The sequence below is a fragment of the Sebastes fasciatus genome, chromosome 9 (assembly GCF_043250625.1).
Source record: "Sebastes fasciatus isolate fSebFas1 chromosome 9, fSebFas1.pri, whole genome shotgun sequence".
Classification (NCBI taxonomy): domain Eukaryota; kingdom Metazoa; phylum Chordata; class Actinopteri; order Perciformes; family Sebastidae; genus Sebastes; species Sebastes fasciatus.
This window is the reverse complement of record NC_133803.1, coordinates 25,384,979-25,608,111: the sequence shown is the minus strand read 5'-3', so window position 1 is coordinate 25,608,111 and position 223,133 is coordinate 25,384,979. Positions and strand designations below refer to the sequence as shown.

The following is a 223,133-nucleotide window of genomic DNA, read 5'->3' as shown; positions in this document are numbered from 1 at the left end:
CAGCTGTATGAATCCACACACACATATTCTTACACACACACTCAGAGGACAGTAGTCCATTGTGCCGTCCTGCTAATTACATAACCAGGAAAAGTAGAGGGAAGCATAAAAACGCAGTCCAATGGGAAGAATCCTGCAGTAAATTAAATATCACTGGAAAATAACACCTCGTATAAACATACAGTAGAAGTCGAAGCGTACACTGAAATACAACTGTGGTGACGTGTCAGAGCAAACACTTGCTTTCAGGATCCCATGCCTCGGCCATAAAGCTCGTCCCGCTGCACAATCACACCACTGAAGTTGGCGCGTGAAGCTTTCGGCGCCGAGTTGTTTTGTTCCAACCCTAAATCCCTGGTAGACGTGGAAGAAGCTGAATGACCTGAGTACTCAATACTGACACATTCCTACTGATAGGAAGAACAGCGCATCAAGTTATTGTGATGGCTTCTGCACACATATTTACACAATGTTCATATAATTAGTCCCTATGCTTTCTCTCTCCTGCCTCTTTACATAATGACATGCAACGTCTTTAATTTTAGGAAAAATTGGAATAAAAAATGGAGTAATTTCAGACAGTATTTAATAAAAAAAGACATTAAGGAACAGTAATCATACAAATTAAAACACATCTGGTGAACAATGAGGACAACATTTGTAAGACAATAAAAAATCCTTTTGTTTCCTTCATTCCCTTGATGTGATAATAAAAAGACTTGACCACAAAGCCAGTCTGTGGTTCATTGACGCATTTATCTGATAACGTTTCCTATATTTCAATATTACGGATCCTGACTTTAATAAATCTAAAATAAAAAAAATGGGTGCTAACTCGTCTACCTCAGCCTCTCCAGTAGATCCAGAGCCAGCGTGGCCCTCTGGTGCCGTAGCACCAGCCGGGCGTGCTCCATGGTGAAGGAGAACTGGGGCAGCGTAGGGAGGGAGTCCAGGGCCTGCTGGGAGCTGAGCGCCTCGGCTCGGGCCTGAGTCGACATTTGGTGGACCTGGTCCGGCCCTGCGACTCCTGAGGTCTGGGTCTGCTTGAAGGTCGGGATGAGGGAGCCGACGTGTCTGTGGAGCAGCTTCACCCACTGGACCGGCTCGGCCCACAGGTTCAGATCCCCCTTCTCGAACAGGAAGTCCTCTTCATCCTGGTCACAAGCATAATGAGAGTCTGGTTACTGGGATGTTCTAATCTATCTGCTGATGGTGAAATCTCATAAAATGTAGTGTCATCTTTACAGGCCCCATGTGAAACCAACCAGAATCACAGGCCAAGAGCCTCAAGTGTTGATTTTACAGTTCGTGCATTAATGTCTTGCTTGTTCCATCCTGGCAGTTAACGGACAATCCCTGTTGGAGCCATAGAAAATGAAACCGTGACGGTCATCATGGTCATCCGTCATCAGTTTCACATCATAGCAAGAACATAACGTCTATAGTTGAATACCTGGAACTGTTTCTATTTGTGATGTTCATGTACCACGGTGCAACAATGTTAGTTGAGGTCATGGAGACAAAGTGACGGCTTCTCACCAGACTGGACGCTTCGTCTGCAGCTCCCGCTTCCTCGTTGGCTTCTTCGTCTCCCAGCAGCCACTCTGTCAGAGCGAGGACGCCCGTTGGTACCTGCCGCCACAGCTCAAACAACCGACACAGGAGCCCCACGCCAGAGTCCAGGGCTACCGGAGGACACACGGACACAGCGGTCACATCTGAGGACAGAAGAGGACACATGTTTATACAAAGTCTGTAAACCAAAAATAGTTTACAGTCACACAGCAAGAGCAGTAATGTGACTGTGTCAAGTTTTCCCACCGTTTACCCAATTCACACGACATCTTCTGCAGATGTCATTAGGTGACTGTGTCAGCTGAGCAGAGGTTGAACTTATGGTTGCTTCACCTTTAGTCTTAAGTTCAGCTCAGAGGACCTCTGCCCTGAGATCTGAGGTTATGCTCAAGCTCATAATGAGGTAAGAGGTCCGGGAGACAACCGAGGAAGAAAAAAAAACAGCAAAATTGTGGTCGATAAAAAGGTTTTCTGAGCGGAAGATGCAGAGTGCAGGACTGGGTTGCATCAGCTGTTTGTAACACTATCACTTGGCCTGTTCACACCTGGCATTGAGATCTGATCACTCAAACCACATTCTTCTAGCAGTGTGTTCGTGAAAGTGTCCTGGGCCACATTGAAGAACCGCCTATTCAACTGACGTCTTCTGCGGAAGAACACACTCATTCGTGCGCCAGCTGGCTTTGTCCACAACGTCTGAACATTTTGAAAAATATGGAAAATGTGTGTTTCCGTAATAATGCAGTTTAGAATGAGTGGGGAATATCCATTGTACGCTAACTTAACCATCATTATTTGATCATGTATTCAAAGTTACTGGTGTAATGTTTTGTAATTTAAATAATAATATAAGTAATATTATCTCTTTTCAATCTAAACATGTCACATATTAGCAAGCTGACATTCATTTTGTCATAAAGCTAAGTTAGCTGACAGTTATACCTAACAGTTAATAAGTGATAATGTTTAGTAAAAACTCATCCCTACGAAATATTTTAGTGTTTTAATTTAGTGATCTAGTGTAAATCTGCACTTAGTAAACACGCACACCGATCAGCCATAACATTAACAACATTATGACCACTGACAGGTGAAGTGAATAACATGGATTATCTCGTTACAATGGCACCTGGCAGTGGGGGGGGGATATATCAGGCAGCAAGTGAACATTTTGTCCTTGAAGTTGATGTGTTGGAAGCAGAAAAAATGGGCAAGCGTAAGGATGTGAGCGACTTTGACAAGGGCCAGATTGTGATGGCTAGACGACTGGGTCAGAGCATCTCCAAAACTGCAGCTCTTGTGGGATGTTCCCGGTCACGGTGCCCATGCAGTCCTAATGTTATGGCTGATCGGTGTATGTTACGGTATAGCTAGGCTAGGTTTGAATTTCAGAGGAGCTAGTGCTTTTTTCCTAGTATTAATCACCTCTAAAATGATTATGATAGTTACTGGATTGTTATGTGATCTGTACATCAATAGAATAACGGATTTTTTTAGTGCCAAAACTGAAACTCTGGTTAGTGCACAATGCCTTTGCTTGGCTTAAACATATAACAGATGAGTGAAGAACCCTGCATTCAGTCTGTGGCTGTGAGGCTGGATCTCTCAGTGTGTTTACATGCATGTAAGTCACACCAAATTCATGCTGGCAGTCTGCAGTCACCTGACGTTTTAAAAACCATGTTAAAGAGCGCCTGGTTTCTTAAGATAGAGTGGATGTGCATGACGTAGACCCAGCCTGTGGAGTACCGTGTGATGCGGTGGCATGAAAGGAAAAACCATTACCCGTAGTGGTGTGTCCCTGTATCCAAAATAATTAAATCTAAAGTCTGACTAAAACTCTAACTGAAATAAATAATTCTAAATAAGTCCGTTTCCACAGCTGAACAGTGGAGTTTTTGTAAAATTCAGATGCAGGAAAAAATGTGTGTGTCTGTCGCAGCGCTGTAAGCCCAAAGACGAGGGTTAAAAAACCCTCTTCAGGCTGAAGGATTATCAAATATGAAATAAATATTCGACAGAAATCTGATTACTGAACACCTACATGTACATTTTTCCACCTTCACCTGATTTCCCACCATAACCTTGTGTTCATGTGGAGCTTAAATGATGCCTGGCTGACTGTATGAATGTGCATGTCTCTGGGCTTGGGCGGCCTTCTGGGAAACAAAACTATAACTCATATAACCGACCACGATCAGGGTGTGTATGAGTGGATTCAAAACGACTCTGCACGTTGCACCAGTATGCGCATGCACACGCAGTAAGTGCCCTTACACTTCCTGTTTATGTGTTAATGAATGGATGAAAGGATTGCCCGCATATGTGAATAGGATGTTCCATGTGGACTTGTGACTAAATAAATTATGTTTTTTAGTAGTCTTCTACAAATAGTCCTCTGTCGCCACACACATATCCAGAGGCAGGCCCGTCATACTCGCAGGGTTGTACACAAGAGTGGAGGAAGTGCGAGCGCAAGGACACACGTACACTTCAAACGGAGGGAAAACATAACGTATGACTTCATTTAACGACTCCAGTTGTCCACGCAGCAACTATCTGACACAGAGGTTGTGTGTTGTTCTCCCACCTTGACCATCCTCACCACAGCTGACACCCAGATAACACCCGAGACTTCAAAAGGCTTTGAGAGACACTAGCCAAAACACTACCACTATGGGAAGACAGACCCCCATCAGCACACATACAGTATAAAACACACACACACAGGCAGGGTCGGGATTGTTTTTCCTCTTCAGAGAGGAGGCGTAAAATCGGAGCAGAGCCTGAAGTCTGAGCGGAGAGGGGAACCCGCTCTGTGAACATTAGAGGCTGCTGATTGTACCGTATTAGAGGAGATTTAAGAGTTTAGGAGCTTGAGTGACAAATTCCTTTCTTTACCAAGAAGCCGCCTCTCTCTGGGACGGCCCGGCCTCTGATGTCAAGCCTTTACAGCCCCCCCCCCCCCCCCACGAACATTAAGGGACATAATAGGAAATTTTAGCTGCATTCAATTTATCTGCTTTTCTACGGAGGTTTCACACATCGCTTAACGCGATTTTCCTCCTGGAGCTTTTGGCGCAAAATGCTCAGTTTCTCAAGGGGATTGTCTTTCACCCTGTTACTGGTATGTGTGTTGGGTGTGCGAGTATGTGTGTGTGCTGGCATGAGTTTAGTCCTAAGCTGGTATTGTTTGCGTTTGTGTGAGTACATGTTAGACAATCTTGTCTCTGCAAATGACAACATCAGTGCCAGTGGGTGAATGAATGGGTGAGTAGGATGGGGTTGTGTGTGTGTGTGTGTGTGTGTAGTGCAATTGGCATCCACTGGCACACACTCCATGCACTGGCACACTCATAGTACATTTGAGCTGGGCAGGGCTCTGTGTGAGGGGAAAACTTAACCTTGTGCCACTTGTGGAAACAGTATAACAGTTGTACCATTCTGAGATCTTTGGTTGCCTTGTTAGAGACTCTGGCAACCTCGTTTTTAGAAAAAGCTTTATATGTGATCCTTTATCCTTTATCGTTCACACACTATCATCTGCCAACAATCAACTTATGAAGCTATAAGCTGCGTCTCAGTCCTGTATGCTAACTGGTTTCGATCATAAGTTGTAATCACACAAGTGATAACACAACACGACAAAGAGACCACAGCCGAGCCAGTGGTTCTGTGAGGCTGTATCATAGATTGTATGTATAGATTGACGACATGTCTCCACTTCCTCCCTCTGTGCAAAAGTGAAGCCAAAATATTTGACGCTGGAGCCACAGTAGCCATAGATTCCACCTGAGCCAATCACGAGCCGAACACGGCCGCAGCTTGTTAGCATTAGCCACCTAGCTGCTAATTCATGACAATTTCAATTGACTTGGCCTGGAACTACTGTCAAAACTTTACATTTTTTAATACAGAAGAAGAGGTGGAGTTCTTGTGGTCTCGGGGGTTTAAGGCACAGATCATGAATCGCAACATCGCACAATGTTCCTGCGACCCAACATCCATGGTTGGAGTCTGGCAGAAGACCATCGTTGCATTATCTCGCTCTCTCCCATTATTTTTATCGTTATCTCTCTACTCTCAGATCTCTAATAAAAAGGTATAAAATAGCCAAACATTTAAAAAAAAAAAGTAAAAAGAAAAGTGTGTGCTGTCTCATACAAAACTAAAGTAATCTAATCTTGTATTGTTCACTTCCTTCACTGTTTCAGCCAGATTATCTGATTGTGTCGTATACATCTAGTGTTCTGTGTAGTTGACTTTTCCTTCACATTAGTTTTTATTTTCACAGACTGAACACAGAATGATGGGGTGCGTCCATGTTTACTACAACGCAAAACTCACATAAACTACATTTAAATAATCCCCAAATCCTTGATGAACAAAAAAATAGGAGAGATGAAGTAAATGTATAATTTGTTAAGGATGTATGTGAATAAATGTGCTGAATCGTGGAAGTGATTATAAACTAGTACAATATATGATGGTAACAATATCTTCGGTTGTTAGCTGGCTTTTGAACATCGAGGTTTTGCACCCTGCAGCAGCCTCATTGTGTCTGATCAACAGTCCTGTCATTAAAGTCACTGAATTAAATTAAGAGAGTGAAGAGACCTTTGCTGTTCAGTAAATCCTCACTGAGCCGCTGCAGCTGGGGGGTGTCAGATGTCCCATTGAGCAGAGGAGGAGGAGGAGGAGGTCGAGGATAAGGGGTGGTGGGTTTCGGCGGGCTGTCAGGACAGTGAAATGAGAGAAAACACTTCCCGCCCCGCTCTCTTCCACTCGCTGGTGTCATCATGTTCACTGTATTGGGAGCTCATTCCTCTGCTCAGCCACCCACATCTGAGGGATTTGGGTTAGAAGAAATCCCCGCCTCAACTACGCCCAACCCACCTGGGGGCTGTTACCTGCCCGACGGACCACCGTACGGGTCCCTCACAGCCTGGACAAAGACGGCCTGTCCAACAGAGGCTGCCAAGATCTATATATGCAGGATTTAATCTGTGATCAGATGGGCGTTAAGGCTTCTGAAAATCCATTTCATTAAGCTTAAAAGTGCATCATGGTAGCAAGAAAACAAAGACTTTCAGTTGCAAAAAAACAGACAAGATTTCCCCCCTAACAACACCAAAACACCCACATCATTAACCTTCATTAAAGCTCAAAGAAACACTCTTTCTTTCTCACACAGTGCATGTGCTACAGACGCTGCAGTGGAGCCGAGACACCAGGAAGCAGAGGTGTGAGATAGAGGTGTGAAATAAAAACACACACTTTACAGCCCCGACTTCCTCTGGTGGTTGATGAGAAACAGGAGACCAAGAACAACAACAACAACAACAACATCAGCAACAGGTAACATTACCATAAAAATAATACAGTAGAAACGTAGTGAATGGTGAGCATTACCATAGAAATAATGGTCTGAGGTTATGCTAGCAGTCGGAGCTCACTGTAGCAGCATCTGTCATGAAGCACAGTCGGTGGTTAGTTCAGTCAAAGGATCAAATACAAGTGAATGGCTGCCTCGACAGGGAGCCACCAGAGGCCGTCTCTATCATGGAAACACCATCATCACCTGAGGTGGTTTCGTTTCCTATCAGACACAAATCAAAGAGCACCTACAGGTCATGGTAGTGTTGTGACTATATTGGTAAAAGTAAGTTTTTTGTGGATTTTTTCCACATGATATTAAACAAGGAATCCCAGAAAATTTCACAATAAAGCATTTTCACGACTGTATTTGTTTGATTTGGACTCTTGGGTGAGTGGAGTTCACAGCGCTTTTCAGACATGAAATATGCAACAGGGTCAAACAAGAATAGTCAAAATTGAAGCACCAGAGGCCGAGATATCCTGACTTTCATTCCTTAGTATGAGACAAGCTACAAAAATGCTAGGACCTACAATTCCCACAATGCAACACAATAGCATTTTTCATTAGTAAACCCCTGATTATGTCATAATCAGGGTTACATTTTGTAACATTTGGAAAGCTCCTCCAGATCCACAAAAAAAATGATTTGACTGCTTTCACAGGCTGAGTAGTCCGGCAAAAGTGCTTCACATACAGTCACCTATCTCGAGCCCATCAAAGACAAAAGAAAAAAGAAACTATAGACTTATCGGCTCGTTCACACTGTTTTGTGGTTTACTGAACCAATCGTAATCTCTTTGTATGAAGGAGGTGATAATTGAGTGATACATTTAGAGAGTAAAAAGACAAACAAGACGTGTCTTTAAAGGTGCTAAATTCGATATTCAGAGGGATTGCCTCCCCAGGGTTCTCAACATAGCGCCGGCTGAACCAGTGGCTTGCAGCTAAAGGTGCTAACAGCGCTAACAGTGCAAACTGCAACAGTACTGACAGAGATAACAGTGTTAACCTGGGGGGGACGAGAGGGTAGGTGCGGCGCTGTCGGTTGGGACGACGTTATCTGCTATAACCGGCGTATAAGAACAGGATGGATGGACATGGTAGATTCGCACAGGACTAAGAGGTCATACTAGTCTCGTGCAAATAGGGTTTAAGTGAACTTTGCTGATGAAGTCAACTCCACAAAGTGAAAAGTGAAAGTTAAAGTGAAAGTCAAACGGCCTCCAACTATCAGATGTAGGTCTGTTTCTAACTGTTGCACAATCACAGAGGATGTAGAATGAGGCCGACTCAGTATCACACAGATAGATTGTGAAATAGCCCAAGAAAATACTCTGCACTCCTATTTTATCTTCAAAACACATCACAATCAAGTGTTACAACCCACAGCTGTACTGCACTGAATACAATACACACACACACACACACACACACACACACTTGAACACAGCCTGCAGACACCAGTCATTACTGCAGACATGTGATTTTATTTCACACCACACCAAATCATTAAAATCTCATTCCACACGCTGCCTTTCCACTGAAAGATGGCAAAAGCAGCAAAAAACACCATTTCTGTTTGTGTGTTTTCACTGGAGGGTGAAATAACAGCTTATTTATTCCAAAAGTAAAGGTTAAAGCTGCAAATCAAAAGTGATTCTCTGGTAGTAGCATGTGCCTCCAGTTCCCTGTGTATTTCATAGATTCTTCTTAAATTAGTGACACGTGACACTTTCTTCAGTTCTTGTTGAACGATTCCTCCGACATAAACCAACACAAAACCAGGTTTGATGGTTGAGTGAGTGTTGTGCTAAAATGGGACGAGGTCTGTTTAATGAGTGTCCTGCAGCCCCGTCAGGTCGCTCACTTCCATTCATCTGCGTCATCCACTGTAAATGAGTGAACAGGGGTGGGAGGAGACATGAATGGTATATTCTGCACAGGCGTGGAAAACAGTGAGTGAGGCCGCTACTGCATTTTTAAAAACACTACTTCATTATGGAGGATAAAACAGATCTAGAGCACAATCACTAACCTTTCCTACATCCTTTGTTTTGCATCCATCCGATTCCAAGCTGTTTTACAATCACCTGCCACAATCTATCTTTGAATTCTGCATCTCTGTATTCTTTGATTTCTTTATCGTAAAGCCCTTAGTGCTGGGAGATGACGTGAATGTTTATCATGACACTTTGGATGATGACGTTTGCATGGATGGCGGCTCTGAGTGGTCAAACAACCCTCTTTTGCTTTTGGACGGATGCGACAACAAGGTCAGCAACGCTTGTAACTTGCTATCCATGTTGAATTTACCACTGGTAGTCAAGGCTGTTGGAAAAGGGTCACTTGACAGGGGCGTGACAAATCAGGAAAGGACACGTCGCGACTGATAAGACCCGATCAGGAAACGAATGTGGGTGTCTGCGTCATCGTTTTCAAAAGTCTCTGTTTCTGCTCGTCCCGACTAAAACACAACTCTGGAGATTTCAAACTAAAACGAGCTCAGCAAAAACATATAAAAACATATTAGTGTGGATGTATGTAGCCTCTCTTCTGGGCGGAGATAAAGGGTCCTCCAGGGTAAAAAGGTTTAAGTATTCGTCTTAATATGAACTGAACCGTGACTTGACGGCTCTGCTCAGCAGCACTTTATCACGGCTGCCATCACACTGGTTTGACATCTTTTAACGGACAGATACATGTTTTTTTTAATTGGTTATTTGCTGGAACTGCTGTGATTAATGTCCCATGTCCTCTTGTATGTTGTGTTTGTCCTCTACGGTAAACCAAATTTACCCTCGAGGGACGATAAAGATGAAGTGAACCAACTGAATAACTTATTTGTAGCTCCGTTTTGTCTTCCCAATCTGAATAGTAATCAGTGCCCTCTTACACACTGCCGTCCCATCCAAATCCCTCTGTGCTCTATATATAAAGTGATCCCTGAGTTCCTGCCTGAGTCTGTCACAGTGCTGGAGGTCCAACGAGGGCGAGTGGAGTTTGATTTCAGACCCAATTAGCCTGGAGGTATTTGGGTGGTGGTGGTGATGCTGGTGGAGGGTGGGATGGGGTTAAATTAGATTTGCTCTTCCTGTCCAGGACAATGACTCCACTGTAGTTGACAGAAGAAGAGCTTCAATGAACCTGATGTGATCTGAGCTTAATTTCTCTCCCACACACTAAACAGCTTTATTTGGATTTTACCTGGTTTAAAATCAAATGACCAGTTTGTCAGAGTAAAAGAGAAGAATGCTAATATTTTACGTGAAACGAAAACGTTGCAAAGTATTCACACACATTATTAAAAGGCAAGCTGAGTCCTATTCTAACTTAGTGATGAAAGAACTAAGGCTGCAGCTAACGATTACTGTCATTGTCGATTAATCGATAAGTTGTTTGGTCTATAAAATGTCAGAAAATGGTGAAAAATGTCAATCAGTGTTTCCCAAAGCCCAAGATGACGTCCTCAAATGTCTTGTTACGTCCACAACTCAAAGATATTCAGTTTACTGTCATAGAGGATTAAAGAAACCAGACAATATTCACAATTAAGAAGCTGGAATCAGAGAATTTTGACTTTTTTTTCTTAAAAAAATGACTCAAACCGATTAATCGATTATCAAAATAGTTGCCGATTAATTTAATAGTTGACAACTAATCGATTAATCGTTGGAGCTCTAGAAAGAATATACAGTATATCCCTCTACTTAAAACCCGATACACTGAAGGCTTCAAACTACTTTTAGAGCTTTCACCAACAGTTGAAGGAATAGTTCAACATTTGTGTGCGTGTGTTTCAGAAACCCGTCTCTGTTCCCACATCTCTGCCTGCCCTCCATATCAAAGGGCCAGGAGTCGTCGCCTCCATCTGAAGCAGCTAACACCTCAGATACTTGACTCTGCAACCAGCAGGTCATAAAACACACACATCACTCACACACACACACACACACACACACTATGGGCAGACTAGCGGACTGGCTGGCCTGCAGGGGATGGGAAAGATACACACAAATACACTCACTCACACACACACACACACACACACACACACACACACTATGGGCAGACTAGCGGACTGGCTGGCCTGCAGGGGATGGGAAAGATACACACAAATACACTCACTCACACACACACACACACACACACACACACACACACACACACACACACACACACACACACACACACACACACACACACACACACACACACACACACACACACACACACACACACACACACACACACACACACACACACACACACACACACACACACACACACACACACACACACACACACACACACACTCACAGTGACCTGCATACACACAAACCAAACACACAGTGTTGTTTTTCCATCGGCACAGCATTGCACTATATAGCGATGGTGTCGAATAGCATGCCAGGCTATTCCGTTTCTATTTCCCTGGCGCTCTGACAGCAGAGAGTTAATGTGCTGACCTGAGATATTATGCAGGTCACTAAGCCAAAGGTATCACTACCAGAATACAACTCAAGGTCTCGGCCATGGTGGGCGACCTCCAGGTCTGGAAAGTGAAGCCAATGCTGAAGTGCCTTAACCTTGCATTCTTTCTAATAGCCAGCGACTCCTCTGGTTGCAAAAAGAAGTCTGATTGTATAGAAGTCTATGAGTAAACATTGTAAACATGAGTTTATGGTCTCAATCGCTAGTTTCAAGTCTTCTTCAATACAGCATGATGTTCATTTAGTAAATTATGGTCCCATTTAGAGTCAAATAGACCATAAAGCAGGGGATGCTTTAGGGTCGCTACCACGGCGTTGTCCAGTCTGGGAGTTGTCTGTGTTTTCGTCGTACAACTTTAACCCTTTCAAAGTGTGTTTTCAGTTCATGAAAGTTAATTGGAACATTTTGGTCGCCTAAAAATGTCTTATTCAACGTTCGGTTGTACTTAGCTCCACCCTCTCGTGTCACTTCTGGTTGCAAAAAACCAAGATGGTGCCAGCCAAAAACCAAGATACGTCCTCTTCTTATATACAATCTATGCTCTGCCATGGTGGACAACAACTTTGATTACCACTTTAATCGCGTGTCACTCGAGCTCTTAAAAACGCTTTCCAAAATATGACATGTACCAGAATTCCATTTTGGTGCAAACAGCATTAAAAAATCTCTTTAACATTAACTCGTTATCACACAGTCGTACACTTCGACTTGTTCTCCTGGAGACAGCAGTAAGTGCGTTCATGCAATCCCGATGACTTCATTAAATGCCATACTGTAGCTCTCAGAGTACCAAAACGTCCTCCCAGCTCACTGTCGTGTATTTAAATTTAGAAACATCACTTAAGTTTGAGCTCTCAAAGTAGAAAGATGACATTTTTCCAATTGAAGGGTTTTGTTGTTGTTTTTTTACAGTCAGTGGGATGTCATTTCTTTTTGGGTTTTTCTGTTGTTTTTCATTTACATGAGGAATTCAACTTTTCTGGCCCAGTCACTCATTCATTTCATACAAGCGTATCAATTTACCGCCTCATTTCTTCTGTCTGTGTTGTGTGCTGCATTCCTGCTGTGCGTACGACGCGTGTTAAAATAAAAAAACTAAAAAGGAATTCAGAGCAATTTTCATGAAAGTATGTAATTTTTTTGGAGTGTCCTGGCTGGAGAGTGAAGTCACACAAAAGAACGGAGGCGAACACTCGTTTCCCGCAGCGGAGACGTGTGTCTACAGGAGGAAATGTGCCAGTTTACGGTAAGTAATACACTCTCTCACACACACACAAACTGTAGTCTCCAAATGAGCAATGAATATGGATGGACAAAGGAGGATGCCCCCCACTCAAACACACATAAAGGACACCCACTCTGCAATTATGCCCATTGTGTTCTCTTCCTGTTGTAGAGAAAACCTCTCCATCTTAGTCATGTTGTTGAGCCCCTATCTGATTTTCAGCTGACAGCTTATCTGACCCTGTCTGGCCTTATGTACATAAACACATATAGAACACAAACACACACATTGAACCTGGGATCTACACACTTTCAGGAGTTTTAAATGCGTTTCCTGGACCTTCAGATCATGAAACACTCTGCCTTTAATGGAAAAGTTTGGATTTTACCCGTAAATAAAAAAAAAGAAAACGTCCATTTCAGCCTCTAGCTGAAACAACCCCCATGATGACTCTGCCTTCCCGTCCATGAACAGCGTAGCCACGAGGAGCTGCAGAGACTTTTGAGGAGATGTTTTGCCGTCTCGTGTTATGTTATGAGATACTATCAGTGGCGACAGACACAATAAGGGTGGCTCCCGGAGGAAAGCTGGGAAAATACAGGAAATGAAGTGTTGTGAGGACGGGAAGTCGCACTATGGCTGTTTGTGAGGGGCACTTGAGAGCTGGCAGCTGTCAGTCCTCTGATAGTGTGTGTGGTGCTTCCGTGGGGGATGAGACGGCCATCAGTGTGTGTGTGTGTGTGTGTGTGTGTATACTAGAAAGAAACAGACCTCAGACATGCACCAAACAATGACACATAACCCCACACACACACACACACACACACACACACACACACACACACACTTTTCACTCCTGCGTCCTAACTAGAAGTAGCGCCCTTCATTCCAGGAATGCTCCCCAACCCTTCGCACGAAATGATGTCATCAACCCTCTTTAACATCAACATGTGTTGGTGGTGTTTTTCATGTTTGTGCGTGAGTCTGTTTATACATACTGAGGTCTTACACTGCTTTGGTATGTGTGTGTATCTGAGTGGGTGAGCATGTAAATCCCAAGTAAGTAAATGTGTATATTATGTGTATAACTATGGTTGTGTATCGTGTTGCGCAGGAATATTAGTTAAAGGGCTTTTCCATTGGCAGTTTTAGCGTAATGGCGTAATTTTAGAGTTGTGCCTATGGAGGACAGAATCTGCCAAAATCAAAAATCAATCAATAAATAAATAAACTCGATAAATAAATGTCATTAAATGTAGCAAAAACAATATTAAAAATAAATGTAGCTGTTAATTAATTGATCAAATGTGATATAAATTGATATTCATGTTTTAATTGGCTTTTTTTTTTATCTTTGTATTAATTCCCTGATTTATTTACTATTCTGTTTATTTTTCCCTTTTATTTATTTATTTATTTATGTATTTATTTTCATTCATTTTTAAATATATTTATTTATTTTTGCATTAATTTTTTTATTTATTTATCTATTTTATATTTATTTTTAAATGTATGTATTTATGCATTTATTTATGCACAATTTGATTTTGGCACGTTCCGTCCTCTACAAGTCTAATAATACTGTGGAGAGGAAGAGAACAAGCAGCAAAAATAATGCGTGACTGAATGAGTGCTTATTCATCGTTTTACAGATGCTCCTTTGTCCACTACACACACAGATGCAGATCCTGCTGTGCTGGGCTGACGTGCCGAATCAAACCGAGTCGAGCCAAGCCAGCACAAACCCACAAATCCCTATTAGTGTGTAATAACTGTGTGTGTGTGTGTTTGTACCTGTGCTGAGCAGAGGTGCTGGTACATTAGCGATGAAGTCAGAGGCTGAATCTCTGACATCCTGGTCTTCATCCTGCAGCAGCGTGAACAGACTCCTCCACAGAGACACAGTAGTGGACAGACCTGACAAACAAAACACACAGATTATAACTTGAGGCCAGAAAAATAAAAGATTTTTGAAAGATTTTTATTCTTTGCAACACATTTCTGTCCAAATCAAAGTATTTATCTCGACTCTTGACGAGAGGAAAACATTTTATCAAGTGGTTCCATGACTGAGACTCACCCAGTGGCAGATGGCGGCTGGTCAGCACAGTGGCCGTACAGTTGACCAACACCTTGGCGGCCATTAGCTTCACCTCCCCCGGCTGCTCCACGCTGGAGCACGAGCACACCAGCGCCCCCCATTGATCTAAACAAGCCACTGCACTCGCATCCTAGATGATGGGTTAATCGGAAAAATACACTCAGGTAAAAGATTTACAGAGACATTTTTAGTTTATCAGTTCCTTCAGTGATGTTACATCAGCCCCACAGAACGATCTGGACGAGCATCCAGTATCTTCCAGAGGTGATTGGTCTACATCTGGTGCCTGAAATCTGCATTTGTTTTGTTTGTTCACTTTTTAAAATTATTTCTCACCCTTCTGTAAGCTTATAAGTATAATAAAAAACTCAGATGGTTCTCTCAGTATTCTTATTATGGTCACATGTGATGATTTCTTGTTAAGAAACCATCTTATAAGGTTTCTGATCCTGAATTGATGCTTTTTTTTTTTTTTAAATCTCCACTCACAAGAAGGAAAATTGGCTTACATGACCACTGGCTACAATGGTTGTTTGGTTTTAATGTTTAATAGTCAATGATTTTTAAAAACATTTACAGTCAAGTAGGGATGCACAATATGGATTTTCTCCAGCTGATACCAATAACCGATTATTACCTGCATCTCATGGCTGATAAGATAACCAATAATGTTATTTTTGCTTGTTCATAACCGCTAGTTTATGCACACCTGAAGGTAAGAAAGGCTAAGATGTTCAAATGTTCCATTATTTTTTCTGGTAAAGTGAATCAAAAAAACTTGTATCGCAAATTGCAATCATGTTGTCTTCCTCTGAAACTGTGAAGAGGCTCTCTAGTCACCGTGCTGTGCTTGTTCTTCTTCTCTGTATTTACTGGCGGTTCGCAAACCAACTTTAAAAGGTGCAACGCCGCGTCAGGGCTCTTTCACCAGACAGAAAAAACAAGGAAATGGAGAAGGAGGAGAGTGTGGCTGCATCTTGCCATGTTGTACAATCATGTCTCTTTCATCCGTCACAGCTAAAAGGGATTACTTAGGGACTGTTTTGACAGTAAGTTTTCAGGAGGGAGCAGGCGTTTTGGAGTCACACAGTTGCCTTCCTTTTCAAGGATTTATATTGGTATTGGCTTGTTGCATGCCATGGTGCACAGAGATCAGGGCACAATATATAATTTAAGACTCAGAAAACACAATCCTGATATTCATCATGCATCCCTACAGTCAATTGAATTATCAAAATTGAAAATTGAAGTGTGATAACAGAACTACACGAGTGAAAAAGTGGCAACTTTCCTCGTAGCGAGGTCAGTAAGCTGTTTATGCTAACTAAGCTACCAGAAACAGTTAAAACAAAACATCATTTGACTGATGGGTAGTAACAACCAATATCTTCTTCCTGTGCATTTGTGAATTGTTATTTTAACCAAAGGTTGCCAACACTTTTCCTACGGCTTTTCTATGAGATTATTAGCACATAGTGGGTCTTTACCTGAGGGTTAGAGTTCACCAGTTGAACCACCAGTTGAGAGACCAGCGTCAGGGCAGCACAGTGGAGCTCCACACTGAAACACAACATCATAACACACCTGATACCAGATTCCACATGTCCAAGAATAACTTGGTTAGTTTATTTTTAATGTTTGTCATTGGGGTTATACATTGGTAAACAAAAATGACTTTCACTTTCACATTGGTGGATCCACTTCACTCTTTGTCCAATACAATGGAAGTGAGAATCCATTTGGGTTGCTTAGAAGAACAATCAATGAGTGTTTTTTTTTTTATTTAATCCTTTAATTTTAGATGTTAGTGCAGTGTGAAGGTCTGAAAATGATAATGTGCTCCTCAGGTCGTTCTGTGGAAACCGTTACGCACACACTCCCAACACCGTCAACTACACACACATCACTCAACTGTATTGACTTACAATCCACAAAAGAAGTGTGCTGGTACTCACCACTACATTATGGATCACAATAGACCGAGTGCCATTCAATCACAAGGTGGACAAGGGCAGCAAGCAACCCAATCTCACCCCTCCCCGGCTCTAATCATAACCCTGGGGCCGCTCCAGAGGGAAAGTGGATCTGCGGGTCCAGAGATTGTGGCCAGGGAAAGGCTTTGCAGGGCTAAAAGCCTTTGTAATCCAATCCTTATTCAAGCCTGTATTCTCTTGTCGGGGTGAGAACAGTACAGCGGTGGTTTGTCAAGGAAGGTGTGTGTCAATGCGTGTCAAAGGGTTTACAGTGTACGCACACACACACACACACACACACACACACACTGCTGGAATCAGTTTGTGGTGAGAGGAGGGCCAGCGTCGCTCATAAACTCTCACAAAAATAATGGTTTCAGCCTGACAGGTGTGAATAATCTAATGACGCTCTAATGACGGCCTTTCAGAGAACAAATATCAGCTTTCATATACGTTTTTTTTATTTTTAAAAACTACCAGTCTCTGATGATGGTGGACAATTCGATTGCCTAAATACTGCAATGACACACGAGCAACCACGCAAACACCCGCGCAGAAAGGGGCCATTAGTAAACTCCAGGTGTGCCCTGGTGCAGGTCTGAGGTGCAGCCAGTGAACCGGTGTGTCCCTCCTCCATGGACTCTGGCTCTGAATGGAGGTTTGACAGCCAGCCTGCCAACGCCGCGTCAGGGCTCTTTCACCAGCCAGAAAAAACAGGGAAATGGAGAAGGAGGAGAGTGTGGCTGCATCTTGCCATGTTGTACAATCATGTCTCTTTCATCCATCACAGCTAAAAGATGGACTGGGATTACTTAGGGACTGTTTTGACAGCAAGTTTTCAGGAGGGAGCAGGCGTTTTGGAGTCACACAGTTGCCTTCCTTTTTCCAGCATTTATATTGGTATTGGCCTGTTGCATGCCGTGGTGCACAGAGATCAGGGCACAATATATAATTTAAGACCCAGAATACACAATCCAAATGTTTACTGGACACAAATACATGCAGGAACATAATTAAAATGATTTAAAAAATGAAAAACATTGTATTTCCAAAGCAGTCTCACTTCTTATGGATTTTTTTAGCCATTTTACTGGCGTGGCTGTCGAGATAGTAATGCCTCAACGATGTTTGGATGGATTGCCATGAAGTTTGGTAAAGATATCCATGGTCCTTAACTTGTCATCTAGCGCCATCATCACCACCAACATTTTAAAAATTTGTCCAAAACTTTGGTTTATGACTTAATACCTGCACAACTAATGACATTCTCATCAACATCAGCTGAACTTTGTGTTTAGAGCTAATTAGCACGTTTGCATGCTAACATTTCTTGCCATCTCTCCACTGTCAGTATTCTAATGAAGGCATAAAATATGCCCCAGAAAAGGGTTAAAAATGTGGCAACAATTAAAAAAAAATTAAAGGAACAGTGTGTAGTATCTGGTGGTATATAGCAGTGAGGCTGCGGATTACAACTTCTTTCCTGTGCCAAGCGTTTTGGAGAGCTACGGTGGCCGACGCGACAATGCGAATGGCCCTCTTTAGAGCCTGTTGTTCTAAGAGTTGAGTGCTTAAAGTGTGTGTTTTTCACATGGGAAGTGAGTGGTGAAGCAAGAGAGGCGGGCGAGTAACATAAGCGACTCCGGCCCAAGCAGGAAAAGTTAACAGAGTTTCATTTGTCCGTTCTGGGCTACTGTAGAAACTTGGCGGTGCAACATGACGTGAAGAGGACACGCTCCCTATGTAGATATAAACGACTCATTTTAAGGTAAACATGATTCCAGGTGATTATAAACTAATGAAAACACACATATTAATATTATATTCCATTTCTGCCAATAGATCCCCCTAAATGTTACACACTGGTTTTTTAAATAGAAATGCTGAAGTGGCTTCAATTTTCATGACACATTTGAAAAACAGTTTTGTAGGAGCTGTGAATTGTTATATGTCACTGAATCACTGTATGCTTTAAGCACTTATTCCTGACTGTGACTTCAGGTATCATACTTTTTTTATCCTATTCTTTGAAATAGATATTGGTTAGCACTGTGAGTCAAGGTTCCTTAAAGGGGCAAAGTGTAAGATATGGCCAGAACGTTATGTCAAAGACGTCTATGTATTGTGTTGCAGAGATATCTACTGAAATGAGCATGCTAACCAGCTATCCCCGGCCCGTCCTGTCTTGTAATACCACTTGTACCTCGAGGGGAGGTACTAGTGTCCAGTCTGCCCTCAGTCCAACATGAGAGGACCAAGAAGTAGAGTTGCCCCGAGGGCTTGTCAATCATGTTGCATTTGATAGTTTGTTTCTTGTTTGTTTTTCGTTTCGTCCTCTCCTTCACTGCACTAATATGTAAAATGAAAGGGTTGGTTCACCCAAAAAGCACCCCAAATGAAGTTCTATTTACCTCGAATTACAAATTAGAAAAGATTATTTGTACATGTCTGTGTGTCTTCTCTGACCTGTGAGCAGAGTTCTGAGCCAGAGCAAGAAGGTGCAGCAGGACCTCCTCCTGGGATGAAACCTTATCTCCATCCCTCCATCCGAGCTCACCGCTGGAGCTCAACGCACACAACACGGAGAGGACCTGAGAGGAGGAAGGACAAAGAGATGGTCAAAGGAAATCAGATATTAATGTAGTCACACACTGAGAGCTGCTGGTGAGGGAAGTTGCTCAGGGCCATCCATCAACACAGCTTTGGTGTCCTCTCTGCAGTGCGGCTGGCAAGTTGCCCCAAGGGTATTTTTACCACACCGGTCAGATCCTCCCTACGCACACCCTAACCACGGGTACACAGCTGCCTCGCTCTCCCTTTCACACACACTGCACACAAATACACACATGAATATGGATGAGATGCACAAAGATGTGCAGGATCGCTGGCAAGCTTTCATCCATATCTCCCTCTTTCATTCAGACAGTAACAAGTTCCTCGTCCTTTAGAATCCATTCAGCTTAACCTCGCTGCTTCCCCCCTCCTCTCCATCCTTCCCATGCTGTTTTCTTTGCACGGTCACTCCTCCAGAGAGGGAGGCAGCTGACCGAGTCAGAGGAGGGAAAAAAGACTGGTTTTCCTCGGCGTGAGACCCGTTAAAAACACACATCCAGCCGAGAACACATGTTGACATTCCTGCTGCATATCTCACTGATTATTATTTCTTTCTAGGCCCCAACCTGTTATTAGAGCGTTAAAATAAAGCTAGCTTTATAGGATCTGTGTGGGTGGAGAGCAGGGCGAGCGGGCGCATGCAATGTCTGTGTGTAAACATCTGTGTGTATTTGTGCATGTGAGCAGTAAAAAGAGAAGGTAGCGAGGTAGACCTCCTACCTGCCAGGCTGTTCTGACTGACTCTGAATGGTCTGATAGTTCAGTCAATCACAAATTAGTCATTATTGGATTTAAGAAAAAAGTGCCATATTATAGAACATTGGATTTAAAATAACAAGTTTCAAAGACATTTAAACGTGTACGTATATATGTAAATAATTCAACAGCAAAAAAAAGCTAATTGTTGTCATTTAACCATTGAAGGACCAGTGTGTAGGATTTAGCAGTTAGTTTGCAGCCAACTGAATACCTCTCCGCTCATCCCTCCCTTTCCAAGTTTGTCAGAGAACTACGGTGGCCTTCAGGTAACGTAAAAACAAGAAAGGCTCTCTCTAAAACCAGTGTTTGGTTTGTTCGTTCTGGGCTACTGTAGAAACATGGCGGACTCCGTGAAGGACGCACCTAGAAGGTAACCCGCAAGTTGCAAAATCTGATCTGAGATCTGCAAAAACTATCGCAAGACTCGCTGCCTGACGACCTATCCTAACCTTAACTATTCAATATCAATGCCTAAACTTAACCGTCTCACGAGTGTTTCCCCAACTTGCGGGTTCCCTTCTAGACTAAGCTAACTAAATTTTTGTCTGATTCTTACTTTCAGGCGATTATACACTAATGAAAACATAGTTAGGAATATTATATTCCATTTCTGATACTAGATCCCTGAAATCCTACAACTGGTCCTTTAAGTGAATTTTAAAGCTGCACTAACCAATTCTTTAAACAAACAATGGATGATGGTAAATAGTAACAAACCCACAATATCAACCAACTCTGTAGTTTCCCTCGGCTGTATGAAGCCTCTTTAAGCTCTTTGTTTTGGTATTTGGGCCTTTTTTAGCTAAAAAACCTCTGACAAACTGACTGTATGCTACCTGCCCATCACCAAACAGCCCACAGACAAAGCTAACGCTAGAGACTAGCTGATGAACATATTGGAGCATTTAGCATTTAAAGAGAGATATTTTTTCTCAAGAGTTAAACTATTGTGTATAAATAGGCAATTGTTTTCTAAAAGTTTCGCTGTAACAACTTTATAATGTGACATTATGTCAATGTTATGCTTTCAGTTTCCATTAATGCAGCATGCAAATACATCAGCTCAAGAGAGTTAGCCTATAATTAGAACAGCAGTTCATACAACACACAGCTAATGTTGTCCCCATTTGATACTGTTGGAGACAAGTCATTTGGAAATGTTCTAATGCACTGACGAGTAGTGTCCAATGGCCACAGCAGTCCATTACACTTGTGCTGGACAGACATGGTGTAGTCTATTGGCTTTTCTCAACTCCAGTGAGAGTGAATCAATCACTGGACCAGTAATGCCACTCTAAGCCAGTGTAATTATTCATTAAGCCACTGCATTTCTCTCTCTTTATTCTCTCTTAACACAGTTTAAATCCCTGTATGTTTTTCACTGTTCCTCCAGCCGTCTGTCTGCCAGGTATTTCAGCTCCAACGCAGCTGGTCTGACCATCTCTGCTGCTTCTGACTTTAACAACCTGCTTTAATGAGCTCCCGTCTTGCAACACACTTGACTGCCCGCACACTCAAATATACACAGTCACAGGAAAACATGCCAACTCAGGCGTAGACGCGTACAGACTTTCATAGCTGTGACATGCAAATAAACAGTGACGCCCACCCGGCATGAACAGACACACACACAAAAAAAAAACGTTAACAAATATAAAAGCTACCCAGCATGCACAGGGTGCTGTCGAGCCCTTATTCTTTCTGTCTTTTTAACCTTGACGGCCTCAAGGTGTTGCTGCTTTTCACTGGTATTAACTTGGGCCAGAGCAGATCTCACGCCAAACCATGAAAGAGATTTTAAAGAGAAAGGCTGCCAGATGAAGTTTCACTACATGACTTTTATTTAAATGTCAAAACATCATAATGAATCCAAACCCCAAATTGCCTCATACACTATGTGTAAAGAAATAAAAGTATTTTTCTCAGCAGAGTGACCTGATGGTGTCACCTGCTCCTCAAGGCTCCACAGACTAATGCTGCTTTCCACTGCATGCTACGGCACGACTCCAGTCAACTCAACTCAACTCGCTCTTTTTTGGTTTTCGATACCAAAAGTTGTCAATAATGACTATAATTGTTTTATTCACTCAACCCAGATTTTAAAAAATGGCAGCCCGCAAAACTATGTGGTACACTCACGTACAGGACATCGTACACTACGCCGTACACTACCCCGTACACTACGCCGTACACCACACCTTACACCTGGCTGTACACTACGCCGTACACTGCATCTAACACTTGGTCGTACATTAGGTCGTACACTACGGCGTACACTAGGTTGTACACTACATCGTACACTATGCCGTACACTAGGTCATATACTACATTGTACACTACGCCGTACACCACACCTTACACTTGGGCGTACAGTAGGTTGTACAGTAGGTCGTACACTAAGTCTTACACTAGGTCATAAACTACATTGTACACTACGCCGCACACTACGCCGCACACTTTCGTTTCACAGTCATCTGATTCTAAAGCTATATGGTTGATCCTACTTATCTGTTCTTTACTGTTTGGGGAATCAAAATAAAACCAACAAAGCATCTGCAGGTATTTGTATTAGGATGTCCTCACTAATCAAGAGTGTCCCAGTGTGCTCAGATAAACTTCCACGCGCTTACGGTTTTAACAGGCACCTGGGGACTGTTAGCAGTTACCTGAAACACGTCACAAAAGTAGCCACTTGACTACAAATACCTCAAGTGTGAGTATTGGGTCAGACCCTATGTGTCATTTCCTAATTTGATTTTTACTTGAATTAGGATTTTATTTTGTTAGAAGCCTTATATGGTGTTGAATGAGAGTTTTTACATTTGCTTCTTTGAAATATTTTCTACATTTTGAGAATGTGACGAGGCATTCAGGCAACCATCTCTCCTATATGCGTCCTCTAATGCAGCAGATTCCTTTAACACACATGTCTTGAATAACGCCTGAAGATAACGGACTTGTTCAGACTTTGGAAGCATCATCACTGGGCAGACTAGCAGACCAACACTATGTCCTTGGCCTACTACTGCTGCTCCTGTTCCTCTCCCAGAATGCTTCACTGGAGTCCAGGGCGAGCTATGGCAACTGGCCCGTTGGGCTGGCGTGTCCTTGGCGCAGGGGAGGCTCCACTTAACGGGGCCCGACACTTTAAACATTAACGGCTGGCCTGTAAAGCAGCGCCTGGCAAAGAATGCACAACCAAACACATGCATACAAAGAAACAAAAACACAACACGTATAAAAAAACACAAGTCTGCAGCGGCGTGGCAACACACACATACAGTACATACAGCCAGCCAGCCAGTCCCAGCAGCGCTGAGTCATGTCAGCTCTGGAGGAGTGTTAACGACAGGAGTAACAGAGCAGATCTGCTGGCTGCCTGTCCTCGCTTTATGAACACACTGAAATACCACCTCCTGTCCCCAAACAGGAAATAGGCTGCATTTTCCCCTCCAAAACTTGTTAAGAGTGGAAGCCTACCAAACCCCTCATGAGTGTGTGTAAGTGAGTGGGAGAGCGAGCGAGTCAGCTCACTGCCAGCGTGCTTGGCGTGTCCCCCTGCGGCCGATTAGCGTCTCACGCAAGCCTCTGCAAGATGGATTTGGACATTTAATCAATTTGAAGCCAATGTCCCTGCGGTTCAGTGAATCTGTGATGAATAGGAAAAACATATTTTTTGGAAAGGGTTCCTCATTGTGTGATGACAGGACTCCGAAATGATGCTGCTTATGGCCCGTCACACACTCACACACAAGCACGAACAACGGATTATACACACAGACATAAAACAACCACACACATATACAGGCCCTCAAACAAACACACAACAAACACATGCACCTCCTGTAATGTTTTGTGTGTGTGTGTGTGTGTGTGTGTGTGTGTGTGTGTGTGTGTGTGTGGTCTCACCTTGGCCAAACACTGGGGGTGTGTCTCGTGAAGAGCCAGGCTGGTCAGGTTAGACAGGGTGGTCTCGTCCAGCCACTGAGGTCTGCTCTTCTTCTCCTCCTCTTCGTCCTCCTGCAGTCTCCTCAGGACCCCCTCCAGAGCCAGCTCCCTCACCTCGTACTGAGGGCACCGCAGCAGACACTGCAGGAGCTTGCTCGTGAGTCCGGGGCCGCCCCAGAGCTCGGGGATCTCAACGCTGGCGCTGAGGGTCACTCGGGCGAGGCTGAGCAGGTACTGGATGCTGCCGGGTCCCACGGTGGTAGAGGAAGTGTCGGAGGTGACGAGGTCTGAGGTCATCAGGACGGACAGAGCTTCCTGACGGAGGTCACTGACCTCTGAATCTGACAAACACACAAATCTTCATGTTAGCTGACAACGTAGCATGAGAACACACTTTTAGCGTGCTTATTTATACGATATTTCAAGTCAAGTCAAGTAAAGTCAATTTTTGTATAGCCCAAAATCAGAAATTTGCCTCAGGGGGCTTTACAATCTGTACAGGATACGACACCCTCTGTCCTTTACAGTGCGACCCTCTCATTGGATAAGGAAAAACTCCCCCCCCAAAAAAACCTTTTGACAGGGAAAAAAGAAAAAGATAGAAGAAACCTTAGGAAGAGCAACAGAGGAGGGATCCCCCTTCCAGGATAGTTAGACGTGCAATAGATGGATGAAACAGACAGTTTAACTGGAACTACTTAGTAGGTGTACATTATCAGGAATTAATGGACACCCTGCAGCCAATCAGAATCGAGTATTCATCCAGACCATGTTATCCTTGCATTCTTCTGTTGATATCATACTGTGTGTCTTTTAAGTCTTTGGTTTATGTTGATATCATAGAGTATATATTTTACAGTCCACACTCTTTAACGGCGTATGAAATGACCATTAGTATATCAATTACTCACCCCGTGTTACATTGAATTCTCATAGAAAACTGATTTTCTCGCATGCCTCCACGGTGAACAAAGAATCCAAAAACTGAGAAAAGTGTTAATGATTTGAAGTAAATGGGGTCCCTATGATTTATCACATGATTGTCCATAGTTAATCGCGATTAATCGCATATTAATCACACATTATTATCGGTTCAAAATGTACCTTAAAGGGAGATTTGTCTATTAATAATAATTTAATACTCTTATCAACATGGAAGGGAACAAATATGCTTGCTTTATGCAAATGTATGTATATATTTATTATTGTAAATCAATTAACACAAAACACTGACAAATATTGTCCAGAAACCCTCACAGGTACTGCATTTAGCATAAAAACATATGCTCAAATCATGCTGTCAGTGTGCTGACTTGACTATGACTTTCCCCAAACTGCATGTGATTATCATAAAGTGGGCATTTCTGTAAAGGGGAGACTCGTGGGTACCCAGAGAACCCATTTTCTTTCATGTATCTGGAGGTCAGAGGTCAAGGGACCCCTTTGAAAATAGCAATGCAAGTTTTTCCTCGCCCTTCTACGCGACAAGCTAGTATGACATGGTTGGTACCGATGGATTCTTTAAGTTTTGTAGTCTCATATGATGTCAGTGTCTTCACTTTAGCTTTAAAACTGAGTCTTCTACATCCTAAATATCGCAAGTTGCGTTAATGCATTAAAGAAATTAGTGCCGTTAAAACAAATTGGCATCAACACGTTAATAACGCTTTAACTTTGACAGCCCTACTGCCATACATCACACACTGTTCCTTTAACATGTCGGCCTCATGTCTGAATTAGCCCCCGAGTCACCACTGAAATCTCACTAGGTCGGTCGGACGGACGTGTAACATTTCACTAACACTTCCAGCGTGGTTCATGTCTGAGTTGAATGGCGTCTCATTAACGTAATTCTACAGCAGAGCGAGGTCATACGGAGATAATGTTTATTTTGGCCTACTTTCTAGGAAAACTGTAATAAATCCTCCCTGTTTCCACTTAGGATTAATAAAGATTTAGCTCATTTTGACTCTATTATGCCTGGCCATGTACATCTAAAACATTGTAGGAAGTTTATTGAAATATTCCCAGTCTGCGTATCCAGTCCAACCTCTCTACAAGCTAAACAAACACACACACACACACACACAGTCCTTTGTGAAGCAAACAGATGCAGACAACAGGCCAGACTGAAGAAGCCAGCCTCCTCTGTTCCTTTCTATTTTCACTTTTATAGGAAAGGCTGCGTCAGTGTCTGTTTGGAAATGCCCATGGCTGTGCCAACCCAGCCACCTGTGAACATACACCCTTGGGGAGAGTGATGGGCACACAAATAAACACACACACATGCACACACAGGCACGCACTTCCTGTGAAATACAAGTATAATCCAGAGGCAGGGCAACTATAGAGTAACCTAATGCCGTTCTAAAGCTGTGCTCCTCCCTACAGTATTACTCCAAGACTCCACACAGACCACGCTTTGACAGCCAACTCAATTAGTTTAACGCACACACACACACATGCACACACACGCACACGAACACACACACACACACACAAGGAAAGCTTATGAAACCCGGTGCAACTCAATCTGGCCCTGCAGCGGCACTCAAAACGTGGCCTGACAAAAGAGCGGGAAATGCCGCATTCCTCCAGAGATGGGCCGGGTTACCGTGGAGACGGGCCAGGTTACTATGGAACCTGATCCTCAAAGGGGGGTCCGGGGCCAAATAAGCATAGCCTAATGGTTATAATGGGGGGAGGGGGGGGCACAGTAATGACACCGATGATGAAGGGAGAAGAGAGAGAGAGGAGGATGACTGAAGGAGAATGGGAGCGTGTCAAAGAGAAAACGGCTGTCTGTCACGGTGGAGTAGACAGAAACGTGGAGTGAGTGTGAGTGAGAGTGTGTGTGAGTGTGTGTGTGTGTGTGTGTGTGTGTGTGTGTGTGTGTGTGTGTGTGTTTGTCAAAGGGTTGAAGAAACAGCATGCTACCATTAGCTTGTCACACACTGATGCATTCAAATGTAATGTCCTGATTCATACCTCATGATTATGTGTATGTTGCAAAGACACACAAAATCATTACACAGCCCGCTAGAAAAACACTAAAGGAAAGCAAATCACGCAAAGGAGGCCCAAAAAAATACTCTTTCAACTGACTCCAAACGCACTCATTAGGAGAGGGAAGGAAAAAGAAAAGGTAGAACGAAAGAAAACGCAGAGCCAAAAACTGGGAAAAAAAGAGCAAATGAGGGAGGAAGTCAGAGAGTAAGAAAGAGAAAGAGGAAAAACATCATTAGTCAGGATGCAAAGCTGCTTTTTATGATGTCCTTTATTAAAATAGTGTGTGTGGAGGCGGAGGAGGGGAGAAGTCAGGCATTCCCTCAGCGAATGAAAGGCGTTCCTCTGAGGGCCATTTCAATGTGATTTTTCATGCCCGATCATAAACAGCCATTGTTCTCCCACAGCTGTGTTTATTTAAATCTGTGTCTACAACACTTGTGTCTCTTAACGCTGCTTGTGTGCGAACCTGCACCTGGGCCGCGTCCAGACTCCATTAAGTTGTGATTACTGTTCGATATTTCGGGATACTCCGGGATGAGGACTGGCTCAGTGGATTTACAGCGCCAGCAGCAAGACATCGAGATCATTAATAAATGTTCTCAGAGGAGAGTTTACGTGTGCCGGTCTAAATGCTGAGATTTATAAAGTGCTGAAAGTTAAAATGCCATTAAAATGTGGCCCAGACAGTCATGCTCCCCTCAGGATCAACTGTTACATTCTTCACTTTTTGTTATCTAGCGCTGTCATTAGGTCAAGATTTTAGTTTGTCCAATATTTTAGTTTAGCGCTGCAACATTTTTTTTCCCATTATCTCAATTAATCCACAAATCATCATTCAGTAAATAATGCCAGTCCCACTGGTGACATTTTAAAATTACTTGTTTTGTCTTACAAAGGGTTCAAAACATTCAAGAAAACAATAAATCTTCACCAATAATCAAAATAACTGCCAAATTAATTTTCTGTGAATCGACTAATTGACAAATCATTTCAGCTCTGCTTTGGTTCATGACCAAAAACATAACGAACTAATGATATGCCGTTTAATCTCAGCTGTACTTTGTGTTCATTAAGCCCCGTTTCCACCACAGGAACTTTCCCCTGCAACTAGGAACCTTTTGAGGAACTCAAACAGGGAACAGGGACTAGGGTCTAATTGTTTTCCGGGGCCGTTTTACCACACCAAAAGGCCCTGTACAGAAACTCAAACACACACAGCGCCACTGCTTCAACTGTACAGCTTCATTCATCAAACCAGGAAGTACTCCTGTATCGATTTAGGACCATTTTAGGACGAGCATTTGTGTGACGAGCATTTCTCTTTGTTTGATAAAATTAAAACTAAAGTTATATCCGTCGGCTTCCCGACTTTTTTAAAAAAGAAGAAAACTTTTAGTTCCTTGAAAAGTAGTCCCGGCGGGACTAAAATTACCATAAATTTCTCGGTGGAAACTCGGCTTTAGCAAATGTTGGCATGCTATCACACTAAACGTAGATGGTGAACATGGTAAACATTATACCCTCTTAAAGGATAACTTGGGTATTTTCCCACCTTGACCTCTTGATCTGGTCTTTTTGTTATTGTGTCTAACCAAGTCTCGCTCAAGGAGAAGTCTCGTTCTGAAATCTCACGAGAGGGTTAGGTTGCATCCACATTGTCGAAATCTCCTAAATATTCAGTCATGACATTGAAAATCTTTTAGAGAACACAAAGCTACGCTTTCTGTGCTCCAACACAACAAACTCTGACAACACCGGCACTCCTCTCTCCAACTCTCATTCACATTTCCATCGTTGTCTAATGGGGACATCAGCATGATAGCATTTTCACTGTTAGCATGTCGATGTTAGCATTTAGCACAAACTACCAATGCTCCTCAGTACAACCTCACAGAGCTGCTTCAACATGAAAGTGGCTGGAAGTAATTATTATGATTGTTGGTCAAACTTCAATAACAATCATTTAAATCTGATTACTATAACTGAACCCATTTATGATCAAACAGCAAATAATTTGATCAAAGCATTGATATGGTTTTCAGGAACCTGATTTCCCGAATAATCAAAGTTTACATTTTTGTTTGACGGTCACATTCACGTCTAGAGGGATGTGTGGAAACAGGAAACATTGTATTTGGTTCCACAAAGTGAGAGAGAACAGGGAAATCTGGTGTTATTGCTAGCCATACCGCTGAGTACACACACGCACGCACGCACGCACGCACGCACGCACGCACGCACACACACACACACACACACACGCGCACACACACACACACACACACATCAGATCCACTGTATAACCTCCAATCAAAACATGGAAAGAAGTCAGACTTTGGTGGACACATGCCTCATTAAACTAAAACATTCGTCAAGGTCTGTGGTTGTGCTGATTTTCACGGTGCAGTTGTCATGTTTTAGTCAAGAAACTTGAGACTAACCTGGTGTTATTAGCCCGCGTAGACGCCCAGAATGAAAATACTGTAGAGCTGCAGTCTGTACTGATGCAGGCCAAACTTTGAAGTCTATGAAAACAACCCAACAAATGGGATGTAGAAAAAAAATAAAATGAAAATACTCCCCATGAAGTGATGCTTGAGAGAACTAGATCCATATCATCTGTGGGTCATATGTTTAGGGGAGCTAACCTGTGTGAGGGCTTCATGTGTGATGGCCTGTTTTACAGCATAGCTCAAATAACTAAATGTAACATCTGGTTTAAATAAACCTGGTCCAACATTACAGTTGGTGTTTTAGATGGGCACTGAACCATGTTGGGGTGGAGGACGCCGGTCCAGAGAACACTTCGTAAGCCAAACTAAACTGTAAGTTAACAGCCAAGTCCACTCCAAAAACACCAGCACTTTAACACCACGCTTTGAAAGAAGTGTCACTGGGAAACACAGAGGGAAACTCCACGTGTGATGTTTGAACATGTTATATGGTTTAAGGTATTAGAGTTTTAGATTGTACTGATGTACCACAAAAACTAAAGTGTGCTTGGGTGTGTGTGTGTGTGTGTGTGTGTCTGTGTCAGTAAGCTCACTGGTTCTCCATTAGTAGCGTCCGTGGCCCACTAAAAGCTGGCAGTAAAGACGCTTTGCTGTGTCAAGCTTCAACGTTGGCGAGACACTTGCACGTGCTCTCACACGCAAGCACACAGCTGGATTTCACATCAGCTTCCACCTTCATTACCCAAACTGTGAAAAACAAACCCCAGACGCTACGTGTGTGTGTGTGTGTGTCTGACAGTGTTAGAGAGCTGACCTCCTTCTCATGCTGATGGAGCTTTACAATTTGCTGAGGTCCCTCCCTCTAATTACCCTAAAAGCTCTGTCCCTACATATATATTCATGTCTGTTTGCGGGTTGCTCGTTGTCCTGACAGTGATATAAATAACAGCAAGCAAAAAAAAATTTAAAAAAATGACGCCGTCGTCTAGCAGCCACAGTAGCTGCTAGATTCCTAAATTCATGGGGACGTTTTACTACTTTACTGGCCACATTACTGTTGATCGTCTGCCAAAACGTTATGACAAAGGCAGTGCATCTACTGTACAGGAGTGCAAATGGAAAATGTTTTAGCAGATGCCTCCAGCTCTGTTCTCTATTGTGTTAGAACAGTGATTCCCAAATTGTGGTACACGTACCATTGGTGGTACGCGAGCTCCGGTCTGGTGGTTGCAAAAAGACTTAACAACTGCACTCGTTCTGGGCTACTGTAGAAACATGGTGGACTCTGTGAAGAAGAACCGCTCCCTATGTAGATATGAAGGGCTCATTCTAAGCTAACGAAAACACAACGATTCTTAGTTTCAGGTGATTATACACTAATGAAAACATAGTTATGAAGATTATATTCCATTTCTGCCAATAGATGCCCCTAAATCCTACACACTGGACCTTTAAAACCAAAAAAAAAGTTATTTTATTTTATTACAAACAGTTATTGATTACATATACACATCACATTACAACGATGTAAACATTTGTTATTAATCATATAAATATTTTAGAAATCAAATTTGGTTGGATGTGATTTGACGTCTGACATAGCATGAACTAGTAACATTAGCGTTGGCTAAACGCAGTTGGCTTAGGCCTCCTCAGTCACTGATTAAAGCAGAATGAGGGAAATTTTGAAATGACTTTGGCTGATGCTTACATTTTATTTTTAATTTTATTCATTTTTTTGTGTGTGTGTCTGGGTGTGTTTTTGTTTTGTGGGTTTCCGTATGTCTTGTCTCAATTGTCAGTCTTTGGGTAACACTTCATTTTACAGGTCTGCAAATTTCATGGTAATTAGGTGATAATAAGCAAATTTGAATTTCTTTGGGATTACTGCCAAATTACCCCAAAATTTACCTCAAAATCTATCAAAAATGACTTTATTATAAACATTATTTAATAATTATATGCTAAAATATCATATAATGGTTAAAATAGGGCCCTTAGGCTTGAGAACCAAAACTAATAGAAAACACTTCTGATCAGGCACAAATCTCTCCATTGTGTGACTTATTGTCTACACAAATGTAACCTGGTAGCTAAAGTCATGATTCAGGGAGTTTTTTTAAGAAATTTCAAAGAAGTTATTTGCTAATTATTATTTATTTATCAGCAGACATAGAAATAAAGCATATCAATTAACTTTGTATTCTTTTCCTGGAAATGTATTAAATAAATTACCAGCTCTTGGGAAATAGCAGAATATAATTATAAAATAATATTTATAATAAAGTAATTTTTGATACAATTTGAGGTAAATATTGGGGTAATTTGGCAGTAATTCCAAAGAAATTTCAAGTAGGTAATTTGCTAATTATCACCTAATTACCATGAAATTTGCAGACCTATAAAAGTAAGTGTTACCGGTCTTTGTATTGAGTCATTTTATTATGCTGAAAATAAAAATATTTAAAGTGAAATGGCTAAAAGATCCAAAAGACAGCCGAGAGGCAAGTGACAGCGCTGGCCCTGACAGTTCAGACAAACCTTTCAATGCTGAAAGGAGTCGGAGCGCCGCCACTGCTAGCTAGAAAATGAAAATGACGTTATCGGTCTGGGATTTACCGTCAGAGGAACAGAGGAACAGAGAAGGCTGGATAAAGGTGACGTGGTTCTTTCATTGTTAAGTTGTAGGAATCTGAAGTGGGAAGAGGTACCTGGGAAATTTGTGCTAGACTTTCACCTGATGAAAAAAACGTTTTTTTCAGTTTCAGTTTTGCACTGAATTTCTAAGTGGTGGATGTAAGAAACACAATTTCGTTTTTATGTGGAGCATAAAAATGACAAATAAAGGAACCTTGAAATCTTGAATCTTGATGTGTTTTAAAGGCTTGATTTTCATTCACCGACTCCTCTCGTTAACTAGTTTGGAATTTTTTTTTGTGAGGTCGACTAAAGAGTGATGTGTTACCATTCTTAGCTCCATTTGAATAGTATCAGAGTTATGATCATGTAAAGCGGTTCAGCACCCCCATGTTGGGAACCACGGGGCGTAATGTGTGGACTGGAGTATCCTGTAGTATTTCATAGAAGAAGGAGGAGGAATTGCAGCGGTTGGTGCATAATTCCCCAAAAAGAAATCACAAAGTTAAATGTGGGCTGCCCAGGATCAACATCAATCTCATGAGCTCAAGTTGCTAGAAGCCTAATTATGGGAACACACTTTTTTGTGTACAAAGACAGATTGAACTTAAAGGATAGGTTTGGATATTTTCAAGTCTATCTTAATACAACACCCACATGCCGTACATATATATACGCTGAGAGCGTTACAGCACCATTACCACGATGGAGATACCAACTTTTGATTTTTTTTTAGACTGTTGTTATCCTCATGTTAACTGCCCTGTGGGGTTTTATTGTAAACACATCTATATTTACATTCACCAAAACAAATTAGTATCCTGGAGGCCTAACAACTATAGTAAATACATTTTTTCACATAAAGCATACCATTGTTAAGAAATATTTTAAGTACTACTTTGTTTACATCCATGTTTCTTTATCGCCGTGAAATGTCAATTAGTGGAAAAGCGTGAAACCCTCAGAGGAAATGTGTACCAAGTCGCCTTGGGTACACTTATTGGCATCCTTGTGCATTCATGAAAAACAAACAAAACAGGGACCCATTCGTACAAACACTGCTCCATAGTGCTTTAAAGGTCCCATATTATGCTAATTTTCAGGTTCATACTTATATCTTATGTTTCTACTAGAACATGTTTACATGCATTAATGTTAACAACTTTATTTTAAACCTGCTTTATAATAAAAAACATGACACGTTTTACTGTATGGCTCTTTTAAGCTAAACTTCAGAATGCTTCTTTAAACAGAACAAGGACTGTGGCCCCATTTCTTACAGTGTAGTCACGCTACGAAGGGATCTCTTCATGACAATTATGAAGAGGTGGAATGATTACAGCAACCAATAACTCTCTCGACTTACATATGGCTTCTGTGTAACCATATCTCTCCTTTAAAGCAGTGGTTCCCAACCTATTTTCTTTAAAACCCCCCTACTTGTGTCTATGAAAAACTGAGCCCCGAAATAGAATTATAATTTTTTTTTTAATTGTGGTTAAATAAATGTCATTTATGGTGTTGTTAAATTGCTGCTAGACCGCCCAGTTAATACAGGTGCGTAAAGTGAAATAGGTTTTTCATCGCAGCGAAAATGTTGTTTTTGAAAGGCTAAAAGCCAACAAATATGGACTGAAACTGAATATTTTGTTAGATTTTGCTACTAAGTAACAAAAAAAAGTTTTATATCCAAACTTTTGAATAAATTATCCAGTAAGTATGTTATTATGACTTTAGTTATATATGTGCAAATCAAATTTTGACAACCTCAGAGCAGATAGATCCTGGCGCAACCCCATGTGATCTTTGGGGCCCAGACCCCAGGTAGGGAACCACTGCTTTGAAGAGTAAACTGACCCTGTCAGACGGTTTGTTACACAGAACCATCTGAGAAGCCGTCATTGGAAACTGTTTGGAAAAGGGCAGGCACTTTAAAAAAATACTAGGCAGGTGATTGGATGAACCATCTGTCAGTCAAACTAACAACATCGAAACTAACTGAAGGCCAAAAACATCGCGTTCAGTGCCGTCCTTTACTCTTCTTTCAATGAAGAAACACTCTCTGGATCCGATATAACTGATGCAGCATCTACACTAACCTCTTCGGGAGCCCCCATTGATGCTTAAAACTAATAGTCGCCACTCTGTGTCGTCACACACGCACGCCTAAGCCACGCCCGTAGCTTCCAGTAGTGTGACATTTGATTCAGCAATTCTCGCATGATCTTGTGACATTATGAGAATTCAGCTACCGTGCAAGGTTTGTACAAGAGTGTTCACACTGATTTAGCATTGCACTGACCGCCAACAGATCAGTCAGAGATTCGGGTGTGTTATGCTAGAAGCGGCTAATATAATCGACCCACTAGCCTCAATTTTTAAACTTGTGGTATTCAGCCCCAACCAAAGCTGACTCAAGTGACATCACTTGAGTAAAGTATTCAACTAATATAGCAAAAATTACAACATGACACTTCTGATTTAAAGTGTATACACAGACATACTTGATTTACCAGGAAATAAATTAATGCTTATTCCAGATTCTTGGGCAGAGGACTAGTGACTCATTTAACATCATATTTTACCATCACTACCACATTAATGGAGACACATGAGATCCCAGCAAATTCCCTAATACTTTAAACATTTATGTGTGCGTCTCCTTTTTCCTACTTCTCGTCTACCTCCCTCGCACCAAACGTCTCAGCTCTTTTTACTGGCACGGCTGAAAAGCAGAGAAACAGAAGACTGGCGGAGGTAGAGATGAAGCAATGGCCGGTGGACGGTGGGGGCTTTTTTATGAGTCTGCGTGGATCAAAGGGCCGGCCAGAGAAATGTGTGTGCACACACACACAAAGACCTGTGTTCAGAGCCGGGAGGAATTGGCTGGTAAATGCAAAGTTCCTACTTAACGCAGGGTGCCAGTTAAAAAGAGAAAAAAGAGGAGTAATATTGAAAAAGCCGATTGTTCACCTCCTTTAGCCGGGGTGCCAGGCACTCTTAAGAGCCTGCTGCTTCCATATGAACTTAACCAACCTGTGGCTTTTTAACTCAACACCTGATTTGTTAGAAAAGTGCAATTGCACGAGAAGTAAAGGGCGAGGGATTGGAAATGAGGAGAAGAAGGAAGGGAAAATGGAAAGACAGAGCAACAGCACTAGAGAGAGGGAGAGGAAATGAAGCCAAAGGCAGACTTATGATAATAATAGAGCGGCATTAGAGGTGTGTGAGCTACAGGGTGCTTATTTAGTTATGTAAGGAGCAAGTCGGGCCAGGCCGGGTCCTCAATCAACAGGCTTGTTTTGAGAAATCTTCGGTATTTCCACTGTCAAGACCAACATGTGTTCAGCACATGGCCGGCCGAAAACATAAGTGCCTCCCCTCCTCCTCTCTCTCCTTTTCCCCTCCGAGTACAGCACTCCCGACACAAACTGGGTCATAGGCACAATCCCACCATCTGTCAGAGATCGCCCGCCTTCGGTTTCACATTCCTCCACCGCGGAGACCCCCGCCGGTCTGCGCACATGTGCACACAACCACACCACGTACACACATCCACACACACACAGACAGACGGAGGAGGGGGGTGGGGGTGAAGCTGACTGCTGTCAACAATCAGTCTAAATGGAGAGCGCAGCGGACAGCCTCGCCAGCAAACGTTGCGGCGGGTTGTCTGTTCAGACTTGGAAGTATTCAAAGACCAATTCACAGCAAATGGAGGGAACACAGTTGCTGATAAACTCCCCAGCAACCGGCTGACATCAGCAAAAGAGCATCGAAATCACAATCAAGACTAAAACAAGAGTTCAAGACCAACATTCAAATAGCTTCCACTCAATATGAGGCTTTAATATACAGTAACATTTCCAAATTCAAAGTCATTATTAAATATGTATTTTATTTAGTATTTATATTAGTATTATTTTTGGAGGATTTACCATCCCAATGGTCAATTATTACCCTAAAAGGTATCAATTCCTATCTAATGTCCTAGTAACTTTTAAATTAATATGATTCTGATGCGTTTCGTCAAAAACTCCACACATTTTACTCCATCCTCAACCACCCGATTCGACTGTTATCAGACCATTAAATAGGTGTTATCGGACGCTATAAGCGCCATAGATGTGGGTCATTAGGGGCCTACTACGTTGTAAATGTGAAAGCAATCTGATCTTTCTGCCGAGACACTGGAATTGTTGGATCTGTGTTTCCCTGTTACACAGATGTTACTAATAATAATAATAATAATAATAATAATAATGATGTATGACCTTGAATGACTCCTAAAGAAATACTTTTCATTTCGGCTGATATTTAACTTTAACAGCTCTTCAGTGAACTAAAAAGTGAAAGAAAAGAACTGTGAAAGAAAAAACAGACCAATCACAGGACTTTATGATGGTAGATGTGTGATTTTACCATGAATTCAAAAGCCAACTATTATTTAATCCAACTGCTGATCTTGAATCACGAAGGCGATCTTAAGCCATCCGTATCGGCCATACCCAGTATAGTTATGCATCTGGTAACCATGTGACACAAGCACACGTCACCACATGGGTGCAGGGATTCTCCCTGATATGTCAGACAGGCTTAGTATTCGTATCCTGCTCCGTGTATTAAAATGTGAGTGAAGCATAGAGACCTCACAGTAACTCACCATCCAGAAGACTGATCTTTGGTCCACACAGGCACACCAACACATCCAGAAAGGCCCCTCTGGTCACCACACAGAGATTCTGTCTGAAAACAGAGAAAACAAACTTTCTTTTAGTGATTTCATTCAACAAATGTTTCTTGGATGATTAGTTTTGCCTTTGATGCACAGCACGTTGAAGAAAGAGCCTTTTGTAATGAAAGCTCCCTTTTATAAAGGAAGCTCTTATCTGTTTTCCTCTGAGGTCACAGACGGAGATTTTCTTCTCAAACAAGCTCATGTCTGACCACAAACTGCTGAATTAGGTCATTGGACATTTGTAACTCAATGAGTCTATTGGTTGTGACGATCTTCGTGATTTAGTGCAATCTCAAGGGCTCAGGTCATACTGTACTCCCATCCTGATCAGACCTCTCGTTGTTGTTTCCTGTCTGTATGAAAGAAGTTACAGAAAATCATTTTAGCTCAAACTACATTATTAGCTTTCTTTCCTAGAGCTTTCTCCCACAAGGTTTATGTATTGGGTCTTGTGTTTGTATAGATTTTCAGTGTCAATATTTAGATGATTTCCACAATGTGGATGAGGTCTTTGAATTCGATGGCGGCCCGTATTTATTAGAGCCGGAGTATACGGATATTCAGATTTCACAACGAGACTTCTTCTTGAGCGGGACTTAGACACAATAACAAACAGACCGGATCAAGCAAAAGGTAATAGGTGTATTTCTCTGTAGGGTTCTTTCCATAATGTTGTCAGACACTTAAAATAACAATCTGAGCCTGTCAGTGGCAAAAACAAGCACTTCTAGTGGACGTAAACTGATGGTGAGAAATTGCACCAAAGGCAGCTGCAGCTCTCTCGCTCAATACTGGACTGGACCTCAATACTGACTAATGGGGACCAATTTAAAAAAATTGTTGTCCCCATTAGTCACTTAAAGAATAGTATTACCCGGAGACCTCTAGTAATTTGTAATAATTGTGGAGGTCGTCTGTGATCTTAATTAATTGTAATTGTCTAATTGTAATTTGTCAAGTAAAAATTAAACCGCAAATTTCCTACCATATTTCGCCAAACACAGAGGTCATGTGATAATATATGTGAGAGTGTTTTTTTTTTGCAAGGATTTCTGTTTTTTCTGCCTCTTTCCTAATTTACAATTCTGAAGGCTGCATTTGCAATTATAAATGAAAGTTTTGACAGCAAATTCAGGAGTCTCATCTTGCTACACAGCATGGAGACCCATTCACACGGGCACTGGAGCAAGAGGTCTTTGTGAATATTACATAAACATAAATAGGCCTATACTGTATAATATAATATGTAAGGGATAATATACAGCGAGCCGATCATTGTTTGAAATAAACCCTGACAGGGCGATGCGGCGCTTGCGTCGCCCTGAAGGGCTTTATTTCGCACGAAACACATACATGGAGGGGTCATTTCTAAATCACATGAAGTCCCCTTTAGACACAAAAACATAGGTTAAAGTGTCCCATTAACACCATATCCGTGCCAGTTAACAACTTATTTTATGATTTCATGATTTCTGTGTCATTCTGATTTTGTAGCATATTTTCTCTTATCGGTCTTACTTGAATTGTCTGTAATTCATTGTTAGGTCGGCCTATCTTGGACAGGCCACTCTTGAAAAAGAGATTTCTAATCTCCCTGAGGCATTCCTGGTTAATTAAAGATTATAGACATACAAAAGTGAAATAATAGTTGTTGATCAACTAGTAAAAATAATGATTTCAGCATGATTCCGGTTAGCATGGTAAGACAACAGCTGAGACTCATTTACATGAGGACTTCCCAAACAAAAAGTTACTGTTATTTCTGGGTCAACAGCTCGCAGGAAAACGACGCTGAATAGGACAGTGATGTGTGTTTTCATGTGTGGTGAATCCTTGAAGTCCAGAATGCGGTACCATCACATGAGACGCCTCCAGCTGTGGTGCTATCACAGATTTGATTAATTCACTTACAGTTCACACGCATATGTACAAGCAACGACTTGAGAAGAGGCATCGGTTGTGATTGTTATCTACGTGATTAATATGACCTACGTATATCATAAATATACGATGACTGATTTAATATATAGCCCAAAACTCTTTGGTTTCACTATGTAGAATTATTACTATTATATTGTTTGTGAATGTTGACATTAATGTGTTATATCTGCCTGTGGCTTAAGTGGAGCAGCATGTGTGAAGTGTGTGTGTGTTCAGTTCAGTGTGCGTTCAATCAAGGGTATGACCACAGCGCTGTGAAAGACCACAAGTGTGTGTGTGTGTGTGTGTGTGTGTGTGTGTGTGTGTGTGTGTGTGAAAACAAGGGAGACAGTGTGTGAGCTTGACGTCACATTTTCATCACTCGGATATTAATAAGACACACGCTCCCACACAGATCCTCTGCACACTTCACGCATACACACAATACACGTGATGGGGCATGGGAAGAGGGCTGGGGGAGAGAGTGTTTATGTGTGTGGCGCTTAAGTGAGAACATATTTGGGCAGTGATGAGTCCTGTAACATTGTAAGAAGCTGAATCATTGGATCACGATCCAAACAATACACTGGAGATGTTCTGAGAGGTTGGTACTGGGCATCAAGTGCCACCACAAAGCCAAAGTCAACTGCACGAGTGTGTGCAGTCATCGCTGCGGCGCTGACACCCTCTCGGAGCCAGAGAAAGTCCAAAATGACACAACACAGAGACGGTGCGAAAGCCAAAACCCAACACTGACTCAGACCAGACGAACAATGCATACCGTCCTTTTTGGCCGTTTCACATTAGCGGTGTTTCTGGAAGAGAGAGAGAGGAGGTTTTCTTTTTTGTCTGAGCTGTGTTGTCTTTAGATCTGGGCGCCGGGCTCCGTGGTGCTGCATGATCAAACGGACAGACGGTGGGCGCGCTCTGGTGAGCAAGAATCCACCTCGTCATCTTAATAAAGGCTCATCAGTGTAACCAAGCGCAGCTAGCAGGGCTAGTGTTGCTAACCCAGCGACCCTGCATTATCTGCTGTGGGACGCCAGCACAGAGGAGACTGGAGACCCGGGCCTGACCTCGGCTGGGCAGGAGGGGGCCGACGGGGTAATCTGTGCCCCATCTTGAGGCCTCGATCTTGGGTGAGAGGGCCAGAGGTAGAAGGGGGAGAGGGGAGGAAGGGTGGAGGGGGGGTCTGCGGATGGGACAGCAGGCGGTCGCTTTGAAATGGAAGCCTGGGCAGGACATGAAGCGGACACGACCAGGGAGGGGATGAACGGCGAGACAAGGAGCTATTCTTCTGGTGAGCGAGTGGGAAGGGCGGGAGGGATGCTTATCTGTGCGTGCATGCGTGTGTGTGCGTGTGTGTCTAGGATTACCGTGAAGCGAGCCACATGCGCTGACGGAGGCCTTCGGTGATGCCATTTCCTGCTGGCAGGGGTCTGTGCGAGTCGGTCTGGTAGGAGCGCAGCAGAAACAGCACCTGCATACACACAAAGACAACACTCTTGAGTTGATGTAGATGTGAGAACTATCATCTGTTACATTCATACATAAGCCGGTGTCACCCCCACTCACTGAGATGTTGCTTTGTGTGGTCATCCATGAAATAGAGAAACTGAAACCAAAAGGCTTAAACCCCTCGGTATGTTGACACTTCTACAGTGTGTGTATTGGGTGGCATGGTGGGTCACCCTCACAGCAAAAAGGTCCTTGGTTGTTCTCCCTGTCTGTGTGGGTTCCCTCTGGATGTGCCAGTTTTCTACCACAGTCCAAAGACATGCAGGTCAGGTGAATTAGAACCTCTAAATTGCCAGTAGTATCGATGACGAGACCGGTCTCAAGACCACTTTTTGAAGGTCTCGCTCTCGTCTTAAAATCGACCGCATTTTTACTCGGTCTCGTCTTGGTCTCAGACAAAGAGGACTGTCAAGATCACTACTGCAAGGATATCAATAAACTGCCTGTGCATTGTCTGATTTATTTGTTAACATCATTAACTGTGTTTGCTCATAGAAAACAAAGGAAAATTCCCACCACATAAAATTCACCTAAAAACCTTTTGGATTATTTTATCAAGACATTTCTCATGGTATACTTATACACACCCACACATATTAAACAGTATGTATGGAAATAAAAGAGGTGAATGAAGGGGAATCTTCCATTGTTTTCTGTTGGTGTTTTTATGGGAATGTGGATCTTTCAGATCGGTTTGAGGATATGGTTTGCATGTTCCACATTTTATCATAAGTGTGTCATGCCGTGTGGGACTCGCACTGGTCTAGTCTTGGTCTTGGTTTTGTCTCAGTCTCGATGCACTCTGGTCTTGGTCATGACTTGGTCTCGGTTTAGGTAGTCTTCACTACAACACTGCCAATAGGTGGGAATATGTTTGCCTGTCTACATATTTTACCCTGGAATCTTATTGTATAGTGACTAATCAAGAGGGAGAGTGAGAGAGTCACTGGCGGTTTGCAGACTCAATCTCAGATTTCAGTCTTGACCACTTTATCTAGATGAGTCTCTCCAAAATCAACACAACAAACGGTTTGAACTGCTGGGCACTTGGAAGTATTATTTAACCAGACAATAAACACGCTACCCCCCCTTTCTAGAAAACCATCCTTCCTGTCACTTGACTTCTAGCCCCTGTGGTGGAACGAAGCGATATGTAAACACCGTTAAAGAATTCTCAAAATCTTCCCCGTTGAGGATGAAATCATTCTTTTCATTGTGGCTGATGTGACAGTGTGTGACTGAGCCAGTTTGTAGCAGGTGGACTGGTGGTTGGGAGTGTTCAGAGGCCAGGACACAGGCTGGCTGGCTGGCTGGCTGGCTGGCTGGCTGGCTGGCTGGGGTGTGTATTCTGGGCCTTGGTAAGTATACTCTTTAAGCCGAGGCCACGGCCACAGACCAGTAGGAAGCCATTCATTACGCAGTGCAGGGAAGGAAACGTGGGGAAAAACCAGGCCGACCACGTAGCACCAAGCCTGGCCACTGAGTCCTGGCCTGCCCCTTCTCTTCTCCTGCCGTCTCCACGCCCAGGCAACACCCACTGGCTCATACAAACAACTTCCACACCCCTGGGTCCATCTTCCTCTCGCTGTCACTCTCTGAGGGCTTTTCCACCTACAAGGAGCCAGAGCTTGGAGCTGATTCCCAAACCAAATATTGGACCTCTCTAAGTGATTCCACTGTCAAAAAAACCCCAACTGGTTTTAAAGGATCAGTCACACTTGAACTAGTCTCTGCAAATATGTGCTGAGCTTCTTATTGACTTCCTTAAATCTCAAGAGACTGACAAATCCAAGATGTCTCCAATTTCTATGTGAGCTCCAACTGGTTTTGGCAGATTCCCAAGTCACGGCTCACGTTTGACCAGTCGACACAAGATGCGTTTCGTGTTTGACGAGGGAGTAGTAAATATATTATAGCAGTGTCCCATCACCCTGTTTGTTTAATACAGGGCTACCAGACTACAATAATCTTGATTAAATACGTTTTGAGACTCTTAACAACTCTGGGAAAACGTTCTGGCATCTCTTGTCATTGCACATAGTAGAAGTACAACAAAATGCAGTTTTGCATCCAACCAGAGTGCAAACTAGTAAAGTGATTAAGACAATATAAACAAATGAGGATATATGTGGTGTATGTATAAAGTCATATACTGTACATATATAGAGATTGTAGTTACGGTGCAAAGGATAGACATGTGTTATATTCTGATGAATAAGAGCTTACCTATAAGTAGCATACTGATGACAAATTGTATTATAAAGAATAAATGGTATATACAGGTGGAGTTATATTTATATCTATACACAGAGAGGTTATTATATAGAGCTATATGCATAAGTATATATATATATATGATGAATATTAGAGAATACACAACCAAACATGACATTATGTCATATGTTTATCAAATGCGGCCTTGGAGGGTGTACTAATATGAAGGCTGTACATTTTTACGTTGGTGGTCAACAAATCATCTGACGTGGCGTTAAACTCAACAAAAATCACGTCTGAGGTGACGTGGAAGTTTCTGGCCTCTAACTTTTTTGCTAACAGGCTTTTGAAACCAACCGAAAAAGGCTCTCAGTGCTTTGTGTTCAGTGCTATTGCATCCAGTTATGAAATTAGTTGACTCATTCAGAAGCGGATTAGGTTGCAAGCACCGGTGCCAGCGCTTGTCCCAGTGGCAGTGGCAGAGCACTCCGTCTTCACTCCTTCTCCCTCCACTCCACGGCTACACCTCATCCACCGGGCGGGGAAGTCCCTTCATGGGAGGCTCAACCGGCTCAATCCAGCCCGGCATGGAGAAAACCGGAATATTTATAGAAAAGGCTGCCTCCCTGTTCCTCCTCCCGAAGACGAAGCAGAACTACACCCCATGTGGGAGGAGATGCTGGGATTGGATCAAGCTCAAATGAATGGGAGACAGCAGCTCAGAGACCTGGTGGAGGCTCATTTATGTTCATCAAATTTCAGGATTTTTTTACTTGACTGCATCTAAACATGGATTTCTTCTCTTCAACTAGTGCTGCTACAACTACTTCACCTGTAGGAAATGTATCATGTGAATTATTACTCCTTCAAACCCAGCTACTATACACTCAGAATATCTACAAGTAAATTTAATTTAAGAAGGTTTCAGACATTTAAAAGGTGCCCTGTGGAGTGTGCATGTGCACAGCGTGCATGTGTGTCCTCATGCAGAACAAATACAATGGGAATTTTGCCCTATAGAAATAGTGGTCAAAAACTTCGTAGGGTTTAATATCAGTTTCAATGTCATAACTTTTAAATTTCAAATAAACATTAAATTGAAGACCTTTGAGGGCGGAGGTCGTCTCAACACTTTCCATTCATTTCCTATGGAAAGCAGGAGAAGTAGTCGCCCAGTGCATGGTGGGAGAGTTGCGGCGAGTTGGAGAGGGTCTTTATCTTCATAAAGTTGAAAAATCTCAACTTTAGGCAAATGAAACCCGTCCAGCACGACGCGCTCGGCTCACGAAACTTGGACCAAACTGTCAAACTAGGCAATCTAGTTCTAAAATGAAACGATATTCAGCATAGACTATTTCTCGCTTAAAATGCTTCCGAAGTAGATTTTGGTGGATTGTTTTAAACTTTAGACTGAATAATAGAAAGTTTACGAGCAGGCCGCCCTTGTTGTTTTCTGTTTGAACTGGTGAGCAGAAAACCAGAGACCAATCAGGTGCATTCAACGACAGGGTACGCCACCGGTTGAACGGCCAGTTGAGCGGAGCAGCGCGTCTCCTAGTGTCCTCTCCGGACCTGGTGGACATGTACCGTTACGGTTTAGAATAAATTAGGTAGATTTCTTTGTATTTCTTTAAGACTTTTTTCACGGCCTGTGTAATAAAAAAATACAGATTCCTCGTTATATACACAACTTTATAGAAACTCATTCTCTCCAATCTATTTGTCATTAATTTTCACTTTAAAGCAGCATTAGTATCTAATATCTGGCTCTAAATGCTCCACTGTGTTCACAGGCTTATCGCTAAAGCCGGGCTCAGACCTCAGGAGTTTCGGGCCAATTTATCCCCGATTCACCCCTCCCAACAATCAGAGGAGAAATCTGGTCTGTGACCTTGGTCGGTACCGATGTTCGGCCCAGATTATCTGGTAACGCGAGTTATTTTAAAGGGTTTTTGGTTAAATGCCTGAAATAAGGTCTGTGGTTAACACAAGAGATTTTAAAGTTTTGTTCTACGACATGAAATACGTAAGTAAATATCCCACTTGTGAATTTTGAAGCCTTAAAAAATCCGTTATTAATATAATGATGTTGATAAGTGCAGCTTCCTTTCTACTTTATGGCTATAGTAGCACAATAACCCCCCTCTAGAGCTTTGGGTTGCAACTTTAAGGAGCAAAAAAAAAACCTTGGTGTGGCAGTGCTAAATATGAAAAATATCCTATTTGTACGCCTTGTTTTCTAGTGAAGCGTTTAACTGCTTGTGTGTGTGTGTGTTTGTGTGTGTGTGTGTGTCTCTCTCTCTCTCTCTCTGTGTGAGTTGCAAGAAGCCTTGCTCCTCTTTTGGGCCCGGTAAAAATAGTGGTGGTGGATGTGAGGTCCCTTCAGACTCTGTTATCAGCCTGCCCTGCCGTCCCTCCCACTGCCGCAACCACAGACTGACCACAAGCTGCACCGACCATGCACACACACACACACACACACACACACAGGCACACACACTCACACACAGCAAGTGCAAGTGCAAATAATTGCACGCCAATTCATGGCTTAGTCCAGTAAAACACACGCACAAAGAAACATATAAATTGGAATTCACATAAAACCAGATAGAGGTTAGTGTGGACGCGCCCAATTAGGCAAAAAAGAGATCCCAATAAAGACGGGCTAAATATAAACAGAAATAAACACACTCTCTTGCTCTACATAGACGTATTCTTGCACAAACAACTAGACACCAAGTCGTACTCCCTACATATGCATACACACATGGGCGTGACAACCAAGTTATTTAGTGCCGTGTGTATGTCTGCGTGTGCATGCATAACTGTGTTATTACGTCTTTGTCAAAAGTTACAGCAGTGTGTCTCAAATAGCCCCGAGGGAGCTGTTTGTTATTTCCATTATGTCCAGAGACGCGTATATATTTGTGTACTGGCAGCAGGAGCTCCTACCATCCTACCATCAGTTCTGCTACTGTCTCCTAAAGCAGTAAAACATGAGCCACTTCAACACCACCACTAAAACCCAGGAGTCACTTTCAGTTCCTTCATAATGACAGAGCCCTTTGTACTCTCGTTGTTGTTTCTTACATTAAACAAAAGAAAAATAACAGCTCAGTCTATATAGTTCTCTTTACATTGTTGAACATATAGACTCAACTATATGGTCTGCATTAAAGGAACAGTGTCTAGCATGGGGCAGAAATGGAATATATAATAAGTATGTTTTCATTTGTGTATAATCACCTGAAAATAGGAATCATGTTTTCGTTAGAATGAGTCGTTCCAATCTACATATGGAGTGGGTCCTCTTCACAGAGCCGGCCACCATGTTTCTACAGTAGCCCAGAACGGACAAACCAAACTCTGGCTCCAGAGAGAGCCATTCAAATTTTTGCGTCAGCCACCGTAGTTCTCCTACACGCTTGGTACACGAGAAGTGTCAGTTGGTTGCAATCTGCAACCTCACCGCTGGATGCTGCCAAATCCTACACACTGCACCTTTAAGCCATCTACTCTGAGATAAAAAAGCTTACCTTATTACTACAATGAGTGACAAAATATCTTAGAGCAGTGGTTCCCAAACTGGGGGGCAGGAACCATAAGGGAGGCCCAGTGTTATAAAGGGGGCGCAGTGAGGCAAAAATATTAATGATGCATGACTCTGCACTGGCCTTTGTACTCCACAGTCACTCTTAATTTCTTTTTTTAGAAATCTAGTTCAATAATCATCCTTTTAAGATTCAAACCAAGTGCAAGATTTGGACAATATATACTTTTTCTAATGCATAATAAAAAAAAAGAAAATTGATATTAAGACTTAAGGTAAAAGTGCCAAATGTGGGTCACTACAACAGACTCCAGGCCAGCTGATGCTGCATATTGTGTTTCTGATAATAAGTGTGAAAAAAAGTGTCTTCATCAGAGGATAGCGTTAGCTCATTTGTCATTTTGTGACCTACGTATGAAACTTTGGAAGCAATTAAAGATTGTGAATCTACTACATTTTTTAAGATCAGTGTCTTAAACTGGGTGTCCTAGACTCTCTCAGGACTTTGTAGAGAAATTGCAGGCGGCCACTGATATTTGGTAGCACTAGAGATTAGAAATAGTATGCTCAAATTCATATTATGATCAGATTTATACTACCACCAGGATAAAAGTATTACTTAATGTTAATATGCCATGTGGAACTCAGTTTAGGCAGTGAAGAAGAATCATATACATAGTGTGTCCAACCCTAAAGTCGTGTTACTGTTGATCCATGTCAGTAAACACAGTGCATGGCCAGACTTCCTCATGTGGCGCCACTAGCTTACAATGTTATAACTTCAGGGCTAATGTCCAACACCAGAATCAAACACCTGGGATTCCCTCTGGATTAAACACATCTCACTAAAAGCAAGCAGACTGGGTTTTCAGGCCCACACATTCTTTCACTGGTTCAACCCTGAGGGTTTTCTCAGAAAGTCCAGGCAGACCACTGGCCAAAGGCAGCCGTCGTAACAGCAGACCAAAAGAAAGTTATTGGAAGAGAGCCGGGAAGAAAGCATTTGGGAAAACAACACCAACATCGCTGCTGCCAGAGGAAAGCAGACGGCGATACTCCTAATTCTCAAGCCTCCTTCTCCTCGGTCTTATTGAGCCTCTGTTGTGGAAATACACAAAGGATTACATCCGTGGAGTGGGCCCTCCTCAAACCGCCACCGGCCGCAGCTTACTTAATACGTCTGGCCTGTACCAGGCGTTGTGGGCCAGGGCTGTTGCTGGCACGTGTCTAGAGCGGAGTCCAGTGTCGGGTTGGGTTAGTGCAGGCCTGTCCGATGGGCTTGTTAAGTTCGGTTCTAGTTGTGACAACAGAGGTTTGGGGCATGCTGGAGCCGAAGTGATTGAAGTGATTCCGTTTTAAGATGCGTTATAAATGACAAAGGGCCTCACTCAGAGGACGGGACTGCCTCAAGTTAAACCAATAAATAAGGCTTTTATTCAAAATCTGATATCAGTCTGTTTTGTCTTATCTCAGTATTACTTTAATATATTATTATTAACCTAAATTTTATGGAGCGAAGTGTTACTGTTCTGCTGCCAAATTTTGTCATGAGACTTTTTCACTCTAGCAAAACCCCGCAGGGTCTGTATCTGTGAGGGTCTGATCACATCAGTGCTTAAAACTGACATTTCATGGGGAAATCATTTAATTTCAAATCTTTGATCAGCACATTTTGTCCGTGCCGTGGGGACCAAGTAAACCCATGTGATTCTTTTACATCAAGCCTGTTAGCTGTGTTGTACCATCACTTTTATATAATTGTGCTCTGGCGGAATACAAACTGCCACAGACTACATCATCTCTATAAACAGCATATCAATGCGGATTGGAAAGCTGCGGGAAAAAATTTTGGTATTGGAAGTGTTCTGGTTTCCGCTTGTAGTCCGAGTAGTATTGACCAATCACGTTTTGAGTGGGTTTTGGTTACAGTCTGTGAGGAGAACAAAAGAAGCGGAACGCATTGGCCAAAATGCAATCTAAGAACCCATCAGCTATTGTCTGATGACGATTTAGCTTTTTATTAGCTAAAAGAAAAAACTGTTAATTGATTGTAAACTGGCTACTCGTGAAACAATCCGGTCGTAGACGTCGTCTCTCAACTCAAACTCCATTCTTGCATCTCAAGTTGCTAATTGGACTGTAAACAATGCCTGGCACATGGAAGAGGAAGTCCTGGCCAAGATATCTGTTATCCGCTAATGGAAGTTTTAAAGCTAGAGTGAAGGTAGTGGCATCATATGAAACTAGGAGACCTAATGAATCCATTGGTATCAAGCACTAACTTATCGAGAAGGAGGTTAAATAACGCTCCAGAGTTACGCTAAATATTGGCGAGGAAAAACTGGCATGGCAATTTTCACAGGGGCCCCTTGACGATCGTATCGCCAATCCACAGCCCTAGAGTTAAGAGGGTGGAGCGGTAACCTCCACAGCTGAGTGTGACAGACTCATACACCACAGCTTAATACACCAATAAGATTCAAATTGGCTAGCATCACATACATTAAACTAGAATGGCACTCGGAGAGCACAGAACTCGGCCGAGGCCAATATCTCGCAATGCTAACGAAAGTGAAATATAATTTGTGTATCCGCTCCGTGATTCAGATCCGCTCCAAAATGTAATGGGTTCTTCCTTGGCCCATGCTACATCCTTCCACCAAGGCCAGTCAGTTTTCCATAATCCTAATGACAAACAGACAACCAAACCAAAACCAAAAACATAACCTCCCTGGCGGAGGTAAGTGAAAACAGGTATTGCAACTGGCAATCGGGGAAATAAATGCATTTATATTAATATATACAAGAATGTGTAGTTCTGCAAAGAGGTTTGGGGTTATCTTAAAAAAACAAACATCTTGCAGCCATTAGAAGTCCTGAATTTGACAAGAGTTTAAAACGCAAGTCAGTCAAGTCTGGAGGTCTAACTGTATCTGATTTATACGGTTTCAATCCAGCATCTCAAATTCCTCTCCTCAATGACGTAGAAGAAGTGCAACATTAGGAAGAATGGACTGGGGCTGGAAGTGGGGCTGGATGGAAACATTTTCTTGTGTGGTTATTATCAGACCTCTTCGCTGTGTGTGAGAAAGTCAGCAGGGTGGTACAGCCGGCCTCAGTAGCTGTGATGGTTCCCAGCTCCACACTTGGCCCACTAACAGTTGTTCTTTGACAATAACAGAGGAAGTCATTTCTCCCTCGAGCGAAAACATCTGCTACCTGTTATACACTCTCACACACACAATGAAGCATATTAACATACATTAGGTATCTCCCAGGGCTAAACACAATGTCCTCATCATCTCAGCATAAACACCCCGCCGGTGTGTGCTGTACATGTACAGACACACACAGCGGTACACTCACTCCTTTTCTCTCTCACGTTCCTTAATTCTTCTGAAGTCTAAACATCTTCGCTCCCCGTCTTACACGTGAGTGCAGAATATTTTACACACACACACACACACTCCGCAGACTGCACTATCTCCTATCAGTGATGCTCCTCTCCACACGTACGCTGCAGGCCTCTATCTCTATCTTTACTATGTTTAGACCACTTCACCTGCATACCGCTCTACAGCTCCTGCTATGACAGTCCTACCCCCCCCTTCCACAGCTAGACACTCCTTACATATCTGCCTCCATCATCTCCATTATGACCCCACATTACCTACACACCTGCTATCTATAGCCTGGTTACAGATGATCCCTACAGACATACACAACACTATCAGGACTACTGTCATTCACTCTGAAAACTCCTTGAATCAAATGTTTTGGTCCATGTACAATATTACACTATGATGGTGAAATTTATTGCTTTTAATAGGTACAGTGTAACATTTGGCAACATCTAGCGGCAAGGTTACAGATTGTAACCTCTCCCATGTGCCAAGCGCGTAGGAGAACTACAGTAGCCGACGTGAAAACGCGAATGACCCGCTGGCCCCTACAGACAGTTGTATTTTTTTAGTCGTATTTTGTCCGACACGCAAAAACGCAAGAGGGGCGATGTCGGATATGGATTAAACAGTGTGGAAGACCTCACTCACTGCTAAATCAATCAAAGATCAACACGTTAGATCAACAAAAAACTCCTTCGTGTTTGGATCAAGCCGACGATGTGCGAGTAATATATCCTGGCGTGCTTTAAACAAATTGAAAAGCGGGATAATTTAGATTTATATTGAATAATGAAAGCTATAGGGAGTCATAACTAAAAAAAAACAATATATTGACTTGCTCTACTGTGCAAGAACATTGTTGTTACTGTATATGTTTGTCCGACGTTGGGGGTCTGACGCTTGCATTTTCCCTGGATTGTAATGGCCTCTTCATTCAGAATACTCCGCTCACAATAGATATGTTAAAAATGTAGCTCACCAATGCATATTGTAGCCCTTTCTGTCTATTGTTCGCTATTATTTCTTTGGAATATCTCTCACTGATATCGCTGAAAACGACATATTGACATGCCGGGTGCGAAAGCTTGACAGGCCTAGCAACAGTAACCAAGGAGAGACGGGGCCAAGCGAAGGGTGAATTGGAGAGAAGAGCTAGAAACAGGGCTAGACAATTGGGATGAATGAGCCGATCTGAAGCAACACACCTTCCTCCTCAATTCACCAATCACAGCTAAACTCAAACAGTCTCTCTGTCATCTTTCTGCTCCGTCGCCGCAGCTACCACATGTCTATGCTTACATGTATATGAATTACAAACTACAGAGATACTTTAAAAGATGTGCCTGAATATATACAGTAGCAGCACCACTCTGTCCTCAGAGTGTGGACGTGCACTGCTTTTATTCCATTTTTCAAAGAATAAAAGAAACAAATCGGTACGTGGCAGAAAGGTGTGGTGATACAGTACACACACGACACATGACAAGACACAGAAATGGTGGAGATGAGACACAAAGAGCACATGACAGGACAAAGAAGCTACCTCATGTTACAACAATCATTACATGAGACTAGATTATATGATCTCACTCTTTTGTATGAGACAGACAGAGCGAATGGAGAGAAAGTGGTAGCAGAAGGACGGAGAGGACAGGAGGAGAAGGTAGTAAAATATACCAAGATTTCAGGAAGCAGAGGAACTCAGAGACAGACGGGAGATGGAGCTTGAGAGACAAACGCAGAAACAGATCAGGAGACATCTGGGGAAGCTCCACACATGGCGGCCATGACAGGAAAGCAAACTAAAATCCACTCTCCTCCCGAAATCTCCTCTAAGCCTTTAAGAGGCCCACCTCCCCTCCTCTTCCTCGCCATCCTTCGCCTTCATCCCACAGCGGACCTCCCTGCAGTCCAGACCGCTATCAAACCATAAGTGATGAAAACGCTGCAGCTTTCATTCTCTGCATTGACCCCTCGGCCCGGTTGTTACCGCTCCACATTCCCCCACCTCCTGCTCCCACAGCGACCCCATCAGTGGTGTTCAATAAAAGAGTCGGGGAAACTCCCGCTCCCCTCTTCCTCTGCGTGTGTTGATATTACCGGCAGAGTGTTTGGTTGTGTTTGTCAGAGTGTGATGACAGAACTAAACAGTGGTATTTACCCTGCGATAACCGCCTTGTCTGGACAGGCTCTGTGTGCGACTGACAGAGACTGTGTGTGTGTGTGTGTGTGTTCTGATGTTCTTGATGCTCCGTATCTATAATCTCTGTGTGGGTGTGCACATACACATGTTATGATAACCTCTTTGGTAATTGCATTTTTATATTTTGTCTTTGTTGAGTGAAAACCTCTCAAGAAGATTAACTTGAATTAAATGATTATAAACTCAGATAGAGTACAAAGGCTGCTTTTATTAGTTCTGAAAAGTTTAGATTTTCAAGATATGGGTTTATCATCTTATAAAAGCGACTGATAGAACATATGTGACGTGCATCTTTCCCTATTTTAACAGCTATAAAGATTAGCACAATTTCATCGCTTTACAAAGACGTCGGTTTTCTTAAACTAGAAGTGGGCGATATTGACAATAACATGTTCAATACATTTATTCAACTAATTATATTTAGGGCTGTCCTGAACAGTTGGAAGCTTCATTCATAACGTTGACATTTGAATTCTAACTATCGACATTCAAATGCTGCGCAGCTTGCATGTCTATTCATTCTGTTTAAATTTCTGCACAGTTGCAGATAAAGATCAGGCTACACTAATATTATTAGTGTTATACTATTTGCAGAATTAGATTCCAGTGGTGGATTTGTAGAATTGTTTACAACTCGTGTGATCCAAACATTTCCAATAACTCCAGAGCGTTGTAATGTCCACAAGACAAAATGTATTGAAAAAAGATAGATGTAATTATCTCCAAATTCATAACATGTGTTTAACTAACGAAATATTCAGCTTCAATGCATATTTTTTGGCGTTTAGCCTTTCAGCACCATAAATTACATATATACGCATATACACTCTGTATTTTTAAAAGGAAATTAAATAAAAAAAATGTAATCTGGCTTTTTAATTTAGAGTAATGTTATATAATAATATGTATATCTATAATGTTATATATATATAAATATATATTTACATTATTTTGTATCCCTGGTGTTTGTTTTATTGACTTTTATTTATTGCTTAAAATTTCTTTTATTTATTGTTGTTTTTGTTTTTTTCTATGTGAAGCCCTTTGGGCTGCATGTTTGTATGAAAGGTGCTATACAAATAAATAAAGTTGAGTTAAAACTGTAACTAAGAATTATCTTTTTTTTTTTTTTTATTATTTAAATCTGTTGCTTAATTTAATGATTAATCATTTAATCATGAAGTCTAAATGTCAGAAAATTGTGAAAAATGCCCGAGTTTCCGGCTGAAGGTGGCGTCTTCACAACCCAAAAATATTTAATTTACAATTTAACAACATTTAAAAGCAAAAAGCTGCAAATCTTCACATTTGAGAAGCCGTGCATGTGTATGTGTGTGGGTGTGTGTGTGTGTGTGTGTGTGTGTGTGTGTGTGTGTGCGTGTGTGTGTGTGATCAACATACTTTAGAGTCTTGCACCAACAATCAGGGTTTGCTTCCAGCTGAGGCTCCCATCACTAAATAAACACTTGTGGTCGTTTAAGGGACTTGTGATTACCGCCCCCACCGAATGTTATGGCATATGTTCTGTATATATACACGAGTGTATTGGTTTCTGTTGCTGTGTGTGTGTGTGTGTGTGTGTGTGTGTGTGTGTGTGTGTGTGTGTGTGTGTGTGTGTGTGTGTGTGGTGGGTGCAGACCTGCAGCAGAGTCCCGTGGATGTGGTTGTGTTGGATTTCTGGTCCGGGCTGTGCAGGAAGCTCCTGCAGTAACGTGTGGACGGTTGACGGGACCTGGGTGACCAGCACGAAGGGGACGAGGGCTCGAGCTGCCATTTCTCTGGTCCGGTACACTGCTGAGCGGCCGCATCTGCAGAACACACACACACACACACACACACACACACACAGACACACACACAGACACACACACACACACACACACAGACACACAGACACACACACACACAGCTGCAGCGTTAGTATCATGGAAAGTTATTAACATCATGGAACATGGACAGCTGCGTTGTTATCATAATCTTTTAGTCTTGTTTTTATTTCACAGCTGTAACTTTGTTATGAAAAATAATTGAATTACTGTGTGTTTTATCATTATTATTTTGTACTTCAGCCACATTATGTCATAGATAAATGACATGATGTGGACTTACTTTATTTGGACAGTTGGTTGCTATTTTTATGCATACATTATGGAACATCTCGATCTTCCTCCCTATCTTTGTCTCTCTCTCCGATGATAAAGGCAAGGATCAGAACCTAAACAGTTCCCAGGCCAGTAGATGACTGATACACTCAAAATCAAACATTTTCAAAACATAACTATCGAGGAAATAATCTATTCCTTGTTCTTTTTTCTCACATGCAAACACACACAAGGTCATTTACAGTATCCACCGGTGATGGTGAATGTGGCCGGTTACCCTGAGTGCAGGCTAAAATTAACCTTGTTTACGAGCTGATAGTCTTTCCTTATCCAATGTCATAACACTGCCCATAGCTGACACGAGGGAAGGTCATGACCTAAGCCTGAATGAGATGAGAGGAGGAGGACGCAGATCTAAAGGGTCAGAACATGAGTTACAGTTGGCAGAATTTTCTTTATATATTTGAAAGCACACAGCTAGCTGTAGTTCAAGGTCATTTCGTCAAATAACCTGATCTCCATAGAGTGGTGCACGAATGAGTCCTAAAACCAGGAAATGAGTTAGCATTTTAGCACTTCCCGTTCCCTCGCCTAGAAGTCAGTAGGCTTTTAGTTAGATGTCTGAAATAAGGTCTGTGGTTAACACAAGCTGAAGAGATTTTAACGTTTTGTTCTACGATATAAAATACGTCAATAAATACCCCACTGGTGAATTTTGAAGCTTTTACGTGTTTTAAAAAAGCCGGTTTCAAACAAGTGGCTAAATGAGACTACTAAACGTCAACAAAACATGTTTCATAAATGTTTGTTTGCTGATTTTTTTGCAATAATCCAAAACCTAATGGAAAAATCCAGTTTTTGTCGAGGGAAACACCGTCAAACTATTCTCCAGTCTAGGGCTGCAACTAACGATTATTTTTGATGTTGATTATTTTCTCGATTAATCGATTAGTTGTTTGGTCTATAAAATGTCAGAAAATGGTGAAAAATGTCGATCAGTGTTTCCCAAAGAGCAAGATGACTCAAAGATATTCAGTTTACTGTCATAGAGGAATAAAGAAACCAGAAAATATTCACGTTTAGGAAGCTGGAATCAGAATTTAGACTGTTTTTTCTTAAAAAAAATGACTCAAACTGATTAATCGATTATCAAAATAATTGGCAATTAATTTAATAGTTGACACCTAATCAAGTCATCTATTAATCTTTACAGCTCTACTCCAGTTCAGTGGGGCTACAAGAAAAGCATCCAGGAAGAAAACTGGCATTTTCAAAATGTCTTTATTCATTTTACTCTACTACGTTATAAATTTGAACTGGCTGCCTTTCGAATCAAACAGGCCTGCAGCGAACAGAGGCGGTCACATATAGATGCCCAACATAATGCTTGTGCTGACTGGCCTTTAGGCTGCGAACAGCACAAAAGAACATTCAGTACAGATACGGGATAGTCTCAATTTAGTGCAACAAATGTATTCAATGAGCGTACATTGAAAACAGTCACATGAGGGCACAGCCCAGAACACACTCACAAGCTGCTCAGCTCCACTGCGGACCCATCACTACAACGGTACGCAGAGATGAAAAGGACGCTGGTATTTTCAGTTTTGGTATGAGAGACGGTGAGATATGTTAGTAGAAACATACATACGGTTGTGTACAATCTGGGTGAGGAAGAGAAATAAGCCAAGAAACTGCATATAATTGTTGACATTAGGGCTGCAACTAACGATTATTTTTTGATTGTTTGACTTTTTTTTTTCTTAAAACAATACTTAAACCGATTAATCAACTATCAAAATAGTTGGCGATTAATTTAATAATTGCCAACTAATCAATTCAATCATTGTAGCTCTAAAAATGAGTAGAACAATTAGTCATCCTGACACATTGGTGTAGTATATGCGTTGCTTTCAGTTTGTGTTGACACAAAAAGTAGATTACTCGCTCTTAGAAATCAAACAATTTTGATAGATTTGTCATTTTACTAACAAAAAATGCCAAACAATCCCCATTTTTCAGCTTCTCCAGTGTGAGTATTTGCTCCTTTTTTCTGTTTTTATATAATTTCAACCTGAATATCGTTGGGTTTTGGACAACACAAGCATTTTGAAGACGTTACGTTGGCTAATGGGAAATTCTGATTACTGTCACGATTAAAAATAAATAATGAACATAATCATTTCTATACTCAATATACTCCAAACTAACACGGATGTACTGTAACAGCAGGGCGGCTGTGGTTCTGTTTATATTATAATGAGTGTCTGCTTAAGTGGACGTGTCTGCAGGTGTCCATACAGACCCTTGTGGATTTGGGCAGATGAAGAATGGGGTGTTTGCCACAGTGTTTTTTGTTTTTTTATACTACCACTGGGGGCACCAAAGACACTTTCAAACCCTTCACATAATGGTTTGACAGTAAACAAAACAATTAAAAACCAAACAAAGTAAAAGAGTTATTGTGTTCAGCTACATCATGTCCATATGAATGAATGAATGAGGCAAAATAATTTTAATTGTGTCACCACTTCCCTTCCTGACATTCTTCGGTGACAGACTTTGTTGCGTGGGCTTGTTTAGCCAACATGCTATGGTACAGTCTCTGTGGTGGAAATTATTCTCCCGGCTCTCCTAAATGAGGCCCAGATGAGTCTCGTCCATGCCAGTCAAACAGTCTGCCTCTGACCCCACAGGGGACGGCCCTGTTTCTAAAATTACACCCTTCCAAACTGTCATTTCCTTTTGCAAAAGTGTTTCAGTGGGACAAATTAGCACAGATAGTTAACATATGGGCCCCAAATGGGGGCTGGGAGGGGTGGAAAGTGAAGAATGGACGTAGATTTTGGTCAATTAGACGTGTGTGTGTGTGTGTGTGTGTGTGTGTCTGTGTGTGTGTGTGTGTGTGTGTTTGTGTGTTTGTGTGTTGGAGAGAGCGAGAACGCTCGTGCACATAAATTCACATGTACAGGCGCGTAGAGCTCAGGAATGCAAGCTGTTGTCCGTGTTTGATACGGGGTCTCGGGGTTGTCTGTCTGGCCATAGGTGTGTGTGTGTGTGTGTGTGTGTGTGTGTGTGTGTGTGTGTGTGTGTGTGTGGGTGTGTGTGTGTCAGAGAAAGAGGCATGCTCACAGCAGGTGGGAAAGCATTTGTTGACCGTTGACTTGTTGCTCCAAACAGTCCTCTCTTTGTTGAAGTCCATATTGATTTCAAACCTCTTGTCTTGTCCCTCGTCTCTCACTCAGACCAGCAGTGGACTTTTTGACAAACAATTTTCAGTGCTCACAGGAAATTAAAAACCTTTCAACTTGAGCCGCAACGATTAATCGAAAGATGTTTGAGTATGTTTTTTTAAGAAAAACAAGTCTAAATTCTCTGATTGCAGCTTTTTAAATGTGAATATTTTCTGGTTTCTTTACTCCTCTATGACAGTAAAATGAATATCTTTGAGTTGTGGACAAAACAAGACATTTGAGGACATCATCTTCGACATTTTTCACCATTTTCTTACATTTAATAGACCAATCAACTAATTAATCGAGAAAATAATCAACAATGAAAATAAATGTTTGTTGAAGCCCTACTAATTTTGACTAATTTATAGATCCTCGGTTAGCTAAATGTACAATATTGAATAAAAACAACATGATTAAAAATATTAAAAAACGCTCGAAAGTTGCTGCTTTGCGGTATTAACCTGTTCTGCAGTTTGAATAAAACATAAATACAACTTTGACTGGAGGAGAAATATAAATCTTCCAATAACACTGCACCAAAGCTGAACTACTGTTAGTAATTCTAAATGCTGCTGGGCCCAGATTGCCACAAAACAATTGGTGGAAATCAGAAATTTTTCACTGTCTACTGTCAGTGTCAATGCAAGCAAAACGAACAAACTAATAATAACGGGAGCGCTGACGGAAAAATATATGGCATCTCTGTTCTTTTTGAAGGCTCACTTTGGTTTATGGGCATTACCGTGCCCTTTCAAAAGAAATGAGATATGAGTCAGTGAGGACGAGAATGGAAAGGAAGGGAGTGAGGCAGTGGGGGCGAGGAGAGATGCCTGGACTGGATATCACGGGACATAAATCACTATCTCAGCACTCTGAGGCTTCAGCATGAAGACAGAGAGAGAACGAGGGAGAGGGAAAGAGACACATCGGAGGAGATGAGACAAACCGGAATGAAGCAGCCATCAATTAATAGAATAAATGTGTCTGCTCATCATCATCCTCCCCCTCTTTGTCGTCATCGTCATCACTCTCTTCGTCAATATCCGTGCAGGTGTGACGCATGTAGAGGCCAGGCAGCGAAGAATGTCAAAAATCTTGCGTTTTTTTTTTGGAGGATATGAAGATAAAATGCGGTGTGGGGTGATGGAGGGATATATGAGGGAAGAATTATTACTATGCTCCGTCCTGTCAACAGAAGAGGAGCCAAGCTACATTTGATCCTCAGAGGTGGCGGGTCAGATCACACGAGGAGAGGGAAGGAGAGGACGGGGTCGACCTCCACATCAGACACGTCTGCATACGCCTGGGGAAGATGAGTCGGGGGGGGGGGAATGGGGGCTCGGTGAAGAGAAACACGACTGGAGCCAAAGAAGTTAGGGCTGTGCTATATTTAACATTTCCAACATGTGGGCTTCATTTAGCTGGATGTGAGCGCAGCATACCTTCTCTGACAGTCAAGAGTCAGCCAGCAAGTCAGCACTCAAGCTATCGACCAGTTAACTGCACTCACAATAGATGGGCTCTTAAAGGAGTTACTTTAAGATTTCATTAAATTACTGATTTGTTCATTAAAAAGGCGGGTAAATTAGGTCATCGGAAAGTAGGAGTAACTGATTTTGGAAGTATTTAAATGTTATTTAAGGCAACTCTGCACATTTGCAGCTCCAAATGGTTCATGTTTACAGCCCTCTGTGACCTCACTTCACTTTCCATTTGTCACCTTCTGACCAGGACGCCGTTTAGGCAAACAGGATGAACGTATGGTGTCTCACTGAGAGTGGAGCTGTCTAGACAAACTTTGTGGGAAATCAAATAAGAGAAAACTCCCCCAGTTTTAATTAACAGAATCATAAAAGCTTCTACAAGGATATATTGTATTAGAGCGCGGTTCTACTGGGAACACTCTGCTGTTTATATAGATTTTGTTGTTCATATCTATATATTTGAGGTGAAAACAGCTGTGGTTACAGTAACAGATTGCTTTACTGTGCAGCATAAGGTCATGTCTGTTACCTAAAACAGTAAATATTAAGGGAGAGGATGGTGTTACAGGATAGGTTCACAATTTCTCAAGTCTTTCTTAAAACCTGTATGATCATTGAAACAGGTTTTTCCAATGAATGCAAACTGGGATCGCTATCTACTGTAGGTAATACACTGACTCTGGATAAGTACCTCATACAACCCCACTTCACACACTTCACCACAAAATCCACAGTCAAAAGCCAATATGAGGATTCAGCAGATTGAGTTTGTTCATTCAAGTGGACATCTATAACTATTAACCGTTACACAGCTCATCCTCCGTCGCTTGCTACAATATTGACTGTTACACCGCCGAAAGGCATGCTGGGTACAGTTCGCTGTGCGTCGCTCGCTACAGTACATTCAAGAACAGATGAATAAAGAGAAAAAGGAGAGACCGGAGATGTTGCATAGCAAAGTCAAACATTTCAAGCATCAGTGATGTAACTTTCGCAATGAACCCTTTGTTCCCATAAATAGCTAGCTGCTAGCAACTGACGCGTATACTCTAGCATTGCAACTATGTAACGACAGGTGTATCGCTCAGGACCCAAGGAAGCGTAGTGTCGAGCGTGAAGTTGTTTGTATGAACGGTTCTCGAGAAAGCTGTAAGCAGCAACACCACAGGCGAAGCATTCGGCCTGTTACAAACAGAAACGTTGTAGAAAGTTTTACTCAAAACCACAAATGTCAACCTCATGGTGGCGCTAGAGGAAAAGTCAGAGGATCGCAAAAGTTATATGATTCCTCTTAGTATCCTCTGGCTACCTGTGTAAAAAAAATAATGGCAATATATCTAGTAGTGGTTGAGATGTTTCAGTCCGGAGCAAAGTGGATGACCAAGCAACCGATCAACTGTCACAGTCATCCCTCGTGCTACAGCCTCAAGGTCTTTATGCCAACTCCTCCAAAACACACACAACTTACAGCACACTCCACCCTCTCCAGCTGTAAAACATGCAGCATTTAGCACAATAAACTTGCTTGAATCTACAAAACAATCATGAAAGCTTTTACGAGTTACCATGTAAAAGCTTGTCTGAACACATGGTGAGATATATCTGAATATTTTGGCCGAGGGTGTCTTCTCTGATACACACATTGAGAGGACGTCCAGTTCTGTTCACCTGAGAGCGCCGGGTTGCGTAACATGTGAGGAAGATCACATTATCTCCCACTCTGCCAGCTTTCCATCCACAAGACTTCACCAGCTGTGTCTGTTGGCATGTCAGGTGATGCTAGAGGCAACATCTCCAAAATGTTTGGGTATTTTGAGATGGGGTTGTATGAGGTACTTATCTTTAGTCAGTGTGTTACCTACAGTGGATGACGGTCAGGACGCCCTCAACTTGGAGAAGCAGACAGGAGTTACCGCACGGAGCCAAAGCAATGTGCTGCTGTGGACGGGGCCACAGAATATTTTCACTGCTTTACCTTGCAGTCTAACAGCTATACAGTCTATGTTTCCGACGGGGAACTGAAGCCGTTATCTATGCTCTCGCCAAAGCAACCAGACTCCATTGAAAAAAACAGTAATTTTACCTCTTAGAACACGAGAGTTGCTTGTCTACTGCTGCTTCGTTACGGTAGTTTGTTTGTATTACTGTATTGTGTGACTTTGGTTAGTTTGGATTCACCAAAGTCACACAATAACACGAACAAACTAACCGACTGAGGCAGCAGTAGACAAGCAACCCCCGTGTTCTGCGAGGTCAAATTACAGTTTTTTTCAATGGGGCCTGGTGGCTTTGGCGAGAGCATAGAACGGCTTCAGTTCCCCGTTGGAAAGGGCTGTTTCCCAGCAAGTAAACCGGCAAAAATATTCTAAATATAGCGTACACATAAACTGATGTTGATTCTTTTAGGTGGCTAAAATATGTTTTGCTGCCGGCCCCGTCCGCAGTAGTACATCGCTTTGCTCCCATGCGGTAACTCCTGTCTGTTTCTCCAAACTCGGGGCGTGCTGACCGTCATCTACTGTAGGTAATACACTGACTATGGATAAATTCCTCATACAACCCCACTTCAAAACACTCAAACTATTCCTTTAAATTAGGCATGTGGTTGTGATAGTAAAGGTTTGAGTTTGCAGGTAGACAATGTATTCGGTCAATGGGGATCCTCCTCACAATAGAGGTACAACAAGCTTCAGTTCTATTTGCAGGTGCAGCAGACGAACATGTACCAATAATATTTGTCGACTTCTCCATCTCAGGAATGTATAAAATGTAGCCTGTGATCACAGTTTCCCATTCGCCTGTACGGTTTACTCCCCAGTAAACGGTGAGTTCAGATAAAACCAGTCACAATCTAATCAACCACTGCACAGGACACAGGACGGTACAAACAACAATACAGAAAACTCACTGGAGGGACCAACTCAGACTAGAGAGATGTTTTGTCTCAGTGTGCAGAAACATAAAGTCAAAGTCACACGCTTTCTTATTTATGGACATTTTCCTATATGGTGATACATAAACTGGATTCTGGGGAGTGTATCGTCAAAAACAAAGCAAAGAAATTATCATATAAGTTATAAGTTCATATAAAAGATGCAGAAGCACCTGTGCAAAACAAAACAAAAATAACCCCTGCACACCCATGAATGTTTAGACTGCAGGTGTTTTGTCTTGGAGATCGTTCTATACTTAGAAATAGTTGTGGTTCAGAGAAACATTGTTTGAGAGGTTCATCACGGCTGAGAGAGCAGGTGTGTGACCCTCTCGGATTTGATAGAACGTTCCCCGTGCTAATGTTTCTTATTAACCTTTATATAAGCGTCTGAGCTGACTGGAAACACATTCTCATTGATGGCGATGACACAAGGGAGGAGCTGCTGATCGGGAGAGCATTACACCCGTTCTCGTACGGCTGCTCATTGAGCAGCTCTGCCGGGACTCGTGGAGCATTTAGGAGCTGAAATTCTTGTTCAAGGACAGTTCAACTCTTTTATGACTGAGGGGTGATGATGTAAATGAATATGTGTGTGGTTGTGTGTAGCACTAAAAACCCACCTGATGATGAAGGGCATGAAAGGAGCGAGTCCCAAGGGTGAAGATGATCCATCCATGGGAGAAGGGTAGAGTCGACTGAGCACGAGCAGCAGCAGGAACAGACTGGGGTGAAGTTTCACCTGACCGCTGTCACTGAAAACACACACACAAACACAGCAAGTCAGATTTTAACATTGATGTCACCTGAAATGTGCAGGAAACAGTACATAATGAACAGAGCAGCCTTTACAGCAATGACTACTGTGCTTTCTCCTAGATTTCTAAGTGTTCAGGATGCTTCAAATGACGTCGAAGTGTCGCAGTGTCGCAGTGTCATCTGAATGTCAGAAGGCAAAAGTGTTTATAGCTCTTCGGAGTGGCTTTTCAGGTGGCGTGAAAAGCCTGCCGTCATAGAGAGGTGAAAATATACATCTTGGCATTATGCCATACAATTTGGGACAGTCTCTCCTCCGATTAAAGAGCATGAGTTTGGTTGGGAACCATTGGTGATACAGGCCTGTAGTCTATTAAGACCAGTGGTGGAAGAAGTATTCAGATCCTTTACTTACGTAAAAAATTAGGGCTGTCAATCATTTAAAATATTCAATCGTGATTAATCGCATGTTTGTCCATAGTTAATCGTGATTAATTGCAAATTAATCACACATTTTTTGATCTGTTTAAAATGTACCTTAAAGGGAGATTTGTCTAGTATTTAAAACTCTTATCCACTGAGCCCGCTACAACCTCTTCTAAGAGGTTAATTAAAAGTTGTGTTAATGCGTTAAAGAAATTAGTAGAGTTAAAATGAATTTTCATTCACGCATTATCATCGAGTTAACTTTGACAGCCCTAGTAATAATACTAAAACTACACTGTGAAATTACTACAAGTAATAGTCCTGCACCACGTATCTCTAAAAGAGCTCAGAAAACAGCCCTGTTTTCAGCTTAGTGACGATGCATTTTCCAGCTGATCTAAGAGGCACTGCAGTAGTTTTACTCAAAACCTAAAAAAAGACCTCATAGTGGCGCTAGAGTAAATGTCAGAGGTTCACCAAAGTTATTAGGATTCCTCTTAGTATCCTCTGGCTACCATGAATACCTGTGTAAAAAAAAATAATGGCAATATATCTTGTAGTGGTTGAGATGTTTCAGTCTGGACCAAAGTGGATGACCAAGCAACCGATCAACTGTCACAGTCATCCCTCGTGCTACTGTATGCTGCTGGAGAGGCTGAAAACATCTTGAGCAACAATCCTTCTGTGAATAAACAGTTAAGGAGCTGTTCAACAATCTAATAAGTTCAGTCAGCTGTGATGGAGCAGCAGACAAACATATCAAGTATATCATCCTAACAACAACCTAATCCCCAAACAATATCTACTCACAAAGCACACTGCAATACCATAATAATATACTGTACCAACATTTACAGACACACGTACAGTAATAGACACACGGATGAACAAACAAGTGCTGTTATCTAAACCGTCAGTGGAGCGTTCCAACCTCAGGCTTATCACAAACATTCAACATCAACACATCTGGAGATACGTGGTTTTCTCTGGACAGGAAGGGGATGAAAAACTGTAATCTGAGAAGTAACTAAAGCTCCCAAACAAATGCACTCGAGTAAAAAGCACAATATTTCCCTTTGAGATGTTGCGGAGTAGAAGTATAAAGTAGCATAAAAAGGAAATAGTCAAGTAAAGTACAAGTACCTTGATTGTGCTTAAGTACAGTACTTGAGTAAATGTTACATTCCACCGCTGATTAAGACGTTGTAAAGTATGTGAGGCTAGTGAGAACTGTTGTAAACAACTGGGAGGAGACAAGTATGCGAATGAAGTCTCAGCTATTATGCTGGTTTTAGTCATCTTCCTGTAAAACAGTATGAGATAAAGGTTTGTTTTTAAATGTCAAAACAACTTGGCTTTTACTAAGAATGTGACCTACTTGAGGAGTTCTGACTAGCACGATGACCATTATCCATTTAACAGCATATTTATTTATATATTTGCGCTACGGGAATAGTTTGACATTTTGGGAATTGGGCTCCTTAGCTTTCTGGCTCAGAGTTAGATGAGAAGGTCGATACCAGTCTCATGTCTGTATGCTAAATGTGAAGATAGAGCCAGCAGGTGAGTAGCTTACTGTAGCTTAGCATAAAGACTGGAAGGATAAAGGAATATCTTATCTTATGTTTAAAAAGTCTACCTACCAGCTAAATAACATGCTGTATACTGTATTGTTTGTTTAATTCATTCACAAATGTACAAATAAGTAAATAAAATAAATAAATGTAGTTGTGTGATGTCACTAGTCTCAGTTCCAGTCTTTACATTAAGCTAAGCTACTGCTATCTCTAGCTATCTACAAACAGAGAGATCTTCTCATCTAACTTGCAGCAAGAAAGGGAGTGTAATTCCCATAAAGATCACATATAATCAAAATGCCAAACCAAAATATAACAGAGCTAAATTCCAACACGCTGCATATCTGAAACCACCCACACTCCAATACAGTCATCTCCTCATCATCCGTCCTTGAGCTCCCCCTCTTATCCTCAATCCAAATCTCATCACTGCCAACTGAGTCGGAATGGAAACCGTCCGTCTCTGCCAGCGGTTTCACAGTTTCACTCTGACACACTCGCAGAGGAGGAAGGAGGGAGGAAAATGAAGAGGGGAAAAAAAAGACACAAACTACAGTACAAAGTGAGGGAAAATGACTGTTTGAATATCAGGTATCTGCCTTGAGAACTGCTTTACTTCTTGTCCTGCTGTCAGAGAGTCCAGCTCTTTGAGGGATGAATAAAGCAGAAATGAACTCCCCAAAAGGTTCAGTGAGTTTTATATCTGCTGGAGTACGATTTATACTTTATCTGGGTGTTAATAAAACCACTTGAACTGTAGCACCGTAACTTTAGCAGCGTGCAAGGTGAAAATATAATCTTTTAATATGGGAATCATGGGAAAACAGCATTTACAATGTAGCGTGCAGTTAAGCTTTGTGTAGGTCAGTAAGTATGGACGGTCTGCTTTTATGAGTGTGTGTGTGTGTGTGTCAGGAGAGCAATATGTCCTTGAGGCGCTGTCATTAGTCATCATCATAGAACGGAGACAGAACAACAGACCTTCTGCGAAAACAACTTGTGCTTTTCATTACTTCATTCAACAACACACACACAGAACCGTCCGCTGGGACTGCCACAGATTGACAAGATGGGAAATGTAATAGCAGCCCAATTAGTAACTAGTCTAATGTGTTTAGTGTCACAGTTTAGTCAAGCACAGCGGGACAGGATGTGATGTCAGAGGGACGGGAGGGGGCAAATAGAGGGGAATTGCAAACATATTAGGACCTTGTTGGGATACAGCTGGAGGCAGAAACACTTGACAGGATGAAAGAGAGACTCCGTGTCTGTGAATGACATTCTCAAATGTGAATGTCTGCCCTCTCTCCCTAAAACTCCTCAATCACCTCCAGTACCCGGGCGTTTGATGAAAGGTTATTTTTGTTTTACATCTTTTAAACAGAGTAGAAACAGAACACTGACCTTTAAGTATTTTTACTCTTCATTTAGGAAGCAGTGAAGGGGACACGGTAGCAGAGACTCTGAAGAAGCTCTAAAGTAAACTAAAGCTTTAGTTTGCCATTTAGTTAGCCGGCAGACAAATAAATCATCAGTTTTGTTTGGAAAATTAGAGAAAAGTACGTGGAATATGATATGAAAAGTGTTTTCTTTGGAAGTGAAAGCAGTGGCAGATAAGAAGTACTGCAACAAATCACTGCGCAGCAGTTTATCACGTGGGCACTGACCTGAAATAGTTTCAGAGATAAACTGTTTGCTACGCTGAGATAATAACTTAAGGAATTTGAAATATACGAAAATGTCAGAGTCTCCTTAGCAGTATGCTAAGAGCGCCAGCATATTCATATCCAAACCAAATTTGGTGCATTTAAAAAGAGGCCAAATACAGCAGCACCAGGTGCGTATACAAGTGTACACGGTGTGATGGGAGGATTAGAGTCAAAGTAAAGGAGGTGACTCCAAAAATAAATCCAAAAGAAAGACACAATGAGGTCTGCTTGTGTCCGGCATTACAGATAATAATACAGGAGGAAAGAGATGATTCAGAACTGGTAATGGTAGAAAATATAGGAAAAGAGATGCTGTGTTTTTTTTCACTAAAGTTAACAACGAGAGAGAGATAGGAGATTCATCATTGCTAGCAACAAACAGGTATGGACGAGGAGGGGGATGTGTGTAGTGTTCATTTCATTGATTTTGGTCATTAAACCTCTGAACCCCACAACCCGCCGGCCGGTTTGAAAGGCGTGTTTCCTTAAAAAAACACCAAAAATACACCGTTTATCACAGCCAGAGAAGATATCATCGGATTTTCCAACGGTACTTGAACGCATCATGTGTGATGTAACTAAATCTAAGCTTAAAATAGTGATATTTCATCATTCCACACGTCTCATTTAAAATTTCGCCAAAAATAAACTGTTTGCAGAAACCAGATTCTGTGTAAAACATCAAATTATGCGCTCCTCGGCGCAACTGGGAAGCCATGAATGACTCGGTGGAGACCAGCGGTCATGTGACAAACATTCAGTGAAACTTCGACTGTAAGTAGAGATTGTAAAAAGGTAAATAGTTCAATATGTATAGCATGGGGAGCCCCCATTTTTTCAGATATTGGTAACACTTATGGGCACAAACTTTTGTATATATAGATTTAATTGTTTTCCAATTTTTGTGAAATAAATTATCAAAGAAATTCAACTTTTTTTTTTTTTTTTTTAATGATTTGTGGCATTATAACTGTATTATAATGCACAAAAGTCATTCGCAAGTTCTCCTTACTTCTAGCCACGATAAGCCTTTCTCACAGCAGACATTTTGACTTGTCATAGCGGGGAAGTACAGGTGTAACTAATAACACTAGCGAAGGCTCTGCTCTATTCAAGTGTCCCAGTGAGAGTGTCAGTTAATCAGCATGAACAACAGCAGGAGCCTGAAATCAAAGCAGCTAAATGGAATTCAGCCATCATTAATTTCATTATTTACACCTGTGCTTTTCCTACTGTGACATGTCAAAAGGCCTCCCATGAAGAAGACAGGACGTATACAGTATATTGCAGTGACAAACAAGGTTACAGTGAGTAAAATGTGACAGGAGAAAAAAAACAACTGAAACTGCTTGGGGTTCAGAGGGTAAATATGTAAACAAAAACCGGGACTGTTTTAGTCTGGTTTTAGGTCAATACCAAGAATGAGCATTTTAGTGTTACTTCAGCAAAACTGCTTCCAGGATACAATCCATCCACACATGGGCATCATTTATTGCTCGTGTAAAGCATCTGATACACCAAAGAACTTGATCCAAGGTGTGGTCGTATAACAGAGTGATCCAGGATGTTCTTAGTTATGCACAGATGCACAACACGTTGCCTATCTGCATGTACATGTACGCCTTTTTGCTTTTGCTTCTAAACTGTCTGTATGTTTTTTTTATTCTTAATCATAAGTATTTGTTTGGGGAGAGCATTTGTGGAGGAGAGATGGATTACATAGTGCATAATGTTTATGCATGAAGTCAAAAGTACAACCTTCCAAATCTCATTTCTATAATCTTTCGTATATTGTGACCTATTCTGGGAATACACTTGTACTCTAACTTCCACAAGGCTCTCTGAAACCACTAACAGCAGCTCTCATGCCTCCTGTCCTGCTGTGTATTGCTACAGTATGGTGCGGTCGGTCTGTTTGGGTGGCGCGATACGCTGAGATGATGTGGGAAGTCAGACAGCCGAGATCTGGTTCCGTGGGAAATTTGCGAATGTTTTAACAAGGGTCGAAGGGAGTGAGGGGGAATTGTGAAAGAGCCGGTCTGAGAGAGCATTCAATTAATTGGATCCATATTAAGATAAGATCGCCTGGGGAGCTGTTGGACGAGTCAGATGCTTTTAAAGAGGGAGTTTGGGCTGAGCTGACAAAGATAAGGCCAATGAACCGCCACACTGCAAAAAAACTAAACTAAATCTGGACAGGAGATTTACTTTACGTCGTAAAATCGTATTCTTTGAGCAAATAGTTGAGCAAGTGATACTTTGGGAAAAAAAAGACCCACAGGAGAACTCAATCTGGGGCAATAATACTTGATTACAGAAAATAGCTGAGTTCATAGTTCATGTTCCCACAATCTAGTTTTAGGAGTGACGAAAAGTTGCACTAACTTCACCTCTTCCTCCCAGCACAAAAGCACTACCGCTTAATCAGCTTAAGAAAACAGAAAAAGCTGTCTCGTATGGCTTAAATGTCAGTAAAATTAAACCTATAATGGGATCAAGGGAGTGTGAAAAGCCATGGCAAAGGGGCTGAATGTGTGTGGATTAAAGGAGGACCACCTCACCTTTCCACCGTGGCTGCAGCCTCCTCCAGCTGGTTCAGGAGGAACGGATAGAGAGCCGGGAAACGAGTGAAAAACTCTCGGCCCGTCATCCTGAGGGGTGAGACAGAAAGAGCATACATTTATTAACAGTACTATGGGCATACCCACAGAAAGAAGGATTTTCAGCCTGTTTCTACAGTAGAGAAGTATTATACTTTTTAAATCGAATGCACACAAGATCAAAAATATTGTGTTTTGAGACTTTCAGGGCTTTGTAGTTTATGGTAGCAGATCCATATTAAAGTTTTATGGCTTATAACTTTATAAAATTATTATGGCTGTCAATCGATTAAAATATTTAATCACAAGATTGTCCATAGTTAATCACGATTAATTGCAAATTAATCACACATTTTTTATCTGTTCAAAATGTACCTTAAAGGGAGATTTGTCAAGTATTTAACACTCTTATCAACGTGGGAGTGGGGAAATATGCTTGCTTTATGCAAATGTATGTATATATTTATTACTGGAAATCAATTAACAACACAAAACAATGACAAATATTGTCCAGAAACCCTCACAGGTACTGCATTTAGCATAAAAAATATGCTCAAATCATAACATGGCAAACTCAAGCCACCAGTTGTCAGTGTGTCAGTGAGCTGACTTGACTATGACTTGCCTCAAACTGCATGTGATTATCATAAAGTGGGCATGTCTGTAAAGAGGAGACTCGTGGGTACCCATAGAACCCATTTTCATTCACATATCTTGAGGTCAGAGGTCAAGGGACCCCTTTGAAAATGGCCATGACATTTTTTCCTCGCCAAAATTTAGCATACGTTTGGAGCATTATTTAACCTCCTTCCTGGCAAGCTAGTATGACATGTTTGGTACCAATGGATTCCTTAGGGTTTTGTAGTTTCATATGCGCTCCAATGCGTTAAAGAAATGAGTGGCGTTAAAACGAATTTGCGTTAATGTGTTATTACCATGTTAACTTTCACAGTCCTAGAATTAATATGTTAAAGGAGAATTACTGGCCATCGGTCCTCTTAATGTTCAGAACAAACACATGTAGAGAGACACCACATAAACTGGTCAAGGATGAGAGGCAGTGAAATGTGGTTTATAATGTAATAATAAAAAAAACAAGCATAAACAATGACATTAGTATTAGAAAGAAGCCAAAATTGTACTGAAGCTAAAAATGCAACACGTGTAAAACTAATTGCCTTCATGAATCACCGCCAACGGAGAGCAGAATTAATGAGGAGTACTAGTGGATTTACTTTGAGCCAACTTGAATTTCATTTAATTAAATTACATGATAGTTAGTCGTGATTAAATTCACATGTTCCAAATAAAAGTGACAAGCAACAGCAATGGGGAAATGATGTGTTTATACTGATAAGGTTGTGTGCCAAAATACTCTACCTAAACAAATCCCGCCTTTATGTTTGCTCACCCTGCAACAGCTACAAATAAACAGATGTACATATAGTGCGCCATGTGTTACGGTCATGTGCGTTAGTGCTCGTGTAGCCACTCACACACAACTGTCAATAAAATGACAAACTTTATATTTAACACTGGCGGTCTTGCTGCTGCAACCGCCATTCAGCCTCAGGGCCAATAAAGTTTTTATTTAACTCTGCACGTCTAAATCAAGTCGCTCCTAAAGGGAAGAGGTCTGGTTTGCCAAGCACATGATCACAAGCCTGGAGAGATTGCACACTGCTGCAGTCACGACTGCCACTGATGCTGGACTAACACAGAAAAACACACACGCTCTCACACACTCTGGACCTGGTTCAAGTTAGCAGCAGGCACTGTCATGGTAGGAAAGTGAGTCATGTGTGTGTGTGGATATGACACACTCACCTCTTGTGACCTGACACATACACACAGATATAAAGTGTGCACATTCTCACTGCATTGGGAAATGAGTGCAAAAACAAAAATCTTAAAGTGTCCCTGAATGCTTATGTTCACTGTATGCATGTACACGTACAGGACTGTGAATACTGTGTGTGTGCTCCCTCCCCGTCGTCCTCTGCTCGCTCTAATGAGAGTCTCTCAGTCTGACAAGACTCGGCTGCATGGAGGACAAAGGTCAAAGGTCGCGTCGGAGCAGATTAGACGGGGTAAAAGGGTCGCAAAGGAGGAGAGAGGAGGAGGCGTAAGTGAAAAGGCCTGGTCATGTTTGTGGGCTCACAGCTGTGTGCACACTCTGCATTACTTCTGAGGCAAATGACACAAAATGTGTTTTGATTAGTTATTTTTCAGAATGCCTACTCAAAATTTACATAATAGGCAGTAGAGGAAAGTAATTAAGTGCATATACTGTATTTTAAATACAATTTTGAGGTACTTTGAGTGTTTCTAGTTTATGTAAATTGTTCTTATCCACTACATTTCAGAGTAAACCGTCATATTTTTCAAACCAAAACATTTATTTGACAACTGTAGTTACTATTCATATTAACCCATTTGTGCCCAAAGACTATATTTAGTAAGATAAAGAAAAAATTGTTCTGATTGGTCAAAAGTGTTGAAATTTGGTACGGACACACTTTGTGCAAGTATCTACATTTTTAGAAAAATCAAACTTTTATTAACAGGATTTTTGAAAAATTAGGAAAAATGCTAACATTGTGTTTATTAAATGTTTTTCCATATGAAATATTTTGTACACTGCATGTGTGTGCATATGTTTGATATTCATCTTGTTATGAGTTCATAGACAACAAATACTTGATTGTGCTTCTTGTAGTTTCTCAGATACAGACATTTTCTTATCATACTATATCTAGTCTTTGGGCGCATGGGACTACTGTTTATTGCTAAAATATAATGGAGTCTATTGCAAAGCAAGTCGTCCCATGTGCCCAAAGACTAGATATAGTATGATAAGAAAAACTCACTTTTCAGCCAAACAGTTTGACCATTTTTCACATTTGTGTTTTAGGCGAGCCCAGAGAACACGTCCGCCAAAGGAAATAAAAAATCTCAGTATAAAAAAGAACTAAACACATAATTTTTTTTCCGGATCTGATGATGGAAGCAGCTAAAGAGTGAACCATCTCGCTTCCTTCTCATCTTTGTTGAGAGCTGCACATGTGCAAGAATGTGCATCGCAAGAAAGTCGCAGCAGGTAAAGACAAAAGTTAATGAGCTGAAGGGAAATCGAGCATTTCAATTAACGTGGGAACAGGAGTTTAGTTGGGCGACGTTATAGGATGTGGGCGAAACTCCAGATTCCTTTACTTAAAGATTAAACATGACAATTAACTTGTCTTTGTTGTTATTTGATAACCACTAATAATAAAAATATCTGTATAAGGGCAAGTAAAAATGTTATTTGGGCAAGTGGATTTCTGACCTGTTAAACCCCGCTATAATGGGTTCTACAAGTAATCCTGCTGAGGTGTCTTTGAGCAAGGGCCCCCTCTCTCTGAAGAAATGCATTTAGTACCATGTTCCAGATCACCATTTATTTTAACGCGTAAAGATTGACGATTCGATATCTCTAAGTTGAAATAAATGTATTGGAGTTATGAGAGTGCAGCTTTTACTTTATAGTTTTTTCAAAAGCACCTGAGTAACATTGATATGGACATTATTGCATGTACAAGAGCATATGTAGTGCAAAGTGATGAGTTGACGCAGGCTCGAGATAAAGCTGGAGGCTTTGGCTGGAACGCAGAGAGCAATCTTCGCTCTGTCAGCTTTGTTTACAGTTGCTTTTATCTCAGCAACGATATCGGATCAACATCAATGAGCGGTCACGGAGCGTAGAAAGCCTGTAGCTTAGTGGAGCGATGATCCACAAGCAAACAATATGTCTGGATTCAAGAAACTACGTAAAATACACAGCTGAAATTCTCACAGACAGCAAGAAGCTCAGTCTTCACAAATACACACAATGCTGTAAATAAGCTGGTTTGTGTGAGAGGAAACTATATGTTTATGCTCCGGCTTCAGTGGACCAAGAGGCCATTACCGACACGCAGCCAGATATTAGAGTAGACAAGCTGTCACAATGCATTTTCTGCTGCCAGAGATCACAACCGTAAAATCGTGGTAATAACAGCGACCAGACGTACAACCAGAGACAAACTCCCAAAGACACAATTAGAAATGAGCTGCAGCTTTCTTGCTCATACACGCACAGTTCTGTATTTCAGGTCAACACAATGAGATTTACTGGCATCACAAATGACCTACTACAAGAGTACCACTAAAAATATATTTTTAAAAATAAACGTGTATAAGCATTGTAAAGACAACTTAAATGTTAATTTCTTGTTGTCATTAATCACAACACACAAACCCTGCCACATGCCTATAGAAATAACCCCACACAGTAATAATAAGAAAGACAAGAGGAGGGGGAGATAACTGACAGCTATACAAAGGGAGAGACAGCGGACTAAAAACACAAGTGAAAACAGACAAGATAAACAGGAGCAGCCTTGGCTTGATTACGAGTATTCAGAGGCCTTCAATAGAAGCGGCCAATAGAAATACAGTAAAGGGAACCAGACAGAGCTTCGTGGAACAGAGCCCGAGCCCTGTGAAACTTTACCCTGTGGGTTAACAAATCACTTCTGAGCTCAATATAGACCTCAATACAACCATCACGCAGTGCACGCACATTATTGTCCATGTTTGTTTTAATATGCTGCGAATACTCGATGGGTATCTGTACCAGATCCAACAGGGGCCAGAAACATATCAATCATATAAACGCTTTACATACTACGGTTTCATTCATGGTGTATAGGACTACTTTACATTCTCATATAGCAGTGAGGTAACAGCTTTAACAAGACTAAGAGTCTACAGCTATGCTAACGGCTCTGTGAGGCTAAATGCCAATGTCGTAATATACTTGTTGTAAATATCATTCAGGTCAACTTCAAAGTTGTAATTACGGCTGGGAAGCTTGGATTTTTCTGAAAGCTCTGGTATATCCTACGTGGCACTTACTAATACAGAAGAACCTGAAAAAATATGTGATCAACTCTTTAATTGTACAACCATCTTGATGACTGCTCGCAAGTCATTAACTTTCCCATCTCTACCATCCAGCCCATACACAGTAAGGTGAACACGGCATAAACGAGTCTACTGCGAGGCTGTACCGCACAGCAGTTCTATGAGCTGGATGCTAACCTCAGCATGCTAACATGCTTTGCATCACAATGCTAACATGCTGATGTTAAAGGGGATAGAATGTTTACCATGCTCACTATCTTAGTTTAGCGTATTAGCATGCCACGTTTGCTAACTAGCACTAAACGAGTGAGGCTGTTTCATGTCAGCTGCTTTAGAAACACACAGCATGCTTGTGCTCTGTAATGCTTCATGCCAAAAAAATAAAAGGTCAGCGTGCTCTCACAGTTCTTGCTGAGTAATATTTGGTTATAAGTGTTTGTTGTTTCTTCCAATTTGTTGTGTTGCAACTTGTGGAAAAGACATTTCTTGTGTGTGCCAAAAAAGAATAGAAAAACAAAGAAAAGAGAGCGATTCCACGATGTGATACCGGCTAATAAGACGACATCAAATATTTTCCTGTGATTAAATAATTCTGTGGAACATGTTGTAATATCACAAGTGCTCAACTCCACCCATCCTGCATCCAAGTTAGCTTCAACAAATCATAAAACACATCAAGAACACTTGACCCAGGCCTGCTATCATTTTCATTATCAAGGTTTCAAAATACTTGGATGGTTGTTTGGTCGGCGTTGGGAGCCTGTTAGTATTTAAGACTCTTTTCCTGAAACCTCAAAAACAATCCACAATTTTTCAAAACAATCTTTGACAGCAAAGCAGGACTAATAACTGAGACAGTTTAACCTCTAAACAGATTCATCATTTGCACGACTCAACCTCATTTTGACTGGCTCTGTGACGGTTGCCTCTTAACCACTGAAGTGAGAACTGACAGCTCCTCAAACATAAATGATTATTGGCATGACAGACGGAGCATTTTGGGGCTTTTGGCGATATACGTTTCTGGAAATCTCAACAGTTTTGCCCTGAAAATGTGTGAGGATATCACCACATGTGTTTGTTGTTGTGGAATTTCAGGTGAAATTATTTCTCAAAATAAAAAAGTGTGGGGCCAATGGAGAATCAATGAGTCCTGTTTATTACTTGTCCTTGTTCTGGCAGGTTAGTCTTAAAGGAGTCTGGAGTCGATAACGTTACTTGCTCCCGTCGCCGCCGCTCTCACTCTCTTGCTTCAACACTCACTTCCCACGTACACACACACATTCTAAGCACTCTACTCTAACAACTGGCTTTAGAGAGGGCCATTCGTGATTTTGCGTCGGCCGCCGTAGCAATGCTACACGCTTGGCACGCGGGAGAAGTTGTAATCTGCAACCTCACCGTTAGATAACGCCAGATCCTACACACTGTTCCTTTAATGTCAGTCTACATCAGTGGTACTCTACCTTTTTCATATTGATGACCCCTAAATTGATACACATTAGGTCATAAATCCCCATTTGATAAGATTTCACTTCAGGGAACTCCATCTGAAAAGATTTGTTGTTAGATATGATTAAGACCAGAATTATAAAGTTGTCAACTACAGTTGAGGAGATGAATGTAGAGGAAGTGAAAACTATGATCAGAATAGTCACTTGTATGACTCTTACTCACATTGGGCTCACTTCTATAGTGAATTAGTTAAAATAAACTATTCCCCATTTTTCTGGACCCCCGTTGGAACCCCCTCAAGGACCCCTGGTTGACACCCACTGGTCTACATCAACAACAGACTGACTGTGATTTTCTGTATTGACAAAATCTATCAGCCTATTATTCAAAGTTGAATCAGTCTGAAATGAACATTTGATTAATATCATCATAACCAGCATCACATTGGGTTTCAATAGACACTTTAAGTGTCCCGTGGTCTACATGCTGTTTCAGCTCATTTTTCCAGCCTGACAACAACATTCACAAATTGCGCAACAAAATAAATTTTTGTCCTCCAAACTGTACCACTGTCAGTCATAAAACCAGACATGTAACCTTTTGCATGAGTGTAATTGTACTTTTGATGGCACACATTTACAACACATGTTGCTGTATTATATTTGGGACCTTGAAAAATTGCAACCCACAGGTATGAAACCAGGTACAATACAGCACCTATGGGACAGTGCCAGGTGGTATAGAGCAATAATAATAATAATAAATTGATATTGTGTGTTTCCATTTTATTTTTCAATGAGAAAATGCCCTTTTTTTTTTGCCTCCAGTGTTTTTTTTTTCCTATTGCTGGTACAGTACAGTAATAATCAGCAGTGGAGACCTGCATCTCCACAAGTAATAATCAGCAGTGAGTTTGAGTAGAGTGGAACCTGCATTTCAGCCAGAGTGGTGTTACAACAGTGTCCCCCGGTGGTGTAAAGCAACCACTGTTTATTCACATGCTTCTTTTACCTTGGCTTTCAGTACTCTACATTGTTTGCTTTCTTGTACATTTGCTGAGTTTAGATGTACTAGAAAAATATATAGATTTATTACATTCTATGCTAGACTGAGTCTGAAATAATTAAATTCTTTAAACACAAAGTAGTGACAGTCAGTTAGGATAATTACACTCAAGTGCAAGATGACTTGCATTATTTATGATTAAACTTTTGACACAAGTGAAACTGCACTGGATATATGTAGAATAACCTCAATGTATTTAATATATGCTATTAAATGAGGGCCACATTTGCTTGTTGCTAAGAACTTTCTCTGCACTAATAATTGTGACTTTTGGACCTTCTTTGCTCATACATGACTGATAACCACTGACTTGTGCGTCCCATTCAAAAGCAAGCATCTCATTCTGCACTGATGCACATGACAGTAAACTTGAACTGGTGGAGCAGAGAGGAGAGAGGGAGAAACAGCTGACCTGTTCTTTTTCGAGTGCTCGTCCTTCCCCTTCTTCACTCCAAAGATCCTTGTGATCAGAGTGCTGAAGAGAAGAGTGGAGGAGTTCCTCACCTGGGAAACAAAAACAAAAACAGAAGGAAGGAGGATAGAGGAAAAAGAGAGAGTATTTGTATTTGGGTATGTGCATCTAATCTATCCTCATTGATGTTAATGGGGTGGTCAAATCTTAGAAAAACCTCATTGGTGTATATTAGTCTGTCTAAATTCAAACTACAGAGACAAATAGAAGTAGATAACATGGAAACTCACTGCCCAAACAGGAGAAGTGAAGCCCAGAACAGCAGCCTGCATCCCATCTGAGACGAAGGGAATGATGTTTTCCCCCAGACGAGTGTCCCTGTACAGAGCCCTGAGGATGTTCAGAGCATGGACCTGTGGCGAGGTAAACACATAACATTTAACCATCAAGCAGAATCACATTATGAATTCACACAATGATAAAGACGACAATCTATTCGTCAAAAACATAATCAAGATCACTCAAAAAAGAAAGAGAATATTTGAGAACACAAAGCCTTGTCCGCACGTAAACGGGTTTTGTTGTTCAACAGCTTTTTCTATGCGTTTTGGGCATCCGTCCACACCCAAAAGCCATTTTAGATCACTGAAAACAGAGCTTTTGTAAAACTCCTGCCAGGGTGAAGACTTTCAGAAACTCAGTGTTGACGTGTAGACAGGGAAAACTGAGTTTGGGGCTTTTAACGTCAGAGTGTGCACTGTTATCTCCTTTGAGAGGCGTCACTAATGAGTGCAACATGTCCTGCAACAGCAGCATAAATACATCCATGAACGTCAGACGTGGCCAAATAACCTGATGACAACACATTTCACATGTTTAACACATAAATGTACAGTTACTCTTCCACTATACTGAGGAACGGAGGTGTCAGAATGCACTACGGAGGTCACTGCTATTTATCCACGACACAGATCCCATCACCAGTGTGTGTGTGTGTGTGTGTCCCAACCTGCCCACTGGCCTTGAAAGCGCTTCAAAAGACAGAGTTTTTTAAAAACCGTGCTTGTGTGGACAGGATTTTTATTTTTTGTGAACGAATGAGGAAAAACGACATTTACAAAAATACCTATCTGGACTAGTCCTACATTTGTCTTCAGGTCTCCACAGCAGATGTGCTGCAAAACCGACAACCGTCACTATTTAATAAGCCAGAAAGATTTTTCAAATATCGCATGACCTTCAAAAGATGATGTCCTGCTGAGGCAGGTAGACAAATTTACCAGAAACAGCCAAAATAGAGCACCATTTGGCTGCTTTTAATGTAATTTCTAAAGCTGGACTGTCACCTATGTGCCATCCACCACCATTATGATGGGTAGGATGTAGTTCGTTTCATTTTCGGAATAGATCAATACTACACTGACTGCCTAAAGCCTTGAAAACACACTAATTTGAAATTTCTAACCTGTTTTTTACACTTTTTGGTTACAGAACACATTAAACAAACTTTAAGGAAGTTCAAAGGTAAATAAAAGTCACAGCAGCACTCCTTCCGATGCCATTTCAGAGCGTTCATCAAACAGATGTGACTAGATAACAGGACTCATGCATGAAGCTACTGGGTGGTCAGACCTGAGGGACGGTGGAGCTGTCGGTGTTCCTGTTCGCAGAGGGCATGGCCAAAGCAATCAGCTCTCTCATGGTCATTTTCAACAGACTGCAGCTGGACGACTTGGGCTCAGAGGAGAGCAGAGCCTGCGGAAGGAAAAGAAAACTACATCAAAACACAACAGACATGCAGCAGGTAAAATAGAAAGAGTCACAAAACCGGCCAATGTCAACATGTCAAAGATACTACTATCAGTACTGTGTCAGTATTGTTAAAAGAGTACTCCATCAATTTACAACTGCACTCCTGTAACTGTTGGAAACAGAAGGATCAAAATCGATACAGCAGAACCAGATATATCGTCTTTTTTATGCCAGGCACGCTTCTTCCTTGTCAAAATCTAGGGCCTTCATTACCCACAATGCAACTCGACTGCCGACAGTTCGGCCGGAGATTTTTTCCATTTTCAAACTTGTAGTCTTCAGCGCCGACCGACGCTGCCTCAAAAATGATGTAATTTTAGGCCGCGGTTGAGGCCAAGATGGTTTTGTGTTTTCTTGTTCTTGTTGTTGTTTTTCCACCTTTTCAATAACAGGATGAGAAGGCGGCTTTGCACTCGTTGCACTACGAACCAGAGCTGCAATAATACGTTTTTTAAGTTTAATTAAGTTTTTTACTTTCCTGGATTCAATGCAATATGGATATTCATATTGTAACAATATGTACATTTGCTCAGTTTCTCATTGTGGAGGCCAGAAATATATGTCCTGAACTTTTGTTTTAGCAGGCATATGCCACTCAATTTTATTAGGCTCTAAAAACTACACTGTTCCTTTAAACTCAATATAATATTTCAATTTGATTTACTTGTCAATATATTCTAAAAAAGAGTCAGTAAGGAGTTTGAACAAAGTAACAAATGAGAAGCTACTTATGTCATCTACCTTTACAATAAACTGTGTGGTGGACAATCTGGCAAATATAAGCAACTGATGCATTTGTTCCTGCATTTCATAACAGGCCACATGAACTACAGTCGTTTAGTTTAGTATTCAGTCAATCTATTTAATTAACCCTAAGAGACCCACAATAGAACCGTTTTGTCATTTTCAGGGGGGTACAGGGGGAGATAGCAGGTCAACAGTAGATGTCACATAGAAGTGGTGTACATCATCTGAAAGCTGGAAACCTGAAGATTAATTTGAGATGCAGCTCAGAACTGTGTGTCAAGTTGTTCTAGTCATAAATCAGAAATAAACATGAATGAATGAATTAAAATAAGTTGTGATTATGATGGAAGTATATGACGGCCATTCCCTTGCTCTATTAAGTCTTATGAGTTGTTGCAGCAATTTTTGGGTTGATATAAAATACCACATTAACACACCAAGACCTTGAAGAACACCTTAGTAAAAGCCATGCTGTGATTTGGTATCAAAAACTTTTGAGATTTGGAGATATCTGCAAGAATTGCATTTTTCGGTGAGCGGATGGCAAGCCCTTCTTTTTCTTACATATCTTGAGGTCAGAGGTCAAAGGACCTCTTTGAAAATGGCCAAGCCAGTTTTTCCTCGTCAAAATTTAGCCTAAATTTTCGAGCGTTATTTAGCCTCCTCCCTGACAAGCTAACATGACTTGGTTGGTACCAATTGATTCCTTACGTTTTCTAGTTTCATATGATATCAGTAGGATATCGTCAGCGATCCCACAGGTCTCAGAGGATTAAGTTACTTCTTGCTTGTTTGTTGTAAAATTGCAGCAGTAGACCTCTAATTATGCCCATCACTGTATACAGTGGTATTCCATCACATAAAGACACAGCCATACGATTACATAAGTTTGCCTATACTGATAGCTTCACTGAATGACATCATCTGTAAGTGCCATCAGTGGGAGTTGGGAATGTGGGAGTGAAGAGGTGACAGCAATTGGCTGCTGTGTGAGAAAGGAGTTATCTTACTGTGGGAGCTGATGGGAGCCAGCTGTGTGTCTGGCCTGGGTTATGGTTAAGAGTTAGGCCTGGGAGGGATGGAGGGATGGAGGTAGGGAGGAGAGGAGGAGGAGGAGGCACAGTCTGGCTCTTATGAACTCTTGGGGGGGTTGGGGTGGAGGAAGGTTAAGAGGAAGAGGAGGGCTAGCCCGGTTCCTGTGAAGTCTGTCCTAGGTTGATCCAGACCAGCATGAGGCGAGCGCGGGAGCCAACCTTCCCGGATCTGACTCTGTCTTTCTGTGTGAAGGAATGCAGCCCAGAGCTCTGCCAAGGTGTCGAATACTGCTGCTTCTCACCAGACTTCCTCCTCTCTGCCGGGCTCTCCCTCTTTCTCCTTCATCTCATCCTCTCTGTCTCCCTTCATCCCCAATTAAGTCATCCATATGTCTTTTCTATCATGCTCAGTTCTGCTTTACTACTCTTCTTCTTTTCTCTCACTTTATCTTCAACTTTAGCTGTCATATCTTTTAAAACTAGAGCCGGTAATGTTGAGAAACTAGAAAGGGTACGCTAGAATTTAAAAATTATCCAACCAAAAAACCCTGCCCTGTGTTGCCAACTAATTTCCAATGAAAGTAGCTAGCAGCACTAATGTTGGCTCCAAAAGTTCCTAAATCTAGTGAGAAAGTCAGCAACACTGACAGCCCGTCCCATAGGCCTTCCTCCAAAGACACTCCCCCAAAATTATCATTATGAACATAAACAGCGGACATGGCTATTGTTAGTACTCACAGCTGCCAGGGCACTGTCACACATGTGCGAATGCAGGCGATAATCATGTGCGAATGCAGGCGATATCCGCCTGAAAGTTCACCAAAGTTTAACTCTACTTCGAAAGCGAATATGCAAATTTGCTTTGCAACTTGAAGCAAATGTTTTTTTGCTCCTTTACTCGCATATAACGGAAGTAAAGGGGAGGTGAATGTCAATTTTGCGTGTGTGTGACAATGCCATCGATCTAGAAGCTTGACGCCTCAGTCATTCATAATGGATGCAGGCCGTCGGTGAGCGTCTGTCCGCCTAGTTTTTGCGGTGTGTCCTGCATCGTTGGCTCTAGTCTGTCGGTATCGGAGGCTTTTTGGCCGATTCAGCATGTTGAATCGGCGGCGGAGCCCGTCGGTGAGAGAAATCACTATGATTGGCTGTTCAGCTTTAACGAATCAGTGCACGAGAAGAGAAATGGAAGTGAGGAAAGCAAGCCAACGAGTAAAGTCAAGAGGAAAAACACAGAAGGCTCTTCTCATTTTTCATCTCCATCTCGTCTGATCATTCCAATACACGGATATTTTCACAACGACATGGCCATCTGGAATGAAGCTAAGTGGTGAGTGCGAGTGGTGTGAAAATGGTCAGCAAATGCCGCTTTGTTTCATATACGTATCATAATAACGGCTTCTATATATCTGCCGTTCTCGGTCTTCCGGTTTCCCTTTTTGAATGATTAATACAGACTACCGACACAGGAACAGAACGTACGTGGTAGTTCGGCGTTGGCTGTAGTCTTTTCGTCGTGTTGGAGTGCAACATTTTGGCCAAGACACAGGTGACGTGAGGCGACGCAACAGGTAGTGTCTGGGCCTTTAATTCAAAAGGTCATTTCAGTTAGACAACAGGGATGCTCACGGCATTTAAAATACAGAAAAGTCCCATAAATAATCAGGGATAAGCACGTTGCATCCATAGATGCCAGTTTCAGAAAGTCAAAGTTAGGACTTTTGAAACCTGGAACTGTTTTCAAAACCAAAATTAAGTATCAAATCTGGCTAAACTCAGCCTGGCACACGAATGCATTAAAAACAGAGGGGAGAGGGCGCCTGGGTTAGCTCAGTTGGTAGAGCGGGCGTCCATGTATTAAGGCTTGGTCCTGACCGCGGCGGCCCGGGTTCGAATCCGGCCTGTGGCCCTTTCCGCATCCACTCCCTCTCTCTCCCCCCTTTCAAGACTCTATCCACTGTCCTCAATAAAAATGGAAAATGCCCCCAAAAAAATAACTTTAAAAAAAACAAAAAAACAAAAAAAACAGAAGGGAGTCAGTGATGTCAGCGGTGCAGCCATGCGGCTCATACCCGTAACCACAAGAAAGAACAACCCCACTCTGAAATTACTGCTGTGATAAAACATGAGCTCTGTCATGTCTAGTTTTAATATCAGTAATCAGAGGAAGTGGGGAGGCGAGCTGCGGCCGAATAAGAGACTGAGTCAGTCAAGTGTTAACGGTAGGTTAGTCACAGATTACAGCACATTGTTAGAGGTGTGTGGGACTGGTGACTACTACGAGGGGTCAACCAAAGGACAGTGTGTGTGTGTGTGTTATGAGTGTTTATGCGAGTGTGTCACTGAGAAAAAAAAGATGGATTAAGAAACTCAATGTTCTTCCAGCATGAGTGCTCCAGCGGCATGCCAAGGACTGCTGATTGCACCACTTTGAGGAGTAAACAGGAACACAAAAACACACACACAGGCAGAGTTTCTCTTACTAAACCTCTGAGAACTGTCCAACATTCATTCACTAACCATAACCCTCACTGTGGCCATACACATTGACTATCACATGACCTCATGTTACATTTCAGAGTGGCTTAGAAATAGTATTTTGCCAAATGGTCCTTATTTCTGATCTTCAGAACTCACACTGCTTATTACAGTCACATGTTTTAATTTACCTTAATCAAGCAAATGAAGCAGCAACAATAAAAAAAAAAAAAAAAAAATGTTTTGCCTCACTGACAGTCTAGTGTCAGATAGTTTAAGATAATTTAATGCAAAATTGCAATGCAATGCAAATTTTATGCACAAAGAGCTCTGATATCGGAATTATATCATGTCGGCAGAAATCCAATTTCAGGAATTGGAATCGGATCAGAACTGAAAAAAGTGTATCGGTGCATCTCTACAACAAAGGTCCCAAGGGCGGAATCAAACCCGGGACGTTGCAGTTATATCGCATGCGCTGAATCCACTTGGCCATGAAGGTGCTCCAAAAGCAGCCTTCTGATACTTCTTAGCCCAGTTGTTATGTCTAAATTTTTAAAACCATGATTACACACCTGGATGTAGAAGGGTATTCCAGCGCTGCGTCGTGTGGCACACAGCTTGGACGACGGGTCGCTGGATTTGATCTCCTCCAGAACCTCAGATAGCCAGCGTGCCGGAAGCTGCTGCAAGGCCTGACTTCCACTCCTTATACACAGACACATAAACACACACACGTATGAGTAATAGGGGTCTAAATCATTTGAGTTTGTCTTTTTGAGTGAGTAATTGTACACACATACTTGCATTAAAGAAACATTTTTAAAAATGATTACATCAGGTGATTCACTATGAAATTGCACATGTTGATTCAAGTTACATATTTACTTATTTAATACCATTTTCAAACATATTTTTGTATACGAGTTCAATTACTTTGAGACGTTTTTTCTGTTAATCCCGTCCGCAGCTGCTTTACCTCGCTGTCAGAAAGCCCTTTCCAACAGTAACTGAAGCCGTTATATCGTTCTCTTCAAAGCCACCAGACTCCATTCACAAAACAGTAATATAACCTCAAGAATGCGGGAGTATACATACCACCCCACTTACTTTGGTTACCTATATCAGTGCATTTTACAACGGCTGAGTGAGCGTTTCCATTTGAAAAAAACAGACCAGAACACAGATGGACCCGCCCTTTAATACTTGAGCTCTATACACAACAGAGTTGTCAGCTGCAATGTTTAATATCCCCACTAGCTGTTTTATACACATGTTTTCAGGATGGAGAGTCATGCTGCACACTGCATGACTTTAATTTTATACAATAAATTCAATCTGTTTCTCCCAAAACAAAACAGTCCACTGACACACCAAACCTTGATCATGTGGCTGCAAATCATTTTTAAATAGTCGTTTAAATCTACTTTGCCAAACAGATGGATCTCAATGTAGGTTTCCATAAAAAGTGTGCCATAAAATGTTAGTTCAGAAAGTGTCAGATGCATTATGCATCGCATCGTAACGTATTCAAATACTCCAAAATCCAAACATGAATCACCTCATCCACTGTACAGACATGATTCCTATCAAGTCACATCCATCAAACTTATGTGTACCTATTTGAAAGTGGTTGACATTACAAAGGAAATTCTTACTTTAAACTTTGTGACACATTTACACCGTTACTCTGTGGCATCTGGTACTCTGAGTGTTTTAAGACAAATGCTAAGAATATGATCCGAAGCAGGTCTGGCAAACACACACCCACACCCACAAGAAACAGCTCTGCCCTGTTCTGAACGAAGCAGCTGTTTAACAAGAGCCAGTGGAGCGGAGAGGACACATTAAAACAATCCAATGTGGTTGACAGAACGAGGGCGCAGCGCTGCCACACACACTCTAGAGTACTTTATCACACACTTGACACGGCAGGGACACACACACATCTATACTGACAAACACATGCAGCGAGGTACTGTATATACTGTAAACCAGTTATTCCCAACCAGGGTAATTCTGCAGTTGTCAGGGGGTACGTACAAAGACCGTGCAATAGCTCAACTAATTAAAAAAGGCAAAAAACAAAATTATGACGATTAGTTTTTTTTTTAAATCCACTAATGAGTATGGGATCTGATCACTGCTGCGATTAAGCAAGATGAAAACTAGCTAGTAAGCAAGCAGAGAAGTTGAAACAAGAAAAAGTTATGGATAAATGGTCGAAATAATTAAACGTGATGGATTAATGTTTAAATATTTAGCTAAAAAATGGATACATTATTAAAATAGATAGCTAAAAGTATTGGATAAATGGTTGAAATAGTTAGCTAAAATAATAGATAAATGTTTAAAATATTTAAAAGTAATGGATAAATGGTTTAACTATAATGGGTAAATTATTAAAATAGATAGCTAAAAACAACTGATAAATGATTATAATATCTAGCTAAAAATAATGGATAAATTATTAAAATAGATAGCTAAAAATAATGGATAAATGGTTGAAACAGCTAAAAGTAATGGAAAAATGGTTAAAATAGTTATCTAAAATAATAAATAAATGGTTGAAATAGTAAAAAGTAATAAATAAATGGTTGAAATAGTTATATATAATGGAAAAATGGATAAAATAGTTAAAAAATAATGGATAAATAGTTAGCTAAAATAATAGATAAATTATTGAAATAGACAGCTAAAATAATAAATGGTTGAAACAGCAAAAAGTAATAAATAAATAAATGGTTTAAATAGTTAGCTAAAATAATGGATAAATGGCTGAAACGTCCAGCTTCTTCCACTCTAAGTGGTAGTAGTATGAAAGCAATCCTAACGAAACTGACATGGACAGTTGAATTGTATGAAAAAATATTGTAACAATATCAACCTCAATATCATTAATAGACAGATTTAAGTGAGTACATTTGAAACATGATGGTGGTGTCGATAAAGGGGGTTCATCTGACAGCGCTGTGGGGGCGCGTCTGACAAAAAAGGCTGGGAAACTCAGTCAAAGAGAGACCAAGACAGAGAAAGTGGAGAGAAATGGAAAACAAAAGTCAAATTATGAAAAAAAAAATGGGGAAAAATGAAGAGAGAGCCATATAGTCACAGTGAGAGAGTGCAAACACAGTGGAACACACCAGAGCCAGAACCCAAGGCAGAGCATCAAAAGGCCGCGGTTAAGCACCCCGCAATCAACACCCCGTAACCCAGCACACGGCCTGCATACCATCCACACACTGCTCTTCCCCTCCTGAAAACACACACTCGCATCCACACACGCCCGGAGCAGAACACACACACACACACACACACACACACACACACACACACACACACACACACACACACACACACACACACACACACACACACACACACACACACACACACACACACACACACACACACACACACACACACACACACACACACACACACACACACACACACACACACACACACACACACACACACACACACACACTCCCCAGTTCTCCTCCACACAACCACGAGAATGTCGCCCTCATTACACAACACACTGCGAGACTGGTTTCTGTACAAGAACAAAACAAGTGAGTTTTGTTTTAACTGCTCGGCGCTGGGTGGTTCAAAGTCAACACTGCTGTGACGGTTTTGTGGTTCGTCACCTGCCGCAGGGCTAAAGACGTCTTTCACAACACGCCATTGAGGAAAACAAGGAGGCGCAGGAAAGTGAGAAATTCTTTCATGTCGTACAGAATTTAAAAAGATGTTTTTTAATAATATAGGATAATATAGGATAATATAGGATTGTTTCCATGACTAGCAGAGGTGATGTGGAGTTGAGACTTGAGTCACGTTTACTGTTGCCCCGGGCTACACGTCGCCCACAGAGGCCCCATTAGTCTAGTGCTGTTCAATGTGTCATGGAAGTAGCTTTGAAATATAAAACTAAACCTCAATGTTTTGTTTTTTTTTAGCAATAATTGCCCAGCTCACACACACATAACACAATAAATCTCACTGCAATCATTTTACATAACAGCATAATTAGGCTGATGTCTTAAAAATGATAGATGTTATCCCTATTATAAAATAATAACTGGCAGTTAAAGGAATCGTTTGCAACAATTTGCTGTCTTACCAAGATTCTGATGAGATTATTAATATCAACATAGTGTCTGCACAATAAATATAAAGCTACAGCCAGCAGCCAGCTAGCTTAGCTTAGCACAAAGACTGAAAACAAGGAGAAACAAGGCGCCTGGCTCTTTCCAAAGGGGAACAGAACACACCTTCCAGCACCTCTAAAGCTCACTAATTAACATGTTATGTCCCATTTGTATAAAGCAAATGAGCGTATTTATTTATTTATTTATTAATAGTCATGCTTATTTAAAAAATATACCTATTCGGGGCGGCCCGGTAGCTCACCTGGTACAACGAGTGCCCCATGTACCAAAGTTCTTTGCTGCATGTCATCCCCTCTCTCTCCCGCTTTCATGACTACCACAATCACTGTCAAATAAAGGCAATAAAGCCAAAAAATTATCATTTAAAGAAAATAAAAAAATGCCTACTTACACCTTGAAAAGCTCCGTACACAAACAGAAACAGAAACATTACAATTTGTTGTTTAAATGGAAGTTATGTGGTGGAACTTTTTATTTCCGAACAACAGCCATGTGCAGTAATATCTCGGCATCACAGAGGTTGCCAGGCTTGGTGCCATCATCCCTACCAAAACTTGAGCCCAGTAATGTATCTGGCAACCTGCACTAAAGCTGAAGATACTGCACAGAGGTGCTTAACAGACAGATAACCTGTTGTTTGTCAAGAAATAGTCCCAACATGTAACTCCCCCTAAAATCACAAATTATGATTTCTACAGTTCTGATTATGTACAGATTGAACAAACAGGATACTAAGTGTTAACTAGTGAGCTTTGGAGTTGTTGGGAGACGTATTTATTCACATTGGACACAAGCTGTTGTCCCCTTTCTCCAGTCTTTATACTAAACTAGGACAACCATGTCCTGAGTCATCTCTGTACCAAGCAGAGACATGAGATTCAAATCAATCTTCTCATCTTCCCCTCAGAAAGAAAGTAAACAAGGACATTTCCCAAAATGATGAACAGCTTAATTAAATAATGTATTAGAGTTTCTTGAAAGAATAAAACGATATCATTTTTTCCAATTCATTCAATAACAACATTGTAATTGATTTAGTGCATTGTGAGTTGACACATTGTCTTACTCTTTTATCAGCTTTTTTCCCATGCCCCTACCTCTTTGTTGGCCGTCCAGAGGGCTCCAGATGATGAATAACACTAATTACGAAGTCTTGATGTAATTAAGGATATTATACCTGCATAGTGATACTGACAGGACTTGCCTACTTGCTAATTACAAGGCACACTGACACCCTGTGTCAGGATGGGAGTTAATGCCCTCAGCCATTCAGCAGTATTACCTTTCAGCCCTTTGCCCCTGAATGTGAGCACACACACCTGCACAGCATGTCGGTGAGGCGTACAAAGCCCACATAAGCCAGTTCAAAGGCGCCACGATGACGGGACTGCAGGAGCTGCTGACGGAAGTACAGGCCAACCCCCTCCACCTGTAACAGAGAAAGAGAGACAGAGAGGGAATCAGCCACTGAACTGTAACTAGAGCAATACTGCTGTCGAGGTGCATCAATATGTGTGTAAGTGAGTGTTATGTATGCATGACTTTAAAGCCTCCTGCTTTAGCCTCCAGCAGAAATGACCAATTACAGTTAAATGACATAACTGCAGTCAAAATGATTATGTGACATGCAAGGTTGCACACCACCTGAAAAGTTCAACAGTGCATCAGTTTAGCCTGGCTCTACAAAGTTATTTTTATAAAACGGTCATTATGTCCTGACAGTAGAACATGAGACTGGTAATCTGAAAAAAAATCATGTGCCTCTGTGTCCTCCAGGTGCTCCAAATGGCATCTGCAGGATTTCACAGACCGGAGGAAAACAACCAACCAGAGCCGAGCTGGAGCCTTGCTGTCTCTGAGCAGCTGTCAATCACCCGCTAACTCCAATCAAATGGTCAAACTAGGCAGCGCTGATCAAATATGAATCAATATTCTGTTACTGTAATGCCTATTTCTCTACTCAAATGTTGTCATAGACATCTTGTAGTGTACTGTTTATCTGTAAAGTGAGAAAGTTTGTGACCTGGCAGCCATGTTGAGATCAGTTCAGGAAATACCAAGCACCGCCCACCAGCCAGAGCACAGCAATAGGAACGTTCGATAGGAACACTCTCTTTGAAATGACCTGTGATTGGCCAAAGTCTCCCGTCACGGGAGCTTTTAAAGTGTGAAAACAGAGCTATGAGGAGGTGAAGAAGTCTAGTTTTCTGTCAGAAGACCTGAATTTGAATGGATTTTTTGCCTAATGATGCCAAAAACATTCTGCCTACTGCAGGTTTAAGTCCAAGTGGATGTTTGTGCCAAATTTGAAGAACTTCGCTAAAGACGTTCCCAAGATATTACAAGAATGAGACGGACGTAAGGTCACAGAAACCTTGACCTTTGACCACCAAAATCCAAACAGTTCATCCTCGAGTCCAACTGGACATTTGTGCCAAATTTGGAGAATTTTGCTCAAGGTGTTCCTGAGGTATCGTGTTCACGAGAATGGGACAGATGGACGGATTTGTTTCAGAACAACTGTATAACTTTTGACATTAGTGGTAGCATTTCAATGACTCACTTTGAGTTGAGCATCATCACATGTCCAATCGTTACATGCAAGTTGCTGAAAGTTTGGAAAATGATTGGGTGATGTGTCAAAGCACAGAGACTACCGCGGATACTTGACGAGTTAACGGTGCAAATCCTCAAAAAAAAAGAACGCCCCTCGTCATCTCTGTGGATGCAAAATCCGTTACCTCAAAACCACTCTTGTAGCCTTTGTACTTTGTGTTAGTGTGTGAATCATTTTGTGAAGTCAAGCAATTACCTCTAAATACATGCAATAAACTTAATACAAAGCCAAAACAATGACATAATTTCATTCACGGTCAATCAAATGCTGGCACACAGTAATAAAATGAACAATTTCCCTGAGCAGCTTTGTCATTTAGGCAGATAATTGTCTCTTTAAAAAAACTCAAAGTAACCTTTTCTCCATTTGGCAGGAAAAGTGAAGCTGCAAAACACTGGCTCTTGTTTTAGAGACACCACTTAGTTTTCAGCCAGTGAGCGTTGAGCATGTCAAGCGTGAGAGCGGCATGTCAGTAGCGTGACAAGTGTGTTCAAATAAGGATGCTGAGCCATCCACATAATGGCCACCGTCAGTAAAACCATCCAGTTAGTAATAGTGTTAGCAACATTATTCTAACTATACACATACACACACACACACACACACACACACACACATAACGGAGTGCTGTGGCAGTGTGTTGCAGGTGAGGCGGCAGGGCGAGGCGGACGCAGAGCTTTCGGGTGCCCTGTCATTTAGGCTGTGGTATCACCGCCACCACAGAGGCGGCCAGGCCTCGACTTAGTCAGGGGTGGCATGGAGGGCACAGGGAGGGGTGGCACAAAAAAACTGTGTGAAAAGGGAGAAAAAAAATCCCAACAGCCCCTTGGGGGATGTGGGGTTAGACACAACATCTAAACTAACACAGACGCAGACCCGCAGATGAACCAGGAGCGCGCCAGACACTGTAACCTTCACCAGCGAACCCTGATGTCACTGAACGAGAGAACAATGATGCATGTAGACGGGGTTATACGAGGAGAATGTGCTGAAACAGAAAAAAAAATAAATTAATGAAAAATATGTGTAAAATGAAAATATAAACTGAGAATAAAATGTAGGGCTTAGGCAGCCTGTTTCTGGCCACATGACTGGTCAATAAACTCGACTGACCCTGCAGACCTAAAGTGGACTAACTTAAACACCAAAGTATGGACTGAGTAAACCGCAGCGGTACCAAGCCCAATGACTTATCACATTGGTGGCCAGAGTGGACTCCCAGGACAGGCCTGACCTCACCGGGGTAAAAAAGGCAGCGACAGTCACTGTTAGATGGCCCGTGGCCGCCTGGGCCCAGACCGCTGCGGTGCTGAGCTGGGCCGAGCCGGGCCGTGGCTTCGCCTATTTAAAGCTTCCCTCTCGAAGGTTCCCGTCTGTGTAACTGTTTAAAAGGGCCGAGCAAGCTTCCTGCGCGAGGTGGGGGAGGGGGACTTTATTTAGACGTCAACTTCCTGTTTGCAAACGTGCCCGATTCCCAGAAAAAACTTCCTTGTGCGGAGAAAGAAGTTTCCCAAGTCTAATTACACGTATGGCTCGGGGCCGTGACAGTGGCCCAAATAGCAAACTTCTCCCCTGACGGCCGTTAGACAGCACTTGTTGTTGTTGCTGCTGAAGTCTGCAGGAGGTATTGTGAAGTTCTGGTTTATAAATGGTACAGACCATAGAGGGCCATAAAGTGATGATTCAGATTCTTTTACTATTACACAATAAACAAATGTTATTCTCAACTGCTCTGGTCGAGCTGTAGTTGTTGGACTTAGTTTGGTATCAGGTAAATATGTTGACGTGTAATATTAGATGTAATTACAATTAGTTAAAGGACAATTAGGGGACCTATTGGTAGAAATTGAATATAATATATTATTCATAACTGAAGCTAAGAATCATTTTCGTTACCTTAAAATAAGCCCTTCATAGGGAGCAGGTCCTCTTCATGGAGTCCGCCATGTTGCACCGCCATGTCTACACAAGCCCAGAACGGCGTCGATAACGTTACTCACTCCCGTCGCCGCCGCTCTCTCTTTCTCCTGCTTCACCACTCACTTCCCACGTACACACACACTAAGCACCGTCTCTGCTCCAAATGACCTACGCTACTCTTACAACAACTGGATCTAAAGAGGGTCATTCGCGTTTTCGCGTCAGCCGCCGTAGCTTTCCTACAAGCTTGGCACACGAGAGAGGCTTCAATTGGTTGCATTCTCAATCTCACGACTGGATAACGCCAGATCCTACTGATCTTACTATAGAGCTGTCCTGCTGCACGATGATCACCCTACAGCTGCAGTCTGTTCAGAGTAAAAGAGTAATATACTGTATAACTTAGGCAAAAAGAAAATGCACTCAATTCAGGTGAAGAAGAATCTTTTTATAAGTCTTATTTTGATGCAAATATTTGTACATTAGCAGGAATGTAACACAACATGGAAGTGAAAGCAGTGCTGTCTATTTAAATGTGAAAGTGCAATAAAAATATATTTGTCCCTAAAATCAAAGAATAATCGTGATGTCAATATTGATCAAAAATAATCGTGAATATCATTTTGGCCATAATTGCGTAGCCCTATTCTGTAGTGAACATTCAAATGAGATTTAGGATACTCTACTTGTATGAATCATCATCACTTTGCTCCATCTTTGACAGCAACAGGATTTTTCTTATAAAAAAAAAAGAGTGTACATGATATGAACAGTACATTTTTCCACTGTGGGAATATTTGAAGGTAACAAGGGGCACGGAATTCACTTTTAGAATTTGGACACTAAAATAGAAAGGTGTAAAGTAAATATTGTGCACTAGAGAGCAAAAATAGAGTGATGTCGGACAAAGCATTCCTATTGTGTTCATAGCAGTGTGTGTGTGCGCGTGTGTGTTTGTGTGAATGTGGGTGTGTTTCTCCCTTAGCTTCAGAGCGGCCAAACAAACGGTCTGTCTCCTCTGTGTAACCAAGGCTCCAACCCATCCAGGCTGAGCTATGCCAAATAAACACCCGAGCTGTCAAACTCCAGCTGACCAGCGACTCTGGTGGTCTGTCCCACTCATACAGTGCAAGTGCGCTCACACACATATACACAAATGTGTATTGTCCTGTCAGGATGTCAACCTGCGCCTTCCTTTTTCTCTCTGTTACAATCAGTCTTAATAGATCTGTCTCCCTTCCTTCACTAATCATCAACAGAGAAAGTTTAAATCATAATGCGTCATCTTTGCTGAAATATTGCTGAAGATATTGCGGTAACTGAAAACAGAAAAATATAGTAATGAAATAAAGAAAGAAATTAAGCATTACCATTAACGCCCATCCACAACTACTGCTGTTGCCATGGTGCCACCCAGTGACAGAAACATCTGCAGTGTTGCCAGGCCAACAAGGATGTAACACAGGATGCTGGCTGAGGACCGCAGGAGGTGCAGAGCTCACACACATTTTGGAAAGAGATGAGTTTTGGTCACACACACACACACACACACGCAAGCACACGTGCACGCACGCACGCACACACACTATATACATATGTTTGCCCATGCATGTCATCGCTGTGGTAGGGCAGAATGACTAGTCCGCAAAGACTTAGCCAGACCCAACTTTCCAAACATTATTGGAATCACCCCACTGAACGTTAATGCTAACACACACACACACACACACTGACAGACCGACACACACTATTTGCACATGCATACACACGAAGCGTGGAACTGATGACAGGCGAATGTAACAGAAAAAGGGATGCGGTAAAGACAGAGAGGACAGGAGTTCAGAGTTTCCTCTTCGTCCACGTGGTCCTCTGCATGAGTTTGTTAAATCATCGGTTATGTAACGAGGCCCATCGCCATAGTTACCACAGCGGGACAACATGGTATCCATGATATCACCATCAATTACCTCTTCGGGACACTGCAGAAAAGGACTCGATAATGATGTCACAACCACAGTGACAGTTAAAACGACCCTGGCTGGCTTATACGGCGTGATATTGTGTCCATCTGGTTTAAATCTGAATAAATGTTGGGATAATCTAATGAAACATGGAGATGAAAAACTCTGTGATAAACTGTAATGTGCCAAAATGAGTCTATATATGGATTTTACGTGTGTTGTGGTCAAAACCATTTTCAAATATTTTACATAGATTGTTAAGTGATCAACAGCAAAGTCACTGGAGAAGTGAGCGGTGTTAATTGTAACATTTTGGTCGCCTAAAAATGTCTTATTCAGCGTTCAGTTGTACTTAACTCCACCCTCTCGTGTCACTTCTGGTTAAAAAAACCAAGATGGCCAAAAGGCCGAACTTGAGGCTTCAAAACGGCAGTCCACAAACCAATGAGTGACGTCACGGTGACTGCGTCCACTTCTTATATACAGCCTATGGTTTTTGCCAAATAGGAACAAGAAACAGGAAATAAAATGTAAAAGCCAATTGAAATAAATAAACAATACAATGCTGCTAATCCTGTCGTAAACGCTGTGGCCCTCCTTCACACAAACACAAAAAACACACATTCAGCACATAGTCCAGTACGACACTTCCTACTTTGTCTCTCGGTAAATACATGCTCGACAGGCAAACACAAACACACACGCACACACACCCTCTACCCCCTACACAGACCAACACAGCCCATGTCTGGTACCCTTGTTATTATGGACGTTCACATGCTGAACCACTCAGACAACTATTCCTGCGTGAGTCTGTCTGTGTGTCAGTCTATGTGTGTGTGTGTGTGTGTGTGTGTTGTTTGAAGCGCTCAGTGTTTTGCTGCTGGTGGTGGAAGTGATTTGGAAAGAATGCAGTGGAAAGGGAGGGGCGTCGCGGCCGTTAAACCAGCAGGGTCGGGCCTCAAATGAAAGTGCGGCGCTAACGAGGGCGGATGCTAATTGAAGAGCCTCCCAGCGTGGTGTCTCAACACACACAGACACACACACACACACAGATTCACATCATTCCCCGCTACAATACGTATACACACGTACAGTGAGATAAATGACACCTTTTTACATGGAATACTTGGTTTGTGTGTGGATGTAAACAGCTTTCTAGCTCTCAGCTGTCGGGCAGTTGTATTTTTAGATCGTCCGATTGTCATTGTATTAGAGATAGATTGGTGATTCATGGTGGGGGGGCTGGCATGGGTTCTCAGCAGCACACCACCACAGCTCAGCTGTTATAGTTTGGTTAGCCTTGTTAGCCATCCCATTCCCAAAACGTGACTTCAAAGCAGTAAGAAGAAAAGTGATGAGACAGAGCTGAGAAGTGGCAGCAGATGTTTGAAGGGCACTCTGTCACATGTGCAAAGCTACCAACATATAAAACATACACTGGAGGCAGCAGAGCTTAGGCTATTTTATATTTTTGCTCCTAAAGGTGCTTAATACGGGATTTGGAGCACCTCTATTGCCTCTTAACCGCTCTAAACATGGCGACGACGAGCTGGTGGCTCGCAGCTAACCGTGCTAACTGTGCAAACAACGGGGAAAGTCCTGACAGAGATAATAGTGTTAACCTGACGGGGAATCGGAGGGTGGGTGCTACGCTTCCGCGATGATGCCGTCGGTCGGGATGACGTTATCAGCTGTAACCGCCGTATGAGAGCGGTGGAGATCAGCGGCCTTGAGCTAGCCATTTGGGCAAGGTCACATGCTGTGACTGAATTTTAGAACAACAGATGCTGAAGAAACTGTATTTAATGTAGATCAATCACATCTGCCCAAAACATGATCCTCTTAATAAAGGTCAGTATCGATTCAGTGGATCGAAACATCCTTATTAATAGAGGTAAGTCATATTTTTGGCCTAAATACCTAATACAAGTATATCTAGTATTTGTGCTATTTAAATTAGTCCATTAACAACAAGCATTAGATGTACTATAAATAAGGCAATATTCCATTTTTTTCCATCCACCTGTTTTTATGCACGTTTTCAATTTGCGTATAAAACCAGCTGCATGGAAACACTTTTAAAAAAAAAAACTCGAAATATCGCAAAAAGTTTTTTCTGGTGGAACGTTGCTGTATCAATAAAAGTGCAATGGAAACAGAGTTAGTGACTAAATCATAACGTACATGAAGCATGTGTCTTTAACAACCACTCAAGGTTCTGCTTCACTGAAGAGACGAAAAATAACGGATAAATGAAAAACATCCGATCTGTGTGGAGCGATGACAAGACTATGATGTTCCTCAAATTAATACATGAGGAACAAAGGTCATATTTTCCACATGGTTTTCCACCATTTGAGGTTTAACTGGAGCTCTTTTAAATACGTTATTCTGGTTGCACCATCTTCTTCTGAAACGGCATACGACTTAGGGTAACCAGCTCTATCTTGATGTGCTCAACCTTCTAACTGTAGTGGATAAACAGGCATTAATTAGCATTTTCTTTTGCTAAATTTCTGTAAATTTGGTTAAAATTTGCTTTACATTTGAATGGAAACCAGACTATTGTTAATCAATCCCATGAAAAGACCAAACCACAGTGTTCATAGTAATGAAAGAACACATCACCCAGGGCAACGGTGTGGCTCACTGATGCGTTTTTTAATACTTTTTGGTACCATGGTGCTCTATGGCACAGAGGAGTAAGATACACCCGGCTGGATACACACACATAACACTTGGCTGGATGCTTCTGTGTATGAGGGAACAGCAGTAAGAGAAAGAGAGTGCAGCTTTGTGTGAGTGTGTTTAGTATGTCAGGATCTCACCTGTTCTTCTGTGATGAGTCCATGGTGTGAGCTCGTGTCATTGGTGTAGTGCAGTGGCAGACTCTGGCACAGCTGTCCGAGCAGCATGGCCACTTCCTTCATGCTACGCCAGCAACATACCAGCACCATCTGGGCTGTCACCCTGTAGCTCTCGCCGCCTGGAGCCAAAACATATACACACAGTGACACACACACATGCAAAAAGTGACATGGAAAAAGTTTGGTCACTTTTTGGTTTATGACCTAATAACTTAAACTGTATTTGTTTTATTATGTAATGTACCATGTTTAAGCTTTGTATTCAATGGAAACCAGCAGACCTCCAAAGTCTCATCATGTGCCTGCTTTTGTTGTTTATGTTGGGTCGCACATACCCGACACACGTTGCACAGAGCCATTTCATTTTCCTTATCACTGTAACGTTACAGTAGTTTAGGTCATCATTCAATAAGATTCCTAGAAGTATTGGACTCTGCACTGTATAAATATACCACACAAAAATAAGGTCAAACACCTCCCCCATCAGGACATCACTAGTACTGCACTCACAACCAGCGATGACTTAATGAGTTGATCAATGCACTCTGACCCCATGATGACATACATTGTGTGACAGCCCCCTCATTAGCATAATGAGGCAGAATACAGAAATAAATAAGTTTGGGGAAATTCAATGGGAAAATTGTGCATAAATAAATAAATGCAGAAATGCAGAAATAAGTACACACATTTAAAAATAAATAAAAAATAAATAAATACATTTTAAAAAAGCAAATATAAATAACTAAATTTAAAAATTTATAAAAAATAAATACATAAATAAAAGGTAAAGTTAAACAGAGGAATAAATAAATAAGGGAATTAATACAAAGATGAATAAATAAAGAAGCAAAACAGAAATATCAATTTATGTCACATTTTATCAATATTAATCGCTACATTGATTTGATTGATTATTTTTGCTGCATTTAATAACACTTATTTATCGAGTCATTTATTTATTTTTGATTTTGGCAGGTTCCGTCCTCCATATGTGAAAAGTGCTATACAAATAATTGATTGATTGATTGACTGCCTGTCAAAAAAATTGTGATAATGCAACACCAAAAAAGGACATATTAATAGATTTTGTCACTCCTAATCATTATTCTTTGTCTTGCTTGTATTTGGGAAATAATCTTTCCCCAAATTTTGGAACTACGCTTTCCATAATGCTTTGGGTGATGTAAACACGAAGTATAATGTTGCCATGGAGTATTGCTGATAGCTGTGTTTGCAGTGTACCCATGGATGTACAGACAACTATCACTGGATTACTTTGATATTGAAGAAAACTCAAAAATCTGATGATTCTCAGGCAAGTTCTGCCGTTATTAGGAGCATCGTTTTATATGATTTCTAAGCAGGTTGATGGACATTTATTCATGATGCACATCATGTCCCCTTCCCCTGGGGAGTCGCTCTTCACAGTGTGAATACATCTGAACTTATGTAACATTGGACTGTTTAGAATGATGAGGCATGGAAAGATATTTTTCTGTTAAATGGTAAAAGTACAATGATCTGTAACTCACCTGCGTTCAGCGATGACGTGTGTGTGGTCTGGGTCTGTGTGTGATCATCTCCGTGGTGTGAGTCCAGCTCTCTGGCACTGGTGAAGAAGTCATTGGTGTCTCTGGGCTGAATCTCCTGCAGGATCCTCTGCAGACCTGCGGACGTTTCTATCCAAACACAAACAAAAAAACAACACGTCATATTAATAAAATCTCCTCATGGGAGGTCCACCACCTTCCCTGTATGCTTCTATCAACTAAAAGTATAGTTTTGTCCTACAAATTCTCTCTTAATATTTTATTTTTGTTGGCATTTAATGGAATATAACCTGCACTAAAACTTCACAATAAAAGTGTGAAACAAATGGTATAGTTTATTTTAGTTTAGTTTTTTGGTTCCCATATTATTCCTCCTCTTTCTTTTACTGTCTACAATAAACAGTGATCCATCATATTCCAGGATTTCCATGCTCAGTGAGCAACATTACTAGTGATATTTTACAGTTTTTAAATATGTTTTGGTGGATTTTGGGAGACAAAACATAATTTTGTCTGCTGAGTCGCTGTCCATGGTATTGAAAGGTGCGTTTGGTAGGTAGGTGTGCTAAGTGCGGAAATAATTGTCCCACATCCTGATGAAAACGCCTATGGTGCGTGCATAAGCACATACATGTGCACGTGCATGAACATGCGGTACATTTAAGGGTCCCAGTTTGGGGGGTTGAAAATATGGTCACCCTAAACTGACAGCTATAGTAATAGTTTCAGATTTTTTGGGGGGTCCTTTAGACTACTGACATTGCTAAAAAGTAGTTGTGTTTTTGGACTTGAACCTTCGCTCTTTGGTAACATCTTAGTGTATAAAACTTACAAATGGAGCGGAACAGGTACCCTTTGTAGCAGTTTGAGGGCATTGATTATGCTCATGATCAAATCTAATGAACTCATGAACATTCAGCAGTTAAGACAAGCAATTTACAAAACCTTTGCACAGTTAAAAAGAGTCTGGTGAATCTGACTTGGAACACATGTACAAATGACCAACCTCGCAGAATTAAGTATGATGTTTAGGATAAGAATAGGAAGGTGTTCTTGCTCTGATTACCTGAGTCAGTATCCATGGGGATGAGTCCTTCTGGGGAGGAGCTCTGGACTACAGGGGAGACCACATCAGACATCCTGTAGGACACAGCAATCAGCTCTGACACCAGACTTCTCCACTGCTCCGTCTGGCTTAAAGTCCTAAACACACAAACATACATTAAACACTTAAGTATATGGCGAAGATCATGCTTTTCAAATACATGGTGTTGTACTCAGGGAATGTGTAGAGGGCTTTTTTTTTCTGCTACCAACAGCAAAACAGTCGATCCAAATGGAAATAGTTTAAGATGTGTTGTGATTCATGTGCTCACTCAATGTTTAGATGCTGCAGGACAGCGGTGATGCAGTGGGCTCTGCCATAGAGAGGATAGGAAGCAGCTGCCTGCAAGAGAGATGACTCGGACTTCGACACCTCTAACTGCAGACAGCGCAGCAAGAACTGAACCACTGAGGACAGAAGAACAATCCTTTCATTTATTTCTATTCAGTGTCAACACACACATACACACATTAATTAGGGCTATGCATCTGGATCTTACCAGCCAGTGTGTTCAGTTCCAAGGTGACTGTCTCAGAAGCCTGTGGCGGTGAGGAGGGAGGCTGGAAATCGAAGCCCTGTTCCTGGGCACAGTGCAGCAGAGCCTGGCAGAAGTCCGGCCGCTGGAGCAGCAGGTTGAGGAGGTGGGCTGCTGTGACGCTGTCAAAAGGCTTTGTGCTGGTACTGAGGTCCAGAGCAGCTTGAAGGACACAGCGCATCCTCTCTGGCACCTCACATCATGAAGACAAAGGTGAGATCAGTAAAACAACTTGAAAGTACTACTATATACTACAAGTTGATGATTGTGCTTCACCTAGAGTACCACTGGAATGTGATTACGACCAGTTATTATAGTTACTTAAACAGAGGTTAATTTTTATCACAGAAATGTTAACACTACACTTGAAAACAATACAATTTTCATTTTGAAATAAACATTAAAAAAGAGTGACAGTGCTGTAAAAACCAATGCCAGCACGAGGGGTGTCGCCAAATACCGCTATTGACGATAATCGTGATATTTAAAAAATGAAATATTGATATCATGCTAATAATACACATACGATAATATTGTGTAAATAATCCAGCACCTCTTAAATAATTTTATTCATACAGTTATGGTTACAGGCTCTCGCTCCACCTCCCTTCTCTCATATTTTGAGTGTAATTAATTTGCCAAAAAAGAGACAAAACACACAATAAGTAAAGTTAAAGATGAATTTGACTGACAGTATTTTTTTTTAATTTTCTATAGATATCGCAATAATATCGTTATCGTGAATTCCTTTCGATATTCGTGTAGTGAAAATCTCATGACAGCACAAAACAAAAACTATTTCGACAAAATAAAAAAAGATGCCACAAGTAAAACATCACATTTTAAGATTTAATAGCCGTCACCGTATGGTCCTCATGTTTACCTGTAGTCCCACAGCAGGTGGTGGGAGTTGCCGTAGTAACGTCGAGGCCAGCTGTTGGACTTCCAGGAAGTTGCTGGCGACGCAATAGAGGACGTTCTGAGCATGGGCAGAGGTCACAGATTCACCGAGGGCAAACGCATCAGGCCCTGAGGAACAGAGACAGGTAGAGGTGAAGAAACACGGGAGGGGACAGTGAGTGACGAGAGGTTGAGCGCCATACGCTGAGCCAGCTGGAGCTTCAGGTTGGCATCAAAGTAAAGAGGACGGCCTGTAATGGATAGACTGCTGGTTCAACTGAAAGATATATTCCAGAGATGTGAGCTGGCTACTGGTATTACATGAAATGTGCCAAGCATCATCACTACGGTGTCCTTGTAAACTGAATAAACTGGACTACACAGGAGTCCAAACTGCTCTGAGCGTGTTGGATGAACTACAACTAGGGCATTCAAAGCTTATATTGTGGTTTTCGAATGAAGCTTCGAACTATTACCTTCAGGGAGACATTACAGAGACAGCAATTGTAAAAGCAACCGCTGCAAGCTTTCTTTCCTCCTGACACCTATAACACTACTCAACAAGAAAAAAGGCGAATCCTTGGTTCTGTAGTTAACAGGAAGAAGGCACTGTGAAATGTTGAACTATGTCTAATGGCTTTTACGATTCTCTCTTGTTCTTTAATGCCTATTTATTTATATATCGTTTATTCAGGAAATGTACAATATTTGACATGTTTTTCTACTGTGTCGTGGTGTACTACTGTATTGTCTTGTTGGCTATGTCTTGTTTTAGGCTGATTGCAGCACTATCGCCCAAGCAAAATTTCCCTTTGGGACAATAAAGTATATCTTATTTTATCTTGTATCTGTCGTCATATTATATGGGGTCATCTCGCCAAAAATACCGGAATTCTCAATTTGAATAAAATGATTCATCTGATTAAATGAATTAGGTTTTTCTTATTAAATCAACTTTCTTTAATGAATAGAACTCGGCAGTGCGTGTCTCCCTTTGTGTGCGGCAAGCGGGAGAGCAAATCGTTTTTTGACCGCAGTGAAAATGTTGTTTTCGAAAGGCTAAATGCCAACAAATACGGATTGAAGCAGAATATTTTGTTTGATAAAAACATGTTGTGAATTTTGGAAATGATTACATTTACCTTTTTTTACAATAAATTTTGACTTTTGGACTTTAAATTTGCCATAAACCCATAATGTTAGTAACAGTATTTTCTACACAGCTGTGATGGTTTTTTTTAAGTTAAAGGACTGCTGCTGATGGGCAGAAGGCGTACCAGAGCTGAAGGTGAAGAACTCGCCCAGCAGACACAGCAGGTGGAGGGACATAATGCATTTATTGAAGGAAGCTCCAGGAATCAAAACCTCCAGCAGCGTCACACACAGCCAGCACAGGAACTCCTACAGCACATACAAAAACACATCACGTCCTTTAGTTCATTTTTATAAAACAGAAAGACTCAGGTAGACCTCTGCATTGTTGTGTCCTGTGTGTGTGACTGTATACCTTGTACAGATGTAGTGTGTGTTGGTCTCTGTGTCTCTGCTCCTGATCTCTCTCCTGGGTCAGTCTCTTCTGCAGCAACCCAGCGCTGTCCTTCATTCTACAAAGCAGCTGTATGGATTTCAAGCTACGTTAACTGACAGTTTTGATTTGATCATTGAGGGGAGACTTCACTGTCTCACCTTAAATCATGTCATCAATGTCTCTTTACAATGTGGAAGGGTTGTGAGCAGCTCCATTCCCTTGTAAAAACTGCTCCCAGCCCACAAGCTGACTGTTCGTTACCAGCTTAACATTTCAAATTCAGTGGGAAATCCATTAAAAAACAAAACATTTTCTAACACCAAAAGGCAATGTGAGGTTAATGGCTGACCTTCTTCAGCAGGCTGACTGTCTGCTGTCTGACGCCTGGTGACTGACTGTTGAGATTAGGTGGCAGGAAGTGGCGGATCAGGTCCATTTCCTGTGAGGTCACAGCTTCAGTGCTGCGGTGGCTCTCACACACTAACCCCAAAGCGTCCATCCTCACCTGGGCGGTAGGATTTGATGACACATAAATACAGTTGAAATCCAAGATTTATATGCCAGACAAAATTTATGAAAACATTAAAACACTTACAGTACTGAAAACAAAGGATATACACATGATAGAGATGCACCGATTGCAATTTGCAAAACATAATATTGCGCTAAACATTTTTTTCAATATTTTCCTACACCCCTAATGAGGATGCAGACACTCACTTGATCATGTTTGTGTACCAGTGCTTGTTGGAGGAGGGAGAGGGGCACCAGTCCTCCCCACAGCCCCTCCTTTGAGGATGGAACGACACCCTGGGCCCTGGCTGCCCGCAGGCACGTCATGAGAGCTCCCAGCGCACCCCTGCTGCCTGAAGGACCTAACCAGGACAGAAAAACGCCATTCATAGAGTAGCTGTACATTTTGTCATGACTGTGTTAAAGAATGCTTCCACTGTAATTGTGGAGAAGATGTTTTTACAATCTTTCTTGCCACAACAGAATGCTTTGTGGTGTTGAGAGACATTAAAGGGATAGTTGTGGTGTTTTGAAGTGGGGTTGTATGAGGTATTTATCCATAGTAGGTGTATTACCTACAGTAGATGACGGGCATCTCGCCCCCAGTGTCGAGAAACAGACAGGAGCACCAACACTGAAGCAAAGCAATACAGTGCTGAAGGCAGAAAAAGATATTTTAAAAAAAACACTTAAAAAACATTATATCCGTTTAAGCGTACGCTATATTTAGAATATTTTCCCACGGCGAACTGAACTGAAAGTGAAACGTATCTGTACTGTTTTTATCATCTGATCCTGCTGGCTTTGGAGAGAGCATAGATAAGTTTCCCTGTCCATTCAGTTTCCTGTTGGAAAGGAGAAGGAAAAGGTTGTCTGTTGGCAAGATAAAGCAGTGAAAATATTCGAAATATAGTGTACACTTAAACTGATATTGATTTTTTTAGGTGGCTAAAATACATTTTTCTGCCGTCCCCATCCACTGCGCTGTATTGCTTTGCTCCGGTGTCGGTACTCCTGTCTGTTTCTCAAAACTGGGGGCGTGCCGACCATCATCTACTGTAGTAATACACTGACTGTGGATAAGTACCTCGAACAACCCCACTTCAAAACACCCGAACAATCCCTTTAATATGCAGCTGACATATCATAAGAATAACCAGAAGGAAAGACAGAAAATATTTGCAGAAGTCAGTGTGTTTTTATGTGCAGACATCTGTGTATTTGTGCCTTTACCTGTGCTGCACGGCGGTGTGTCCTGCAACGCCTGCACCATATGCGCCAGACTGGAGGGGCTGCAGCGTAGCAGCTTGGGCAAGAAATAGTCCAGGATGTACGTGGTCTGGTCCAGCCTGGCACGGCACAGCACCTGTAGCAGAGGGGTTACCCATGTCTGGTGCCAGTGCTCCATCCAGACCTGTTTGGCCTTCTTGTCGGCTGCACCAGCCTCACTGGCCAGCTGTGCCTTGTGGCTGACAAACAGCCTCTCCAGGAGGTCGCTGGCATAAGGAGCCAGGGTCTGGTCCCCCATCAGGCCCAGGACACATGAAGGCAACTGGGGCTGGATGTCAAGCAGGTACCTTGCCCCATAGAGCTCCACGAGGCAGCCCAGGGAGCCGTACTTCCCCCTCATGTGCCACTCGAGTCCTAGCAGGCTTTGGCTGAGCTCTGTGATGTAAGAGTCCTTGGTTGGGTCAGAGATGGACGGGTTGGTGAGCTGATGGAGGATGAGGAGGTTGCGGAACAGGGAGCGGGTTTGGTGGCGGACTCCGTCCAGCGGGTGCTCCCAGTGGGAGTAGATGTGCTCCAGCAGGTGTTGATGTAGCTCCGAGCCTCCGCTGAGGGACAGTTGGAGGCGAGGAGGGCAGGGCGGCCTCTCCCCCTGCAGGCAGTCCAGGGCAGCACTGCTCCACAGGGTCAGCACCCGAGCCACCACCATGGCCGTGCTGGACTCCTTTATACTACAGCAAAGAAAAAAACTGATTATACTTCAGTAAAACATTTGGAGTTTTTTCAGGGATGGTTCACACATCTAAATCCTTTGTTTAAAAGGACTTTTCAACTAATTTTAATAGTGAACCCTCTTCTATGTTGAAAGGTAGTCAGTACTGAATGGGGATAAGTTTAGCAGACCTACCTGACATCCAGATCCAGCAGTGTGTTTGGAACCAACAGCAGCAACTGTTCCCACTGTGGCCCTGGTAGAGCGCCCTTCCAGCTCAACATGGCCAGAGCCCCATGACACAGATACAGAGAGACACCCGGCGGGCGACCGCTGGTACACAAACCCTCACACCTCTGCTGTAGCCACTGAGGGGCCGAGTCCAAACCCTGCGCTGAGCTACGCAGCAAACTGCACACCTGATATACAAACGCATACAAAGACAAGAATGACCAAGAGCATTTCAAGAGAATGAACACAGGTTTCTGCAAGAAATATTTCAGCAGCTTTATGCATGCATTGTTATATTTGTTATACAAGTCATTCAGAACACAAGTAAATATTCTCAAAATGTATACGTGAGGTGCACAATCCAGAATCCTCAACTCACCACAGAGGCAACTTCATCTCCACGACCCATGACGGACCTGATCAATAACACTACAGCCATGCCAGCTGTACTCTGGACTGACTGGACGAACTCCTCTAGAAACAGGAAAAGGGAACAGGGGAGGAAAGAAGTGAGAGGGAAGTATGGACATGAAGGTATTTGTGGTTTCTTATTTACGAACATTAATGGCACTCATTTAAAATGGAACAATCAGTTTGAGCAGTTCATGAGTCCATCTGCTTCCTAAATTGTCTGGTTACACGGGATAATTATTAAAATCTTATCTACCAGGTGTTTCTGCATTTTTTTCCTTACCATCAGTGAGGATGTGTGTGTAGCAGCCCAGGAGGCTGCTCAGTGTGTCCTCCAGCTTGCAGGGATTCTGTTCAGCCTGCAGGGCGGTGCTGATGGTATCCTGGGATCTCTGGATCACCAGCATGGAGGTCTTTACAGCAGCCAGACAGGAGTGCATCAGCTGGGCCTGGGCAATGTGACGTCCTGCTAGACCACTGGGACAACAGCAGGGGGCGACAGAGACACATGGATCAACAACAAGCTATTATATTGTCACCAGCTTCCCTCGTGTATCAACATGTAACCTGGCTGGACGGACTGTAATGCGACAGAAAGCTTCAGATCAAGGTGTCAATGCACCCAAGAAACCTCACCCTACTGAAAACAAGTTCTTGAAATTAGCACTTTATGGCAACGAGGAGATAAAGCTCCAACAGCTGTTACTTGGATTTAATAATAGGTACTGTGAAGCAAGTGATATATGCACTAACTTATGTCATGACAACGTGAAGAGAAATTCACTTCCAATGTGTAATACTGAGACACAATTAAATGCTAAGTATAAATCTAAGTACAAAACAGATATGAAAGGGGAGATATGGAGAAATATGGAATATAGCAGCCTCTATACCTGTTCTGGTGAAGGTATTCACTCAATCCCTTGCGAAGGAACTGCAACACTACATACAGGAGAAGACAGTCAGCGAGAGGCTTATCTAAAAATTCCTTACTAAGAGTTTTTTTTTTTTTTTAAAACAAGTAAGTTGGATACTAACCTTCAGGCAACAGTTTGTTGATGCATCTCTCACCTGGAGAAAAGGAATTTTGGAAAGGTAGTTATTCTACAATAGTAAGCAAGATCTATCTGATATCTTTAGTGATCAGAAGTAGAACAAGTCTGCAGTACGAGTAAAGGCTACTCACCGAGAGTGAAGCCATCAAGACAGGCAGTGATGGTGTCTACGATGTGTGGATACTGGTCAGAAGTTGGGTTGGACAGACAGTCGGACAAGCAGGCAGACAAACTGTTTACAGTATGCTCTTGTAGCCAGGCGGGTACTGAACCTAAGGCACTGAGGAAAGCAACACAGAGACATGTTATTGATGAGAGTAATTCACAGGAGATGACAGTTTTCACAATGCCATGCTGCTTGGACACTGATATGGAATTTACATTGCTGTTAGGACCAGGGTTTACGTTAGCCGGTGTCACGTGTAGTTGTCCGGTAGATTGAATTATCAACGGCCAACATGTCCGTTGGGAAATATGCCAAATAATTAAATTCGTCAATAGCATATTACATAGCCCAATATTGTAAGATATGTTGCCAAGACAAGTTAAATATGAATTTATATGATAACAAAAAAAATTCTATTGAAGTTTTCGAATGAACCTTTGAACGTCTGACGTCATATTTTATGATGTTTTTTGACCGCAGTGAAAATGTTGTTTTTGAACATCAACAAATATCATTGAAGCAGAATATTCTGTTGGCGAAGTATTTGTGTGTGATTGAGAGAGAAAAGGGAAGAGAAGGTGGACTGAACGCAATGTTTCAGTAAGGAATTAATAATAATTTGAATTGTCAACGTTATGAATGAAGCTTCAGACTATTCAGTAGGCTACAGACTTACGAGACACACAACACTATTTTGAATTTGATAAAAGTTGAATTCGGCCAGCCTATTATTTTATTTTTTTAGACCGCTTCTTCATTTAACTTATTTTCAAGCGATGTCAAATGTAGGCTATTATATGGCTTTAAAACATAAGTCCGGTCGTTGATCTATATGGCCGGAAATCTAGAATACTAACGGCCATATTGGAGGTAAAAGAAAAAATTGAACTGTAGCGTAAATCCTGTTTAGGACGAGGATTTAGATTATAAAATGTTGTTGTTTGAAGGCAGAATAAAATCTGTGATAAAAAGACTGGTTTCCTCACCAACACTAAGAAACAACTAAAAAAAAACGAACTCACTTTATGGTCTCCATCTCATTTACTAGAACAGATAGCTGTGTACCTGGCGATGGCTCGTCGTAGGGGGTTCTTGGCCTGCAGGGAGGTGTAGACCAGAGACAGGGTGTGTAGACAGGCCTCTAGCAGAGCTCCATCAGGCTCCTCTTCACTCAGTGCCTCCAGCTGGGACCCCGCCTGGTGCAGTATGGACACACAATGGTCATATAGGGCTGCACGATTTTGAAAAAATATCTATTTGCATTTATTTTGACTGATATTTTGATTAATTGTGCAGCCCTATGGTCATATACTGTACGGTAGCACTCCATCCACATAGTTTGTTAAATTATGAATGCATATCATACAGTAGTAGACATGCACTAATCATGTTGTTACACAAGGTCTTTGATCAAACTGTTTATCAACATAATCCCTGCATGTTGAAGACAACAGTGAGGTACTTTTTATTATATCTCACATTGCTCGCAAAACCAACCTTTTTAACCAGCTGGATCTGCTGCACCGGCTCCGTCAGCTCCAAGCAGGACTGCAGGGTCTGGGCAACCTGCCTGGCTCCATCCTCTCCTCCATCCACAGAGAGGGACGCTGGGAAAGATCACACATTGCTAAACATTAAAGAGGACCTATTATGAAAATGTTCAGGTGCATACCTGTATTCTGAGTTTCTACTAGAACATGTTTACATGATTTAATGTTCAAAAAGCGCTTTACTTTTTCTCATACTAGCTGTGTTGCAGCACCTCTTTTCACCCTCTGTCAGCTCAGAGTAGCAGGAGTAGGAAGCAGAGGATTTATTGTTGAAGCGAAAGGCAAACGCACCTACTTGGCAATATTTCACGTTTAATCCCAATGCTATAAGGGAACCATAACATTAATGAGGTAATCGCTGCGACGTGGATGGAGCCATCACAGCCGGTGTGCACAGAGCACCGGCGCCAGGTAGACCCCCGCAGCGGAGCCCCGCAGCAAAAGCGCTACCAGAGAAGCCAGACACACCGCCACCCGACGGTAAAGATCAGAGTCAGCGCTCTGCACATATTGACCGTCATCTTTTCTTGGAACACCGGTGTAACCGGTGGGAAAATTGTCCTTACTGTCACATCACTACCAATGACCATTCCAGGCATCGTACAGTATTGTAGAAAAAGAGTACCGTCACTTTTTTTTAATTTTGGCATCGACTTGGTACGGAAGTATCGGTTCCCATGACATCCCTACTTGGTGACATCACCACGTTACAGAAAAAAAAGGCAGGACTTCAATCAAGTCAGGCAGTTCAGGAGCAGTCTTTCTGTGGGGGAGAGTAACTCCCTTTGTCGTGGACCTTGGGCTTTGTAACTTTGCAGACCTTTTACATGCATAAAAAAAATATAAAACACACTAAAGGAAAGGGAAAAAGCACAAAAGCATAATAGGTCTCCTTTAAACACTATGACATATATTATAATGTAGAAGTGAGAGTGTGTAGGATACACACACCTGGACTGACAGCGCTCTGTGCTCCACGTTTTAATATGTTTCTGGGAGCACTAACAGGATTAATTACTTTGTTTTTTATTAACCACAGTTAGCTTGCTTATCAGTATTTAGGTCACATTACCTATCAGCTTGTGTAGGTTTTCCTCATCCAGAACCACAGCCTCTACTTTGGCTGTATTCCTCTTCTTCACCACCATGATGACTCTGTGAGGGGGCAGCAACAGTTAATTCATTTCCTTGACTGTTTGAGCTTTAATCTAAAACAATAATTCCAATTTAAAACAAATCTTTAACAAGGCTTGGTTGCTCCAAGTAGACCACTTACACACCAAAAAACTGATAATAACCTGATATATTCAGGTGGAATTTCATTCGTTCTCAATGTGCAATATCATTTTCCACTTGTGCAATTTTGTTAATTGTCTGTTTATTGTCAATCCTGTATATACTGCTCCTATTTTTATACTTCCTTCTATTTAAATGGTTCATATTTTGTATGAATATTTTTCAGATCTTTTTTTACTGTGTTAGCTGATGCATCTTGTTTTTAGCACTATCCCCTTTGCTGCTGTACACTGCAAATTTCCCCACTGCGGGACTAATAAAGGAATATCTTATCTTATCTTATAGAGAATACAAACAGCAGGGTCAACTTAATTAATAGACTGTCACATCTGTCAGAAGTGAGCAAAACAACATCATCTTTACCTCTTTGATAGTCCCTTTGGATAAATTAATCATCTTGTATTTACATATTAACATAATAATAAATAAGATAAGATAAGATAAGATAAGATAGAACTTTATTAATCCCCTAGGAAATTCTTGTGCCAAAAATACAACAAAATTACAACAAGTTCAAGTTCAAGTGTATAAAATAAAAAAAGTACTATTTCTATCACCAGTGCCTAATAGAATAACAATTAAGTAAGATACATTTAGTAAAATGAGTAAATAAGATAAGATAAGTAAAATAAAACAGGTAAAGCAAGCTAACAAACAGAAAAATAAGTAATATTGCACATGTTGGACATTAATATTGCACACAATGAACAGTGATATCATCTTGTGTTTACATATTTACAGTTTTTCTTGATATATGTCAAACCTGAACTCCTTAAACACACATTCACACATGTAAACTCCACATTAATGCATATGTATTGCTTTACTTTGGCTAACAGTAACTGCTGCCATGACTACTGTTAGCTCACTATTAGCTATCTGTCTCTAACACAGACACTAACAGAAGACACACAAATAACAAACACTGTCTGACACAATAAAACAACGACACGCTCACAGAGACACAAAGAACAGCTCAATAACAGTGTAAAGTCAAATATAAGTAGCTTAATATTCACCTCAGTTCAGCATGAGGTTTAGTTACTGGAGCTCCTCTGTTTCAGTTGGTAACTGAAATATCCTGTCAAGCAAGAGGAGACAACTTCCGGTATTTGTTTTTCAGAATAAAACAGATTTTAAACCTCATGCTCTAGATTAGAAGAAATAAAATGCTACTTTTATCTACTTTTTGTTGAATATTTCTATTCTTAATTTGATTACACAATTAAAAAATACATTAATACATAACTTCACATTATTTTTTGAAGTTATGACTTTATTCTTGTAATATTACGACTTTTTTTCTCGTTAATGTATGTCTTTATTCTCGTAATATTACGACTTTTTTCTCGTTAATTTATGACTTTATTCTCGTAATATTACGACTTTTTTTCTCGTTAATTTACGACTTTGTTCTCTTAATATTACGACTTTTTTTCTTGTTAATTTATGACTTTATTCTCTTAATATTACGCTTTTTTTTCTCGTTAATTTATGACTTTATTCTCTTAATATTACGATTTAATTTATGACTTTATTCTCGTAATATTACGACTTTTTTTCTCGTTAAGTCATTACTTTATTCTGGAAATCTCCGATTTTTTTCCCCTCAATGTTGCCCTAATACTCCGTCGTACATTTGCACTTTGGCCCTCACTGTATTAGACTTATATACTATATACTTAGACTATAAACTGTGTTACCTTCATCACAATGATCAAATGTTTTGCGGCTCCAGACAGATTTTTTTTCTTTTGTTTTTGCCTAAAATGGCTCTTTTGGTAGTAAAGGTTGCTGACTTGTTCTAGAACAAAATAAACCGCTACTTTTATCTATTTTGTGAATATTTCTATTCTTTATTTGATTACACAATTAAAAATACATTATTTTGAGCAAAATGTGTGGTTGAAACCTATCTGAACAAATTTCTAAAATTTTATTTTTGTTAGAAAACTTTGAATTTGACTGGCTGTTAAAGCAACAGTAGGTAGGATCGGAGCAAATATGATTTAAAAAAGTATTTTTTAAAAAATGGTCACTATATCCTGACAGTAGTGCATGAGACAGGTAATCTGAGAAAAATCTTGTGCCTCTGTGTCTTCCAGTGAAAACCGTGAATACAACAGAAAAGACAAAAACAATTTAACAATTCAATAATTTCAGACCAATGCACTTGAGACAATAAAATGATAAAAATGTAATAAAATAGAATTGAAAGCTATAATAACAGTAATAGTAGTAAAACAGAGTTTGAAGTAATTAAGTACATTAATAAAATAACAATAAAATAGAATTAAAAGCTATAATGACCGTAATAGTAGTAAAACAGAGTTTGAAGTAATTAAGTACGTTAATAAAATCACAATAAAACGGAATAAAATGATGCAACTTATAGACAATAAAATGAGTGATTAATACAATAACAATGAAATAGAATACAATTATGCAACTTAAATAGAATATAATAAGTGTCTTTGAGCTTCAGAATATGACTAAAATTTCAGTTTTATCCTGGTTGAAACTTTTATGACATCCAGACATATATCGCTTCAAACTTCAAATCTGCTTTTTAATCAGTATGCCGTCTGCAGACTACATGTGATATTTGTTTTGCAGTTGTTTGTTTGTGCCTTTTTTTTGTTCTGTTTTAATTTTTTTTATTTTTGTGTGTGTGTAATTAGTTTATTTTTAATTTTTTTTCCCCAATACTCACTGGACTGTAGTATTGTAATGTCTAATGTACTTTAATGAGTTAGTAATAAATTATGAAAAAAAAACATTGAATTTGAAGCAACACTTATTCTGCTTCCTGTACTGTTCTCGCAGCTTGACACACCTGAGTCCATGCTCCACATGTGAAACGTCACTTCCGTCAAATTGTTACACCGCCCCCTCAGAACGCTGCTCTGTCTGGAAAAATAGCGCTCCGGCTTCTGATTGGCGGAGAACACACGTCAATCAAACTCAGACTCCGCAGAGAAACGCCCACCAAATGATCTTATTGGCTGCGCCAAGCCAAGCCACGCCCCCAAACCCCACCAGTCTCCAACTTTTATTCTGAGAGAGCTGAGATGAAATCCTCTGAGCAAGAGAGAAATTCACCGTTTTATACTCATGAATTAGGAGTTTTTACACAGGAATAAGAAGAAATGTATGGATGCTGAAGTCGACATGGCGTGAAGTCCCTCATATAGTATCTACCCATCAACTATTATCAAGGGTAAGTGGAGAAACTTTGAAGAAATTTTTTTTTTTTTTAATTAAATAAGAAACTAATCAAAGACACATTATAGCTCTGAACCTATGCTGAACAGAACACCAGTTTCACAGATATTTGGTATGACAGTGATGTGAAATTGATGATTTAGTTGAGGACACTCATGAATGTGAATACAGTAGTCTCTACTGTTTGCCATAAACACTCACAAAGAGTGATGCTATTTGTGTCTTTTGCTAAAACTGGTGTTATATTCACACTTCAGAGCTATATCCCCTGCAATTTTGACACTAAAATACACTTTCATTTGTAAATTAAATGTCAAAATATTCTTGTGACATCACAGGAAACAAAAATACATGAGCTATTATGTGTTATAGTGTCTGTATATTCAATTTAAAGTACCACAAACTTAAAGTTCAAACTTTTTTTACCTCAGAGTGGTGAAATAAAGTCTCTGTATGAATCCTGAAGAAATATAATATATATTATCTCAATGTTTAGGGTACTTTGCTTCCAGTCTATTGCTTTTTTCATCCCAGTTATGGCTTTTAATAGCTCACTGCATCACTGGTCCTGACCACAATCACAGAGAAGCACTCAGACAGCAATTTCTGGTCCACTCTCTCTTTACACTGTGACTTTACTCAACAGGAAGTGAGACAAAGAGACAAAAAGAAACTCATAGTCAGGGGTCAGGGGTTAACTGGCCACCAACCACATCATCACTGTGGAATGATGCTCGGACAAAAACTTATCTGTCCTTCATAATAGAAAATTGACTAATATTCTCATAGGAGCTTATTAAAATCACAAAACATGTACTTACAAGGAAATGTGACTGTATCAAATTCTCAAAAGACTAGCTGAATCAGCAGCAAAACCATAATAAATCAAAATACTCCCCATAAGGTATAATGGGTGTATGATAAGAATTATGCGAGCGAGGGTGGTTTTACAGATAATTCACAATAAAACTTAATTAGGCTTGTCAGTGCAAATTACAGCATGTTTGAAATGATACTAGGTATTTTAAATATCTTAATATCTTTGTAAGAAACGGTTAAAAAGAAATTGTATTCCTTTTTTTAAATGGATATGTATAATGTAAGAAGAACAGAGATATGGTATCACATATTAAAGGTACAGTGTGTAGGATTTGGCGGCATCTAGTGGTGTGGTTGCAGATTGCAACCAACTGAGTACCCCTCCGCTCACTCCTCCCTTTCTAAGACTGCGGTAACATGAGCCGCCGAGTGCAAAACTGTGGTAACGTCGTTCTCCTCGCTCAGAGGCCATCCTTATTGTAATAATATTACTTTAGGAGTAACTGAAGTCAGAAGGCGGCTGGCGGTCCCACGGTTTTGCACTCTGCGGCTCACGTTACCGCAGTTTCACAAGCGTGTCGGAGAACTACGGTGGCCTTCAGGTAACGTAAAAACAATAAAGGAGCAACATGGCGGACTCAGTGAAGAGGACCTGCTCCCTATGTAGATATGAAGGGCTCATTCTAAGATAACGAAAACACAACGGTTCTTATTTTCAGGTGATTATACACACTAAAGAAAACATATTTATCAATATTATATTTAATTTCTGCCAATAGATCCACCAAAATGTTACACACTGTTCCTTTAACTCGTACGGTATGGTTTATCCATATTCAATATGTCATAGTATAGTCATTTATGTTGTTTTGTTTTGTGGGATGAGAGCTCTTTTTTCTCCTTGCCTCTGTCAGTGTTTACCACAGCAAACAGGCAACAGAAATAAGCCTGTGGAAACCAGTTTATGGTCTCCCTCCACACATGTTTGCAGTCTCTTTGTGAGCAAGCCAGGCTGGTAATGAGAGGTTATTACTTGGAAGAGAAACCCAGGCTTTCTATCTTCCTCCTCCTGCTGCTCTCCTCCATCAGAGATCCTCATCTGTCTCTCTCTCTCTCTCTCTATATATATATATATATATATGTACCGCCTGTTTTCCTACGATAGCGCTGGAAAACATGATGCAAGTCCATCCCAGGGAGGGCGTCGAGGTGTTTTGGAGCAACGGTGGTGTTTTTTCTTTCTGTTTGGCTAAAAGTGATACGCCCACTGCCCGCACTGGTCCAGCTGGGCTCGGCCCTGGAACATTTCAGGTGCTGGCTGGTGGCAAAACATCTGCACAACAACAAACCCTCTGTCTGCCTGTTTTGTGTCTGTGTCTAGATATGTTTGTGTTTATTTGGGTTAGAGAGATGCGGTATATTGGTTTGCAAGTAAGAGTCATTGGATTAAAAAAATCATATATGGTGCAGTGACTGTTTCCCATTTCGTGATGATATATGATAAAGTTTGATTGATTTCATGTTATTTAATGAACTGACGAATGCAGCACTTCTTGCCCTAATGCAATATTGACACAAGTAAGACACATCAATTTCAGTTTCAGTGCTATTTTGGAGACACAAATAGAGTTCTGAGGAAAACTGAAATATTACCTGGAACTTTTGGTTTGAAAATTGTTAAAGCTGAAGACCTGCAGATGTTGAACAGCTGCACAAAAATGACATTTTGATCATCCTTCAGAAACCAAACTACAGTCTCCACGTCAGCAATCCTTCACTGCTGCAGTGCCCTTCAGCAAGACACTGAAATCCCAACCAGCTTCCAGGACGGTTGTCTCTAGCTGATCTCTCCACTTAATTAAAGGAATATATTTCCCACAGGAAACATATAGAGGATCACTGTATTATTACGTGCATATTCTCAGTCTCTCCCTGCTGTGCGTGTCTTCCAGAGGGCTGGTCGGGCGGTATGGCGGAGGGGGAGGACGCCATGAGCCAGGAGGACTGGAAGGAGAAGTGTATGGTCCTGGAGGCGCTGCTCATGAAGTTCAGAGTGCAGATCATCAAGATTCGAGAACTCACCGCTGACAAGGTTGGTTCAAGTAAACTTCATTCTGTGAATCTGTCGCTGAAAGCAGTTAATGATTTTTGTGGTGCCAGTTTGAGTCTTGTCTTAGTGAGGGAAAGTGTCTAGTGAAGCTGCTTTACAGGTGAGAGGTCTGTACAACAGTTTTACAGTGTATTTACGGAAAGGATGCTTTCCATTTAGCTAAAATGATTCCTCGTTTCCCTGACTTGTGTCTCATCCTGCATGAGAGAGATATGAAGAGGAGATGTGAGGGTGGAGGAAGTGTATTTACCAAATAGGACATCCTCGCTCACTCCAGCATCATTTTGAAGAGATGGAAATCACTCATGATGCATCTCACCTGTCCTACAATGTGTGGAAGTAATTAACTGCTGCCACCTGATGACTGCTGCTCCGATATTGATTATAGATCTATTATTGCTAGTCAAGGTGTCAGGTAATGTGACTGATAGAAATATATCACCAACAGAGAATTCAAATGTTTTAACTGACAGAAAAACAATGAAAAATGTAAAACAAAAAAAAAAAAAGGTCCACACACTGTAGCTCCCTTAAGTGCAATTTATTAGCACATCTTCAGGTAGAGATGTTTCTAACAGATGCTCTTCTTCCGACTTAATGTAACTGGCAGAACTGAAGGGATGTGAGGAGGAGAAAACAGATAGAATGCTCTAAATCAAATCTTGGTTGGAGGGTGGATGAGCTAATTTTTCCTGAATGGGCCAAGACACACTTGAATTAGAATATAGAAGAAGAAGAAAATACTTATAATACTGATTAAAAAGAACACAAAACACTTACCTTTCATTTTTATTATTTGACTAAACATGGAATAACATTGGAGTTGCTGGTGCTGCTGTTATTCCTCTCTCCATGTGTAGTTTGCTTAACCCACAGTGTTACAGTCATGTAATCATATTAATTTTATAATAATACTGTTTCCATGACAGCCAGCTGTTTCTTTTACTGTCCCATCAGCTTCACTGATGGCGGACCTCAGGGGATTTCTGTGGATCAGGCTGGAGGACGGAGTGAGGACAGGAAGAACCATTATTAGCTGAATGAAACTTTTACTTCACTAGCCACCACACATAGCAGACATTATTAATGCTGAACTACTGTACTGCTCGTTTGGCATCAGGCTGGCTCCTGAATGAGATGGACCAAATGAAAACCGGAAGGGCTTTGGGCGTCAAGGGTTAGAATCATTGTTACTGTATATGGAAACAAAACAAGTCATGTTCTCGGTCTAAGTTTGTCAGGAATAAACTGAATTACGACATGGCTTTGAATGTGAGAGTGCCACAGACAGAAACTCCCACTTCGGCCACATTGTTTTATGGGTGATCTCTGAAAAGATTCACAAAAAAAAGGTCAACATGTCGTCCTTATAAGTCCAGGAGGACATCCACTCTGAAACAGAGCGTTGTGGTGAGTCTGGTTGGTAGAGAGCAGCCCCGTCCCTCCCAGCCGACCCTCACTGGGCCGGCCCAAACTGCTCAGTGGCCTAGATCTGAAGCTGCTCTCCAGGGAGGCTGATTAGAGCTCTAATGTAAACAGCAGTCTGACCACAGGGCTCCGCCACGCACTGCATGATGGGATTGACCCAGCTCCAGTCAATTACAGAGTCGAAGTAAGCTCAGCTGGACGGCAAAACAAACTCCTGTAGAGACTTGGATGGAAGACTGGCTTTGGTGGGGAACATGTGAAAGTCTCTGCTGCATATTTCTGGTCTGATCCGCCATAGTAGACAAGTTTGAATTTAACTATGTTTAAAGAATTTTCCACTCAACATCATAAAACACACCATTAAACTCTTCAGAATAACACACAATGGGTTTTAGAGAAGCCTCTGCACAACTTTTACTTGTAGTTTTTCTCTTCGAGTGGTGTTGACTGTTTAATAGTTTAATAGTTTACAGCTTATTGCCTTGTCTGTACCTCATAGCCCTTAGCCTGTATTAAACTGTACACTCACTCACACACAATCAGCTTTATTCATATAGCACCTTTCATACAGGTTAGTGCAGTTCAAAGTGCTTCACAGATGACTGACGATCCAAAAAGTGTGAAAACCGTGAATACAACAGAAAAGACAAAAACAATTTAACAATTCAATAATTTGAGACCAATGCACGCGAGACAATAAAAATGATAAAAATTTAATAAAATAGAATTAAAAGCTATAATAACTGTAATAGTAGTAAAACAGTGTTTGAAGTAATTAAGTATATTAATAAAATAACAATAAAATAGAATAAAATTATGCAACTTAAATACAATAAAAATTGATTAATAAAATAACAATAAAATAGAATTAAAAGCTATAATAACTGTAATAGTAGTAAAACAGTGTGTGAAGTTATTAAGTACATTAATAAAATAACTTAAATTTCAGTTTTATCCTGGTTGAGCTGTAAAAAGTTTTATGACATTCAGACATATATCGCCAACTCACGCAGAACAAAACTAATTTCCAATCTGCTTTTTAATCAGTATGCCGCCTGCAGACTACATGTGATATTTTTCTGCAGTTGTCAGAATGAACATGTAGTTATTTACCTCCTGTAGGTTTGTCATAGAGTGACCCATCACTGACCTGCTGCTGACGCTATGAGCTCATCATGTTAACATTCAGACCCCTGCTGATGTTTTTTTTTCTCTACTGTGGCTCCCACCGCCTGAGCCAGAGCTTGTTGTTTTAAAGCTGTGCGGGGGTGCAAGTACGTCACTACAAAATCCCCCTAATATCTCACTGTGGAGGTGGGCTAATAAAGTCATGTTGAGTGGTGATTCACTCTGTTGTTGAACAAACTGGAGGTTTGTGTCCATTCATTGATGCGACTGCAGCATTCTGGTTGGTGAAATGAGACTAAATGACTTGTTGAGATGGATATTGTTTGTAGTGACAGCACACTTCAATTTTTTATTATACCAAAATACAAATGTTGAATCGTCTAATTGAGACAATTGAATATTAACTAACTTGAATCTGGGTTGACTTGATGGAGGGGGGGATGAGGGGAAGGAAAAGAAAGAGAGAGAGAGAAAATGAGGCACTGTGTAAAGATTGAGCTTCCCAGGGGAGGAAATACCCAGTTTAGTAAATAGTATGCATGTGTGTGTGTGTGTTGCACAAGAAGTGAGCTTGCAAGTTGAAGCAGTCAGCGTTATTCTGTGTGTGTGCACATGAATGTATGAAGGTCAAATCAAATTCATTTATAAACAGTTTTAAACAGAGATTTTTGCACAAAAGTGAAACCTGGCGTTGAGTGTGTGGGTGCAGCTATTTTGGAGGGACGTTGGTTTTGGCCTGCGGGGCCTCCAGCTGTAACAGTAGGCTACACATCTCATGATGGAGACAAAGAGGCCATGTGTGTTAAGCCCCCCCCCCTTCAACCCAACTTGCTGATCATTTTTATTCCATCCGTCCGCCTGTGTGTGAATCTATCCCTATAAAGAATATATCAGCATTTTGAATGAGGGGAAATGCAAATGATAAATCAATAAACTCCTTGGTGAAGACTTAAAGGGACTGTATGTATGTTTTTACACATATAAACATTTTTTAATCATTTTCATCGCCAATGTGTGAACAGGTTGTAACCTGACCTAAAAAGTGAGACATTCCGCGACTTTCTGGGTTTCCTCTGTCAGCCTGTAGACTGCTTTTAATGTGAAGAATGAAGGCCTGTTTTTCTGGGAAAATCTAACAGATGTGACGTCAGAAATCGCAAAATCGTGAGTGCCTTTACTCTCTTCAGCTACGCTTCAGGGCTAACAGTAGAGAAACGAAGGTGAGGAAATTTTCCCACCGGTTAATAAACTTGTGACAACACCGGTGTTACCGATTACACCAGACATTTTATGATAAAAGATGGCGGTCAATATGCGCAGCGTGCCTTTTTTGATCTTTACCATTGGATGACTGTGTGTCTGGCATCTCCAGTCCAGGTTTCGCTGTGGGGCCACGCTCCTCACGGCGATTACTTCATTACCGTTATGGTTCCCTTATGGCATTGGGTTTAAATCTGAAATATTGCCAGATGGGTGCTTTTTCTTTTCGCTTTGACACCAAATCCTCCGCCATCGTCTTGTCTGTCAACTCTCTCTCGTCATGTGTGTGAAATCTGACTCCTGCTACTCTGTATTGAGACTCCATAAAGAGCAGACACTTTCACCTTCAGTTTGTAGCATCTGTTGTCCGACTATGTATTGATAACACGGTGCTGATGCACAAAAATGAACTAAATGTGTTTTATATCTTTAAAAAAAAAAAAAAAAGCAAAACGATGGTGGGTATGTAATGTAATCGGTGTGTGCCCGACCACCGTGTAACACCGTCTACCGCGGCAAGCCTAGCTAACAGTGTGCAACCATAGCTAACGTTCGGTTAGAAATGGAGTGCGCTACCACCAACAAACGATAAGCCCCCACCACAACTCCAACGCAAACTCCACGGAAGCACAAAAACACACAAGTTATATCTAGTGAAATCCGTCTTGCAAAACAGGAATATGACTGACGTCAGGGGGAAAACTAGGGTCAACATCAGCCGGGCTTTCGACTCATGGAGAGACCTTCGTCTGGTCAGCTAACATTACTGCCAAGCATGTGAAATATATAGTGATATTGTGGTTTTAGCTGTCAATCACGTTCAGTCTTGTGTGTGATGCTTCACTGTTTTGACCGCTGATCGCTCGCGTCAATGTAGTGCGACCACGAGAACGAGCAACAGTACTCTGACTGTCGTTGACTTAACGGACACAGGTGTCACTTTTAACAAGCCATTTTATCCCCTTTAATCTTTCAAAACAGCTCACAAATATATAGTTTCAGTTCTTAAAGGCTGAATAATTACTTAAAACAGCTGGGCACTGTAGTTTTTTAGCCAACGTTACTGAAACAGGAGGAAATAGTGCATTGGTTGGGAACTATTTTCAGCTGCGGATTAATACACATTTGGTGCTCCAGGGAGTATTTACAGCGGCAGGATGGTGAATGAAACTACAACACAGTTTATCATAATGACGGAACATGTCACATAGTTCAACAGTGTGGCTCACTGATGTGTTTTTAATTGTTTTTGGAGAACAATGGAGCTCTACGACACAGAGGGATAATATATACTGTAAATCAAGCTTTGAACACACACCATACTTAATATTAGTGCATCAATTAAGTTGGTTTTTATCTCGTCATGGGATGTGGTGACAATAAGTGAACTATAGAATATCTCCAGACGTATCCTCTGAGAGGGAAACTACACCCAGACTGTATGTATACCATACAGTACATACAGTAGACACAGAGCAAAACCACAAAGGGTGGAGTGGCGTCCTCTGGTTTGGTCTCTATTCTGATTGATTCCACATTTGGAAAGAAGAAAAACATCCTCCTATGTGGGTGATACTGGCCATGTGGACCAATCAGATCAGACATGTCAGTCACAGTCAATATACTTGCCATAAAACATATAATATATACAGTATATGCACACACAAACATCTGCTTGAGATTTTAGCCTCCAGCCGCCTTGTCACCACCACATTTCCTCTTTTTCTTGCTCTCCTAAATACAGATGTTACTTTTCTTCATTCGTCTACATTTGCTTGTGTTTATTTTTCTATGCGTAGTACAGCTATGTGCTTGTATGGCTGTCCTGTGTGTCAAAGGAGACTTGTTTTTGAGGTGAGTTTATTCCTTTATAGAGAGGCGAAGTCCCGTCCCTTCCGGTGGACACCATGGAACCTTATTTAGGAAGAAATCTGTATGGTAGTCAAATATTTTTGTTTGAATTGCGTCATGAATGCAAGTCAAGAAAGTCGTAGTTTGTCATAGTCTCATTTAGTTTTGTGTGAAACCGCTCAGTGAACTACATCTCTCGTCTCGCACAATATACGTCACCAACATGTGCGTTACCTTGGCTTGCCAGCTAGGTAACTTCGCTATGTTCTACGTACAAATATAAACGTTATCTGATGTGTTTTATCCAGCAATCCAGCAATATTTTCACAGTCTTATACTTCAACAGTTTTACAACAAACTGTGACTTTTTCATACTTGCATACATTTTTCTTTTTACTTTTATTACATTCTGCATCTGCCCCTGCACAGTACATACTGTTGCATACAGCATGCATATAAATGGGGACATGTACTACTACTGTCATAACATTGTGCCTTGAACTTTGACCCTCTTGCTCATAGATCCGCTGCGCAGAAAAGCATGCTGGCTTGCATATTGCAAAATGCGACTGGATGCAGGAATTCATATTTTTTCCAAATTAAGGTCCCACAGTGGTCCACCAAAAGGGGACGGCCTTCACCTCTCTATTTGTCCCCAGTTTTAATTTTATTGGACCTATTTGACAATTAACACATTTAGTTTTAGAGCGTTGTTGAGCATATTAGCCTGAGAATAACTGTAACTATGTAATTGGTGAACCTATTTGGTATTAAACCTGTAGGTCAGCAGCACTGTGAGTCGTAGCATCTACAGAAAGAGGCTTTGTGAGCTGGCGGCCTGGCTGTGGATGGAGCGATGGGGGGGAGGATGGAGTTCAGGACGAGGTTGGCCACAGAGCGCCAGTTGTGGAATTCCAGGAATGGGAGTTGAGCTGGAGTTTGTATCTGAGGAGGAGGAATTGACTGCAGAGGTGATAAAGCGTTGTTGTATGGCAAGCCGTTTTAACATTTAATAGCTAAACTGGATATGAACTGCAGATCTGCAGACTCTAGATAACAAAAATGCAATTGTGGATATTTTGAATTGAAAGCCCAATACACAAGAATGGCAAAAGTGACGTCATTTGTCCTAGAAAGAATGATGTCGTGGATATCTGAAATGTTCTTTTTGACTAGGAAGAATTGAATTACGGTCGGAAAAACATCCACTTATACTTTTTAAGGATTTAAAGATATCTTAAATTTAGTTTTGAATAGGAGAAATAAAGTTTTACATATCTTGAAATACAATTTCTTCTAGTAAGAATGTCATCGCGGATATCTTTAATTACCATTCTGACTAGTAAGAACACAATTTTGACAAGGAGAAATGCTATTATGGATATATAAAATGTAATTACAGATAGGATTGTGGTTCGATTAAATGTTTACAGGGCTTGTTATAGTTGCTGGGAGGTTATGAAGGCGTGTGTGTTTGTCAGGCCTAGACACAGCGAAGCAGCAGCTGGAGGACTCATATTGTGTGTGAGTACATTTGGGGCTCGTGAAATCGCCATAATGTAAACCTTAACCTCTCCTTGGTCGTCCCAACAGGATATGAGACACACACCCAGACCTCATTCATCCTATATATAACATCCAGAATGAGGAAAACATACAGACACACACACACGGTCTGATACTCAGGAGAATATCATCATCATGTGTTTATGGGTTTTTATATGTTGTTATGTCTGGTGTGTGTGTGTGTGTGTGTGTGTGTGTCGTCTCCAGCTCCAGCCTACACTATACGTGCCCTGTAATTAACATGCAGCTCTCTGCCAGATGCTATATCTGTTATTGAGAGAGGCACATGTGGTTTGTCGTTTGTGGTACAGCGGAGGAGCTATATAGAGTGTATGTGCGTAAGATATATTAACCTTTTTCATGTCTGCTTTTGATCATAAAGAAGTTGCTTTCGTGAAAAGTGATCTGTGAGTGTTTCTGTAGTTTGTGAGATCAAAATAACTACATAAATAGATCAAGAGAATTCGCAGAGTACTTCATTTGATACCTTTTTATTCTCGATACCCGTCATGTAAATGGAAGCACTCAGTTGCGTAAAATGCCGCCACCACCACCGCATTTATTTTTATCAGACGCCACAGCCATACTGTCCAACGTTCTGGTGGCGTCTCGGCACGCTGAATTACCAACTCCGTCAAATACACCACAGACTGTATGGGTTGTAGCTGCTGCTGCGGCGGCGGGCCAATCACACGTCACGTCACACTTGCGGTGATTGGCTCTATAATAAAAAAAATTCTAGAACCGGGTACAAAAAGGATCGAATGCAGGTATCCTTTGACTGTAGAAGTGATACTAACTTGGTACTGGGTTATTTCGATATCGAGTACTGACACTACAGTGCAGTTTTTTTCAGGTCACAATATCTCCAAAACCGGATGTGAAGGTACCACAGGCTCCACTGACACGAATTAAGGCTGACCAATAATTCAATATGATAATTTATTGTATATCGTGATGAAATCATATATCATGATACAAAATTGATAATAACAAGCACATACTGACTAAAATTTCTCAGAATATCTAATGTGAAATATTTCGAGGGAATATCATTTGAAGATTGCGGTTATGTTTTGACATCACACTTTACATTACCACTCAGTTCAATGTTTTCTTAATAATTTCACTTGAAACTGTTATGTTCATTTTGCACTAAAGTTCTTAACTAAATGAGAAAATGCTCAGTACTTTTCATTTTGTCAAGTATTTAATTCACATAGAAAGTATACAAACATAGGCTTTACCATGTGGTTATTTCATATAGACTATTTATTTATTGAATTACCACAAAACATTGTGATATATATAGTTACCGAGATATGAAATTACCTATAGCAGGATAGAAGATTTTGGCCAAATCGACCCAGCCCTAACAAAAATACACCCACGGGAGACATAAAATCTTCTGTCTCAAGAATCAGATTCTCCATAATCAAACTGAAATGACGTAAAGGCCTCGCTTCCACTCTGGTCCAGAGAAAGTTGTGCAGTGGAAACACTGAGTGTCTCTGGCAGGGTGTGTCTGCTGTTGGACCGAGCCGGGTCCACTTCTTCTTCTGGTCCTCTGGAGAGTTAACAGCAGCAGGGGAAAGCTGGAGCATGGCCACGTCAGTCTCCATCGGCTGCATCCACGCTGCTGCTAAATACAGCTTCAGCTCTTCATGCTAGTTTACACACACAGTTTGGTCATGGAACAGAGCAGCAGCTGCTCGAGTGCTAATGTGTTGATTTCTACAGTACGTTCAACAGAACCACCGTAAACACCAAGTAGTTGGCAATATCATAGTACATATGGTATTTATGGGTTGGCTGTCGTTTTCCACTTCTAAAACATCACATTACTAGGAAAAGGGAGTTACTTTTAGAAATTTCAGTGGAGGAATACAAAAAAACGGAATGGGAAAATTGTGTTTTTTATTAATACAGGGTGGAAGGTATTAAAAACCTTCTTAAACATGATTTACAAAAGTCTTATTGTTTTTTTATTTAGTAATGTATCTGATTGCATGCTGTCGGGAGACGTTTTACATTTTGGATTTTTTAGTGATTTTTAATTGATTAATCCACTTATTATTTCTTATTCAGGTCCACGTCGGGTTAATATAATTATTATAAAATCAGGAATTATTGTTATGTACTGCAGGGAAGTACTGAAAAAAATGTGACACATTAATAAAGAATATCGACCCTACTGGTTTTCCATCACACTTTCAATCAACTTTATTTGTAGTAAGTGAATAAAATAATAAAAATAATATGATGGCTAGTATGATCGTGAAACAAGTAATGAATTCCATTATATGTTGTATTAAAATGGTCTTTTAAAAGTCTTAAATGGTGTTTTGAAATAGGGTTGTATGAGGTACTGACTTATATTTAGAATATTTCTACCACTTTATCTCGCCATCAGACAGCCTTCCAGCAGAATCCGTTGACAAAAACAGTATAGATAGATATAGATTGAGTATAGTTTCACTTTCAGTTCAGTTCCCTGTCAGAAAATATTCTAAATATAGCGTACAAATAAATGGATATCTATTTTTTTAGGTGAGCCTTTCTCTTAGGTGGCTAAAATATTGCTGCCGGCCCGTCCACAGCAATATGTTGCTTTGCTTCCATGTCACTACTCCCGTCTGTTTCTCCAAGCTGGGGGTGTGCTGACCGTCATCTACTGTAGGTAATACACTGACTATGGATAAGTACCTCATATAAGTCCACTTCAAAACACCTGAACTAATACTTAAAGAGCTGTGCACAGATAGATGAAAGAAATCCCAAACATAAACTGACATAAACTGAACAAAATTCAGACAGACTTGAAGGAGGAAGCCCCTGTTGGGTCTCTGCTGTGGGAAAGGTGAACTATAATTTCTTTATCCTGTGAATCACTGAAGAATGTGAAGCTTTGTTTGCCGTGTATACAGTATATTTACTCTACAGTGAATGACTTCCTTCATTATCTTCTGTCCTATTCTTAGCTACATCCGATTGTCTTGTGTGTCCGCCCGATTTCCCCTCAGGGATTGTTTAAAATTCCCTCTAATCTAGTCCTAATTTGTAGGTGCATATCTGCACATGTAGCAAAATATTCTAACCGTGGTGGTTGCAGAGTTGCTACGCAGAGAATTTCCATCGACATTCCCGCATATTTTCCTTCATAAAGCCACTGAGGTTTGAGAGAGTTTCCTCATTACGCCACTTTGAGCCGAAGAATTTCAGAGGAATGTTGCTCATAAAGTCATCTCTCTCCTCGATTCCCTCGAGGGTTTTTCATCCTTGTGCATGTGCGCGTCTAAACTGTGTAAACTGGCATTATATGTACACACTGTCTGTGTGTCCATCCACGTGTGTGTGTGTGTGTATCCAGGCTGTGTGACCTTTGGTGTTGCTGCAGTTTTAACACACTCCTACCAGGTTCCACATGCTCTGCTCTGATCTTAGTACACAAAGAGCCGGTTGTACCTTTATAGATGTGACACTTCATCATTATTATGTAGCTGGTTAAAGGTGCTCTGTGCAGCACTTCTGCAGGAATAAAACTACCTCATCAAGACATCTGAGACACAAGTATAGGTGCTGTAAGCAAATGGACTCATTGGCAAAAAGAATTGGCAGCTTCTTCTTGGCAAAGGAGTCTGCACTGCATTTTATAGTTAGTGCTATAGTTATTGCATTTTATAGTTGGTGCTATAGTTATTGCATTTTATAGTTGGTGCTATAGTTATTGCATTTTATAGTTAGTAGTATAGTTATTGCATTTTATAGTTGGTGCTATAGTTATTGCATTTTATAGTTAGTGGTATAGTTGTTGCATTTTATAGTTTTTATAGGGATTTTAGAGCACTAACCTTCTAGCACAGAGCCAAAGGCTTCTGCAATTTTCACAAAGATAGCCAGGGAAATGACTGTTAAAATATATCTTCCAACATGTTACCACATAGAGTAGCACAATGGAGGAGAAGGAGGCCTTCAATGTGAGAAATACCACTTCAAGCAAGCATGCTGATCAACCACGAGAGTTTTCTTGTTGAAGGGAAAATTCGCCACCTTTTTATGTGGATGTCCAATCAGTGTTCATTGTAAATGTAGTGAATTGAAGCAATAAATTCCTCAGTGCGTGCGATATTGTCCGAGAAAGTTGAGTTTGCAGCTGCAAAATCTGTTGTTCTTCTTATATCCAGTGGCGTCATTTAACGTGACAGTGATGTAGTTGGACGCAAAGAAGAATTACAGGCTATTTCAGCTTGGATTTCTAGTTCTGGGTAGCCAGGGAGCACCATGCTCTAGATGCCGTTCAAAAACAGAACTTCCTAAACCTGTTGTTAGTTCCATTTTGTAAATAAAGGTAAAAAATATCACTTGTATTGCAAACTAGCTACGTTTCCGACAGCGAAAACGACATCCTAAGATATGAGTGCAGACAGAGGACGTTATGGACGAGATACATTTTACAGTGTTTTGGCTGACTGGGATATTCAGCCGTATTTATTCGAGCTAGAATATACGGCCGAAGAAATGCAGTGGAGGGAGGCCGAGGCTGCGGCTGCATTAGCCATGGTCGTGTCTAGATGGTAACCCACAAATTGCAAAAACTCTTGCAAGACTCGCTGCCAGACAACCTATCCTAACCTTAACCATCTCGCGAGAGTTTTCGCAATTTGCGGGTTACATTCTAATAGCCATGTAAGAAGATATGGCTGACAGGGACCCTCCGGGCATCAGAAGCTCACGCGCAATGCATCCTGGTACATGTAGGCACAGCCGGCAAAACCCTGCGAGCAGGAGATCTCAGCTTTCTCGGTCAATACATCACACACTGAGGAATTTATTGCTTCAATCGACTACATTTACCATCAACACTGATTGGATATCGACATAAAAGTAGTTCCCTTTAAAGGATAACTGACAACATTAAATTATTGTCATGTAGCCAACAATTATAAAATACCACAAATCTACATACAATACAATAGCTGAGATTTAAATTTGGACAACACAAGTTTGAGCATAAGTGGAAATGCAAGCTACGGAAAATAAATTACCATTACGAGTAGACTGAGCTACAAATTAAAGCAATTATAGAGATATTGAGATTATATAGAGATATGAGGACGAAATTGTTTATAAATGCCTAATATGTACATGTGAGATACAACTTTGAACTTTGAGTATTGTGATTCTAAACATTCTTTTGGGTCATAAATGCCCAAAGAGCAGCTGCAAAGCATCTGCTCTCAGTCAGCTCTGACATGCAGCACTTTCTTTGTCTTTATTTGGTGCTGTTGTGTTCACTGAAGTGGAGTTGATATTTCACCTCTGAGGTGAAGCTGAGGGGATGTAAGGACTAATTTCTGACCTGATGGTGCAGGTGAAGGGACTGTTACTACGTAGTTTGTGTATGTGCTTGTATAAGATGCAATATTTACTATCAAGTAGCAGGAGAAGTAAGATATTAGATGGAATTAAATCAAACATTGTGCTCTTCCTTTCCCAGATTCAACAGTTGGAGACGCAGGTGATCGATGCAGAAAAACGGGCCTTCACCGCTCACCAGCAGGTAAAGTGTTTTACCTGTACTCTCAGTGTGTGTTATGTGTAATATGTGTATACATATATAAAGTGTGTATGTGTGATTTCAGGTGCAGTGGATGGAGGAGAAGCTGAAAGCTCCAGACAGTCCGTCGGGAGACTCGGAGGTGCGTTTGTTCCAGCGGTGCCAGGAGCTGCAGGCCGTGGTGCAGGAGAAGGAGGACGTCATCGGCCAGCTGGAGCAGCAGCTGGAGGAGCAGGTAAAACACTTACACATGGAGAATTTCACCAAAGAAACAGATGAAGAGACAGTGGATGTTTTTTTTTTCTTCGTTTTTTTCAAGGTGCAAAAGATAGTAGAGGACGATATGGCATGCAGTCTTTACAGACACGTCCATGTTCTATCCTCAAAATCTCTCCATCTGCTGTTTGTGTCCCAAAATATTCTACGGATGCCCGTGTTCAACCAGAGAAAACTGATGTTTGTGCGTCCTTGAAATCTTGTCTTCTTTCACCAGAAACAGATCCGACTTCAGGACTCCAAAACGGTGGAGGAGAAAGCAGCTAAGATCAAGGAATGGGTGATGCTGAAGTTGTCAGAGGTAAATAAATGATGTCATTAGATATGAAGTTGGATTGGAAATGTTAACTTGGGGTGGTGAGTTAGGGTCACTAGTATCTCATATCGTTTGATAAATCTCTGGTCTAAGAGGGAGCTTTATGTTAAAAATGCATTTCTTCTTCAGTTTGAGGTGGAGAACGCAGCATTAAGAGAAACCAACAAGCAGCAGGAGGCTCAGATTGTGGAGTTACAGAAACAAGTGCAGGGTGAGAGCTTCTTAGGTCCTGTTCAAATATGTATTTATAGCTTGATAATACCTCCATGAGGACATTGCAGCAAGAGCATGCATGTGTAAACACACACACATAATAATACAAACGTGTGTGTGTGTGTGTGTGTGTATGTGTGTGTGTGTGTGTGTGTGTGCAGCCTTTGAGCAGAAGTGTGGTGGTGGACGAGGCGTCCTGTGCAGACCCGGTGAGGCCCAGCGGCTCAGCAGCCTGACGTTTGGCTGTTTCCAGGTGAGGGGGAAGAGTCCCCAGGTCCTGACGGGACCAGCACCCTGCAAGAGGACGCTCAGCACCCAGGGGGAGATTACTGAGGGCCGAGATGAATCTGGTAAGTCCCCACAGATTCACAGCTCTCGGTATGGAAACAGGGTGAAACAGGACGCTGGGACGCAGGAAGGGACGGCTTCATAGTGGAAAATGGAAAGTGACTCAGAAGACCTTTTTAGCCATTAGCTCATATCCGTGGTGTCGTAGGCAAAGGTTTTCATGACCATACTATTTTTTCATTTTCAATGGAGCAGCTCCAGACTTTATACCCTATGACATCACAAGCTTGAGACTTACTTCTCTGGTTTCTGGCTTTGAGAGAGAGGAGCTCATGTTCACACATATTGATTGAACTTTCCTCGGCCATGAAAATTACATATTGGAATTCTTTATTTGGGTGGTGTTCCCCTTTAATCTGAAGTGAAATTAAAAAACTGTATTTGTATGGAGTGCTGCAGGAATGAGTCTTAAAACCTGGAAATGAGTTAGCATTTTAGAAGTCAATGGGTTTTTAGTTAGATGCCTGAAATAAGGTCTGTGGTTAACACAAGCTGAAGAGATTTAAATTAAATAAAAATAAAAAAGGTGGTTGCTAATTTAGTGGCTAAATGAGACTACTAAACGTCGAACACTAGTCCACCTTTAGCTTAGTGGTGGTGACGTGAAGTCATGCGACTGTGGTGAAGTTCCTTTATACTATAAATGCTATAAACTTCATAACGTTTTCTGGTTACTTCTCGTGATCGTATTCCTGCTTCAGAAATCATAGAGTGGTGTTAATTTGTGGAGATTATCTTGCTGAACAAAATTTGTAAGAATCATAAACTTGTATTTGCCACAACGTTTATAATCTAAAACCCAATGGAAAAATCCCATTGGGTTTTTGTCGAGGTAACCAGGGTGATTCTATCGTGTATAAGCACTGAACTTGTTTTACATTATGAAATTATGGGAATCATGATCCCCACTGAAAATTACCCAAATGAGACAGATTATTATTAACACCTGTTGGGTGTATTTTCATGTTTGCTTTGACAGAGAAGAGCAGTAAGCAGACCGCCTCCTCAGGGACAAACGGTGAAGTCCAGAGACCGGACCAGACTGAGACGGAGGATGACAGTGCGTCTGAAAGCCTGGGTGAGAATGAGCGAGGTCCTGAGTCTCGTGGCGTCTCCTCCGTGCTCTCCAGCGCTGCGTCAGAGGGAGAGATAGGAGGAGGAGGAGGAGGAGGAAGGTGTGAGGGCAGAGCGTGTGGTCTGGAGTTCAGCCGCCCCGGCAGCGAGACTTACCTGACCGCTTCGGACGACAGCAGCTCTCTGTTCGACGACGACATGCAGCGTGCTGAGCGGCCCGGCTTCAGCCTGCTGGGGTCGTCGGATGGGACACTGGGAGGGTGCAAGGAGGAAGAGGACGAGGCACACAGGGCCAAGCTGGAGGACTGCACCTCTGAGGAGCTCAACAAACGTTTCCAGTCTCAGAGACTTGACTCGTCATCCTCTTCCAGCGAGCCTAACACCCCCAGCCCCATCCTCACTTCAGCCCTCACCCCTAAACGACCCAACCCACCCCAGGACCCGAGGGACAACCCCGCCTCGCCCAAACAACCCCGTCTGCGGACCCCAGCGGGCTTCGGGTTGATGAACGTGGCTCTGGCAAAGAAACACCTGAGCCAGCCACCAATCAGCACTGAGGCAACACACGGGCGAACGCGTAACGCTCTCAGCATGCTGCGCCCACTGCGCCCACAGGAAACTGACCTCGACCAGGAGCAGGATGTTGGCATGGAGACGGGCGGGCACACGCCTCCTCAGATCCTCCCCAGCTCACAAGCTGCGTCTGAACCTGGTGCAGAGATCAGCCAAGAGAGGCAAGACTGTGACAGCTCAGCACCGCCTACACCTCCTCTACACAGGCTGCCCTCCTGGGTGAGATTATCTGATGATTAATCCACACTGAGATTGATAATATGTTATGGGTCTCCACTGAAGAGCATACAAATTCTTAGTTTTCCTCTATAAATGAATGACTGTACAGTATAATTTCATTTCATGTCTCTGCTATTTTTCTACTTTCAAAAGAAATTTTCTTACTTTTAGATTTTTCAGTGTTTTTTTTATATTGACTGATAATTCAACACATTTTTTTCCACAGGAGAGTCGTATCTATGCCGTGGCTAAATCAGGAATCCGACTGTCTGAGACATCCTGCACAGACCCTGCTAGCAAAGGTAAGACGGGAAGGGGAAACGGAGGTAATTCATCAACACTCTCCAGCTGAACGAGCGACTAACTGACCTGTGATCTGTGCTGCAGACCCCTCCCTCCAGTCGTCCTATCCTGCCTTTGTAATGTACACGTCCCTCATCTATAGAAACATGACTACTCCTGTTTACACCACTCTGAAGGGGGTAAGTGCAACTTTACAACTTATATGTTTGTGTTGTTTTTATAAGTTGAATTTGATATACAGTATTTTTGTCTCTATCTATGACTGTGTGTACCAATGCTGTGCTGTTGACCACCGCCCCACTTGCATCTTGCAGAAAGCCGCCCTGCTGAGCAGCAGTCCGTTCTCAGACGAGTCGTCCAGCTCCGAGGAGTCGTCCAGCTCGGGAGAGGAGGACGGCTCCCACTGCAGCTCCCACACCTCCTCCAGCTCCCGCAAGGACAGCAGCCCAGGCAGCCCGCGCTCCCTCAAGAGAGGTACAGCACCGCAGATATAAAACAGTGTACAACACACACATACTGGAAGGTTATTTAGAAAGTTAAAGCTGTCCTTGATCACAGCAGCTGCTGTAATGGTCAACCCTAAAACAATCACGATAAATATTTAATCTAAAAAGTAGATATTTACAGTCAAACGAATGTAATGAGCCTGAACAAGGGCAGTAGATCAGGGTTATTATAGTAAACTAAAACTGAAACTAAAACAAAAATAAGCAGTGAAAACCATTTTTAGTAAACTGAAACTAAATAAAAACTATATTCTTTATGAAAAACTTAACTGAAACGATATTGGTTAAAATAAGAATACAAATTAACGTAAATTAATTTTAGTTTTATGGAAAAAAGGGAGACGGCGTGAATATCCGTCAACTCTTCTTATATTGAACCACAGAAATTGAACGGACTTGACCTTCCACGAGTTTACTTCACAGTTAATCCTTTTTGTTTTTCACATGCAGTCTGGTTTTGTAGAATTAAATAACAAGAACATGATTTCAATAATGTAGTAGATCAAATGCCATTTAACCACCAAGCTATTCAGCTCAGGTCTAATGTTAACCAACTGAAGGACATTGTGGCCATTTCTACACAGTTCTCCAACCATGTATTTTGCATGAATATGTAGCTACATACTTCTGAGATATTATACCTGGATCTAACAAAAACAAACAAACTAGATATATAAAAACTAAAACTAAACCTTTCTGAAAAACTGAAACTAAACTAAAAGGAAATAAAAACGAATTCAAAACTATTATAACCTTGTTGTGGATGTGTATAATTATATATTACGTTGTCAACTACATTACTCTTCCTTCTCCTCCAGCTGTGTCCATGTCTTCAATGACATCGGAGAGCGACTACGCCATCCCTCCTGACGCCTACTCCACCGACACAGAGTGCTCTGAACCGGAGCAGAAACTCCCCAAGACCTGCTCCTCAGCCAGCGACAACGGCAAGAGCGTGAGTCAGTGTGAACGTCCCTGAATGTGTTCTTAGGGGGAGATCGGCCTGTTGATTATCGGCCTCCCCCGGGACACAAGCTCTTGTGTTACATGCTGACGTGTCGTCTTTTGGGGCGAACTTGAGTCAGGACTCAAGTCTTCATAAGCAAGTCACTGCACAATGCAGTAACACGGCAGTAGTTCTACCAGATTTACCTTTCAAGGCTGTATTTTATTAAATAGGTCAGACAATGTCCTTTCGATGCATTTTTGGGAATGAATTGATTTTGTATTTGACATACATTTTAATCTTTGGGCTTTGGGGGAAGGTATAAAGTACTTCCAAGTCAAAAGGCTCAAGTCCAAGTAAATTCAGCACGAGTCACTGGTGTTAAAGTCCAAGTCACGTCTAAAGTCATCAAATTTGTGACTCGAGTACACACCTCTGGTAAGAGGGAACATTAACTCTTCCCTCCTCTGCACTGTAACTGAACGTTGTACGACCTAAAACTGAGCAGTGTTGTATCTTTCTAGGAACCGATGGAGAAGTCAGGCTACCTGCTGAAGATGGTGAAGACCTGGAAGAAAACTTGGAAGAGACGCTGGTTCGTCCTCAAAGACGGAGAGCTGCTCTACTACAACTCACCTGTGAGTACTTTTATACAACATTTGTTTCATTGTGTTGCTTTATTATGAGAGTCACATCATTTGAATGTTTTTGAACGTTTGTATGTCTTTTATATTGTATATCTTTAGTTTCTTTTTGTTAAATGTGGTATGAATGGTGTTAATCTGTCGTTCTGTTGACAGACCATTCGTATTTATTCAGCTCAGTGGATGGAGGTCTGTATCTAACTGTATAATTCTCCCATAGAGTGATGTGATCAGGAAACCTCAGGGTCAGATCGAGGTCAACGCCACCAGCAGCATCGCCCGTGGAGACGGAAAACAAGTCCTCCAGGTATTTTTCGTCTACGATTGAATATGTTTAGCTACTCTACTCTGACACCTTTAATCCCAAATGCAGTATAATTCCCTTACCTCTTGTTTTTGTTGTTTTATTGTACCGTAGGTGGTGACAGGGAAGCGTGTGTACTACCTGAAGGCGGACTCTCCTAACTTGCTGGAGGAGTGGCTCAGGGTGCTGCAGAGCGTCCTCAGGGTGAAAGCTGCCAGTCCTCTCTTCACCCAGCCGGATATTCGCCCCGGCATGAAGGGACTGCTCATCAAGGTCCAACAACCTACCTTCAAATTTGAATTTGAAAAATAACATTTTAAAATATCAAAATGAAAATGTATGTGCTATATTTAGAATATGTTATTAACACCATCGTGTTTCATGTTAGATTGTCACTGTAGTCACTGAAATTAGTGACACTTGTGCTTGTTCCCTGACAGGTGAAGCACGGCTACTCTAAGCGGGTTTGGTGCGCTCTGATTGGCAAAACCTTGTACTATTTCCGCAGCCAAGAGGACAAGGTAAGATTCCACATAAAATCTCACGGTGTTAAGATTAACAGGATGAAGAGACAGAACTGTAATGCTCTCGTCTGGTTCATATTTTTGATGTTTTACCTGGAGTGGCGTACTCTTCTGATGCACTGAAAATCTGTATTACATTGTAATTGGTTCAACAGAAAAGAGCTTTATTTCAGAGGTGCATCACAAAAGCTGTGTTTGTGTGTGTTCATGTGTGTGTTCCCAGTTCCCCCTGGGTCAGATTAAGCTGTGGGAGGCGCGGGTGGAGGAGGTGGACAGGTCGAGAGATTCAGATGACGACCTGAAGGCGTGTGGGCGGGGCTTACAGGCGTCACCTTTCACCATCGCCATCCACCCACAAGAGCAGGGACCGACCTACCTGCTCATCGAGTCCCGCCACGAAAAGGTCAGTCACTCTGAAAGTTCATCTATTTTTGTCATTGTTGCAATTTTTTCTGTTCTGCTGTTCCGAGTCAATTAAATTGTATTTATGTATCACAAATCACAAATGTTCCTCAAGGGGCCAGAGATTAGTCATCAAGACAGTAATGCCTTATTACTTATATTTTCTATTACTGAAGTTTGAGTTTCTGTTTTAGGATTTAAGATCCTACGAAAAATTGACTGTTGCTGAAGTTTAAACTGAAAGGTGAAAGCCTAATTCTGTTCTCAGTAAGAGTGTTAAAATGTGTGTATTTCTTGTGCCTCTGGTATCAGTGCTGTTACTGTTTGTGTCTGTAGAATTCGTGGCTGTACCATCTGTCTGTGGCAGCGGGCACCACGGTGGGAAAAGTCGGCACTGAGTTCGAACAACTGGTGGGAAAACTCTTCCAACTGGACGGAGATCCAAGTAAGAATTTCCTACAAATTACTTTCTTTTTTGTTGTGTTATTGATTGTGCCCATTTCTGCCAGTAAAAGGAAGAAATAAGATGAAAACTTAACCTTTTGATAGTTAGTATCTCAAAATGACTTACAATTTGTATATAGGTTATTTCCTATACGTAAATTTCCCCTGCTTTATTTGAGCTTATTTCTCTTATACATATCTTACTTACCTATATGAACTATTTGACGCTCAGTGCTGCTTGATATACAGTATGTGCTCTCATTTTTGTATGTCATACAGTGGTTGGGAGGGGGGGCTTACATGATATTTTATTTTGACTCTGTAAATCTTGTAATCTGGAAAGCACTTTGTGTTTATGCTTGAAAATTGCTATATAAATAAAAAATATTATTATTATTATCATATAAATGTATTTTGAAAAACCTCCATAGGGGCGTTATTACTCACTGTAATCTGTGTTAACAATTTAAGCATGCTCCGTCATGCTTATTTTCCTTGCTTTGCTTGTGAGGAACGTGTCTGTTTTTAAATACATCCTTAAATTATATGATCTGATTGTGAGAACCAAAGTTCTACGATAAAAATCAGTGAATTAATTTGTTCTTTTTTTTTATTTAACATGCAAAACAACATGTGGAGAAAAGGTACTGGTGTTAATACTTTAGAGCAGCCTCCTTATTGAGTTTAAGTTATTTAAAGTTTGTCTTTTCCAACTTTTATTTGATCTTTTACTTAATTTGTTTGTCATTCAATTTGTTTTTGTTAGTAGTCATTTTTTTAAATGTACTTCTGAGTCTTTGTACTATATGTACGTCTTTTTCTGTCTTTCTTTTTTCCTTTTGTATGGAGCACATTGTATTTTATTAATTTCTGTGACATGTGCTTATTATTGTCTTTATCTAACAGTGTGTCTCTTTGTGTTTCAGACTCTCAGATCTGGAGACATCCCATGTTGTGTTTCAGTAAGGAAGCTCTGTTGTCTCCTCTCACCACGCTGCCTTCGCAAGCTCTGCAGACGGAGGCCGTTAAACTCTTTAAGGTTATTTAAGATAAGCAGTTTCATCCACAATCAAAGAGAGTGATCTCTCCCTTCCTATCTTCCTGCGTCTGTCTTTTAAACTCTTAACTATCATCCATCCTCAGACTTGTCAGCTTTTCATCAACGTGGCCATCGATGCTCCGGCCATCGACTATCACGTCTCTCTGGCCCAGAGTGCTCTGCAGGTGTGTCTGACCCACCCCGAGCTTCAGAACGAGTTCTTCTGCCAGCTCATCAAACAGACCCGCAGGAGGCAGCCACACGGCCATCCAGGACCGCTGCAGGTTGGCACGCTCACCACACGGCGGCAGCAGCAGCACGTGTTATTTACTGCAAACACTGACGTCTGAAAGTACAGGGTGTCTGAAAATGTTTGAAATCAACACTTTAAATTAAATTAATGGTTAATTAAAATTTAGTTAATAGTTATTTATTGTTAACAAACCATGAAATTATAATTAATAATGTTTACTAATTATTAGTAATGCTATAATTTATATTATTTTAACAGATTATTGTTGCACACATTATAACATGTTATATACTATATTATAGGTGTTTTTTAATGATTAAGAAATTGTTTGTAAAACATCTATAAACGTTACATAGACAGATATTTGTAACACTTTGTTAATGGTTAATAATTGGTGTGTAAGCAATCTATAACATTATTTGGATGGCTGTTATAAAGCTGCAACTGATGATTATAATACTTTGTTAAATTATTAATAAATACATTGTAAAGCATCTATAAGCATTATTAAGATAGATCGTTAATACTTTGTCAATGGTTAATAATTGGTTTCTGTTCCATCTATCTGTAATGTTTATAGATGTTTTACAAATGATATCTTAAAAGATTACAAGTAATTTGGTAATAACCAACAAATACTTAATATAGTATATAAAATGTTATAATGTGTGCAACAATAAACTGTTAATAGTTTACTAATGTAATCAGAATGAAATCGTTATCGTCTCTTATCAGCTACGATACAATATATAATTTATAAACAATTAAAATAAAATAAAACATTTCATATTACATATATATATATATATATATATTTGTGTGTATAAATAATTAAAATATTATTTTTTTATTTCATATTATTTATTTAATTATTTCATATTACACAAACTACTGATAAAATAACAAAAATTATAGCATTTCTAATAATAAGTAAACATTATTAATCATTATTTAAATTTTTTTTAACATAAAAGTAACTATTAACTAAGTTTAATTAACTATCAATTTACCATTTATAAATGATGGTTATTATAAAGAGTTACCAGATTTTTTAAAAAGTGCTTAGAAAAAACATGGATCCAATCAGTTTAAAATCATTTCAGTCTGTGTGGTGTCACAAACCAGGCCGCATCGCTTTGACAAGAGAGGGAGATCCACATAACCAAGCCAATTAACAAATTATTTATTAACTTAAAGACAATATAAGAGGAAACTTTACTAAGAGTGGCATGTGGAATCTGTAAGTTTAGCAGTTTAAGTGAGAGCATGAGTGGAAAATTGTAGTTTTGTATTCTGGAGCGACACAAATAACACCAACCAAATGGGAGGAGATTAACCAGCAACTGATTTTTAAAAGCGCTGTGGCACACAGGGCCCAGGTGTTGTCTATTCACTGATGATCCTCTGCCACGCCTCTCTCCAGTACCTGCAGGGAAAGCAGCCACAAAAAAAAACAAGGCAGGCAGGGCGGAGAGGGTTGTCACCGTGGCTTAATCACAGCTCTATGTTTAAAACTGTACTTTAGAAGAGCCATATGTCTCCCTTATGTTGGCATGATTACCAAAAGAGCTCTCAAAGAGCAAGTCCTCAAGAGGCATTGAAATGTACACCTGCTTTTGAAATCTCTGCTGTAGTCATGTGATCTTCCACATCCAATAACCAGATATACCAGTAACGCCAGCAGAGGGCAGAAGTTAAAGTTTGAATGTTCAGGGTTTGAAACCTGTTGGTTTCAAAAGAGAAATTCCAAAGTGTGATTATGTCTCAGACAGTTACAGGATTTAAAGACAAACAGGATGAGTCACAGTAACAGTCCGGTGGTTTCTTTATGACCGTGTACATGAGTGAACTCAGTGTCTGGTGCTTTCTGTTCAGATTCTCTGTCTCATAGTGGTGACAGTTTGTACTGAATGTGTGCTTGTATGTCATTCTTTAGGGTTGGCAGTTTCTAGCCTTGTGTGTGGGACTGTTTCTGCCTCAGCATCCGTTCCTCTGGCTGCTGCAGGTTCACCTCAAGAGACACGGGGACTCCAGGTGAGAAAACATCCATCAGGGGCCCCGAACACTAGCATAGAGAGCCAAGGCACAAAATGAAACAAAGTACAACATAACGCCGAATTCACACCAGAGCAACGGCGAAGTGCAGCCTGCGGCGAGCTGCCGTACAATGTCTATGAAAAGCTGCGGCGGCCGCTCCCGAGCTCAACAAGCTTTGGCCATTTGATTTTGTGGCAAAGTGTAGCCAAACTAATAGTTTGGAAAAGTGTAAAGTGTTGGGAAACTATACTTATTGCGGCGAGCCACATCGTCGCTGCCTGGTGTGAATTTGCTGTTGAAAACATAATCATTTAGAAACATCACAAAAACAATAAAAAACATTATCAAGTCTGGAAATAAATCAATACAAATATTGAAACATTTTTGTGCTTCTATTAACAAGGGCTGCAACTGAAGATTATTTTCAGTTGTAATTAAACTGCTCATTATTTTCTCATTAATCAATTTTATCTATAAAATGTTTGGTAGTTTCCCACAACCCAGTTCTTCAGATGTCTTGATTTGTACAAATTTGCACTGAGCAGAAAATCCTCACATGTGAGAGGCTGGAATCAGAGAACGTCTCCAGTTTTTGCTTGAAAAATGATTAAAACCAAATTAATCGATCATATTAGTTGCTAATTAATATTCTGTAGACCTACAAATGATTAATCGAGTAATCGTTTCAGCTCTAAAATGAACTTGTCCTGAATGTCTTACATACTATACTTAGATAATACTGACATGGTGTTATTATGGAGCCGGCCTGTTACATAAATCCTGCTGCCCTAACGTCTGTGGGAGCCTCTGCTGTACTAAAGCACATTATTCTTCTCTATGGGAGTGATTCACAGAAGCATAAAGCAGACTACAGCGTCTGTCACAGTTTACTGCTCTAGTCTGCATGTATTTGAATACAATTTGGATGCTCTTCCCATTACTTCCCTCCAGGGATAAACTGAAGGGTAAATCAACTTTAACTCAGTTTATATACCTCAGCTCAGGGAAATATAGTTCTTTATGTACTGAAAGGAACAGTGTGTAACACTTCAGGGGATCTATTAGCAGAAATGGAATATAATATTCACAACTATGTTTTCATTAGTGTATAATCACCTGAAACTAAGACTCATTGTGTTTTCGTTAGCTTAGAATGAGTTGTTTATATCTACATGGGGAGCGGGTCCTCTTCACGGAGTCCACCATGTTGCTCCACCATGTTTCTACAGTAGCCCAGAACGGACAAACCAAACACTGACTCTAGAGAGAAATTTTCACGTTTTTATGTTACCTGAAGGCCACCGTAGTTCTCCGACACGCTTGTAAAGCTGCAGTAATGTGACGCCGTCCGACTTCCGTTGCTCCTAAAATAGTGTTATTATGGTAAGGACGGCCTCTGAGCGAGGAGAACGGCGTTCGGCGAGAACGGTTTTACACTCGGCGGCTCAGGGATGAGTGAGCGGAGGGGTTCTCTGTTGATTGCAATCTGCAGCCATACCACTAGATGCCACCAAATCCTACGCACTGTACCTTTAAATTAGACTCAAATAAAGACGCACATTACCGATTATACATATATAAACATACTCAGTTTTGCTCATCACGAGGAGGACTACTCAGCCTGTGAAAACAGTAGTTATAGTATAAGTATAATGTCTTCTGTGGCTCTGGAGGAGATTTGTCAAGTCTGAGAAAATAAAAACCTTGATGATGTCATCGGGGTTATCTTGGATAACAGTAGTTATTTTTAAGAGAAAAACTAAACTGGTGTGGAGCTTGATGTGGGCGTTTACCAGTCAGGGAAGGCCTAACGTAAGCTTTGTTTATATTTGCGCCAGGCACCGTGGTGCAGGCTATGAGCATGCACAAAGGCGTTTATGCTCAACGCGTTGTTCGTTGCAGTATTTTCTGAAACGCCAGAGGGCGTACAAACAAAATATTCTGTGAAGAAGCAACAAGTCAACAAGTTTTACCGGCTAAACACCATAAACCAAACTCCTCAATGCCGAGGAGGACTTGTAATTAACTGTAAACTCATATCTCATATTCATGGACATACTTTATCGCCTTTATACAATCCCTGTAAAGAAAGGAGTCAAGTATTAACGGTATTATAATGAAACAAAGGTTGAAAAGTTTAATATCCTATAAACAATTTGATTTGACTGGCAAAATATTACTCAAATGTAGATTTATAAGATCTAAGAGCATTTAAAAACAAACTGGCCGTCTTTCTAATTCACTATTTAACTTCTTAATTGAAGTTATTTGCTTTTATCTTATTGTGGTAGTCATGTCTGAAAGGCAATGCATGTGCTTGGTTACAAAAATTCAGAGGTGCACAACCAAGCGCTGCGACAACTTGTGGAGCTAATACATGATAATGTAATTTTTTGGCTCACGCACCCTCTCGCCGGAGATACAGCGAGCATAAACCTGACTCAAAGATGCTCTTGAGTGGCATTATGTGAAAAGTACGAACATTGTTCTCCAAACGTATATCAGCATATGGTGATCACTAACTGGATTGATTGGATCATTTAGTGAACACAGCAATATTGTTCACATTTATTTTTATAATTTGTCCAAATTGTAGCTGCTCTGAGTGAATCCCAATGACAGTATTATATACCTCTGTATCCTCAGGACCGAGGTGGGTAAGTATGCCATCTACTGCCAGCGCTCTATGGAGCGGACCCAGCAGAAGGGCGAGAGGCAGGCCAGACCGTCCCGTATGGAGATCCTGTCCATCCTGCTGAGGAATCCCTATCATCACTCCCTGCCATTCAGCGTCCCCGTTCACTTCCTCAATAACACCTACCAGGTAGTAATAATACACACACACAGGAAGATAGATAATAATAATAACAACAGTGAAGGCTTCAAAGCTAGTACATGCTAATTTGGTTTGAATCTTGCTGCTACATTCACACATCGTGGCCTTGAGGCACTCACAGTTTACACACGGCCCACTGTAAATAGTTGGCGTGTTTCATTTGCATGTCATGCACATGCTCTCTTGCTTCACTGCCACACCCGAACATCTACCTGTACGTTCTGAGTCAGGGTTTCTCTTAAGGAAGTATTTGTTTTTGTCATTCCCTGCCTCTCTCTCTCTGTGTGTATGCCTGCAGGAAATGATGACATCATAGCCTAGTATCAGCTCTGGGGACAGTTGCATAAAAATAGACCTAGTCTTTGTCTTAATATAACTTTGAGACAGACACTTAAATGTACCTGTTGCATAAAGTTTCCTTATGAGTGACCAATGTAAGACTGACTGAGATAGCCTGATGCATTATGGGTGAAATAAGACACTTCACAGAAGAGAAAAATGTCAGATGCAACAGCGACACCACACCAAGTGTGGGAAAAAATGATAAAAAAAGGTGAACAGCATAAATCCAATGGTCGTTAGAACCGTTTAAGATGTTCAGAAACAAGAATACGGTACAAGAATCACAAAACATTCTGGATAAACAGTTGAAATAGTTATCTAAAAGTTAACGTTAGCTAAAAGTAATGGATAAACAGTTGAAATATTAAGCTTCTAATAGATTGTTGACTGTTGCCATAGTAACAAAGCTCTCAACTCAGGCTTAGCCAACTTTGCTATCGAGTTTAGATTTGATCATGTCAATATGTCTGAAAATGTTTTTGTTTTTTTAACTCTTAAGTGGTTACAAAATAAGAACAAAACAAGGAGCTTAACAGTCGTGATCATTGTCATCACTTTCATATTTCTATAGGTGGTGAGCTTCGATGCTTCGACCACAGTGGACGAGTTCCAGTGTCGCCTCAACCAGGACACCGGCATCAGGAAAACGGGGCTCTCTGGTTTCAGCTTGTACACTGATGACCCCACTGGACGAGAGCTGGAACACTGTCTGCAAGGAGGCATCAAGGTGCATCTTCTATTCATGTGATGACGATTACCTTTTGAAGACAGGAACACTTAATGCAAATGTGTCTTCTTCGTATCGCCTGCAGGTTTGTGACATTATCTCCAAATGGGAGCAAGCCTCTAAGGAGATGCACACCGGCAAGTCTGAGAACACCAGGACGGTCCGCCTCACCTATAAGAACAGGTAGAGAAGGACCCAAATAGATTAACATTCATATATGCTAATGTCAGGTTCAATCAGGTGGCAACCTCCTGGTCTGAGAAGTGAAGCCAATGCTGAAGTGCCTCAAACTTGCATTCTTTCTAACAGCCAGCAGGGGGCGACTCCTCTGGTTACAAGAAGAAGTCTGATTGTATAGAAGTCTATGAGAAAATGACCCTACTTCTCACTTGATTTATTACCTCAGTAAACATTGTAAACATCAGTTTATCGTCTCAATCGCTAAATTCAAGTCTTCTTCAATACAGCATGATGTTCATTTAGTAAATTATGGTCCCATTTAGAGTCAAATAGACCATAAAGCAGGGTATGCTTTAGGACGTGGCTACCTTGTGATTGACAAGTCGCTACCTGTCATTGATTAATTTTGATAATGGTTCACTTTACAGGAATACAACAGCAGAATGTACTTTTACTTCATTTACTCTAATGCGTCTCAAAGCAATGCTCATTTTTTAAAGCTCAACTTTAGGGGAGACCAAACTCTTTAGAAATACAACACAAACAAATCAACAATGTACCATTCATCTATCATTTATGTCTGTATTTTCCAAATTATCTCCTTCGCTTTGCTTCTCTTTCACTTTTACTTTTCCACCTGCAGGCTGTACTTCTCTCTCCAGGTCAGGGGGGAGTCAGAGAGGGAGAGATTGCTGCTGGCTTATCAGACGAATGAGGCCATCGTAGCGGGACATTTCCCTGTTAACAAGGAGCTGGCTCTGGAAATGGCTGCCCTGCTGGCCCAGGTCTGAAAGTTACAACACTTACGTTTTTATTCATCTTTTAAATGTGTACAGTATGTCCCAAAGTCATTTAAAACAGTGATAAATATTTCATGTGTTATTGTTTGGTAGACCAGACCCCACCCTAAAAACCAACACAGTATAACACTTACTGTATATGTCTGTGTTTAGGTGGAGTTTGGGGACTTTGAGCGTCCCTTCTCTGCTCCAGGATCAGCCCAGACCAAGTCTAACCAGACCCTGAAACAGGTTCTGGACCGACTTTACCCTAAACATTACCGCAGGACCACGTCTGAGGAGCAGCTCAGGTACCAGAACACACATTTCCTACTTCCTTGTGTGTGTGTATCTATTTATTTACATGGCTATATATATTAGATATTGTCTGTTAACTCAGTTATAATGTCATAAATTGAAGGTTTCCATCAGAGGAAGTTGCTCCCTGGCAGTTAATGCCTTAATTTCCTGTCATAATCCTGAACACACAATAACTAATCAGTTTTTGCATCATTCATCCAGTCCGATCAGATCTCTGTGGAAAGTTTTTTTATTTTACATTTAATCAACGGAAAGGAGGTCTAAAAGCTGTTGAATTAAACCATAGGAATCTTTTAAGTTATGCATCATGAGCAATTTCAAAATGAACACAGTTGTCATGATAGATTTAAGCAATCAAATGAATATAATGGATGTATTTCCCCCCTCACCCCTCTCAGACAGCTGCTGCAGCGTCTCTCGGCCCGCTGGGCCTCCCTCAGGGGTCGAAGTTCTTCCGAGTGTGTCAGGATCTACCTGACCGTTGCCAGGAAGTGGCCTTTCTTTGGTGCCAAATTATTTGAAGCAGAGGTAAGTGTGTGTGTGAACTGTAATCTCTTTGACATTAAAAGCTTTTTATCATCAGCCTGGAGATACAGTGGTTATAAAAAGTCTGCACAGCCTCATGAAATGTAAATGTAAAGACAGAAATTACAACAACGTAAATGTCAGACTTGTTCCATCTTTAATGTGATTTTCCATCAAACAAAAATCCAGGGGAAAAAAAATTATAGTTATTATCCATCGTATAGTCAATGTTACAAAGTATTGTTATTCGCTTTCAAATTAAAAACATGATACAATGTTGAACAATTATTAAAGGCCAACATATAAACTGTCTGCATACAGAAAAGAAAGAACTGAGAAAGGAAAGAAATAACCAGCTCTGTACAATGTGGCTGTTTCTAATATTGTATACTAGGCAATGCAATTCAGTACAACACCACAAATGACCATCAAGTTGAGCTAGAGACCATCTGCTGTGACGCCAAATCGGGCCAGGAGCATAAAGTGGGGAAGGGGCCTAACTTCTGGCGCCCTTGCTCGGACCACACCCATCTCCAAACTCAACCTTCATGTTGATGTCAACTACACACCTGTAAAGTTTCGTGACTGCATCTTGCACGGTTGTGATGCTATGGTGGTGACAAAATCTGTCCACAGACAGAGAGACAGAAATATAAACACCTGGAAAAGTACTCAAAACCTCCTCTGTGGTAGTTCCTGCTTCAGTGGGCGTCTCCAGGACCAGATTTCGACATGATGACACACGCACACAGACTCACAAGGTGAAAACAATACCAACGTCAGCTGGTAATTAGCATCTCGCTGACACATCGTCAAGAAAAACTGATTGTACTGTACTTGTAGAGGGGTTTTCCATTTTTTTGGTCACGGGTACAGCGATGTCACAGCTGTGACTGTGTTCACAGCGGTGTACAGTACAGACTGCAGGATGATTCAGATACAGTCATTATATTTTACTAATAGGAGTTATAGTCCACCCAAAACATACAGTATGTCCACATCATGTGTCTTGGTGAGGATCAAAACAGTGACATTGTAATAGGATTGTATACTGTAGCACACTGGTTTCCAACCAGGGGGTCCCGTCCCCCACTAGTGGTCGCCGAATTCTTCACGAGGGGTCACGAGAACTTCTTGACTTTAAGGGGTGTAAGACAACTTTTAAGAAAAAAATACAGTTGGCCTATATCTCAGCATTTCATTCATTTCTGTGAAGAAAACTAAATTAAATTGTTATTTTTAAAGTTTGGATTATTATTTAAGATATAAACAGGAAAAGGTCACGGTGAAGACCTGAACACAAGTTCTATTCACAGAGCCTTCCCTCTCTGCTAAACAGCCTCATCTTGCATTAGAAAAGTGTGTCTAATAGAGCAATGGCCAAACGTCAGGGTGAAGAAAACACTGATTATGTCAAAAAAGAAGCCTATTAAGTATGTATGATTGTTAAAATTAAAAAAAATAATAATACAGACTGAGAATTGTATTAAAAGTTCCTAAAAATAACAGGAAAACTCATCTCTGATGCAATATTCACAGCAATATTCATCCAAATCTCTCATTTTACACAAACTTCCTGCAGTTATAATGTTCACTATTTGGGTTAACTCTACAGTTTATCAGTTGTTCTGTACTGATATTGTTATGCATTGAATATAATATGAAATATCCATAAAATATGTCACTTAGTCAGGGGTCGTCAGTTTTCTAAATTATAGTAGAAGGGATCCCTTAAGGAAAAAGGTTGGGAACCACTGCTGTAGTACAGTATACTGTTTGTATTTACTCACAGTATATCATTGTAGTATAATATGAAAGTTAATTCTCTCTTCCGTTTCTCTCTGTGTGTTTAGTCCATCACTCCGTCTCCAGAGCAGGGAGCACGTGTTTGGCTGGCGGTGCATGAAGACGGTGTCAGCGTTCTGGAGCTCAACTCTGTCGTAAGCATCTCTGCTGTTGTACTGTTGTATTTCTTCTCCTTGATTCCCTGTTAATATTACTAGGGCTGCATAATTAATCAAACTTTTATCGAAATCGCAATGCGGCCTACTGCAATTCTCTAATCGCAGGATGAGGATGAAATCGCAATATTTATTTAAGGCAAAATGTGTGTCAAAATACCATTTTAAATTAAATATTGTGGTGCTGCAGAGATGTCCTGGCCTACACATCATATTCTACAGACTTAAGAAAACATCTTTGTTTGGTACAGATCACCGCAAAAAAATCCCTCCATAATTAAATCAATATGTTTTTCAATGAAGAGAATTATGATCATGTAAAACCATCATTCCCTGTAATATCGCAAATCATATCGCAAATGCAATATCAGTCAAAATAATCGCAATTAGACATTTTTTCAAAATTGTGCAGCCTTATAAATGAATAAGAATAGAGGTGGTATTTACTAGTCATGCAAACAGTGGAGCATGAAATGGTTTTGAATATTAAATAAACTCATTTGATGCATGGTGGTTTTGATACTGAACAGTAAACACATATCAAAGCAGTGTTTTATTTAAGAAGCTAGTATGCGTCCAGTTTTTATGTGGTTTAAAATCACTTGTAATTTAGCTAATTTTGAAATGCACGTCACATTAGTTGGACTAAAAGAAGGGGAAGAAGATGTGGAAACTTGCTGTCACTTGCTCACACACAGTAACATTTAGGTCATATATGAAGCTGTAAATATTGGGTGTAGTAATATATGATTTTTGAGATGTTTTCTGTGCATCTGTGTGTTCAGAAGCCGCTGGTGTCCCACCCATACAAGAACCTGATGACGTTTGGAGGCTGCAAACAGGACTTCATGCTGGTTGTGGGTCAGAGCATCGGTGCCAACGCCAGCAAAGACAAACCTACAGAGAAACATCTGTTTGCTATGGACGCCTCCAAGGTTAGTGAGAGATGAACCTTGATGAGTGGAGTTTATCACATCCTGACCATTCAGACTCTCAAGAGGGATTTTTGATCTTGGGTCGAACAGTCCCGTATGTTGCCCTTGAAAAAAAATGTACTCTTCAGAAAGTTCTATCACTTTCCTGCTATCATTATATTGCAGCTCTTCATGTGCCTTCATCAGCTGAAACAGACCAATTTACAGTGAATTTACAGTCACTCATCCACGAATACACACGCTGACTTCCCTTTTTGTTTGTGTTTCCTCATCAGATAAGGGAGCTCACCCTCCTCATCTCCAGCTACGTCAACAGCGCTCATCAGCAGAAGGCCGCTGCCCACCACCTCTCCGCCCCGGCTCTGATGGTGGCCCAGCCCATCAGCCTGAAGAGCAAAGAGCTGAGGAGCAAATCCCCACCAGCGCTGGGACGCCCCAGCAAGACGCCCACGCTGCTCTGATCTCTGACAGAGAAATATTCACTTTACTGAGCTGCCTTTTACCTTATTTAAATATAAAAATGAAGGATTTATCTACAGATGCATTGCCACACAGCTCTTCTTTCTTATAAGTCTGATGCTGTCCGGGCACTTCTCTGCCAAAACCATGGGTGCGCCATCCAGATGAGTTTGGACTCGCCTCTCTCATGTGTTTGGTATAATTTGATGTGCTGAGATTGCAGCCGTTTACTGACATCATCATACAGGATTTCTGGAAGTTTTTGACCTTTTAATTTTAAGCAGTTAATTCCTGAGAGGTGATTTTGAAACCGGAGCTGTGTATGTGGGTACAAAGGTGTCTCGAAACAACTTTGCTTAACAATCTCCAAGGACATTTTCGGTCTCCCTGATGAATGCGTCACTTTTATGTGCCGACTCCAAAGAGAAAAAGTCAACACTATTTATTGACAGACTGAGCTGGCGTCTCATTAACGCCTCATTAATCTATCTGTGCTGTGCGGTACATTTCTTTTTGTACAGATGCTCTTTGAAGTAGTCTTTTGTATTACCGACTTAAAAAACAATGCAGTCATACACAATGTAGAAGAGGCTTTGTTAAGGGATAATTAACAGGGTGTTTTGGTATCTTTTTTCTGTCCTCCTGTAGGGCTCAATGACTCTAGCAGGAACTAAAACCCTCACAGTGTTCAGATATCGTTGTATAATGAACAATATGATGAAAGCAGGAGGCAACACTGCAGCTGAAGAACGCTGTTGAAAAAGTGAGTTCACGTTTGCGATGCAGTGGATGTGATTGAAGAGCGGGTGAGTCGGTTGTGTCGGGGAAAAGACCGGTCTATAAGAGGACACCAGTTTGGACCCTGTGTGCTCTGAGTTACTGAGTAGCCAGGAGAGTGGTGGAACTTTAATCATGTACAAATACTTCAAGCCTTCCTGGTGGAGGGAATATCTGAAATCAGCGAGTGTGTTTCACGTAACGTCATTTAGAGAAGTAACGCAGGGTTGACGTTAATATAGAGGAAGATGGTAAGAGGATGTGATAGATGTTGAGGGAACAGGTTGGTGGAAATGTTAATGGGTTAAAGAGGAATATATTATTCTGTTCTGTTTATTACCTGGCATGGCACAGAATATGAAGGTATTTTTAAGGAAGCCAGATCAGAAGTAGGTCAATGCAATGATTAATCTATTAGTTGTCAACTATTAAATTGATCGCTAACTATTCTGATAATCGATTAATCGGTTTGAATGACTTTTAAGAAAAGAAAAAAAATATTTTGAAAAACGCACTTTCCCAAATTTCTCATTCAACGACCCAAAGATGTTTAATTTACACTGATATAAAAGAGAGAAAAGCAGAACATACTCACATTTACCAGCAAATGTTTGGCATTTTTACTTGAAAAAATACAACACTTTTATTAGAATAGTTGCAGATTAATTTTCTGTCAATCGACTCATAGATTAATTGTTTCAGCTAGAGCTGCAACAGTTATCAGTTTGAGGACGTCATCTTGGACTTTTGGAAACAGATTTTCCCAATTTATTCTGACTTTTTACAGAGCAAACAACTATTTGATTAATCAAGAAGAAAATCAACAGATTAATCGACATTGAAAATAATCATTAGTTGCAGCCATAATCAGATGTAGAGTAGAGACACATGTAATTAGTTTAGTTTATATCTGAAGGGCAAATTAATAAATACACATTGTATAAGAAATGCCAGAATTAAGAGTATTTTTCATCTTGCCAAGGTGTTACAGAAGGCATCCTAAAATACATCAGAACAAAAACAGGGCATGCAGTTTAAAAGTCGTCCTAATCTACAGATAAACTGGAAAAACAGGAAAAAAAATTATGTAAGGTACTTTTTAAAAAGCTCCCAGTATTACCTCAAGATAAGTTTATTCATTGAGCACATTAAAAACAACAAATGTTGACCTTTACAAAGAGATTAGATAAAACACATGAATGATCAAGTAAAAACGCAGACGCTGATAAAAGAGAATACAGGTAAACTAAGAAAAGCATAGAGTATCTTGATAAAATCATGTATTGCACAAACAACAAAACACAATAAAAACAAAGTGTGTTCGGCATGTTTTCGTGATGACAATTAATAAGCTGATAATGAAAAGATGAGGGTCTTTAGACGGGTTTTATAAGTAACAAAGGAGAAGCGGGATCTAATTGATGGTGGCAAACTATTCCACAGTTTAGGGCCGACAGCTGAAAATGCTTGATCACCTTTTGTTTTTAACTGGGTAGGTGGAGCGGAGAGCAGTATTTGGTTACCAGATCTGAGGGATTGGGAGGTGGAATGGGGGAAGAGATGGTAGATGTAACCTGGTGCCAGTCCATGCGGTGCTTTAACCCTGTTTATTACATGGCTTTGTTGAATACTCGATTCTGATTGGTCAATCACGACGTTCTACAGTCTGTTATTTCTTTATAGCAGACCGTTGCTATGTATAACAGACCGTCGCTATATATAACAGACTGTTGCTATGGGTGCAGTTCTGACGTTGGACTCTGGAGGACCATTTTTGTGTCAATTTATTGATTTTTTAAGTAAGTAGCCGTGTAATAAGCGGGATGATATACAGCTAGCGGGTCATTGTTGTGAAATAAACCCCTTCAGGACGATGCAAGAGCCCTGAAGGGGTTTATTTCACAACAATGACCGGCTCGCTGCACATTATCCCTTACATACTGTGTGTATTGTCAGGTATTATATTTATTTGTCATATAAAATAATCATCCTTGAATTTACTGTACATGTCTAATGTTTGAATAAACTAAACTACAGCTAAACAGGCTACTGGTTTCAGTGTATAAACTCATCCGTCATATAAACAGTCCATCGGGCAGCGATCCAAATCCATAGAAACCATCACAGCCACTCATATTTTCCTACTTCCTACAGTTTGCCTCTGCGGCCTCGTCATTGGTGCGATCGTAGCTGACGTGTTGATACCTGCAGCAGGTCACTGACAGCAGGTGACACACCTCATTCCTGTAGTCTTTCACAGGAAAGAGAGAGAGGAGGAGGAGGAAGAAGAGGGGGGTGGGGGAGGATATATGACACCCGACCTGTCTGAACTAGTTAGAGACATGCTTTTGTCCCTGTGTTGCTATGGAGACGGAGGGAGGTCCCACGGGGGAGAAAAACTGGGTGAGGCAGGCAAGGGAACTAAGACATAGTAGACGAACGATTAATGATCTAGTGGTTAATAGTGTGCATTATCGAAACTGTAGAAATGGAGTGAAACGCATATTCATGTTTGCAAATCAAATGTATGCTGATATGTACTTTCAAAGTAAAGTTAAACATGTAGAATACACAGTTCAAAGCTATTTTTGCGTTGCCTTCGTGTCACATGGGAAATAAAGACCTTCACTGGGACTTCATTGCGACATAAAGGTTAAACAGGGACTGCGTCCCTAAAGCGCTGCCTTCAGCTGGAGCACACCCACACAAAACAAAAAACACTGATCGTGTTGTGACAGGAAACCCCGCGTCGTTTTTACCTCCACGGTTTCACCTACATGTCTGTTCATTGCAACACACCTGTTAATGGTTTGCTGTGAAACAAATTCCCACCTCACAATCTTTGCTCAAGTGAATAAAGGCTGCTGTCGTGTTGCTTTAAGTCGCTCTATACCAAGTATTTGTTGTGTACATACATGCTGCATGTGTTCGGTTATGAATGAGCCAGAACCTGACCGACAGGTTTGAACAGTTTCAGAGCTAGAAAAGACTAACCGCCTCCCTCTACGCCAGTGGTCTCAAACTCAATTTACCTGGGGGCCGCTGGAGGCAGAGTCTGGGTGAGGCTGGGCCACATCAGGTATTCCACAAAAAAAGCTTTGTTAAAAAAAAAACAATCTTCTCAAACGTCATTATTAACAGTTCTTTAACTTGAATGGGTTCTTCTGAACATGGCCTCTATTGCGTCTCCCACTTTTCCTGAAATTGTCTGTGCTCGTCACCAACCTTTCTCTTCACTGCAGGCTTTGAAAAAGACATGATTGGGGCTGTGTGACAAGATATATATTCATTCCACTTGGTGTCACTCCGCAATAAAGTTGTGCCTGCTGTGTTTGTGTTGCTCTGCAATTACACCACCAAACCGCTAGTTGGCGGCGGCGTCTCTATGAGTTTCCTCTTCTTCTTGTACTACAAACAGAAACTGAGCGGAGTTGGAGCTAATAACTGTTGAACCACAGAACTTTTACTGACATTACTGCAACGCCGAAAAGAGACAATATATCTGAGTGGATTTGTGTGAACAATCATTGAAAAGATGGAGGCAGAGAGAAGTAGAACTTGGTCCTGGCCGCTCAGCATCGCTGAGAGACTGGACCAATCACAGCTGTTGCGGTCTGCGTCGCCGCGACGTGTAGTTACATTTCTGGAGAGGTGCACGTCAGGCTACGGCGTCGATTCAACGCAGAAGTATAAATCAAGCTTTAATCAAGCTTATGCGATGTTACACGGGCGCTGCCATAGTTGTTGTGAAATGTTTCTCTGCTTGCATCAAGCCCGGCCGATTGCCCGTCCCCGGGAGCCATATACCCCGCTGTGATTGGTAGGTTCGTTCAGCTCGGGCTCGCGCAACAAAGGGACTTTCCACGGCAAACTGCCATTCACATAAAACTCGCGGGTTGAGGGCGCCTGGTTAGCTCAGTTGGTAGAGCGGGCGCCCATGTAACAAGACTTAGTCGTGACCGCGGCGGCACGGGTTCGAATCCGGCCTGTGGCCCTTTCCGCATGCACTCTCTCTCTCTCCCCCCTTTCCAAGACTCTATCCACTGTCCTGTCAATAAAAATGAAAATATGCCCCCAAAAAAAAAAAACTTTATAAAAATTTTTTTTTTTTAAAAATTTGCGGGCCGCACTAACATTAAACTTTCATATCAAGGTGGGGGCCACAAAATATCGTCTTGCGGGCCGCAATTGGCCCGCGGGCCGCGAGTTTGAGACCCCTGCTCTACGCCAACAGGTGTTGTCATATAGCAAGGTAGTCTCAGCCGACCAGTATCACCAATAAACACTCACATTCCTCAAGCCTGAGCTCAAACACGACCTATCTTTCAGTACATTCATGCTGGTTGAGAAGCAATCTACAGGTATTTTCTGTCAGAATGATATAGAATAAGTGTGAAAGAAGATTAATTATATAGGTGAGAGGGTATGAGAACAGCGTCAGTAAAGAAAAAGGTAACACCTGCACACTACTCCATGCCACAATATCTTTTATTGATCATGTTTCGATCCTGCCGGGTCAAAGTGCGGATCAAAACGTAGTCAATAAAAATACTGTGGCATAGAATAGTGTGCAGGCGTTGCCTTTTTCTTTCTAGTACAAGAGTGAACCATGAAAAGCAGAGATTCAAGTTTCCTTTAACGAAACAAATAACACCAGGATGTTCAAAACAGCTGCCACACCCTTTCAAAAACTCACCTGGGGTGGAAACCTGCCTTGAACTATCTCATGTAAACAACAAGCTCATTACAAACCACCATTATCTAGCAGCCATCTTATGCGAGACAAATAAGTGAGGAATTATGTCCTTGTACTGAAACCACCGAATGTTTGTGTTGACTTCATCAGGTTTGAGTATCAGCAGAACAATTTAGATTATGTATTAATGAAACATGCAAAATGGTGGCTTCCTCTAGTTTGTTCCCTTCCCCCACGTGACCGGCAGTACTTTTCCATTTCGTGACCAAATCCCTCATTACATTACAAAAGAAACATGCAAAACAACAATAGTCTTTGAAAACTTTTTTTTTATTAAAAACAATCCAAACAAAACACACATTGGTAAGTAAGAAACTGTACAATCTATGACGCAGAATTTAAACCAACAAGTTCTAACATTACAATGCGGCGTGTGCCAGGCACATTTTAAAAAGCACAGTTCTTTATAGCATATAGATTGGACGATGCGTTAAGACTTTACACGATTTATAAATAAACGGCGGTACCAGTAGTGCCAACATCATCACAAACAAAAAAAACAAAAAAATAGCAAGTTGATTGTTCCTGTATTCCTCATGTAAAACGGTAAAAATGGCACACTCCCAATGCAAAAATCCAAAAAGGTGATGTACAAGCTGACTCTTCATAGACTCCCGCTGCAATGAAGATTTTACATGGCCTCCATCTCTCTTGTCTGAATTTTTTTTTTAAAAAGGAGATAAAACAGGTTATTGAACACATTTTATGTTGCTAAAAAGTAACTTAATTTAAGTCACAGGAAGTTCAGCTCACCTGGGTTTTGTTGTACCTCTGGTTCTGTCGCCTTCTCATGAAGAACTACACACACACAAAAGAAGAAAATTAGGACTCAAACTGAAAGAACATCTGCACTTAAGCTGAATAACTAAGGTAGATAAATGCACTCACCAGGACCAGCAGGCCGGCAACCACAACCAGCACCACCACCACGATGACGGCGATGATCCCACCAGACAGGTGCTTCATGGTGAACGTCGGGGCCTCCTCGTCCACGTAGTACACCAGGATGTTCTCCATCTCCAGCTTCTGGTTGCCCACAGTGGGCTCAAACTTCATCTGGTCCTCGAACAGGGGCAGCACCTTCACCTGCAGGAGAGGAGATGATGAAAGTGACGGGGTCAGACAATAACCTTTAAGCCATTTATAAATATAAAATATATGATAAAAAAAAATAGCTTCAACGTACATCTTTCTCCATGTAGTAGGCCATCTGGGACAGGTCAGTCGTGCGTTCACCCTTTTGCTTCTTCACGTCCACCACAATCATGCGGGCTTTAGCGTCATACTGCAGGACGACAGGGTATTTTTGTAATGCTGTTCCGACAATTAAAATACATGTACAAATGCACACTTTTTCCAAAACTAGACACTCACCTTGATTTCCTCCACCAGGTCCTTGTTAAAGTTCTTGTAACGTTTGTTAATGGCATCTGCGATGGCGCTGTATTAGGGAAAGAAATTACATTTGTCAAATATTGAACCTCTGATGCGTTTGTTAATTATTTTAAATGTGGGCTTTTAAAATGTACACTTACGCCTTTAATTTGGTTTCATCCACTGTACCATTCACAGCTTTGTGTGTCAGCTGAAGACGTACCCAGCTGCAGAAAAATAAAAAATAGTAAACTTTTAGCATTGATGCTGAAACTATTCATCCACAGTGCTGAGGAGGACAATACTCACAAGGTCTCCACCAGCTTTTCACACTTGAGATTCTCGTCTCCCTTGTCAGTTCGGCGAACGCCAGCGCTGTTGACGCACCAGCACTCCTCGGTGTTGTTGCACTGCTTGGCCTTGAATTTGCCGTCGTTCTCGCACTCCGGGTCGTAGATGCCGTCGTTGTCCACAAAGGCCGTCTCCACTGGCTTTCCTCCTATTGTACGGGTGCTCAGGCCCTTCTTAGCTCTGTACATCTCCGCCTTCATCAAGTAGCACTTAGGGATCACTGAAGGTGGAACAAAAAAAAGGTGTTATTATGAGCAGGCGAGAACAGAACAACCAGCAAAGGGAAGGGAATCCCAACATGCATCTTTTGCTTACATTTGGTGCAGTCCAGCTTTACTTTCTCGCCGTTGCCGACCAGAATGGTACACTCGCATGCAGCGCCATCACAGGTGGCCCACTTCATAGTCTCACATTTACCTAAGCAGAGAAAAACAAAGGTTTTATCATTCAGGCAATTAAAACAACCATCATGCCAGCGATCCCGAACAAGAACTTTAAGTAACTGGAGTGCGTGTAAAGTTAAATAACACTTCTTAAATGTTTCAAATATCGTTTTTAACATCACTATACTGTGGTTGACAATATGCAACATAATTGGACAGGTATGGTTTCCTTAAGACTACAGAAACTAGGGCTAATTATCTTCATTGTCAATTATTTCCTAAATTAATCGAATAGTTGTTTGGTCTATAAAATGGTGTAAAAAAAATGAATCAGTGTTTCCCCAAAGCCCAAGATGACGTCCTCAAGTGTCTTGTTTTATCCACAACTCAAAAGATATTCAGTTTACTAGTCATAGAGGAGGAAAGAAACCAGAAAATATTCACATTTAAGAAGCTGGAATCAAAGAATTTCATTTTAATAGTTGACAATTAATCCATTAATTGTTGCAGCTTTAACAGAAACACCCAAAAATGTATGCAAAATGTTATACTAGGCTTTAGTGTACGCCTGATTTATTGCAGCAGGTAGACGAGCAGGTTTATCAGACACCTGGGCGTTGGTTTCTCCAAACAGAGAGAGACATGTCCCCAGAGACAGAGGACAAATCCTCCCAACCCCCACTCCCACAACTACCTGCCTTTCAATATCTAAAAAACAGCTTTTTTAACATCTCTTTTCGCTAATAAAGCCACTTCATACTAACAAACATTACATTTAAGATTAAAAAAAAAAAGTTTAGAGATAAATACAGCCTGTTAAAAGACTAAATAAAATGGTAACAGCTCAACTTCCTTTTTTTGTAAATAAGGCTACTTTCTTTCTATCACATTGTTTGTTAACACATGTTTTAGACTAATAAAGTTGAATGATTTAAAACTACTTACCACAGCTTTGAGCTGAGGCTGCTGCTGCGAAGGCGACGAGGAGGAGAGCAATCCACATTTTCATGATGAAATTAATAAGAAAAACCTTAAAAAATTAATGAAGAAACAAGTTTTCCTTTTCCTCGGCTGTCTGTCTCTACCGTCCGTTGTCCACAGAGGTCAAAGATGGAGTAAAGAATGGCGTCCAGGTACACAAAAGGCTTCCTTCTTCTCTCTCTCTCTCTCTGCAGGTGTGTCCTGCTGCTGGTTTAACCTGTTCCTGAGAGAAACTACACGAGCACGCGCACACAGGTATAAAGACTCACGAGCACCACCAAAAGTTAAGTTATAAGCTGGTTGTGTTGATTTATATCCCTTTAGTGGCTGTTGTCCAACTGACTACAGAGCTGCTATGAAGGTACATTTATAAGACTAGTAGTCTCATGACGTCACTCTAATTTGCATAGGGAGGGGGCGTGGTTAGTGGAACGCACCTTATTTCCGGTATGACCATATATGGCTTCTCAATCTCTGTTGACATACTTTAGTCTTTCAGCTTGTCAATACAGCAGTATTTACTTCATTAACTGATACTTAAAATAGACCATAATGAAAGAAATTCTATACATTTCTGCACTTTTGTGTGTCGTTATCTACAGGCAATATTTTGTCTCAGTTATTATAAATACAGACAATATTCTGCTTCAATTAACATTGTAAATACAGACAAAAATCTGCCTCAGTTATTGTAAATACAGACAATAATCTGCCTCAGTTATTGTAAATACAGACAATATTCTGCCTCAGTTATTGTAAATACAGACAATATTCTGCCTCAGTTATTGTAAATACAGACAATATTCTGCCTCAATTAACATTGTAAATACAGATAATATTCTGCCTCAGTTATCATTGTAAATACAGACAATATTCTGCCTCAGTTATTGTAAATACAGACAATATTTTGCGTCAATTATCATTCTAAATACAGACAATATTCTGCCTCAGTTATCATTGTAAATACAGACAATATTCTGTCTCAATTATTGTAAATACAGACAATATTCTGTATTATTTTTTTTAATGCAGGACTTTTATTTGTATTCTGTGGTATTGTTACTTTTACTTAAGTAAAAGATCTGCGTACTTCTTCCACCTTTGGCTATGATATTTTAGCAGGATGTTAATTTGGATATGTAAATGTCTTTACATATTGTATCTATTGTACCATTATAATATGCCTGTAGGATTATGTATATCACTTTAGACTGTTTATACTAGACTTATGTAATGAATGAAAATGTTATATTGTACCATTATAATACTACTGTATGATTTATTGTATTTTTATCCCATTGTAGCAGGCGTTCCCTCAGCTATTTAGACAATATGTCAAATTTTTCGCTACATTCAAACCATTTAGTTGTGTTTTCTTGTTCATATTTTACATCATACACCTAAAATATCCCAATATGTGCACAAAATACAAGCAAATAATTCTGATATAAACTAAGAAACAGTGTGTGACACAATGACGTCATCAACTGTTCGAGCAGGTATCTTACCTGACAGAAACCAGAGGGCTGAGGAAAACATTTCTCAGGTATTGTGAGTCACGCTCTGTAGGATGACACAGCTGAGTCACAGCAGCCTCGGGTCTCATAGAGATTATCTATCTGAGAAATATTCTCACAAGCAATATTTTTAGCCTCAATCATTAGTTTGACGTCAATCAAGAATCAAGTGGGCAGTACAGAAAGAGGAAAGCGTGCAAATAAAAAAAAAGTTGAGTCGATTAGTCGACTAATAGGTTGTTTTGGTCTTAATCGACCAGTGCTGGAAAGTAACTAAGTATATTTACTCAAGTACTGTGTAGTACGGACAGTATAGTACTATTATTCCATTCTCTGCTACTTTATACTTCTACTCCACTACATCTCAGAGGCAAATATTATACTTTATACCTACAATTTACATTTATTTGATAACTTTAGTCCGCTTGCAGATTCAGATTATTAATACAAAATATAATCAACTAATAAATTATGATGTATCATTATGGATAAATATATATTTATTGATCCCTTGGTGAAATTCACAATCTGAAAATGATCCCCACCTTTAAAGTGATGAATACATTAATGCATCAATAATCATAATACAATAATATAATCAATATTATTCTACATAATGAGTACTTTTACTTTTACGTATATTCTGATAGTAATGCTTTTCTACTTTTACTAAAGTAACTTTTGAATGCAGGACTTTTACTTGTAACAGAGTTTTTTCTACACTGTGGAATTACTACTTTTACTTAAGTAAAAGCTCTGAGTACTTCTTCTACTACTGCAGTTCACTACGATTCCTTCAGACGATTAGTTGTTTTTTATGCTTTTTTAATGCTGAATAACTCATGAAATGAAACTTCTGAGCACATTTCTGGTAAATACCAGATTTAAAGTGGTGCTTTTGTGTGATTCTTTGTGGAGAAACTCAGTTTCACAGATCCGTCGATTAAATCAACAAACCGATTAGTCGACAAAATTGTATGATTGTTAGTCGACTAAGAATTTCTTTGGTCGAAGACAGCCCTGCAGCTACTGTAGAAATGTTTACCTGGAATTTTGCAAAGACATGTGAGACGCCCAACAACCAGATTATTGGACGGATTATTCTCACTCGTAATTGACATTGATACCTCTGTAGTTTATATCTTTTCTGTAAAAGTAAGCTAGTGGATGTTTTAGATTGTAGTAATAGTCTTTGATTATCTAGTTTTAGGCATGAATTGTGCAACCCTATCTAGTTGGCACAGTTTTGAAACAAGCAGTGTCATGTCAATAGTTTTTTTGCGGCCTTTTGTTTACCAGGAAAGAGTATATTAAACCTGCAGTAGGCAGAATGTTTTTGGTATCATTTGGCAAAAATTCCATAATAACCTTTCAGCATATTGTAATTCAAGTGTTCTGAGAGAAAACGCGACTGCTGCACCTCCTCATGGCTCTGTTTTCAGGCTTTAAAACATCTAGCCCGAGACGGGAGACTTTGGCCAATCACAATTCATATCAGAGAGAGAGAGCGTTCCTATTGGCTGTTCATTCAACGGAGGCAGCTGTCAATCACTCGTGAACTCTGATCCAGCTAGGCAGCGCTGATCAAATATGAATCAATATTCTGTTACTGTAATGCCTATTTCTCTCCTCAAATGTATTCGGAAACATCTTGTAGTGTTCTGTTTAGCTGTAAAATGAGAACGTTTGCTCCGGCTGGTGGGCGGTGCTTGGTATTTACTCAATTGATCTCAACATGGCTGCTGGGTCACAAACTTTCTCATACTCATACCCAAAGCCCAGGTATCGGTATCGGGTCTGAACAAGTTGGATCTGTGCATCCCTAACTGGTGCCAGTTCATAATGTAGGTATGCTTTCGCTTGAATTTCTCTAGAAGTGTTATGTTCAGGTTTTTTATGGTCTTGCCTCACCTGTTATGTCTCTTTGCACTTAATACAAAAAAGAAAAAGAAGCGTTTTTGATGTTGGCGTGGGAGGGGCGTTGAGATGAAATATGAAGATTTACTGAAACATGTTCATTCATGTTTCAGATTCTTTAATTCATGTTTCAATGCCTCACATTTCAAGGCCAGAGATAATCCAGATACGACATTTTGTTTTCAAGAAAATACTGTTTTGTGGGGCTCAAAATGATGCACCATGCGCTGAAGGCTAAACCTGTTCAACTCTTACTCCGGTAGCTGAAGAGAATTGAAAGCAGCAGCTCACACAAAAGACTGTGTAACCATCTTGGAAGAATGCACAAACACCCCCAAGTCAGAATAACAGCTTTTCCTTTTCTTCCCATTCTGTAGACATCGTGTAAGGCATTACTGCAGCAAAAAAGAACAGCTATACTAAAGTAGACCTTTTTTGTGGCAAAGATTACTGGTCAAACACAGGTGTAACTAATAGCGTTAATGATTGCTGTGTTGCAGAGCCCTGGTAGTGTGTGTGTGTGTGGGTGTGTGTGTGCTCCCTCACTCCTTTGCTAATGTGAACAGCGACACCTGTGGTTCAAAAGTTGTGTCTGCTGTGTCCTAAATCCACACTGTATGCTATTATTATAAAGTATACACAATTCCTCATAGTATAGTGTTTTGGCAGTTAGAATACAAAAAAAAAACCATTTATATTTGTGTGAATTTAGTGTACAAACTGATATCTTTGAGGACAGTAAACCTGATTTTGTCGCTTTTCCAATCTGCAAATCTGCAATGACAAAGGTCTGTTGTGGTTACATCTGAAATGACAAAGGTCTGTTGTGGTTACATCTGCAATGACAAAGGCCTGTTAGGGTTGGTGAGCCATTATTGAACACTTGTTTGAGTAATTCTCTACAAGTACTGCTGCTCCTCTGCTTTGAATCAAATGTAACCTCTATAAAACAGAGCCATCGTTAATGATACAGGTTGCACCTGTTATAACACGTCATAATGTTTGCTGTGAGAGAAGTCTGTCATAGCAAAGTCATAGTGAGTAGACAGATTATTAGACAGATTATTCTCACTCGCAACTGACATTGATACCTCTGTATTTATCCTATCTGTAAAAGTAATGAAGTGGATGTAGTTTTCTAAATTGTAATAGCCTAATGACTTTGACCTCTCTCACATACATTTGAACTTGTAACAGGTGTAATCACTGACTGCATATAAAGATGAACAACATGACAGCTCATCAAAAGTGAAGCCAAAACATCTCGATCGCCCCCTGGTGGCTGGCTGCAGTATAGGTCATAAAGCCCGCCCCCTCCATGGTAGCGGATGGGATATGGGCCGAACTAAAAAGTCAAAAGTAGGTAGTTCTTATCACGCTGATGTATGTTCAAGTGTTCAGTTTTCTGATAAGTTTGTTTTTAATTCGTTATTTTATGCTATAAATGTCATGATTGACAGCTGTGATTGACAGCTGCTCTGAGTGAAGCAGTTGCAGCCGAAGGCTCGGGAATTGTACGAGAGAGGAGATGTAATTTTAATTTTCCATAACCGTCAGCAGTCTGTGTAATAGAATGTGTTGTCAAATTGATCATAAATGTATTTATAGAGATATTATGGTTAGTTGTTGTGTCTTAGTTTAGGGTTCATAGTCAGCACTTCCTTGAGCAGTGCAGAATTGAAACTGTGTTTGTTACAGTCACAGACTGATAAGCAATATACAACCCAGACCATCGCTATTATGACTTAAATGTCAAGCGGAACAAGGGTAAACAATCGTACCGGCCCAAGTGATCAGATACTTAAATCTTTACAACCGGCTATAAAAACGGTCCCACTTTTCCCACCTGTGGACAGAGCTCATAAACCAGCTCGGTATCTACCGCTCCAGTAGCTGCTGCCAAGGATTTATGACATATGTCATATACTGTATACAGGGCTGAATGACAGATCACTGCTTGAAAAGATCTAATGAAATCTACAATTAGATAGAATTTGCCTTGGAATAATAGCAGAACTCGATTAGATATTTAAGATTAGATTAGATTAGATTAGATTTCCTAAATGGTACAACGAAATTGAGTTTGCAACTCCCCGTCACATACCCGATGCATTAAAAGACGGTTTATAAATATAAATATAGGGTAACAAGCAACAGCTATAAGGTTAGTGACCAGTGTCGTGTCGTATGTGCAAACTGTCTTAAAAGGGCAGTAAAGTAAATAGACAATCTAAAACAATATAAAAGACAATGATTATAATAGAAACAATGCTTATAAAATAATTAAATGCATAAAAAATAGATATAGTCAGTCCGCATGTGCAATATCATAAGACTAATAATGCAGTTCAAAGTGCAATGCAGTCAAAATGAGACATGAGACATTTTATCTGATATTCATGCCATACAGTATGAATGGGATTTTCCAAACTGAACAATCATTGCAAACAATGTACGAGTCAATTGGTAAAACTTTATAAAAAACATCATTTATAAATAGTAAATTGATTTAATTAAACTTAGTTAATAGTTATTTTACTGTTAAACAACAAAATGATAATTAATAATGTTGCTATAATTTGTTGTTATTCCAACAGTTTATTGTTGCACACATTATAACATTTTATATACTATATATGTAAGTATTTGTTAATAATTAATAATATAAACATTACATAGACAGATATTTGTAACACTTTGTTAATGGTTATTAATCGTCTATAAACATGGATGGCTATTAAAAAGTTGCAACAGCTGTTTATAATACCTTGTTAAATGGTTAATAAATACTTTGTAATGCAGCTATAAACATTATTTAGATTAAAAAGTTAATACTTTGTCAATGCTGGTTTCTGGTTCATCTGTCTATTTAATGTCTAAAGATGTTTTACAAACAATTTTTTAAAGGTTTACAAATCATTTCATAATTATTAACAAATACTTAATATAGTATATACAATGTTATAATATGTGCAACAATAAACTGATAATAAATACTTTACTAATGTAATCAGAATGTGATTGTTATCGTCTCTTATCGGCTATGATACAATAAATAATTTATAAAATAATTATTTCATTTAACACAAACATTTTACACAAACTGTCAAGATAAAATAACATAAATTATAGCATTAATAATAATTAGTAAACATTATTAATTATCATTTCATTGTTTTTAAACAGTAAAATAACTATTATCTAAGTTTAATTAACTATCGATTCACCATTTATAAATGATGGTTATTATAACGTGTTTCCAGTCAGTTCACATTCATAGGCTGATGTAATGATACCCAGTTAGGTTTTACCAAGAAGTTACACAAGAAGCAAAGATATGCAGCTTGAAAAAGTGACTTATTATAATGTTATCAGCAGTGATTATGATCCACGTTTTTTAATACGCATTTTTGACACAAACTGATAACTCACAACAAATACAGCAGAATCAAACAGTACAACATCACTGATAAAGCTGACTGAGAGTCATATTGTCCTTTCTTCTTGCAGAGAGGAGGACAAACGAAGGCCCCAGGTGACTGCTCCTCTTATTGTGTGAGGGCTGACACATAATCAGGGGAATTTGGGTGTTCCCCTTCCCAGAGGTTTAAGATGTCAGGGCCGTGCATGGTACGGTGTGGTGGGCCTTTGTCCCGAGTCCCAGGGGTGGAGGAATCACGACAGAGGTGGAGGAGAAGGAAGCGGAAGAGGCTGCTTGAGGACAGAGGTACGACTCTGCGGAGAGAGACGTGTAAGAGGAGAGAGATCCAGAAGAGGGAAGACTCAAAGAGCACCAGGAGACGGGAAATATGAGGTGAGTGCAAATCTCTGCATCTGTATTCTGTCCTTTTCTTTCTTGTTTATGTTATTGGGTCTTCTTTTAGTGACTCTTTATACTTTTATGGCTCTTTTATAGTAACCAAGATTACTTTGTGAAGTTCTCATTAATCCATTTCATGTGACCCTGACCCAAATTATATATTTCTTAGTATTTTACTGATTTGACTTCATTTCATGGTCAATTTGTATGTGAGTAAAGCATAACGGCTTCATTTGGATGCAACGAATTATGGTTCATTCATTGCTTTATTGATCAGTTCACCACTTCTGGCAGTACTTTTAGTTTTAGTTTAACCTAAAACCTATTATTGTTTTTTTTTATTAGCTATTATTATTATTGTTGTATTATTGTCTTACTGACATACATTTGTTATTCATTGTTAACAATGTTATAGTTATTACTTAAAAAAATGCTTTTTCATCAGTAAGGTTTTACATTTACATGAACAATTGTTTAGTTATGCAAAATTGCTTTTATTTGATTTTTTGATTTGTTAATTTGTAAATATATTTTATTTTCCCCTCTAGTTACTATCAGTAATGAACTGTTTTATAATTCCCTCTAATTACTTTTATACTACATTTAATAGTGTGAGTCAAACTGAATTCACTCATGTGCATTGATGGTCTGGCCAAAAATGGCAGCAGGATATTTATTTATAGATTGAGTTAATAATAAAACTAAAAAACTGAATATTAGGGCTGTTGACAAACACTTATACGATTTTATTGACTAATTAATTGAGACCTGTAAAACTTAGTTTCTCCATAAAGAATCACACAAAAGCACCACTTTAAATTTACCAGAGATGTACTCATAAGTTTCTTGGATATAAGTCATTCAGCATGAAAAAAGCATAAAAAACGACTAATCGACAACAGAAATCTTAGTCAACTAAGACCAAAATGTTCTTAATCGGACTAATCGGCAGCCCTACAGAATAGATATATATATAAATATAGAGTACTTTATTAATCCAAAAAGGGAAATCACAGTAAGAGCAGCCAAGTCACATAAAAACAAAGACAAATGAGGTGGATAACAAATATAATACAATAAAAGAGCCAAATAATAGATAAATAAAAGCTGAGCTATATCCTAAAGCAGGACAATAAACTCCTTTTTACACAGTGCAATATTAGTAGTGCAAGTCACTCATTTGATATGTTATATAATAAGGAGCAGGATTGTTCTTGGATAATGAAGTTTAACATTTTGTGAAATATACATATTTGTGTTCTTGCAGAGAGTTTGATGAGAATACGACTCTCACAGTCTACAGCCAGGAGATGGTTAGCTTAGCTTAGCATAAAGACTGGAAACAGGGGGAAACAGCTAGCCTGGCTCTGACCAAGGGTAACAAAATCCACCTACCAGCTCTTTTAAAGCTCACTAGTCAACATGTTATATCTTGCTTATTTAATCTGAACATTAAACCAAACTGGGGTTATGTGACGGACTATTTCTTCACCTGGGTGTAGTGATTTCAGCAAAAACTCCAGAAAGTCACTACACGCCCTGTGAAACCACATGTTGACGGTTTCACACTTTGTTTTTTGTGTGTATTAAACAAGATATAACATGCTGATTAGAAAGCCTTATTATTACGGGTGGGCACATTCTTTTTACGTCGCCTTTGGACAGAGCTGACTGTAACTTCGTGTTTAGTATCAATCGTCTCATCTAACTCTCAGCAGAAAAGCGAATAGGCGTATTTCCCTATTTTGTTAAGATAGAAATAAATGTATAGAATATAATGACACTCACAGGTAATAAATAATATAGCTCAGATTAAGGAACAGCTGAGTGTTACGGAGTAAAATAGAAAACAATAGAGTTGTAAAATGCTTAAAGCATCAGTGCTTTCAAAAAAAGTTTGACCTTTCCTGGAGCACTATAACGTCACAGAGAGTAACCATTTCCTCATGTTTCAAACGTTTTCTGAAGGCTATAAGAGTTGCAGATGCTGTCAGACTCGACTCTGTTTTATAGTTGCAGTCCCTCAGGGAGGCTCGATGTGATTTACAGTAAATAGTTCTTCTGCATTTTTGTAATGAGAGTGTTCACAGATACAATAGCCCTGCGTGGCCTGGAGGGAATATTGACATTTAGATGGTAACCTAATCAGAACAATCCGGGATTGTTGTCATTATTCTCATAATCCTGCTCAACTTCTTCCTGTTTTTAAAGCCGTTGCCCTTAAAAAACAGATCGGGATGACTAACAGACCTGCATAGCACATTGTGGGAAAACTATGGTGTCTCTGGTTGGACACCAGTTAACGTATTGAATACAACTTTATTTCAGTCTCCTCTGAGGAAACTGTAGTGGCAGCCAGGGAGTTTTTAGACTTCTGAACAAGGGGTGAAAAAATACTCCAATCAGCATTCAATCCTAAAAGTATTACAAATCTAATCTAACATCTATTTTTATTGGCTAAATTAACACTTAAAATATTGACATTTACCATTATTATTGGACTTGTTTGTGTACAATAATGTGAAGTTGAGAGGATGATAGAAAGGGATATATTAAATAGAGGAGACCCCCCAGGTGAATAAGGTAAACATTTTTAACTAATATATATCACCATGAAACTTCCCCAGTTCATTACTGACATTAAGACAATTATTTTTTGCATTACAAGTTTTCTGTCATTTTATGTTTAAATATGTAAATAAGGTATCATCTTATCAAATATGTGCTAATTTGCATACATCTCCAGAATAGAAATATGAACATTGGATAAAGCCACGTTCAAAAATGTTGGTTTTATTTTGTTGACATATTAGAATCAAAACTTTTTTACAGAGGGAATTTTTTGACATCTCTTTTTATCACTCCATAAATCAGAAAATACTGTCAACAACCATAAAAAAAAAATCTATTTTCGCCATGTTTTCAGGAATAAAGTATTATATAAATCAGGCTGTGAATGATATATGAACACACCCCTCTGTAAAAACCTTCAGAGTATAGATAGGAATGAAAGTTTGGTGTATGTAAGTGCTACTGAAGTGGAGATTTGTCGCTTAGAGTCTGAGAAAAAACTTAATTTAGAGAAAACAGCTTAAAGATATGTAAAGTATTGTAAAATTCACTACATTTTGAAGACACTACAGGTGAATAGCGGTAAAAAAAACTAATAGATATCGTAATGAAACTTCCCCAGTCGATTATTTACATTAAGACAAGTATTTATTGTATTACAAGTTTTCTGAAATTGTATTTTTAAATATGCAAATGAGGCATTTAGGAGAACATTTTGGAGAAATCAACACAAATAGACAAAGTAGTGAAATAAACACCTGATGTTTTCTTTCCACTAGTCTGATAGAAGACATGTTATGGAGGCAAAATAGCCCAAAAATCTAAAAATTTATCCGAGCCTGAAAAACAATGTTTTTGCCTGTAATGTCTCGCCTTAAAAAAGAAATATAACATTTTAGGGAATTGAAGGAAATATACAAAGGAAATAACATTTTATTGCAGGTTTTACAGACTGTCTTCATGGAGCCTCTCTGAATAACCGGTATTTCATTAATGACTGAAAATATTGGAAAACCGTATCCTTGAAAGTTATATGAATATGGTTTTGAATTGAGTAAAATAAAATATTTTCTACATCAGCAAACTTTATCTGGTAGGAATAATTAACGATGTTGCATAAGTCAGAGCAGTAAATGACCTATTTATCTGTGTTACATCAGCTGTAACAATAGCTACCTGACTGTTGTTCAGTGGGATGAAAGTAAGAAAGGTAACACCTACTTTGTAATTAGGTTGAATCGATAGTTTTCTTCCTATTTCATGAACAGAGCTGGATGACATTTCAGACTTCATGTGTTTAGAGTTACATGCTCTGTTTTTGAGTGCCAAAGCAACTGCTAAATGAGTGAAACTCACGTCTCTTTACCTTCGCAAGGATTTAATCCGTCTTCTCTCTTCTTCACTCATATCCAGTGGTGGAATGTAACTAAGTGCATTTACTCAAGTACTGTACTTGAATACCATTTTGACATGCTTGTACTTTGCTTGAGTATATCAACTTACTGCTACTTTATACTTCTACTCCATTACATACTACTTGTTGCTTTTTACATATAAAAACTGGGGCTGTCAATCGATTTAAATAGTTAATCGCGATTAATCACAAATTAATCACACATTTTTTATCTGTTCAAAATGTACCTTAAAGGGAGATTTGTCAAGTATTTAATACTCTTATCAACGTGGGAGTGGGCAAATATGCTTGCTTTATGCAAATGTATGTATATATTTATTATTGGAATTCAATTAACAACACAAAACAATGACATATATTGTCCAGAAACCCTCACAGGTACTGCATATAGCATAAAAAATATGTTCAAATCATAACATGGCAAACTGCAGCTCAACAGGCAACAACAGCTGTCAGTGTGTCAGTGTGCTGACTTGAATATGACTTGCACCAAACTGCATGTGATTATCATAAAGTGGGCATGTCTGTAAAGGGGAGACTAGTGGGTACCCATAGAACCCATTCACATTCACATATCTTGAGGTCAGAGGTCAAGGGACCCCTATGAAAATGGCCATGCCAGTTTTTCCTCGCCAAAATTTAGCTTAAGTTTGGAGCGTTATTTAACCTCCTTCGCGACAAGCTAGTTTCATATAATACCAGTATCGTCACTCTAGCTTTAAAATTGAGCCCGCTACAACCTAAAAATCGCAAGTTCCGTAATGTGTTAAAGAAATTAGTGGCGTTAAAACAAATTTGCATTAACGTGTTAATATCGTGTTAACTTTGGCAGCACTAATAGAAACATAAGATGCCGTACTATACTAACAAGGTATCTAAAAGTGGCTCCACATTGACGGACAACATTGAAATGCTCTTAGAGTATATCAATCAGAGTACCGGTAATCTGGAAGAAGCAAAAGGCATACTTTATTAATCCCTCTATGGGAAACTAATTTATTAAAATATTCTATAAAGTATATTCTAAAAATATAATGAGTACTTTTACTTTTGATACTTTTAGTACATATTGCTGATAATATCGGTATCATATATTTTAACACAGGACTTAAGTAAAAGATCTGAGTACTTCCTCCACTACTGCCCATATCTCTCTTGTACTCTGTAAGATAAGATAACAAATACCAAGTATGTAGAATGCCTACTACGTTTCTGAAAAACAGACAACAGAACAAACAATCTTGTGATTTTCTTTTCTTTGCCCACTCAGGTTTCCACTCCTGTGGCTGATGAGTCTACTTGCAGGGCTGGAGTACTGCTGTGCAGGTATTATACCTTCAATGTTTTTACCCAACACACAGACGGTAGAATCACTTATGCTCCCTAACAGTATTTTAAACATTGAATTGACACATAATCAGATTCATTATCTCCTCTCTCTCCTGTTGTTCTCTTAAGTTGCCGACCTGAAGGACTGCGAGGCGGCGGGCAGCAAGTGCCACCCTCAGGCCGAGTGTCTGAAGGTCAGAGACTCCTTCACCTGCTCGTGCCTCATGGGCTGGCAGGGCGGCGGCCTGGTGTGCACTGACATCGACGAATGTCTCACGGGCCTGCATGGCTGTCACTCGCAGGCCCGCTGCAACAACAACCTGGGCAGCTACAGCTGCGACTGCCTCAGCGGATACGTCGGAGATGGCTCCAACTGCGAGGACATCGACGAGTGCCAGAAAGAGAATGGGGGTTGCCATGCCAAAGCGCTCTGTATTAACTACCAGGGTGGGCGACAGTGCCAGTGTAAAGTCGGCTACAAAGGCAACGGCTTCCAGTGTGTTGATATTAACGAATGTGCCAACCAGAAGATCTGCCACTGGAACGCCACCTGCACCAACAATGATGGGTCCTATGTGTGTACTTGTAACGCCGGCTACAAGGGCAACGGAAACTACCTGTGTCTGGACATAGATGAATGCTCAGAGACTCCTCGAGTGTGCTCTTCTTCACTCGGCTACAGAGGCTGTAAAAACCTACCTGGCTCCTACCGCTGCCTGTGCAGCAGCGGCTTTGAAAGTAACGGACAGAGCTGCGTGGACATCGATGAATGTGAAACTAACACCTGCAGTCTGTACGCAGACTGCCTTAACATCATGGGGTCGTACCGGTGCACCTGCAACAGCGGTTTTGCCGGAAATGGACTGACGTGTGCAGATGTGAATGAATGCAATGGAGACAACCAATGTGACCCGAGCGCTGCTTGCATCAACAGGCTCGGGAGCTACGAGTGCTCCTGTTTGGGAGGTTTTATAGGAGACGGTCGACTGTGTGAAGACATTAATGAGTGTGCAACACCCAACATCTGCCCTTCTACGACCACCTGCGTCAACACCGGGGGGTCACATTACTGCGACTGCGGCAGTGGCTTCGTCTTCAATAACTCCAAGTGCCACGACCAGGATGAGTGCGTGGAAGGGCGCTGCAGCCCGTACGCCATCTGCACAAACTCACCTGGCTCCTTCTCTTGTGAGTGCTCAGCAGGGTACAGGGGAGACGGCTTCACGTGTGTGGATGAGGATGAGTGCTTGCTGGCTCAGCAGTGCCACTCCAATGCCATTTGCTTTAACCTCCCTGGCTCCTACAACTGCACCTGTCAGGCGGGTTACTCTGGAGACGGGGTGAACCTTTGCGGTGATGTGAACGAGTGTCTGGTGGATAACGGAGGTTGCAGAAATAAAGCGATATGCGTCAACGACCAGGGTTCCTTCTCTTGCCTGTGCCAGGCAGGCTTCATCTTGGTGAACCGGACTCTTTGTCAGGATATAAATGAGTGTCAGGAACAGAACAATCCATGCCAGGTGAACGAAGAGTGCAAGAACATCGACGGGTCGTACGAGTGCCCCTGCCGGGTCGGTTACTACCGCCCTGCCAGCAACATGGCCTGCGTTGATATGGATGAGTGCAAAGACAACCCGTGCCACGTCAACGCCACATGCCTCAACACCATTGGGTCCCACACCTGCACCTGTAAGCGAGGTTTTTCAGTAAATGGCACCCAGTGCGAAGATATAGATGAGTGTTCTGCGGAGGGTACGTGCCACCCACGGGCGCTGTGCACCAACGTCATCGGAGACTTCTTTTGCGCCTGTCAGCAGGGGTTCAAAGGTGATGGCTTCTCCTGTCAGGATGTGGACGAGTGCGCCCTCTCTGATTGCCCAGCCTTCTCAAAGTGCATCAACTCCCCCGGTGCTCACGTCTGCTCATGTCTGAATGGGACATTGGCCCTCAATGGCACCTGTGTGTCACCCAGTCTGCTGTGTGAACCCGCCTGCCACAGTCAAGGCCTGTGCCACCGATCGCCGGCTGGATACCAGTGTGTGTGTGACCTGGGTTACGAGGGCGACGGCCTGGCGTGCTCTGACATAGATGAGTGCCAGAGGGAAGACATTTGTCCTCAGAATGAAACGGAGTGTCAGAACATCCCAGGATCGTTTTCCTGTGTCTGCAAAAAAGGCTACGTTCTCAATGGAACACAATGTCTCGGTAAGACAGTTATTTTATTGTTATTTTCAAATAAATCTATAAAGCGTGATTAAAATGGCAGTAGGCAGTATATTTTTGGCATCATCGGGCAAAAAATCCATAATAATCTTTCAGCATATTGTAATTCAAGTGTTCTGAGAGAAAACTAGACTTCTGCACCTCCTCATGGCTCTGTTTTCAGGCTTTAAAAAATCTAGCCCGTGATGGGAGACTTTGGCCAATCACAGGTCATTTTAGAGAGAGAGCGTTCCTATTGGCTGTGCTCCGGCTGGTGGGCGGTGCTTGGTATTTCTTCAACAGATCTCAACATGGCTTCCGGGTCACAAACTTTCTCATTTTACAGCTAAACAGTAAACTACAAGATGTTTCTGAAAACATTTGAGGAGAGAAATAGGCATTACAGTAACAGAATATTGATTAATATTTGATCAGCGCTGCCTAGTGTGACCGTTTGATCGGACTTCACGAGTGATAGACAGCTGCTCAGAGACGGCAGACTCCAGCTTGGCTCTGTTTCAAATTTTCCTTTGTGTCCGTAGCCACCAAACTCAGCCATTTATTTTACCTCACTTAATAAAAGTTCCTATGTAAATCATTCACTCTGACGGGATGCTGTTAAGCTTAATTATCTCCCTCTCTTTCTCTCTAGATGTGGACGAGTGTGAAACGGGACAGCACGAGTGCAGTGAGTTTGCTCAGTGTGTCAACACAATCGGCAACCATCTCTGCTTCTGTCTCAGTGGCTTCACCGGTGACGGGAAGAACTGCTCTGGTACGTATCAACTCTTCATTATTAAACATCTTTAGCCCCCATAAGTGGACTCCCCTTTAGCACCATGTGGGGCTGTTTCCCTGACACTGTCCCATTTTGGATAAATTATAGACTTTGATGAGTGCCAAGTCCAAAACGGAGGATGCCATCCAGTTGCCAGCTGCGCTAACACGCCTGGATCTTTCCAGTGTGCCTGCCCGCCCGGCATGGAGGGCGATGGCTTTGACTGCCAGGACGTGAATGAGTGCGAGCAGAACTCCACCCTGCCGCACAACTGCAGCGCCCAGGCTTTGTGCCGCAACACAAACGGCTCCTATATCTGCCAGTGCCAGGGTGGATACCAGGGCGACGGCTTTGTCTGCGAGGATACGGATGAATGTCAACTGGCCACGACCTGCAGCAGGAACATGACGTGCACCAACACCCCTGGTTCCTACACGTGCTCGTGTATCTTGGACCAGGTGTATGACGAGGGTACGTGCGTGAGTGAGGTCGCCTGCATGAATGCTAGCAGCGTGTGCCACCCGCTAGCCGAGTGCCACCTACACCGGGGTTCCTTCTACTGCCGGTGCGAAGATGGTTATGAAGGAAGCGGCACCGAATGCTGGGATGTGGATGAATGTGTCGAATCGCAAGTCTGCCCGTCTTTCTCCTACTGCTTCAACACTAATGGCTCCTACATCTGTGACTGCTGGGACGGGTTTCAGGACAACGGGACGCATTGTCAGGACATAAACGAATGTGTGACGGGGAACTTCACCTGCCCTGACAACAGCACCTGTGCTAACATAGAGGGCAGCTACGAATGCACCTGTGACCGAGGCTTCTCCGGCAACGGCTCCCTGTGTTTGGACGTAGATGAGTGCTCCCTTGGCTTCATCCAGTGTCCTCAATTCTCCAACTGCCTGAACACAGTTGGATCTTTTGTCTGTGAGTGCTGGGAAGGTTACCAAGGCAACAACACCGACTGCGAAGATATCGATGAGTGCCGAGACAACTCCTCCTGCCCTGAGTATAGCACGTGCATCAACACCAACGGGAGCCACCTGTGTCTTTGCGACGCCGGGTTTTCCAGCGTGAATGACTCGTGCGTGGACGTCGATGAATGCGGCGACGTGGAGCTGGGGGAGCTTTGCACCAACGGCACGTGTATGAACGCCGTCGGTTCGTATTACTGTGAATGCAACACCGGATTCTGGAGTAATGGGACAGAGTGCGTGGATGTGGATGAGTGCTCCCTCAACGCTTCAGTGTGTCAGCATCATTCAACTTGCGTCAACAACCCGGGGTCTTACCGCTGCCCCTGTAACGAGGGGTTTATTGTGAACGGTACGGAGTGTCAGGATGTGGACGAATGTAACGACCCAAATGGCGCACCTTGTCCTGAGCACGCATTATGCAACAACACAGCAGGGTCCTTCTCCTGCCAGTGTTCTCCTGGGTATAAACCCATTAGCGCTGGCTGCGAGGATATCGACGAATGCAAGGACAACACCACCTGCAGCTTTGACCAGGTGTGCACCAACCTACCTGGAGCGTACAACTGCTCTTGTCCGTCGGGGTACCACGAAGAGAAACAGGCATGTGTCGACACCGATGAGTGTGTGGATTCGCCGTGCCACACCTCGGCACGGTGCTGGAACACCCGTGGCTCCTTTTCGTGCCACTGCCCTCTAGGCTTCGCTGGAAACGGCTCCTGGTGCAAAGACGTGGACGAGTGCGTCGCCCTGACCGAACCGTGCCACCCTCTCGCTCGCTGCCACAACACCCCGGGGTCGTTTGTATGCCTGTGCACGCCCGGCTTTGTGAGCATCGGGTCACTGTGTGTAGACTTTGACGAGTGCCAACAGGCTAACGGGCTCTGTCACTCTGCTGCCACCTGCTCCAACCACGCAGGAGGCTTCACATGCTCCTGCAGTCGAGGCTGGAAGGCAACTAAAGACAACGGTCATGGAGAAGGAGGATGTGTGGACTTGGATGAGTGTTTGTCAACCACGGCATGTCCTGGACAAACGTCCTGCACCAACCTGCCGGGGTCTTACAGCTGCTCCTGTCCTAAAAACAGCACAGTGTGCAGAATGATGACTCAGACGGGTTGGTTATGCCTTTGTTAATCGTAGTACTTATTACTTTTCTTTGACTGTCAACATTTTAAGGCATTCTTGAAATGTTACATCATTGTTGTCAGGTGAAAACCTTGTATCTCAATAATGTCAGTGTTTGATGACCTAAAAAATGACCTTGGTTTCAAGTAGAAATCTATGATGGCGTATTAGGGCCAAAAAATAATGGAACCCGGAAAGGGGGGTAATATTCTGAGAATTTCTGAGATTAAAGTATTACATTTATGAAAGAAAAACTTGGATAATCGTGGTAAATTTATGATAAAAACTCAACGTTACGAGAAAAAAACTCTGAATTTACGAGAAAAAACCCAGATATTCTCCAAGATTATTAAGTCAGAATTTTACAAGAAAAAACTCAGAATTTCTGAGATTAAACTAATAAATTGTAAAAATAAATTAAAAAATTAAAAAATTAAAAATTGTATCAAATTAAATTCCCTAAGATTATTAAGTCAAATATTTTTTACTTCGAATTTCAGCTTAAACATTTAAGTTATATGTAATGTTGGAGTAATCGGGCCAGGCATAAGGAAAAAAAACAAAAGGAGGATTTTCAAAAATTATTATTTTGCATTTCGATAATAAAATCTAAATGTCTGTGGAGGCAATTTCTGTAAAGAAGGACTCGAAAATCAAGAGAAAGTCTTTTAAAGGTTTAATAAACACTTGCAAGTGGGCAAACAAACATCAACATAAATGTTCAAGGCTGAGAGCCCAGAGGCTTAAGGGCAATGAGTGTCACCTGTCATGACCTTAGGAATGTGCACATGTTTGTATTTTTCCAACACAATGTCCAAAATAAAATTTAAATTTAAGTATACGTGCTAACGCTGGTATGATTTATTCTCAGAAGTTTGACGTCTATTCTCGACATATCAACTTCATTCTCAAAATGCAAAATGAAAGAAATCTTCCTCCTATTATTTTTTTCCTTATGCCTGGCCCTAATACAGCTGTTAACAAGTGAGCTTGTTTGTTTGGTTGATGATATTATAATATGTTTAGTTTTGCCACTGATTAGCTGTCTGTGCTCCCCCGTAGAGAGCAGCCTGTACCCCTTCGGAGCAGAGGTTGGTGATAAAGGAGTGAAGATGGACACTGAAGATGGAAATTCCCCGTACATCAAACCACCGATGTATTTCCCCGTTATGGGAAAACCGTACGACAGGATTTATGTGAGTTTATTATTTCTTTATCTGCCACCAGTGGTGGTTCTAGACCATTTCAAAGAGGGAGGCCAGGCTGTGATTTTAGGTATCAAATATATTAAGCACAACTGTTACATATCACCACCCCCGTAGGTTTACACATATACCAATACAACACAGGAATACTCATTCAGTGGGTGATAAACGTACATTTAATTCATCACTGCCCATGAATAATTACAACTTCCCCTTTGGGGATAAATGTGGGGTGAAAAATGTACGAAAGTATTCGCCACAGTAAGGGGGTCCAGAGGGGGGTCCAGGCTTAATATTACGGGGGGGATATTTGATAGCCAGTCAACTTCTTTTGACATACAGTATGTCTGATATCACATCTCTATCTCCCTTTCTCTGGGCGCTTACAGCAGCCCACTGCTCCTAAAATACTTAGGATGGGTTAAATGCAGAGGTCAAATATCATGTATGTACCTGTATGTATATGACAAATAAAGGTTTCTTTCTTCTTCTACTTCTTCTTCTTCTTTCCTTTCTCAGTTTTCTGACAACGGCCTTGTCCATTTTCAATCTGCCACTGAGAATGAGCAGTACCTGATCCCGGCTCCTTTAGCCAGCGGTTTCCCTGACAACATGAACGAGGCTCTGGTGGCGGCGTTTTGGGATGATGCTGACCTCACCCAGGGGGACGGACGGCTGCTCTATCAGGTTAGATGTCATCATGGGTCATGGTCTGAAAAAGATTTGATAGAGATGCAATTCACAAAACAAGCGGCCTTGTCATATCTAATGATATTCCTCCTCCTTTTCTTTTTCTAATCTTTCAGGAGTACCATGAGCTGGATATGAAAGACGTCTACTCCCAGATAGTGTTTAACCGCACGGCAGACGAAGTGACAAAGTTTGAGGAGCGGAGAGGAAAGCCTGCCTTCACCCCGACCTGGATCCTCAAGATCACCTGGGACCACGTGATGCCCGTCTCCTACCAGAAGATCAACTTCTCAGAGGTAAAGACACTCAAATGTTGTGCTTTGGTGACTAATACTGTGTGCGGTTTCCTGGACCAATTATGCAAATACATCTTTATATGATACAGAGTTGTTGTTATTTTCTTTTTTGATAATCAAAATCAATAAAAAAGATTATAATAAGATCACTATTATTATCATGATTTGAAACTCTATCTGACTAAAACTCCACCTATCCCTTAAACCTCTATGTACGAGCCTCAGTGAAAGGTGTGATGGAGCAGGGAGTGTTACTGTTTGCTTGCGTGCTTGTCCTACTTTATATGCTATTGTTATATTTGAAATATGAACCCTTAGACCGTCAGCTCAAAGAAAGCAGAGTTCCTGAAACACTTGTGCTGCTTTGTTTAGCTTTGGTGCCACCTTGGGGCTGTTTCACCTACGGGGCTTGAATGCAGAGTGTAGTAAGATCTGCTGCCACCTTTTCTATCGTATGTCTTCTTGCAATGTCATTTTTGCATTGCTGTTCTTGTCAGTGATACAGTGGTTGATTAAAATCAGGATGAATTATGACACTTAATAGATCCTTTAACCCTTTACCAGTCAACCCTCTGTTTTTAGAGGGGTAGAGGAGGGGGCCGGGGATGTTCAAAGGGAGATAGATAGTCACCAGTAGATGTCACATAGAAGTGGTGTACATCATCTGAAAGCTGGAAACCTGAAGATTAATTTGAGGTCAGCACTGTGTGTCAAGTTGTTCTAGTCATAAATCAGAAATACAAATTAATTATTAAAGTAATCAATCAAAATAAATTGTGAAAATGTATAAGGGGTTTAACATATTATGATGGAAGAATATGATGACCATCCCAGTGCTCACTTATGTCTCAGAAATTGTTGCAGCAATTTTTGGGTTGATACCATTTGTTACAAAGATTTAGTGCTAATTTTAACCTTTTTTTACCACTTGAGAATTAATAAAAATGATCAATAATCCCTCCAAAATACCCCATTAGGACACCAATATCTTGAGGAACACCGTAGAAAAAGCCATGCTGTCATTTGGTATCAAAAACTTTTGACATTTGGAGATTTCTGCAAGAGCTGCATTTTTCGGTAATTGGATGGCGAGCACTTCTGTTCTGGAAACTGCTCAGAAACACCCTTATTGTCAATCTACCTAGGAAAGCCATCCATCCTCTGAATGCTCAAGGTCTGTAGTTTGTGGTTGTAAAGTTTCATGAGGCTGTGATTATCCTAGAGGTCACCACAGGTCATTTTATACAGTGAGGTCAAGTTCCAAAAAATGGTCTCACTACAATGAAATGGCTACTATGGAGACTAACATCATCACACATGAATACAGTTGGGCTCATTGGATCCACATAAGTCTCAGCTTTACAGTGATACCCAATATATGCAATCCCAAGACTGTTTAGGGATCCCAGTATGCAGAAATATTCACACATCATTTTTAGAATAGGTGAAAATATCACATTTATACTGCATGAAAAAACTGCATGTTTTTGCCCCAAACTGCATGTGATTATCATAAAGTGGGCATGTCTGTAAAGGGGAGACTCGTGGGTACCCATAGAACCCATTTTCAGTCACATATCTTGAGGTCAGAGGTCGGTACCAATCGATTCCTTAGGTTTTCTAGTTTCATATCTTCACTCTAGCTTGAAAACTCAGCCTGCAACATCCTCTGAAAGATAGAGTAGAGGCCGGGCCCGCCGGCGGGTTGTCAGAGTTTCAAGTATAATTGTTTTAAATCATGCAGATCATGAAGGTCTGATTTGTCATTTCCAGACAAACACCTTCCAGTGTAGTGTGACCACGGATGGGGAGCGCTCCTTCGCCCTTCTGCGGTACGGGGAGATGCTCTGGGGTCCCGGCCAGAGGCAACACCACGACGCTCTCATCGGCTACTCGGATGGAGAATCCTCCCACCAGGAGCCCACTGTTCCCCCAGAAAACCTTTTCGGGCCCGGAGGCAGATACAGACCTCAGCAGGTGGAAGGGGTCATGGGGAAGTTAGGTCAGCAGGTGTATGATTTGACAGGACCAGCGGGGTCGGACATGGATTCCCGTCTCAGGTGCCAGGCGTGGGCGATGAAGGAGCCCGACCCTGCCAAGTGGACAATGGAGCTGTCCTCGTGTCCCTGCACCCGCACACAGGCTCAGGAGGACCTGTCGTTCCTGCAGGATACGGATGATCCGGGTGCGAGGGTGAAGACGCTGAGGGGTCAGCGGTGGGGGGGCGCAGGGGGGCACGTCTTCCGGTCCGTCCTGTCCAACACACACGGTTCAGGGAGGAGGTGTGTTTATGAACCGGATGGCGCCCTGCTGGCTGGGTACAATGAGCGCTACTTCTCCGGACACAGCATCCAAAAACACATCGGTAATACATGTGATTTTCTATTTTTGGTCAAATCCAGAAATGTCAATGTATCTAACGGAGCTTTGGATTGTACCCTTCAACATATTAGTGATTAATGCATAGGAATACAGTAATACCTACACTCAAATATGAGAAGAAGTTCCTATTATTGACTTGGTTTTAAATATTTTCACGTACCAATAGGCAGAAAAAAGTTAGTTAGTTAGTGGATATGATTATTACGAGTTACTGTAAGATGTTAGTGCCTTGCTCAAGGACAAAGTACGACACAGAGGTGTCTCAGAAGTACTCACACTCTTTACTTAAGTAAAAGTAGAAATACCACAGTCTAACAATACTCAACTACAAGTAAAAGTTCTGAATTCAAAATGTTACTGAAGTAAAAGTACAGATTAAGTATTGTCAGCAAAATGCACTAAAAGTATCAAAAGTAAAAATACATAATAGTATTATGCACGGTGTTACATTATTATAGAATATGCTATTAGTCTGTTTTATCAGTAACAAGCACATGTAAGAGTATTTTAATGTTGTAGTTCGTCAAAATGGAGCTAATTTTAGAAACTTTGTGTACTACTGTGTAGATAAGTAGTATAATACTGCTTCATATGAGCACATCATATGTTTTTATGTAAAAAATAAGTGTCAACTTAAATGTAGTGGCGTAAGAAGTACAGTATTTCCCTCTGAGATGGAGTGGAGAAGAAGTATAAAGTAGCAGAAAATGGAAATACTCAAGTAAAGTACAAGTATGTACTTGAGTACATGTACTTAGTTACATTAAACCACAGTATTCAATCAAACTTCTCTCTCCAGATGAAGATCTCCTGCCGTTCCAGTGGTGTTGTGTCGAGTCTCCTCTGTGTGACCTTTACCTCAACAAGAGACCACTGGACCGTTGCCAAGGTTACAGCTGGGCCAGCGTGTACGGCGGCACTCTGACCGAGAAGGCGACGCAGGGTTTGGGTGAGGGATCACATACTGTACAGTAATCAGTAGATAAGTGATACTGGTGTATACATCCAGTCCTGATGATCAGCAGTCTTTCTATTCCCAGAGAGAACCTGCTGTATGTACCTTTTTAATCAAACGAGACCATAATATGATGAGATTAAATGATTTCCCTTGCAGCGATGGTGTACGGCAGCCTCCATTTCATCACCTTCGATGGGACGGAGTACTCCTTCAAGGCCCTGGGAGAGTTTGTGATACTGCGTCTCTCCTCCAGCACCGGCTCTAATATCTTCACCCTGCAAGGACAGACTGACAAGCTGCACACAGACGCACAGGGGATCATTGGGGTCCCAGTGGTGGTTCGCATGGCTGCCTTCCACCAGGGCATTGGCAAGGTCAGGGTGGTTGTGCGTGCGCGTGTATGTGTGTATGTGTGTGTGTGTGTGTGTAGAGGGAAGACAATGTGACTGTGTGTGAGAGAGAGTTTGTGTGTCTTAAAGGAGTTGTTACATTTTGGGAAATAAGCCTATTGACTTTCTTTCTGAGGGTTAGATGAGGAGATTATGGAAGCCCTGAGAGGACAAAAAAATGTCTCCATCCATTTTGTAAGTCTGATGTGAATTGTTTCTGTAAGAACAGTTAAAAAAAAAAAAGGTTTTGCCTGTATACTTTTCTAAGTTACTTTTTATTTTTTATATCATATGTGAAAACGTGAAAAAAAGTTTTGGAAGGATCCTTTTTCTAAGGATTCATTTTTCTTCCAGGTGACTTTTAATTTACATTAGATTAGATTAGAATCAACTTTATTGTCATTGCACATATTACAAGTACAAGTACAACGAAATGCAGTTTTGCATCTAACCAGAGTGCAAAGTAGTAAAGTGCTGATAAGACAATATATACAAAAATTAGTATATACAGTATGTGGTGTATGTACATAGGCATATACTGTACATTTATACAGATTGTAGATAGACATGTGTTATATTCTGATGAATAAGAGCTTAACTATAAGTTGCATACTGATAAATTATTGTATAAAAAAAATTGTATAAGAGTTTTATAAAGAATAAATGTTATATACAGATGGAGTTTTTTATATATATATATATATATATATATATATATATATATATATATACACAGAGAGATTATGTACATAGAGCTATATGTATATGGGACTAAGTGAATATATACTGTATAAGATGATAAGATAACGTGTACCTTGTGTTTATTTTTATACTACTACTACTACTACTACTAATATATTTAATTTATATACCACATTTTAAAATACAGTGAAATCTCAAGTTGCTTCACATAAAGGGTAAAACAATCATACTATAACGTTAAAACAATTCATGCAAAAGAACCATGTGATTAAAAGCGTTAAAATAGGATTAATAAAATTATAGACAGAATATTTAGAGACACAAGTTTAAAAGTAGTGCATGGAGAATATTAAAACTCACCTGGAAGAAAACATGAATGCTTTTAGTCCTATGTAGAAGACGGGGGTAGTGGTGCACTTCAGCCTCTTGTGGCCAAAATGATTATTACAGCAACAAACATTAACAAAAAAATATTCCTGACTTTTTTTCACTTGGCAAACTTAAATACATTCCCCCCCACCTGTTACACAGATGACATTTTTTTAAGGAACTTAGAAACATGATCCTGGTAAAACCTTTTTCCCACCTGTTCTTAAGTCATAAACACAGGAGAAAAAAACCCATTTTGATCAGACTTGAAATGGAAAACCACATTTATTTTTCTCTCACTGGCCTCTCAGGGCTTCCGTAGCAGATTGATGGCGCTTTCATGTTTAAGAGGGTTATCAATTTTCTCATTTAACTCTGGGAAAGAGAGCGAATGAGTGCATATCTGCTCTTTTTCTTCTACTCTTTAAACATCAGTAATCTTCTCTCTGGATTGATGAGGAATAAGAGAGTTTCAGTATCAAGATCTTTGGGAGGAAAATGTACCATTAACTTATCTGACCTCAAATAGTTGTTCCACATATTTAATACTATTTCTATCAAGCTTTTTGGAGTGCGAGATGGATGGGTAATGACCCAAGTACAGAACCTTAGAGTCAAGACAATCACAGGTTTCTGAATGGTAGACAAAGTACTCGAGTATCTCATCTGCGCTGCAAAAAAACGACCCATCCAGTTGTTAAAGCAGGCTAAAATAAATGGTAGATCATATTCTGCTTCAACCTCTCTCTAATATATCCATGTATTATTTTCAGATTGAATGGAGATGTGTGGAGAAAGGAGACGGACTGCAGGTTTTTGTGGACAACATTGAGGTCCCAGTCACAGTTGGTAATGATCACCACACACATCTGACACACAATTACAAAGCTGTTTTGCTTTTGTATGAGACATCATAGTGCAGAAGCAGATAAAAAAAAAAATGCCTTTGTATGCAATCCAACATTGGATAAAACCAAGTTCAAAATTCTGGTTTCATTTTGTTGACATATTAGAGTCAAAGGTTTTTACAGAGGGAGTCTCTTTTCATCACTCCATATAAATCCGAAAATACTGTCAACAGCCATAAAAAAAAAATCCATTTTCGCCATGTTTTTAGGAATAAAATGTTCAATAAATCAGGCTATGAATGATATATGAACTCAAACTCCTCTGTAAAAACCTTCAGAATAAAGATAGGAATGAAACTGGAAAGTTTAGTGTATCTAAATGCTACTGAAGAGGAGATTTCTGGCTCAGAGTGAGAAAAAACTCACTTTGAGAAAACGGCCTTTACACTACGGGTGAATAGGGTAAAAAAATTTAACTAATAGATATCACCATGAAACTTCCCCAGTTGATTAGTTACATTAAGACAATTATTTTTTGTATTACAAGTTTTCAGAATTTTTTTTTTTTAATATGCAAATTGGGCAGTACCTAATACTAACTTTTGGTGAATTTAGGAGAAATCTACAGATGCAAACAGACAAAGTAGTAAAATAAACGCCTAAATATGTATTTTGGAAGTTTCCTTTCCCAGCCCAAAATCTCAAAATTGACCAGTGCATGAAAAACAATGTTTTTACCTGTTGTGCCTTAATTTGAAAATGTGAGCTTATTATCAAACACAACCTGCACAAGTATGTATTTTTAAGTCTTAAAAGTTGGGTATCTGATGTCTTCATTGTCATAACTGTCCTTCCAGGTGTCGTGCACATGGGTGAGAAGGACTTTGCTGTGCGCTGTGTGTCAGTGAATCGCTGTGCGGCTGTGTACGCCGGTGGTCTCCACGTGGTGGTGTGGCGGGTTGTGGGCCACAATCAGATGGCGGCCATGGTGGAGGTTCCTCAGACCTTCTACAACCGCACTGTGGGTCTCATGGGTCTCTGGAGCTCCATTCGCTCTGATGATTTCCTCATGTCCGACGGCAGGCTCCTCACCTCAACGGACCTCAACCCGCCCTCAGAGGAGAGACTGCACAAGTTTGGCATGTCCTGTGAGTCCACCATAGAGTCATACAGCTATACTATTTAATCGTGCTTGAAGAGAAAAGTTATAAGCTGCTCTTTCTTTTCTACCTTTAGCTGCCCGTCTGATGCAGTAGCTGGATAGATTCTGGAGGCTTTTGGTCAGCATTTTAAGATGCTATAATCAATATTTTTATATTAACAACGGATCAAATGACTGTATGTACTGTGAAAGGGGTCGTTTTTAGGCGACCAAAATGTTACAATTAACTTTCATGAACTGAAAGATGATAACACGGACAACACCGTGGTAGCGACATGTCAATCACAAGGTAGCCACGCCCTAAAGCATCCCCTGCTTTATGGTCTATTTGACTCTAAACGGGACCATAATTTACTAAATGAACATCATGCTGTATTGAAGAAGACTTGAAACTAGCGATTGAGACCATAAACTCATGTTTACTGAGGTAATAAATCAAGTGAGAAGTAGGCTCATTTTCTCATAGACTTCTATACAGTCAGACTTCTTTTAGCAACCAGAGGAGCTGGTTCCCCCTGATTTTCCGCCCCCTGCTGGCTATTAGAAAGAATACAATTTTAAGGCACTTCAGCTTTGGCTTCACTTTACAGACCCAGAGGTTAACCGCTGGTCATGAATGACATTGTACAATGCTTGGACTCCCTGTACTGAACATTTTGTTGTCAGCCTAATACGTAACAATTAGTGGGTCAGGCATTCCCGAACCCAGACCCGTACGATGGCCATCATCGAGACAATTTATGGCGTGTTTCTACACCCGCCCCTAACATCCTCATCTCTGAACCTGTGTGTGTTTTTAGGGGCAGTTCCCCTCCCAGAGAGCCTGTTGCTCTCTCCACCTCCACTGGTTCCCCTGGAGTCCGCCTCCTCTGAGCAGCTGCTGGAAAACATCAGTCCTGCTGAGGTGGAGGAGAAGAGGAGAATCTGTAAAGGCAACATGCAGTGCGTCCACGACGCCATAGCAACCGGCAGCTCTGACCTGGGCCTGCTGACTCTGGACGCAAAGCAGCAATATCAAAATCTGGCTTTGATCTATGGTAAGATGGCTCCACTATTTTGTTGAAAGGTTTTTCACCATTGACCTGTACTAATTTGTTGTGGTCTGTTAGGTAACATGCCTCCCATAGTAACAAAGCCCACAGTGATCCAAGTTAAGGTCAACTCTACCGTCAACATTCAGATTGTGGCTCAGGACCTAAATGGAGACGCCATCACCTACTCACTGCTCCACCCCAGGCCTGCACGGACCACCATAGGCAGCGGTGAGACACTTTTCACTCAAATCTTCATACCAAAGAGAGCCTGCACCCCCCTCCTCCTCCTCCTCCATCGATGCTACAGATGACGTTACTGTTGACATTTGTTAGTGGGATGGTGAGCCTACTGCTGTAGCCAGCAGTGAAGTCTTTCGGCAGATGGGACATTTCAGAGCTGAGTCAGTGGATGGGTCACTCAGAGAGAGACACGCACAGGCATACAGAATGCACAAACAATGAATACTATTACAACGAATTACTAATGCTGCTACAAAAAATACTGTTGTAAATGTAGAATTGTCATGTTTTTTTTTATTATTAAACCAGAGGAAGACAATGGTATTGCATCTTAAAGGTATAGTTTGGGAGTTTTCAAGTGGGGTTGTATGTAGGGCTGACAGTGCCGCTGCCGCACTACTGTAACCACACGCACCTCTACACATAACAAACAGCGATATCCGTCTGAGAATAACTAATAATAATTAATCAATATGAATAATGTGGGATTATTCCTTATTTCATGGGGTATTTTGGGATTCATACATTATTACTAGATACTTAAATATAAAAAAAACTAAAAAAACGAAGCATTCAAATACTGATTTGGAGGTCGAATACCATGGCAACGGTCAAAGTCACTTATCCAATAGTCAGTGTATTACCTACAGTAGATGATGTACTGCTGTGGAGGGGATCAGCAGCAAAACGTATTTTAGCCACCTAAAAGAAAGACTCACCTAAAAATATCAAAATCAGTTTAAGTGTACACTATATATTTTTGATTTTTTCACAGCTTTACCTTGCCGTCAGACAGCCCTTTTCCGATGGGGAACTGAAGCCGTTGTATCCATCTATGCTCTCGCTAAAGCAACCAGACTCCTTTAACAAAAACAGTAATTTTACCTGGCAGAACACAGGAGTTGCGGGGCTACCGCCGCCTCGATCGGTTAGTTTGTTTGTGTTATTGTGTGACTTTGGTGTTTTAAAGGGTTAGTCTGGATTTACCAAAGTCACACAATAATTGAGGCGGCGGTAGACCAGCAACCTCTGTGTACTGCAAGGTAAACTTACAGTTTTTTTCAATGCAGTCTGGTGGCTTTGTAGAGAGCATAGATAACGGCTTCAGTTCCCTGTCAGAAAGGGCTGTCGGACGGCAAGGAAACCCGGGGAAAATATATGAAATATAGTGTACACTTAAAGAGATATTGATTTTTTTAGATGGGGGCGTGCCGACCGCCATCTACTGTAGATAATACACTGACTATCGATAAGTGCCTCATACAACCCCACTTCAAAACACCCAAACTATCCCTTTAAGTATCCCGTCATGTTCCCCTGCTATTATTATTGTCTATGAATGTGTATGAATGAGTTTCTGTTGTGCAGGCTTCACCATACTGTTATATGACCCATGTGCTTTCCGCTCCAGGTGACGGCTTCCTGACATGGAGGCCCCTGACCACACAGCCCGTCCAGCTGACCATCAAAGTGAGTGACGAGCTCACCAGCTCCCTGTTCACCCCGATCCTGCGCGTCTGCAACTGCCTCAACGGAGGCTCCTGCCAGTATGACAGCATCACTGAAAACCATCAGAAGGGAACTTTCCAGGTACATTTTTTGAGTTGTCATTATCACTCTATTCATCACCTCACATACAGAGCTCCATTTGTTTGTGCTGATGTTGACCCTGAACAGGAATACGCAGGTATAGTGCAGATACAATTATTTTTTTGTAAGGAGGGATTTCTAATTAACCCTTATGCATCACTGGAGACATTTTTGGCCTTTTAATTTAAAATGTTTCGGTCATTTTGGCTGGTGTTAATGCGTGTGAGTTTGTTTTTTTTCGAAGTTCTACCTCAGCTCTTATAAGTAAGGGATAATGCACAGCGAACCGCTGTGAAATAAACCGCATTTCCCTGAAGGGGTTTATTTCACAACAATAATCGCTAGCTGTACATTATCCCACTTATTACACAGCTACTTACTAAATAAATCAATAGTTTCACACAAAAACGATCCGCCCGAGTCCGACATCAGAACTGCTTCCATAGCAACGGTCTGGTACACATAGCAACAGTCTATTATACAGTATATAGCAACGGCCTGTTATACATAGCAACGGCCTGTTATACATAGCAACGGTCTGCTATAAAGATATAACAGACCATAGAACGCTGTGATTGACCAATCAGTATTCGACAAAGCCGTGTAATATTAAGTCCATCATAAACTGTGTAGCCAAAATAAGACACTCAGGGGCGAATTCACAAAAGGATTGTGAAGCTTTTGCGGCTGCTAGACTTGCACAAATAAGACAAAAAGTAACCGTGTAATTCTCAAATCACCAGCAAATGGTGAAATGCACTCCTCAATGTGCTTTTTGCATGTATTTAAATGAGGTAATATGCATGTTTTTGGTGCAAAATTGGGCCCTTTTTATGCAAATGAGCCTTAGTGCAAAGATCAGTCTATTCACAAAGATCAGCGCTAATTACAGTGCAGTTACAGTGAGGAAAAAATAGCCTAAATAAGGTTATTAAATAAACAAATAAATGATTTCTTCACTCTCTCTCCTTACCCAAAATCCTGGGCTTTTTGGCCTCAAGCGCATTTATACTTTGCCACATGGATATTTGCAATCGGACCCAAAAAAGAGCAAATTGCACTCTGCAAAAGCTGCAAAACATTACGGGCATGTTTGCGCTGCAGTATTATTACGGCAATATCTTTTGTGAATCGAACCTTGAGACGGGGCAGATAGCGGTTGCATTGATGCACTATTCATGGTGCTATCAGCGGCCGCGATCCATTCTTTGTGACTTCACCCCAGACTGTAGTATCTTTTTTGAATGTATTCATGTGTTCATTATTCTTCCCTCCCAGGTGGTGGGGTGCCTGTGTCCAGAGGGATTCAGTGGAAAGTTCTGTGGGAAGGCTGCAGACGTATGCCGAGGCAAACCCTGTTTCCGAGGGGTGCAGTGCCTTTCAGAGTCCGAGCCCGGCGAGTTCACCTGTGGAGAGTGTCCTGATAATACAGTCTCTGGGGGGAAAGAAGGATACAAGTGCTTTGAGCACGGTCTGTAGCTCTTTGTGCAGTCGCATTATCAGGTTTTGAGAAAAAAATGGACCCCATAAACACTATACTTGATCTCATTCTTGCTTCTCTGTGTACGTTCTCAGACATGTGCGTCCCTCCGTTCCCCTTCCCCTGTCACAAAGACGCCGTCTGCCTCAGCACCAAACAAAACTTCAACTGCACCTGTAAGCCTGGCTTCACAGGAAACGGAGTCAATTGCACAGGTACTGAACACCCAACACTTCAGTATGAACAACAGCACATTTAATTTATAATGTTTTAACCCTCTTTTTCTGTATTACAGATATAGATGAGTGTGCAGAGCTCGCTACGTGCCCCAATGCTAAGTTTGAGTGTAAGAACACGCCCGGCTCTGTGGATTGCTACTGTAGATACCAGAAGACCAAAGACACTGATGGATGTGGTACGTGCACAATCATACGTGTTTGCTATCATTTAGCCAACAGCTGACGATTTTATGACTAATTCAGGAAATAACTTAATTTTTTTAAATTATGTAAACAAAGCAACTTTTTTAAAGTGAAGCACAAGGGTTAAAGGAAGGATGATGCCTGTGTGAGGCATCCCTGTTTGTTTGGTTTTCAGGTACTTTTATTGTTGTGCAACAACATTAACTTTCACATGACATGATTGTGATTGGTGAGCATGTACAGACTTGATTGGCATTTGCCCACCTGTCCTAACAGCTTTTTTTAGGGTGCGACAGCTCACACTGTTAGTGCTTGGATTTTGGTGACCTCATGTACCTCCTGTAGGATCCAAAAAATCCAAGTGTAAATCCTGGAGTTCACATGTGTGCAGACAGCTCACATTGACTCCTGTTGTAGATCCACTGCCTCTCATACATAAATAAACATAACTACAGAGATTGCTGCCTCTTATATTCTAAAGGTCCAAAACAAAACCCACAACAGGTTCCTCAACAGGGCTATAAAACTGTGCGGCTCTCCTCTTTACAGCAGCTAAACTAACTGAAAGTGCTTGTTGAAGTGTCATAAAATCACTAGTTGGTCTCAAAGGAACATGCATCTATTTATGAGTGCATTACCAGTAACACACAAATAAAATATGATTGTAATCACTGAGTGTTAATTAAATATAATACACTCACACATCTGTGTATTTAATGCCGTTCTGAATGATGTGTTTCTCTGCAGGTGACTCTGCCAATCCTCCAGGTAAGACCTCCCATACGGTTCATTAGCTTTATCATTCTCTGGTGTTACCATGGTAAAACATGCCCATATATGGTAATAAGAGGTCATAACACAGCTGTTGTGTATTTGTAGGGCATAATGTGTTCAACGTCACGATGGGCTGGACGGAGAACAAATCTGATGGACTCAAACAGGTAACATTAATAATATAATTAAATAAATCTATATAAATGTCTATACTGCATAGTGATAATCTGTTTCTCCGTCTCTCTCAGCTGGTGGACATCCTGTCGCTGGGTTTCAAGAACAAATTCTACAACGCCAGCAAGATGGCTCCAGTTCAGAGCTCCAGTCCAGGTGTGTCCGAGTATCGCATCAACGTGTCCAGCGACACACCCCACTGGTACATCAGAGACTACCTTGCCAGAGTCAGCAGCCACTACTCCATCAGAACCGTAGAAGTTGATGGTAAACTAACAAAACTTTTTGATTTTCACTTTTTGTTCAACTGTTGTTCAACTGTTAAGCCATCAATTACATGTTGCTGAGACTACTTCTCTCTCCCACCTGCTGTTGGACTGTCCACTCCTACAGATCTGGATGAGTGTAAGGCCAAGGAGGCGGCGTGCGTCCATCCTGCCCTCTGCACCAACACGTACGGAGGCTACAGGTGTGTTTGCAACGGCACGACTGATGTGGATGAAACCCAGTCCTGTGTATTCGGTGAGCATCTGAGCGTACTTTACATCCACCTTGCAGGTGGTGTAGCCATTTTGTAGGTCATGATTTAAAGGGCCGGTGTGTAGCATTTAGGGGGATCTATTGGCTGAAATGGAATATAATATTAATAAATATGTTTTCTTTAGTGTGATTTTGTTCAGGCTGTTCTCATACACTGTTCGTAGCTATACCTATGAAAAGTAAGTGCCCTGTAATTTGTGTATATCCCACAAAATCAATTTGTATGTAATCCACGTAATCGTGAACCAGGAAGTATAAAGAGCGACAAACGCCGTGTAAAGAGGAGGTTCAGGTGGATGGGTGGGTCTCGCCCAGGAGACCGGTGTTCGTACCCCGTGTGAAACCAGAAATCAACGTTGACTTATTTGTCACGTAACTTCTGTACTTAAGTTACGCCACTTCCAGTGTTATTTTATTCCAAACTACGATCTTTTCCTAAACCTAACTATATTGTTTTGTTGCCTAAACCCATCCAAATTGTTTCCTGTGAAGTTTATTTTGAAAAGACTGGAGCGGAAATTCACGCGTGCATCACGTGTTGCTGGAGATTTGTAGGAAAACGCATGAAAAATGAGGAATAACTTTTCGTAAGATATCAAATCGTTGTATGAGGATTTCTTTTTTTCTTTAGCTTAGAAAGAGACGTTTATATCCATTTCTACAGTAGCCCAGAACGGACAAACAAAACACTGGCTCTAAATAGAGCCAGTGTTTTACGTCTGCCACCGTAGTTCTCCAACACGCTTGGCACGCGGGAGTTTCAGTTGGTTGCAATCTGCATCCTCACCGCTAGATGGTGCCAAATCCTACACACTGCACCTTTAATATAAAATCATTGCATAGTTTGACACGCTTACATTTATCCTGTCTTTTCTCACTCTAAAACATTCTGTGACTGAAAACATTTGTCATGACTTGGTTTGACTTGACCCTTTGCAGACAGAGGCGAGAAGAATGACATGGAGTTAGACCTGCTTCTGGGTCTGGTTCTGGGCATCGGCATCCCTCTGCTTTTGCTGCTGCTGCTGGCTGCACTGGCCTGTTTCTGCTGCTGCAAAAAGACAGTTACCGGAGAGTAAGTTACACCTGTTTTTACTTTATACACAACATGAATGGCTGGCTGAATTATAAAGATAAGAGTTCGATCAAAGCTCCTGATGATGATATTCTTACGGTACACTTTTTTTGTGCTGATAAGGATTATATTCAAAGGAATGCTCCACCAAAAAACTATATTTTGATTACCAAACAATCCATATGGGCTTGAAAGGTGTTTTCTGAAACTCTGTAGCTTTGGTCAGCTTAGATTCACAAAGGATATTTATGATGGTGACCCAGTTTTGCAGCAACAAAAAATCAATAATAATAATAAATCATGGAAAATTCTCCAACCACTCCAGGAGAATAATATATTTCTCCTCTTTGAAACCATAACCTCTGTTCCAATAAGTAAATTTTTTTGCCAAAAAATAGCTAAATATAACTTTCATTGCATTCCTTGCTTTCTTATTATTGTGCGGGCCAGTCACCCCCACCGGGGATCTCTAAGCATAGATGTCCCCCAGTAAAACTATGGCTATAGAGTCCTCAGAGACGACCAAAAGGCCAAAGACTCTTTGCTTCAGTGCTTTTGATTCATGTATCAACATGGCTTTTTCTTTTGGCACCACCAAGCCATCCTCTCCTTCTGCAGCTCCATCTTAGCATGTCAGTATTAGTGCAACTGGAAACCAACAAGAACAAACAGGCAATAAAGACGCCGACGCTCCTACAGGAAGACGCCCATGTGCAGTTCAAACAAAAACTGTGTTTGCACTGGCCTGTTGCATTCAAACTCAGACATTTAAATGTGTTATTTTTTATCTTAATTTTGCCATTGTAAAGGGATTTATTGTGAGAAAAACATCATACAGTGAGATTTAGGCCGCACCCCGGTGAGCTGGCATTTTGTTCACCCTCATATTATCATCCCGACGAGCCTTCCCTAAAGGGATAGTTCAGGTGTTTTGAAGTGGGGTTGTATGAGGTGCTTATCCATAGTCAGTGTATTACCTACAGTAGATGACGGTCGGCATGCCCTCAGCGTCGGGAAACACACAGGAGTACAGACACCGAAGCAAAGCAGTACAGTGCTGTTGATGGGGTTGGCAGTAAAATGTATTTTAGCCACCTAAAAGAAAGGCTCACCTAAAAAAATAAAGATCAGCTTAAGTGTACACTACATTTAGAATATTTTCCAACAGTGAACTGAACTGAAAGTGAAACGTATCTATACTGTTTTTGTCTTTTGAGCCTGCTGGCTTTGGAGAGAGCATAGATAAATTTCACTATCAGTTCAGTTTGCCGTCGGAAATGAGAAGGAAAGGGCTGTCTGACGGCAAGATAAAGAGGTGAAAATATTCTAAATATAGCGTACACTTAAACTGATATTGTTTCTTTTAGGTGAGCCTTTCTTTTTGGTAGCTAAAATGCATTTTGCTGCCGGCCCCGTCCACAGCACTGTATTGCTTTGTTCCGGTGTCGGTGCTCCTGTCTGTTTCTCCAAACTGGGGGCTGCTGACCGTCATCTACTGTAGGTTATACACCGACTATGGATAAGAACCTCATACAACCCCACTTCAAAACACCCAAACTATCCCTTTAATGTTTTTTGCCTCACTAATGTTAAGGATCTAAGACCAACAATCATGTTCCGGTGTGCAGAGAGCATCACTCATCATACATGTTTTCTATTATGTAATGAGCATCACAGCCTCGCTAAGACTTTACGTTAATAGTCACACAGGCCTTGAAAACAATGGCTAAACCACTGTGGTGCATTAAAGCTCTGATGAATAAAAAGCTGTGTTTAGGTGGGTCAGCAGCTCCTCTGGGCGGGGCGAGGCAGGGTTCATCGCAGGTCACCACAAAATTTACTGCTGCAGAGGATGAGCAGACCACACTCACACACACACGCACGCACACACACACACACACACACACACACACACACACACACACTGTATTTCAAGGTACAGTAGTCAAGTAGGTCTGCCCAGAGACAATCCTTTACAGCAACTTGAAGGCTTTAAATCTCGTCCTCCGTACTGCTGCTGCAGCACTGCCTTCTTCTTGTATTTAACTTCTCAGTTGGAGGACGGACTGCCCACTCTCTTACTATATTAAACAAAAACACTTCCTACTAACAGCTTTGGTCCGAGTTATGAAACTGCACTTGGGTAACACTGAGGAATGTTTGCAGTTAGAATATGCAGTTAGATGATGAGGGTAACACATCCACAGATAGATAAGAGGTGCTGTTTGCTCACAGAAAAAAAGGCTAAATACAACCATCCAATGTAATTACTTTAAGGAATAGTTTGACTTTGGGTAAATACAGTATGCTTATTTGCTTTCTTGTTGAGAGTCAGATGAGCAGATTGATACCAATCATACTTCGATATGCTAAAGGCCTTTACACACCAGGGGCGTGTCGAATAAATGTCATGAAAATGCGAAATACTCACCTGCGAATATTATATGTCTAAGGCTTTTCTGCTCTGCCTTTTTCAAGGTTGAAAGAAGTAATAAAGTTTGCCGTCCTGGTTTTGACTACAGAGCCTCCGTGTTGTTGTTTCATAAATATAGGCGCAACTCAACGCGTTCCACACATGATTGGTTAATGTCTTTATCTGCATTGTGAAAGCTCAGAAAATTGGCCTTGTTCTGAAAAAGATAACATTGCATTTTCACGAAAACAGCGCAACACAAAAACAACAGTTCGAAAAAATATATTGACGTGCGAATTTATCGCACACAAAAAAAAAAAAAATATTAAGTAAGCTTAACCTTCTATAATAAAACTTTTTATATATAGTCAATGCTTTGGACAGAGCCAGCCTTTATGCTAAACTAAGCTAAGGTACGCCGCTTCATATTTACCATATAGTTATGAGAATGGTATCAATCTAATCATCTAACTCTCGGCACGAAATGTTCCCAAAATGTCAAACTATTCTTTTAAATTAAAATAAAAATGTGTGGTGTTTGCTATTGAGGATTGCATTTTCTTTTTAGGATTTAGCGAGACCACACAGACTTAAATGTCATTCACAATAAAAAATATTAGATCACAGTAGGATTTTAATACAAAGCTGAATGTACCAGGTTGAATGAAGTACATCTCGTATCCAAGTGCATGTGTGCCTGCGTGTGAATGTGCATAGCAGTGCATCATAATGTGTCCTTGTGTGTACAGATGCATGGCATCTGGGCCAGGTGTTAGTGGGCCACAGAGACACATAATCCCCCTGATGACTGGCCTGCTTTCTCTCCCATCAGTAAACTAGACCCTATGGATATAACGGCTGGGGTCGGCGCCAGCATTGTGGGATTATGTTGTTCGATAGAGATACTTGGATTATGTGGTATGATATAATAATTCGGTGCTTAAGGTCCCAGATGTGTGGGATGTGATGGAGCAGGAATTGTTTAATTTAATGTTTCCAATGTTCCTTTTGTAGGTTTTCACAATGTTTTGCAGCATTATATCTGTAGAATACTATAAAATTCATGATATACAAAAATCTCTGGACCTTGACTACAATTTGCATTAATCTTCAGTGGATTTGAATACACCATTAACTGTAATCAATAGACCAAACGAAGGGTCTGACGGATCTCATTGGCAAGAATTGTGTTGTTTTTTTCCTTTGTTCTTGTATTCACAGAAGGATTCACCAGGTTGCACCGTCTGTACCTCATTATCAGAGAGGATATACATATTTGCACAAAGGACAACCATAATGATATACAATCCAAAACATCTGAACTGCAAATCAGCGAGTCTGGAGAAGCATTCGGGATGTGTGTTTCAGCTTTTTAATCAGCTTTAGCCTCCAGATTTCAGCATCTTTCAGCACTCAGAATATCTAGGCTAGAGCCCGCATGAATATTCATGAGTCACTGAGTACTCCACAACAACTGCTGCCCATCCAAACATTTCCATAAATTGCCTGAAATGATTGTCTACTGGATGGAGAGGCACTAATCAGAGCCAGGAATTCACTGCAAAAAGTACAAAATGTGCAGAAATGCAACTCCTGGCACTGATAAGTGAGATAAATCGCCACTAGTAGCAGTTTGACAGTACATAATGATCCACGCAGAAGAGGCTAAAGACGTTAACTCCTGTGCAAGACATAATACGGACACCACTCAACATATTTGCCACTTTACAGCATCTTGATTTCTTGTTTCCTCCTGCGTTCTGATTGGCTCATGTGTTTTCTTCCAGCCTCCCCAACACGATGCCAGGCTACATCCAGGAGCAGTACAACCCTCCGCCCTTCAACTACTCCGACCCGGCCTTACAATACGTAACCCACTGCAGCCCACGGATCCTAGACCACTACATACCCAGGCCACGCTACAGATAGCACTCACTAAAACCACATACATGCACAGGTGCAAATCACTTAAAGGGTAACTTTGGTATTTTTCAAGCTGGACTCTATTTTCCCATGTTTTGTGTCTAAGTGACTAAAAGGGACAACAATTTTTTTAAATCGAGGGAGAACGCTGCAGACGGCAGCTGCTAAACAGGCTGCAATGTAATCGCTCGTGGCAACTTTTCACCGTCAATGTACGTCCACTAAAAGTGCTTGTTTTTGCTGCGTTATCCCTCAATACTGGACCAATGTCAAAAATTGTTGTCCCCATTAGTCACTTAGACACAAAAATATGGGAAAATAGGGTCCAGGTTTAAAAATACCAAGGTCACCTTTTAAACACTAAAAAGCGCACACACTTGCACTTTTGGAGCCACTGTATATGTTTTATAAAGACAAGATGAATGTCTCTTATTTATATCATAACAAATGAGTAATTAAACCTGAGTGACTTTTAAAGTCAATTATTTCCGATCCACTGAGCGATGGACCTGCCAAGTTTGAGCTGGAAGTTTTTTTTTCTGCCAGGACAACAGTTTACAGTCGAGAGTCTGACCCAGCAGAACTCAACAATCTGTTGGCTGGAGATGCTGATGAAAAGTAAACCACTGCAGTGGTCTTTAGTTTCCAGCTGATACCAGGCCAACAGCCTCCTTCATAGGAACATTAGCATCTGCCAGAATACCTGGCGTCAGGCTCCTGCCTTCGGGTCTGTTATAGTAATGCATCCATATTTGCATCACTCATACTCACAAAAAAACATAGTGGATTCAATTCATGTGTTATTATTCTGCAAACACGCAATCCATTAGACCGGAGGTGACACTGTTTTCTAAAAGCATTTATCTCACTTTGGGATTACACTCTAAATTATTGTTCATTGCTGCATTGTGTCCCAGTTAATTTAACACAGCAGATTAACTCAGTGTTTCAACCGGCAGCTGTCTTTTGTAAATCTGGACTGTCACAACGACGTGTAAATATATTGTAAATCATTAAAAGTGCCACTTTAGCAACATTGTGCTGTGGTGGTGATATTATTTCAATAACTTGGATGTTGATGTTGTAAACCAGTGATTCTCAAAGTGGGGTCCGGGGACCCCCAGGGGTTCATGGCAGTCTGGAAGGGGGTCCGTGAAAAGTTTTCAGATTCATTCATTTAAATTATCACATCTTTTTTTTTTTTTTACAAAAGTCTTCATAGTTTGACAAATAATATTACATTTTTTAAATCTACACTTTCACCCAGGAGAGCTGTTTGTGTTCCATGTGAAACGCTTGTTATGTAACGTTGTTTTATGTTACGTTGTTTTATGCATTACGTTACGCTACGTCACGCTACGTTACGCTACGTCACGCTACGTTACGCTATGTTACGCTATGTTACGCTATGTTACGCTACGTTACGTTTTTACGTTGCGTTGTTACGTTACTTTGTCACGTTACTTTGTCACGTTACTTTGTCACGTTACTTTGTGTTTTTTTAACCTTAACCAAGTAGTTTTGTTGCCTAAACCTAACCAATTGTTTCACAACGTTAAACACATGGCATTATGCATTTCTGCTAAACGTGATGAGGCCGAAGCTGAGGGAGGCTGAGAGAAAATGTATTATGAAACTTTTTGTTTGGTTCAGAAACGTCGACATTCAACGTATCCCGTGCTTTGCAGAAACGTACAATACTAAAAAAAATTCTGATGACTGGGTTGGTACAATCTTACAATCTTTACGCTCTAATCCATCAAATCTATAACTCTTAGGATCTGCAAATATGTTTAATACATGTCTAATATCTCCAAGGGACATACATGAGGGGGTCCCCGGTATATTCTCTATCTTGTAAGGGGTCCTTGGCGGAAAAGATTGAGAACCTCTGTTTTAAACAACGGATCACTTTACTAGTCTGGGAACAGAGTGTGATTTCAAGATATCCTTTAACAAGAAGGTCCAATCCGTACCCACTCTAGGGATTTCCTCTGCAGCTCACCCTGACCTCTGACCTCCCATTAGACAGGAAAATTAATATCACATTGTGATCTTCCTGCAAATGATATTTGTCAAGCTGCTGATAGTTCATAGGTGTGTAAAGACTCAATATCTTTAAAAGTGATCATGCCATTTTCAAATCTTATTATGGTCAGGGTGGGGCTGCACGGTGGTGCAGTGGTTAGCACTGGCGCCTCACAGCTAGAGGGTTGCAGGTTCGAATCCAGCTTGGGACCCTTCTGTGTGGAGTTTGCATGTTCTCCCCGTGTTAGCGTGGGTTTTCTCCGGGTACTCCGGTTTCCTCCCACAGTCCAAAGACATGCAGGTTAGGTTAATTGTGGACTCTAAATTGCCCGTAGGTGTGAGTGTGAGCGTGAATGGTTGTCTGTCTCTATGTGTCAGCCCTGCGATGGACTGGCGACCTGTCCAGGGTGTACCCTGCCTTCGCCCAATGTCGGCTGGGATCGGCTCCAGCCCCCCCGCGACCCCTAACGGGATAAGCGGTTGCAGATGGATGGATTATGGTCAGGGTGGAAAAGCGTAAAACTGTATTGTTACAACTATATCCTGTATAGTTACCCAGTCAGCAGTTTATTAAGTACTACAACTTAGCTCAACCTTTACCAGCTACCAACATTAAAGTGATGTTTAAATGCATCACTAATTATAATTCAATAATATAATATATGTTCGGCCGAAATGGACCATTCTGCATAATGAGTACTTTTAATTTTGATACTTACGTAAGTAAGACTTTGAATGCAGGACTTTTACTTGTAATAAGGTATTTCTACACTATAGTATTGCTACTTTTACTTAAGTAAAAGGTCTTAATACTTCTTCCACCACTGATTATACGTATCATATTATTGGATTATTATTGATGCATTAACATGTAAGCAGCATTTTAATGTTGCAGCTTGTAGAGGTGGCCCTAATTATACTACTTTATATGCAATTGCAATCTATAAAAATGCAAAGTTGTATATGTGTTGATTATAAGTTTTGTCTGCACCTGCAAACTAACCGTGGCTGTGTAGATAGTGAATGTTATGAAGTGGCATCAAATGTTAATGCTCATGTAAAGAACAACTATCTCAACATTGTACTTAAGTAAAGTAAATGTACATAGTTATTTTTCCACCACTGCATCTCCAATAATCAGCATTATTCCATCTACCACGTCGTTTCAGTTCTCCCTGCAAGTGTCTTCTCTGGCCACCAGGTGTCACAGCTGAGTCTTCCACACCAGGCAGATCAATCACATTTGTTTATGAGTGGAGTTTAAGCAGAAACGCAGCACTCTCACAGCCCCAACACACACACACACACGCACACACATGCACGCACACACGCACACACACACACACACACACACACACACATAGACGACTAGACACCTGCTCAGCAGCCTTCATCTGGAAGTGGCCACAGCATGCGGTGGAGCCCGCCGCCCCCTGCAGAATGAGATCATCTGAGGGGAGGCGGCGAGCGAGGCAGCCCTGCAGGTCCCCGCCACTGCAGAGAGACAGACCTGGCCTACGCCACAGCCAGGGTCAAGGACGGGGCGCTGCTAAAACACTCCTGCCCCTGTCACTTCCTTATTGTGGTTATGCACTAAAGTCCCACTGCATTGCCCTCTGCAGTGCTTCTCCATTCCACTGGTTTCACTTTCTACAGGATTGAGTAAACTGAGATTACACAGCACATAGCCACAGCACTACATGCAGGATCTGTAGAGGAGACTTCTGGAACGAACAAAAATCCGGTAGAGCGCCTGACACCTGTTCTAGACACAGCTAGCAGTGAAAAACAGCCACTGAGGATGAAATCACCTTGGCGAGAGAGCTTTGTAGTGCCACACTTCTGGAAGCTTCCCCCTGTTTCATGTGCTGCTGAAGACTGCAGTGTTTGAACTCCAGCTCCACACTGACTGCAGCAGACAACCTGGAGGCATGCCAGGGAGTGAAAAGGGGGAGGAAGAGGAGAGGGACAGAGTCAGAGAGAGAGAGAGAGGACAGGAGGGAAATGAGAAGTGAGAGAGAGCGAAGATCAACAGCAGGGATTCTATTTGACAGCCAGTAAGTGGTTTTGTCCCTCAGATCCCCTCAAATAAAACAACTGACGTGCAGGTTTAGAGATGCTCGGTGATCTCACACTGGGGCCACAAACAGAAACACGTTAGGGGGATAGAGAACTAAGTGCATGCTTAACACTATATCCATTTCATCACAACATGATTGAAATAGGCTGGGAATAGCAGGCCCGACCAAATCCTCTTATCCGATTTGAGGCCATTAATCATTTCTGCCTCATGATGTAATTTTGGAAAACATGTCATTTCTCAGTAACAGGTAGGCCAGAATGCCGACGGGATTGGCTCATGTGCGGCTAGCCTTATATGGCTAATGGCCTTATTGCATGGCTGTAAAACCATTCACGCTTACTAGGAGTGATTTGATGTCAACTTTGTCCATTGACTGGGCCAGACCTTTGGCCGGTGTATGCTGGGAAACATTACTGGTAGGGCTGTCAAAGTTAAGATAATAACGCATTAAGTAATCAAGTAATCAAGTAATCAAGTAATCAATCTTTCCCGGAGGTTGTAACGGGCTCAGTTATAAAGCTACAGTGAAGATACTGGCATCATATGAAACTAGAAAACCGAACTAGGAATCCATTGGTACCAACCATGTCGTACTAGCTTGTCGAGAAGGAGGCTAAAATAACGCTCCAAATTTGCTCTCAATTTTGGCAAGGGAAAAACTGGCATGACCATTTTCAACGGGGTCCTTTGACGTCTGACCTCAAGATATGTGAATGAAAATGGGTTCTATGGGTACCCACGAGTCTCCCCTTTACAGATATGCCCACTTTATGATAATCACATGCAGTTTGGGTCAAGTCATAGTCAAGTCAGCACACTGACACACTGACAGCTGTTGTTGCCTGTTGGGCTGCAGTTTGCCATGTTATGATTTGAGCATATTTTTTAGGCTAAATGCAGTACCTGTGAGGGTTTCTGGACAATATCTATAATTTTTTTGTGTTGTTAATTAATTTCTAATAATAAATATTTACATAAAGCAGCATATTTGTCCACTCCCATGTTGATAAGAGTATTAAATACTTGACAAATCTCCCTTTAAGGCACATTTTGAACAGATAAAAAAATGTGTGATTAATTTGCGATAAACTATGGACAATCATGCGATTAATTGCGATTAAATATTTGAATCGATTGACAGCCCTAATTACTGGTAATTCTTCTCAGAGGCTGGTCAGATGTAGCCGAAATAGAGTGGTGCAGAGGCCAACCAGGAAGTTAGCATTGTCCTGGTTCCCTCGACAAAAAAACAATGGGATTTTTCCATTGGGTTTTGGATTACTACAGAAAATAAACTGTGGCAAACAAACGTTTACATGTTTTGTTCAGCAAGATAATCTTCACAAATGAACACCGCTTAAGGAGGCTTGTAAAGGCGGACGAGACGGCGTGATGACGTTCAGTAGTCTCATTTAGCCACTTGTTAGAAGTGGCTAAAATGTGCTAAAATGCTAACTCATTTCCTGGTTTTAGGACTCAGTCCTGCACCACACTATTGCCTGTAGGTCATAAAAAGTACATGGGTACATGAACACACCCCTGTTGTATGTTTAACATCAGTGCAGAGTGTACAAAAGCTTTTGCATAGAGGCATATAGACCGGTTTAACTGATTTGCATTGCTAGGCAACCGTTTGGTTCTATGTTTACTTCCTGTCAGCTGATGTCATTCACCATACTATACACCGCAACAGGAAATAAACTGGGACACGTTTGAAATGTTTACCTACTACTCCCTCACATATTTTACTCGAGTATGTTCAAACACGCTCAAAAGCAAACAGATGCAGGCCTGCCATTGTCCCAGACGTGCACAATGTAAAGGTCTTTTCACTTATAGGAGCTCGACATCCATGACGCACTAAACAACTGCCATTCTCTCCCATGAAAGGTGATCCACTCCCTTGGCAAGGAACCAGCAGGTGCATTACAAAACCTCATTCATTAGTAATGGCGTCCGTGTCTTTCAGTTACACAGGTAAACATCTTCTCATATTTGTCACCGCAGCGCTTCATCCCTCAAAGTCCTCACAAAGCCACTTAGGCACACAAATATGCCTTCTCTTTAAGCTTTTTTTGCCTGAAAGCTGCTTTATTTTAGAGCATGATTGCGTAGTAACATACACACCGCACTGTACTACCACATACTGCTGTACTTCACGTGCTGTGTGCCAACACGCCCCCATTGCCAACAATTTAACTGATCCACATGGTAGGTTTTTCTGCAAAGGGAACAATGCTATCAGTGGGAGTGATGTTGCAGGCCATTGGGAGGATGGAAAGGGAGACCTCTGCTTTGCCTCTGCTGAACTAGAGTGACCTTTGACCCCTGTGGTATGGAAACGAAAGCTGACGTTTTATAAAAACGCTCTGGGTTGGGCTGCGTCCGATAAGGACTCATTATGTGAGGCAGTTACATATTTACAGAACTGATAAGAGGAGTGGAAACATATAGTAGTGCGTGAGCATATGTGATAATCTGAGTATAAAAATAATTAGCTAACATAACACCTAACATCCATAATGCAAAAACAGCACTGTAACACATACTGTACTGTGCTCCATGTTGTGCGTTACATCATGGAGATTGGTTTCAGGTTTTATAGACCATTAAGTCACGTCTCCTGGGCTCCAATATTCCCCATCCATATTAACCTCCAGCCTAAAGTCACCTTTGACCTGGAGCAGCTCCTCTGAGACCTGGGGATCATTGAAGGGCGCATCATCAAACAACCAAACAGCTGATTCTGCAAATTGGGGCGGCTATAGAAATTGGGCAGGAGGACAGAGAGGTATTCTGATTTAGAAGTATTTATGACCCAACAATACAATACAGCATTGATTTCTTAAGTAAGTTGACGTGTAATAAGCGGGATAATGTACAGCTAGCGGGTCATTGTTGTGAAATAAACCCCTTCAGGGCGATGTACCACACGTTCATGCACGCGCCCACGGGCACGAGCTAATATGCACGCACCATAGTATCTGGTGCTCGGACTCTGCAGGGGTCTAGTATAGTCAACAAGAACGTAGCCTACAAACAATGCGAAATCTACGTTAATTACAATAGCTGCCATTACCCAGTAATGTTTGTATACAAGAAACCCGTCTATAATAATGTCTAAAACGTGTGAATACCAGAGGAAATGTAGCGCGTGTTCATGGCAACTACATATTAATATTGAAGTTCACATTTTCCGGTGTTTGCAGAGTATTTTCAGGGATAGCAAAAGGTGAATTAATACACCTCCACATACATGACGTTCACACGCATGCTCCAGCTTATCGGTTTCTTGTGACGGGCCTTTGTGCCGTCACCTTTGGCATTGCAATAATCTGCACAGAGACAAAAACCCCTGTAGCAGAAAAACAGATTTTAAATGAAAAGAATCCAATGTGCTCCAGATTAGGTAGGTTGGGAAAAAAGCCTGGCTGATTCTAAAGCTGCTCAGCAGATCACATGGCGTGCAGGCAGCATCACCTCTGCAAACAGCGCAGATGGAAGTGGGAACCACTTTGGATCCTCGTTTCTTCACATGTGAGATATTTGAGCTTCTCACAATCCCTGCTCTCTACTTATATAGTGTGACATCCGTGTCTAATAATAAGTAGAATTGGGTGGAAGGGAGGCTTTTTTTGGGACGTGGAGATTCTAGTACATTCTCCCGAGTGTTTCTTCAAATCCTTCTCCTTTGCACATCTCCCTGTCCACCTTCCTCCTCCTCCTCATCCTCCTCCTCCTCCTCCTCCTCATCTCGTCCCATGGGGACCAGGCCAGAGACAGGTGGTCACTGGGAGATCAGTCAGGCATAAGCAATCAGGCTATCAGATACTCCCATCCACACCAGCAGCAGCAGCACAATTAGACCTGAGAATCCACAGTCCACCTGACAGCAACGCCTGCTATACAGACCCACAGTCACACATCTAAAAGTGCATGCACACAGACAACAACACACACATGCACAGACTACTACTTATTACAAACGATTACACTCAAACACCTCTGGCCCTGACACTGCATCTCATTATGCATAAAGTGATGAAGCACAGCAGACAGGAGGAACTTCAGCACACTGAACTCTATCACAGTCTAACCTTGTAGCAGCAATTTTAAATTAAAAAAAGCATGCATATGCAAATTAAACTCAATAGAAATGAGAAAACTGCTGCATAACTCATGTAAAGCACAAACTGGGTCAGTATTATCCCTGTTACAAGTGATAAAACATGCATCCTGGTAGCTAATTACTTATCAAAACTATCTTATTTGGGGCCTCCCTTAAAGATGATGCCCATATGCATACACACACACTGTGCAACAAGCTTGTCTGCTATGCCTGTGGCTCTGACTGGGATGTCTATGGACAAGATGCAGCGGCAGCGCAGACCATGGGAGTGACGCATTGCAGGTACGAACGGACCAATCAGAGAGCGCGATTTCATTCTGCTACGTCTTGTGCCCCATCACAGAGTAGCAGAAAGTATTCATACGCCGTTATGTAGATCACCAGGAAAACGCAATGTAATTTTTAAATATCGACGTCAAATCTTTTATTTTTCATACGTGGGAGTTATAGATGATTCTTGATTTTATCGTGTGCGTAATGATTTATTATAAAGCGTTTTAAATAGATTTAACAACTAAGGAAAAGGGAAGTCGGCGGAGTGATATGGAAAAGAGGGAGGAGCTATAGGACAGCCGTTAAAGGCGAGTCCAGTTGCCTCTTCCTCAGTGTGCTCATAGAGATCGTCAGTCCGTTAGGGTTCCTGTTGGCTTTGTTAACGGATTTTGTCGTGAACCAGCCGCTGCATCTACATCGAAATGGTAAGAAAAACAACATTATATTATTATCTCCACTCTAGACTCGATTGAGGAAGTTTGTAATGTCTAAAATAAAATGTAACGTCACTAAAGGCTGAAAGCTGAATCCATGTAAGTAAAACAGCCGTTACCCGCAGTAACTGCTGGGCTGAGTAACTGACAGTTTGCTTGTTGCTAGGTAATGCTAAAGCGACCGTTAGTTAGACAAAAGCTGATGGTCGCTTAAAAGAAAAGCTGCTCCATCCGGGTTTCACAGTACCAACGGTTAATAACGGTTAACTGCGTCCGTTGGTGGCCGTTAATTTGTTGAGTTTTTGTCAGTTAATTGTCACACCTAGTGACAGACGATGATGGAGAAGTATTTAATGTTAATTGAGACTATTTATCAACCGATTCCTTGCTTGTGACGACTGCTGTATGTTCTGTTAAACGTATGCAACAGTGAGCCGGCATATAAACGAGTAGTTGGCTAACTTTAGCGCTTCCTAGCTGTCATTTACCGCCAAATAGTGAGACGTCCATTATCCACGTGTAGGTGGATCTAACAGTCTAACCATTTTTATTATTATAGCTCTCCAAAGTTAAGTTACAAGATTGTTAACTAACCTACATGAAAACACCTGTTTTTATGTAATGTTATATATTTTGATACAGCTATTAGATAATAAAAAAATGTGTTTGCAGCGTTTTTAAATGAAGATAATAATAATAATAATAATAATAAACTTTATTTGTATAGCACCTTTCCAAACATAGTCACAAAGTGCTTTACATAAGTTAAAATAGTGCAAAAAATCAAGATAAAAACATATGACAAAATATGATAAGATAAGATGAACCTTTTATTAATCAATAAATTCAGGTTTCAAAGCAGCAAACAAGAGTGAATCACAGGATATAAAGGTTTATTAAAAAAATAAAATAATAGAGATATAAAAGATACAGAGTGAATGGGTGAACATAGTGTATACAGTCCGTCAATAAATAAATAAATGTAGTATGTGCAATAAATAAATGTACATATGTGCAGTCTATAAAGTGGTATATAGTGTGCCAGTGGTTGGAGTCTATGAATAGGTGGCCCCTAACTTTGAGGCCATCCAAGCTTGTTCTAAGGTGGTTAAAAAAAGCTAATTTTTTTTGCTTCATGTTTTATTTTACAGGCTGACCAGCTTACAGAAGAGCAGATTGCTGGTAAGACATCGCTGCATCCTTCCTTCATATCCTGCAAAAAGTGGCCCCTGCTGTTATGGATCCTTGCATCCCCCCCTGCAGTGGATTTATACTTTTGCCTTTTAAGGCGTTCCTCAGGGCAAGCCTACATGGTCATAAAACAGGAATGAATGAAACGGCTGTTGCTTTGCTGGCTCTGGAGTGCAGGAAGACTCCCCTCATGGAAAACTTTGCATTTTCATGGTTGCCATGTAATGTATGATGTAATCTGGAAAGGGCTGTGTGTATTCTGAGGCGTTGGCAAGTCACCGTTTACACGCTGTGCATGATGTGCTCTTTGCCCTGGGTGTGTTCTCATTAGATGGGAATGATTAGAGAACAAATGCAGTAACAAATCGGTCTTGGCATACTGATAATACTAAACTGAGACATGGATGTTGTAATGTAAATCATGCAGGAGGAGTGTCTGTCAAGTTTGCAGCCGGTTATGTGCTCCAGGGCACTTGGCTGTAATGTATGCAGTGCATGTATAAAATGTAGCACAGTTGTAGTGGTTTCCCTGATTGTATCTTCCAGCTCCTGTTTGCTTAATTCAGCTTAGGTCTCAGGTTTCACAATGTGCTGATCATACTCGTACTGTGTTTCATGGTATCAGCTTTTAGTCGCTTGATGTTTTGCTGATGTGTACCAGTTTTTAAATTGTCAGTGTGTACAAACATGTGTGCATGTTCTGTTGACTTGGAGGAATTTACAGTAATTTAAAGCGCAGGAAGAGATTGCAGTGATGTGGAGTTTTAATGGCCTGTAGCAGAGGAATTAGACCCCCTCCCCCCACACACACACACACACACACACACACACTCATTTCCTGCAGTTGATGCAGACTAGCAAGGCCTTTTCCTCATTACAAAAAGGGTGTTGCCCTGTGTGTTTGACCCTACAAATGGTAGGGCAGGTTGTAGTTTTACGACGTTGATGAGCTGCTGCATGACATTGGCCTCATCACACTTGATGAGTGTCATCGTTCCTGGTCCCTCACGGCTCCACCAAACCACACAGGCTGTCATTTGCTGCTGATGTAGCCTGACTGCCCTGCTGCATGGTCTCATGGTCGCTGCCCTTGTTTAGTCAGAGACGACTGCAGTTGGAACTCAAAACAGAAGGGCTCATCAGTATGCTGTAGCTAGTTGAAACATAAGTGATGTAATGCCCTTTTGAATCTTGAGCCAATTCAGAGTTTGGGTCAATATGATTGGCAGACTTGAGGATAAGATGAGTTTGTTGTGACAGCATTTAAATGGCTTTTTAACTTGTATATGTTATAGATTTGGCCTTTTGCAGTGTCTTTATATTACAGCCACTGTTTTGACAGTTTTGCTGTGTATATCTAGCTATAAGTGTGCCTAACTAAAGAAGCCCATCTACTTTTTTTTTGTAATCAGAATTCAAGGAGGCATTTTCGCTCTTTGACAAGGATGGAGATGGCACCATCACCACCAAAGAGCTGGGCACAGTTATGCGCTCTCTGGGCCAGAACCCCACAGAGGCAGAGCTGCAGGACATGATCAATGAAGTGGATGCTGATGGTGAGGACTCAATCTGCCTTCAAAACCTGCTAACCACACACACTGTTGATGTGCTAGATGGAAATCCCTCATCAATGTCTTATTGTCTTCAGGAAATGGAACGATAGACTTCCCAGAGTTCCTCACCATGATGGCCAGGAAGATGAAGGACACAGACAGCGAGGAGGAGATCAGAGAAGCATTCCGTGTCTTTGACAAGGTAAATGCTGTCTGCACTCTCACACCGCATATATGCAGCATTTAAAAAAAAAAAAAAAGTGCTTACTCACTGATGTCATTTTCAGGATGGCAATGGATACATCAGTGCTGCTGAGCTGCGCCATGTGATGACAAATCTTGGGGAGAAGCTGACTGATGAAGAAGTGGACGAGATGATCAGAGAAGCAGACATTGACGGAGATGGACAGGTCAACTATGAAGGTTGGTAGATGTTGTATTTTATGATTTGAATCCGTTTGGGTCACTCGTCAAACACCGAGTTGCAACTTTCTTTATTTTTTTTTCCTTCTCTGCAGAGTTCGTACAAATGATGACGGCGAAGTGAAGGCCTTGTACAGATTTCGTATATAAATAATTTGCCTTTTTTTCTTTGTGTAATTTATCTGTAAAATCTTAATAGCCCCCCTTCGTCCCTGCCCCTTCTGCTGTCCAAAGGAACTGCATGTAAACTGCATAGGCTCTTGTCCCCATGTCCCTTTCTTTTGCTGTCATGGTGTTTTGGAGTGACAGAACGGTCATACAACCAGATGCCTGTGGAGGCCCCTGGGAGCCGGAGAACTTCGAATCTTCCCGTCTTGTGTGCTCGGGGCCCCTCCACGCATGGCGACATTGGAAACCTGTCAGCTGGTTGTCACTTGGCAACACTGTTGGCATGGAAACAATGTAGAGGAGTTTAAACTCTGCATGGACTACGGACAAAGTATATATGGAAATCTCTCAGCATTGCACTACTGCAAAAAAATGACACGGGTGTATCTCCTAGGTACTCGTACAAACTCTTTTTGTATCTGCTGTTCTATATACCAGAAAACGACTAATCTTACCATGCTTTTTAATGTTTTACTCACTACTTTTACTTTTTCTTTTCTTTTTTTTAATGACCTCTGGTCATGCCTCAAATAATCCATTCCAAGTTGTATATTTTTGTTTTCCAATAAAAATTACAATCTACCCGGTTTTGAAAATTGTCTTGTTTTCTCAGTTATAATGGATCCTTGAGTTTGTATACCCTGTAATAATTCCCATTTTTGTATTGAGGACATGGATGCTCCGTTTTTGATAGGATCTTTTCTTTTCTTGTTGCTTAGAATACATATGAAATGTTTACCATTTTAAATTGTCCCCTGTTAATTTCCAAAAGCACTGAGGAGCATCAGCCAATGCCTCTTAATGTTCAGATAAGCTCAGATCAAATCTGTATTGTCATTAAAATAAAAGCACTGAGTGGGATCAAAGGCTTCTATTTTGAAGTGCACACAATGGTACTCGACATTGGATTAGCCTTGTACTGTCCAGGTCCCTTACTGACTACATAGGCCATGTGTTGTCTGCTACTGTTGGCACAGCACCATGTAGAAGCTGACTGCCTCATGTCTTACTTGGCATTTGCCCCCCAATCACAAGGTGCAGGTGATTGAGCGTACATCAGAAACCATGGTGTAAATAGAGGTGTACCTGTTTTTTTTTGTTAATTTCTGATTATTGAGTTTGTTACAGTAGCTTGCAGAGATACTAAGTTTGTTATTTTGATGAATGACAAAATAAAGCTCTATTGTGGACCTCAGCTCTGCCTCCTGTGTGAATTTTGTGCCCTTGATCCTATGCAGTGGTTGGACTGGCACTTTTGTAATGCTAAACTAGATTAAAAAAAATCTTTTTTTTTTAAGCGATGTGATGGTTTTTAGTGTCCGTTGGGAGCCGGAGTTGTTTGTGGCTTGGTCAGTCATGCATATTCAGTGGTCCCTGTGGAAACACATTTAAACATTTAGGCCATGTACACCAAAACAGACGGACACAAAGGTGTAAAGTACGCCTGCTTTGATTTTCCTTAATCTTGTGTGTCTAGCTAAAAATGAATGAAATATCCCTTTTCACAGAGTCTGCATAGGAACAGTTGCAGAAAAGGAACACCACGATCCGCAGCGATTTCAGGTGTGAATCGATGACACAAGTGGTTCTCTCATCTTGTCAAAACTAATTATCACAGGACTTAAAAAGCTGAAGTGTCATCACAGTCTACTTATAAAAAAGCTGTTAATTACACAGCACATGTAACACTAGTCTTGGCTCTCTGCATTGTCCAAATAGAAGAAATGTACTCATCCGGTACTGTGATGAGAAGGGAGATGTACTGTAATGGTACAACCTCAGTCAGACAACAGCTCATCTGCTACCTGTGTGTTTTCTGTCTCCTCATGTACTCTCAGGCCACATGAGACTTCCTTGACGAGCAGTGTAAACATGAATTCTTGGCTCATTCGAACCATGTGTTCTCGTAGCCTAGCAACGAGGCTTGCGCTTTTGCTCCCAGAGCGAGATTTTCACTTCAGGTGATGGTCTTTAGTTCTGCTCTATGAGAGAGAGCCTAGGTATGCCACAAGAGGTAAGACACTTCAAACTTCATACACAGAAGAAGAGGGTTAGTTTGAAAGAGTTTCTCGGTTTAAGTATCACACTTGAGAACCTGTAGTGTTCCTTAATTGCCGCATTTCAGAACCCACTCTTCCTAAATACACATAACTACACACCCGTCTACACTGTAGGTGACAGACAGCACTCGGAAGAAGAGGAATGATCAAAATTGTGTTTTATGTTCTTTAAACGTCACACATTATGCTCATTTTCATGTTGTATTTTATGTTTCTACTAGAACATGCTGTAATGTGTCCTCATACTGTCTACCTGAATATGCCTGTATTTACCCTCGGTCTGAAATGCTCCGTTTTAGCTCATTTCAACGGAATTGCGTTTCTAGGCAACAGCTTGGGTCCATGTTTACTTCCTGTCAGCTGATGTCGTTTACATGGTGCCTTCAAATGAAACTCGTGAGCTTTTGTTTACAACATGGGAAGTCACGAGTTTCATGTGAAGGCACCAATAAACTGGGACATATTTAGAATGTTACATTTAAAACTGTGAAATGGTCTTTATATATATATTGTATATTTGTGACATCACAAAATTAGAGATATCCTGACAGCTCTTTTAAACAAAGAACGTATATTGCTAAGAAGTGAAAGTCAATTGTTCATTCCATTGCAACATCAGCCAGCGCCCATGCAGCAAAGCTACGCTTCCGCCATTTTGGACTGAAAGCGACCATCGGGACGGCAGTAAAACGTCCGCCTAAAAAGTGCCGTACAAAAGTAAAACTAAATTATTTCTATTGTATTGTCATATTCTACCAAAATGGCCTGTGTTGAACAATGTAATATAAATACTGTATAGCAACCGTTTACAGTCCAAAATGGCGGCAGCGGCTGTCAAAAAACACAGCGAGTTTTGCCTCTGTGCTTCTATACTCTTTGGTCTAAAGGCAGAGTTTCTGAATATGGGCTGTGTGTATGTCTCCATGGATTGAGCGTTTCGATACTTTCACAGTATTAATATAAACTTTTATAATAAAAAAAGACATGAAAATCTCTTCTTTTTTTGCAATATGGGACCTTTAACTAACATCAAAGGATAGAAAAAAGTTGCATAATTGAAATATTCCTCATTTTCTTGGACCCCAGGTGGTCCTCAGACCCTAGTTTGGAAACCAGTACTTATAAACAACCTTGCCCCTTCTAGATATTTGACATGTATTCCTGTTTTGTCCTGTACTGGATTGCAATTTGCACTGTAATGGCAGCTTTTTGATCTGTATATTCTAATCTATATCACTGTATCCCTCCAAATATCACATGTTGATAATGAGGACTGAGCAACTAGCTGCAGCATGTTCAGTATGCACCTTGGTGCTGGCTTTCTATTGTGTCTTACTCTCTGTCAAACTGGTCGGCGAGTCTAAATTTAGCCCTCCACCGAGCCAGCTTGTTGAAAAATTGATCGATAGTGGAGTCGCTGCTATAGTAACAGTTTTAATGGTGGTCAGGTGTCACTGGATCTCCAGGGCGAGCAGATAGTGAGCGACAATGAGCACGGTGCAGGATACGGCCACATGGAAAAACAAAGCCGTCTCTAAAGTCAGTGACATGTCCAGGGGAGGTAATAGAACAGATAAGGTAAGGCTCTTTAAAGCCCTCATGACTCTGTGTGGTTAATGAGGACAAGCTGAACTGGTGAAGAACCATTTGGCACATGTGGAGATGCATCAACACATTGTTGGCATAGCAATGTCATCATAGCAGAAGCAATCTACTGTGTTTTGGCTCGTGTCCTGTTTCTTATCTGCAGGGCGATGACAAGGTGGACCTGTGTGGCCGCGGGAGCTGGTGGCTGGGAACGCTGAAAGTAGGTGTCATTTCACGCTGCAGTATGGTTTCATAGCCATGTCTACGGAGGAGAGGCTGCTGCACTGACTTCCTGAACAACTGGCTCATTAGCTCATGTGTACGAGATACAGTAGATTTTCAGTTAATGGCTTTTATTGCGTCTCCCATTGTCTGTGTCCACAGAGTGCTGTCTGCCAGAAATAAATTCAAACACTTACTCTGCAGTGAATCCAGTCCCTAAGTGCCTTGCAGTGCATTCGTGGCAATAATGCATAAAGACCTAATCAATTATCAGTTTATCTTAATGTGATCCTGCAGCTCTCAGGCTCTACTGTTAATCAGCTGGCTAACAATAGGACAGGTGGCTGTAATTATAGCTTGTTTGCTGTACATTTACAGTACATTAATGTAATACATATTAGCACCGCTTATAGAAACAGGAATATTACATAGACTGTATATATAGATGGACGACGTGTCTCCACTTCCTCCCACTGTACAAAAGTGGATACGGGGGGGCTGCCATTTGGAGATTTTGACGTCATTTGGAGCCAGAGTCTGATCGGGGGGCTACAGTTAATGCAATCAAGGACATGCAATACAATCACAGCTGTCAATCATGACGTCTCCACCCCTTTTTTATAGCATCAAATAACTAATTAAAACCAAACTTATCAGAAAAATGAACACTTGAACATACATGGAAACATTTATTTAACGTCTACTGATTTTTTTGTCTGGCCCATGTCCCATCCGCTAACATGGAGGGGGCGGGCTTTATGACCTTTACTGCAGCCAGCCACCAGGGGGCGATCGAGATGTTTTGGCTTCACTTTTAGGGAGCTGTCATGTCTCCATCTTTATACACAGTCCATGGAATTTCATAATGAAATGCAAAGTTTACATTTTTGTACCATCACCAAGATATTGCTTGTCAGTACTTAAAGATTGTAATGACAAGACCAGACAAATCTGCGAGCTCATCAATCTTTTATCTAATGTGGGGCGTGTTTGAGAAGAAGAGGAGCGCCGTTGAGGCATTTTCGAAAAAAATAAAGAACAGTAAACTGCACTAAAAGCTTTTATTGAGTAGAAAGATGTGTTTGTTGTACTTCTGACAGGATTTGGCAAAAATGTAATATACCAACTCATAATATACCAGTTTATCTCAGCACACTGTAGTCTGTTATTATTTTAACTACCCACTTTGCGCCAAGTCCCGCCTTAATATGCTGTGATTGGCCAACTATACCCGTTGATAATGCCCTTTGGAAATCAAAAATGAACTTAGAGGTTCCAGACTAATTCGCGTTTTTTTGGCCTGGGTAAGTGTTCCAGGTGCTTGAGCTGAATTTGTCAGTCCAATAATGGTTACAACATGCTAACAATACAGTGAAGTGTCTATCTGGCCATGTGTTAACACATTCCCTAACCTTCTTCCAGGACACACCCATCCCAGGTTTTTATCACATCCGCGACTTCATCGAAGAAGCGGAACTGAATCCGGTGAGGAAGACCTACGGGTTCAAAGGCGTGGGCAGAAAAGCCCAAACTCTGGGCGAACGTAAGGGGGATGTGCTTCTCCCCGGGGCGTATGACTACACCGACTCCACCCAGGAGGTCCTGAAGCACCAGGCGTCCTACTCTTTCAAAAACTGTCCACGGCCCAGCATCGTCACCCTGGGCATCAGGGACAAGGTGGGGTTCAGACATGACCTTCCCCGATTCTGTTGGCATATTGACCACATATTAAAGAAATAGTTCACACCACGTTGGGAAATACACGTATTTTCTGAGTTAGATAGCAGGTTTGCCGGACTTCAAGCAAGGCGTCCCTTTAGCGTGGGCTTTGTAAATTTGCAGACCTTTTACATGCACAAAAAACATACAACGCAGTAAAGGAAAGAGAAACAACACAAAAGCATAATAGTCACCTTTAAAGTTATTATTAGCATGAAGTGTTGTGAACTCATAGCCCTCTACACCACCTTGATTCAAGTATGCATTTCTTAGCATAAGGGTGTAATTTACTTATCGATTCACAATCACAGCACAGTAGGTGATCTTCAAAATGCAGCTCCAGCAGACTTAACTGAAATCAGAAGATGTGTTGGAAACACAAGCTAGCTGTTGGCGATGTAACACAGCAGATGAGAAAAAAAACCCAACAAACTCATGCTGATACTGTCATAGATATTTAAACACCTCTTTATCTGTGTTCCTTGTGCCAGCATTTAAACACTTCACCGTGCGACTACGATGTGACAGCGAAACCAGTGGAGAAGATTCCCTGCAAGTAAGCACTCGACAAACAGCCTCTCTTTAGATCACAGCGGAGCAGACAACCCGTGAATCATCCCTTGATCGCTGAATCCTTCCCCCTCACAACTTCTCCTTCCCTCTCTCATCTCCTCTGAGCACAAAGATGGAGGAGCAATCAGCAACCTGCTCTCTCATTTTCTCTGCCTCTGATCACGCATGGCCTTATTCTTTTCTTCTTCTCCTCTCTTTTTTTTTATGACAGCCACTCCCCCCCCCCCCCCCCCCCCCCCCCCCCCCCCTCTCTCACTTCTCTCCTCTTCTTGCAGGCATGTGATGTTTCGGTCGACCGTGCAGCGGATCAGCTTTCCTCCTGTAAGTATCTAGTCACCATGAAGACTAGTTATTACGACCATTCAGTCTTTCCATTGCCCTCAAAAAGGCTTCATTACAATACACTTTCAATAGGTTTTAGTTACAAGCTATGACCTAATGTGTATCTGGTGCTGAACACGAGCTAGTTATGACAACGACAGGGGTCAAAGAAAACCGATCCCACGGGCTGTCTGATTGTATCATTTGAGGGCCTGTTATGGCACTGTACGAGCTGACCAGTCAGCTTTGGTTCATATTGCAGTGTTGCAGCCTCGGCCGTGTGTCCATGCTGGTATAGCTGATGGATATTTGAGCCGTGCTGGCAGCTGCTGAGTGTTGACAGAGAAGGAAAGGCGCTAAGAAATCCCGAGGGTGTTATTACTGCAGAGTTGGGAGCAGTTTTCTGCTGTTAGTGGTGTCACAGCGACTCTAAGACAAGTTTATTGTCAAAGGTTAAGCACCTACACAAATCCCACAGCGAAGTTAGCTGGAAGCCCAGATCATTCAGACAGCTGACCTGGCATAGGCGGGCAGACATTAGCGGATCAAAATTGAAGTGAAAATTGGTTTACACTGGGAACACTCGGTCAGTCCCGAGATAGGAAACAAGAATTTCTCTGAGCCCTGAATAAAATGTAATAGATTTCCACACACCTAAAGAAAAGCCTCCAGTGAGCTGACGATATTTGGGAACACAGCAAAAAAGATGTATATATTCTGTTTTTCTGATTTGTCTTAATTTCTCCATCCTGGGGCCACTGTGTGTCCTAGATTTACATGTTGTGCTTTTTTGCAATATCGACTGCACGTGCTGCTCGGAAGGAACAAATCCTCCCTTGAGATTCAAGCCTGTTTGAATTAAAGTCATAATCCCAGATATTTTCATATGAATAAATGCCCTCCGCTCTGTTGCTGTAGCACAGAGGTGATTCAACCTTTAGCTTTTGCATGAAAACTTGCTGATCTAAACACATGTTGTTGTTTGGTAGTTTATATTTACCACATTAGCAGCATGGCTCTGTCTGTTGGTCGGTCCATCACTTTGGTCCAGACTGAAATATCTCAACAATTACTGGGTGGATAGCCATGAAACTTTGAACAGACATCCAAGGTACGTTTCCTTTACTACCACCATGAGGTTGACATTTGTATTTTTGAGTTAAATATCTCAACAATTATTGGATCGATTGCCTCCGAGGGGCGCTTACCAAACGGTGGTATTTGACGAGTTGGGAGTGAGAACGGGTTGGATTTAAGGAATCCTGTATAGCAAGAACTTGGATGCCAGCCTGTTCTTATTCCCAGGGTGTCAAATACAGTCACGGTTGTTGGCGTACGATACCAGCGCACAAGGCACCCTTTATTATGAGAGGCACCAGGATTTCCATTTACCACAATGTAAACACATCTGTGGCAACAGCAAGCGCTCACAGAAAGTGTGCCGGGAGTGTGGTGACATAGTTAAAAGTGCAAAGGACACACACAGGGCGGGCGGAAGGGGTGGTGGATGGGTCCAATAACACAGGGCTTTAATCGTGTGTTAAGTTTCACTTTCACGTTACTATCAGCTGTTCGTTCGTGTCTCGTGGTCTCGACCTTAAGTCACATTTTCACTGTACATACGTAGTAGTTTTAAACCCAACCATGTTGTTTTTTCCTAAGTGGATTTCTTGCCTAAACCTAGGTGTTTTTGTTTAATTCACAACATTAAACAGGTGTTTACTGCGACCAAAAAGTGACACTGAGGGGGTCTGACAAAGCGTCAGTATGTGACGAGTATGAGGATGAGAACGTGTTTCCACCAATCAAAAACAGGTCAAAGTTTTAAAGTCTCACAGACAGTCGCAGCATGTGCCAGTTACCTCCGCCACACAGGACAACGTTTCTAACGTGCTGTGCCATAGTAGGAAAGTAGGCCAGGTGCTTTGGCTCAAACACACTCACACTCATAGAGAGTTTCACTAACGTGCGCCGGCTCCCTGTGAAATACACCTGCATTAGCACCTCTGGGAGCATCAGGCCGGCGCGCGGGGCCCAGCAGGCCAGTTGTCGAGAATCAAGTGAACTGGCAACTGGGATCAAATGGCATGTATAGTAGCAGCCATCCCTCCGAGAAGCAGAGGAGAGGAAAAGACACCTCCCTGTCTCCCTCTGTCAGAATCAGAGAGCAGCTGAAAATGAAAGGCTGGTCCTGTGTTCAGGGACAGGGAGACAGTTTTATGTCTGAGGAGGAGGGTAGAGGGGGGGTGATGCTATTTCTGCGTGGCACGCCGCTGGTGATCACCAGTATGTGTGTTAGTGGGTAAGAGGAAAGGAGAAGTGAAAGGCAAGGAGAGAGACTTTTACCAGACCCTAAACACAGATCACATGGGCGAAAAAAATACAACGGCACCAGAGACCGACCAGCAAAGGCCATAAAGACAGGAGTCAAATGATATGTCATAGGTCTTAACAATATGGCTACGGGACCCTAAAATAGATCCGCAGTATATTGTTCATGCGTACTTCAGATGACTTGGGTATCAGCGAAACAATAGGTTTACATGAGCTTATATGTACATATAGATGAAAGGATGTATCTCTGAAAATGTCACGATGTCCAGTATGTGAATATAGTATAGGCCTACTGCATACTTACACCATCACGTTTGGTTCGATTGCACTCTGTAGGGTTTACTCTGTTAGCTAGTTTTGTTCGGATGCTTAACAACAACGCCAATTAAAATAAAATAGAATAGAATGAACTTATTCGTCCAGCCGAGGCATGAAAATTGTAAATATAAACACAAAACATGCCCACAAAACCCATTAAAAAAAAAAAGAACCGGGCCTTGTTCTTCAAAGGTGCTTGTACTAATCCAGAATAACATTATGACATTAGCTAAATAAAATCAAGACGTTCTGCTCATATATAGCTGTTTCTATCCGTGTGTCCTTTAACTAAATTACCTAAAGTGCACACAAGTTGTGTTTAGTTAAGTCACAGGGACTGGGAAGCCGTTGTTTTAACTCTGTTGGGTTACTGGAACTTTGTGCAATAAACAAGCTAATTGCTCCAAGCTACTGACATTTTCAATGAAGATAATGTTGAAAAAAAACAAATGAAGAGGGGGAAAAAGACAATGTACTCATGTTTAAAAGGCATGAATCATGGATGAAGAACTGGAGAACTGGATACAGCGTTGGAGGCGGGGCCCCGTTCATTCCTATGAGAGTTGCTCAGTGGCGCATGATGCCAAAATGGCTCGACTTCCGACTGGAAAACCACCCAAGTCTAAATCTTCCGGCAATCTTCCGCATCCATGGAGCAGGTGCAGTAGCGTCCGCTTGGTCACATGGCTCGGTCACGGGGTCACAGCCATCACACTGTCGTCACGGCTTGCTAAATCCGCCTCCTGGCCCTTGCTCCAGCCTCAGTCTGGGTCTCATTCACACGAACGGAGGAAGGGAAATAACTCTGGTTTAGTGCGTTTTACAACTTTTAGGACTTAATTATTTAAATATGGGCTACTAGAGTGTTTGTACTGGGAAGTTGATTCACCTCAAATGCCAATTTCCCAATGTAAGTCTATGGGAAAAAGTCTTTTTGGGGCATCACTTGACGGACACGGAAGCTGTAGTACCGCTGTTTGGCCACTACGAAAATTGGGATCAATGACCGGCGCTCTTCCTTGGGACTTGGTCTTAACTTGCTGGGTTACCAAGTCTCTGTCCAATAACCAAACTGCCACAAGACACTGTTAGTTAATAAAGATAATGTTGTTTTTAAGCCATTGGGGGGGGGGATACTAACCTAAAAACAACAAAACAACAAGCTATGTATGTTTTCTTTTCCTCTAGCTGAAGGTAAGGAACCCTGTGTGCTCACATGCTAATGATTACATGCTAGTCTTGGTCTACAGCACATTGAGGCTTGATTGCAAAATCGACCAATCAATCCATCAATCAATAATAGCTCCTATCTCTGACCACCTCAGAAGGAGGGACCTGCTCCATGCTGCTATAATCCACAGACCAGACCGGGAAAAGGCGTCACTTCCTGCTTCAAATCCACATTGCCACGGCTCCACTCTGTGCACTCCGTGAGTCCGGTACTTCACATACAAACATATCCTTATATAGATGCACACACAGGTCGTCTGTGAACATGTCCAACGCTACATTATTAGTAGTGTTGCTAGTTTACGGCTCTCTGTCATTGATGTAAAAATATGAATTTATACTTTTAATAGTTTTATACCCTCTTAGCTGCATTACGTCTGCAATACAGACCAATGTTTCGATTGGATTCAGTAATCTTATCATGGTTTTGATGGAAGTTTAAAGAGATAAGTTATGATTTGGAAACATCCCACCATTACTGTGAGGGCCGCTCATCACTCAGCAGGCTGGTTGGGTTCATTATCTCTGAGGAGGGGCAGCTGTGGAGCCTAATTGTCCCTGATGAGGATCAGGTGGTTGAAGCCTATATCTACTCCTGGTTTCCAGTATTCTGATGCTGACTCACTGTCTCATTGTGAGAGGTAGTGAGAGCTTCACTCCGTTGCTCGGTCCAGCTGTGTAGAGGTGTGTGTATCGGCAGAAGTTACCACATTGAACCTGTTTGCCTGATTTGCTCACTGTTTTCTGTTTGAGCTCAGTCTGTAAGAGTAGGGTCGGTCTGTGTGGCCTGGCATTGCTGCTGTTTCTTTTTATTTAGTCGACTTTCTTTAGAAGACATTTTAATGAGGGCAGGGAGCCTTTCTTCTTTAGACTCATTTTTAGTTGGTGTTTCCCTTCTCCCCTTTAATCCCTTGTGATTTTTGTGGTTACCCTTCTGGGGCTAACGTAAAGATTCCCCTGGTCCACAAATACTTACCCGTTTACACGAATCTGTACCGACTCCACCCGAAATCCAAACACCAACCCTTATAATCCACCAAGCACCCCCCAGTTCCCGCCTACGGCCCTACTGCAGTCCATGAACCCAAAATGGCGACACCTGAACTCAATGACAGGCATCCAGGGAAATGGCAGTTTTCCTGTTTTTTCCCGTAAACCTATGACTTTATTCTCGTAATCTCAGATTTATTTTTTTCCCCCAATGATGACATGATGAAAAAAGTATTTGTACTGTGTGTTTTTTCGTGTGTGTGTTCAACGTCTGTGTATTCCACAGAAGACCCCGGGACCAGGAGCCTACGAACCTTGCTGGAAGTTGGGCGACCGTCTAGACACCGAGGCCATAGACCCGTCATTTAGCCTCTTCTTCCGCAACATCCCCTAGTGTGGACTTTAATTCCCACAATGCCTTGATCCTACCACCATCTCCTCATCCTGTCAGCTTGATGGCAGATCTCACATGATGCCTTATTTATAAAATAAAAGTAAAATCATGAACCTAAAAAAGAAAGCAATATTCCAGTCTCTTATTACTTGGACCAGTATGTATCTGGACGTCAGTCGGGGGATTTTGTGGTCTGCCAACAACATAATAAGCTACATTCGTTGTGCTCAAATCGCTTTAGTGACGCCGGCCAGGGAAGCAGAATGATCTTATCTGCAACAAAGGGTACTTCATTCCACTTAACTACATGTTCCCGGTATTGCTCTCTCCCTTCATCTCTCCTCTCTCCTGCTCTCGCTCCTCTTTCCCTCTCCGTCGGCAGCCAGGCTGCTTTGCCTTCCTACTATCTCTGCCCCGCGATGCACTCAGGAGGAGGAATGCTGCTCAGCCATGCGTCACATGCACATAGCTTAGTGTGGCATGCTGCACCCTCAGATAACACATTCAGTATTAGGGGCCAAGGCAGTGGCACACAATAAAACAGCTATTCTTATCGCTACCTTCTCTTTCTTTTGACGAAACAAACAAAACACGGCCAATAATGTTCGGGACACAGGAGAACAGCGGCGATAGGAATCACCTCCGTGTGGAACATAATGGCGGTGTAGATTACAGCGCAACGGGATAGGTACAAAAATAAAAACAAACACATGGCAGATTTGTTATTAGTGTGATCCTTGACAGTGTTTCCTTATCATTGATTTTTTTTAGCTGAGCATGCATGCACTTTGTCAGCACTGCTTCATATTCATAGAGTTAGACACAGAGCAGCAGAATATTGTCCCATAGCCAATTAGACAGTCGTTGAGGGAGTCGAGACTAATATTCATCCATTCTGCCCACCCAGATTCTCTTATCAGACACAAGGATGGAAATACGTACAATTATAACCAGAGCCCACCTTTTTTTAATCTTTTTTTTTTGTGTTGTATTGATTTTAGAGCGTAAATAACCATCCACAGCAACAAATAATATAGCAAAGAGTCATCATAATGCCTTTAAAAAATAATGATATAGTTTCTTCATTGATAGAGAATCCGCCACATGACATTAATGGATGATTTTTTAGCTTATTTGGATGTAGACACTAGTGTGTCTAGATAACAGGTGCCCCTTTTACCCAGAGGTTTGCGTTGGGAGCGCCATGTGACAGAATCATGGAGTAACTTACATAGCGATGAGGTTATAGGAGCTACATTCTAGCTTCGGGGAAAGAGTTGTTCAGATCGACAACACATCTCAAACCAGTGGGTCAACACTCAGGGTCAGCTGACAGAGCAGAAGCTGGTAGTAGGGACTGTTATTGTCTCTTAGGGCCCTTCAGCAGGGTGAACATTGACATAAAACATTAACTCCTCTACACGTACTGACATCGGTGAAGTGTTTTGTTTGGGACAACAGTCAGGGGAGCCGCACAGACATTATCACGGCACATCTACTTGGCCGACTTTAATCCCCACCACTCTGTTTTCCTTCAGTTGCAGACACTTAAGAGCTTGAGGAGGTTCAAGAGCCGGGCTCTTATTCCCCCTGTCATTATTCTGGAGACAAAGGAGCCGCACACTTCCACACGGAGAGAGGAAGACAATCTTATTAACACGGGGCTTTGCATGCAGCCTCTAGAGGGGCTGGGCATGTGTATCCACTGCAATGAGAGAGATGTGTGTATGTGTGTGATGAGCAGCCATTCTGCCTGTGGTCAAGGCACCAAGCCCCCCAGTAATCTCTGTCTCTCTCAATCCCCCCCCCAGCGCTCTTCCTCCATTCTCATCTCCGTGATCTCCACGGTCCAGCACTGATCTCTGACATATGCCTCATACTGACGACTTAACACCCTCCATCTCCCACAGCCTGCCTCGACCACAGGCACGGTGAGGCACCCGCTCTTTCGCTGTCAATCAACCCCGCCCCCCGTAGACATACATTGTTTCAAAGAATACGCACGCAGCCGCACAATGCAATGAACGCACACACAAGCATGCATTTGTGATCCTTTGCTTTTTTAAAAATGCGCTTGCAAAGTGACGCGCAAACCTGCAAACACGTGCGCACATACACTCACTACAAAAATACTACTTCCATTTTATATATTATATTATATTTTGCTATATTTAATCACGATTAATCGCACATTTGTATCTGTTCAAATGTACCTTAAAGGGAGATTTGTCAAGAATTTAATGCTCTTATCAACATGGGAGGGGGCAAATATGCTGCCTTATGCAAATATATGTATATATTTATTATTGGAAATCAATTAACAACACAAAACAATGACAACTATTGTCCAGAAACCCTCACAGGTACTGCATTTAGCATAGAATATATGCTCAAATCATAACATGGCAAACTGCAGCCCAACAGGCAACAACAGCTGTCAGTGTGTCAGTGTGCTGACTTGACTATGACTTGCCCCAAACTGCATGTGATTATCATAAAGTGGGCATGTCTGTAAAGGGGAGAATCGTGGGTACCCATAAAACCCATTTTCATTCACATATCCTTAGGTCAGAGGTCAGGAAACCCTTTTGAAAATGGCCATGCCAGTTATTCTTCGCCATAATTTAGCGTACATTTGGAGCGTTATTTAACCTGCTTCACGACAATCTACTATGACCTGGTTGGTACCAATGGATTCTTTAGGTTTTGTTGTTTCAAATGATGCCCGTATCTTCACTCTAGCTTCAAAACAGAGCCCGTTACATCCTTCTGAAAGATCAATTTTGTCAATGCGTTAAAGAAATTAGTGGCATTAAAATGATTTTGCGTTAACACTTTATTTTTGCGTTAACTTTGACAGCCCTAATAATAAATAAAACCTCTACTGAAGGATGAAAGTCTACCACACACACAACATCCTTTCATCTGTGGTAGTGTTTCCTGTCAAGAGTGGCGAGAAGGCGGTTTAAGTGCGATTTAAGACGTGAGTTGTGCCGGCACGGTGGAATTATATCATTTAAAGGTCATGAGAACATCTGGTGTCAGGGCAGGTTGCACCGGCAGCCCAAATATCAACTTCGAGAACAGCTTAATGAGATCCGGTCAACATTCAGGAAGCAGTGTAGCACATCAGTGGGGTCTGGAGTAAATCTGTGTTTCTGGCAGCTTACAACAGGAGGTGACCCTTCTACTCAGTGGTACAGCCGGGCCAGAGTCAAGGACGTCAAATTAACAGCTAACTCGGGGCAACACGCCGAGAAAATGTGACCCCGCTCCAGATGGATGACGAAGGCAGACCGCTGGAATTTCACAAGAATGTGAGGTTGCACAAAAATACCCATAATCCAATACTGGTGTGGGACAAATGCCATTATCAGTTGCTGAGTCCCAGCTAAAGGTCGCCAAACAAACAAACCCTCAAACAGAGGAGCCATTGTTTGCCAATGACATTGTGCTGAACTAAAATGGCGGTCTCCCTTTTCTCCCTCGCTGTATAACACGAGCACCTTGAGCGACCAGCAGGGTCAAACAAAGAGGTGGCAGGTTCAGAGGTGCTGCTCCTTCGTGTCCCCTTTAAGTCCAGGTCACATTCACTCTCATCACCACATCCCACACTAAAGGTGATGACTAGCCAGCGGAGGAGTTTAGCGGGCAGTGTGACACACCGGTAGGGTGACCAGGTATCCTTTTACCCCCCCCCCTCAAGCTGCTGACAGACGCATCGGAGCAACATTACGCTTCTATTAAATGACATTTAAAAGTTTAATCAGCTCCAATGGGCGACTGTTAGTGAACAAGGGGGTCATTGTTTAAGTGGTAATGGTGCGGGCACCGTTGTGGCATGTGTGGAAGTGGACCAAGAGCGCTGGAGGCCGATCGGGTGAGCCGGAGTGATTGATGGAAGAGAACCGGCCAAGCTAATGTTTACTGTGTGATGTTATTAGGCACGGTGCTCGACAATGCCAACCTCATAAATGAGCAGCGGAGCAAGTCCAACAATGAGGCTGATGGTGGCAACAATGTGAGAATATATCATTAAACAGGGTTATCAGAGCTGCATGCACAGCAAACGACTGCATTGTGTGTTTGAAAACGTGACCTTATTATTCACAATGTTATTCACATTTAGATTAGCATAAAGACTCGAAACCAACACCTCTCAAAGGGCCAGCGTGTTGGATTTTTGGGAATCTATTAGCAGAAATGGAATATATTATTCATAACTATGTTTTCATTAGTGTATAATCACCTGAGACTAAGAATCGTTGTGTTTTCGTTAGCTTAGAATGAGCCCTTCATATCTACATAAGGAGCGGGACAAACCAAACACTGGCTCTAGAGAGAGACGTTCACGTTTTTACGTTACCTGAAGGCCACCGTAATTTCTCCGACACATTTGGAAAGGGAGGAGTGAGCGGAGGGGTATTCAGTTGGTTGCAATCTGCAACCTCACCACTAGATGTCACTAAAGATGACGTATTTTTGTAAGCCAACCAGGAATTTAGTATCGCCCTGGTTTCCCTCAACAAAAAGCCAATGGTATTTTTCCATGGGGTTTTGGATTATTGCAGAAAATAAGCTCTGTGGCAAACACACTTTTGTGATATTTACACATTTTGAAGAACAAAAGGTTAAAATCTCTTTAGCTTGTGTTAACCACAGACCTTATTTCAGGCATCTAACTAAAATCCCATTCAAAAAAACTCATCGACTTCTAGATGAGGGAACCGGAAGTGCTAAAACTCATTTCCGAGTTTTAGGACTCATTCCTGTTATAAATCTGTGTTAAACCAACAAGTTGTGGTTTCATGGATGTGAATAAGCTTTAGAAGTGCTGGTAGGCAGATTTTGTTACCTTTGGATAGAGCTAGGCTAGCTGTATCTCCATTTCTACTAAGCTAAGCTAAGCTAAGCTAAGCGGCTG

General features: G+C 41.3%; 7 protein-coding genes across 8 annotated transcripts; 5 read left to right on the top strand and 2 right to left on the bottom strand.

Annotated features, from left to right (window-relative positions):
• Positions 1 to 569: 569 nt before the first annotated feature.
• On the bottom strand, positions 570 to 109,917 carry thada (THADA armadillo repeat containing). The gene is made up of 38 exons (XM_074646919.1): positions 109,831 to 109,917; positions 108,588 to 108,670; positions 107,463 to 107,572; positions 107,031 to 107,161; positions 105,931 to 106,079; positions 105,783 to 105,815; positions 105,638 to 105,686; positions 105,028 to 105,221; positions 104,713 to 104,807; positions 104,298 to 104,521; positions 103,397 to 104,121; positions 102,371 to 102,525; positions 102,000 to 102,155; positions 101,630 to 101,737; positions 101,400 to 101,523; positions 100,106 to 100,251; positions 99,187 to 99,415; positions 98,959 to 99,094; positions 98,649 to 98,785; positions 97,565 to 97,711; positions 95,991 to 96,148; positions 87,981 to 88,090; positions 83,059 to 83,191; positions 78,045 to 78,167; positions 76,703 to 76,825; positions 76,413 to 76,504; positions 68,495 to 68,584; positions 62,089 to 62,220; positions 53,351 to 53,519; positions 40,199 to 40,302; positions 36,828 to 36,910; positions 24,027 to 24,406; positions 19,212 to 19,336; positions 16,260 to 16,332; positions 14,752 to 14,902; positions 14,466 to 14,588; positions 1,540 to 1,718; positions 570 to 1,154 (listed from the first exon to the last, which is right to left on the bottom strand). The coding sequence occupies exons 2-38, from the start codon at positions 108,661 to 108,663 to the stop codon at positions 840 to 842; spliced, it is 5,787 nt and encodes a 1,928-aa protein (XP_074503020.1). The 5' UTR covers positions 108,664 to 108,670; positions 109,831 to 109,917; the 3' UTR covers positions 570 to 839.
• A 1,936-nt stretch (positions 109,918 to 111,853) lies between these two features.
• On the top strand, positions 111,854 to 150,060 carry plekhh2 (pleckstrin homology domain containing, family H (with MyTH4 domain) member 2). Of its 2 annotated transcripts, none has more exons than XM_074646918.1 (30): positions 111,854 to 112,031; positions 114,808 to 114,947; positions 127,696 to 127,758; positions 127,847 to 127,990; positions 128,249 to 128,332; positions 128,477 to 128,558; positions 128,722 to 128,910; positions 129,888 to 130,774; positions 131,001 to 131,076; positions 131,162 to 131,256; positions 131,392 to 131,551; positions 132,402 to 132,538; positions 133,054 to 133,167; positions 133,394 to 133,480; positions 133,592 to 133,750; positions 133,918 to 133,998; positions 134,225 to 134,404; positions 134,740 to 134,848; positions 135,774 to 135,886; positions 135,991 to 136,170; positions 138,076 to 138,173; positions 140,823 to 141,000; positions 141,926 to 142,081; positions 142,167 to 142,264; positions 142,905 to 143,046; positions 143,215 to 143,351; positions 143,760 to 143,889; positions 145,740 to 145,826; positions 146,633 to 146,782; positions 147,058 to 150,060. In XM_074646918.1, the coding sequence occupies exons 2-30, from the start codon at positions 114,825 to 114,827 to the stop codon at positions 147,241 to 147,243; spliced, it is 4,425 nt and encodes a 1,474-aa protein (XP_074503019.1). In that variant the 5' UTR covers positions 111,854 to 112,031; positions 114,808 to 114,824; the 3' UTR covers positions 147,244 to 150,060. The 2 variants fall into 2 exon arrangements, with proteins under 2 accessions (XP_074503019.1, XP_074503018.1); XM_074646917.1 differs by having other exon boundaries at positions 127,841 to 127,990.
• Positions 150,061 to 153,025: 2,965 nt separating this feature from the next.
• Positions 153,026 to 156,209, bottom strand: epcam (epithelial cell adhesion molecule). Its single transcript, XM_074646915.1, has 9 exons — positions 155,831 to 156,209; positions 154,815 to 154,916; positions 154,458 to 154,719; positions 154,310 to 154,375; positions 154,149 to 154,215; positions 153,961 to 154,059; positions 153,663 to 153,860; positions 153,528 to 153,572; positions 153,026 to 153,429 (listed from the first exon to the last, which is right to left on the bottom strand). Exons 1-9 carry the CDS (start codon positions 155,889 to 155,891, stop codon positions 153,406 to 153,408), a joined length of 924 nt encoding a protein of 307 aa, XP_074503016.1. The 5' UTR covers positions 155,892 to 156,209; the 3' UTR covers positions 153,026 to 153,405.
• A 12,359-nt stretch (positions 156,210 to 168,568) lies between these two features.
• LOC141773516 (uncharacterized) lies at positions 168,569 to 171,041 on the top strand. The gene has a single exon (XM_074645370.1). The coding sequence runs from the start codon at positions 168,656 to 168,658 to the stop codon at positions 170,687 to 170,689; it is 2,034 nt and encodes a 677-aa protein (XP_074501471.1). The 5' UTR covers positions 168,569 to 168,655; the 3' UTR covers positions 170,690 to 171,041.
• On the top strand, positions 170,691 to 195,342 carry LOC141773590 (uncharacterized). Its single transcript, XM_074645434.1, has 23 exons — positions 170,691 to 170,703; positions 171,286 to 171,408; positions 171,520 to 173,502; positions 174,576 to 174,709; positions 175,238 to 175,405; positions 175,525 to 175,704; positions 177,478 to 178,069; positions 178,886 to 179,035; positions 179,201 to 179,418; positions 181,278 to 181,353; positions 182,210 to 182,500; positions 183,315 to 183,551; positions 183,624 to 183,776; positions 185,200 to 185,378; positions 186,657 to 186,849; positions 186,954 to 187,073; positions 187,154 to 187,273; positions 188,028 to 188,048; positions 188,160 to 188,221; positions 188,303 to 188,495; positions 188,622 to 188,750; positions 189,708 to 189,843; positions 194,044 to 195,342. Exons 1-23 carry the CDS (start codon positions 170,691 to 170,693, stop codon positions 194,183 to 194,185), a joined length of 5,613 nt encoding a protein of 1,870 aa, XP_074501535.1. The 3' UTR covers positions 194,186 to 195,342.
• A 7,638-nt stretch (positions 195,343 to 202,980) lies between these two features.
• calm2a (calmodulin 2a (phosphorylase kinase, delta)) lies at positions 202,981 to 207,656 on the top strand. Its single transcript, XM_074646909.1, has 6 exons — positions 202,981 to 203,117; positions 204,278 to 204,308; positions 205,730 to 205,873; positions 205,966 to 206,072; positions 206,158 to 206,293; positions 206,389 to 207,656. Exons 1-6 carry the CDS (start codon positions 203,115 to 203,117, stop codon positions 206,415 to 206,417), a joined length of 450 nt encoding a protein of 149 aa, XP_074503010.1. The 5' UTR covers positions 202,981 to 203,114; the 3' UTR covers positions 206,418 to 207,656.
• A 2,353-nt stretch (positions 207,657 to 210,009) lies between these two features.
• stpg4 (sperm-tail PG-rich repeat containing 4) lies at positions 210,010 to 218,335 on the top strand. Its single transcript, XM_074645433.1, has 7 exons — positions 210,010 to 210,099; positions 210,209 to 210,328; positions 211,753 to 212,007; positions 212,541 to 212,605; positions 212,898 to 212,943; positions 216,921 to 217,025; positions 218,102 to 218,335. Exons 1-7 carry the CDS (start codon positions 210,010 to 210,012, stop codon positions 218,207 to 218,209), a joined length of 789 nt encoding a protein of 262 aa, XP_074501534.1. The 3' UTR covers positions 218,210 to 218,335.
• The last annotated feature ends 4,798 nt before the right edge of the window (positions 218,336 to 223,133 follow it).

Coding starts and splice junctions, on each gene's coding strand:
- LOC141773590 (XM_074645434.1), top strand. Junction 188,049..188,159: donor TGACTCTGCCAATCCTCCAG/GTAAGACCTCCC, acceptor GTGTATTTGTAG/GGCATAATGTGTTCAACGTC. Junction 188,751..189,707: donor AACCCAGTCCTGTGTATTCG/GTGAGCATCTGA, acceptor GACCCTTTGCAG/ACAGAGGCGAGAAGAATGAC.
- LOC141773516 (XM_074645370.1), top strand. CDS start 168,656: ATGGGCTGGCAGGGCGGCGGCCTGGTGTGCACTGACATCGACGAATGT.
- epcam (XM_074646915.1), bottom strand. CDS start 155,891: ATGAAAATGTGGATTGCTCTCCTCCTCGTCGCCTTCGCAGCAGCAGCC. Junction 154,376..154,457: donor GAAAAGCTGGTGGAGACCTT/GTGAGTATTGTC, acceptor ATTTTTCTGCAG/CTGGGTACGTCTTCAGCTGA. Junction 153,861..153,960: donor CCTACTACATGGAGAAAGAT/GTACGTTGAAGC, acceptor CCTCTCCTGCAG/GTGAAGGTGCTGCCCCTGTT.
- stpg4 (XM_074645433.1), top strand. CDS start 210,010: ATGAGCACGGTGCAGGATACGGCCACATGGAAAAACAAAGCCGTCTCT. Junction 210,100..210,208: donor GAGGTAATAGAACAGATAAG/GTAAGGCTCTTT, acceptor TTGTTGGCATAG/CAATGTCATCATAGCAGAAG. Junction 212,944..216,920: donor AGCGGATCAGCTTTCCTCCT/GTAAGTATCTAG, acceptor TGACCACCTCAG/AAGGAGGGACCTGCTCCATG.
- calm2a (XM_074646909.1), top strand. Junction 206,073..206,157: donor CATTCCGTGTCTTTGACAAG/GTAAATGCTGTC, acceptor TGTCATTTTCAG/GATGGCAATGGATACATCAG. Junction 206,294..206,388: donor TGGACAGGTCAACTATGAAG/GTTGGTAGATGT, acceptor CCTTCTCTGCAG/AGTTCGTACAAATGATGACG.
- plekhh2 (XM_074646917.1), top strand. CDS start 114,825: ATGGCGGAGGGGGAGGACGCCATGAGCCAGGAGGACTGGAAGGAGAAG. Junction 127,991..128,248: donor AGCAGCAGCTGGAGGAGCAG/GTAAAACACTTA, acceptor TTCTTTCACCAG/AAACAGATCCGACTTCAGGA. Junction 142,082..142,166: donor GTCTGCAAGGAGGCATCAAG/GTGCATCTTCTA, acceptor TATCGCCTGCAG/GTTTGTGACATTATCTCCAA.
- thada (XM_074646919.1), bottom strand. CDS start 108,663: ATGGTGGTGAAGAAGAGGAATACAGCCAAAGTAGAGGCTGTGGTTCTG. Junction 107,162..107,462: donor AGATCCAGCTGGTTAAAAAG/GTTGGTTTTGCG, acceptor ATACTGCACCAG/GCGGGGTCCCAGCTGGAGGC. Junction 98,786..98,958: donor CTGCAGCATCTAAACATTGA/GTGAGCACATGA, acceptor TTGTGTGTTTAG/GACTTTAAGCCAGACGGAGC.